General features: G+C 42.2%; 14 protein-coding genes and 1 long non-coding RNA gene across 19 annotated transcripts; 7 read left to right on the top strand and 8 right to left on the bottom strand.

The window, feature by feature from the left end:
* Positions 1 to 59,196: 59,196 nt before the first annotated feature.
* Positions 59,197 to 62,186, bottom strand: LOC133112999 (MARVEL domain-containing protein 1-like). Its single transcript, XM_061222927.1, has one exon. It carries the CDS (start codon positions 60,431 to 60,433, stop codon positions 59,939 to 59,941), a length of 495 nt encoding a protein of 164 aa, XP_061078911.1. The 5' UTR covers positions 60,434 to 62,186; the 3' UTR covers positions 59,197 to 59,938.
* Positions 62,187 to 62,376: 190 nt separating this feature from the next.
* avpi1 (arginine vasopressin induced 1) lies at positions 62,377 to 67,270 on the top strand. The gene is made up of 3 exons (XM_061222926.1): positions 62,377 to 62,572; positions 63,828 to 64,157; positions 66,045 to 67,270. The coding sequence occupies exons 2-3, from the start codon at positions 63,841 to 63,843 to the stop codon at positions 66,289 to 66,291; spliced, it is 564 nt and encodes a 187-aa protein (XP_061078910.1). The 5' UTR covers positions 62,377 to 62,572; positions 63,828 to 63,840; the 3' UTR covers positions 66,292 to 67,270.
* Positions 67,271 to 68,738: 1,468 nt separating this feature from the next.
* pi4k2a (phosphatidylinositol 4-kinase type 2 alpha) lies at positions 68,739 to 80,629 on the bottom strand. Its single transcript, XM_061222925.1, has 10 exons — positions 80,461 to 80,629; positions 80,020 to 80,362; positions 76,320 to 76,520; positions 75,786 to 75,917; positions 75,162 to 75,315; positions 74,922 to 74,983; positions 74,342 to 74,441; positions 73,032 to 73,165; positions 72,625 to 72,684; positions 68,739 to 71,412 (listed from the first exon to the last, which is right to left on the bottom strand). Exons 2-10 carry the CDS (start codon positions 80,356 to 80,358, stop codon positions 71,251 to 71,253), a joined length of 1,344 nt encoding a protein of 447 aa, XP_061078909.1. The 5' UTR covers positions 80,359 to 80,362; positions 80,461 to 80,629; the 3' UTR covers positions 68,739 to 71,250.
* Positions 80,630 to 81,926: 1,297 nt separating this feature from the next.
* On the top strand, positions 81,927 to 93,541 carry cdc25d (cell division cycle 25 homolog d). Of its 2 annotated transcripts, none has more exons than XM_061232399.1 (13): positions 81,927 to 82,057; positions 82,394 to 82,572; positions 82,740 to 82,837; positions 83,126 to 83,165; positions 86,758 to 86,791; positions 87,016 to 87,081; positions 87,386 to 87,520; positions 88,027 to 88,131; positions 89,380 to 89,442; positions 89,686 to 89,784; positions 90,692 to 90,963; positions 91,825 to 91,936; positions 92,048 to 93,541. In XM_061232399.1, exons 2-13 carry the CDS (start codon positions 82,424 to 82,426, stop codon positions 92,180 to 92,182), a joined length of 1,308 nt encoding a protein of 435 aa, XP_061088383.1. In that variant the 5' UTR covers positions 81,927 to 82,057; positions 82,394 to 82,423; the 3' UTR covers positions 92,183 to 93,541. The 2 variants fall into 2 exon arrangements, with proteins under 2 accessions (XP_061088383.1, XP_061088382.1); XM_061232398.1 differs by having other exon boundaries at positions 82,740 to 82,843.
* Positions 93,542 to 94,136: 595 nt separating this feature from the next.
* On the top strand, positions 94,137 to 99,458 carry pgam1b (phosphoglycerate mutase 1b). Its single transcript, XM_061232833.1, has 4 exons — positions 94,137 to 94,456; positions 95,605 to 95,879; positions 96,973 to 97,153; positions 98,079 to 99,458. The coding sequence occupies exons 1-4, from the start codon at positions 94,318 to 94,320 to the stop codon at positions 98,246 to 98,248; spliced, it is 765 nt and encodes a 254-aa protein (XP_061088817.1). The 5' UTR covers positions 94,137 to 94,317; the 3' UTR covers positions 98,249 to 99,458.
* Positions 99,459 to 100,392: 934 nt separating this feature from the next.
* exosc1 (exosome component 1) lies at positions 100,393 to 103,707 on the top strand. The gene is made up of 8 exons (XM_061231877.1): positions 100,393 to 100,510; positions 101,156 to 101,271; positions 101,690 to 101,764; positions 101,949 to 102,037; positions 102,236 to 102,269; positions 102,436 to 102,488; positions 102,764 to 102,846; positions 103,254 to 103,707. The coding sequence occupies exons 1-8, from the start codon at positions 100,453 to 100,455 to the stop codon at positions 103,358 to 103,360; spliced, it is 615 nt and encodes a 204-aa protein (XP_061087861.1). The 5' UTR covers positions 100,393 to 100,452; the 3' UTR covers positions 103,361 to 103,707.
* A 614-nt stretch (positions 103,708 to 104,321) lies between these two features.
* Positions 104,322 to 113,638, top strand: zdhhc16b (zinc finger DHHC-type palmitoyltransferase 16b). 3 transcript variants are annotated; one of them, XM_061232837.1, is made up of 10 exons: positions 104,322 to 104,480; positions 106,363 to 106,608; positions 107,097 to 107,291; positions 107,414 to 107,502; positions 107,912 to 107,940; positions 108,497 to 108,630; positions 111,217 to 111,302; positions 112,246 to 112,369; positions 112,719 to 112,789; positions 113,015 to 113,638. In XM_061232837.1, the coding sequence occupies exons 2-10, from the start codon at positions 106,369 to 106,371 to the stop codon at positions 113,115 to 113,117; spliced, it is 1,071 nt and encodes a 356-aa protein (XP_061088821.1). In that variant the 5' UTR covers positions 104,322 to 104,480; positions 106,363 to 106,368; the 3' UTR covers positions 113,118 to 113,638. The 3 variants fall into 3 exon arrangements, with proteins under 3 accessions (XP_061088821.1, XP_061088819.1, XP_061088820.1); XM_061232835.1 differs by having other exon boundaries at positions 107,076 to 107,291; XM_061232836.1 differs by lacking the exon at positions 104,322 to 104,480 and adding an exon at positions 104,544 to 104,988 and having other exon boundaries at positions 107,076 to 107,291.
* A 143-nt stretch (positions 113,639 to 113,781) lies between these two features.
* On the bottom strand, positions 113,782 to 139,663 carry mms19 (MMS19 homolog, cytosolic iron-sulfur assembly component). The gene is made up of 31 exons (XM_061231699.1): positions 139,484 to 139,663; positions 138,686 to 138,734; positions 137,101 to 137,201; positions 136,601 to 136,686; positions 135,415 to 135,489; positions 134,180 to 134,249; positions 133,330 to 133,458; positions 132,758 to 132,819; positions 130,406 to 130,492; positions 130,075 to 130,149; positions 129,171 to 129,248; positions 128,730 to 128,868; positions 127,932 to 128,086; positions 126,921 to 126,999; positions 126,545 to 126,670; positions 125,672 to 125,753; positions 125,271 to 125,368; positions 124,677 to 124,838; positions 124,105 to 124,260; positions 123,425 to 123,524; positions 121,509 to 121,611; positions 121,338 to 121,412; positions 120,792 to 120,918; positions 120,330 to 120,436; positions 119,544 to 119,600; positions 118,566 to 118,752; positions 117,721 to 117,803; positions 117,435 to 117,599; positions 116,207 to 116,266; positions 115,235 to 115,335; positions 113,782 to 114,585 (listed from the first exon to the last, which is right to left on the bottom strand). The coding sequence occupies exons 1-31, from the start codon at positions 139,566 to 139,568 to the stop codon at positions 114,558 to 114,560; spliced, it is 3,087 nt and encodes a 1,028-aa protein (XP_061087683.1). The 5' UTR covers positions 139,569 to 139,663; the 3' UTR covers positions 113,782 to 114,557.
* A 1,670-nt stretch (positions 139,664 to 141,333) lies between these two features.
* On the top strand, positions 141,334 to 156,208 carry ubtd1b (ubiquitin domain containing 1b). 2 transcript variants are annotated; one of them, XM_061233125.1, is made up of 4 exons: positions 141,334 to 141,473; positions 142,131 to 142,345; positions 150,357 to 150,584; positions 152,553 to 156,208. In XM_061233125.1, the coding sequence occupies exons 2-4, from the start codon at positions 142,258 to 142,260 to the stop codon at positions 152,933 to 152,935; spliced, it is 699 nt and encodes a 232-aa protein (XP_061089109.1). In that variant the 5' UTR covers positions 141,334 to 141,473; positions 142,131 to 142,257; the 3' UTR covers positions 152,936 to 156,208. The 2 variants fall into 2 exon arrangements, with proteins under 2 accessions (XP_061089109.1, XP_061089110.1); XM_061233126.1 differs by having other exon boundaries at positions 141,339 to 141,473; positions 142,198 to 142,345.
* A 2,589-nt stretch (positions 156,209 to 158,797) lies between these two features.
* On the top strand, positions 158,798 to 160,707 carry LOC133113130 (uncharacterized). Its single transcript, XR_009705506.1, has 3 exons — positions 158,798 to 159,029; positions 159,702 to 159,745; positions 160,146 to 160,707. It is a non-coding gene; the product is annotated as an uncharacterized LOC133113130 (long non-coding RNA).
* Positions 160,708 to 171,991: 11,284 nt separating this feature from the next.
* On the bottom strand, positions 171,992 to 199,731 carry antxr1c (ANTXR cell adhesion molecule 1c). The gene is made up of 18 exons (XM_061230386.1): positions 199,042 to 199,731; positions 190,860 to 190,931; positions 190,214 to 190,285; positions 189,638 to 189,719; positions 189,521 to 189,551; positions 189,366 to 189,439; positions 189,205 to 189,273; positions 188,203 to 188,283; positions 187,806 to 187,866; positions 186,025 to 186,123; positions 185,698 to 185,767; positions 181,240 to 181,318; positions 180,207 to 180,302; positions 179,289 to 179,327; positions 177,522 to 177,620; positions 175,886 to 176,053; positions 175,720 to 175,800; positions 171,992 to 172,261 (listed from the first exon to the last, which is right to left on the bottom strand). Exons 1-18 carry the CDS (start codon positions 199,191 to 199,193, stop codon positions 171,992 to 171,994), a joined length of 1,695 nt encoding a protein of 564 aa, XP_061086370.1. The 5' UTR covers positions 199,194 to 199,731.
* A 6,631-nt stretch (positions 199,732 to 206,362) lies between these two features.
* On the bottom strand, positions 206,363 to 209,070 carry rbp3 (retinol binding protein 3). Its single transcript, XM_061233344.1, has 4 exons — positions 207,874 to 209,070; positions 207,320 to 207,510; positions 206,927 to 207,069; positions 206,363 to 206,685 (listed from the first exon to the last, which is right to left on the bottom strand). Exons 1-4 carry the CDS (start codon positions 209,068 to 209,070, stop codon positions 206,363 to 206,365), a joined length of 1,854 nt encoding a protein of 617 aa, XP_061089328.1.
* A 1,245-nt stretch (positions 209,071 to 210,315) lies between these two features.
* LOC133121036 (retinol-binding protein 3-like) lies at positions 210,316 to 213,081 on the bottom strand. The gene has a single exon (XM_061230384.1). It carries the CDS (start codon positions 213,079 to 213,081, stop codon positions 210,316 to 210,318), a length of 2,766 nt encoding a protein of 921 aa, XP_061086368.1.
* A 4,338-nt stretch (positions 213,082 to 217,419) lies between these two features.
* Positions 217,420 to 219,998, bottom strand: gdf2 (growth differentiation factor 2). The gene is made up of 2 exons (XM_061230383.1): positions 219,644 to 219,998; positions 217,420 to 218,874 (listed from the first exon to the last, which is right to left on the bottom strand). Exons 1-2 carry the CDS (start codon positions 219,996 to 219,998, stop codon positions 217,955 to 217,957), a joined length of 1,275 nt encoding a protein of 424 aa, XP_061086367.1. The 3' UTR covers positions 217,420 to 217,954.
* Positions 219,999 to 221,057: 1,059 nt separating this feature from the next.
* LOC133122396 (growth/differentiation factor 10-like) lies at positions 221,058 to 227,060 on the bottom strand. The gene is made up of 3 exons (XM_061232352.1): positions 226,589 to 227,060; positions 223,193 to 224,073; positions 221,058 to 222,427 (listed from the first exon to the last, which is right to left on the bottom strand). Exons 1-3 carry the CDS (start codon positions 226,854 to 226,856, stop codon positions 222,236 to 222,238), a joined length of 1,341 nt encoding a protein of 446 aa, XP_061088336.1. The 5' UTR covers positions 226,857 to 227,060; the 3' UTR covers positions 221,058 to 222,235.
* Positions 227,061 to 244,489: the final 17,429 nt, after the last annotated feature.

The raw sequence follows: 244,489 nt of genomic DNA, 5'->3' as shown, positions 1-244,489 counted from the left end.
CACTGGTAATTGATTTGTTTTATTTTGAAAAAAGGAATAATAAAAAAAAAAGGGACCTGTAGCGTAGTGGTTAAGGTACATGACTGAGACCCGCTGGTTCAATCCCGGGCGTGGCCACAATAAGATCAGTACAGCCGTTGGGCCCTTGACTAAAGGCCCTTAACCCTACATTGCTCCAGGGGAGGATTGTCTCCTGCTTAGTCTAATCGACTGTACGTCGCTCTGGACAAGAGCGTCTGCCAAATGCCATTAATTTAATGGAAATAAGACTATATACTAATAATTTTTGCTACAACTGACTTATTTTCTGGTTTTTCCAGTGCTATTCTCCAAATTTAGGTATTTCTGCTGTGCATTATGAACATCATGGCTGAAATATAGCTTTCTGCTAATCTTTTCTAATGGAATTCCTCAGAATGCTGTGTAAAAAATGTTAAAAGCTCATGCTTTTGACGTCTGCAAATGGAGAACAGACCTGCCAGATGAATTTTTACCTGATGCATTTTCGCACTAACCTGGCAGCCAAGAGCTGGACAAATCTTCCTTAATCTGCCAAACAAAAGGATTATAAACTACAGTTACGCTGGAAATGACACAGCAAAGCACGGAGGGTTTTGTCAAGTTCGCTGCAGGAGCGCAGAGCATTTCAGACTGGTCCACTGGGATAACTGTCACTTGAGTGTACAAGTAAAAAGGCTAATGTGGGACAAACTTCAGGAGGATTAGGATATGGCAAGTCTGACGAATGTGCGCTGTTTGGCTAAAAGAAGGCTCGGTGTAAAAGCTTTCTGCCTTCCCCTTCCTGCTGTGTAGGACGGGCTGCTACTTTGACAGGTAGTGCAGATTTTGGTGTGAGTTTGGGTGTTGGGGAGTATGTGAAGTAATCAGTCATACTTGCACATCTTCATTTTGACCCCATGCTAATGCACCCGCAGTCAGATAAGAGGGATGAGCACCACTTTCAAGCCATCTGATGGGGTTTTATAATTAAACATCCAGGTATTCATTTATACATACGTATGGGCCCCGGAGCCATCTGGAATGAAAAAGCAGGATATCTGGGACAGGCATAGCTGAGTGTGTGACTGTGCTTGCTTTTATAAATGTTTGATTTAAGAATATGAAAAGTATTCGCTGTTGTTCTCAATGCCTGTCTTGTTGATTGGCTCGGAATGTCTGATAATGCTTGTGTGTGTATGTATGTGTGTGCGTGTGTGTGCATGTGTGTGCGTGTGCATGCATGTGTATGTGCATATATGTGTGTGCGTGTGTGTGCGTATGTGTGCGTGTGTGTGTGCATACGTGCATGCACCACCATGCGTTGATCCAAATCTATTGCCACATAATTCAAAGTCATTTTGAGCAATGTTTCCTCGGTTGTTGAAATGGATTTACTGAAGTTGAAAAAGAACCAAGAGGAAATTGCACTATGAAGCAGGGCTGAGTGAGCTTCTATATCTGATTATGCTGTGCCTCTCAGGTGCTCAAAGACTACAGGGAACAAACCTGTGTTATGGGGACAGTGGGACTTCTACCACCTGTATCAGGCAAGTGACCTCCCTTCCATGCACCAGACACATACTGTATCTGTCACGTCTTGTGTCTCTGTTTTATAGCTATTTATTGGTTTCCCTTTTCTTTGTATTTTTAAGAGTTCCGTTTCATCTTTTGAGTTTTCCCTGATGCCCTGTTTTCTCCTCCTCCAAGCCCTATCTCCGTTTTTGCCTTCGATCTTGGACTGATCTCCTGGTTACAACCCTCCCCTGTGTTTGACCTTGTCTTGCCTGCCCTCCACTGCCCTGTCTGCCCGGATTCTGACCCTCGCCTGTCCCCTCACGACAAACTGCTTATCCTGCTTTGTTCCCGTTTACTGGCGATTGAACCTGGACTGTTTGACCTTGAAAATAAATATCCCTTTTCTATCAGTTCTGCACTTGGTTCCAGATATTCTGTTTGTGACACATATCCACATTCTCATCACTCCTGGATGACAAGAACAAGCTATTGGATGCCATCCTGCATGTCAACATGCTCAACCACACAACCGTGTTGACATGATCTATCTTACTGCCACTTCGTAATTCCTATATCCGTGCTCTCCGCGATGTCTCCCTTCACCTATCTGTCTCATCAGCAGGCACTGAAACAGGCACTGTGTAACCTCACTCTCTTCCCGTTGTGTGTCCTTTTCCATTCTTTTCACATACCTCCTCTCCTTCACCTTTCTTCCCTCTTTCTCCTTCTGTCTCTTGTCTGCTTGAGGTCACAATCCATCCATTCTTCACACATTATTTATTTATTTATTCAAAACCAGGACCTGCTTGCTGTGAGGCAACAGCACTATCCACTGTACCACCGTACCACCGCCAAGATGTAAGTCCAAGCCCATATGTAACCCATATTCTCCAGAGGATGAGGTCACAACCTAGAGGACCACGTTGACTTCCAAGAGATGCTTTACCTCTCCGATTCTCACATCTTGCTGTTGTATTGTTCTGTAACAGCTCTCAAAGTTTCCAGACTTACATTAATGAACTTTTTTAACCAGAGGAATAATTTTCTAGAGGTGAACTAAACAAGGCCTTTAATTTCCATCCCGGTGAGGTGTGGGTGGCATTGCCCAACTGGGCAACTGTGAAGCGCTCGCCTTCCTTTTAAAGAGTTGTGATTTATTTTCATCAGCCAGCAGTGCTCCTTTCTGCGATGGCTTCTAATGGATGCCTGGGGAACTCTGACTCATCTCTAATAACTCTTTGGAATGAGAGATAATTGACTTTCAAGAAAAAAGGTCCAACAGGTTGGATATTCAGGAACCCGATAATTAAAAAGATGATAATGTCATACTGTAGAAGGTACGCTTTGCATGAAAGAAAACTCATATTTTCCAGAACCTATCCCCTCTTTACAGAATAAGAAATTAATTTGTTGCATTCGACTTTGAGGCAAAATTCTGTAAATAAATATTGCATTTATTCAGATAAAAGCCATGAATAGAACATATTCACACTTCATTTTTCCACTACTGTTACATTAGAGGTGGATTTACCTTGTGAATGGCTAGGTTATACTTATCTTTAATTGCTGTACTCTTGTGAAAGTAAATCACCTTGTTAAGCATCTCCCTCACTTGTATTAGCAATTTATTTTTCCTCCATGGTAGGTGCAATATATATTTTTGCTCTGACCCTTGCAACCACACTGTTCTTAAACAGGGCTTGCAAGGAACACAGGGAAGAGAGCAAAAGGCAACTTGCTTATTGAAATCAGTTTCTTAATAATGTTACAGTCCATAAACACCAACAAAAATGAAACGGCTATGAATTGGTAAGTAGGTAGGCTAAGGCTTTTGAGGAAAATCCCTGCAGTTTCTTTTGCTGGATCCCACTAAGGGCCTTCCTTTTGAAAATGACTGGTAGCTAGATAGCAAAGTAGGTCAGGGAGTTTAAAAGCAAATTCTATGCGAATACAAAAAGTGTTTACACATTCGGGCCACACATTCGCTTAGTTTTTTTTTTTCTGCTGCACCACAAACAGTGTCTATTTGTGGATAAATAAAACTATAGAAGTTATCTGACCACCTAGGGTCTGTTCAGATGGACAAAAGTGAGCCATAAAAGTCATGCGGGCCTATGCTTTAGTGCAAAAATGAAGAATAGATGTGCTGTGTGAGAAAGCTGGTTAAAATGTGTCAGTTGTTTTGTACTGTGCTGCCCACTATTGCTATCCACAACTGAATGTTTAAAACTCTATCTTTGACTGTATGTTCTAGTAAAGGTTCAAATGGTATAATCACAGTCTGCTCTGTCATTTTTATGAGAAATTAGGCTACTGCTCTTATTCGTTTTTTAGTTTTTTTATAAATAAAAATCTGCCGTGTGGCCAATCTAGTGAATATTACTTTCTGTTGGGTATGAAACACTAACAGGGGCGCAATTAAAATTAATTTGGTCTGGACTGGGAGCCATCAGCGTCATACTAAAGTATCAGCCTTTGTTTTACTGAAAAGCCCTTTTAGGGTAGGGCACGCTTTTTAAAGGTCACACAAGCATTTTGTTTTGCAGGACTCCTTTCTATAAAATCATAAAAGGAAAAGCCTCTCAGCTGGGCGCTGAAAAGACCCCTGGGAAAGTAATTTACCATCGGACAGAAGGCTCTTGTTCTGCTTTGATCTCACGGATGGGGCTTTGCAGAAGCAGTTTTCTTAATGAGATCCTAATGGTAAGAAAGCCAGATGATCGTGTCTCCTGAAACAAATTACTTCCTTCACATAAAGGCAATCCGAGTTCCGTAACAAGCGCATTGTGCATGTTTCGTGACCAAGCCGACAAATGATAACAATACTTTTATCTCATCCTGTGAAAAAGCCATACAGTAGGCCTACTGAGTTATTATTTTTAATAATCGGTGAAGGCTGATTGACTGTGGCAGGATTCTAGCTATCAAGGTTTTCTTTCATGATATCAATTTCTTTTCATTACGTTTTGAGCAACATCCGCAAAATAATTTTAAGAAGTTGGTTTTATTACTATAGGTGCATTACTGTCTTGGCATTTTTTGATTGGTGTTTTCACTGGGATTTCTGCCTGGGAATGGGGTACCCAAGAATTTCCCCCCTAGTTAAATCCCTGGATGTATTATATGTAAATATAAAACTGCTGCTCACTGGACGTTTTTTTGTTTTTTGCACCATTCTCTACAAACTCTAGAGACTGTTGTGTGTGAAAATCCCAGGACATCAGCAGTTCAAAGATATTCAAACAAACCTGTCTGGCACCAACAATCATTCCACGGTCAAAGTAACTTAGATCACATTTCTTACCCATTCTGACATTTGGTCTGAAAAATAGCTGAACCTCTAGACCATTTCTGCATGCTTTTATGCCTTTAGCTGCTGCCACATGTTTGGCTAATTCAATATTTGCATTAACACGCTGGTTTAAAGGTCTACCAAATAAATTGCTCAGTGAGTGTACATAGCATGCAATAAGGCACTTACAGTACCCATTTGTGTATGCAGAATTCACCATACACCAAATGCTTCCACTAAAGTTTATAAAAAAAAAAAAAGGAAATTTCACTGGGATGGAAAATATCCGCAGGAGACATCCTGACGATGAGCGAGCTGACAGCTAAACAAAATCGCTTTTAGATACAGGCCGTGGGAATGAATCTGTCAAATGCCAAATGTTTCATTTCTTGTCATTGGGCCCACAATGTTGTCCTCCCTGTCTTGTCACAGTCTGAGGGAGCCGTAATGGCCTCACTGTGATAACGTGGGACCTACCTTAAGCATTCCTGAATCCCACTTCATGCAAATCATCATTGTGTATAGATAATACAATAAAAAAGTGAAACTCTATACTGTATGTCCAAGAAAGGCAGGTTAGCACCAATCCCTACATACTGTGTTGATATTTCTTATATTTGTTTTCCCTATTTGTTATATTGAAAATATCTTCTTTGCGTGGCCTTCAGCCATGCTACCCTCAGGCTCTCTGAAAGTCTCTCTGGTTTATACATCTACAATTCAGTTTACTCCAAACTTCCAAACTTATCTCATTTGGTCTGGGGACAGTCTAGCAATAGTTAAACCAGTGGCAATAAGTATTTTAAATTAAGTTAAATAAAATTAGAAGTTGCTCTATAGCTGAGATTGTAAATACACTCTAAAAGGTGGCTCTCTCATCTGTTGGGGGTTGGTTTTTAATGTGTTTGCAAGATCGGATTTGTGCAGCCTTTCATTTTCCCAGGGGGTCTTTGGATAATTGCTAATTAAAGAGAAAAAAATGGTTTTCCATTTTCCATTAATTCTGCGTGAGTTACCCCTTCAATATTCAAGTTATTGATTTTGCATTTGGGTGGATTTAACGTTTCTGACAACCCAGCATAGCGCGGCGCTTGCCCCCTTTGTTAAACAGGTACACGGCCTTTCTTCGTCGTCTTCGCGATCGGATGCCACAGAAATAGTCACACGGAATAACTGCTGAATTGTGAGACACCTGTGACCACTGCAGCTCTTTGTTAATCCGCTTATTGAAATCCGATTCTTACTGTGACTTTCTGACGATCGATTGTGTGTTCGCCGTTGTAATATTCCCTCTATCAGAGCCTGGGAGATTGTGGAAAGGTCCTGCTTTACATACATTCAAGCGGATGAACTCTTTGCAGGCTCTTTTTTAAAGTCTTTCAGGCCCACGGATTTGAGAGAGACTCACTCTGACAGGGTCCGTGTTCTCAATCATGGCCGAATTCGCACTAAGCATTCATGGTCCTTGCCGCAGTGGCCTTGCCGTCCCCGACACATCGCTTTTGACTGACAACCCATTGGAAAAGCAGCATATTTCAATGTAAAGTATGAATTGCTGAACTACGAAAAAGCAATTTTCTTTTGCCGCGTGTCAGGCTATTCAGTATTTTCATAGATACGGATTGACATCCACCTTCAAGGTGAAGAGCTTTTGACTGACAAGGGGGACCTGTTTAGGAGAGAAATGTACTTAGTGGATGATAGTTCATATTGAACAAAAAGACACACACGCATGCACGCTGTTGGGGTCCTCGCACGGGACTCCAAATTATGTAGGGTCCTTGCACGGGCCGCCAAATAACGCAGGGATTTTACTCTCTACGAAACCGGGGCGCCAGTTAAACGTTGTGTTGCAGTATAACTGCGAAAAGTAATCAGTCTCATAAAATTACTGTTATCAGAAATATCCAACCACAAATATAGTATTTCAATTAATTAAAATAACCAATATTAATGATTGAACATACCGATAACCTGAAGGTTGGAAGTTCTTCGAAAGACTGCTTTAACTCGGCTCTCATGTCTATGCGATTCCAAAACGGACACCGGGGTTTAATAAAATATATTTATTAAACAAACATACAAACACATAACAGATAAACTAACGGGAAGTTAGTAAGGAAATTTAGTTTGGTATGTGTGTGTGCGTGTGTGTGGCGCGCGCAAGCGCGCGTGTCGCTAGAGTTCTGGGTGTGGTAATGAGTTAGAGTTAGCTGTGAGAAGGGACTACTTGCGTAGTTTTACTCTATATATGCGCAAAAGACGGCGAATCAATTCACGTACATATATATGTAGCTAACCAAACACATTACAATGGTTGGATGGTAAATATTGAAACACAGATTCACAAAAACAGTTAAGACTAAACTAAACACTGGCTATGCCTGAATGTTTGTTTTCTTACTGAGTCCATACGCATTGCTGGATCCAAAAGACATGCTGTCCTTGTAGAAGCGGCGATGGTGCTGTGAATGGTGTCCGGGAGAGATGCGCAGGCTGGGGTGTTCCCGTCTTAGCAGCGCGTTGTCGTCTGATCCGCTGGTCCTTTTCCAGGTGTAAAAGTTCGTTGCTGTTTCGTTGTTGGGCTTTATTGGGGTAAACTGATGTAGCGTTCCGCGTACAACAATTTCCACTCACTATAGGCCACGTAGTTACCGCGAGGTAACTGGGTGTGTCCGTAGGCCTGGTAGTGCGCTGTGCAGCATTCAGCCTCTGTCCGAGTCTCGGAGCAGATGAGCTGAAGCGACTGGCCAAAAGGGGTGCGTCGAAGAGAAGAAGCAGAAGAACAGAAGAAGCAGAAGAGAGATCCCAAGAACGTGTCTTGCTCTTATACGGGACCGTTTATTGCTCCCGCCATTACGGGATTGGCTGAACCAAGTTAGACGTCATTCGTGGTGGACGTCGCAGAATTCTCCTGTGGGAATGTGGAAGTTGTAGTCCCTACATCCCCCCTGTGGTCTCAGGATGCGGCTGAAGCCAGTGTTCCTCGAGAGCACAAAAGTCAGTTCACAGTCCACAGGTCAAGTACATTGGGTCGGTAACACAGTTCACAATTGACTGACAAACATCCAGGCATTTATCAACAATTAACTAAACTGGTCTAAAACACATGATACAAACAATGTGAAACACTAAGGGCGAACAGTGAATACATTGTCACAAAACATGAGAAACCTTGGTGAAAGGGTTAGTCGTTTTGTTAGTTCAGGTGTTTTGTTAGTTATTGGATGGTGTCCAGAAGGTGGAGCACCAACAGGAATGACCCAGCCATGAAAATGTTCAGATGATGTAGGGGTCTAGGATGGAGAGGCTGTAGCCTTTTTGGAAGTCTTGTTCAGACTGACCAATTGTTCTAGTCCCTACAGTCAGGTTGCTGATGAGGGTTGTCATCTGAAATATGTGGGGGCATTTTCAAATTAGGGCAGCTTTCTGTATCCAAGCTTAACCTTATGGCTGTGTCATCAGGAAGGAAATGGAGAGGTGGTCTCATTTCTAAATGATGTGGTAAGCTCACAAGTGGTCTTGTCTTGCTTGGGGAAGAGGTGGAGTAAGGCACACTGGGGTGTGGCAATATACTTGTAAAGATTACACTGTAGTTTCTACATGTAATACTTTACGATGGTTCAGTAGGTGTAGAAAGAAGCAATGAACGTTTACGAGTTATAACAGGTGTCGGATTTAACTCTACAGTACCTACTTACGATCTGCGTTTGCTGCTGCTACATGCAAATCTAAGTGGCTGCTATAAACTACCAGTTTATTTTGCCACCCCCCTTTGGTAGGAAAGGTGTGCAAAAGAAAGTGGTCAAAGCTTCAGCTGGGAGTCTGCCTGTGAGGAGACCACGGCTATAGATCAGTCTTATTCAACGTCTTTTGATGGAGGTTGAACAAGACCAGATAGCTCTTTGGAGTGGTTACTCAAGGCATACACACTACTGAACAAAGGTTAGAGGCTTTAGTTGTCCTCAGAGGAACTGAAGAAGCTCTCTTCAGACAAGGTATCTTCCCTATCAGAGTCATGCTGGTGACTCTGAGGCTTGGGCCTACCGGGTCGGTCTTCTCTCCAATTCCGGCTGGAATCAGAGTGTGAGAAGCGACCACGGTGGCTCTTAACCGGGAACTTACTCACATGCCGTTGTTTTGAGCCATTAGACTTTAATGGGGCAACTTGGGAAGTGCCGGCGGGCTTGGTTGGAACAACGTGCTTAGCTGTTTCCAATACCTCGTTCCTGGGCACAATCCTTAAAGTGTCCCAAACCATTTGGGCTTCATTTCTTAATTCAAGGGCTGAGTGTTGGCCCCTTGAAAACAGTGAAACATGAGTTCGGACACAGGGGTGCAGGTTGTGCACAAAAAGGGATTTGAAGGCTTGATCTTCATCTAAGCCTGGTCCGTTTCTGCCCTGGAAAAAAGCATGTTTAAGTCGTTGGTAAAAGTCTTTTGGTCGTTCTGTACGGCTATGTTTAACCTCCACAGATTTGATCATGGCTGTGGCCTGATCAAACCGTGGCAGGTACTCAGCTACCAACGCTTCACAAACCTTGGGATAGCTGGAACGAACCTGTGGTGGAAGTTGTTCCATAAATGTATGGATCTCTCTGGTAGAGGTTTTCCATACAAGTCGTACCTTTTCTCGATCGGTTGCCCTGGGCAGATCCGAGAGACAGTAGTCAACTTCTCTCAAGTAACTCTGAATGTTAAATTCAGAGTCCTTGGGGTCAAATGTGTGGACATACTTCGCCATGGCCTCTAGCTCCTCAAAGCGAAGACCATGTGAAGTTGCACTAGTCTGCCTGTTTGGAGAAGGAGAGCCTGAAATCACATTTGAATGTGAATGCGTTTCATGCGGAGCTCGACGTCCTCGGTTTGGTTTAGAGGGTGGAGCTACAAAACTGTCATTCTCACAATGGTTGGCAGAAGATGAATTGTCGCTGTCAGTGTACTGTACAGAGCTGTCACCTATCCTCTCAGTTATAAAGGGAAAGCTAGCGGGATTAGCGTTGCTTTTTGTGTGCCCAATTAATAACGTTAGATCTCCTCTACCGTGTCCACGGGAGGGTTCCCTGACCTCCTCACGAGAGGGGTGGGCATGGAAGGTGCAGTCCTGTACTTGCCTGACTGTTTCTCCCTTGCGGAGATGGACCACCGTTGGGATGGAGTCCCCCCTTTCCCTCTCCAGGGAAGAGGTGGGCAAACCATTGCATGGGTGGTCAACAGCACTGCAATCTGAGGAGACTGACGAGTCTCCATCAGAGCAAGCTGTGGAACCGGGATCTGACAAACCCGAATCAATTTGTGACCCCCCTTCCCCCGCCTTGTGGTGTAAGGAGGAAGCAGGAGAAGCTGGAGTTGGGCAAGCCTGAGAAAGCAGGCTTACAGAAGAGAGTGGATGTGGTAGCTTGTGGCATCCACTCTTCAACTGAAATAATTCCTCTCTGTAGGAACAAAGATCTGATTCGGCTGAATGCAGATCACGCAAGTATTGTACTGCTTTCTTGCCAACAGTTTGAAGCTCAAGTAAAACACTGGTGTGTTGTCCTTTGAGGTATGCCATCTCTGATTCTAAGTTTTTGTTGCTCTGAAGAGCAAGACTAATCTGTCTGGCAAAATTCAAGACCAGACAACTTAGAATTGGGTCTTTTGACTGGGTGGGGGAGTGACCTTTCTCGTTGATTAAGGAGAACATTTCTTTCCTACAATCAGTGAGGTTCATCTGATTCAGGAAAGCTACGTAGCCAGGTGCTAAACCTTGGGCTAAAAAGGAAAGGTACTCATCAATAGATATGGGTTCCATATCTCACGCCAAATAAAGCTAGAAGCTGAATCAGTAACTTAAGAGGGTACTCTTGAAGTTAACTATTTCACAAGGGCCTTGAGCTCCTAAAAGTTGGCAATGAATTGTTCACCAAAATCACAATCCAACATACAAGTTGTGATGAAGGATAAAGAATTTAAAACGCTCTTTGAATATTCTCTAACTATAGTACAAGGTAGCTATAGCATCACACAGGGACTCGAGTTGCACTAGCGGTACTGCAATGCAACAACAGCAAAATGACCGAACATATGGCGGATATTCAGACCGTAAAATAGGAACTGTGATGCTGATCACATTAATCCTAAATACCAGAATGTGATTGGTTGAAATTACAATTAAATTTGGATTTAAATGTAAAATTCAATTAATTATTAAAATTACTTTGACAAAGTAATTATAATTAATAATACAGTGCGGCTAATAATACTATTATTGATAATACGTATTATACCGGAAGGTAAATGCCAATCAACAAACTACCGTGTAAGATTACGAATGTAATGCCACAATGTTACACGAGGGGGCAGTATATTGAGAAAGCGGCTCATGCAGGCTTTCAAAAATGGTACAAGGTTGACATCTAGCGGTCTTTTCAGAAAATTGCACTTGTGGCAATTTAGCTGAGAAAGAATGCCGAGAATTCGTTCTGGAGTCACGTGACATGAGCCAAAGCTCGTCTTTCTCACGCAGAGCTCCAAATTAGGAAGGGGAATTCGTTATGAAGTCACAAGACATGAAATTTGAGCCAAAGCTAGTCTTCTTCACACGGGGCGCCAAAATATGTTGGGGTCCTCGCACGGGACTCCAAATTATGTAGGGTCCTTGCACGGGCCGCCAAATAACGCAGGGATTTTACTCTCTACGAAACCGGGGCGCCAGTTAAACGTTGTGTTGCAGTATAACTGCGAAAAGTAATCAGTCTCATAAAATTACTGTTATCAGAAATATCCAACCACAAATATAGTATTTCAATTAATTAAAATAACCAATATTAATGATTGAACATACCGATAACCTGAAGGTTGGAAGTTCTTCGAAAGACTGCTTTAACTCGGCTCTCATGTCTATGCGATTCCAAAACGGACACCGGGGTTTAATAAAATATATTTATTAAACAAACATACAAACACATAACAGATAAACTAACGGGAAGTTAGTAAGGAAATTTAGTTTGGTATGTGTGTGTGCGTGTGTGTGGCGCGCGCAAGCGCGCGTGTCGCTAGAGTTCTGGGTGTGGTAATGAGTTAGAGTTAGCTGTGAGAAGGGACTACTTGCGTAGTTTTACTCTATATATGCGCAAAAGACGGCGAATCAATTCACGTACATATATATGTAGCTAACCAAACACATTACAATGGTTGGATGGTAAATATTGAAACACAGATTCACAAAAACAGTTAAGACTAAACTAAACACTGGCTATGCCTGAATGTTTGTTTTCTTACTGAGTCCATACGCATTGCTGGATCCAAAAGACATGCTGTCCTTGTAGAAGCGGCGATGGTGCTGTGAATGGTGTCCGGGAGAGATGCGCAGGCTGGGGTGTTCCCGTCTTAGCAGCGCGTTGTCGTCTGATCCGCTGGTCCTTTTCCAGGTGTAAAAGTTCGTTGCTGTTTCGTTGTTGGGCTTTATTGGGGTAAACTGATGTAGCGTTCCGCGTACAACAATTTCCACTCACTATAGGCCACGTAGTTACCGCGAGGTAACTGGGTGTGTCCGTAGGCCTGGTAGTGCGCTGTGCAGCATTCAGCCTCTGTCCGAGTCTCGGAGCAGATGAGCTGAAGCGACTGGCCAAAAGGGGTGCGTCGAAGAGAAGAAGCAGAAGAACAGAAGAAGCAGAAGAGAGATCCCAAGAACGTGTCTTGCTCTTATACGGGACCGTTTATTGCTCCCGCCATTACGGGATTGGCTGAACCAAGTTAGACGTCATTCGTGGTGGACGTCGCAGAATTCTCCTGTGGGAATGTGGAAGTTGTAGTCCCTACAACGCAAACCTACATGTACATACAAACACATACACAAACACACACAAACAAATGCCTTTCAGTTCAAAGATATTCAGAATGCCATTCAAACAACAACCAAAATACATAGGTTAAATTCCTCACAAAAACATAGTAAGATATTCTGAATATTTAAAACAATTCAGTGGGTGGACAAAAGTTTATGGTTGGAGGCATATGGATATTCTTTGCTGTTAACACTGTAAGCCGATGACTAAGAATTAAATGTGAACATGAACAATCCACTAAGTCTTGCCAACAGTACGGTTCTCGCACACAAACACAAGCAGGTACATACATACACACACGCACACACACGCAGACACACATATTGCAAGCACATACAGACGAGTCCCCAAACAGGTGCTACACGCACACGCAATCTCAGCTTACACGGCTTTTCGTCCTACACTCCATTCCACAGCACTTCACAAACAGGCAGCTTTAATTGCTTCTTACTTTTCAACAATTTTTCCCCAGCCTTTCCAGTCTCTAGAGAGCTGAGAGCGAGGATAATCTACCCCTCATTAGACACAATTACAGTCTGCAAAAGCGTACAGTAGCTGTCCACTGGGGTGCTTGTTTTGAGTCTAACCTCTGTACGGTCGGAGAGTTCAACAGCATGTGAATGTACACTCAGTGAGCCCTTTATTAGGTAGACCTGTACACCAGCTTGTTAATGCAGACATTTAATCAGCCAATCATGTGGCAGCAACTAAATGCATGAAAGCATGCCGACATGGTCAAGAGGTTCAGCTGTTTTTCCGACAAAATATCAGACTGGGGAAGATCTAAGTGATTTAAGTGACTTTGACCATGGAATGATTGTTGGTGCCAGACAGGGTGGTTTAAGTATCTCGGAAACTGCTGATCTCCTAGGATTTTCACGCACAATGGTCTCTATAGTTTGCAGAGAATGGTGTGAATACAAAAACATCCAGTGAGCAGCAGTTCTGTGGGCAGGAATGCATTGTTAATGAGAGAGGTCTGAGGAGAGGGGCCAGACTGGTCATAGCTGACAGGAAGGTGACAGCAATGCGAATAACCACACATTACAACAGTGGTATGCAGAAGAGCATCTCTAAACACACAATGCATCAAACCTCTAAATGGATAGGCTACAGCTGCAGAAGACCAATAAGTTAAAAAAGAAGACTAATAAATACCTAATAAAGTGTTCAGTGAGTGTATGTGCATGTATTTTGTCAAATTCTGGGACTCTTGTGCAGTGTGTGTACAGCATTTTCACTCTATCAATGCCCATATATGCCCTTCTGCACAGTGACTGCCTGTATGTCCTTACCCCTAGGACACAACTAAAATCCCATCATTTGTCAACCTTCAGAGACTCAGTGGTCCTCACTCCTGGTCCTAGAGAGCCACAGGGTGTGCCAGTTTTGTTGTTACTCAGCCCTTAATTGATCAATTAAAGCAGTTCATTGCACAGTTAACTCACCTCACCTTGGCTTTCTTGGGTCTGAAATGGCTAAGGCGAAAGGCGAAAGCAAAATCCAGCACACCCTGCACCTCTCCTGGATCAGGAGTGAGGACTCTCTGAAACCCATCCCCCTCCTACCCACCGTCCCCCACCCCTTCACCCCCTAACCTCCTCCAGCCAGAGGAATGGAGCCATGACTATGAACCACTGGAGAGGCACCAATTGGCTGGACTACTGTCAGGGCCTCCAAGGCCCCAGTCAGTAAAATGTGCCTTTCTTTTTCTGTGCCCAGGGGAACCCTGTCTGAACAGGGAACGTTAAATTGTTTGATTGAACTTTCAAGACACTGGTTTTAGCACTCCCTCGGGGATGGCCCAGTCTAAATCTTGCAGTGTGTTTGCCGATGGAAATCAACGGGGTGCTGAAAGACACTGCTTCGCTGTGAGGCTGTTTTCTCTGGGCTCATTCCAATCCCTTATTTTTCTCCTCTTTTTCCTTTTCTTTTCTCTTTTTCTTGCCCCCTAGCTCCACCCACCGGAGAGGGTAGGAAAAGATGAAGCCCTCTAGTCTTTTAATCAGCATCTCATTCTGATAGGCCACACAGCCAGATGCATGTTGGGACTTTGTAGTGAAGACTCGCACATCTGTTACCAAAACTTGGATATAATTAGAAGATAATTATCACAACTGTTTTTGTTAGCGCTTGAAAAGGAATTATCTTTAAGTACTAACAATTGGTACCGACCTCATTTTGCTGAGTTCATGTTCCAGGAATTAGAACATCAATCTGAGTTTCACCCAGCACCAATGTGCTGCCACAGCTGAACCAGGTGCTACTATATTGGGGCAATATGCAGTAAACAAAATGCTATCTATCTGTCTGAATTACTATGGTCTTCTCTTTAAGAGAAGATTGATTGTATGATTGAATTTATTTGACAATTTTCAAATATAAATAAGACTACACTACAGTCATTATATTCAATTAAAATTATAGAGGATCATAATGAAGCCAAAATGGCTCATTTCCACTGTGGTCCTATGAGGCATAGTAACTGTTAGTGTCGGGAACTCTTATTTCGTGTTAATTTCCTTTCAGAGACCCTAGCTGATTGTTTTTTTATTCGATTTTTTTTCCCCCTCAGTGGCAGTGTGCGTGAACATTCACATAAAGACTGGTGCCCTCCATTTGAGAATCAATTTCCTCCTCCACTCTAACGTCAGATCAAAAACTCCCCCATTTTGACATTTATCCAATCTTCCCCTCGGTCACCATCATTTCCTTTTGTAGGCAATGCATGAGGGAAAATTGAAAAGTACAAAGACAAGGATGTGTTGAAGGGGTAATATATTTAGATCAATAATACGCCATTTTCAAGAACCTCAGAATGCAGCCCTTAAACAGTGCCACAATGTGATCCACAGATGGGTCAGATTATCTCTGCATTTCACACTTATGCTTCATTAAATGAAAAATGATATCATATAATTTATCATGAAAACTGTTTTTATTGCATCTCCATCATATAAAACTATATGCACAAGTACAATTTCCACTGTCTAATGTACAATATTTAATTGCTCTATTGATCATTTTAGAATATTTCTCCCTTCAGACCTTTATCACTAAATGTCCTGGACCATGCCGGGTAGGGGGCGGGTCTCTCATCGGCGCAAAGAACTCAGGAGTCAGTTACCAGGGGAGACCTTTGACAGACAGCTGTGACATTCTGCAAGACAGAGGATTCTGAATTTGCTGACAGGATCGCATGACAGCCATACAGGGGGGGCACTGTGAATGAAGTGTAAACATACAGGAGTGTTCCTGTAAATTAAATTCTCATTCATTCATTCAATATCCTAAACCGCTTATCCTGAACTGGGTCGCAGGGGGGCTGGCGCCTATCCCAGTATACATTGGGCGAAAGGCAGGAATACACCCTGGACAGGTCGCCAGTCCATCACAGGGCACATACACTATTCACTCACACGCATACCTACGGGCAATTTAGACTCTCCAATCAGCCTAACCTGCATGTCTTTGGACTGTGGGAGGAAACCGGAGTACCCGGAGGAAACCCACGCAAACACGGGGAGAACATTACTGCCCCATCCGTGCCGCCTAAGTAAAATGTTAATAAGCATAATAAGCCACACTTATTTTAGTTAACCTGATTTTTGAGACGGGTGCGTGGGGGTTGGACCCAAAATGCACGACTCAAACAATAGTTAGATAAAGTCCCGTCAGGGCTTTATTCGGGACGAATCCCAGGAGCGTAGTCAAAACACGGTGCCGGGGGAAGAGGCAAACTCGTAGTCGGTAAACGTGCAGGGAGGTCCGGTAGCAGGAGAGCTGTCAGCGGGGCAGATGTACAGGCGGACGGCAGGCAGAGTCGTAGTCGAGGGCGATGCGAAAGTCGAAACCATAAAACAATCAGCGAGGCAAAAGTACAAAGACGGTAGGCGAGGACGTGGTCAAAAACAAACAATGGTCAACGAAACAGAAATCAATGACGATGGTCGGTAAAACAGGCTTGGATCTTAACGTGAATCAATCAGAAAATAATGCTCAAGAGTTGCGTAGTAAAACTAGAGGCAGACAATTTCGCGAAGAACAGTTGCGCGACTGGGCTATAAATGCGGGTGTAGACAGGTGTAGACAATTAGTTAGAGCGTAGCAAGGAAATGGAAAACAGGTGCGATGGATGACAAGTTTAACAAGGAGATTAGTAATCGTTAGTAATAAACCTATCCTGCCCTAGCATTAGTAAATTAGTAAATGACATGCACGAGAAACGTAAGGTAACATGAACACATGATTAGTTTTGTTAGTTTCTACCCAATCCTGATCTAGCGTTAGTCGTTTTAGTAAATAGACAAATGGAAACAATTAGGGAGTGAATGACAGAAGGAGCGAGAGAGAAAAGGCGGAACGCAAGGTTTGCGGAAAGACATGTAAAAGTGTATGCATAAACAACGACCAGTTAACGTAACAATAAACATAAATCAAAACATAATACAAAACGAAACTAAGACGATAACCATTCAACATAACAAGGTAATATAATCGTAACGAAACATAACTAGACATGACGAGAAAATAAATCGTAACAAGAAATAAACTAAACAACATGACGAACCTAGACTAACATAATACATGATAAGACACTACGTGACTAAGACAACATGAATAAACATAAAACATGGCGAGACAGACCTGAAACGTGACAATTTTGATGCCATAGGATGGTAGTTTTCCCTTGGCCTAAAGAGTACAGTACTGACAAACTCTAATTTGTAATCAATTTGTACTCAAGTTGTAATGGGAATTAATAATACAAATAAAATAATGAAACTTTCACACAACTTTACTGTAATAAAATAACAGTAAATTTTCCATGAAAACTGGTAAGCTGCAGTCACACTTTCTTTATAAAACAGACACACTGTCTTTGGGGAAATGTCAATTTATTGCTTTGTAGCATTGCTATTGATTTAATTGCAATTTCCCTTGAGATGATTTGTTGCTTTTGGTGGCTGTACTGTTTTCAGGGGATAGTGGTTTAAACCAAAAAGCCATACCAATTGTCTTATTTTGTTCTTGTTCTTTCATCGAAAAAGCATCTCTCCATAATCAAGACAGATGACGCTTCATTATCAGATAAAAGCTTTCGTGAACGCTGCACTCTCTACAGAAATGAGTTTCACTGACCAGGGAGAAAAGGAGAAACTTGAGTGAAACCCCACATCTGCCACATTTATGAGAACATAATTTAAAGATAACAATGAAACTAGCAATTATTCAAGCATATTATTTTATGCAGAAGCCACCTTTCCGTAGGATACATAATTTATCAAATAAACCAGGCTAATTACCTCTTTTATGTGTTATGCACAGCCAGCATGAGGCTGCAAACAATTAAATTGGAGCTAATTTATTTAAATTCTCCATGGCGTGAAAAAATCGACAAGATAAATACACTTAAAACATGAAAAGCTGTTTTCTCCTGTGTACAAAGAAACCACCATCACTGGATGTGGGAGAACTTGCAGTATCGTATACTGAAAGGCAAAACACTGTTTGGCGGTTTTGCGAGAAATCTAAACTTGCTGAATGTCTTGGTTAGTCTTATACTGTAGCTAAGATACACTTTAAGTGGCTGTTGAATTTGTTATGCTGGGGAATCTAAGTGGTCTCTAAAGAATTTAGAGCAAAACACAAATAGAAAAACTTAAGTATTTACATATGTATTACTATTATTACTATTATTATTATATCAGGATGGTTGAATGGGAAATCCCCCCCCCCCCCACACACACACACACACTGTTTCTGTTCCTCTGTCGCATTGTACTCTGTGTACAGGTATCTCACAGCAGGAGATCCACACTTATCTGGCTTGTGGGTCTGAAGGACAATTATCCGCCGCTGTCCTATGAAATAGAGGACAAAGGGTGCATAACAAAATTAAATAAAACTGAATGAGCAATTCAGAAGAACTGTAAAGCAGGCATAAACGGGGACAGGAATTAAACTGAGGACAAATCATCGAGGGAATGTCTTTTCAGCACTTTTTCCTGCTGTAAATGTTATTGATAATGAGAATAATGCGCCATTAAAACAAGAGTTGCACCCTCCAGCTACCCGTTGGCAGTACTTTAAAATGCTCAAGAGTGACAAATGCTCAGGAGGGCATTGAGCCTGTTATTCACCCGGTATTAAGTACAGAGGATTCTGTTCTATTTTCAGAGCGAGGCTCCAAGTCCAGAGGGTTCACTCGAGAGCGGTGGTTACTGTAGAGTATCTGGTGACCCTGCTTCTTGAAATGGGACGATGACACACCTTGAAAAGGGCGATGATGGATTGATGGCAAGGTCACTTGCGAAGGTCAGAAACAAGCTGTGACAGACGTCTGTCTCCGTCGGGCAGGGAGCCAGTTGAAAGTTGGCAGGGTTATGAGTGTCGGTTTGTTGTTTCAAGGGTTATTGAGCAGCTTTCCCGCATTTTTTTTAAACCAGTTGTGATGAGCAACACCATGGCTGCCTGCCAAACCCAAAGAAACAATGTCTGTCACATATCTCAGCAAGGCAGCAAATTATCTTAAAAATATGCCAGAACATTTTCTTATTCTCATCATAAATTTCTCATACTTTTTCTGTACAAAGGATTTGTTCAAACACACCTAACTGTCCTAAATGAAGATGTCCATTACAATACAGTATATATGGTACTGTAGATGGGTTTCCTGTGGGAGGGATATGACATCAAACATTGGCTTAATATACTTTTTATCAGTTAATTAACATATGATTGGCAACCCCAAGGCCAAGGGCCAACAAGAGCATCTCAATGCTGCCCACCATTGATGACCTAACAAAAACCAACTGTGGTAGCAAGTCTTCTCAACCACAAACAAATGAGTAACTGCTGGGCTATTCTATTATACCATTCTCTGGTAGGATGATGTTTAGAGCATCCAACTTTGTGTCAATGTTTCAGTATGCTTTGGTATGATAGCGTTGATTAGATACTGCTTGAGGCATGTAGTGGGAGGACCAACATTAGTCACTGATGGAAACTGATTACTGTCCAACCAACATTATTTATCTAAACAGTAAATGCTAGAGTTAAATTAATATTGGTACAAATACTAATGTATCTAATAAGTCAACCAAATTGGGATTTCTATTACATCAGTTATATTTTCACACATGCTTGCATCTACTGTAGAGTATAGCTTTCATTTACTGTATATGTTCATGCATGCATTCATATTTTGCCACATAATACAAGTTGGTATTCCTCTCAAAATGCATTGATTAGGTCCTTAGGAGTGTTTTTTCTTAACTGCACTGCATATAATCTGTTCCTCAATCTCATTAATGTGCTTAATTGACTGAATACTGATTTGTAAAAGCAGGTGTTTGCATTTTGGCAAAGGACCTTTTCGATCTGGGTAATGCGTGGAGAGGAACAAATAGTTCCACTCTGAAAAGCGTTGAATGAATTGCTTCGTAACTGCATAGCAGTTTTATGATATCCTTGGTAACTGCAGTATATTATTGTTGTAGCTGTTGTTGTTATATAGCTTGTAAACTTTAAAAGAAATGCAGAAGAGTTTGTCTGCTAATAATCCCCCAAAGAAAAACCAACAGTGAGTCACTAAATAAATAAATATAAGTAAAAAGCAGATTGTTTTTTGAGAAATAAAGTTGGCAAGCCGTCTTCCTCAAAGACATAAAAGAGAACACATACCGACAGTCTGGGCTTCCTTATTATTGTAACAAATTACTGTAGGGCATTAATCAATAAATTGTCAAAAACTCATGTACCTCATTGTGATATACTAGCAATCCACTAGTAACAATTCCTGACCTTGAATTTTTAAAATATTTGATGGCTTTCATTTTGGAAACAGTGATCATATAAAATCAAAATATCTATGGATACATATATGCAATCAAAATATAATAAAGGATAACTATATAAAATGAATGGACTGCTTTATAATGATTTTTAATGTCTGCTTATATATGGAGGCCTGTCCCATTGTGGGAACAGTTCTACCAGCTGCTTCCTTTCTTCAGTCTGCAGTCGAGCAGCCAAGCTGTGCAGTCACCGTGCTGGAAGAACACACTCCCTGCACATCTGGAGCATCAAGAGAGTAGGCATCTAATCAAGCAGAGGTGTTCATTTCTCACAGTGGAGAATGGGATATTTCCCTGCCAACACAGTTTAAAAAAAAAACAATAATAAATCAACCGTAACAAGCACTTTAGTCTCATATTTAGACTTTAAATCTTTCTTTCTGCAAAGACAAAAAGATAAAAGCCAATAATGTGAGGCAGTTAGACTCATTTCAAGACTTACCAAAGGGGTAAGAAAGTTTCACTTGTCAAGCAAAAAGCAACTTAGAAAAGCAAATATTATTTTCTGCTTTAGAGAAAAAAAAAAAATTGAAGTCTTGTTACAAGACTAAGACACATTCAGATGATTTTTTATGCGGTGAACTGAATCCCACCCCGCCTGAGTAGAGCAGTGCACAATTATGTGTGACACTGCAGGGTGCCTGGCTGCAGTGGCCAATGGCACAGTTCGAATTTTATCTTGGAATGTGGGTCGTGTCACTACAGTGAGAGAAGCAGTTCACTACACCGAGACCTCGGACAGCCTGGCTACTCTACACTGCGTAATTACTGGGGCCTATAGATCTCATAGGGAATGGTAACGTGACATCTTGGTTAATATGAGACCTTTTAGGAAGGGCAGGCAATATGAGACCTTTTGTTCTGAAAATGAATTCATTCAGACTTACCCTGAAGCCAAGCAGTCCAGCTTTTCTTACCAGAAAAAGGACAAGAGAAAACCCACGATAACACCGTCCTCAGCATATTAAAACTGAAAAAGGAGTGTCAAGCACTTGTCCTTGCTGTTTGTTTTTGTTCCAACCAATTACCAGAGCTGGTGCGGCTAGATAATATGGTTGTTTGCAGTGACATGTGGAAGTATGCACCGTGGTACAATATTATTATGTGTAGCCCTCAGCTGCAATGCATGATTTTCAGAAAAATAGAAGAAATTTAGAAAACATCTGAGATGATAAACAGATGTGGGCGCAGAAACTGGGACACGGATCCACAAACAGGCTCATCCATACGGAACTGATTTTGACACCCCAGTGCTGTTATCATGACGGGCTCTGGACAGGATTAAAGTGTGACATGACCTCAGTCCCTGTAATAAAGGGGAAGTGTCCTTTTTATTTCTGAGCAGAATGCTCTGGCTGATGTGAAGAGACGTTGAAGAGAAGAGACAAGTGAAGTTTTACGAGCAGAGTAATTTCACATATTTCTGCATCCAAAGAGGCCTATGTGCTAATTGTGCTGGGCACATCTTAAAGTTGATGATAGTGCTTAATTTGAATCAAAATCATGTAATTTTAAAACATTTCTGTATTAATACAGTTGATTATTTAGGATTCACTTCGATTCAGAATGTTAAAAAAATCCATAACTTTTTTTAATAAAGATTCAACCCCCATTTGATGAAAACATATTATTATTGAATTATTCAAATACTTTATGTAGGGTTTTGTGATGTGTAACAGATATGAAGGCCAGAATGTGAGTTCTGTAAGAGATTCTTTGAGCTATGAAAGGGCCTTTTGACCTTGTCTTCTGCGGAAGAGATTAGCGATATTCCTTTTGAACATTATACTGGAGCTAGGTCAGGTTTTCAGGGAAGTGGAATTTTCCACCTGTTTGGTCAGCAGTCCCTGGGCCTGCAGTTTCTGCTCTGGAGCTCTAAACTGGTGTTCTCTGTCATCACATACTCTCTCTCTCACACACACACACACACACACACACACACGCAGGCACACACACACACACACACACACACACACACACACATACAGGCACACTGAAAATGCTGAAATTGAGAAAAACAGAGGAAAGGCTTCATAAGAGGAATGGCAGAATGTGCAAAACTGTGACAGCCAAACAACCCCCCTCCCATCTCCCATACAAACACATACACACAAACACTCTTTCTTTCACTGGCTTTCTTTCTCTCTCTCCCTCTCAATATACACTCACACACATACCATATATACACACGCTGTAACAACACTATAAATACACATTCTGTCTTGCTCTGTCTCTGACGTATGTTGGTCCTTTCACCAATGAAACTATCTGACAAATTAAAAATACATACTGTATCTCCAGGTGTCATGCACAGTCATACCCAGTATGTCACAGTAATGTGGAAAATCAGTCTTGTGGCTTGTGACATGTTTGCTGAAACAGGCCTGAAGACATATTCCTATAGCATATTAATATTTTAATATTAATGAAAAGAAAACACAAGACATGGATAGTCTATACTGCTGTGTGTCAGAGAAATAGTTCAATGCTCAGCTGAAATTCTAATTGGAATTTCATATCTTTTGTCTGGGCTCTTAAAGGTCCTGGGGCAGCAGACATAGTGGGTTCCATAGCAACATGCAGACATTTGAAATGCAGGTAGAAGCTCTCATAGGACTGTCTTTTGAAGGCTGACCTGGGATCAGCAGCATGGGCCAGTTGTTAGTTGAACACCTTTTCTTCTCATATGCACAGATGAGCACGGAAACAAAGACTTAATCACACCTCTGAACTTCTCATTTTAAATCACTTTTTTATTTTTTATTGGAAGCTTCTAAACAATGTGTTTGATTAGTGAAATGCCATTGAAGAGCATAGAAGAGGTGTAATAAAAATGAATTCAATGAAGAAGTAATGATACTAACATCCCCACCCGTAATTATTTATTGTTGTGGCTACTGCTGTTGTTGTTATTGCTGTCATTGTTGTTGTTATGTCTAAATCTCAAGGCAAGGCTGTTGTTTTGTCTAAACCACAACGAGCTGAGAGGAGCGGATGAAGTTTTAAGTTATAACTGAATATGTTAGGAACCGGATGTTTGTTGGATGATTGTGGGTGGTCCCAATGCACCTTTGGACAGCCTATTTAATTTGAAGTGACACCCAGTTTGCCCAGCAAACCAGATGGTATTTTTTTAAATACAAGCCATGACTGACAAGTACTTGCCAAAAAATATTAGGCACATTAGTATAATAATTTGTAATTTGCATTACAATAATTGTGTTTGACATATAGAGAGGGTATTATATATAATATAGCTTCTATATTCATGAAGTCAGTGGTTAGTGTAGTGAGGATGCCTCTGGATGTCATGCTAACAAATGAGCGATCTCAGGTGTTATACATTCACCGATATAGTCATCAGGGAAATAGAGACACAATAGCTGTGCTTTTCTTCAAAAAGGCGTTTAGCTGTAAAGTCCTTTGAAATATATCATTCTAATAATCCATCGATAAGACTCAAAGTAAATTTACTGACATAATCCCGGGTAAAATAGATACAGTCTGTACCTTCTCCTCCCATCCCGCTCCTTGTCTGTCAGCTCAGAGGCGAGGGGCTTTAGATCCGACAGTCTTGTGCCCCTGCTTTTCATCCCGTCCCTGCTGTTCTGTTGTTAACGTCAGCCAAACGCGCAGAAGCAAAAAAGAACGACTGACTTTCAGGAGGGAACAGTGCAACCTGCGATTCACCTCACCTCCTTCCCCTGCTATGTGTAAAATCTGCTGCAAAGATGTACACAAAGCGCCTTGCCGCAGTGCAGATGTGTAGATACTCTGTGTGTGTGTGTGTGTGTGTGTGTGTGTGTGTGTGTGTGTTGGACAGGGGTAGCAAGTGAGTATAAAACAGGATACAGGATGTTTTGACTGAACTATAGTTCAAGACATGCCCTTCTAATGACCTTTTTGCCCCTGAGCAGTCAAGCACTGTTTCATTGCCCTAGAAAGTATTTAAATGTCATCCTTCCAGTTTAATATAGTCAAAGCCAAGAATTGTATGGACAGGATGCCTCTGTATAATGCGTGCTAGAAAAATCTGGCTGTGTAATATTCTTTTTTCAGGGTGGGGTGGGAATTATATTATGACTTTTTATGATGATTCAATTGTTGTGTCTGGTTGTTGTGATTCCATCCTCTGCAAAATAAAGACTCCGGCTCATTGTGATGAACTTCAGGTTCTGTAGTTTTTTTTTGTTGTTGTTGTTTTTTTCTCCCAATTGAGTAGCTAATTGCACCCTATCTTTCTATCTATTCCAATTGCCCGTGTGTTAGCTAGGGATATGCTGTTTACACCCTGTCCCTCAGTGGCCCGGATGGATCAGGTGATCCTGAGAAGAACATGCCTTCTCCCAGTTGCATCGTTCCGCCCGCGACCATGATTCCGAGGCGTCTGGGTGTGAGCCGGCCAAACTCAGCTTTGGCAGGACCAGAAATCAAACCCTAGTCCTCGGTGTGCAACTGTTACAAACTGATGCCAGCCACTGCAGCTCTATAGGGCATGTCGTTTTTAAAGGATTAACATGATGCATGTTCTTGCTCCTGGGCTGCGTGATGCTAAGAGCAGTTGCCTTATGCACCCCCACTCCCCACACCCACCCACTTCCACTCCCTTACCACCTGCCCTGCCATCAGATATCACACCCTGAACGGATGACAAATTCAACCAGGCGGAGAGAGGGAGTTCTGGCTGAAGGTGCGAACGAGGCTCGCTCTCACATCCCCCATCCCGCAAAACCAGAAATCAGACGCAACTTGAGTCATGTGCGAGCGTTTCATCACTCAGGCATTACACCAGCCCCTTTTAATCTACAGAATGTACTGGATAAGCTAACTGACACCTGGTGTCTCCTCTCCAGGATGAATAAACATCTCATCTGAAATGTTCCTCCTTTCGCAACACACTGAGAGGTGATGCAAATGTACTCTTCAGTCCAAGTCAATTTTATAGCAGTCAGTAGTTAGTTTTTATCATGCTTTTTACACTAGACTGTCACAAAGATGCTTTACAGAGGAACAGTAGGGCAAAAAGGAAAATGGCAAACACCATGCCAGAGCCCCAAAATAGCAAATACATGAGATAAAACTCCCCAATATGAGTACTATGTCATGTGCTCTGTTAAGTAACTTTATATAAAACATAAAAATATAAAAAGTAAAACTTCATATAAAATATACCTTTTTTATATTTGTCTGGAGTGGGGGGCAATTGAGAAGTGCAAACAATTGAGAAGTGCAAAAAAAAAACTCACGAATAATCAAAACAATTATTTTTTATTTTTTTACAAAACTTTTTACAAATGTTTTTTACACATTTTAAAGCAAGAACATTTGTTCTTATAAGTTTTCAAAGTCAGCAAACTGCAGATTCCTGCCTTTTCCTTATGGGAATTAGCGTTCTTGATCTGAAACTTTTTTTTTTATAAAACTAAAATGGCAAGGGCACTTTCAAATGATCAATCGAGGAAAAAGTCAAAGACACAAACTAAATATTGCTGATACAGGGGACTGCAGATATTCTTATCCATTAAAGTGCAAATTGGTGCAGCGTTTGATATGACTGCACCGTACAATAAAGATTCCACAAGACCTTGGAGGGAACATAATCTGTTTTAACCTTCATTATTCACTTAATTCTGTTACAGGATTAGTCAACCCGCGTCACAAATCCATAGCTGTGAAAAGCGCTTGATTATGAAAACAAAACAAAAAAATTCCCAACATGTTCCATTTGCTGTTACTGTGGTAATGAATTCTTTTGATCAATAAGCCATGCACACATAAATAATTAGCATCAGCCATTTTGTTTCTCCTGCCTGAACCTGGCAGCAGTAGCATTGTTGTTTTTTGTTCCTTTTCATTTTGTAATATGTACAGAAACTACAAACCACTGGATTTATTACATTGAAGAGCCCTGGGAGAGGTCTATAAGTATCTGTTATCAATCACAGCTTTAAAAAGTAACATACTTCAGAAGGTAATATACTTCAAAATAACTGGTTGTCATTATATAGAAGATCTTTTTAAAATCCATACTCTTAACTCTGTGACGTCCCAATAATGATTTAATGGTCATAAATGTGGAACCGCTTCCAATAAATTTGAGGGTATAATGTAAGGTAGAGGGGGTAAAGGCATCATCAATCAAATCTGGGTGAGGTTTTTCCTCATTAATTTGGTACTATGATATTCACTTTCAATCAGTCTACAACTTTTTGATCCTTTGAAGAACTTTTAACCCAAGAGCTAAATGCAGGGATGGACATCCCAATGTGAAACTGTTGAAAATTTGATGAAACGTATTGGCATCCTTAAAAGCAGCAACAGCAGTTGCTGTCTGTTCTTTTAAGAAAAAAAAGAAATTGGCTCCCTTTTACATCAAGGGTTACAGACCCTGTCCATGCTAATGAATTTTAGCACCAATATTCAGCTGTACATTACAGATGGAATCGAGACTTGGCAGATGAAGTCTCAAGAATGAATAAAGGGGTTTTGGGCAAGTAGAGCCCCCCACCTACACACAGACATCCTACAACCTAGTCCCTCCTCCTTACAGACAGCTCTCCCAAGGTCATAAATATTTCATCTCACACTTCTGAAAAGGAGGTGTTTTGATGGTGCACTCCGCATATCAACTAAGCCTTTTCAAAAACAGAAACGGGTTCTTGTCGAGCAAGCGGATTCTGTGCATGCAGGGTGGATCCCCCATAAAGACAGGGCAGTAGTGACGAAACAGCCCAGTACAAGAATCCATCAGCTTGTCCAACTCGTTCTAAGTTACCCCAGTAATCCCCTGGGACAACTGTATGTGATGTTGCCGGGTAGAACAAGAGTGGCGTCAAGGTTCCTCGTTGCTATGACAGTGCTTTAGCCCTTGTGTGCGTCACTCATCACTGGTGTAAGTATGTGAGTATGTGGCTCAAAAACCCGACTATGCTTGACATATTTTCATCCCTCCCTGAATATCACATTTCTTAAATAAAATGTAACACCTTCAGGCCAAATGCAAATAGTTTGCAGACAGCATGTGTTTCTGTCAAAGGGGGGTAGTTCTCATCTGATGGCCCATGGTGTCAAAAATAATGAGTTTCTCCATTTCTCATTTCCGCCACCTCCTGCACGCGCAGTGGAAGCGACCTTTAATTTATTACAGTTGGATATGAAGATACCATGTGTCTAATGAATGCACACCCCACCCACCCTTGATTTACAAGTGTCCATGGTAACAATCGGCCTAATCCAGTCTCAATGGCATGAACAGATGTACCGCATAACACAAAATAACTTTTTTTTAACTGTTTTTTTTTTTTTTGCTAAGTTTACTGCAAGTTAAGCCAGAAGCACGTACACTGCAGATCTTATAGAAGGAGCATTACTATCTTTAAAATAATAGCACAAGTATAGTTGAAATTAATAATTAATCATTACAAAAATGTGAAAAGATTTAAGCAAAACTATTTAAACTATTTCAAATAAATGAATGAGTAACGTTAACTCACCCTGTTCTGAACAGTGCAACTTTCATGATGAATAATTAAAACAAGATCAGCTTTGGTTTCAGTGTGTGAGTATAGTATAATTCCTTCCATTTTCCTAAAAAATAGGTCACATACGCAATCCATTTTAGCATACAGTGACATGGTAATAGTGTTCCACTGTGACATTGTGGTGGGGAAGCTTGTAGGAGACTACAAACAGGGCTTATATAGTGATGTTCGGACAACTGTGAGCTAACACGATTTTCCAATCACAGGGAAGTAGTGCAGTTATTTGTCGTTTTCTCTATAGTTATTGGTCCAATTCACATGAATCAAAGTGTTTTAGTGTCTGAGATAGTCAATAAGCAACCATAATAAACCACATTCCTCAGGAGAAAAACTACCATTGAACGGATTTTAACTTCTTGTGGAAGTGGCTGCTTCACCGTGTTTGGAACACGGTGGGTTTATGTTATACCATCACTGGCTTTCTAACCCCGCTGCCCACAAAAATCCATTATCTCCATTCTAACTCAGTACCCCTGTCCATGCTCCATGCCTCAACAACATGGCTCACATTGTACCGACTGGGAACCTGAAAAGCATGCATGTGTACAAATCTCACACTGAGAGACAGAACAGGCCTGTTACTTGGGTCCTTTTATCCCTCAAAAGACAGACGATCAGAGGCAGACCCATAAAACTGAGAAAACCAGAAGCCCATAACCAGCAGCCGAACAGCCTTCCTCCTTAATCAGAAGTCTTTAATAAGTTGTGGGCTTATTACACTGCGAGTGATTGCTTTGCAGTTTGCCGGTGCCTTCCAGGCCACCTCTGACATCACATCACACCACTAGGCATACACCAACCACAACAGGGAAACAGCAGGACAGTATAAGGCACAAGAAAATATATTTTGATATTTATTGACACTTCAGTCACAAGTTGACTACTCAGCAAGATCTCGCAGCTTCAGAAATCCAAAACTATCTCAAAGAAATAAGCACTGCAGTGGGAATTAGGGGGGGGGGGGGGGGGGGGGATGAAGGCTGATTAGTAATAGTTTTATTTTGATTTGCCAAGCTGATGCAAAGTGCAGCAGTGCAAAATTTAGTCCAAACTAAAGTGGACTACATGTGATTGCTGACTGGCTGAAAGTCCCAAGAGGAAATGTACAATTACCCACCCAGAAAGGGAGGGTTTCACATGGCAAAGTATTCCACAGTAGTGCCTACAGTCTGGTTCCAGCAGTAGCATTGTCCTCCAGCACGGTTGAGATGAAGGCTGTATTAGTAATAGTTTTATTTTGATTTGCCAAGCTGATGCAAAGTGCAGCAGTGCAAAATTTAGTCCAAACTAAAGTGGACTACATGTGATTGCTGACTGGCTGAAAGTCCCAAGAGGAAATGTACAATTACCCACCCAGAAAGGGAGGGTTTCACATGGCAAAGTATTCCACAGTAGTGCCTACAGTCTGGTTCCAGCAGTAGCATTGTCCTCCAGCACGGTTGAGCGGTTAACCTGCAGGATTTGAGATTGGAAAGGAAGTGGCCTCTGGCTACACACATTTCAGAGGACTGAAATGATCGTAAAAACACCTTGCCCCTGTACCACTCTCTGTAATAATCTACTTAAGTACACTCCCAAGTACCCAGCACAACCCAAATTTCAGCTGGACCCAGACAGGCCCGTTTAATATATTTGGTTTAAAAGCAAGTACTTATGATTTGAATTGATATAGAGAGAGCCCATTCCATTTTCAGGAAACCATGATGAATTTAAGGCACTGAATGTAGACACATGCACATTTTTTATTCATTGTGTTTTGCCTTTTTTGGTCTTTTGCCCCGGGTTGTTTTTTGGACCTTGCCATGGTCATAGTGAGCCAGAGACGATCATGCTGGAGGGCCCAAGCAGCATGCCTGTGCTGGAAGGACCTGAGGAAGCTGATGAATCATGCATGAGACGAGGAGGGACAGAGGCATTTGGCCCGTGAAGAAATGGAAACGATTGCTTTGAAGCAGGCAGCCAGATCAACTCCGTGCTCGCCATTCACTCTGTCGGATTCAATGCGAAAAGGCTGAGTTAAGGCAACACCTCAACATTGGGAATAAAAACCCTGTGCCCCAAATGCAGTCACTCTCACTCTCTATCTCTCTCTCTCTCTCTCTCTCTCTCGACCAGTGCTCCAGGCATGAAAGCACATATTGGAGCCACTCTGCATGGTTAGGCAGGGCATTAAAGAGGCAGAGCAGATAGCTCGCAGCTGGATCGTTAACGCCCATATTTCAGGCCTGCACCCATGTGTGCCTTGACCTATACATCCCCACTTCAAAACGAATGTTGGGACAACAAAGTATCTTGTGTTTCCTGAAACAGACCTTTGGATCCTTTGACTTTCATCTTTTCATTTTCGCATTCATCAACCATGAGCTAGTCTGGGTGTATGTGTGTGTATGTGTGTGTATACAACTTAATATTCATTCACAGTGCCTTACTCAACTGCACTGACAGCACCGTTCCAGAATTGTAACCCACATCCCTCGTTAAAAGCACAGTTCCCCTGAAATCTTGATAGTGAAGGAATCACACATGCACGCCATATGTACTTTATGAATGATGGTTCTGTTTTTTTTTGGACAAAGCCATAAAGCATGATAACAGCTGGCTCAGATCTGTGTCTGAGTTATTAGTTTGTTCTAAGGCAGATAAATCACGAAGCCTGACTCAGTATGCTTCAAGCTGGGCTTCATAGTCTCTGCCACTCAGGAGCCGGAGAAGATGCTTCCAGAGATTTTATGTGCTAAACAGAGCCTGCCCTGGTGTAAAATCCAGCTATGACCAGCTTGAAATTACCAGCTACCATCTGTTTCCAAACATAGCTTGAGCTGGTCAAACCATGTTGAGTCTGGAGCTGGACGTTCAGCAGGGTGTGCTTCATCCTGAGCTGAAAGCTGAAAGCATGCTGAATTGCTGAGTCATTTTGAACATTAATCATTGGGCGTGGTCAAATATGCAACGCTCATAGCCAGAAAAGCAATGAAGGCAGCACGAAAATCCCCTGTTACTAACTGCTATCTCCTAGAACAGGGTAAGCAAAAAGAGATATTATTATTATTTTCACTTTATTGCACCCACATGGGAACTAAGCAGCCTGTTTGTTTCCATGGCAAAATAGCTTCCAGTTTGGCTCAAATAAATGGATACTTCACAGTCAGATAAGGAAGAAAGGGATCACAAGACCTGAATGCACAGTCTGTATATGCGGTATTGGTGCTAAAATATACTTTCCAGCCATGGAGTACGAACCGGGTTCCATCAGCTCATATTTTGTGTGGGCTTCAATGATCTTTTCTGGCAAGCGAAAGCAAAGCTAGCCCAGTCAGCTCAGTTTGCTCTCATTATTGACAATGGCCCAAACAAGCTGTGGATTTGAGTCAGCAAGCCATGACACGTCATCACCTCTGCCGGCGCTAAAGCTAAGGATGTAAACAAAGTCACTTCTAGTTTACACGAAGAGAAATGAAATGAAAACAGATGGTACAGTATCTAGTATTTTGGAAAAACCTTAGGCTGGGAATAAAGGTGAGGTTCTTGCTCATCCTGAGTGCTGATGTCAGGGCAGTAAGTGGACCAACACATTTAAAAGATGTTTTCCTTTCTAGATAAAAAGCAAAGATAACTGACTTGGGTTTGTCACAAATACATTCTGTTGCCATAGCCACAGGAGATATACTGTAAATTGCCTCACTAAGGTCAAAACTAAGGTCACCAAGGAAAGGGAACTAATCACACTGCAAAAAAACCTAAAGAATAAAGGCAATCAACTAGTACTTTAATCTTATATATAGACTTTCATTCTTACTTATATTTCTATTTCTGTTTTTTGATAAATAAGACAAAAATATTGCCAATGAGGTGAGCCAGTAATTTTTTTATACGAATATTTTCTACTTGAGAAAAGAAATAAGATATTTTAAGAGTCATTACATGATTAAAACATTTGTTAAGACTGAGGTTTTTTGCAGTGCTCTTATTCAGTGTTAAGTCACCTTCTGTAGAGGATGGTAACATTACCATTCATGTGTCTTAACCCTGTTAAATTCTGCCCCATAGCTATTAGCGCCAGTTTGTCTTATATTGTGACCCATTGGGATTTTTCTCTTTGTTTTTGAATTGTTATCATCCAACCATCCCTGGAGTATACCAGTACAGAAACATTCACTGAGCACTAACTGTATTAGGTATTTAGGTATCTTTTTTCAACTTACTAAGTCTTCTGCTGCTTAGAGGTTTTTTGACGCTGTGTCAAAGATGCTCTTCTGCATACCACTCTTGTAATGCTTAGTTATTTGCGTTACTGTCACCTTCCTGTCAGCTTCAAACAGGCTGGCCCCTCTCTTCTGACCTCTCTCATTAACAACGTGTTTCTGCCCGCAGGACTGCTGCTCACTGGATGTTTTTTGTTTTTGGCACCATTCTCTGCAAACTCTAGAGAATGAACATCATCAGTTTCTGAGGTACTCAAACCAGCCTGTCACCAGCAATCATTCCACGGCCAAAGTCACATTTCTTCCCCATTCTGACATTTGGTCTGAAAACAGCTGAACCTCTTGACCACGTCTGCATGCTTTTATGCATTTAGTTGCTGCCACATGATTGACTGATTAAATATTTGCATTAACAAGCTGGTTTACAGGTCTACCTAATAAAGTGACCACTGAGTGCATATACAACTGTGATGCTAATAAGTGGCTAACTGTGATGCTAATAAAAATAATTTGTCTACCGAACACAGAGAGTTAAAGGAAGGAAAGTACACCTGGGAGCAGTGTAAAATGCATACACAGTAAAAACATCAAGTTCAACGGGATCTACTTGGTACACTGCACACACAGAGATTGAATTTGTTTTGCATGCCTTTCAATTTTGAAATATATCATGCATAGGAGATATCTATATACTGGCACTTAAAAACAAACCGGCATGATTTATGACTTGAAATCAACAGTGAAGGGGAATCTTGTACAGCCGGGGGAAAGACAGCCTTTAGCTGGAAAGACAGCTGGATCTTTCCAGATTCACAGATGAGTTCTTAAATTCTAAAATTTGAAAAAGTGGATAATCGCAAAATTATGTGTAATTTTAAACCATGCAATAAATGGCTAGACAACTTTGACAGAAGATTGGAGTGGTGCATTCAGGATAATTGCTTGACACTGGATTGATTTTTTACTGCTTATTGGTGGAGGTCATTTTATTTAAATCACTGCTGTGCTGCAGGGTTACCCATCACTATGTGCACAATAAAAATGTTTACAAACATTTATGACTCCCCGAATCTGTGTCACAGACTACAGATTTATTCACAAGTAAAGCAAGCAAAAAAAACAACTGTGCTTTTGAACGCCAGCCAGTTCTGGCTCCAGCTCAAGACAGCCAGGTTCAGCCTCACAAAATAATCTTGTCTTCTGGTGAAGGCCACAAATGGTCCTCCAGTCAGTTCGTATTGCTACCTATTTGTGCTCCCGCTGAAATAAATTGGTTTAACACACCTACACATCTTTGCTTGTTCAGGCTGTGATAGCATCAGTCTTAGGGCTCTACTTCTACCCCCTCATACCTCCCACTTGAACCACGGTGTGTCCCCGCCCATCATGAAGTGTGTGCACGTGTATGTGAGTGTACAGTACTGTATGTGTCCGAATGCCCGCAGGAATGCATGTGTGCAAGTGTGTGGCTGAAAGAATGTGTGTGTGTGTGTGTGTGTGTGAGTGTGTAGGTGTGTGTGGGTGTGTGTGCGTGGGTGTATGGGTGTGTATGTAGGAATGGTGAAGTTTTAAATGCAGCATACAGCATTAAATTCAACAAACTCTTTGCAGGCCTGAAGATCCAAAGTCACAGCATAAAGTGCATTTATAATCATGAATATTCATCTCAGCCTACTCCTTCCTTTCATGCTTGCACACACACACACACACACACACACATTTTCCCTGTAGATTTCACTCATAACCACACAGCCAGTAGTTGGTGATTCTAGGACATACCCTAGTTCCACCCACAAGGTCATTGTCAATGTATTGAGTATGTCACTACAAACAATATAAACTATGTTCACTAACCTGAACAAAGTGTGTGTCATAGTTTTGCAAGGATATAAAAAAAAAACTGAACCTTTTTTCTGCAGTTCATATGAAAATATTACAGAAATTTCTCTCAATGACCCGATGACTGCCTGTGTTCCTGTAGTGGCAATAATAAATGGTAGCCCTTTCGGTGATCACATGAAAGCTACTTTTCTCAACTAGCCATAAAGACATTTCACCCTGGGGAGCGTGTGAAAAGTAAATACCAGTTTCAGCGGTCTGCTGAAACAAAAAAAAAAATACTTTGAAATCTTGTTGCAAAAAGGGTTTCACACTTACCCTCTGTCAAGCGGAAATGTAAGTGCTTTGACATTTGGGTAGCGGGACACTAGAGAGACACCAGGCTGGAGGGGAATACAGATGGCTACAAGAGCCATCCTTCTGTTATATGATTGAAGGGACGAAGCCATGATGAAAAAGAGATATTACTCTGTCTGGAGAGCAGGGGACCATGATGCAAGAACGAGCAACCTTCACCGTCCTTCCTGTGGGTGTGTGATCCTGACTGAAACTGACAAGCCCTAATCCAGAGAGAGTGAGAGATAAAAAAACGGGGTTGGGACAATTTTATGGTTTAACGTTTACAATCCTCCCCTATTTGTTGCTTATAAGCTGTGCTGCCACTGGAAAGCAGAGGGCTGTCTATCACACATTAAAACAGAAGTAACAGTGCGAGCAGAACTTCTCTTTCTTCTGTTCTAATCCAACTGGAAACTTCTGCTGCCTTTGACACCATAGACAGCACGCTCCTCTCCGCCCCAACGTCCAACATCTCAGGCACAGTCAAATTATTTCATTCTATGTCTCTGCGTGGTCATGTATGGGTTCCTGGAAAGAGGGGGTGTGTTTACCAGTGTGTGATGTAGGGGGTTGGGGTGCAGTGTGGGGAGGTCCCTCTCCTGGGGCTTGGCTCGCACGGGCCGGGGTCAGTTGGTGGGAGGGGCCACCACACAAGCAGGGGGTTGGTGGAGATGGGAGGGGGGGTTAGAGCGAGATGGCTGCCAGTGCATGAATTGTTTTATTGACATCGTAATAAATGCTTACCTTATCCCTGTGTTCTGGTTGTTTGTGGCGGGTGGATTCCTGTATCTGTGGTGGGGGGTAGCAGAGGGAAGCTAGGGTGACTCCTGATACCGTGACATGGGCGTTTGCGTGTATGCGTGTGCTGTAACTAAATTAACTCAGTGATACTCATATTTGGCCTGCATGGGATTAGTAGGAACAACCTGATGAATAATCATCTCAGCCCAACTCTCACCTCACATGATTACACATAAACACACACTTCCCCTACTGTCTTTACATCGACCTGGTAGTACTGGTAGTACTATACAAACAGTTTGCACTGCAGCTAGTCTTAAAAAATATATTGCTCTTGGATGGTTGATGCTCTGTTATAGGGAAACACACAAAAGCACACACATACAAAGACATAGACACACTCGCTGTGCGAGCCCATGAGAAACTGGGGTTGACTTGAGTTTTTAAAAATAGAAAGACAAGGGGTCATTTGTCAATGTCAAACGGTTGCTACGGTCAACTCATTTGTGGAGGTTCAGCGGGGTCATATCTCAGCGGAAACAACTTTTGCTTCCTACCATCTGCATCGGTGCAACTTACAGCCAGTTAATCGCAGTGCAACATTAGCTTTGCCACAAGTTGAATTTTGTAATTTCAGGGAAAGCTCTTTTCGTGTCTGAAATTCCTGCACAGATACTCAATATATTGTATATTATCTTCATCTCACTTTAAAATATGAGAATATGTATGGCTAATGGAGGCAATTTACCTCTGTTAGATCACAATGAACAATAAAAGCATTCATTTGTCATAGATGTGATTTATGTAACAAAATGAAACTAATGCAGGCATGGGATGGTGGGGGTGGGCAAACAGTATATCATATTTATATGAAAGAACAGACTTTTTTTTTTGACATAAAAAACAGACATACATTTTTTATATTTACCTTATTATATTAAAATAATCACAATAAAGACAAAAAGCACAAACAGATGATGAATAAGAAATATTAACAATCCAGATAGCAAGCGACTCAAATCCGGATCTGTGCCCATTCTGGCCCAGTAGTGCCGACTTCGAATTTGCTGGCTATCTGAGCCAGAACCAAATTTACACTGCTTCAGTCACTGGTTATGAAAGACATGTCTCATTCCTCTTTTGCTAAAAGTTGAAAACCATTTAGCCCAAACCGAACATGCTCAAGAGAGAAAGCAGACAAAACACCCTTCCTGACCGACTATTTAAGATCGCTCTTCTAATTTAAGATCAGCTTGAAGGAAGGTTAAGCACAGCAGCTCACGTCTACACCATGACACCATGGGTGCACGTTTTGAATGACGTCCGTCTCACCTTCTGGCTTAATGCCAGCGTGTCTGGAATCAAAGTCCGCCATGAGCCACCAAATCCCGCTTATCCCAGCAATAAACCTCCACGCTGAAAAAGTCATTCACCATTTTGCAGGTGTCTTGTTCTCCCCCTCCCAGCCCTGAAATAAGCATGAATTATACATGTGTGTGTAGAGGGGAAAGGGGTTTAATCAGGATTCACCATCCTCTTTGAGATCACTTATGTATTGTCACTAGTAGGCCTACTATTGATGTCAGTGGTGTGGAACGGACCTGAATAATTTAGTGGAAATTGAACACATAAGCAGAGCAGATAAAAATAATTTCTTAAACAAAAATGCCTTATGTAGCCTACCTTCAGAAAGAGAAGTATAGAATTATGTTTCCTCATTGGAGATGCACTGTTTCGAGATCACTGAGTGAATTTAGTGCTTTGAGATCTATGCTGACAATTGGCCCCTAGTGTTTCAATTCACCTTATTGTTTAAGTGTTTACGTTTTAGTTTAAGACAATTGACCCCTAAAGTTTAAGTTCAATTTATTTTATTTTCTAGATTCTGGGGTTGAACCAAGTATAATTTAAAATGTGTTCTCTAAGATTAATTCAGTTATTTGGTCATATCACATTCAAATAATGTCAGCTTTATATTACCAGCATTTAAAGTCTCACAATAATGAAGTCTAATGGGATTAGTTTACCATTTTGCTTATTTTTAAAAGAAAAGTGCTTGCCAATCTTGATATTATGCACATCCAAATCCCAAACGCAAAATGACAGATGTTGGTTTGAGTAAACAGAATGCATCAGTAAGTGCACAGAGCTGGGTAGGGTAAGAAATGCAATCAATAAATAGTAATTAAAGCCGCCTACTTGTACAGTATGATTGCATTATAAAAACTCTGGATCTAAATGTGCATTCTGTAAGGACTCATCCACATTTACTCTCAGACTTCCTGGTTTTAGAAATGTAACTAAAGCATTGTGATAAAGCTGCAATTGACATGACTAGATTTTTGTCTTATTTAGACAGGATATTATTCTCAAGTTGCAAGGAAAGAAGCTAAGGAGCCTGTTGGACCATGGCAGGCCTCTGTCACTGGAAGGCTTAATGAGATTAATTCAGCAGAAAGTCAAATTATTGCAACATAAATCATTTTGACGTGCCGAGTCCAACAGACCTAATTAATTAAATGCAGTGCTTCAGATGATGGAGTCAGAAAGGCAGCTTGCAAGGTGCTCTTTACAGCTTCACCTCCCACCACTCTCCTGTCACACCTACACGTACGTACACACGCATACAGACACGCACATACACATTAACACATCCCCACGCATTCAGTATGCCCACACACACTCAGTGAGCACTTTATTAGGTATTTATTAAACTATTTTTTAGACTTATTAAGTCTTCTGTTGCTGTAGCCTATCGACTTAGAGGTTTGACACCTTCAGAGATACTCTTCTGCCTACCACTGTTGTAATGCGTGGTTTTTCGCGTTACTGGCACCTTCTTGATTGGCCCTTCTCCCTCTAACCTCTCATTAATATCGCGTTTCTGCCAAAATAACTGCTGCTCACAGGATGTTTTTAGTTTTTTGCACCCTTTCTATGCTAACTCTAGAGACTGTTGTGAAAATCCCAGGAGATCAGCAGTTTCTGAGATACTCAAACCACCCTGTCTGGCACCAACAATAATTCCACAAAGTCACCACATTTCTTCCCCATTCTGACATTTGGTCTGAAAAACAGCTAAACCTCTTGACCACGTCTGCATGCTTTTATGCATTTAGTTGCTGCCACATGATTGGCTGATTAAATATTATTAGTGTACAGGTGTACCTAATAAAGTAGGCACTGTACACACACACACACACACACAAACTCACATACTTGGAACACACAGGCACACACTAGCCTGTAGGGCACGGACATGGGATAATTCGCTTCCCCTGAATAATCCGGTCCAAGACTGCGGCTGGATTCAGAATAATTTGAGTAAAGCTCTTCAGTGCCTCTGACAACGTCACACCCCCATGAAGCCAAGGAAACAGAAAACTAATTAGATCAGTGTGGAACGAACACACAGTGGTCCCAGAACACACGGTGAGGAGCCTTCTTGTCCTCATCAGGCCAGATATCTCCTGCTGGGACATCATCAGGTGAGGGGGAGGAGAGGTGAGGGGAGTCTATTAGCTCATCCCCGTCCCGTGATGATTTATGGCATTCGGAAAGAGCCAAAAATGTGAAAAAAAGCCATAGACACAGTAGGCACCAGGGACTTCTTGTCAGCAAGCACATCTGCACCCCAGGGACGGAAGGTATTGTCCCCAAGCATTGCAGTGGATCCGGTAACCTTTCAGGTTATTGATGGCCTTTTGTCGTATCTGGCCTCTTTCAGGAAGTGCCAAGGGACATTTTTACCCCAGGCTCACAGAAGACCCCGCTCGTCTTGGCCCTCATTGAGATTTATAGGGCAGAGATGTCTCACAGTTACTCGTAACCTTTTTTTTTTTTTGTAAAGATACAGATTTTTATTGATTTTGGATACAAGGAATGTTTTTAATATAAAAAGTTATGCACATTATTCAGCTGGTAACAGGCATTTAACTGCTTATGGGATTTACAGTTAGTGTAAACAAGCTTGGAGACTACGACCTGTATCCAGGCAACATTTCTCCTCAATTTGTGTTGCCAAGTAAATGCCAATGAATTTTTATCTTCACAGATGCCGTGAGTTCGCCGAGCACCACTATTAACACACCGCGCTGCCAAATTTAAGGCAAAGAGGTCCGAAAAATGTTGACTGAATCAAAGCCGTAGGTGTTAGCGCATTCATCTACGAGTTAATGTGTTGTTTGCTAATAATTCATTCTTTCATTATCATAAGGGCTGAATTTATTTGCATTTATAGAAATCTAAGAGATTAACCCAGATGCTTATCTCCTTCTTGAGTCCTCTTCTGTGCAACTTGGGACATTTATTTGCATTTATTTATCCAAGCCCCATGTCAAAAGGACAGCAGGGCTCAGGTGAACCAAAGCATGACAGTTCAGATATCGGTCCATTGAATGACTATGCACTCTCTGCTATGAATAATGCAGCTATCAATAATTTACTGCACTGAATCCTGAAGTTTTACATTTTTTTCTCTCCCTCTTTTAACATGATCTCAGAGGACCGGCCGAGTGGTAGTGGAACAGACGATCTAAAGTTCCCAGGGAAAAAAAAGGTGTCAGCGTGTACAAAGAAACAGAACCCCATTTCTCATACTGAAGGGAACTTGAAGAGAGAATTCACATCGCTGAATCCAAAAGCCACGTTTTCAGAGACTGAAGTTTTTCTTTTTTGAGGGGGGATGAAGAACATGGGTGAAGAGGGGGGGTCTTCCGCTTTACTCGTGCTTTGTACTGACTTGAGGGACATTTCTGGGACAGAATGTGTGAGTGAATACATAAAAGATCATAGGAGCACTACTGTGAGTTCTAAATCATACATGTAAAGTAAGCATTATCCAATCAAGAACTTCACTACCAAATTGTACTAAATATGCTACATAACTACAATACTACCACATTTAAGTACATTGCAAAGGTACAGGAGGTCTGTAAAATTATACAAAATCTGAAATTATAATTGCAGTGCAAATTATGTAATGCTTTACAATAGGCAATTTTATATCAAGAAGATCAACCCTTTGTGGGTAGGGTTTGCGCAGGGAATTAAGCTTAGAGAAAAGAGAAGGCAAAGCCTTGTTTCCCTTTTGTCTTATTCCTTTTGGAAATGTTTCCTGCTTTTCATAGATAGAGCAATGAGTTGATGATCCCTTTTGTTCTCGAGAAGTATGCCCTGAGTCTGATTTTACATAATACATATGCTCATGAATTGTTCCGTTAATTCTATTTTATAATTAGAGGATATTTTTTCTTAAAGCAGTCAATTCCAATTGCCTCATCCATTAACATATTTCAGCTCTTTTCATTCTGAAGCTTTTTACAGAGAAAATATGGTATAGCCTCCATGTGATAGGCAAACCACTGCCAAATAGTTTGATGTAAATTGTGTTCACATTTCCCATAAAATGTTAGACTCCTTTGTCTTCACATGAAATGTGATTGGCAACACACACGCAATTATCTAAACATTCAAATTATTCCAAAAATAATGGATAGCCTTGCTTTTTGTTCCCACATCCGTTTGTGTGTGAAAACTAGAGCCGCACATTGTCACACCGATTCACGCAAAATTATTTAATCGCACAAGAATCCCAAAAGCGTACTTTCTTCAGGCCTGTGATCGAAATCAAAATGGAAGCTGCTCACAATTGGCAATTATTTGGTGAACATGATTGCTGTTTGGACGCAACATGCCCATGCAAAGTAATTAAGACAGTATAAGACGACAACACACCACACTGTTATGTTTAATTAGGGAGACGGAGCGTTAATTATTCCTGAAATCAAGTTGGATCAACAGACCAGTTAAAGCAGCAAACATAAATCCAACAGATTAAATGTTGGCACGGTGGCTGAGCACAGAGAATTTTTTCTTCTTCTTGTTTATCATTTGCTGTGCTTTCTCTCACCAAGTGTACTAATACATTAGGATATCACACTGCCAAAGAGAGCCTCACGCCTCAGCCACATGTTCCCGCAGATGGCTTTCTGTCACTTTAGTTTCGCCCTACTCTGCTACTCTTTCAGTTTGCATTTCGCTCCTCTGTTTGAGTTCCCCAGAGATGTCCCCAAAAAGGTTACGTCTTAAAATAACACCCCTTTAAAAAAAAGGTTGGAATGTCCAGTAATATTCTTAGACCGGTCGAAGAGCTATGACTTCATCCGTCAAGCCAGAAGACTGCTGACCAGCGTGTGTACTTCAAAGACCCTTTAGTCAGCCGCTGCTTCTGGTCGCAGTCCGCAGATGCACTATCAATGAGCGGACTCTTGACTGCTGGACATATTACTACAAAACCCTCGTGTTTTACCTGGAGGAGTCAACAGCCTAGTATTACAGTAGCCTTTTAATGAATCTACCCTGCCACACTGACTTCTTCTTCAAAAACGCACAGTTCCCCTCTTCAAACCAAGCAGACACCAGTGTCCAGAGACATTCATGAAGACTTTAAAATGTGTTTTCATATTCTCCAGAGCCTGTCAGTGGCACTGCATTATTGTGTCGGCTATGTACTCTATTTGACAGCAACGATGACGGTCCATGACATAATTGCAAAAACAAATACCTATACTTTAATATTGCACCTTTCAAGACTGTCTGGTTTATTTGCATATTGCATTTCCGACAGTGGAAAACAGTGCAATCCAATGCTGGATTTGAAAAGTAATTGGGGCAACCTGTACACAACTGGGACCCGGAAGATTGGTGGTTAAAGCCCTGGCGTAGCCACGATAAGATCACTGTTGGAGCCTTGAAGAAGGCCCTTAACCTCACATTGCTCCAGGTCTCCTGCTTAGTCTCATGAACTGGTACTGTACGTCACTTTGGATAAAATCATCAGCGAAATATATATATATATTATTATTTATTTATAAAAATAAAGCATTTCTGAGAAATAGTCCCACAATACCTTTTATTGAAACATGCCTTTTCGAGCACAGGCACCTGTACCTACATTCAAATGGCAGCTGAACAAAACAGTGATTTCATGGTTGATGGGGCACATGTGAGGAGATTGGGATTGTGAACAGATTTGCCCTGTCAGGGCAAAGCCATACATAATGGTTTGAGCTCCTTTCACTTTAATTCACAAGAAAGAACATGACAGGCTGACCAACGACAGCCTTTGCTGCCAAATCCAGGTGTCAATGAGATTGTGTCCAGCTTGATATTACAAGGAACCATTTTAATATTTATTTTGGCAACTTTTAATGTGAGTGCTGAATCTGTAAAATAAAAAGAGTGTTATACAAGGACAGGAAGTCAGGTGTTCATTCTTATCTGCGCAGCAAATGCCTTTTCCAGTTCCGTCTGAACCTGGGAGGGGGTCTTCTCCGATATTATTTTCCTGGCTTAAGCTCGACGTTTTTTCTCGCACAGCTTCCCCCGACATCAAAGGTGCTCATTTTTAATAACCTAAAGAGGATTTCTGCACTTATTTTGAGCGTATGCCTGCCACTGTCAAAATTGCATTCCGGTCATTTAATCAAAACGCACGAGCACACACACACAGACCTCGTCCCGAGCGGGAATCCTTTGACTTTCTCTTTTGTTCTTTCCACGTCACAAGCGTTTCCAAGCGTCGCTCAGGCCCGGGCTGATAAAACAGATTTTCTGACTCAAGCAAGACGTCAGCTGACATTCAGCCGATGCGTTTTCCCCCCCCGCCCTTCTGCGTGGTATCTCTCATTGTGAGCCTGTCTGTGACTGTGGCGTGATTTGGCATGGCGCTGGGTCTCCTCCTCGCAGGGCCCCGCCCGCTCAGACGCAGTCGCGGTTCTGACTCAGTCCAGCTGTCGGAGTGAGACCGGGACCCGCCAACCCGGTGCAAGGCGGCAAACTGCATTATTAATCACCTCCGGCTTCTGCTCGCCTCTGTTTCACGTTTGTTTTGCTTAGTCGCTTTGGATTTTCGCCAGTCTGGCTTTCTTTTTCCATTATGTTTTACTTTTATTTTTCGCACTTGCTGTGAGAGGCATTTTTATTCACCATCTACCCCCACCTGCATCCTATGCAATTTCTCCTTTGACCTGGTCAGTTTCACTTGACTTGAGTTTGACCTGGTCAGTTTCTCTCCATAACAGTTTGAGCCAACCAATCTGATTAATAACCGTCCTTGAGTGGGCTTCTGCAGCTCATGGATAGGCCATCAGAGGTTTGACTTGAAATTAATCACATCACAGTGCTGTTTACCTACTGTACCTTATCCATGGTCATGCAGATAAATAGCATGTGGTGCACCTGTTCATATTCTATTGAGAAGGTAGTTGTATGAACATAGTTCATTTTTTGAGAGGTCCACAGCTGGCAGTGGGCTTTTAAATCAAAGTGATGAAGCTGGTCTGTGAGAATAAAGACTGTGGTAAGAGGGACTACTGGAATATGGGACACAAGATGACAAACACACTAAATATCCCCTGCTCTCATATACACTCCATCAATTACTCGGCAGACATTGAATCGAATAAGACGACATTTGTTTACAAAAATAAAATTACAAAAATGCATGTTCATATAAATTATCTGAATCTGTTGGATCTGTTATGGCCAACATACTGTTGTGCTAAAGTTTGAATCACTCCTCGGTGAAAGATGCAAACCTGGGCATGCAAAATTCTCAGGAGAGATCAAGCACACACACCCACAATAATACATGATCAGGCACACAACACTCACATACACACACACACACACACACACCTACAAACAAGCAGAAACACATATTCACCGTGTCTCTGTTCATTAGCAGACCGTACGGGTGTCCATACGAGCAGCCTACATTGGTGTGCTATTGTAAGTCGGGGCCCAGAGTATACCTGCACCGTAGTTTCAATTATTTCGATGCTAAAATTGGCCTTTTGTGTGGCTTCAATTAATCAGCACCAGAAGGTCAATCTGCTGTGACTGCTGAAAAAGCCACCCCTCATCATGTTATGCCATTTCCTGGAAAAAAACTGCATGAGGAACATTGACTGAGAGGTTTGCACATCACGCGTATGAATACCGTGACCGCCACAGCGCCAGGGCTAGCACGCAGTGCAGCTGGAGTCCAATTAGATTCGCCCAGCTTTCAGGAAGAGCACTTAACGCCTTTGTTACTACATCAAAGGTCCCTCCTGATGTAATGCCCACCTCAGTCTGGAAAATGCAATGTGCTAATGCTAATTATTTATTTTATCTAATCATTTCTATATTAGCGGTAAACATTACAATCACGCAAAGCTAGAATATCAGTTTACCAAGTTACTGCAGTCATTTTGTGACAACATATTTCTCAGAATTCAAAAGGCAAATGAGTTTGTTATTCTGCTTTTAATGAACAGGTTATTATGTTGAAAAATAGTGACACCCGTTATGTTCCAGGTCAAATGGACCCGCACACTAAATATATTCAACACTGTCAAATAATCCCAAAAGCAGTGACACCATTTAATTATCCTAATCTGATTATTCACAAAGAACAAATACAAGAAAAATATACATTTCACTATATTTAAAAAACATTGTTGAACATATTCAAAGCAGAAACACAAACTGGAAGCATGACAAACATATTTCCATCTGACTGCAAAAGGACCAAGCTCATCATGATATGCAGTGACAAAAGGCCTTTAATATAGTGCCCTCCAAAAAAAGATCTCCAATAGCTTTACCTTCCAAAGGTTCTCACCAATTCAGCCTACTAGTCATGCATCAATCTCCACTTTGTACTCTTAGCCACCTCTGTGCAACTGTGTTGATTTTCTTTGTGCAAATAAAAGCTGCTTCTCCTGGTTGGCTTGGCTTGCAAAATTCTCTTGTCCATTAATCTTGATCATATCCACACAGACACATTTACTTTGGTCCCACCTCTGGGAAATCCTCCAAGCTCTTTCATTGCTGATAAAGACTTCTTCAACACAAAGTGACACCTTAGCCGCTGAAGGCTGTTTTCACTATTAATTAGCCTATGCTATAGTGCTAGGTGACCAGTGAAGGCAAGAGGCAGTTTTGTCACGGAACAAAGGCAATCAGAACCAAGTGCGGACATAGAGATGACAGCACAAGTAGGTTTATTCACAGAGTTATACGGGCCAAGTTCAAGAGCCATCCATCCATCCATCCATTATCTGAACCCGCTTATCCCGATCAGGGTCGCAGGGGGGCTGGAGCCTATCCTAGCATACATTGGGCGAAAGGCAGGAATACACCCTGGACAGGTCGCCAGTCCATCGCAGGGCACACGCACCATTCACTCACACACTCATGCCTACGGGCAATTTAGACTCTCCAATCGGCCTAACCTGCATGTCTTTGGACTGTGGGAGGAAACCGGAGTACCCGGAGGAAACCCACGCAGACACGGGGAGAACATGCAAACTCCGCACAGAGAGGCCCCGGCCGACGGGGATTCGAACCCAGGACCTCCTTGCTGTGAGGCGGCAGTGCTACCCACTGCACCATCCGTGCCGCCAAGTTCAAGAGCCAGCAAATACAAATGATACAGGTAAGGCAGTTTGTGGTGCCGGGGCAAGCAAAGGTCGAAAACCGGGCACACAGAACAATGTAGAGCAGGCAGAAAGAGGTTCAGGGCAAGCAAGGGTCAAAACCAGAAAGTCCAATGGGGGTAGGAACGGGGAAGGAGCTGAGAGCTGGACTGGACAGGACAGGAAACGGAACCAGGAACGCAGGAGCACGTAATAGGACACAGGAACACAGATCAGGAAAACTGGGCGCAGGAAACAGGTAACCAGGAATCAGGAGCAGGCAACAGGAGAAAATGCTGGAGAGTATAGCAAGTATGAAGTAGGGCCCATAAGAATTTGGCAATGAACAGAAGGAAACAGTCAGACTATACACTGTACACAGATAACGAGACTGAATGGGATTCAGGTGAGCGTGATTGGGAAACATGTAATCGGTGCCGGGGGTGTTACTGGGAAACAGGCAAGTGCACACATAAAAACATGGAGCGGAACACGGATATATAGCGGCACGGATGGTGCAGTGGGTAGCACTGCCGCCTCACAGCAAGGAGGTCCTGGGTTCGAATCCCCGTCAGCCGGGGCCTCTCTGTGCGGAGTTTGCATGTTCTCCCCGTGTCTGCGTGGGTTTCCTCCGGGTACTCCAGTTTCCTCCCACAGTCCAAAGACATGCATGTTAGGCTGATTGGAGAGTCTAAATTGCCCGTAGATATAAGTGTGTGAGTGAATGGTGTGTGTGTGCCCTGTGATGGACTGGCGACCTGTCCAGGGTGTATTCCTGCCTTTTGCCCAGTGTATGCTGGGATAGGCTCCATCCCCCCTGCGACCCTGTTCAGGATAAGTGGGTTCAGATAATGGATGGATGGATGGATGGATGGATGGAACACGGATATAAGAAAAACACAGAAACGGAGAAAACAAGGAAACAACAACAGGGGCAGGGGACGTGACACAGTGTGCGATGAATGTGAATGGAATAGGTTTTTGAGCCAGATATAGATTTGAGGATAAGAAACAACTGTTTTTTGGGAGGTATGCAAATCTGAGTAGAAGAGATCAGCATGGGGTGTTTTCCTCTGACAGGATGTGTCAACGAGATTTTCTCTGTCACTATGCCAGTTTCCAGTTAATTATAATGGGTAAGGACACCCGTGACAGGAGCGGAACACTTGTTAAAAGATAATATCTCAAAATAGAAAAGCTTAAAGTTCATTTCCAGCTGACTGGAATTGTTGTTCAGTAATCTGCTTCACATATACTATGTAATGTACTGAGACATCTTTGTGAAATTCAGGATTTTGCAGCGAGATGGGGTCCAACGAAGAAGGAAAAGAAAGTTCAAACTATTTTTGTCAATTCAAATGTCCTGCTAAATTTGTTTGAACTTTCATTTGCTCAGACTTCCATGTTTGTCTAAATGGCCTTTTCTTTCACTGTGCTATGACTGATCTTCTCTTCCCCAAAGTCTATTTCTGGGGAGTAGCTGATTGCTTTAACAATGCTGTAAAAGAGCCCGATGGACAGCCACCCAAAGCTGGTCATAAAGTTGGTCTAGCTGGGTATGAGCTGGTCAACCAGCTACCAGCTGTTTCAAAACATAGCTTGAGCTGGTCAAACCATGTGAAGCTGGAAGCTGGTCTAAACTGGTCAAGCAGCTAAACCAAGTCGAGCTGGGAGCAGGTCTTAACTGGTCAACCAGCTACCAGTTGTTTCAAAACCTAGCTTTTGCTGTTTTTTTCATCAGTGTTTCAGTCTACTGTTGAATAAATAGATTTAAGGAAAGCCAGACAAGTGTGTGTGTGTGTGTGTGTGTGTGTGTGTGTGTGTGTGCCAAGCTGGAACATGCCAAGGGGAAATCCAGGACCGGCTTATGCAAGTCCCACCCAGTCAGCAATGGCACCTACAATAATGGATTGTACCTGTAAATAATGACAATACAGTATGTATAAGGGATGCAAGCCCTTTGACGAATCTAGTCAGTAGCTGAGAAATTCACCAATCACTTCAGCTTTTGCCTGGTGAAAAGGAGTCATAACTAAGCATAGGTGACATCAGTTTCTGGAACAGAAAACATACAGCAAATTCAATCACATTTGGTTAGACTCAATCCCTAAGTCCAGAGATCAAGAATAGGACACAGTTATTGCTTTGAGACAAAACAAAATCACATAACTGGTAGAATGATCTTTTTTTATATGCCCAAAACGATTCTGTACAATGGGTGCTTAAACAAGACCTCGCTTTCTGAGGAACGAAACAGTAGCCTCTGTTGCGGGTAAAGCAGTTGACCTGTGTGTACTGTAAGTACCGTTATTAAATCACAATTGAAACTTGACTTTTGCACACAGCCATGTCTCCATTTTGATTTAATTGGGTATTCCAGAAGTAGAATGGGACAAACAGAAAGCCATTGAATGCACAGCGCATTGTAACGAGCAAGACCGATTGGGTGGAAACACCTTCAGGCAATTTATTTATTTCTTCTCATTCCTTTCTTTCACTTGTTTTGTGTATTCAGTCTTCTTTCGCCGAGGTTCCTGCCATTTCCGTAACCGTCGGTTAGTATTTGGTCGTTCCGCAGCGTTCGGCTTTCTCGTCCCCAGACGTTCTGCTCTTGTACTTTATTTACCGTGATCAATCGATCTCAAGAAGGAATATTGCGCGAGGCGAAGGAGACGCCAAATCCCGAGTTAATCCTACCCTTCACCGGTGCCCAAAGAGCTTTTCATTACGAGCCCATTGTGTCCGTGTTGCAGGAGGGAAATAAGAGTCAATCTGTAGTGCTGCACTCTGAATGGAGGCACGATAAGTGGGCAATTAAGAGGGAAAATGACTGTGGAATCCATTCGGCGGCAAGGCGTCGCCTGCGGGAATGGGAGAGTTTCGAGGTTCAGCAGGCGATAAGGAGGGGGGAAAAGTGCTGTTGTCTCTACGAGGAGGGGAGAGTGAAGGGACTATCACAGACAGGATCCAGCCTGCTGAGGCCAAACTAGGAGAGATCACCCCCCCCCTATTCTGGTTCTGTGCTGTTGTTGTTACAAAAAGACAGGAGAGAGATTTGACTTACCGTCTACCAGCATGTTTTTTTTGCCAGTGTAGGTGGCAAAAAAGGATCAGCAGAGGTTAGGTGTAACAGCAAGGAGAAGAGTGGGTCATGCTGTATCTGTATACTGTAAAGAGAACTATGATTCTCTCTTTAGCATGCTTGTACACAATCTCCTAACTCCAGGAATGGAAGTTGAGACAGAGTTACAGATATGAGTAGACATTCCAAATTTGGGGGGGGGTTTTAAATGCAAAAATCAGCAGGAATCAGGTAGTACAATGGAAGTAAAAAAATGTCAGTAAATAAATAAATAACTGGCTTCAAGTCTTTATCTGGAAATGCAATGGAGTCTTTTGTCCATTTAATTACTGTAGGTAACATCGTAACTCACAACAATAATGGTTATGACAATTAGTTCACCCAATCGATCACTTAAGCCAGTGTCCTACAGCCCACCAAAGTCTGTCTGACACCTACGCGTGCAGCTGACAGCTTAGTACATTTCCTGAAGTTTATTTAGACAGGAGCTGTAATCTTCCTCTTGGCCTGTGGGACTAAAACTAATTGGCAAGAAGGATCTACTGCACACCATGCCAGTTCTTTTATTTGGAGATGGAGGAGATGGAGATGGAGGACTTTGGGTTTTGACAAACTGTAAAAAATCAACACTGCTCAACAATTAGTCATATCAAATAGGTGCCACATATCTGCATAGATTAATGTAGGAATATGATCAGTAGAAAAACACCTGCTCAAAGGAGCATTTATTAACTAATCGCAGTTAATTAAAGGAACCCATGTTGAGCTCTGCTGATGAAATTGTTCAATTTCACGTTTGTTTTTTTAAACTACAGTCCATGTTTGTCGAAAGAAAATAACTATAAATCTGTAGGCTAGCTTCACCCATAAAAGCTAGAGACCGTCATTATCACGCATAAATCTCTTGCAGGCTCGAGCAATTTGACTTGAGCTGTCTTCGTGAAGGGAAACTGCATTACCGTCTGAGTAGCTCTCCGCTTGAAGGAGCTGGGAGATATTCAGCCCGCTCTTGACAAATGGATGGTGCTATCATTTGGAATCTGACTCTTGAGAATGTACACCTGGTTTAATGCTGTAAAGCATGATGTCACAATTCCTTCACCTCAGAGGGCCTTTCCATTTGACATTTTACTCAGGAAGGTGGAGCTTTGCTACAGTATGTGCCCGAAACAAGCGTGTGCAACGCCATGACAAAGGTCCAACAGCAAGTTCACTCCTACTGTGTGTGTGCGTGTGTGTGTGTGTGTGTGTGTGTGTGTGCATGTGCGTGTGTGTACAGGCATGCATATGTTGCTTTGGGAAAATATGCAGCTATATGAGAAAATTGTTTAATACAAAAAAGAATATGTTACTCCATAAAAGAGAATCTGCTCAATGCCAAATGTATTTACTATTTCTGTTCTATCATATTTTAACAACTTGTTTGTGTGAAGTTGAACATAACAACCCAGAATGCCATCACCCATAGTGGCAGAAAAATAACTGCAATTAGTTCCCTTTTGTTTAGCTCTCTATAGGCAACAGTATAAACCAAAAGCAGACTTCTCATTAGCCTGTGTGTGGGTGTGCCTTTGTGCATGCATGTGTTTGGTTGCGTTTGTGGATGCATGTGTGTGTGTGCGCGCACGTGTGTGTGTGTGTGTGTCCGTGGGTGTGCATGTGCGTGTGTGTGTGCGTATGTGTCTGTATGTGCATGTGTGGGTGTGTGCTTGTGTGTGTTTGCGTCTGTGTGTGTGCGAGTGTGTGTGCGTATGTGTGTGTGTTTGCGTGTGTGTGTGTGAGTGTGTGTGTGCGTGTGTGTGTGTGTGCATGCGTGTGTGTGTGTGTGTGTGTGGCATGTTCTCCATCCTGAAACCAATTGTAGGGACTTTCTCATGCATGATGTGACCGCAGACCTATAGCCCACCCAACCCGTATTTCCCCTGATTGTAGCAGGCAGGACACACATCAAGTTAATTTCCCTAAGGACACAAGCAGGTATTTGTCATGTGGAAGTGGGAGAAAACACGCGAAGGTTTAATGTGTGCTTGTCTGTGAGAAACTACCAGGCTTCTGACTGCGGCACATGAGCACTTTGTTTCCCCCTCTGCTGGGACAGAGCACTGGTAAAGCAGCAAAGAAGAAGATATGCAGCACGGTCAATTTTATTTTACTCCTTCCCAGTCCCCACCTTGTTCTCAAAATGTTGATAGCCAACACCTGAAAGAAAATGTCACTACACTTTCTGTTGCTTGTTCTTCATGTTGTTAGAAGAACACGCCATCCAAATATATTTCCATGTAGGTGACCACCCATTTCCATTTGTGTTTAGAAGAGGTGATAGCCGTCACACTCTCTCTCTCTTTCGGACTGGCTCAGAGTGGCCCTCTGTCAACACCAAATAGCAGCCTCAGCAGCTCAAACAACAGACAGACCCAAAGTAAAGACAGGAATATACAAATCTGCACATCTCAGTGTGCGTCACCTAATTCCACTGCAGGGAAGCACTGGCTGCTTCTGAATTTTGCTAAATGTTTGCAATAAATGTGAATTTATTTTAATTCTGTCAATTACCAGACTAATTAAACACTACAGAGTATTTGAACGGCTGTTCACGACAGTGTCGTCGCACAGCGAGAGTATACTTAATTTATAATTGACGGGGTTTCAAAATTGATCTAGCTTTTCAGCACGCAGTAAACGACTTTCAGGTGTTCATTTGAGAGCATTTATTTCGAGAGCCGGAAAACCGTTATCAGCAAAGAGACGCTGACCTCTAGCGACCGATTGTTGTAATAGTTCAGGTTTAACTGTGTGCATCATGTCAACATCATCGTAATTTCAACTAGTTTTGCCTGCATAACGCATTATGACAGCAAACAGATTAAAAGCACAGTTGCCTAGTTCTGACCTTGACTTGAAATTATTGGCTTATTGCGGCCAGGTGTCTTATTTCCCAGGGATACCCTGGTGTAAAATCCAGCTATGACCAGCTTGAAATACCACCTACCAGCTCTTTCAAAACATTGCTTGAATTGGTCAAACCATGTTGAGTATAGAGCAGGTCTAACTGGTCAACCAGCTACCAGCTGTTTCAAAACCTAGCTTGAAGTGGTTATATTTCAGCAGGGTAGTCTAACCGAATTTGAAAACTGCAAATCACTGACGTTTTTAAAACGATTACCAACCATTAGGGTTGTCTACAAATCTTACTTTTCAGCGTATTTAGGCACACAAACCATCATCGTCATCGTCATCAAAGGATTAAATTGGGTATAATTTCCAGGTAACGAATAGCTTAACTCCATGACGCCTAGGATAGCATTAAAGTAAACATTATCATAGTCACCGCTCAAACAAGTCTTGAATTACTGTGAACAGCATATTACGCATTGTTATAAAAAAAACAAAAAACGATCTGCATATGTTGCGAATCGGAATGTGTCAGACCATGACAGGTTTTATATAGTTTTATTTTTTGGAGAGTATATATATACGTATATGGTATTTAGTTGGGCTGCCTTCTTACTTTTTCCAGAAACAAAGCATTAAATGTGGGTTTCATTACCTGCGATATCCCAGTTAGCAGCTCTCTGTTGGGTGGTGTCTCTACCTGGATAAACAACACGTTAATCACCTGTCACAATCGGTGACGAGCAGACCCAAGAACAGATTCGGTAAACTTCCTCCTATTTATCAAAACTGCGTGTTTAAAAAAAGAAATTGGAGAAATTGAAAATATTTACTTTTAAATGATGGAGAATCGGCCTTATTTATACATTGAACTTTTGCCACTTTGTTGGGACCTGCAAAAGTAATTTGGCAACAAAACGTTAACGTCCAACATTAACTGCCTGATCTGACCCCCTTCTCCATCTCTAGGGGCATAAACATTTCTATCCAACTCTGAGAATAAACACAGCCATGTACTATGAATACAACTACTCATTACTCTCTTAGCATTCACATCTGTTCCTGCAGCACAGAAATGTAAACTGTAAGCAGCTGTTTTTGACATAAATCCTGGGGATCTGGGTTCCTAACTAGAAATACATATGTAATACAGTGACCTACTGAACTATATGCATTTAAAACAATGCATGAAAATTAAGGGGAAACTAAAGTATTTGTATAAATGCAATACTACAACAAGATACCAAGCTTACCTTGAAAGAGCATGCCATTATTGCCTCTATTGGGAGTCCTTAGTTTTTGCTTTAGCAAGATATGTAAGAAACAGTATTCCCATTCCTGTGGGTTTGATGCGTGCATAAACATTAATTCCATATTCAGACCATATGTAAGGATATATTTTGATATATTTTGACATAGGCCTCAGAAAATGTAGGCCTGTATTCAATTTAAAATTTGTCCTTAACCTAACTTACAAGTAAAGGCAAAGATTACATTTTTTCTTCACAAACTGAGTTTGGCAAGTTTGTTTTTGTGATTGTAGTTTCTCATGAGGGGCAGCATTGGCTCAGGCTATAAGAGCAGTCGTCTGGCAGTCGGAGGGTTGCCGGTTCGATCCCACCTTGGGTGTGTCGAAGTGTCCCCAAAAGACACCAAACCCTTAAATGCTCCTGACAAGCTGGTTGGTGCCTTGCATGGCAGCTGATTGCTGTTGGTGTGTGTGTGTGTGTGTGTGTGTGAATGAGAAGCACTAATGGTACAGTGCTTTGGATAAAGGCGCTATATAAATGGCAACCATTAAGAAGTCAGCTGTGGGACTGGCACATTTGGGAGCCCCTCTTGTATTTCCCCCATTCATTATTTAAAACATCCATCTAAATATGTATTCTATTTCTACATATCTCTTGGTTAAATCTGTATACGTTTTTTCTGTCCATGGCTTCCAGTGAGAGGTGTACGATTTACACCAATCCTGCCAGCTTTTCCAGTTGGCGATGACGAAGCTGCCAGTAAACAGACAGTGGCTGTTTCACTGGGATCAAGGACAACGGGGAACATTCCCGCTTTTGAAACAGAGAAGCTACTGTTTTACTCCAGACTATTTGCCAGCACATTAACACATTCAGTTACACATTCTTACCATCTGCTCTGGGTTGGCAGCAAAAAGGGGTTTGGTATTTACAGAGTGCTATATATAGTCCCACATCATACAGGAGGTACACCCAACTGTGGGAATAGAGTACCAATTCATCTTGAGAGCGCAACAGGAAATGATGTCACTTCCCCTGGGGACTGACTGTGAGTACTGTCTGAAAGCATTGAGGATCATTTTCCCTCCACCGTCCTCATGGGGACATGTTTCACTTTCCTAAATGTCGCTTTGTGGGGATTGTCCCATTTGTTTGACTGATGACCGAATAATAACATAGTGACAGGCAGGATTCCATTTCATGCCAAGAAGATGCCTGCTAAAGGCCAGCAGGGCTGATACACACATTTGGAGCATTTGGGCTAATTACTCAAATGTGGTTTACTGAATGGAATTTACTGAATGTAATCTGCATTAAAACTGCACTGTCCGTTACAGATGTCCTGCCAGTCTATGGCATTAATAGAGGAACTTCAGAATGAATGCTTCTGAAGCTGTACCCATCTGCAGATATGTGTTAATCCTATCTCTGGGAACAGTATGCTGTATGCATGTTAATCTCTTTGTGTAGGGATCAAAGACTGGGCCAAGTTTGTATAACGCCCTGATGCCCAAGAACTGTGGAACATTACACTCCAGTCTCAACTCTTTGTACTCTTTCTCGTCCTTTTTTCTCACTTTCTATGCCTTGCACTCTCAACTTTCCGCCATACATTTTTCTATTTATTTGTTCGCTCTCACTTTCCTGTTTTTTCTTGTACTGCTCTCCCTCACTCACTCACCGATCATCTCCTTCCTCTGCCCATCACGCTCTCACCTCTTTCTTACCACTGTTCTCTCTCTATCCTCACTTTTCCCTCTCCCTCCTCACACTGCCCTTCATTCTGCCCCTCTCCCCTGTGACGTGTGGTGCAGAGGAATGCTAGCTTCAGCACTCTAAAAGGAGTGTGGTCAGCAGCACTGTGGCAGGGCATGGGTGGGGCCCTGGGTCGGCCGAGGGAGTGTGTGAAAGCCACTGTCTGGGCTAGAACTGACATGGGACTGACAGAGGAGTTTGTTCTAGCCTCCGGTTTTCCGTCCCACCACCTGTCTGTTTCTGCTCTGTACGTTTCTTGGATTTCCGGATCAACATCTGCCCAGTTTATTGTATTCTTATTCTTGGATTGTAATTTTTGTACCATTGCCCTGATTCTGGACTGAATACCCGTCTTGGCCTGGCTTGCGACTACAAAACTGCTCATCTGTTTTACTGTTTGCAGGATTACGACCATTGCCTGTCTTGACCTGCCTATCCTTATTAAAGCCTGCCTTAACTTCACTTTATCCCTTTATCTGCGCTTGCTCCTTCTGTCCTCGCTACCCCTGACAGAACACAAATTGTTACTTCCTGTTGATGAATATACAACACGTGGAACTTCTTTTAACTTTTGCTGAATATCAGAAAGTTATGGTAGGCGTTCTATTGAGTGCCTTTCATCCCGTCATCTCAAAGTACTCTACAGTGAAAGAGTGAGCCAATCTGAAGCACCTAGCTTTATTACTGTAATCATCCTGCTCTGGAAGGGATGTCACCCTATCAACCTCAGGGACTCTTTCTCCCTGAAAATGTGCTTCTGAATGAGTCGATTAAGTTAAAATACAGTCAACATACCACTAGACTGTATTTTACTGCTGGGTTCACTTCCTGCACTGAGACCTTTTCATGTGGAAGGTGGAGGGAGATTATGCTAATTGTAAAACTTTGGGGGGGAAATGTTGGCAAATCATTTTGGATGGAACTGGGACTCTTCTGGCAATTTTGATGTATATATGTGTTTGTATAGTATAGTCTGTTTTCAAGAGAAGCTTCATACACATAGAATCAGAATATATCCAATTTAAAAGGGTTTTTTGCCTTTCTTTTCTTTTGGAACTCAAATTACGTCAGGTTTCAGAACATCTGAGTTCTCAAATGTGCACTAAAGTAAATGCATCAGCCTTTGTTGAAGGTATGTATGCATCTTTCCCTAAAAGACACACAAGCACAAGGAATTTACAAACAGATGGTCATAGATTGATAAAGATAGAGGCTGCTCCTTAACAGCATTTGCATCCTGACTCCCTCCACCAGGAGCAATTCAATAACACATAGTAAGTAGCCAGGCATTCCCTCTGGAATGTGTCTTATAACAACAAATGAGCCTTCCCCAGAGTTATCCATTATACTTGATTTGGGATGAGAGTGACAGGCCTTGTGGCTTCTCCCACACTGATATATTGTGCCCTCTTCTCCATATACTTATATACTGCCATAAGATCTTGGAATTGCTAGTCTTCCCATGTAAATAAATGCCCACCCTGCTGAAAAAAAAAAAAAAACAGCTCAAGCTAGGTTGACCAGTTCAGACCATCTCCCAGCTCAACATGGTTTTGCCGGTTGACCAGTTCATACCAGCTCCCAGCTTGACATGGTTTTGCTGGTTGGCCAATTCGAACCAGATCAAGCTGTTTTGGTTGGCCAGCTACCAGCTCAGATAGGCTACCAGCACTAGCTGGTTGACCAGCTCATACCCAACTAGACCAGCTTATTTTCAAGCTGGTGAGGCTGGCATAGTTGGATTTTTCAGCAGGGCAGGACTACAAATGAAATTCCAGGTGGCAATGCAGGCAGAGAGAGAAAGAGATGTGTGGCAGAGGAGTGAGGTCTAGTGCACTGAACTAGGTCCACCAGGTTCTCTACTCTGTGTTTATCTTGTGTAAAAGTTCCTTTCTGTGTGCAAATGTGCATGTCATGTATATTTATGGAGGGTTGTAGTCACCAACAATACCCATTCATACAGTTTTTGATGACAGAAATACTGTAGATGACAGAAGGACAGAAGCTGACCACCTGGTTAGGCTACCAAATATATTATATGTGCTGGTATTACTGAGGTGAGTTACCATGGTATTATGAGTTTATGGCAGAAAGTCTAAACCCTGCTGTATTTGGGTATTTGGGCACAGCCATTTGCTCTGTGCTTTGGTAAATGCAGGAAATGGTTTCTCAGATTAAGGAGGGTAGTGTAAATACCACTTCACTGGCTCCCATAAACAGGCTGGGCCTTAGTTTAAATCTCTCTCTCTCTCTCTCTCTCTCTCTCTCTCTCTCTCTCTCTCTCTCTCTCTCTCTCTCTCTCTCTCGGTTCTGCTTCGTTCCTGGCTTTCTCAATACAGATAAACTAATTAGCCATGTTCTGTGAAGGTTGTTGACACATTTTTGGGAGCAGAAGTTAAATGGGATAGAAAACACGACAATCTAAAGAATAATAAGAAGAAAATGTATCCTGGAACGAGAAAGAGTCTGTCAGACGTTATTTTTGTTGGATATCCACGCAGAGACCAATGATCTAATCAGTAAGTGAATGTGTGGAATTTTGGGAAGGGAGCCTGCTGAGAAGTCACTGGAGAACAAAGCTTTGAGTGACTGTGTTCCTCAAACATCCCGCTGTGAACATGCACGTACGTCTGTCCTTGTTGCGCTGTACCAGATGACTGAAGAAATTAATTGCAATCATATTTCAACCCTTTGTGTTAAAAATAGTAGCGCATAGCTTGAGAGAATATTACATTCATTAAAGATCCTCACAATGTTTTTCAGCAAAGGCAAAAAAAAAAATACATTGCCGTATTGCCTTTGTTCGTGAATTGGTAGGATGTATGCGAGCGCTTGTAGCAGCAAATCCAGAGTACATATTAAATTGAAATGGATTGCACTTTAGTGACCACATTCATGAAAGAGAGAATGGGGAACTAGTGATACGGGTGGCAGCAGATGATTCATTTGATACTGCATGATCCTAAGTACCTGAGTAATTACCATTCAGCGGTAAATAAAATGGCTCTCAGCTTTGTTCCAGCTTGAAATCAAAAGACCTGTAAACAGAGCTCAAATGCAGCATGACAAAACATAATTGATAATTAGCTGAGTGGCTATAAGTGCTTAAAGCTTTAGCAGGGAACTGTGGCGGCAGTACTGATATCACTCCTTTTGTTATTTCTCAGGGTTAATTGTATTTCTCTTTCAAATGAAACTGTACCTTTGCACTCCTCCACTGAACCTGTTGAACATTTCCCTCCTGTTAGCTCTACACAGTGTGTGTGTATTAAGCATGTGCATGTGAGTGAGGGAGTGTGTGGGAGTGAGAGTGTCTGTGTGTCTGTGTGTGTGTGTGTGTGTTTACTGCTTTGAGGAGGACTGCTGGATCCTCCTGGAGCAGCTGTGCAGTAAAGCTGCTTCAGAGAGGCTATAATGGGATTACCAGATTGAGTGAGTGGTGGGAGGGGGGGTGGATCTTCCGACCCTGTCCCATTAGCAAGCACTGCCCTTAAGGGTCTCTCAGAGACATGCCTACGGTATGTACACGCTGTAGCACCATGCTTGTCCTCACAAACCCCCATAGTGTACGCATACAGGAACTAGTCTTTCTCCCTTTTCATCTCTAGTTGAAAGCATGTACTAAACTTTTCTTGCAAACCTAATTCTTGAATATGTGCAGATACCCTTATCCCTTAGGCATACATTTTAAACAATAGTAGGAAGGCATATCACTAGCTATTTTTCAGCTAGCTAACTTTCAATAGCTACTTTCAGCAGGTTTCCTGAATAACCCTGTAGGATCTTTGAAGTGTCACAGCAGACAGTTCTCACAGATGTACACTCCCGCATTCTTAGCCACCACCACCCCTCCATACCTCTGTCCTCCAGACTGGCTGACTCTCCATCATCCTGCTGGTTTTCCGCTGGTTTCCAGAGCACAAAGGATGCTGCTTGTCTGAAGTGGTGGGTTTTACTGGGATCTAATTACAGGTTGAACACTGTGTGTTTCGTGCCCTGAATGCCCACTGTGTGGTATGTTAACGATATGCAGAACTGAGCACCAGGCACTACTTATGTCATTGTAGCTGCAAGTGCTTGTCTGTTTCTCCCTCCTTAATGCCCTTGTTTCTCCGTGCCATCTTGCTGGCAGCTGTGGCTACTGCATACTCTGGCACACTGCACACGCTCCCCTGGGACAGCTGTTACATACACTCACTGGGCACTTTATTAGGTATTTATTAGACTTCTTTTTTTAGACTTCTACTGCTGTAGCCTATCCATTTTAAGTTATGATGTGTTGTGTGATCAGAGATGCTCTTCTGCATACCACTGTTGTAATGTGTGGTTATTTGCATTATTTCCTGTCACCTTCCTGTTTGTATAAATTGCACTACTGCCACACACTTGGCTGATTAGATAATCACATGAATAAGTAGGTGTAATAAAGTTAAAATGTTCCTAATAAAGTGCTTGGTGAGTTTTTGAAGTGTTTATTTTATTGAATGATAAAATGGCAACAGAGTTCATGTGTATCTAGTCTATCTAGAGTTTAATCTCTGCTCCACGGGTGAGATGTCCTCAAGCGAACAAGAAGAATGACAACAACGAAAAGTTGGCTTGTCTCATCAAGTTCAGAGACTCTTTATTCTGCAGCTTGTTCTTAATTTTACATCTGATGAAAAAGGACTTGGAGGGAACATCAGCACTGCAAAGCTAATGACAGTGTTTGTAATTCATCACAGGATTTTCATTTTGTTCATGTTGTTCCACTTTAAATGTTACAGTGTTAATATAACCCTCTTTCTCTCCAGCAGCACGTTGGAGAATACTACAAAGGCACTGAAATAAGGTCCATGTTGTATGAGATCAGGCAAACTGGTAATTGTCACCACTGGCTTGGCATAGGGTCCATTTTCTTTTCCATGTAATGTTTGTGTAAAACAATGGAAGCAAACACAGCCACAAACATTTTCACAGAGTATAATCACAATTTGTTACTAGCTTTTCACCAAAGCGTCTTTGCACTCTATGAGCTTTTCCTAAACTTTAGAAAAGATCTATTGAAAAACAAAAAGCGCATATACAAATAACATTACAAATGTACATTAACAACAGTGATAACATTAGTTTACTGAAACAAATATTGAACAAACCTTTCTGGTCAGAGGCAGGGACAAACCACAGCAGAAGATGCCCCTTTTCTTGGATTCAAAAATTGGATTCAAAAACTTTTCCCGTGCCTGAGCAGATAAGATAGTTCCTTCTCTTATCGTTTTCCTCTTGAGGGTGAAAGCGAAGCGAACCAAACCGCTCTCATTCCTCTTTCTCTCTCTCCCCCTCCCTCCTGTTCCCGGTTAAAGAAGATCACCGACCGTCACGGCCGTCTGCTGACCCCTGCACTTCCTGCACGAGCCGTAAACGGCGGAGACCAGATAGGCAGTCGCGCTCAGGCAGGCGAAGATGGAGGCAACGAGGTATACCTTGTACAGACAGTAGTGCCTGTAATGCTCCAGGTTGCAGTACGAGTTCTTGTCCGTCTTGTAGATCATGATCCCAATGGCCGGGAGGTAGAGAGCGGTGGCCGCCAGGTCGTGAACCAAGTTGCTGAGCAACCAGCGCTCCCCGCCCACGATTGGGACAAGGTTCTGCTTGTCCAGCAGGGTGAGGAAGAAGAGCGCGAGGGTGAGCAGCCAGAAGAGCACGGCCACAAACAGCACAAAGTGGATGGAGCCCTCGTACTTGTTGGCGGCGATGGTGACCCACAGCCCGGCTCCCAGCACCATCTGCAGCAGCCTCAGGATCCCGTAAGGGCTCCTCAGGAACCCTACGGCCTGCGGCTGAGGGGGCATCTCCCCAACGTGTTGCACCGGAGCTCCTCTCCTGTCCTCTCTCAAGGCAGGGCCGGGGTACGGGAAGGCTCGCAAGACCGTCAAAATCAGTCGCAAGTGAAGCGGGAGGAAAGGGTCCAAGGATCACGAGACAGAGGAGAGCAAACAGAGGGGCTTTCTTTCTGCCTGCGGGGTTTTGAAAATCTTTCGTCTCTTCCGTTTCCTCTGTGGCCGCTCCTACCCTTTCTTTGAGCGGTCGGGGGGAGGGAGCCATGAGAGAGAGGGCTGGCTTGAAATTCGAAGCCTTCCCCCCTTCATCCTCCTCCCTGTCCTCCATCCTCTAGTGAGGTAACACTTCTCTACAGGAAATGGGGGGCTGGGGTTGGGTACATGTGTGTTCATGCCTTGGCATGTGTGTCTGTTTAATTGTATGTGTGTGTCTGGGTGCACATATATCATTTTGTGCATTGTGTCTAGTGCGTGTGCATGTTGATTTACGTGCCTAGAGGGTTGTGTGGATGCATGCAGGACTGCAGGTTTGGAAAATAACTCCTTTTTCAAAACCGTGGTTTTTTTGTGTCATTTATAATCATGTCGTTTATAATCTGCGATCGACGTCATAGTTTTATAGCAGACAAATGAAAAGGTGATTTGCACCATTTTCTGTTTAATACACAATATAATGAATGCTGACTAAAGAAAATTAGGGACATGCACAGAAAACTGACAAACCTGTCTCAGTGGCCAAATGTTTAGGAGATGCAGTTAAATAAACAAATATTTTTTTGGTTTTAAAATGGCAGCAGAAGATACGTAGTATCGCGCCAGCCTGAAAGCGAACCAGAGATCTTTCAAGCGTTTGTATTAGCGTCACACAAGCAGTTCCAGGCAGCTCTAAATTAGGCTCAGTACTTCCTCCAGAAGGAAGTAAGCATCAGCTCTACTATTCTGATTAGCATGCAGTTACGCATGATATTGCCAATCTCTGTTATTTTAATGTGGCTTGAATTGTGTTAATATGTATGTTACTTTTTTTCCTCAACCCATGCACTTTCTTGTCACCATTTATTTCATCACAATAAGACCAATACTGTCCTGTCAAGCACACAGACACAAATACATGTACACATATTTCCACACAATTGATAGATCAATCATTTAGTCAATCTGCATGAATATTTTAATATATAATGCATATTAATATTATATATAATATTAATATATAAAGTATAAAGTATAATATATAAATATAATAAAATATATAATAATTAATATATACGGCATCGTTTTTACAGTTACATTGTCACAATGTGCTGTAAGAATGATCACTCTTACCCCTGCAACTTCACCTTTGCAAAATCCCAAACTAGATAGGAAGATGGGTTGTTCTCAGTTCCAGTGATGCCATCACATAAAATTACCTAATGCTATGGAAACAACAAGAAGTACTATGCAATGAACATGAGTGAGGTATTGACAACCAGGGAACCGTGGTTGAGCAAAACCTTGAAAAAATCATGAAACAGAATTCAAACCACAGATTATTCATTATAAATTAACAAAATAGTCTTGACAAACAATCCTGTCTTAATGTCATTTCTTCCCCAAGACAATGCATAGGTCTATAAAACATACATTTATGTGACTGGTCAACAAGGCCATACTCAGTGTTCCCTCGGCAATAATGTGCATAGGCCTAGTGTCACCACCCTATACGTCTGTTCCTGAGTTTACAGACAAACTACACGTGCGTAAACAACAGCAGGGTTTGCTTCTCTCGTCTGAGTGGTTTCATTCTCACCACATATCACACACAGCTCAGAGACTGGGGCATTGACGTCAATGGCGGATTGAACATTGCAACTACGTAACTAGGATGTTAATATTATGCCACGCCTTTGTAATGCCTACTGGTTGGCAAAAACCTAACACACGCCCATGGGCGGACCACTGTTCTTTCTCATTGGACACGATTGTACTCGTAACATGAAACTGTACACCCTTGTCACCATCCATAGAACCTGAGCGGCTGTCGGAGGCGCACTTTAAAACATATGGTTATTCTTCTCTAACGTTAGCACAGACCTAATAAAGACTCTGGCGAAAGAAAAGTGTGTATACACGGAGCAATCGACGGTACCTAGAGTTCCGTCACAAGGGGTAAGAAATGCATATTTTAGGCGGATTATTCATTTGCTATTGTTGGTGGTGTTTGCTTGTTCGGTAACCTGAATAGAATTAACAGCTGGATATAACCTATCCCAATGGCGAGGCATGTTGCAAATGTCTGTTCCTAAAGCCACAGCGAAGTGGAGATAATAAAATAATAGAATAAATCGATGTTGAACGGCGTGCTGTGAAAATGTATGTTCATTATAAATGGAACGTCTAAAGTATTGCGCGTTGCAGAACGCCATGCTACAAAATAAATAAGTAAATAATAGATAAACGTGCCAATTTATGTTTCAGAAATATAATCATTCCGCAGTGAATTACATTTAAAAAAAACATTGTGTCAATTGTCAATTTTTTTAGCCAGTTTTACAACAAACCAAAAGCACGCCGCTAACATAAAGAACATAAAGTGCTAAAATAGCTTACTTGTCGAGCTGCATGTGCCATTTGTTTGCGCGCAGCCGCGTGTAAATAATTTGAAATCAGGCCGTTTTTTTGCGTCTATTTATGAAAATTCAGTCAGTTCTATGTAAGTTACAGGCCATACTCGGTGGTTGTTTTATGTCATAGTTTTACAGGACTGAAAACTGTAAGATAAGATTGACGTAATTCCACTGCTAGTCCTGCATTAGACAGCCTGGTATTAGATAGCCTGTTCAGCCTGTTCTGTTAAATCCTGGTTCACATACACTGCAAAGGTGTAGGGTTCCCTTCTCTCCTTGGTTGCTTAAGCTGGCTGAGTAACAAACAAGTTAAAGAGCAACAGCTTATGTTGATCATACAGTGGCAAGTGTACCCAGAATTGATAAAGCCATAGGATAAGGAATCATGGTGCATTACTATTTCTAGGTCACATTACTCAGTGGATTCCCTTATCGTCAACGGTGGCTAATCTCCTCCCGGCTGCCCCAGTTAGGTGATTTGGTGACCATGTTCTTTGTTGTTAGACCTAGCCAGATGGGGAGGCAGGACTCCCTTGCTGAGGAAAACAGCTCAATAGCTTTTGAAATGTCTGGTAGCTGGTTGACCAGTTCAGACCCCAGCTTGACATAATTTGACCAGCTCAAGGTATGTTTTGAAACAGCTGGTCAACCAGCTGCCAGCTCTAACAAGCTACCAGCACTAGCTGTTTGACCAGCTCATACCCAGCTAGACCAGCTTATAACCAGCTTGAAAATTGAGCTGGATTTTACTGCTGGGTCTTCAACTAAAGCGTTGGACCTCTCCCCCCTTCTCTCAGCCTTAGTTTTGGGATGGACGACCTCACCCCACCTTCCACGGTGGCTGGGCCATCCCAGTTTTGGCGCGTGTCGGAGCGCCGCAGCCGGAAGTCAGGCTCTCCCAACATCTTCCGCGACGTGAACCTCCGGCAGCTCCAGCGGCTGTTCCAGCGGGCGGGAGACCAGGATGCCGAGCAGCGGGCCCGGCTGGTCTGGGGCCACGGCGAGGCAGCAGAGCTGACCCAGGCGCTCATCGCCCTGAGGGCCCGGGGCCGCAGGAGCAGGCTCAGGGTGGAGGGGGCCCGCGACGCCCAGGGAGTCAAGTGTCTCCAAGCCTTCGGCCATCTTAGGTGAGCGAGGTTATGTGACACACCCTGAGGCGGGCATGCCGCCATTCTACTCAAATGCATCCTTATATTGGTGAGGTCATAGAAAATGTGCATTGCATGCTTTCCTGGTTTTGTATTCTGTTTACTCAGAAATAGAAGGGTTTGTGAGGGGAACTCCTTGCCAGTTACATTGAGAACTTCCTTTCCCACAGATGTGGTTTCAATAATCAGTTGTTTTCATTTTCAACGTTTAGGACCCGAGTGTAATTTCTCCAGCTATCAATGAAACAGATTCACATACACAAAAATAGTGTCTATAGACCTATTTTTAGTTCTTTATGGAACCCTCAAACATCTGAAAAAGCTGCTAGACAAAGCACCATTTTGTCAAACAAAGAACATTTGAAGTAGAAGTACTATAGAATCACAAGGTTCCTTTTGGAACCATTTTTTCTGAGAGTGAAATGTAGCCTCTTTCACAGGTTTCATGCATTTCACTGGGAAAACGTAGCACACTATCCAGTGGTGCCCAGGACTGAATTTGGAAAGCCTGTGCAGCAAGCTGATCAAATTCCATTTCCAGTACAAAATGTTCCCAAAACCTGAGACCTTGTCACCATAGTAACACAGAACAATCCTGAGATGAACGTGAGCTCAGGCACGTGAGGGTCTCATGATTTTAGCTGTGGAGGAAGGAACTAGATACTTGCAATTCATTGTGGAGAAAGACTAGGCTTTGTTTCTGTTTTGATGAAAAACTGCAGTCAGCAACCCCTTTTGACCATAAGTCACAATTGAATGCATGTCCTTTTTTATCTTATCAGGTTAGTTATGCCCATTTCCATTTGGTAATCAAGCTATTATGGCCAAAATGTTTTTTTTTTTGTTTTTTTTAAATAGCATTTTGGCCATAATAGCTTGATTAAAAAAATCACATGGCTTGATATACCAAGACTTTTAGCACACTCAAAACTAATACCAAAACCAATGACTGGTACAAAACAAATAGCATTGATCAATCATGTTATTGATTTTGCATGGGCTAAAAGCTTTTGCATGCTAAATGTTTTAAATTTAGATGTAAAAGGTACCCTACATTTAATATCCTATATTTGCATCTGCTACTATTTCTTCTCAAAACCCTAGTCGGTATTTGATGTGCATGTTATAAGAGCCCACAAGGTTTCTTTCTGGTGTTAGTGTTACCTCAACGAGGGTGTGGTCAGGCATGCCTATCATTTTTGATGCTCTGTTATATTTATTGGCTGTTCATGTGCAATTTCTTCAATAAAAGCATGTTAGAAATAATGCAATTCGTTTTTATTTATTTTTATTCAGTGGACATAGGCTATTCATTGTCTGGGGTCTATGGGGCGGCTGTAGCGTAGTGGTTAAGGTAAATGACTGGGACACGCAAGGTCGGTGGTTCTAATCCCGGTGTAACCATAGTAAGATCTGTACAGCCGTTGGGCCCTTGAGCAAGGCCCTTAACCCAGCTCCAGGGGAGGATTGTCTCCTGCTTAGTCTAATCAACTGTACGTCGCTCTGGATAAGAGCGTCTGCCAAATGCCAGTAATGTAATGTAATGTAAATGTTAGCAGTGTACCTAAAGCAGAAATACATTGTGCACACAACTGTGCACACTCAACAATGATACCACATGTTGCAAATTGTACTCCTATTTTGCAGCCCTAATTTCAAATGGGAAAGAAATAACAAAGTGAAACGGTGTGGTTAAGGCACATGACTGGGACCCAGAAGGTCGGTGGTTCAAGCCCCGGTGTAGCCACGATAAGATCTGCACAGCTGTTGGACCCTTGAGCATTGATCCTGAGGGGGGGATTGGTCCTTGCTTAGTCAAATTAACTTTTGATATGTTGACTTAGCGTGTGCAACCTCTGTTTCCAGGATCAACGAGACTTCGGTGGCCACCTCCGGTGACGAGGACTCGGAGGCAGAGCCCGGTCCGTTCGGTAGACCTGAGCCCACCCCAGGGGCCATGCCCGGGGGCCAAGGGGACAAGCCCGTGGCAGAAGGACATAAAGACTCGGAACGGCTCCAGAAGGTTCCGGTCAGCTCCCTATGGAGGCCCAGGATCCTGAGTCAGGAGAAGGACAGGAACCCAGAGCGCTACCTCCATCGCATCCTGCACTGAACACTACAGGATCGCAGCCAACGAGACCGAGCTGGAAGACCGAGATAAAACGGAGGACTGGGAGGGGTGAAGCCAAATCCCCAAGTTTGGGATGTACGTGTATGCTGGACAAAGAACACTACGCTGGTCTGGTGGTATTCCTTGCACAAAGACACTAAAGGACCTTGATATGAAATATTTAGAGAAGAGGCCGTTTATTGAAACGGCACATTGAAACACTCACATGTTGTGCGGTCCCCATGGTCTGTTCACACACTAGGTAATCGATTTTGCGGTCTGAGTACACAGGCCTACTATTTAAGATGCAATAAAAGATGGGACCGAGAGAGCAGTGTGAAGACTGTGCTTTGAAATTATCTTTTGGTCTTTGGATGTTGGTTACCATAAAAAGTGTGGTTAGATTGCCAGAGATCACATCCCCTCACCGTTATTGGTTTTCCTGTGTTGCATCACGGATTGCCTCAGGGAGATATCTTGTGATTTTCACAATATGCCACAGTTAACTGCTGCAAGCTAATAATTGAAACTAAAGTGCGGTTCTGTTTTTGACAGAATTGTCAGCTTCCATTAATACAGCAAAAGAACATCACAATCGGTTGTTTCCACAAGATGGGTGGTACCCTCCACATAGCAAACATAAGGGGGACCGGGGTATGTGGATAAATATTCTCAAACGATACATTGTCACAAATCATTGCTTGTTACTTCACACCTCTCCATTGGAGAATATTATAGATATAAAGAGCATAAGATTTAAAATACATATGTAAATGGATCATGAGCAATGTATGCAGTGTAACCATGTGTAAAAAGCAAGATTTACAAAGCTGCATTCTTGGGGACATGTTCTCTCTGTAAATCTCAAAACTATAAAACCATTTTAAATGTAGATGCTAAAACTAATGTGTGTATGCACAGACATTGTGATGTCATTAGCATTGCGCATTGTGTTACCCATTAAACTTTGTGTTTTTATTTATTTATATTGGGACTGTGTTCTGCTGTAGCACAACAGCATCCTCACACATGCAAAATCAATCGTGCACATTTTTGAAAATGTTTATATATATATATATATATATACATATATACATGCACTAAACACCGTCAGCCCTGCGTCTTGCAGACCACAGAAAACATCTGTTGCAGGGCTCAGAGCTTGTGTGTACCGATAGTGATAGCATGCAGAATGGTGACGAGGGTGGAGAGCAACCGTGCGTAATAAGGGCTTCCTGAACCACACAGCAGTGCTAATCAGATGTGGCAAGGGTGTGAACTCTGCCAGAAACCAGATTGGCCTGGGCAAGGCGGAAGTTTCACTGCATCAGTCATTTTATCGGTTGCGTGTGCAACTGTCGTCAACGATGCTGAGTGATGCGTTTAATTTTGCCATAAAAATAACGGAGAAATTAAACTGCGTAATGTGATTGCATTGAATACTTTAATTCAAATGCTGAGCAATTTGAATATGTGCACGGCCGCAATTCAATTCTCCCCTAGGCATTTCAGCAGAACCGTTGTAGCCCATTTGCAAATGGTATCATCCACCGACCGATCGGAGAGCTTACATGACCATTTGAGCTACTATATATAATATCATAGCAAGAACGACCCAAGGCTCTTGAACTTCCAACTTTCAAAAATGAAGCAACGGAAGCATTCTAAAATCCTATCAAGGCTGCATATGATTTTTTTCTAGCGCTGTTATAGCGGTTGTCAAGCAAGGTCTACTTCTTTGTTTTCTTTGGTTACCAACACAGGCCTGTTATGAGTTGTGGTGTTTGTGGCCAAACAACACCCATTTGCAGTCATAACGATGCCATCTAGTGGACGGCTGAGGAACTACTGACCAGAGCACAAACGTTTTCTTCAATTCAGTGTCAACGTGACCAAATTACAGCTGTGACATTTCTTGTGTGATACTCTGAAAAGTAACTGGATAGAACTGGTTTAATGTAAGTGTATCACAGTAGCTTTCATCCTTGGGGCCTGCATCATGAAGTGGGATTACAGAGTTAGCTGGAGAACTACCAACTACAAAGTGAAAACCAGAACATCTCTTTTCACTTCAGTCCATGTTCCAGATTTTCAGTCCATGTTCCCCTACAAAACTGTAATCAAAGCTACACTGGGTCTCTTTCCCCAATGCACATGGAAATGCACATGGAAACTCTCATTCTGGAGACTGGATTACATGGTCTGAAGACCTTTTGTCTAGGATGAGTCATAGCATGACAAACCCTGCCTCATAAACTTGCTCGACCCACAGCATTAATCCAGTTAACTATAAATGAAGGAATTTCATTTGGTTACATGAAAAACATCAAAAGGTCACAATTTTTTCCACATAATGAAAGATGTTGAAGGCACTGTTCATGATTTCAGCACACAACTGAAGTAGGCCCTACCCACGAGACACGACAAATAAATAACGATGTGACAAACTGTTAAATGAATATCTTTGTTATATGCATTTCTTTCATTAAATACATTCCATACAAAGTATACAGTGCATTGTCGTGACAATACCGTTCTGGTCTGTTTGGTAGCTACAGTAGTAAATGTATGTATGTTCAAAAATAATCCAGTTGACAAAAAAAGAAGAAGAAAAAAGACAAAGGGAAAAACCATGAAGAAATTAGCCAGGGGGAGCTGTGAGTAAGTGTGATTCAGCCTCACCCCTTCACAGATGGACTGTTACAGTGTTCTAGGACACTCCCAAAGCTGGGTGTTTGACGTGCCTTGCTGGTCGCTGGGGGAAGTGTATGAAACATGCACATGCCCAGAACACTGCAGACAGCCCAGGCTAGGAGTAAACCGTATGTTACAGATTTATCACTTCCACCCAACAGACCAGCCCCACCCATCCTCTTCCTGTAAAGAGGAACCGTTCGTTGCAGTGAGAAAAAATTAAATAAAGGATTGCTGATTCGCTGTGACATCACAGCATTGATCTACAGAACCGATGCGGTTTTTAACCGCATTTGTGCTGGCTAAAAACGTTACCCGTTTTGATAGCGTGCTAGCTTCTGAAGCTACACCTCCAGTCTCTTCGCCCAAGTGCTGGGTATGAGCTCAGACAATAGCCAGAGTCCAGGTTCACAGGCAATGCTAGTTTCCTGCTTCAGCACAGGCAGGTGCACGGTACATGGAGCGAGAGCACAGGTTCAGCCAGTGATTAAAGAGCGGCTAAATTAGACAGGACGGTTTTCAGGAGGAAGGGCGCAGAGCCGAATGTTTCGTTGTGGCTGAAATTTGCCAGCAGTGTGATAAGAGCCAGGCTCCACCCTGCACAGGAAACCAGCGCTTACTGACTGCATAGCTAAGAACAGGACTCGGGGTAACACAGATTAATTGATCTTTTCATGATTCACTCTAAATTAAATCATTTTAAATTCAGGCAGTGCCAGTGCGGATTATGCCCAGAAGCCCAATTGGGACACGCGCAATTAGCATCGTCCAGAGTTTGGGAGGCAGGGTTGCGTTTATCAACGCTCTCTACTGGCCCCTGCTGGGCAGGGAACTGTAAACACACTTACGATGTCAAGTGCTTTCCTCCCAACTCATCTCCACCCTTTCCTCCGACTGGTTTGGTAAAGTAGAGCACGGCGTTGCGTGCTCCGAAGCAGATTGTGCACTTCTCTGCATTCTGCAAAATAGATAGCGGAAGTACCTGCAATGGGGGACTAAGTGGAGTACCTAGGCCATTAAATTCACCCCATTGAGCCCCAGAGCACATACAGTTGGACCCATTTTTCATGTGCCCAGTGGAGCTCGTATCAACCACCTATTCATCAGTACAGTGAGGTAATTTGGAAATTGGTTTATCCATTAAATAATTTGTCTTCGAAGGTCATATTTTGTGGCCAGCTCTTTTCTAAACTCACAAAGATACAATTTTTGTATTTTTACATTTTGCAAAAGGCATATTTTTTTCAGAAAATAAGCCCCACTGCAGAATAAAGCCATAATGTTTCCGAAAATGCAAATCCAACTTCATTTTTTGGGGCATTTCGGTTTAGATTTTTTTTTTCTATGCATATCTGTTTTGGAAGAGCTTCCTTCATAGTGATTTCACAATAGCTATCCAAGGGTTAAAAAAAAAAAAAAAAAGATTCAGAGAATTTTGACTTGTCTGTATTCAGAAGGCATGAGCAATGCCCCGGTCCTCTATACCTTCCTCAACCTGGGTCATCAGCAAGTCCATGACAAGTTAATCACCTTCAGGCGGTTTTCTTCTTTAAAAATGGAAGCAAACATTTATTATTATTATTATTATTTATATATATATATATTTTTTTAATCGGCAGGACATTGTGTCAGTGTCGAACGAAGGCTCAAATGTTGAGTCTGACATCTCACGGCACACCTCTCATGCCCCAACGACAACACGCATTAAGCAGCTTCCACAGAAAACAAGGAGTTGGCTGGGGTTTTCGCATGCAGCCCTCCCCAGCAGTTCAGGGTGAGTCATTCTAGAAGAATCCGCCTCCATACTGCCATTCAGGTCGCTTGCATTCCTGTGCCCCTGCCTCTTCCTTACCATATCAGTCGACCCGTGATTGGCTAGAGTCGTGGAAGGGTGGAGCTCTGGTGTCGATGCAAGCCAGCCAATAGGAGACATGCAGGCGGGGCTAGCGCAGCTCTTCGTGATTGCACTGGAAAGGTAAACTTTTTGCTCGGAAACCTTGAGGCCTCTGGGAATGTAAACAGGTCCTGTCGAGAACTACAGGGCGTCAGTCAGAAAGTATGTGCGTCAGTGTGTTCGGGAGAAGGCATCAATTCTCTCAACTCTTCCTCCCTCATCCCCCCTCACCTTTTTATGCAAAAAAAAGGAAGGCACAAAGCGCGAAAGGGAGAGCTGTCCCGCAGTTCTCTCTCTCTCTCTCTCCACGTCGCCCCGGAGAGGCAGAGGGAGCAGCCACTCTTCTGCCCTGCAGGGGGCGCCCTGCGCCCTCACTACCACCAGGTGAAGAAGGGCCTCCGGCTCTGGAAGCTCTGCGTGTAGGACTCGCTGTTGGCCCGCTGAGGGGCCCGGGCCGTCTCCACGATGACGGGGGGCATCTGCACCAGCTGCAGGGGCGTCTTCCCATCCTTCAGGGCCTGGCTCAGGTTGAGGATCTGAGAGGGACAGGCAGGGGGACAGAAGTGAGGGGTAGTATAGGGGGCAGCCTGGAGCCCAGTGGATAAGGTTGCATGACTAGGACGTGGAAGGTTGGTGGTTAAAGTCAGCTGGTTGGTGGTCGGTGGTTCAAGCCAGCTGTTGGGCCCTGGAACAAGGTCCTTAACCCCACATTGCACCAGGAGGGGGATTGTGCCCTGCTTTGTCTAATGAACTCTAAGTCGCTTTGAATGAAAGTGTCAGCTAACTGATGTAATGACCCAGGTTGGTTCAATAGTTCACATTTGCAAGATATTTTGATGGAAACTTAAGAGAATTTCCGAAAAAGTCAGCAAAGAAAATGTAATTTGGTGTGTGGTACCACCATTACATTACATTATATTAATGGCATTTTGGCAGACGCTCTTATCCAAAGTGACGTACAGTTGCAGCAGACAATCCTCCCCTGGAGCAATGCAGTTAAGGGTCTTCCTCAAAGGCCCAACGGCTGTGTGGATCTTATTGTGGCTACACCAGGGATCGAACCACTTACCATGTCCCAGTCCTGTACCTTAACCACTACTCTACAGACCAGCTACTGCACTTTTTTGGGCTTTCTGGAGCTGAAGCATGTGACTTGGGTCCCATTCATGTCATCATTTATTAGAAAAAGGGTGATTGAAGCCAATTAATAGCATATTCCCTTCATCGATAAGCAAACTTTTCCCCCTTGGCCAAGCAAATGTTTCCAGCCATTTTCCATTCAGGATTACGCAAACTTCAAAAAACCCCACTAATCATGACCAAATGTAGTTTTCTATCATTTGCCCAAGGCGGGTGTGCTTACTGATGACCAAAAAGCACCAGAACAAAAAGGAACTTAGCCACATGATTTACCATCATTACCAAATACCATGTGATGAAACGTTGAGGTACATTGCAGCAATCTTGCGCCAAAATGACTCATATGGCTGACAACTGATCTTTGCATGTAGCTTGCCCTTTAGCAAACACATGGCTCAATTGTTGGGTAACTTTGACGTACCAGTATCTGGTCAATGTAGGCTGTTGACTGACTTAAGCAAACAAAATACCAAAACTTTGATCATCACTGAAAAACCTGACAGCATGTGACCACTCCACCCACTCTGTGAAGTGAAGCCTCACTGTGCCAGCCATAGGAATCACACACAGATATACAGATCAAATGATCACAGTCTGCGCTTGATTACCTGGCCTCTCATCACAGCGATCTGCTTGTGGAACTGTCCCCTGTCAAACCCAGGGTCTTTCTGTGGGACAAACACAAACATGCTCACAGGATGCAATATTGTATGGTAATTTCCATAATGTATAGAAACAAGCCTGGGTCTGTATTCATTCTACTGTGCGCTTTCTTTCACATAGAGGTAACAGATAACTTGATTGTTTGGATCAAGTAAATAAAATAAAATAAAATGATGAAATTAATGCTAACTATTTTACTCCTCAGCATGTGTTCTTCATACTGATATAATTAAGACTAAATCTAACCTCTATCCCGAGATACCATCATTTCATATACTGTAGAAATTGAATGATTGTAGATGAATCAGAGATTAGTTTCTGTATGGAGATGAAGCAATTTGTTCCTGCTCACCTTAAAGAGTTCATACAGATCCTCCTCCAGGTCTTTGATGAAGTTCGGGTCAGACAACTTAGGCAAGACCAGGCCCCTGATTTCTTGAGAGAAGGGAACCTTGGCCTGAGCCAGCCAAGCCCAGTAGAACGGGTCTGAGTACAAAGACAGAGCGTTAGAGGAGTGCAGCAGGCTTTAACGCAGACACATCATTTCACCACAAGTCAGTGGTTAACAATAATTCAATTAATTGGTTCATAATGCAATTACATGATAAATGGCAACCACATACTTATTAACCCTTTGAAGAGTAGGTTTTTTTGTTTTTTTTCATAATATATGTCAAAGTCAGTGTTCTAGAACACCTCGGTTTTCAATTACTAGTAGTGATGGCTACATCAGCATTACAATGTTCGGCTAAGGACATTCCAATTACGTAATTGCGATCTTACACCTTAAAGGGTTAATTGCTCATTTTTTAGGTGCTGTCACGAAGTGGTATACCATCTGGGGGAGACAGGCTCTCTGTGTGCCTCTGTAAAATCTAAAAGATCCTTTGAAAATAGTCTGAGCTCGTTCAATTTGTTCCGACAAAGAGGACTGCATGGCCACAACGCTGGTCAAACGTATTGAGAATAACAACAAATGCATTTAACCTTCCATAGTCATTGGGACTAAAATAAATTACATGGGACCACAGAGAGGTTTCTGTGTTGCCATGGTAACTTTTATTTCCCCTCTATGAAACATCAACATAACAAGTCCACAATTGATCTCGCTGCCCCACATACTGAAATGGTGCACAGCTCCAATGCTGGTGGGAGAAATGACTGGAGGCACATTGGGGCATGACACAGCAGATTTTAGGAGACCTTAGGAGAGGCAGGCCATTGTTCAAAATTAGTGAAAACCATTTAAGTGGTAAAACTAACGTTCCTGTTGCAAGAAGACTTATAATTATGATGATTAATTTTATAATATCTATGAATTATGCTTTCATAGCTTTCAATATATAAGGTATAGTCTCAAGAGCATTTTACAGCCACCTCTATGCCACATTTTGCCAAGTACTTGTTGTTTGTTGGTATACGTTTGCTGTAGAATTTGTATTTTTAGCTGTGCTATGGTTTGTTTGGTTTGCTTGTCTATACTTGTGCAGTTTTATACCAGCTGGAAAAGAAAAAACATTTTGAAAAAAATAATAATAATACATTAAAATAATGAATTTGTGCCTTTTTTCTAGGACTTCAGCAACAGTGTCATCTGAACACCAGTACAGAACTGAAAATGAGGATATTTTTGGGGAGATTAAGGGACAGATAAGTACTCACAGGCTCTCCAGGAATCGGGGTGTTTGAGAGGAAAGGCCAGACCATTATCTATGGCTGCTAGTTTGATAATGGGCTCCTTCACCAGCACCCAGTCACTATCCTGCCAGAGAGTAAAAAAAAACAAAACAGTGAGAGCAGTGTCCCCTTGCCAGATATGATGAGTTCATCCTGAGTGAACACAGATATCGTGCAGATTCTTCAGTACTTTGCGGTAGCAGAAATCTTGTTAATAACACAAACACTAATGCCACTACCGCAGCCTGCACTATCGATTGGGAGACTGCAGGGTACTGTGGACCCTCCTCTAAAGCATGTGAGTGCAAACCACAAGACAGGCTCACACATACGCGAGTGTGAGAAAAACATTTCACGTGTGGCTCGATGGGCATACTGATAAGACAAAATGTCAAACAGTAACCAAATGAAATGAGTTAAATACATTACTACTTGTGTACAGTCTATTCCTAACAATTACCACCGTTTACCACTTAATTAGCCACGGTAGGCAAATATAATTGCAGTATTCACATAGAGTTCAGCAGCAAATGTGCTCACAAAGAAACACTACTTGTCTGCTTACCCTAGCGCCCCCAGTGTCCATCGGACAATCATATTTTACAAGCCAGTTGTCGTTCCCTCGGTCTGTTGACACAACAAGAACAGACAGTGCAGCGTTAACACTACAGCTTTTGGACACAATACAGGAGAGAGGCAAAATAGCAACCTCACAACAAAGAAGGAACGAGCAATTACAGGTTCCATTCAAGTTCTGCACAAAACGTTTTTTAACACAGCCACCAGAGGGTGCTCACGCTCTTACCAGTGTTTCTGATGATGTAATCCAGAACCACTAGCCTCTCAAACTGGAGCTGCATTTGGCGGTTGGTGTTTTCCGGCAAAGGCTCAGCCTCGAAGCGCCGCAACCAGAAATCTGCATCTTTGTAGCCTTCTACAAATAACTGGAAAGATCCCACCTAAAGGAATGAGATACTGATAAATTCTCTGAAGACTTTCAAAACGACAGTTACCATGGCTAACAGACATTAGCACTGAACAAAAAGACGTCAGAAATGAAGTCTCGGTTGCAGTCAACTGAGCTGTAAGTGTTCCAATATGTGACATGGGGCTTGTAATCTGGTGCAGTTAACAAGAAAAAGGTGGTTTATTTACCCCTCAATAAAAACATGCACAGCTAATCAGCTGCTCTGTAAGCATTTACGATAACAAGGAGAAAGTGGGGAGTGTTTATGAGAGACAACCCACAGAACACATTTTATAATGTGCAAACAGACATGTCTATGTCTAAGGCAGACACTGAAGACCTGGCAACAGTGACACAGGGAATTGTCAATCTTTAGTTAAAAAAAAAGATGTTTCCAGCGTGGGGGTGGGGCTTGGGTTTTTGGGGATAATAGCACACCTAGGTCTTACTGGGTCTTAGTACCTTTGGAGGGAGTCCTATTCTGTGGAAGCGCTGGCCCACTTTGGGGACCTTCTCCAGGGCCAGCCTCTTGCCCCGGGACTTGACCCGGTCGATGGCACTGTAGTTGAAGGTTTCGCTGGCCAAATAGACAACCTGCAGGAGAACAGAATGACAGGGCCCCAAAAAAGATGGGCGATTAGTGAGAAACGGGCCTACCGTGACACAGCAAGGATTTATGTCAGAAAATGCAGTTGACGTAAGGCTAGCTGGCTAGAGCAACTGCTGAGTCACACAGAGCAGGAGAGTAATGCTAACAGTGGCTGTACAACCACCCAGTCTGCTTTTTCTTAAGACACACACACACAAGAAAACACAAACAAGCACCCACAAGCAAAAAAAAAACAAAACCAAGCACCTACAAGCAGACAAAAACAACCAAGCACCCACGCATGATACAGCAGGGTTGGTACAGCCAGTATATTGAATGGAGCATAAGGAAGCATTTCCAGCAGACACAGGAACTCCGTCGCTCCGTTACCGCGGTCGCTCCGTTACCTTGGTTCTGGGGACGATGTTGAGCTCCAGTTTCTGGTCCACTAGGCTGGCGCCGGCCTCCGAGAGGTAGCCCTGGTTCAGCACCAGGCAGTCTCTGCCGAAGCAGCAGGGACAGCACAGCTTCTGTAGCCACTTGGTCCACTTTGGGTTCAGCTGACCGTATGGCTCCTCGTTCTTGGGCTTGAACACGCCGATGATCTTCTGCAGAACGACATGGCAGGGGTAGGGTCCACACAGTGGAATGGTGTGAACGTGGCTGGGAAGTAGTTGTACGGTTAACGGTGCCATTTTGTGGAAAATTACATTTCTCTTCCTATGGGGATTATGAATGAGTTATATAAACAAAAAAGTCCCCCAAATAAATGTGTTTAAAGCGGTTTGGCCTTCCGCAAATTTGTGACATGACAACAATAAGCTCATTGCATAGGTCTGGCTTCAACACGGACCACCTTGTAGCCAGAAGTAATCCAACAAAGTTCAGTTTGTTGGAGCTAGCCAGTCAATCAGAACAGAGGTTAATTGAGATTACTGTTCCACTAAAACTTTACAGTTACTAAAACCTGTTCTTGGTAAAGCTCATGAGAGATACTGGAGAATGTCAAACTGGAAGGAGATTGTGTGGTTTTAAGTACCAAAAACAAATATCTTATGGATATCTGGACCTAAAATAAAACACTGGAAGGGTGCATAATATGGGACCCTTAAGAAATTGTCCCTTGTAATTGACCCTTGTAATTCAGAGGTTACGCATTCACTCTCATGTCCAGCATAAGTAATGGAAAAAAAGGAAAACACGTAAGCTGCTCTGGATAATGGGATCTGCTCAGCCAATCAACAATATCATAATGTAATCACTACCATGAAATTATACAAAGCAGCTATCGCCATGCAATGCAAATGCATGGATGGGACATTTCAGTGCTTCATATGTAGCATCTCAAACTGTAAAATGGCTAAATCAAGTCCCATCAGATCTACCAGAGTAGTCATTTAATTCCTTTAATTCTCAAAAGAGACATTTGCGCTAGTGTTATTTTTAATGCAATGGAGAGGGTACAATTTCCCAAACAAACACGCATTAGCCACATCGCCCTGTAAGCATTTAATTCCAGTGGGTTTCAAACTGCACACCTTCACTGTGTTTGAGCTTCTGTAACGCTTTTGTTTCAAATTTTTAGTAAAAATTGGAGTAATTCTGACTCATGGAAAACAAAAGGATTCAAGAATAGTAACCATTTTGGGTATATTTTTCAAGCTTGTGCCAAGGAAAGGGGTTAGTTTCATTGTTCCAAAGAGACAAACAGTGAAGTAATGCGAAACAGGAAATGGTGGCCATCTCATTTTTTTTGGTCGTCTTGTGATGGAAATTTAATGGTTTAAATTTTACATCCTTGGGCAACATATACTGAAACCACCACAATATGGGGGCCCTCAGGACCAAACAGCCAGCCTTCTGTAGCAGCTAACCAACAGTAATTGGAAAGGTTTGCAGGTCATTATATCAATGAGATTAGCCGAGGTTGCTTCACATGACCGCTTATGAAATGCCATGAGTCTGAACACAGACAGAGTCTCGCTCTGTAAATCCATCCTCCGCCACTTGTGTCCCTCTCAGATGCTGGCATAAAAGGGGGGGAGGGGAGACATACAATTTGCGCATTTTTACGGAACTCGACGCACAGAAGCAGAACAAGAACATTATGCACTCAGTTTACAGAGTACTTAATGAAAAAAAAGAAGAAAAAAAAAATTCCAACTATGCCGCTTCCCTGGATCTGGAATCGCTTGTATCTGTGATAAACCACATTAGTTATGAGATGTCAGCAAAGGGGCCGGCTTGTGAAGAGTGCCAGCACATGACCATAAGAACGGCACATCCACACATTAAGCATGGACGAACCCTAGTAAGGGAATCTGTGGAAATGGAGGGGGTGCTCAACGTATTCAAGACGATGATTGTAATGTCAAAGAGGGGATCCGAGAGCAGATGCCACAAACAGTGAAGCGGATCAGGGAGAGCAGAGATTAGAACAGGCTGCAGACCACAGACGTCTGTGGTCACGTTAGAATAAAATGGTTAAGGAACAGGGTGCGCAGTAGCAGGTTTCACGCCACAGATTTGCTGTAACAGAATGATGTTCCCTGATCATGTAAATTTGATTATCTTGGCATTTTCTTGAGCGTTTATTTACACTCTGAACACTTTTATGTTCTGTTGGGTCTGTCATTACCATGCTTCAACTAGACCTCCCTTCCAGAAGATCGTTTTAAATATCAATGCAAATTCCTTGTCAAATAAGCATCTGTTCAGTAGTTCCCTTCACAGGCACATTGGCTGATCTCCTGTTGTAGTGAATGATAAATGTCTGTCCACTTCTAGGCCTTGGTTTCTGGGGAACTTTTCTCTCCGTTCCCCTGAATTCAGGGAGCAGAGTAAAGCACACAAGGTTCAGCTGAACGCAGCGCTCCTGCCTGGACAGACGAGACATGCAAACTAAGCTGACCCACATGTCATAGTATCTAAGGACCGCATTTGTGCATGAGCATTGGGCAAGCCAAGTTTTGGATCATGTGATAATCTCCAGTGGCCACTAAATCACAGTTTATATAGTAAGACAAGTGTAGCAAAGCTGTATACTATAGTAGACATGTTATTTCAAAGGGACTGCCTTCCTGTAATCAAAGTAGATCACAAAAGCTTCTAATGAACAAGATTATAACAGACATGCATATGTTATTTCATAGGGCTTGGTTTAACGGTTGAAAAAGTAAGAAGTGATTACCTTTTGTGACATCACGGAGGAAGTGAGCATTTTCGGGGGCAGATGTATATTACAGATACTTCCCTTTAACCCTTTCAAAAGTGATGTTTATTTTCTTCAAAATTCTAAGAACATGTTGTAAAACTCCACTGCATTCAATTGTCAGTAGTGATTGTTACATTGGCATTAGAAAGTTCAGTTACAGTAGTTTAACTCGTTAATTCCTACATTACGTTCAGGGCCTAGCTAAAACCGCAAATAACAGCAGTGTTTAACATGACATTTACATCTCGTGTAACAATTCAAATTTCAAATTTCAACATATAAAACTTTTTCCTTTTAACACATGCCAAATACTTTCCTGGCTCACTTATACGAGCCCTCTGGGCCTGTATCAATGGATTCACATAATATAAATATTGAATTAATTGAGAGAAGGCATTACGCTCTTGAGCCGAAAGGTAAAAAACATGTTTCAGTATCAGCACATACAGTGTTGCGCAAATGCAGTTCACTGACACAGCTGTTACACTTTATCCAGGTTCAGAGTGCTGCGTCAATGCAGCGTTTATGGTAGCAAGCTAGCCCAGCTCAATGGTCCCCATTTCTTCACTGATGAGAATAAGCAACCGCTGTATACACAAATTTGGTCCTCGGTTTCTAAACCATTCGTAATTGATTTTGTATGGGATATAAAGAATAATGAATTATGTTAAAACCGTTCTCTGTTGCCATCATTAATTGGTTAGCTAGCTAGCAATACATGTCAGAGTGAAGCAAAGGCCTGATGCCTGTTAAAAACAGACCAAGTTACCTTTTGGCCATTAAACGAGGGTGGTTACTTAGGCAACCGTCCATAGAATGAGTACCAAAACGGTCGAGCTGCAACACATTTTCACGTATTGATGCAAACATAGATACATCGATACATGTCTCACCCCATGTGAATCTTTAACGAAGTAGCTTCCGCTGGAACCCTGGTAGATTCTTTCTGGGAAAATTCCTTCCTCTATAGCACGTTCTGCTTTGCGGATTATTTCTCTAAATTCGGGATCTTCAGGAAACTCGTTGCTATGGGGGTCCCGCGGAGAATTCCCTCTGTCCCGTTCAAGTAGAGGCTGTCGCTCTCGGTTGCGTCCAGGGCTTCCAGCAGGCACACGAACCACGGACCCCGGCGTCCCTCCGAAAGCGCCCCGGGGACTCGGAGGCTCAGTGGGACAGTGGGAGAAATCGTGTGAGTCCCGCAGTGGGGAGACTAGCGGGCTCGTCTCGTCCATTCCGCTGAGAAAGGGACAAATACAAAGGAAAGCGATGGGATGGTGTGTAAAACACGAACCTGAATGTATCTATGCTCTTGGCCTGCGTGTTCATCAACTTACGGAGCAGCTGATGGTCAGCTTCCGGGTAGGAGCCCTCCCACTCAGTGAGTCTCTTAAAATCCTGCCTGTTACAGTCTTCCGAATCAGGATCAGCTCACTCAGCCCTATACCACACCCAAACGATTTAATGAAACCCGTGTTAACTGATCCAGAATCAGAAGTGCAGCAGATCGACCCTTACGCGTCCAAGTCGTCAACATGTGCCAAACTCCACCCACTGTTGAAATACCGCCGAACTGAGGCATAATAGCACGCTATCATTGGTCAAATTGGTAGACACCGCCTTTTTACACCAGTGACGAAGTATCATCATATTGGCCATGTGCTGGATGACATAATAGCCGTTTTGTCGCTTCATTGCAAAATATTTACGTGGCCCCGAGGAAGGTTATAAACGCAACCGGTTCGCAAACATGGCATCTCATAGGCCCTATTGTCAAAGATAATATATAATTGCCACCAGAAACACAATTCAGAAATATCTATATTGAAGTACATTTGCGCTATGGAAAATATCCTCTGCTGTTGCTGTTGTCTCAAGGATAATTCGGAGTACCACAGCGAAGGGTCTGAATGCTTATGTGAATGAGAGATTTCAGTTTATGATTTTTAATACATTTGTAAATTCTAAAAACATGTTTTCACCTTGTCATTGTGGGCTAATGATCGTAGATTAATTGACAATTAATGGCTATTTAAACCATTTTAATTGCACAATAAAGTATGTAAAAAGTGAATGGGTCTGAATACTTTCTGAAGCCACTGTAACTATTGAGTGCTTGGTTCGGAGACCTTTGGGAAAGTTGCTGCTGGAAGCTAATAGGGAGTGATCTTTCCCTCTTCACCTCAGCTGAGGTGTGGTGAGTGTTCTGGCATCCAAGAGGGTGCTACACATATTTTGTGGTGGTTGTGACTGTAAAGTAACAACCATTGCTAAATAAATGGAAGGAATAATAATAATAATAATAATAATAATAATAATAATAATAATAATAATAATAATAATAATTGTATTATTAATAATAGTTAGCCTGTTATTATTATTATTATTATTATTATTATTATTATTATTATTATTATTATTATTAGTAGTAGTAGTAGTAGTAGTAGTAGTAGGCCTAGTAGTATTAGTAGTAGTATTGTGCGTATAGGTAACAATAAACGACACAGGCTACGCGTTCTATCGTTATCCATTTCAATCGTAGTAATTAATTGGAAATATAATTGTTTAATGTTGCAGAACTGAACCAGGAGACGTCCGCCTCTCGCTTCAAATAATGAGATGGTCTGACTGTTAGTGTTGCTGTGGTTATACCCGTATTAGTGACAATAAGTTGCTTCCTTTCCTATTGCGTTACTTCCCTGTGGTGTTAGGGCACACAATGCTTTCAAGCGTCGAGCGATGTATTCGTTGGTTTTGGTGTCATATATGGCATTGATTGAACGGCTTGGCTAGAAGGGGGTGGGGACACATTTGCTAATGAATGCTTGTTGTAGTAACAGCGGTTTCCAAGGGGAGGAGATTATTAAATGCAGACCCCCAGAAAGCTGCGAGGATGGCGACAAGGTGCAGCTAACATTCCGCAAAGAAGACAAGGTAACAGTTCCCTCCTCAATTGCACAGCCAAATAAATAAATGTAAATGATTGTTTCTGCAAACTGCAATGATATAGGCTAGCTGTAATCTATGGCTCACCATTCCATAAATTGAGTTTCAATGCATGTAAAAGGCTGTCATAAAATGGAACATAATGCCATGATTCAGGCATAGACTATGTTTGTTTTCTTAATTAGCATATTATATAATACGTCGAATAACTACTATGTTGCATAAAAATTACTTGAACCAAGATAATATATTTTAATTTACATTTTAATGTTTTCTTTGCACATCGTTGGTAGGCGAAGTCTGACTATCTTTTTAACGGTTTAGTGGTCTATGTTTTCCAACTGGGAGCACTGAATGGAGATATCACAAATACACGCGTCCCCGGAGGCAGATATTTGTTCTCCTCAAAATATTAGTACAGCATGGAGCCTGTCCCCGGATCCAGGACCATCATCAGACTCTGAACTCTCCTTCTACCTGGATAACCTTCATTGCCAGGAAGGGTAAGCTACCTGTTGCCTATACAAAACAAAACAATGAGTTTGACTACATAAAATTAGTCTGCAAAATGCTGTAGTTTATTACCAATCAGACGTTTTAGAGTAGCCTACATAGTGTGTGGTCTTTAACTTCAGATTAAGGTTCAGGTTAATGGTCAAATTCTCCCCAGTTGCACCCCTCGGAGAAAACTGCTGCTGACGCCGGAACTTTTGACTCCCAGCCCAAATCAGAACAGAGAGGTTTCCCAAGAGATGACGACGCCGACAGGTTCAGGCTAGTAGAGTTTTTAATTAGCCCTAGCGGTTTCTCACGGCTTGAGACCGCGCATGATAATTATGTCGCTATGTTGTGAGTTGAAGTGATAGTTGGCCTTGTACTGGGAGCTTAAACATTTAACGGGAATTGTTAAATTATTGACCACAGCTGCTTTTGAGGAACGGAGAAAAATACCAAGGGAATGATTCTTCCTCAATTGCCTTATCATGAAATTTTAAGTTTGACATATAGGTATTAAAGCAATCGTTTTTTAACGTTAAACTGTTCTTGGCTCCTTAGATAAAACCACAGCTGAAGGTGAAGTAGGGAAAAGGAAAGGGTAAGTGCAGTGGATCGACATATAGACGTATTTGAGACGGGTGCGTGGGGGTTGGACCCAAAATGCACGACTCAGAAACAATAGTTAGATAAAGTCCCGTCAGGGCTTTATTCGGGACGAATCCCAGGAGCGTAGTCAAAACAAGCAAAGTCCATACACGTAGATCCAGCCAAACAAACGATAAACAAACAAAAAGCACGGTGCCGAGGGAAGAGGCGAACTCGTAGTCGGTAGACGTGCGGGGAGGTCCGGTAGCAGGAGAGCTGTCAGCGGGGCAGAAGTACAGGCGGACGGCAGGCAGGGTCGTAGTCGAGGGCGATGCAGAAGTCGAAACCATAAAACAATCAGCGAGGCAAAGGTACAAAAACGGTAGGCGAGGACGTGGTCAAAAACAAACGATGGTGAACGAAACAGAGGTCAATGGTCAATGGTCAATGGTCAATAAACAGGCTTGGATCCTAACGTGTACTCAATGACGGTACTGCTTGGTTTATGGTTTATTTTTTAGCACAAATTTTAGTACAAATCTGTGCAAGGTGGGAGCGAAGCCCTAACAGGCTTGTACAGAGCTCCACACCTAACCAACACTTACTACATTTAGTACATTTAGCGGGCAAAATAAAATGTAGCCAATCCATATCCAACATAGGCTGATACGAGAAAGAAAAGAAAAATAGAATGTTTAAGGATTAAACATCAGTTGATACGAGAAAGAAGAAACAGACAACATAGGATGATGATTAAATATAAGATGATATAAGAAAGAAGAAACAGACAACATAGAGTGATGATTAAACATAAGATGATATAAGGAAGAAGAAACAGACAACAAAGAATGATGATTAAACATAAAATGATATAAGAAAGAAGAAACAGACAACATAGGATGATGATTAAACATAAAATGATATAAGAAAGAAGAAACAGACAACATAGGATGATGATTGAATATAGGATGATACGAAAAAGAAGAAACAGACATCATAGGATGATGATTGAACATAGGATGATACGAGAAAAAAGAAACAGACAACATAGGATGATGACTAAACATGGGATGATACAAGAAGAAGAGAAACAAATAACTGAGATGAATATTGAGTAGCAGTTTAGGTAGACATTAGATATTTTTTCAAATGTTTTTTAAAGACAGTATGTGAAGACATAGATCTCAGTTGAGGGCTTAGTTCACTCCACAGCTTTGGGCCTCTAACGGAAAGATTATACTGGTGTCTTGATGTTTGTGAGCGCGATAGGAGTAGATTATTGTTGCTGTGTCTCGGTTGATGTGAATGGACATTGGAGGTGGCAATAAATAGATTCTGAAGGGTGTCTGGAAGTTCATGTTTTCTATACATGAATTTGTGGATGAATATGCATATCTGGTATGTGTTCACTTTTTCAATCGGCAATATGTTATATTTTTTAGAAAGGGGGGCGGATGGTGCATATCTATTTGAGTGGGAGATAAACCTTAAGTATTTCTTCTGTACTGTACGTAGTTTATTAAGATATGTAGGATAGGTCGCTGCCCAGATAATGTTACAGTAATTGATGAAAGGGAACAGGAAGCTATAATACAGAGTAAGATGAGCTGAAGAGTGAACTAAGGGACAAACTTTCCTCAATATGCCCAGCATCCTTGAAGATCTTTTGGTGACTAGGTCAATGTGATTAGACCACTTGAGATCACTATCAATAATGATGCCTAAGAATTTAGTTTGCTGGACTAGATTGATTTCAGCATTATTTATGAGAATTTTGGCTAGTTCTTTTGGGTAGTGTTTATTTATGTTACAAAAGATCATGAAGTTGCACTTCTTCACATTGAGGGTTAGTTTGTTTCGTTGGAACCATTGCGCTACAATAGATAGTTCATTATTAACAATTCTGATCAGGGAGTGAAAATCATCGTGGGAAGCTATGAGATTTGTGTCATCCGCAAACAGAACTGGAAGGAGATTTGTACATGACATGGCCATATCGTTTATATAGATTAAAAATAATAAAGGACCCAGGACTGAGCCCTGGGGGACACCAAATGCGATCTTAGATTTCTTTGAGGAAACACCATTTAGATGGACATATTGCTCTCTATTGACAAGGTAACTGGTTAACAGTTTAAGGGCAGTATCCTTCACTCCATATCTTTTGAGTTTGGCAAGCAGTATAGCATGGCATACCGTGTCAAAGGCTTTGCTTAGATCCAGGAAGACACCAAGGGCAAATTTTTTGTTATCAAGAGCTGATGAGATATAATTAACGAGCTGTATTATGGCATACTCGGTAGAGTATTTTTTACGAAATCCATATTGGTGTTTGTATAATATGCTTTTGTTTGCTCAAGAGTTGCTTTGACGAACAAGAGGCAGACAATTTCGCAACGAACAGTAGCGCGACTGGGATATAAATGCAGGTGTAGACAGGTGTAGACAATTAGTTAGAGCGCAGCAAGAAAATAGAAAACAGGTGCGATGGATGACAAGTTTAACAAGGTAATTAGTAATCGTTAGTAATAAACCTATCCTGCCCTAGCATTAGTAAATTAGTAAACGACATGCACGAGAAACGTAAGGTAACATGAACACATGATTAGTTAGTTTGTTAGTTCTACCCAATCCTGATCTAGCGTTAGTAGTTTTAGTAAATAGACAAATAGAAACAATTAGGGTGTGAATGACAGAAAGAGAGAGAGAGAAAGGCGGAACGCAAGGTTTGCGGAAAGACAGAAAAAGTGTGTGTTTAAACCGTGACCAGTCTACGTAACAATAAACATAAATCAAACCATAACACTAAACGAACTAAGACGATAACCACTCAACATAACAAGGTAAAATAAATCGTAACGAAACATAACTAGACATGACAAGAAAATAAATCGTAACAAGAAACAAACTAAACAACATGACGAACCTAGACTAACATGATACATAAGACAATTAGTGACTAAGACAAAATGAAATAAACATAAAACATGGCAAGACAGACCTGAAACGTGACAGTATTGGTCTATAACTTTACTGTTATTCAGTTATTAATTGAAACAGAACTCTATTGAATTGCAATCAGTCATTACGTTAATTCAATACGTTTACCAATTAGATGTGTATCCAGTGCCCTCTATAATGTTAGGGACCTATCATTTATTTATTTGCCTCTGTGCTCTGTACAAAGAGTTTTAGTATCTCTTGTAGGACAACCTTAAAATAAGATATCCAGACTCTGTATATGTTTATAGGTCACTGACATCAGGAAGTCATGGCATGCAAAGGATATGCAACAAAATACCAAACATGACGACTTTAATTTACATAACATTGCTGTGTCCCAAAGGTTATGGTGCCCTGAAATGGGGGGACTTTAAACACTGCTGTACTTCTATACATTCTATGCAAAATTTCTACATGGTGAAACCAAACTGTATAAATATGTCCTTTCTTAAACTCTGACAATGTGCACTTTAACCACATTTAATTTTTTTTTTTTTTACAAATCTCAAATTGTGGAGCCCAGAGGTAGATTATTAAATTATGCAGTTTTTATTTTGAATAATGAATGCTGTTTTCAGTTATCTGTCTTGTTTTCTCTGTAGATCTGGCTCACAAAGAGGCTCTGATCCAAAAATGGTAACATTTGCTTTCCTTCTGTGGTGACTTATCTCATGGCTGTTGGCTTTGTATGGATTCTGTATGGATTCTGTCTGGATTATTTCCTTTTGCGGAAATAAATAATTAACTGGCTTAGACCAGACATCACAGTTTAGACAGCAGTAATACACCATGGAATTTACAAACTGGCTGTCCCTGGCTTTATCACATATAAGCAATTGGGTGTCTTTTTGGGTTTGTAGGATCAAAATGCATGGAAGGTACAGGGTACGAGTGAAGACAGAGACAGAGATGCGAATAAGGAGAACGTAAGACACGGAACACAATAAAAATGTTTGAGGCACTCAAACCCTGTTTGATAGTTTAGTTGTATTTTTTCATGGCACTCATGCTTGAATGATCACCTATATTTTGTATATTCTTTCCACCTGCAAAATAACACTTTATTACACTTTACTACATTCAATGTAACAGTGTCATAAAGAATCTCTTAAATATTTTTAATGAGTGTGGATAAAAAAAGAATTACATACTGTACATACATTTTCTTCTATGACAAAGAGCTAGAAACAAAATGGTGTCTTCCCACGTGTGCTGTTGATTGGCATGTAGAAGCGGTTGCGAGTGAAGCTGTCCAGTCGGTTTGCTGGTTCCACAGCACTTCAGGGTCTGGCCAGAGGAAGGGGACAGAGACAGAGTCCTGAGGCCAGCAGGGATCCTGGGAAGGAGCGATGGACTGAGCTTGCGGTGAGGGTCCCAATCACCAAGACCAAAATGTACACGAAATACATCAATAAAGAGTTTGTGAATTATAAAGTTCTATCTGTGTTCTGAGTGGTTAGAGATATTCTTGAGACATTGAGCTTCAAAGAAACCAAAGTGAAAGGCTTCAAATACAACCTTTGACATTTTTATATTACTTCATAATTTTAAAGAGTTTTTTTTTTGTGTGTAAAACTTCACACATATATTTTGTGCCCTATACACAACACATTTAAGACATTAACACATTTGTCAAAAATGTCAGTTAGAACCTCATACATTTCTAAGGTCTCGAATTGTTGCCTCCTCTGGAATTTACACAAGGGCAACATTATTGTGAAGCATTTACCAGTAAGTGCTATACTCACTGACATAGAAAACAGGAACTATTACCTGCTAATGGCACACTGTCTCTAAAAAGTCTCCAGTGCTATTATCAGCTGGTTCTATGTTGATACTGATTGAAATACTGTCCCCATTTTTCCCAGCAGACTTTGCTTCCTGGACAGTGGGCTCAATCCAGACATAGGCTACACCCGCTAGACATCCCAGATTCTGTAGATGAGGATACAAATCTCATTGGAGACTACAGCAAGGTGTGAGACTATGTACCAGTGAGAAGTAGTAAGACGTCACTAGTTGTTCTGGTAACAATGTGGAGTCAGTAATGTTGTACTACCATTCTCAATTGTAACAATGTCACCTTTGTCACCTGACTACAATCCCTGAGCATGTCCTTGCATGTCTGGCTCATTTATCCATATCCAACTACTGACACCAATGTAACCAGAGAGAGGCTGTGGCAAGCAAGCTAAATACCATTTCCACAGTGTATCTACATTTCCATATTGCAAGCACAAGACCTCTTTATGATCCCAGGTTAAATTCTTGCAACATCACCCTGCCTAGCAGGTTAGCTGTCACCTGTTATAACATGGTTTATTTATTACTTTATTAGGTAGACCTGTACAGTGGATTGTTAATGCAAATATTTAATCAGCCAATTATATGGTAGCAACAAAATGCATAAAAGCATGCAGACATGGTTGAGAGGTTCAGCTGTTTTTCAGACCAAATGTCAGTATAGGGAAGAAATGTGATCTAAGTGACTTTGACTGTGGAATGATTGTTTGTGCCAGATAGGGTGGTTTGGATATCTCAGAAACCGCTGATCTCCTGGGATTTTCAGTCTCTAGAGCAGTCCTGGAGGGCTGCGTTGTCTGCTGGTTTTTGATGTGTTTCAGCACAAGAGATATATTTAAAAGTCTTTAATTGGCTAAAGAGTCCACACACCTTGTTCTCAAGGCCTTAATTGGCTGCTGATTGAAAGGAAACCACAAATACCAGCAGACACTGTGGCCCTCCAGGACAGGAGTTTGACACCTCTGCTCTAGAGTTTGCAGAGAATGGTATTAAAAACAAAAAACATTCAGTGAGCAGCAATTCTGTGGGCAAAAACGCCTTGAGAGAGGTCAGAGGAGAAGAGCCAGACTGGTCAAAGCTGACAGAAAGGTGACAGTAACAAAAATAACATTACAACAGTGGTAGACAGAAGAGTATCTCTGAACATACAATGCGTCAAACATCTAAGTGGATAGTCTACAGTAGCAGAAGACCAATAAGGCTAAAAAATAAGTCTAATAAATACCAAATAAAGTGCTCACTGAGTGTATGCCATGTTGTTCACAATCATATATCATACATACTTTTTTGTTTCTGATAGAGATGACTTGTAAGTGACCTTACTGTTTAATCTATCAGGATATAAACAATATAAGTATAAAAGAAAGTGAAAACTGGTATTACATTGTGCCTGTTACTGAAAAATATATATTTATCTGTAGCCACATCTCTTTCCTGTGGAGCGAGGGGAACATCTGGATCTGCAGTATATATCAGCACAGACAGTGAGTACTGCCTTTTTTGAAAAGTAAATTCTTATAAACAGCTGCTTGACTATTTTGTGGTTATCATTCAGAGAAATAAATGCTACATGATATTGTTAACTAAAATAAAGTAAATGAACAATACTCAATCCTTATCAGCTTTTTCTGTAGAACTGTTCTTCACATTAATTCATATTTATTGCAGCTGACTTTGCAATGATTCTCCTTGAGAACACGGAATGCATTTCTCACTGTGTGCTGTAGGTGGCATCGCTCCTCAGTGAAAACTATCAGGGTGTCGTGGAGAGCTACCTCATCATAGACTGCCGCTACCCTTACGAATTTAAAGGGGGGCATATCAAGGTAAGTCTGACATCTCACTGGTGAACTGATACTCCACCGGTGAATATGAGCATGTTCATTTCAGCCACTAGAGCTTGTGGTAAACCAGATATGGTTCATACAATTCCAATAGTATGCATCTGCATTACTTAGGAAAAGGCTTTGATTTACTGAAGGGTGAAAAGATACCCAAAAGGATTGTATTCTGTGAGCATGTATTGTGGCAAACTACAATGTTTTCCACACATTTTATATAGCACATAGCCTATGGTACAACAGGTGGAATACATTTCCTCATTAACAGTGCTGGTTAGTAACAGATTTCAAACCAAGTGCTGTAATCAGCCCTGAATACTTTTTGAATTAAGAATAATCTGATTACACACACACACACACACACACACACACACACACACACACACACACACACACACAATTACACACAGGCTGCATATATGCACCTAAATAGGAGGATGAGCAAGATTGTTGCTACATATTTAAAAAAAACAACAACAAGAAACCAGTCTTTTAAGAATCACACAAAGCCATGTATTATGCGAATTTATTCTAGAATACTCTTGGCTAATGAAACTGGGAGTAATCCAAAAATGATGAGATTAGATTATACTTTTTTACAGCATCACAAATCTCATTGTTAGATCCTGACTTTACTGCTCTTACTTGGTTCAGATTATAGATTGCTACAAAAATGTTTAGCTTTTCGGAATTTTGACAGTATTTAAGTTCATACCTCATGATAATTGAAGTCTGTGTCTCTGAAATGATCTGGAAGGCCAACAATGCGTTTTTGGTGGAACCTAAAACCTTAAATGAGCTTGTTTAGTAATCCAGGAGGCTGCATAGGAGGGAAGCTGTTATGTGGACATTTGCTGTTGTAAATATAACTTCCTGCTGTGTGTCCACACAGGGGGCGGTGAATTTCCATTCTGAGATGCAGCTGCAGGAAGCTCTTTTCCAGGATACTGTCATTTTCCAAAAGTCCCCCAGGACAATGTCTCCCAGCAGCCTCTCTACCGCAGCCTCTCTTTCAGATGCAGGCAGTCCCAGCCAATGGGGTGCCTTTCAGGAACAAATCTCACAAGGAAGCACGTCAGAGAGTGGGTCCTCACCAGACGGTCCCTCGCCAAGGAAACTCATTGTCTTTCACTGCGAGTTCTCTACTGAAAGAGGGCCCAGACTGTACGTGAAACCTTCACCCATCAACACATGGATACAGACACACACACATGCACACACAGCCAAATCAGACACACACATTCACACATAAAACTACATAATTACATAGCCAAGTCTCACTCACTCACACACGCACTGCATAAACCACATAATCAGATAATCACATATCCAAATCACACATTAACCACATAATCACATATCCAAATCAGGCACATGGCAAAAACTCAAACACATAGCCAAGTCATATCCATGCATATACAAAAATCATATACACATAATTGTGTAACACATAGCAAACTCAAACACACACAGATTCACACACAGACGCACACGCACTACAAAATCTCATACATCAAAATATTTAGAATACTGTATCTTAATTTGTGCTTTGTGCTAATCATACTTGAATCTAAATTCCAAACATTCTAGCCTTGCCAAGACTTACTTTGTCAAATAATTGGCCTCCATTATCTTTCCCCAAGCACAGTATGGAGTTTATCTTCTCAGATATGTGTAAATAACTACTTTCAGCAGAGACCTGCATTAAGTCAGAAATTTATTTGCTTGGTGTGGTACATTTACCATGCTAGTTTAATTTCTGTTTGTAAGAAATTTGATAATACAATTAAAATGATTGATTATTATAATTTGACAAAGTATTCATATAATTATTCTAGGAATGTCCAACCCTGGTCCTGGAGAGCCGCATGGTCTGTTGGCTTTTGATAGTTATTGAGTAATTGAAGCAGTCCATGAATTCACCTGTTTTCTGTGGTCCCCAGGACCATTGTTGGCCATCCCCAATCCAATCTGTATATGACAATTATGACTGTTGGTAGGATATTAATTTGTCCACTCTTCCAGATATAGGAACTTGCGGAAGCTGGATAGAAGCCTCAATGTTTACCCTCAGCTTTTTTACCCCGAACTGTATGTCCTAGAAGGCGGATACAAAGAATTCTTCTCCCAGTTTCCGGTAAAGACTTCATTTCCTAGTCTAATAACCACAGAGGTGACATCATCTAAAAGGCCTGTTCTTAGGCTATGTTCCTGGGTGTATCTGTCTCTTAAAACTGCTTCTCTGCAGGGCCTGTGTGAACCTTCTGGCTACGTCCCAATGCTACACAGAGACTTCAGGGAGCAACTGTGCAGGTTTCGTAGGAAAAGAAGATCACGTGCCATGCAACACAGAAAGAAGCAGCTTTTTAAATCAGGTCTCTAGTCTACAATGCCATGCTACTATGAGGTGTTAGAAATAAAATTGAATTAAAGACATATTTAAAGACCATTATCTTGGACTGGCTGTGCAATAAAATGATCTTGTACCCATAAATAAAGTAGGCCTATTGGCCCCTGAATATGTCCCATTAAATTATAAAATAGCAACTATTACAGACTTGTAAATCACAATTTGTTTGGCAAAATGACTGTAAAAGTAAATATTTAATCAAATGTTACGTAACCCAATACTGAAATCTAATATATGGAAAATTCTGTAAAAAAGAATAGTCATTTCAAATGTGTAAAGTAGTGCACTTTATTATTGATTCAATTATTGACACCCCTGGTTTAATACTTACATACAGTAAAAACCCCTGGCAAAGATAACAGTCTTTCCTATAATTTGTGATAAGGTTAGAGAACACATTTGAAGGGATTTTTTTTACCATTCCTCCATGCAGAACTTCTCAGAACCATTGGTATCCTTGGGTTTGTGCTTATGGACCCCCTCTTCCATTCAGACCACAGGTTTTTGATGTGATATAAGTCTGAGGAGGTCACTGCAGAAATTACATTTCACTTAGCTAACCATTTCAGTGCGTATTTTGATGTATGGGCGGCACAGATGGTGCAGTGGGTAGCACTGCCGCCTCACAGCAAGGAGGCCCTGGGTTCGAATCCCCGTCGGCCGGGGCCTCTCTGTGCGGAGTTTGCATGTTCTCCCCGTGTCTGCGGGGTTTCCTCCGGGTACTCCGGTTTCCTCCCACAGTCCAAAGACATGCAGGTTAGGCTGATTGGAGAGTCTAAATTGCCCATTGGTATGAGTTTGTGAGTGAATGGTGTGTGTGCCCTGCGATGGACTGGCGACCTGTCCAGGGTGTATTCCTGCCTTTCGCCCAATGTATGCTGGGATAGGCTCCAGCCTCCCTGCGACCCTGTTCAGGATAAGCGGGTTAAGATAATGGATGGATGGATGGATGGATTTTGATGTATGTTTAGAGTCATTCTCCCGCAGGACTATCTACCTATGACCAAGTCTTGGCTTCAATGACCCACCTCCAGGGTTGTTTTGCATTCATTCCTTTTTTTGCTATGCAATTTTCAATCACTATGGTAACAGGATATACCATTTGAAAGCATTACAACTCACGGTTCTATCTGTATAACCAATTTTATGTATTTTTTTTGTACCAATTGCCATCTGTCTCTTCTGGCTTTTCCATGCTGATGGATGACAATGGGATTTTGCATCCGTGTTACCTTATTTTTATACTCTAGTGAAACAAGAAGTGATGGAATGACACAATATAGTTCCTTTAGACTGAGATTTACTAAATTAAGTAAACTGATATTGACAATTTCACCTTGTTTGTTTTTATTTACAATAATTGTTGGGGGGGCACTAATTAGGTTTTCAGAAAAAAATTGATTACTTTATAAAAAACATTGAAATGTGAGAGGAAATGTCTTGAAATAAAAGTATATAGTTTTCCCAGATGTTTGAACATAACATGTTTGCACATAGGTTATTATCTGTGATGTTTATTATATGCAGCAATTTATTCATTTTTATTGAGGGTGCTAATAATTCTGGAGCCCACTTAATGTCCCAGTATAAAAAGAAAACTAACATATATAGCACATATATTAGATCTTGTATGGGGCTTACTGTGGGCCATTCTCAAAGGCTAGCTTTATATACCCATGAAATAATGTAGAAACCAGAAACCCCGTTACACAGACGTTGAGGATTGCTTGATCAACAGCAATCTGCTTATAACGACCGATTATGCAATTGTTGCCCTTGCTAGGCTACTCGATTCCTGACTAGTTTTTACTGAAGGTCACTTTCACAGGAGCAAGCAGCTCCACTGTCGACGTGCGGGTTCGTTGTTTCCCCGGAGGACACAGGAGTCCTGCTGCATGCTCATTGGTGGAAACGTGCAGGAAGTGTCACGTCATACACTGTCAAGTTTAGTAGTTACCTAAATACCTTCAAAAAAAGGTTCGCCTTTTCTGTCCCGAAGGAGTCAAGCTACCGGCTGCATCATCATCCCGAATACTTTGTTGCAATTAAAGAGGGGCGTTGTATCCTTCAGTTTTCGGAAATACAGCAGGCACACCGGACTCTTCAGAATGGCCGCGTATAAACTGGTGCTCATCCGTCATGGGGAAAGCTGCTGGAATCAAGAGAACCGCTTCTGCGGATGGTTTGACGCAGATCTGAGCGAGACCGGAGCCCAGGAAGCGAAGAGAGGAGGGGACGCACTGAAAGGTGATGGTTTGATGATTTGCAGTACAATATAAACGCTGGTTTTTAGTCGCTTTTATTACCCTTGTCCAGATGAGATCCTGCGAACTGCACATTAATTACAAACCGTATTAACCGGCGTGACACGAATTAGAATGACACTGCGAACGTACGTATGTATCATAAGCTTAAAAGTGTTAGCTACATTTGGAACCGAATTAGTGGCTCGAGCGTCGGGGAAAAATCGTACACAGGCTCGCGGTACGGCCAGCAGTCGCGTTGTATAAATTTTATTTGCATGTGTCATGCAGTCTCTTCCTGATTTCATCCAAGCCGCATCCAACACGTTGTATTATCACACGTTATATCAAAATGTATTATCAATCGCCATTTCTGATTTGGGCCTAATTCTTTCTCTGAAGACAATTCAGCGATATTTCAAAGATTTTTCATATTTTTTCAATGTGTTCAGTGTGGTCACCACCCAGCCGACCGATGGGGTAATTTTCCAAAGAAGCCAGTGCGCACGTGCATGCCATGCATTGACTGCACCAGACTCGTGGCTATTTGTTTCTCACACAGTGTACTTAAAATATTATTACCCAACCAGTACATTATCACATTATCGCTTACAAACATTACAGAAGAGGACAATAAAGGTGGCCCATTTCAGATGTTACAGGATAGGGATGTAAAATCATGTTTTTTCATTTGCTTTATTACTTGAGGGCTTTATACTTTAATTATGTATCAACAATGTGAACTAAGTAGGTGTATAATATAATATCTTCAGGAGAATACAGTAATACTTCATAATGTTCAATTTGAGTGACTTTAGCAATAAACATGCTCCAGAGGGTCTATTTAAGGCACATGGCTCATGGTATAAAAGGTTTCGTTTTTGGTCCTCCTGGTAGAAAATACTGCATTTGTGTGGTGGAATCCTGCCCATTGCTGAAGGAACCTATCCATAATTGGCCATAGTGTCAGATTGTAACCTGCAAAGTCACAAAGATGGCAGTACACTACTTAAAGGATGCTTGCCTGCTCTCTCCTAAATTTATGGAGGATGTTGCAGTGATGGAATGGCCTAGAAAAAAAGGTTACGAATACATTTTTAAAACAAGTTTTGGGATATGCAGTCAATGAATGCCGTCGGATGTCTTTTGCAGAGGCCGGCTATGAGTTTGACATCTGCTACACCTCCGTGCTGAAGAGGGCCATCCGCACTCTATGGATCGTTCTGGATGGCATCGATCAGATGTGGCTGCCTGTGCACAGGACCTGGAGGCTGAATGAGAGGCACTACGGGGGCCTGACCGGCCTCAACAAGGCTGAGACGGCCGCCAAGCACGGTGAGGCGCAGGTCAAGATCTGGAGGAGGTCCTACGACACCCCCCCGCCCCCCATGGATGCCGACCACGACTACTATACCAACATTAGCAAGGTGAGGGGGCCACTGATATCCTACCAAACCTATACAAAATGGTTTTGTTGAATTTTAGTGCTGTCAGGGCAGGTGTTATCTGTATCTTGAAGTGCATATTAGTATATTTTCCCCTTCAGTCTGTTGGCAGTTAAGATCCTTCTGGTCATACAAATATGGAATGACATGGTATAACTGGGTCTCACTATTTTATGTTAATATCACATGTACATACAGTACTGTGCAAAGGTCTTGGGCACCCTAGACTTATATATATATATATATATATATATATATATTTTTTTTTTTTGTTATTTTTGTTTTTTTGTGTTAGTATAAAAGAACACATTTGAGATTTCCAAATATTCATTTCCCAAAAGATTTAATTTTACAGAGACATTTTTGTAACTTTTTACAAACAATTTGTAACAATTGACTACTTTTTACATAAAAACTTGGCTCTCTGAGATCAGAAGCAAGGAGCCAACCTGTAGAAGAACTGTGGCAAGTTCTCCAACATGCTTGGAACAGCCTTACTGCCTGTATATATATTTCTTAATTTTGTGTGCATGAATGGGTGAATCAGAAGCATCAATTGTACAGTTGAGTCATGGATTACATTAGAGAACTAGAGCTCTGTTCTGTAAAATACCAATTGCAGAATTGTTCTGTTAACCAAAAAGACTTGAGACTTGTCCCGTGGCGGGACTATATTGTTGCCCAGGAAATCCTGGCACATTTTCTGAGGGGGTGGGGCAGGCCCAGTGAAATGCGTTCTTATTGGACAAGCATCCGGGTCATCGTTATAGCAACAGGTGTTCAACCACAGTGACTTTGGTGGTTTGCCGGGAATCATTATGGGATGTGTGTGTGCCACGCTGAGGCTAAGAGAGGAGGTTTACTGAGGACTAAGTTGGGAAAAGATCACACTTCTAATCTGACACAGAGCAAATGTCCTTAAGCCCTGAAAATCAGTGCACATGTGAATGGCATGTCATCTGCATTGGAGAGAGATTTTGAGCACTGTCCCCCCCTCATAGCCTCCCCCCATGTCAGCATAAAATCTGTCCCTCCAGTACTTGACATTGTGACATCACTGCACATTTACCTGCAGGACCGTCGCTATGCCGACCTGACGGAGGAGCAGCTGCCCTCTTGTGAGAGCCTTAAGGACACCATCGCCCGTGCCTTGCCCTTCTGGAACGAGGAGATCGTCCCACAGATCAAAGAGGGAAAGAGGGTCCTGATTGCTGCTCATGGGAACAGCCTGAGGGGCATCGTCAAACATCTGGAGGGTAGGCCCCCTATTGTACTATGGGTCCTACTGTGTCCACTCTGGGCCATATTGGGTAGCCTACTGTGACACTTCAGTCCATTTTAGGAACCATAATATTCTCTGTCTGAGCTAAATGCTATAGCTATATAAATTATATATAGTGATTATTAAATTTATATAACTTTATATTAGCTTATGGCACTTAGATATTAGTGTCTCATGCATCAAATTCATATAACCTGTAATTTGCTTTTCAGGGGAAAGTGGGAATTAGTTTGAACAATGTGAATGGTAAAATAAACAGATGCCTTCAAATAGGGTAAATAAATTGATTCTGATTATCATCTATATTTTTCTGTGGAGAGAAAGAGAAATGCCACATAAATAAAAGTATTGTTATTACTAGGAATACAGGTATAAGGACAAGCCAGAATTGGCAGAATGGCAGTTTCTTGTCATTTTAGGGATTGTAACACTTATGTTTTTAAGTGGAGTAAGTAGGAAAAGCCTGGAAACCTGGAAAAGTTTTATATGTCTATTATATGTAGAGAAGACTGGCCGAATGTACTTTAAACTATTAGACTATAACCATTTTTAAAAATATATTTTGCCCCACAGAGTGCAAGTTTGGTTAGTTTTGTCCTAAGTGGCAACACAGCCTCAGTTCTATGGTATCTCCTGTAAATATTTACCATGGCCGAAAAGAGACCTCTGTATTTCAAAATATCCAGCTTGCCTCAGAAGACTTCCAGATAGCATTAATCCAGTGTTGCAAGCCTGCCACTCATAACAAAACGCAATTCAGAAAATGTTTAAACAAGCCGCACACATTTATTCAGAGTGCCGTTAGTGTTTGGGTGGCAGGGACGGGTCCTTCTTTCTCTCAGTCACTTAACTGTAGCAATATGCATTCTCACTTCCTGTGGGTCGGCTCTTGTCAACAGGCATGTCGGAAGAGGCCATCATGGAGCTGAACCTTCCCACGGGAATCCCCATCCTGTACGAGCTGGACAAGAACCTGAAGCCGGTCAAGCCCATGCAGTTCCTGGGAGACGAGGAGACAGTGCGCAAGGCCATGGAGGCCGTGGCTGCCCAGGGCAAAGCAAAAAAGTAGACTTCCTCCTCCCTGTGTGAGAACCCTAGAGGCAGGGCAGGGCAGTGGGGGGTGGAGGACAGGAGGACAGCACTCTCTCATAGGTTTTCGCACACACCGCACACATACTCTACACACGCTAAGACAATGTCGCGCTTCTCCCCTAGGTCACTATCTACCGACGCATAGAAAGGGTTATCAGTATTATACACTGGACATGAATAGTATAAGGAGGCTGTAGCGCATAAGCATGGATATTCACAAATATTATATACCAGAGCAGAGATTAGGGACCATACTGAAAACAAGACCGATGCTTGACCATTTCACAATCACAAGAGACCGTGCTCGAATGGCATTTCTTCCCCCACATTCCTTTCTGCACTTTCAGCCCACAACCCTTTTTGGATTTCTTAGGTCAGTATTTATTTAAAAGTTTCATTAGATCGTACTTTGTGTTGTACTGAGGACTGTAGAGAATGTTTGCACATAACTTACACTGGGAATTCAAGAAACTCAAAGCGGTCTGCGGATTATAAAAGGGAGATTTCGTCATGAAAATGTAATGTAGTGGAAAGAAAAAGTATTCTTTGCCATGCCAGAGCATATGGAAATGACAAAATTGAAGATTGCAGTCCCTACTTTTTAATGTTTTTAATGTTAAGTTGTGTGAATTCTAAATGAGATTGTACGTGGGTGTCCTACTGTATTTTCTTTGCTACATGATGCACATAGAGACACTTTATTCGACAGGGTTGTCTTTCCTCACTTTTCCATATTGTACATTCCAGAGCTTGAGGTCAGGGAAGCGGAGACCTGTATTTTTCAATCATTCGACCAGAATCATAACCCCCCTTGAGAGCTGTGGAAAAAGACACCCCTCTGATCCCCTTTTCTCCAGTGCTGTAGTTTATATACCTCTATGTTACAGTACGTTTCCGTTTGTGTGTCAGTCACACCTTGTTACTGTGGGCTTGGGAAGTTGATTTTGCAGTGTGTCGTGTCTGCATGAGATGTTCTGTGTCAGAGTTAGTGTTAGTGAGAGATCGCCACACACCGCTCTGGAAAAATCATCCGGTCATCGTGGACAGCCCTTGTACTTGCATGAACCCTGTATGAGCACTGAAATGCCAGATGTCCCTCTCAAAAGATTGTTCAGCAGTTTCTTCGTTAAACCAGAACGGTTTATCAAGACTGATGTAGAGATTAAAGTGTTTTCAACCTTAAACAATTGTCATGGTTTTATTTTGGTATTAAAAACATTTTTTTGCCAATATGTATATATTCATTAACGACAAAATCATATCTAATAATTGTGGGGAAAAAATAAAAAATAAAAGCATTTTATCCCCTTCTTACATGCTCTATGAATTTGATCAAGTTAGTGCGTAGCATACTTTGCTTTTCCCCAAAAATGTCAGCTGCAGTCTACCAGCTAAGCTGCATGGTTACTGTGGATGAGTATACTTCTTGAGAAGTTGGTGTGAACAAGCTTCAGGTACCTATTTGACTACAGGTCACCCTTCTGCAATTGTATGAGTACTACCCTACCTATTGAACCCAACACTGTTTGGCTGGCAAAGGGTTGTCTGCATTGGCTTGGTCAGGATTCAACAGCAAGCAGTAGAAGGAACCACTATAAAAATAAAAAATGAATTATGTGCTGTTTCTAAATGGTTTGGACAATTGCAAGAGGAATCGTGTATCAATACCTTTCTTTCAAATTGGAGCAATGCGGACCTCTTGTGGAGTAATGGAGGATTACTGAAAGTGAAATTATTTTTTGGCACTATTGATAAACTACTCAAGCTGTTATAAAATACATATATAAACCAGACACCGTCTGGTTCATTACGCAGTCGTAGATAATTAAGCTTCCACATTTTGTTATATGGTGCATTGGTAATCACATCATTTTTTAAATACATTTTTACGTATAAAAATAATGTGTCGCAACAGCCTATACAGTAGTAATGACTTCCTGGTCCATGAATGGGACCCACGAATAGTTTGAGTGACGACCGTTTTCGTAAGGTCACTTAATCTTGTTGTGAACTTGTACCGTTTAAAATATTCCAGCATTGAATGAATGCAATCCGAAAATACTGGGAATGGCAGCATATTGTAGTTCAATAGTTCAGTAATGCCACAACAACTATGGCGTAGTAAAAGCGCAACGTGGTTAATACCACGTGACCAATTCCTCACGTATTCTAGATTGTCCAATGGAAAATAAGATTGGTCTTCTTGAAAACATGTCTCCTATGAAGCTGTGTGTTCCAGGTGAGTCGTGACAGTAAGCATTTAAATTAATATTTTCATAGCCGTTTCACAATTCTAAATGTGGATGTAGTTGAATAGATGTGATTGGACACACTTTTCGACCCATTCGTACTTCACGCACGTGTCCTCATGAAGCTTCTCGGACGCATTATTGAAATCATGTGTGGCTACAAGGCTAGCTAGCCAACTTACCTCTACTAGATAAGTAAACGCTGCATGCAGGGTGTGTCGTGTGTTCATCTTGTACTTTTTAAATGGCAAACTGACAGTTGGTTAGCGGCTGACACTGATTTTGCTAGAATTATTTTAACTTAAGGTTATTAGTGGATTTTATCTTGGTCGCTAGCTTGCTCGCTCACTGGCTTTACTCACCAATCAACTTGTTTTCGACCCGCCTTCGTGCCTGAGGCATTTTTCGTACCAAGTTTATTTAAGTTTAGTTTTTTTAAAGTTTATTCAGGTCGTTTGTAGCTAGGAAGTTCGTGTGGTTTAGGTACCTTGGTAGCGATTATTGAAGTAAGTTATGCCATTTTTATGATTTTACTGTGCGTGTATACAAGGTGTATCCAAAACAATGCATTCGTATATTGGTACAGCAGTCAGTATCTTATTGGGTGTTTCTATTAATGTATTTTGCTTATAAAGGGGAGAGGCTGTGCAGCACGGAAGACTGTATTCCAGGGACAGGCACCTACTTGCGCCATGGATACATCTTCGCCTCTCTTGCTGGCTATGTTCTGAAGAAGAATGAAGGAGAAGAGGTCTGTGTGTGATGGGAAATGAATTGTCCTTACATGTCCTTTTTCCTGTTATTGCCATAATAGCTGAAATCAAAGTGTGTAGTTTGCACAATGTAGGATGATGAAAGCTATTACTTAATTACATTACATGCATTTATTTAGCAGATGCTCTAATCCAGAGTCACTTTCACAGCTTTTGCATTTTTACATAGCATCCATGTATACAGTTGGATATATACTGAAGTAATTTAGGTTAAGCACCTTTACATATTTTCACATTTTCATATTATATTGCTGGAATTGGAAGCGCCTGCTAAACTACACATCTTCCCAAAAGAGACAGGCACACACAGTGTGTATATATATATATATTCTGAATTTGAGTTGAGTAATTGGATAAGCAGTGTTACGCCCATTATATAAAATGGTTTGTTTTCAGCTTCCTGTGATATCTGTTGTGAGAGAAACAGAGGCACAATTGCTACCTGATGTAGGTGCTATTGTCACATGCAAGGTAAGGGAAAGGACACACTTTTATTTTATAAATTTAAACCGTTTCATAATCATATTTCATGGTTTCCAGTATGAATCATAATGTAGTGCATGCTATATGATTTTTGTGATCCATTAATCCTGGAGTAATAGTGAATGCTCTGTAATTTGTACACTTTTCCAATTGGAATTATTGTATCTTTTAGGTTACAAGTATCAATCCAAGGTTTGCTAAAGTCCACATCCTCTATGTTGGTTCCACGCCCCTGAAGGACAGATTCAGAGGAACAATCAGGTAATTTGGATTGAAGATGTTTTGCTGTGTTATAAGAGACATAATCATGCATTTTGTTGGTTAACAGTATTGCTTGTAATCGTGCTGTTCATTTTTGCGGTGTTGTGCCAACTTAACTATTCATTGAAGAAAGTCGATGAACTGACTGACAAAAATGATGTCATCTAGTGCTGAATTTTGATGACTGTCTTTTCACAGGAAAGAAGATGTTCGAGCAACAGAAAAAGACAAGGTATGTTCAATGGACCAAAGAGTCTTTGTGCAGTAGTTTTTGGTTTTGATGGTGTGTGTGAGTGATTTGATAGCTTCAAAAGAAATGACAATTTCTGGGTGTATGGGAAGGCTGTACCGCATAGTGATGTGAAATTGCTTATTTGTTCTGTTTATGTCCTTAACAGGTTGAGACGTACAAAAGTTTCCGGCCTGGAGACATTGTCCTTGCCAAAGTGATATCCTTTAAGCCACAGGTTGTCTCTAAAGGCTGCAGGCAGTGCACTGAAGACTGAGACAGGTGCTCAGGGTGGCTCCTGCTATAGGTATTGCAGGCACCATACAATACTAGCAATACAAATGCATGTATTGAACATTTAGAAAAGATAAGAACCCCATGCAAGAATTTTAGAGAACTGTGGCATCGCTTTGTCGATTTCTGCTATGACCCTTGTTGCTTGTTACCAGACAGCTCACAGACACCTGGCTGGTAGAGTCCTTGACCAGGGCTCAGATCTCTCTAGGTGACGTTCAGTCCAACTATCTGCTGACGACAGCGGAGAATGAGCTGGGCGTGGTGGTGGCCCACAGTGAGGCAGGTGAGCAGCGCCATTCGGGCGGGGCATGGCGCCGCAGACAGAAGTACCGTCACGGCACTCTGGTGTCTGCCGCACTCCTGTCTTGAGTTTAGAGTTCTTACACTTGGCTCCTTGTTCTCAAGTAAAAAAAATAAAAAAAAATCAGTCAAGGCTAAAATGTTGCTGGAAGTAGCCTCAGCAATACAGGAAGTAACATTTGAGAAGCTGTCACGCCTGGTTGTTTTAGAAGCCTGAATATAGCCAGAAGGCATCTGCTAGACATACCACTTTGAAGTTGGTGAATGGTGGAGTTTTCCACAGGGTTGGGTAAAGGGGATTTGGTGGCAGGCGCGCAGAGTTCTCATTAACTTGCTTTTATGTGTCCTAAATACAGTTTTGTTTCCTCCTCCATTTTATTTGCACAACAGGTGTGCAGATGGTTCCTATAAGCTGGTGTGAGATGCAGTGCCCTCGCACTCATGCCAAGGAGTTCCGCAAAGTGGCCAGGGTGCAGCCAGAGTATCTCCAGGCCTGAGCGAGGTTCTGCTATGTGGTCCCCTGACTCATGACCTCACATTCCCTTTCCTTGAGGAACACACAGCTTCAACACAGCTACCCCAGACAAGCAGGCCACACCCAGTGTAAGAATGGGGTAAATGGCTGTAGTCCCAACTCATGGAGACAGACTTGGGAGTTGGCTATATCTGGCATGATGACTAGATACTTTTTATTTTATTTTTTTGTAAGTTGACACAGCTCACAAGAATTAAAAGCCATCGGGATTTTGAAGTAAATGTTTCTAATAACAAATTGTAATTTACAGCACTGTTTTGAAGACTTTGAATATATTATCCCAAACCAAATAAAATATTTTTGACTAAATATTTTGCTTCTTTGTTCTTCTGTACATTAAGTGTTTCTTCATCACATATTTACAGGTTATGCATTTGCAAATCCAATATTCCATAACAATGTGTTTATATGTTGATTGTATTCAAATTCAGAAGGCTACTATATTTAAGTCTATTCTGTCTGCAATGTTGACATTCTACTTCAATTTGGTTATTGAGTTTTGGTTGGTTCAAAGCATTTATTTGTTTATATACAGTGTTCTCCATAACATTTGGGATGATTTTAATTTCATTTGTGTCTACTCCGCAATTTTAGACTTGTAATCAGACAATTCAAATGTGGTTAAAATGTAGATTCTCAGCTTTTTTGGTAAAGGGTATTTTTTATATACATTTTGTTTTCACAATGTAGATCTTACAGCACTTTTTATTCATTATATTGTTTAATTATTGTTTATTATATTGTTTATTGGCATCCTTGTTGCATGTGCACGTCGTCAGCACGAAGTACTGAAGATTTCCTCATGTCTATTGTTGGTTGATATTTCTTACCACTAGAACAAAGATGACGTTGCTCTCTGACTAGAACTTACGGTAAAATCTCCGGAAGTGAGAATAAACTTCATTTCCCAGAATACTCCGGTGCCATTATGCGTCGTGTAAGGGACAGCAGGAGATAAAACGTAGATGGCAAGCTATATATGTTTATTCAGTTTACTTTCGTAAATTCTGAAATTGAACGGACCTGGCATGGCTTAAATAGTCAGTCAGTTAACGGTGGGCGGTCCATTGACTGTAGCTCAGGTGAGTATGTATTTTACTTTTAGAGACCCCGGCTGTCGTTCAGATAATGACGCTATCCCGCCTGATATCTTGCTAACAAGTCCACCGTCGGCTGTGATAACGATGGGTATCACCAGTCAGCACAAAGCCCACCAGCCTGCTGATTGTGAAATTGGCAAAATATTTCCTTCCGTTGCTGGCTCACCTTAAATGAGCCAGTTTAATTACCGTTATTTAACGGAACTGTGTAATGAAACCGGCTCAGTCAGTGACATCTTGAGACAATGTTGCAAACCCTAGTTAGCTATAGCTGTCAATACATTGCTCAGGAACATTGCTGTAACTATGTTGCTAGCCTACAGTTCTTCACTGGTGCACCGACTTGTTGTGCCTGGATGTTTTTAATGTGCTAGGAGCGTATTCTCGTTGTTTTTAGAAAGCTAATCTTTAGAACTTCATAAGCGAAGGAATAATTAAAGAAGGGTGGCATATCAGAACTGAAATATTGACTCAACATCATGCTGTCCATGTAAGGCGAACCGTATGCTTTTGAGGAATTCAGTAACTAACGTTATGTTAGATAATTATCATTTCCTTATATTAAGCACTGTAGTTAGCTTGCCAGTTAGCAACAGTTGAGCAATTCTGCCTGGATAGGCCTACTAACTATATGGCTAGGCTATTACTTCTGGTAGACTTGCGGATTAAATAATATAGGCCTAGCTGATATTACATTTATATGATATTACATTATTAGCTAGCTAACTAACAATTAATGTTCCCACGTTTAACCTTCAGATTGGCTTGGCTTTGCATTGAGTCGACTCGTGTGTAAGCTATGGTTGCTCTTACCTTATATAATAGTTTATGAACCAATAGTGCAGATTGCTGATTTAACTCACACCCATGACATCGGGTGCATGATGTCAGGCCGATTCTCTGTGATGTTCCTGTGGTAAATTGATTCTATATAAATATTCTGTGAAATATTTAGACAAGAAGGCTTTGTTGAAACAAATACCAAAGACATTAAAAACAAATACCTCAGAACAGCATTGCTGTATCTTTTTTACTTGCAGAAGCTGAAACCACCTGCTCCTCCTGGAAATTTGAATGATACTCTCTTCCACCCACCTTATATTTTACCCAGCATTGGCACCTCAGATTACTTTATGTCTCTACAGTAGCTGGCTTGAATTTCCAAAGAGTCTTCAGGATTTTACATCTAACATCTTCGATGGGTCTCATGAGCTCCTGTCTTGACTCTTGTATGTTGACTGGTCAGGTTGACCGGGTTGGTGTGTCCCAGAGATTACACTGTCAATGATCAGCCGTTGCTGTTAAAGTGAATTTGATGTTTGCTGGACTGAGAGTAGAAGCCTCATCTGGTTAAATGTGGAAGTGAAGGCTTGTATGTCTCAGTGGTTCTGTGGGCGGTTGAGGTAGATAGTGTTTCTGTATCAATGTGTTTGGTGGAAAAGATTTGGAAGGGGGGCAGTGAGCATTTCTATCTGCTGGCAGAGGTGAGGGTCAGTCAATGTGTCAGTCCTGTGCTCAGGTCTTTCAGAGTGTCAGCCTAATTCATTGTGTCAGTATCTGTCTGTGAACAGGTTTGTGAGTTTGTCAACCGTTGTCTGTGCAGTTTCTGTGTGATCTGATAAGTCAGTGAATAAACCTTTCTGTATGTAAATGGTAAATGGTCTGCATTTATATAGCACCTTTATCCAAAGCACTGTACTATTGATTGTTTTTATTGATTGTTTTTATTGATTGTATGTTATCGAGTGCTCAGGTCATCCAGTGTTTTAGTCTATTTGTTTGTCTTTGGGTCAGTCCATGTCTCAATCCCTCTGTCTGTGAACATGCCTGACAGTGTGTGTCTGCCTCCCTTTGTATGTTTTAGTGGGGGATGCCCTGTGGGAGCTGGTCATTCCTGCGAGCCATGCGGCTGCTCCTCCGATGGTTGCGGCCCTGCCTGAAGCAAAGCCGCAGTAAGCCCTCCAAGAGGCTGGGGGAGCTGTGGCTCTACAGTAAGCTGCTGCTCCGCTCCCTCTGCTACAGTGAGCTCACCAACTCCGATGTGGTCATCGACTCCCTCTTCGAGCCAGTGTACTGGCTGGTGGACAACCTGACCCGTTGGTTTGGGGTGGTAAGTCACCACAGTGGCCAGTAAAGCTACAATCTATCCTTGTCCATAACTAATATGGAATATACTGACCTATTTATGAATTTATTACTAGTTTTACTGGTCATATGTACATCATGTGGATAGTTTTGCAGATGGTAGGTTAGAAGTGGCTGCTACTGGCCATTGACACTCAATTGACACTCAAAAGCAATGTCCATATGGAAATATGTCTTATGTGCTACTGTGAAAATATTCCATTGCATTATACTATTTATTGCTTAGCTGATGCCATTATCCAGAGCAGTGTACACAGGAGACTATTTATTTATTTGTTTTTACGTATTACCCTCAAAATACATTGTCAGTGTTGAGCTGATGGTTAATGCATGAATGCCCACTTTGTTCCTGTGTATCTGGCCATTTTCTGTGTATCTGGCCATTCTTCCCCTTTCACTTGGTTTGTCTAAGTATTTTGTGCATGTCTGCAGCTACCTTCTCCTCTCCTCCAGGTGTTTGTGTGTCTGGTCATCATTCTAACCAGCTCCGTCCTGATCATCGTCTATTGCTGCGTGCTGCCCACGGTTATCAGTAGCTACCCCACCCACTGGGTCATGTGGCACCTCTGCTACGGTCACTGGAACCTGGTCATGATCGTCTTCCACTACTATAAGGCCATCACAACCTCTCCTGGCCAGCCCCCCCAGGTACACATGCAACCCAATCCCCAGTCAGGAGTTCTGAATACAGGACTGAACAAGGAATTCTGGGAAATCTAGATGTGACAATGCAAAACCGTCATGTGTTTTCTTTGTTTTAAATTCAACAGGTAAAATGTGACACGCCGTCTGTGTCAATGTGCAAAAAGTGTATTATTCCCAAACCAGCCAGGACGCACCACTGCAGTATCTGCGACAGGTAACATAGCTCCCTACAGTGTCTCTCTCTCCCTCTCTGTCTCACACACACACTCCTGCTGATCTTTGAGTGCATTGACAGACAGGGCCTATACAGGTTCTTCAGATTTTCATAGAACTGGGTTAGCTTGATTGATCCTGCTACAAAAACACAAGATCTTAAGACGGTTGACTTTAGATCTTGAAAGAAAAACAGGCTTAAAGTAAGCATGGTCTTATCTGACCTCATCGCAGATACAATCTCGGTGAAGGCATTCCCTGATCTTACAGCCACAAAACAAGCTGAGCGACAGGAGGCTCTGACTGGTCTTGTCCCAGGAACGAGCTCAGAGGTGTGAGCGTCACAGGTTTTGACAAGCCGGGCCTTGTTGCATTAGAGTCACTCCTCTCTTCCTCCTCTCCCCCTATAGTTGTGTGCTGAAAATGGATCATCACTGCCGTATCCTTTATCCAGCAATGCTGTGAGACCCGAAAACAGGGTCACTGTACTCCTTTATTTGAAAAAGATAAATGTGTTGACTATATTTGTCTGTTTATGCTGTCAGCTATATTTCATGGACATTCCTACTGAGTTTAGGTGGTTACGCAACATATTCACATGCTGTACTGATGCATGATATGGTAAATAAGTGTACTTATATATGCGCCCATAAATCCACTGAGCTCAAGAAGTTAAATCAGTGCATAACTACAGACACTAAAGTAATAACTGGTTTAGATTTTGTGCTGATGGCAGATATGTTTTTCATAACATCATATTATTGATTTAGTACACTTAAGCAAGAGCCAGACAGACAGCCAGTATTAAAGCCATTGTCAGTGTGGTCAGTGTGAAAATACCATAATGTTATGGGAAATGTTACATTATTCGGTCTTGGGGAGTTTGGGAATTGTGCATTGAAGGCTGGTTTCTCCAGTTTCCGCTGACTATTGATCGCGCTGCCAGTATGATAAGCAGGGTTGTTGGCTCCTGTCCTTAACCGTCCCCCGCTCAGCCTGGCTCAATAACTGCGTTGGCCACTTCAACCACCGCTACTTCTTCTCCTTCTGCCTCTTCATGACCATGGGCTGCATCTATTGCAGCCTCAGCTCTCGAGACATGTTCCTGAACGCCTACAGTGCCATCGAGGTGAGTGCGCAACCACCACGTTATCTGGAAGGCCACCCCTCTAGCCTCTATCCCTTCCAATCACAGCATACTGGAGTCACACTTGACTTTGTACAGGGAATTCACTGACTGACTCTTATCTTATCGTGTTATCTTGCCACATATTTCTGGAAGGAAGTAAAATAGTTTGTTTACAGTTTGGCTGGAAGAATCCCAAGTTAATGTATAATTAGATACTGTGTATTACAGGTATTTGTGAGGCTGGAGTACTGAGATTCCCTACTTGCACACAGTAACAGCTCTTTTTATGAATCTTACTGAAACTTGGCACATGCATATTAATCAATCCACCAGTTTAATGGAAGAAATCAAACATCTGGGCAACTTATTTCTCTGACCATTAGCAATGGAGATGAAGGTGCAAGAATGCAGGGAAACATCATTGACTTAAAATGGCGAAAGAGTCATGGTGAAAAGAATCAGCTGAAATATGAATAGAAACATGGAAATGTCTTGTTTATTTGAGACTATGTGAGGCTAGAGAGCCAGAGAGGGGAAAGAACAAACAAATTAAACAATGTATTTTTGCATGATATTTTTGCATCCAAATGGAGAATGTTAAAATCTATGGAATTATAAAGATTAGGATATTGAAGTTGGAGCTACTGCTTAGCATTGATGATTCACATGCTTGTTTACAGTCTGTTGGCCTATGAATATTTCAGAAGCCCAGTATTTTTAATGTCGCACTTCACCTTGCCAATGACCCTCACAAAAGGCTGACAAAATCCATTGTGAGAATATTTAATGCCAGCAAAAAGCTACAAATAAATCCTACTATGGTCTCCTCATCAGTGTTAGCGAAGTAATTGCCCAAACATGTTGTTACTAGGGGAATTCCATGACACCTGAGCCATGGCAACTTCTCCCATGAGTTCTTGCCAGCTAAAATAATAGCTTTCAGAAGCCCCAGAATTTTTTGCAGCTGAATTTCAATTCCAAGGTAGTCAGAAAATCTCACACAGAACCCTGTTCAGTGTCAAGGTTTGCAAGCCAAAGCAGGAGGGAGGAGCTTGTAATGAAGAATAACAGCAGTTGTGCCAGCAGCTGCTTAGCTGTGTAAAACACAGCAGTAGGAATCGGCAAGCTGTGGAAGAAGATCGACACAATGGCAAAAAACAGCTGAAGACAGCAGCTGAAGAAAATAAGCTGATTCAGTTGTGAGAGGGTTCATATGGACATATGGTTTATCAGCAGAGAATCGCCACAAGCCATCAAAATACGATGACCGGTTAGAAACAGCCATGTGGTCTAAAGCCGTTTGTGATTTTCCATGCTTGAACAAAATATGAATTCTAAAACATATTTTCAATGTGCTAAGAATCAATATCATCCTCAGATGGTGACACCTAATCAAACTCCTCAAAAGCCAGTCCCAACTGCACTGACATTCTGCTATGTTAAAAGTTACAGGAATGATGTGGTTTTGTTTTCAGGCTACCCCCACTGTATTTCTTCCCAACTCCTGACTGTGTGAACAGCCCTTGAGGTCTAACTCAGCTGAGATGGAAAGGGCAGTGCCTGGGCGTACCCCAAGGCCCATCCTAGGCCCCAGCTCCTTTTCGGTTGTCTGTTCTGTTGGCAGATGTAGGAGTCAGTTAACCCCTGGCCATCTGCGTTCACATTGTTAACCAATAGAGCCACAGCAGCGTGGAGGAGAAGACCCATTGGGAGGTGCTGACAGGGGTGGGGCTACGTTTTAGCATCCAGCCCCCAGGAATGCTGACCGGGCAGGTAGTGCAGAGCCTGGGCGGATCCCAATTCACATGCCTGTGCTACACCCCTCAGCGCCTTCCACCTGGCCCCGCCTGTCCTCCAGTTGGATTTCAGATAATTAGCCTTAACAGGATGGCCTGGGGGAGGGATTGCCATTTCTCAGCACAGTCTGGAATACCTCCAAGAAAAATTAAAATTATTCTTGTGACTGTTGACTCTGTTGGAAAGTAAGTCTGGAAAAATCTGGTTGATGAGAATTCATAATGCTTCTTCCTCCCATTCGTCCTCTCCTTGCCCGAGCTGGATTTAATGTACGGTCACTAAATTAAAGTAGAATGACGGCTAAACCCCCTTCGGATTGGATACCCTTGTGATATGACAGACGTGGTTGGCTGCGGACTTTGTTGTGCTGTGTATGGCTTTGTTGCAGTGGATTATAATTGGCTTAGGTACAGCATTTTAAAAGCCATCTGCTTGCTGCATGTTATTGGGCTTGTAAGGACCACAACAGTCCACGTAGAGACCCCAAGAGAGTCAGATTCTGGTTCAGAAATTGAATCAAGTCATGTCAGCGAGTCTTGTCATCAGTGCAATCCTAAAACTGCAGTCATTTTATTAGCAGTGTTACAAGCACAAAGTGAACTGGTCATTCAATGGTTGTAAATCCTTATTGTCGAACCTTAAAATTGAACTAGTAGCCCTGCAGATGCCTATTGCATGATAATGCAAGTCCAGTTTGGATTGGTTGTCAATAAAAATACAAAAAGACAAGATTACGGTGGCAGAGCTGGATGTTTTCTTTAATCCTTTTGCTTTCTTTTCCTCCTGAAGACGTATTACCAGACACCGCCACCTCCCTTCACCTTCAAGGAAAAGGTGTTTCATAAGAGCATCATTTACCTGTGGGTGCTCACAAGGTAATGCATCCTGATAACCGGTCTAATGCTTCTTCATTATGATTGTTATTATGAGCTTGAACATTAAATGTTCCCTAATCTCTGAAGTCTTAAATAAAGGAGAAAAGGAAAGGATTTGGTCGAGGTATTTAAATGTATAAAAGGGATCAACAAAGTAAACTACTAAATATATTTCATGTTGAATTCTGTCAATAGAATAGGGGCCATGAATGGAAATTAGACTAAGGTACATTTTTCACAGGTATTAGCAAGTATTTCATTAGAGAAAGTGTACATGCCAGCTCATGTAGTAGAGGCAGAGATTTTCTGAGTATTCACATCCAGCCTAGATATAGGGCTGTCTAATCTTTAGTATGTAAGTAAATGTCCTATATGACAAGTTTATTTAGGCTCATTGGTACGAATCGGTATGTTTTCATGCCATTAGACTTTCATCTTTGTCCTTTAAATGCATTTTTGGATAAATAGCTTTAACCTGTATTTCACACACCCAACCCAACAAAAAACTTCTACATTTACTTCCAAAACTATACAAGCACAATGTACTGTGCCCGGCATCTATAGACTACACATGGTCATTGGTGTGATGCACCTCTCCACTGACTACCTCTCATCATACTTTGTAGCCTGAAGTGGGAGGGTATAGTATAGTATGGTATAGTATAGTCGGGTAAAGTCAATGGTCCCTATGCAAGTATACCTGCACGGTACAAGTGAACCCACAGTGACTTGAGAGATGCCAAGTTTGGGAGAAATGAAGGGGAAATTGATTGAAAATATTCACCTTTTATCTGAAGCAGTAGCCCTCAACTCTGGTCTCAGAGAGCCTGTGCATTTTCATAGTTAATTCTCCTTACCTGGATGGAAATTGGTTGATTTGACAACCAATGCCGTACTCCGAAATGGGTAGAGATATAGGGCTGATGTTCTGTGATCCCTGCAGCTCAGTGGCAATAGCCCTGGGAGGGCTGACTCTGTGGCATGCCATACTTATCACCCGAGGCGAGACCAGCATCGAGAGACACATCAACAACAAGGAGACCCGGCGTTTAAAGGAGATTGGGAAGGTGAGGCATGGGCCGTACCTCCTGTCTTCCATACACAAACATTACATTGGCCTGATAATGGACAAGTTCCGTGTGCTTCAGTTGGTAGCAGCAATATGGTTGATTTTCTCATGGCTGTAAGACAATTATTTGTTTAATCCTTGCCATTCTTTTAATACTGATTTTACTGGAGTTATCTCAAGAGATGTTGTCTAAAGCTGTAGTAACAAGCAACACCACACTGAAGTGGTAACTGAAAATGACTTGGTATTACATTTAAGGATAAATGAGGTGACCAAATCTGGAAGTTCCAAATGCCATGAAAAGCATGAAATGCCATGAAAAATGAATTTTTCTTTAATTTGGACAGGTTTTCCGGAACCCGCATAATTTTGGGAAATATAACAATTGGAAGGTGCTGTTTGGTGTGAAGACGAGAGGGTGAGTCTCAGCATTCTCTGAGCATTTGAAAAGTAGGAGAAAAAAAAATATATGGCCTTCACCTTGGGACAGTAACATATGCACTCCATTCTTGGTGAAAGGTGCAGTCGAAATATCACATTAGGAAATTCGGAAAGAAAACTCCACCTACCTATGCTCTAAGACAAACCTTTTTTTTTTTGTGTTTCATTGTTTCTGGCTTACCATTCTGTTTCTTTCTCTCAGTCATTGGTTGACTCGAGTTCTTTTGCCTTCTGGCCACGGCCCCTATGGAGACGGACTGACGTGGGATTGGTCCCCTCAGAGAAGAGATCTGCTGGCCATCTGACCCTGAGAGCCTGCTAGTATTCTGAACCACGTGGTGCTGGGGACTGTGTCCCACGACTTCTGGGCCTACAGAGGCAGTGCCCTCAGAACTGCCTGTGGATGCAGCTGCCAGCCCTCTGAAGTATTCCCCATGCCCTCTGCTGTCCCAATGAGTGTGTTGGATTGTGGGTGCGTTTGTGCAAGTTGATGTGACATGTTTCCTCATTGTGTAACCTCACAGGTCTGCTGGGGTATGGTTTTTGTTTGTTTGTTTTGCTACCAAGAGCATTAGCCGTTCTGAGGGACTTACTGGGACACCCAAAGCCTTCATTTGATTTCGGCCAAGACTCGCCACAAGTACTTTGGGGTTGTCATGCCGATTTGGGGCAGGGTCTTGCTTGGATCTGCCCGAGTGAATTTCAGATCGCAGAATTCATTACTGCAACACTGGGATCATGTGGCGCTGAGCTCCACAGAAAGACGACTGGATATTTCTACCTGTATCATGTACCTCATTTAATAAAATGTGGACATTTCTAGTTTGATCTTCTTTGATTCCCTTTTTTGATTTAGTAAACACCTTAAAGACACCAAAGTGTGTGTATCCTCTTCAGTGGTGGTGAGCAGCATTACCTTCAGAATATTCACCAGCTAAAAAACAAGAAACTGAATGCAGCACTCAGAAGTTGATAGATTTACCAAAAAGGTTTATTGACATGTTAAGTTATATTTAAATATTGTTCTAACAATATCCTTGGCATAAGTAATATTTTTTTCCATGAGGTTTTTAAATTGGTTGGCGCAGTGAAAAGATCTAACTACAGTTGTGAAGTGGCTGTAAAGTGTCAGTATCGACATAACGGCGTCAGTCTTTGAACAATACAAACGGATGTCAAAATGCAAACGCTCTCCCCACCAGAAAATTGATTTAAGGTCACCTTGTGAAATCTTGCCATTAATACTGTTAAAATATCAGAGAAGACTTTGACTCATTAATTGGTGGGTGATTAAGCATATCTTCTGTAGAGTACACCAGAGGATTGGGTGAGAGGCGTAATTTCGGTACATGATCTGTTGCGGCCGTAGAGGGTAGCTGCCCCTGTTCCCGCCACCTCTGCAGCCCGCAGCGGGATAGAGCTCAGTGCTTGGTTTGGTACCGTCTGCCTTAAGGGAGGGGGTTTAGAGTGGGCTTGGTCAACACAGTGTGTGAAGTAACCCTGCGGTGGCCCAACTCCTCACTTTGTGCGCGTTCACGGCAGAAGCAGTACGAGAACATGAAGGGTACAAATAAAAAAATTTAAGGTTCAAGGCGACAGTGCCAAACACCTTGGGGTGAGGCTGTTTTTCCATGGGGGTGGGTGGGGGGGCTGGCTCCATGGCCCAGGGGTGTCTTCCCCAAATGGATTGTCCATCTCTCCCAGGCTGGACGGGGTCGGGGTGGGGTGGCTTCACGGGGTCTGCCTCACCTTCCAGGACACCCCACCAGGAACCTGGAGATGGGAGAAAAGGCTGATGATGCCTGACTATGAAGGGAGCGATGTGAGCAGTAACATGACGCTGTGAAGGGTTGGGGTTCAGGTCAGTGCCACCAAGCCTGTCAGCCCAGGGCTGCCCAACCCTGTTCCAGGAGATCTACCTTCCACTAAGTTTCCATTTCAACCATAATTTGGCGCACCGGATTCTACTAATCAGCTGCTCAATGTGGTCTCTAGCTGTTGAGTCAGGTGTGCTTTGATGGGGTTGGAGTGAGAATCTCCAGGAACAGGATTGGGCAGCTCGGAGTCAAACCAACATCATCCTTGAATGAAACGGGAATACTTTCAGCACTTACAATCATGACAATCTAACCACTGATTGAAGCATGTGTCATATTTCACCACAAAAAAAAACATCTCCAGAAAATCAATTTCAGAACAGGCGGGTTGGTTTTGAGGAGGTTAACCACACTGCAGCTCGATGTCCACAGAATCTGAGAATATTTTATGAAGCAGGATTAAGTTGGCCTCGTTAACATCTTATACATATTTTAAACTGGCTGAAAGCCCGAGTTGCATCAAATTTATTTCTGAAAATGATCAGGGTAACTCCTCGATGAATCCCTCATTATTTCGGTGCCGTGAGAACGGCTGTGGGACTCACCACTCTCCCCGTGCCAGCACGGCCTCCTTCCTCACCCGCCTCTTCTTGTCGTCGACGGCCACGGCCAGGGCGCGTATCACCCGCGCACGGAACGGGAGGATCTGGAGGGGGCAGTACACGGGACTTACCGAGGCTACATGTGTACAAGGGGAATGGGTGCAACTTCGGCTGGGTAGGTGAGGTTGGTAGAAAGATTCAAGGTTGGTAGAATTCAAGCAAAGGGACACTGAAAATATTTTTTGGTGCATCTGACGCACAACTTCGAGGATCAATGGTAAACCGCACGATCTCAGGGCTTACCGCCCATCTTAAAATTAGCTGCAGACGTGAAGTTAACACCTGGAGAAACAGGTGTTTTTGAGCTTTTCATGTCAACTTGGAGCTTTCGATTTCACTGACTGAAGTAAAAAAAAAAAAAAAAAAGTTTAAAGTGCTGTTTGTAAAACGATTTCCCATGTGACATGATGCATGTTTTTGCGTAATTATTGAATGACGTCGCTAAATGTTAACACAGACAGCTGACCATTTGGGCTCTGGGGTGCTCTGGCTGCAAAAAAAAAAAAAACGATGTCACTGCTCTTTTGTGCCCATTTTAGATACTAAAACCAGGAACTGAAAGCTGATGTATATGGGTCTTTAAGCAAAGGGACACTGGGAATGTATTTTCGTGCATCCGATGCAGAACTTCCAGCGTCAGTGTTAAAAACTGCACAATCTCCGGGTTTACTGCCCATCTTAACTTGACACCTGCAGCTAAAGGCGTGAGTTTGTCCCAGACCGCCAGAAGGCAGCGAATGTGCTAACTGCCTCTCTTCCCTGTTTGACAGGCTCGTGCAGGACAGGCTTGTGAAAGTGAAATGTGCTACTACCCGAGATGTAAACAAGACGAGACCGGAGGCAAGGCGCTTGTGGGTTTGGGTTACAGTAAACAGCGAGTGGAGTGTGTGGTCTTGGGTCAGAAGCAGCTCTCACCATGTGCTCCGGGAGTCGACAGAGGGCGTGCAGGCAGCGCAGGCTGGCAATCCGCACATCCTGCGCGGGAGGGGGGCAAGACACGGAACTGAATTACAAAAACCAGTAAAAGCACTTGGGGAAAGAGACAAGGCAGTTTGTTCCTCTGCGTGACTTAAGGCCAGTTTATAGTCCAGCAACGGAAAGTTCCGGCGACGTGCAATGGATGTGGGTAGTCGCAGAAACATCTGGTTTATACTCTGGGCAACTGGAGTGCGTTTATATTTATTTTTTGTTAAGGACAATGACCGCAGTCACATCGGGTGAAAACAGAACTTTTACAAATGTCAAAATTTCAGTCAAGCGATCCATTGCACGTCGCCGGAACTTTCCGTTGCTGGACTATAAACTGGCCTTTAATCACTAAAGCAGGAATGAGGTAAGTGAGGGCAGGGACCCACAGCATGCTGAATTTGTTGGGAATAAGATGCATTTATTTTATATTACGGTTTAGTTTCCTACACGATAAATACCTCCGCTCACAAAGCTTCCCTGAGAGACGTGAGAGCGGAGGTAATGTTTTATCCAACCCGAGGTTCATTCCTTATCTTTAACGACGCTGGCACATTAAAGGAGAGGCCAGAGATGAGAGAATAAATCTCAGTTTCGGTGTGAATTACGGCTTCCAGCAAACGCCGTGCTTAGCCTCGTGCCGCCGCGCTACTGGGGCGTTCGGCTCAAAGGTTGCCGCGGAAACCTCTGGGCTGAAATACTGCTGAAATACTGCTCGCGGATGGAAATCGCTGAGTCACCTTGGTGCCACCGCGGGTGATAATTGCGTTTTAGGTGTGGCGGCCAGCCCGCTGCTCGGGACTAGGCTGTGAATTTAGGAGCAGCGGGGTGTATCGAGCGGCGGCCAAGCCGTTTCTGCTGCTATCGGACAGAGTCAGCACTGCTAGAGGAGAGTGCTGTAGGCATTCAGGACAAGAGGAGTAGAGGGGATGTTTGTGTGTATGGCAGTTGTGTTACAGTGTTTGGTGATGTGTGGATACTTTGATCCAACTATGTAAGGGGCGTGTGGTACCAGTGTGTTTGTGTGAGTACTTCTGTATGAGTGTGTGTACTTGCGCGGGCATGTGTGCATGCGTGTGGCCTTGCATGTGTCTGTGGGTGTGAGTGTTTGTGTACATGTGTGCGTGCGTGGCCCATGTGTGCGCACACACGTGTGCGGGCGAGTTAGGCTCGGTACCATGCCAGGGCTGGTGGTGAGCTCCAGCAGGTGGGACACCAGCCCGTCCACCTGCAGCTTGAGGGCCGGCGGGGGGTCCATCAGGACGGGGTACAGGCAGGACAGGGTGGACAGCTGCACCCCCTTATCCGGGGAGGACAGCGCTTCCAGCAGGAGAGGCAGGAGCTGCAGACACAGGAGGGACAGGTCATCATTAACACCCCCCAGTGTACCAGCCAGCCCAGCAGGAGAACACAGCAATCAGCACATTCAATTAGGACTACATTCCCCATGATGCTCGGCTTACCACAGGGAGCTCGGTGAGCTGGACCTGTCTCGGCAGGTGGTTCACGATGTTGGACAGCGCCTTCAGGTACCCCGGCTTCTTGTCTGCGGGAGACCGAGGAGAAGCATCAGCAGCACGTCGGGGTGCCAAAAACACAGGCTAATCTCAGTATGTCGGCCCTGGCAAGCCTCCTCGATCGATAGTCCCTGAAAGTGTGCTTACAAAGCGAATGCCTACCGGACACGGCAGAAGAGAGAAGGGTGTCGGGTGTTGTGAAAACAACGAGCGAGTGATTGGCGGGATGGAGAGCGCGCTCTGAGTTGTGCCCTCGACGCCGACGCGGGGTAACCGCAGGGTGCTCTCAGCCCCTTCGCCAAGGCGACAGGCAGTGCGGGGGGGGGGGGGCTTCAGCTGCCATAACAACGGCGGCAGCAGGTGTGACATTTCAAAGGTTTTTGCGTGCTGGAATCGGCGCCTCCGAGCTCGCTCAGACTGGGGGGGGAGAATGAGACCAGACTGCAGACAGGAACACTCTGGCCTACTTTCTGACTCACGGCAGTGCAAAGAAATCTGGTGCACCAGGGCTCCTTAAGGCCTTCACTTCCGTCTGAGACACTATAAACCAAACCTGCGGCTGGAAACTGGAGCGCTCTGGGCTCCTCGGCGGAGACGATGATTACAGAATCACTGCCTCCCTCTGTGACCTACAGTGATGGATTGTGGGTAATGGACACAGTGTTGTGCTATAGCTCAGTATTCGGAATGAGAGCTGATCCCATGAGGCGAGGCCCCGCATTAATCAGGAACAACTTTGAGTCACCCTCCCTCCCTCTACCCTCCATGAATCTCAGTCTTGGCTCGGGTACCTTGGCCTGCCGAGTTGAAGCCCTGGAAGAGCTTGGCCGAGTTCTCGGAGAAGAACCTCTGCCGGTACATGATGCGCAGGTCGGCGTGGCAGGAGCGAGTCAGCACATCCGCCGGGTCGCTCAGCAGCACGGTGAAGCTTTCGGCGGCCATGTTGGCCAGCTCGGGGTCCAGCAGCAGGGAGAACAGCTGAGGAGCGCGTGGTGGGGGAGGTGGAGTCAGACACCGTTCACACAGAGCCCGTGATGCACTCCACACGCGAAACCATTGCGTTAACCATTTCAAGTCCGATATGAACTGGCTTCACCCGAATCCCAAGGGGTTCTGGCTTTGAGAAAGTTGAGAATTTAGTAGGGTTTCAATAGGGGCTCAAAACAAAAGTAATTTTGATTGCTTGAGTGCCGTATGGCACTCTTGGGAATGAAAGGGTTAAGCACAATAAATGGAAACCATGCTTCCAAGAACATCCAGCTACAATAATTGACAGTTCACTTTGAGCATTCACAGATAATGGAGTAAGATAAACCGTGCTGTCCCTTGCAGTAATAATATAGGGGCTACCCAGCCACGAAATTGCTGTAATTTAATGTTCAATGTAATATGACTAACACCACAGGCTACATATAATAATTAGAGTGCTCGGGTCAAACACACTGCTGGCCCACTTCAAGTGAAACAACCTGTTCCAAGAAAGAAACGTTCAGTCAACTCTGGAAATGCAGAGGCAAGTGAACAGCCCACAGAAATCACAGATCTAAGCAAAGCAGTCCCTTTCACTCCCAATCTAACAGTAAAACACTTTGTGTTCTGGGCACTATTATGGAGCTCAGCATCCACTGATAGTGTTTAACAACAAAAAAAAAGAACACAGATGTTCTGTTTTATTTTGGACATTATGTTCGGGTGTAGAGGTGTATTGGCAGGAATAAAAAGGAATAAACATTGTGGCTAACGGCCCATGGAGGACAGCAGTGCCTCACCTTGTCCGTCAGGGCTGTGGATAGGGGATGGTATCGGATAAGGAGGGCTTTGGCCACCTGAGGTGAAGAAAGGTAAACTGCAATTCAGCACGATGCAGAGGCTGTGAAATATATCAAATCATAACGGTGAATCATTTACTCCATGCTCATTATGGGGTAAGATGATGAAAGCACTGACCTGAACGGAAGGTTTCAGTGCAGAGTATAATGGAGTGGTGTGCCCTTGTTTCAGGGTTCAGAGGGGTGGATGATAGTAGTCTACCCGTTTTAGGGGTCAAAGCAGTGAATGATAGAATAGTGTACCCTTGTTTTAGTGTTCAGAGCAGTGTGTGATAGAATAGTGTACCCTTGTTTTAGGGTTCAGAGCAGTGTATGATGGAATAGTGTACCCTTATTTTAGGGTTCAGAGCAGTGTATGATAGAATAGTGTACCCTTGTTTTAGGGTTCAGAGTAGTGTATGATAGAATAGTGTACCCTTGTTTTAGGGTTCAGAGCAGTGTGTGATAGAATAGTGTACCCTTGTTTTAGGGTTCAGAGCAGTGTGTGATAGAATAGTGTACCCTTGTTTTAGGGTTCAGAGCAGTGTGTGATAGAATAGTGTACCCTTGTTTTAGGGTTCAGAGTAGTGTGTGATAGAATAGTGTACCCTTGTTTTAGGGTTCAGAGCAGTGTGTGATAGAATAGTGTACCCTTGTTTTAGGGTTCAGAGCAGTGTGTGATAGAATAGTGTACCCTTGTTTTAGGGTTCAGAGCAGTGTGTGACAGTGCGCCCTTGTTTTTCTCACCCACAGCAGAAGTGTGAAAGCCTGCGTACGGAAGGAAGAGGACGCACAGTCCAGCTCTGAGCTGATCCTCTTCACCGTTCTCTCCAGCACAGAGTCCAGCAGCTCCCCTGAGAAACATACCACACATAAACATAAACACAGGAGCACAGCCAAACACACCCCAGACTTCCCTGACACACTGCAATTCTGGTAGCATTAACGCTAAGCCAATGAGAGGTGGGTAATTGGCCATAGTGATGCCTGGGATGGGGGGGTTGAGACAATGGTACGGTCCAAGTTTTGTGTCTCGTATCGCCCAATAGGAGCGTCCTCTAGTCATGGAGGCAGCAACCACTTAGAACCACAAAGAACATATGTTTATCTACTCCGCCAAAACACCAAGGACATTTCAGCAGTGAGATGGGCCACCAGCTTTTAATGTTTAAAATTTATATAAAAAACTGGAAAGACTCTGACTCTTACCTGCAGGTCTCTTGTTGACCAGCCCTGCGAAGCACTTTGCCGCTGAAGTATAAGAAAAGGGGTGGGGAGACGTACAGCTCAGCTCCTCCAATTCCTCAAACAGTCTGTCAATCTGGGGAATCTCCACCTATTAAAATGATAGACATTACCCATATATAACACCTCTTGTTTTAGTTTTTAAAAAAGGCACTGGATAGGCAGTTACATTTTCTGTTCTATTTAGCAAGTTCAACATGTGCATTTCAACACACGGTGTGCCATGTTCACTAAATTCACTGTGAAACAAAGCCATCTGGCTAGCTAATGTATGTTTATGTCAGTTTAAACATGTCCCAAAAGAAGGGAAATGGGCAGAAAAGCACCCGCTACATTAAACAGGAGTCAGGAAGTCTCGCAGAGTACAATGAAGACTGGAGCAGCTGTGGATTTTCAGAGGGTGGTGTGTGTCCTTAGCTGAACCGAGCCAACATAAACCTGGTGATTCAGACTGACTCTGCTCTGCAAGATGGTTTGAGACAAGGGGGGCGGGGGGTGGGATCAGCTTACAGTCCTTGGCATGGAGCACACACAAGCCATGAGCAGGCACACCAACTGAGACCGGCCCCAGGCCTCCGGCTGCTTCTGCAACACAAACAATGCTGGGTCGTATCTGCCCGGAAACACAGGGACTACAATTCCCAAGATGCACCTTTCTGGCAGAGAGCCCCGGAACCCCACCTTCAGTAGCTGGAGAGGGGACGGGAAGTCGTTCTCGGGCAGGAAGGACACGTCTCCGTCCAGGAAGAGGGAAACCGCCCGGGAGGCTGTGAGGGCCGCCATCCTGTGAGGGAGGGGGGGTGGGGGGGGGCAGCAGTTATTGGGGTCCACGGTAGTCCTGGAGATTCACCAACCATTACATCACCTGCACACACACCAGGCCAGAACACACCCCTGCTCTCCGCAGTACCAGCTCCCTTGTTGCCATGATACCAATAACAGCAGGGAGCTTCATTGCAAATGTGACACTCTGGAGAGTACTGCAATGGCATTTATAGCACTGAATAACCAAGAGGAACTACTTCCTCCCACAGCCCATTGTTCTCTATTTACAGAGCAGGAAACTTCACACCTGATGGATTTCACAGTCACGGTTAGCCTGTGTGTGTGTTAGTAATTCGTCTCATTCAGGCTTCTCCTTCCTCCATTTCTTATACAGTTCCCCTAGCGCTGAGACAGGCGAGGCACTGAATGCACCAAGGTCTCTGCTTGTGCTAATAACTCCCTGCGTGAAAGAAATTCCTCTGATATCAAAGCGCAGGCACGCAGATGAGGGTTGTGTTTGTGTTTGCATGTGCGAACATGCAAATCAATGTGTGCTCACGCAAGCGTGCATTCCAGTATGTGCGTTTACGCAAATTTCTGGTTATGCAGGTATGTATCAGAACGTAAGAAATGTATGAGGATGAAAGCAGGCCACTCAGCCAGTCCTAACTTGTTATTTTGCCTGAAGAGGGTGCAGACATGTGCGTAAAATTGTGCTTTTGTGAAATTATGCCTGGGAGGTAGCATTTGTCAGGGAGCATACTTGCAGTATACATTGATGTGCATGTGTGTGTATAGATGTGCGTGTGAGTGTGCGTGTGTCTGTCTCACCAGGTGTGCATGTGCGTGTGTGTGCATGTGCATGTGTCTCACCAGGTGTGTGCGTGTGTATGCATGTATGTGTGTATATATGTGTGTGTGTGTGTGTGTGTGGTGTGTGTGTGTGTGTATGTATGTGTGTGTGTGGGTGTATGTGTATGTATGTGTCTGTGTGTGTGTGTGTGTGTGTGTGTGTAAGTGTATATGTGTGTGTGTGGGTGTGTGTGTATATGTGCAAGTGTGTCTGTGTGTGTGTGTATATGTGTATATATGTGTGTGTGTATATGTGTGTGTGTGTGGGTGTGTGTGTGTGTATATATGTGTGTGTGTGTGTGTGTGTATATATGTGTGTGGGTGTGTGTGTGTGTATGTATGTGTGTGTGTGTGTATATGTGTGTGTGTAAGTGTATATGTGTGTGTGTGTGTGTGTGTGTGTGTGTGTATGCGTGTGTGTGTAAGTGTGTCTGTGTGTGTGTAAGTGTGTCTGTGTGTGTGTAAGTGTGTCTGTGTGTGTGTAAGTGTGTCTGTGTGTGTGTAAGTGTGTCTGTGTCTGTGTGTGTGTGTGTGTGTGTGTGTGTGTATATGTGTGTGTGTGTGTGTGTGTATATGTGTGTGTGTAAGTGTATATGTGTGTATATGTGTGTTTGTGTGTGTGTGTGTGTGTGTGTAAGTGTGTCTGTGTGTGTGTGTGTGTTTGTGTGGGTGTGTGTGTGTATGTGTGTCTGTGTGTGTAAGTGTGTCTGTGTGTGTGTGTATGTGTTTGTGTGGGTGTGTGTGTGTGTTTGTGTGTATGTGTGTGTGTGTGTGTGTGTGTGTATATGTGTGTGTGTGTGTGTGTGTATATGTGTGTGTGTGTTTGTGTGGGTGTGTGTGTGTGTGTGTGTGTGTGTGTGTATATGTGTGTGTGTGTGTGTGTGTGTGTGTGTGTGTGTGTATATGTGTGTGGGTGTGTGTGTGTGTATATGTGTGTGGGTGTGTGTGTGTGTGTGTGTGTGTTTGTGTGTCTCACTCACTGTGACTGCAGCCGGCCACACGCGGTGCTCATCATGGGGACCAGAGCAGTCAGCACAGCCTCCTCTGTCAGGGGGCTCCTCTGGGCCCCCTCGCTCTCACCTGCAGCCAAACAGAGAAAAGACTGTCATTCCCCCAAACCTCACGTCCAATGACAATTCACCTCAACACAGTCCCATCAGCTCTTGACCCAAACCAGAACAATTTGTGCGTTGAACATGGAATTTCCAATAACTACAATATGTGGACATTATGTCACATGAGACACCTTACCCGGACAACACCGGGAGTAGCCTGAAATAAGAGATGGTGGAGCACACTAGGCTCAGAGAAATGCACTCTGTTTAATGTGAGACAGAGTGTATTTCTCTAAGCATAGTGTGCTCCACATCCAGCGGGTAAGGAGTCTCATGTAGTCCATCTGTCCTGACTGTAGAGCACCTATTGGATCCTCCATTCTTTAGCTGGCTTATAGTGCATTGGATTTTCATTGTAAGCTCCAGAAAATACACTGAACAATCTAACATCTATAAAGCACCTCTGACAAGATGTTATTTCAATAAAACCCACGTCCCTGGCTTTGGTTTTGAGGATTATTCAGAGAACATGTGTACGATCCATAGCAAACAGAGAGCCAGCCCTGTTGGTTGAATTAATAGCGTCACCACTTGTGGGCACTAACCCTGTAGAGCTGCCTGCAGGGCCAGCCCAAGCAGGCGCGGGATGATGATGTCATGAAAGAAGCGCCCCGTCTCCTCCGTGTTCTGCGCCTGTGCTGCTATCCGCTGTAAGCTGTGACACGTGGAGACCATTTCCTCCAATGAGAACAAGCCGCTGCCTGAAGAAGAAAGAGAACATCAGAGATGTGCGTTCAGTGCTATTTCCTGTGTATATTTCCATGACTGTGTGCACGTGTGTGTGAGAGAGTGTAAGCATGAGTGTTTGCGTAACTGAGAGAGAGAAAAATGGAGAAAGTGTGCATGTGTGAGAGTGTGCGTGTGAGTGTGAGTGTGAGAGTGTGTGTGTGAGTGAGAAAGAGTGAAAGCGTGAGTGTTTGCGCAAGTAAGAGAGAAAGGGAAAAAGAGTGTGTGTGTGTGAGAGAGTGTGAGAGTACGAGAGAGAGAGAGGGAGAAAGGGAGAGGGAGAAAGAGAAAGAGAGAGAGAGAGAGAGAAAGGGAGAAGGAGTGTGAGTGTGAGAGAAAGCATGCACACACTGCACACACCCTGCCTCAGCCCCCACTCTCCGGCCGTTACCTGAGTGTGCGGAGGTGAGGACCTCCAGCAGGATGGGGGCGCTCTCCTGTACCACGCTGGGCTGGGAGGACACCACGGCCAGCACTGTCACACACCGCTGTCGCACCGCCTGACGTGTGTGTCTCTGCACTGGGGCCTCCCCATCACCCTGCTCCATCGGCTCTGCAGGGGGCCGGCCAAGCTTTCATCACATTCACAAACTCACACCCACTGGAATATACATCACTTACAATGTTTTTTAAATGTATTTATTTATACACAAATGGTTGGCATTTACATAGGGCCTTTATCCAAAGCGCTGTACAATTGATGCTTCTCATCCACCCATTCATACATACACTCACACACCAATAGCGATTGGCTGCCCTGCAAGGCACCAATCATCTCGTCAGGAGAATTTGGGGGTTAGGTGCACACCCAGGGCTGGTTGGCCTCAAAAGAAACCCTTGGAATCGAAATTACACTAGCTTCGGATCGATAATCTGGGAGATATGGGCAAACAAAGGTTTGCACGAATTCACGCGACTCCATGAATCTGACTTACTCCGTAGGCTATTTACATGGAATTACCCATATCACCTTACTGTGACCTACCGGAGAAGATCTCCCACTTCAGCTTTGGGATCATCTTTGAGGTGAAAGCGTCAGGGTACAGACGGGCCAGGGTGCACGCGCAGTCCTGGACAGCCGAACTGAAGACGGAGGAGAGGACAGAGAGCGTGTGTGAGAGAGAGAGAGAGAGAGAGAGAGAGGGAGAGAGACAGAGAGGGAGAGAAGTGAGCAACGGATGGGGAAGAGGGGGACGAAAAATAGTCGGACACAACTTTACTGCTTATGATTAAATACTATTTGAGTGAAACCAGTAAGAATGAACACAGCATGACCAAAGTGCACTGTAGAGAGAGAGAGAGGCAGTTCGGTTGGACTAATCAAAAGGGTGCTCATCCATGCAGGTTTCACCGTTTCGCGCAGAACCGAAGATGTCGCGTCTTTACCAGACTTGCGGCTCGTCCTCCTCCAGAACCAGCCCGGTCAGGTGTTCTGCGGCCAATTCGACGTCCGACGCCAACAGCAGGCCTGAAGACAAAGAACGGGCCAAGACATTCAAGACATTTACAAGACCGTCATTCTCTTCCTGGGCTCTGGGGCAGGGGAACAACGCGGGCACTGTGCAGCGCGTAACGACGGGCGGCACCAGAGGAAGCGGTCTGTGCGGAGGCGCCGTTGGGTGGACCGTGTGCGCGGGCGAACAAGTAAAAGAGCCTGTTGTGCTTCTGCACGCTGTTTTTCTAATGCCCAGTCAGTTTCCTTTTGGCACACGCCCGCTTCCCGCTCAGCATCACCAGCTGGCAAGGAACACAGCAGCATCAGTCTCGGTGAATGCTGGGATAGACGGTGTCGGACCGTGATGCAGGGGAAGGGGCTACACACACACTGTTGGATAGCATGCTACTGCTGTGATATCCCTGGATATACACATAGCCTCTGATATCCAAACTCAAATACACTTTTGTGGCGTGGCAGCATAGGAGTGATATTGCTCTGCCCCGTACAGTAGCATGTTATTGCAATGCATGCTGGGATAGACCTTGAATAAGACCTTGTGTGTGGCAGTCTGCAGCCTAGCGGCTAAGGTTACATGAAGCCCCAGTGCAGCCACGATAATATCTGCACAGCTGTTGGACCCTTGAGCAAGGCCCTTAACCCCTGCTTATTCTAATCTGTAAGTCGGTTTGGCTAAAGCGTCAGGTAAATAACACATTAAGTGAGCGACTGGGCTCAGGCAAAGGAGGATGGGAGAGGTGGAGTGTAGAGGGAGAGCAGTGGGGTTGCAGAAGGGTCACAGTCGGGTCGTAGAGACGGCACACCTGGCTGCTGGCCCAGCGCTGAGAGAACACGGCTGGCGGTAACCTGGAGACCCGCGCTAGACTCGGACAGCGCCGAGAACACCAGACTGCACAAGGGCTCCTGGAACTCTGACAGAACGCTCTCCTCTAAGAGAGGGTGAGGGAGAGAGAGAGAGAGAAAGACAGCGTAAGAGGGAGAGAGACAGAAATGGAGAGAGAGAGAAAGAGAGAGAGAGAGAGAGAGAGAGAGAGAGAGACAGACACAATTTTACTGCTCATGATTAAATACTATTTGAGTTAAACCCATATGAATGAACACAGCATGACCAAAGAGCACTGTAAATATTTCTCCAAAAAAAAACAAGGCAGGGTAAGAGCTTCAGCTCTTTCCACTCACCTCCTTCCCCAGGCAGGCTTTTCTGCGCCGGCTGGACGAAGCCCTGCACCACCTCCAGCAGGGTGCGCCTCTGAGCACACTGAAAATGGACAGGCCAATGAGCCAACAGGCTAACAGGCAAACAGGCAACCCAATGAGCTAACAGGCTAACAGGCAACCCAATGAGCTAACAGGCTAACAGGCAACCCAATGAGCTAACAGGCTAACAGGCAACCCAATGAGCTAACCGGCTAACAGGCAACCCAATGAGCTAACAGGCTAACAGGCAACCCAATGAGCTAACAGGCTAACAGGCAACCCAATGAGCTAACAGGCTAACAGGCAGCCCAATGAGCTGAGTGGCTAACAGGCAACCCCACTGTGTGCTTATGTGCAGTCTTGCTAATTAACACACATTAATGACAATAGCTCAGGTGATAAGAGTGGTCGTCTGGCAGTCGTAGACTTGCCGGTTCGATCCACCAACCTGGGTGTCGAAGTGTGCGTGAGCAAGACAGTAAACCTCCAATTGCTCCCAATGGGCTGATTGGTGCCTTGCATGGCAGCTGTTGGTGCATGAGAGTGTGTGTGTGTGTGTGTGTGTGTGTGTGTGTGTGAATGAGAGCCAATTATTGTATAAATTGGATAAAAGCGCAATATAAATGCAATCCATTTACCATTTACCTTTTTTTCCAGTTGTTGAAAAATTTAGGAGCAGACTAATGCATCTCAATAAGTAGATGGGTTCCTACGTTTTTCCCTCCCAATCAGCACACATCAGTTTTCAGGAGCAAATGCTCTTAAAATGGGAGCAGAGTAGAGGCCTGGCAGGCAATCCGCATTGATAGAAAAGCTCTGGGATAGAAACAGTTTCAAAGAGAAGCTGCTGCTTTTAAAATGGAACCCCTCACGCAATGAGGCAATCACTAGGCGATACGTCACTAGGCAACAGAGATAGGCAAAGCCCCCAAGCAGACCGTTGAGACGAGCGGAACATCGACCGACACCGCCACTGCTGCGGGGTTCGCTCACCTCCGCGTGGGTGCTGTATTGTTCCAGGAGCAGGGGCACGACGGAGGCTGCGATTTTGTGGCTCGCCCTGTAGGAGGTGCTAGCCGCAGCCTGCAGCAGCTTGGCGCTGGGCCAGACCAGTTTCAGGTCGGGCTCGCAGAGGTGGTGCTTGCAGTCTGAAGACAAAGATACACAGCAGGGTGTGAATCTCAAACAAAAGAGGGTGGGGGAGATGTGATGTAGGGCGGCCTGTAGCGTAGTGGTTAAGGTAAAGGACTGGGAGACGCAAGGTCGGCGGTTCTAATCCCGTTGTAGGCACAATGAAATCTGCACAGCTGTTGGGCCCTTGAGCAAGGCCCTTAACCCTGCATTGCTCCAGGGGAGGATTGTCTCCTGCTTAGTCTAATCAACTGTACGTCGCTCTGGATAAGAGCGTCTGCCAAATGCCAAAAAAATTTAATGTAATGATGTAGGAGGAGGGTTTGTGGAACATCAGGTGATGAGTAAGCAATGTCTGCAGGTGGGTAGCGGTGATTTAGCACCGGGTGCAGGCTATCGCGAGCCCTCCGCCGTGGAAATGCTATTTATCCCGCCAGCCTTTGTCTACATCACTGCACAACGCGTATCCTCAGAAACGTGCCGTTTCCACACACCGCCCTGTATTTAGTAAACATTTATCCTTAACACTCGACTTGCAAGCAAATTTTTCCTCAGACACAGGCGAGTTCCGCAATCGCTGACACTCACCAAGCCATTCCTTTACATTTCTTCAATAGTCACAGTTAAGGGCAAATGTTGACTCCTTGCGGTCCAACCCACCTCCGAGGACCAGGTCCAGAAAGACCTCCAGGCCATCTTCAGAGTCAGAGTGGCGGATGGAGCGGGAGAGGCAGGCCGTGAGGGCAGTCACAGCCGAAAGGCTGGTCGCCTCCACCTTCTCACTGGTCGTCTGGAAGACCTGCAGAGGAGAGAGGGATCGTGAGCCAAAATGGCCTCTCCGATCCACAATCCACATCCACAATTCCCTAAGGGAAACAAAGGCTACCACTTAACCATTAAAACATTTGTCAAAAATAATCATAATTTGGCTAGTTTGGCAATTGGCAACATTAACTTGCAAAACTGTTGAGGACAAATATTTCAAATAGGATGATTTTTAAGTTAAATATAAGAAAGAATGCTGGTTGTATTCAGGTCGCAGTCTCCAAAATGTCCGCCAATTGGTAGCAGTCACTCCCGCAGGCCCCTGTATATGCCCACCTCTCTGCGTAACGAGGACCACAATCCTGTCAGGAACTCCGCCAGGTCCTTGTATGTGTACAAAGTGGTGCAGGCAGTCTGAAACGCAGGACCACATAAGTCACATTTCTAAGAGCCACACTCCGCTATATATTATAAGGAATACTAGCACTGGCCCCAGACACAATCTCTGGAGTACCATACGTATGAGCCGGAGAAGTAAGGTTAAAGGAAATAATAGGAAGTCTATCCCTCACTCAATTGAATAATAAGCAGCACAAAGTGCAGTGCTGTGAAAAACTGTATGCACCCTTCTTTATTTCCTCTATTATTGCACGTCACACCGAATGGTTTTAGATCGTTAGACAAAATGCAAAGGGAACTTGAGTAGACAATTTTTCAATTCTTTAATTTCTTTAAAAAAGAAAGAAAACGTTGTCAAATACCTATGAAGAAGCAAACGTTAAAAAAGACACAGAAAATCAATCATTATAATACCTCACTGACAAATTCCGTTACATTACATTACATGTCATTTGGCTGACGCTTTTATCCAAAGCGACTTACAGTTGATTAGACTAAGCAGAAGACAATCCTCCCCTCCAATGCAGGGTTAAGGGACTTGCTCAAGGGTCCAATGGGTATACGGATCTTATTGTGGCTACACCGGGGATCGAACCACCAACCTTGCGGGTCCCAGTCATATACCTTAACCACTACGCTACAGGCCGCCCAAACAGTTATCTTAATTATTCGTAAGGAGCACCCAAGTTACTATAGCGACAGCATATCATTGATTATTGATTCTACATCAAAGAACACATTCAGTGCATGTAAATTTCAGGACCTGTCCAACAGGTTTTGGGAGGGAGGTTGCCAGACAGACAGGTTCAGATAATGTCAGGTTTGCTGGTGCTTGCTTTACCAGTGTCTGCAGCGAGTCCAGCTTGGCGCTCTGCACATCCGAGTCCACTTTCTCAATGATGAGTGGCAGCAAGTACTGTCAAAGCACGAACATCAAGCAATCAATCAAGGAAAATGACACACCAATGGATACGGATTGCGTGGATTTATTTGGGGACTGCATTTTTATACTTTCACGGAACACATTCAACTCCACATAGTAAGGGAAATGGAAATTTCCACAATATCGGACCTTTATAGTTGTCGGTGTGTGATTTCAACAAATATACGCATGTCCCTGGAGCGCCACGTGATCTTAGCCACCAGAGCGTGAGCGTTTTAGTGGTCAGTACCTCGGCAAAACGGGCGGTTCCTGTCAGGACGGACCGCAGCGACAGGATGAGGTCCTCCTGGGTGATGCCGTGGGGGTCGTTCGGCGGCTAGAAACAAACAGAGAGGATGATGGGAAAGGCTAAGGTACAACCAACGCTCAAAACAAGACTTGCTTGGCTGCCCGTTCAAGATGAGTGCTGTCAAGTTCCCTCGTACCCTGGATGCAAGAGACCTCAAACAGTCTCTGCTCAGAGAAAACACCAGCCAGTTATAACAGCCACAGATAAGTCTGCCATAACTACCTCAAAGCCCAAAGAACAGCCAGTGTCCCTTCTCCCCAAGGTAATAATTAATAATAATAATAATAATAATAATAATAATAATAATAATTCCTTGCATTTATAGTCAGGTCCATAAATATTGGGACATCGACACAATTCTCATCTTTTTGGCTCTATACACCACCACAATGAAACAAACAAGATGTGCTTTAACTGCAGACTTTCAGCTTTAATTTGAGGGTATTTACATCCAAATCAGGTGAACGGTGTAGGAATTACAACAGTTTGTATATGTGCCTCCCTCAAACTAAATCATAAATCAAACTTTCACTTTTTAATACTTGGTTGCAAATCCTTTGCAGTCAATTACAGCCTGAAGTCTGGAATGCATAGACATCACCAGACATTTTCCCTTCAGTTTTGTCTTCAGCAAGTGAAATGCATGTTCAATCGGATTCAGGTCAGGTGATTGACTTGGCCATTGCATAACATTCCACTTCTTTGCCTTAAAAAACTCTTTGGTTGCTTTCGCAGTATGCTCCGGGTCATTGTCCATCTGCGCTGAATTTGGCTGAATATGAGCAGATAATATTGCCCGAAACACTTCAGAATTCATCCTACTGCTTTTGTCAGCAGTCACATCATCAATAAATACAAGGGAACCAGTTCCATTGGCAGCCATACATGCCCACGCCATGACACTACCACCACCATGCTTCACTGATGAGGTGGTATGTTTTGGATCATGAGCAGTTCCTTTCCTTCTCCATACTCTTCTCTTCCCATCATTCTGGTACAAGTTGTCTCATCTGTCCATAGGATGTTGTTCCAGAACTGTAAAGCCTTTTTTAGATGTTGTTTGGCAAACTCTAATCTGGTCTTCCTGTTTTCGAGGCTCACTAATGGTCTACATCTTGTGGTGAACCCTCTGTATTCACTCTGGTGAAGTCTTCTCTTGATTGTTGACTTTGACACACATACACCTACCTCCTGGAGAGTGTTCTTGATCTGGCCAACTGTGAATTCTTCTGTCATCCACCACAGTTGTTTTCCATGGTCTTCCGGGTCTTTTGGTGTTGCTGAGCTCACTGGTGCGTTCTCTCTTTTTAAGAATGTTCCAAACAGTTGATTTGGCCACACCTAATGTTTTTGCTATCTCTCTGATGGGTTTGTTTTGATTTTTCAGCCTAATGATGGCTTGCTTCACTGATAGTGACAGCTCTTTGGATCTCATATTGAGAGTTGACAGCAACAGATTCCAAATGCAAATAGCACACTTGAAATGAACTCTAAACCTTTTATCTGCTCCTTGTAAATGAGATAATGCGGGAATAACACACACCTGGCCATGGAACAGCTGAGCAGCCAATTGTCCCATTACTTTTGGTCCCTTAAAAAGTGGGAGGCACATATTGAAACTGTTGTAATTCCTACACCGTTCACCTGATTTGGATGTAAATACCCTCAAATTAAAGCTGAAAGTCTGCAGTTAAAGCATATCTTGTCCGTTTCATTTCAAATCCATTGTGGTGGTGTATAGAGCCAAAAAGATGAGAATTGTGTCGATGTCCCAATATTCATGGACCTGACTGTATATAGCACTTTTCTCATACTCAAAGTGCTTTACAGTGATGAGGGGGAAACTCGCCTCAACCACCACCAACCAATGTGTAGCACCCATATGGGTGATGCAACGGCTGCCATTTTGTGCCAGAATGCTCACCGCACATCCGCTGAGGTGGAGAGGGAGAGAACATTCCTGAATTCCTTTGGAAATATCCCATCACAAACATCTGCCCACCTCATTGCTGCAATACCCTCCATTAATTCACAAGAACACACACCAGATTCCACCTGCTATTTACTTTCAATCCGCAGGACACCAGCAGAACTGCAGTAATTCTGTTGGAGGACTACCTTTTCTATGCAGCTAGTCCAGATAATCAGCAGGTCCCCCGGTAGTTCAACCAATAGGAGTCGATAGCATACAATGACAGTCCTGCAGACTGAAACCCTTCCTCGCAGGGTGATGCTGCAGTATCAACACCACAGTCAAGAAGACCTATTGTCTGTGTTTACCGAGACACTTACTGGAGAGAAGTCTATCGGGAAATAGCAGGATGTCACTTCAAACAGCTCCTCTGTGAATTTACCTGGAAAAGAAAAAAATCATTGAGTGACAGTGTTTATTTATATTCAGCATTCTTGTGAAGACTTAAATCTGCACTGATATTTCCTCATGTCCTGATACCATGCATCAGGAACAGTATCAAGAAAGAAATTCTATACTATAATCCCCAAGGAATTTAAATGAATTATTATTGTCAGTGACACTGCAATATCATCTGTTGCGATCAGAAAACAACCAACAATTTACAGAAAACTGAAGTGTAAATGTATGAACAAAAAGTTTACGCAGGTTTTTGGAGCACTAACTAAATGCTTAACATCAGGATGTGCTGAAGGCGCAATTTAGATTTAGTAATGAACTAAATCTACTAAATAAAATGACTAAAAATTCTCCTTAGCCTTTTCAATGAGGCCAGCGGCACAATAATTGCTTGCATTTGCCATTTAAAATGGGAGCATCCTGACATCAAATCAGAAAGGCTCAAGGGGGCAGATTCCGATCCCTTTTCCAGAAGGTGCGGGCGGAGCCTCACCCAACTCGTAGCCTTGGTGAACGATGTTCCCTGCGATCTGGAAGGCCAGGAGGAGGTTTCGAGGATCCCGTTCCCCGTCCATCGCTTGGACAAAACCGAAGACAAAGTCCGCACCCAAACCCTTCAGTTCTGTAGGGAGGGGAGAGGAATAACAAGCCGTCGTCAGACATTGGAGATCTTCCTCTGATTCCATCTCTACCTCTATACGCAAATGTCACTGGGGTGCCCCTTGCAGACAGACAAATGGAGCATTTGTTTCCTTTTCATTTCCTTAAGCCAGGGAGATCAACGGAGAACTGTCAAAAATTCTCATTTGCAGTGATAGCTTGCGGAATTGAAGCACCCAGGAGATACAAGGGACTGTGGTGTAGACAGTGAGATGACGATGGGCTGATAAGGGAGACAAACATAGAGCCAGTTTTGCTTGAATTTGACCACAACACAGGGGCGTTCTTTCAAGGTAGAACTGGATAACTTCTTAAGATATGGGTACTTTCAAGGACAAGATAACACCATAAAAACAGCATAACATGTTACATGACCTACTTTCTCATCTGACACCATTTCTTTTCTGGGCTAATAATCCTGGCCAGGTACCTCACTCAAGTGTACAAAACAATCGACCCAGAATGCATAACTACAACCCTCCGATTACACGTCCAGTTACACTCCTGTGCCACTTTAACTACATCATTAAAGTACATCCTAAAAGACAGCAGTGTAGTCGGTTCGTAGGTTTACCAATCAGCCCACTGCCTTCTAGTCCGCCTCCAACCAACCATATCCCATTCCTACACCTCCACCAAAACACACAAATCACCACCCACCAACTGCCCACCGCTCCTCTTACCTTCCTCCCTGGACTGCATCAGATTGATCAGGATGGTGTAGGCACATGATCGCTCTTTCAGCATCAGGGACTATACAGTGAGGAGGGAAGCGTGCGCGCACACACACACACACACACACACACACACACACACGCACACACACACGCGCACACACACACGCGCACACGCATACATACACACACAAAAACACAAACATGCAGACACAGACATTTTAATACTTTTATTTGTGTTCACATATAATGCAAGTATTCTTGAACATAAACAGTAGTAGATGCATAAATGGTGGACAATCCAGAACAGGCATCTAATAAAAGTCTGTCTATGGATACACAAAACAGCCAAATGCGGTGATATAGCAGATATGGAGCAGAATCTTGCCAATGCCTTAAGCTTTTCACTTGGGCATTCCTGCCGTCTGCACACCCCCACAACCAATCTGTGGACATTACCAAATATAAACACACACAGTTTACGCTTGTACCAAAGCGCGCACACACACACACACACACACACACACACACACACACACACACACACACACACACACACACACACACACACACACACACACACACACACACACACACACACACACACACACACACACACAAACAAACAGGCAGCCACACACAAACACTTATTGAGTCCTTCAATACAACCTGCAACTTGTGCACTGCCCTGTCCTGAGCATGAACCATGGTAAAGTAAATAACTGCATACTAACCTGCACAATAAGGATCATAAAAGAAATGCTCCACTGCAAATTAAATTTACTCTCATCTGTCCTATATGTTCTAAAGCTTTGCCATTCTGTTGCCAATGCCTCTTAATGTCTAATGTGTTTTTATTTAATGTCCCAATATGCTTTTACAAATACAATACAATCATTTTACAATTATTATTATTTTTTTATTATTATTATTTTGTATCCATGAAGGGGCAAAACAAACATTGACTGCTTGACAATGCTACTCAACATTATGTTGAAAAGATTGACAAAAAAATACAAAAAAATGATGATGATGATGATGATTAAAATGATGATTATTATTAGCATGCTAGTTGTTGCTTGTTTACTGTACTGTACTGTAGTGCAACTGGTCGCAGGTGCCAGATCGATCAGGGGAGCCCCTACGCTGTGAGATAACAGGGAGCAGCCTGTCCAATAAAACCCCTGCTCCCTACGGGCAGTTACGTGTCGCTATGGCAACGGGGCAGCGGTGGGAAAACTCACCTGCACGTGGACATCCTGGAAGAGAGATCTCAAAATGGAGACCGACAAGCCGGGAGGAAGCTTGGGGCATTTTGTCTGAAAAACAGGGATTTAGGCACAGAAGTCACAGAGGGACACATGAGCCTGATGGTGTGAGTGCAGAGACGGGGAATATTTAACAGGAAATGCAATTAACACCTCATAGCGCATAATGGGTAGTGCTTATTTTTGTACACTACAGCTGCCATAATAATAAGATATGTCGTGATAACAGCAACAATAAAGTATTTCCATTATAATAAAAAAATTCATTCAAGTAGAATGTGTTAATTCGATTTCTAATAATAGAAAAAAAATAAGAAAACAAAAACACAAAAAGAAAAGACTTTTTCCATCATTTGCCAAAAATAACTGATTCAATGAATGAGCCAGTATACTGTTGGTAAAACAGATAAAGCAGTCAAGATAAAAAATGAAATGCAGCAAGTGTAAATGAACAAAGCATCTGTGGTTTCTCACCACTTTGCATTTCAGGAAATAGGGCAGATCAGAACGGTTGATTGTTGTATGTCCGCTGGCTCATTTTTCAGGTACTATACTATCACTTTTGCCTCTACTTATAAGGACTAAACACATTCCCCTAGTCCCTTCACAGCTGGCTATGTAAACACACCAGCTCTGCATCACAATGATATTAGAATTATATTTTAATCCCTTTCATGAAATCTATCAATTGTATCACTCTTACAATTACCCTGATCTCATTTTATACAGTTCATTCCCATCATATATCTGTCATTACATACCTTATATACTTGCTTGTTTGAGAAAGACATTTCAATTTACATGTGTAATTTTCTATTTATTTATCAGCATTTAGGCTCTTTTCATTTGTCTAATAGTGCAATCTCACAAGCTCCCTGTGCTCTTTTCTGTTCTATGTAGTCTAGGCATTGTACCAGTATTCATAAGATCAGTCCCCAATGTTCTGGTGTCAATGGCGAGCGCAAATTCATATGAAAAATGAATTTCAGAAAGAGGTCTCAGCATTCATATTCGCTGTGCATACAAATCATGCAGATACTGGTTGATACCTCAGACACAGGAAATGGTAATGCTGATACTAACCGCTTACAGACCAGAGAAGCTACACAGCACTGATAGCACAAAACACAATGCTATGACAATAGCCATGGTCGGGACTTACCAGGGCTTTGATCCCTTGTAAGACATATGGTGTGATGGCATAATGGTCCTTCAGTCTGTCTTCATAAAAGGCTACCAGGACCTCCACTGTATACAAGAAGAACAAAAGAGGAGGTGAGATCGCTACCCCGCATGAAGAGGACAGGAAACAGGCTAGACTTAATGCAGTAGTTAAAACACTCTGGCAAAACTACACACTATACAGGGAGAGAAAATATATTTATTACAGGAGATAGTGGCATACTAGAACACAACAAAAAGAAAATCTGCATTTTAATCACTGGTTAAGGCCGCCTTAACTTCAACCTGAAGTTGAAGGAACAATTAAAACAGTGTCACGACCCGACACTGTCCCAAACTGTAATATTTAATCTTCACACTCAGTTCAAATAATAGTAACACAGGAGAGAGAAAAGGTGAGCAAATAGGTGGAGATCATGCCAACGACGCCCTGATGATGACTGTGTTGCAGATGGGGGGGGTGTTACGCAGTGGGCTCACCTTCCCTTTCCGAGAGGCTCCCAGAGCACTCCTGCAGGACCAGCGAGAGGAGCTGGACTCCCCGGCCTCTTGTTTGGGCCTGTGTACTTGTGAGACTCAACCTGCACAAAGAGACGCCATTTTGTAAAGGCATTCAGCTGTCTGGACTCATCAGCCTAGCACTATAGATAATTGCAGAATTTCTTATAGTACTGACACAGTTGTTTTCAGTGGTTACTACAGCGCTTGTAAACCTACAAATGCACTTCAGCGCCTTGTTACGCAAGCCGTTTTTGGATAAGATTGTAGGCTAAATGCGTTTTATAATATTGATAAACCTGAACAGCCATGATGTGGCGTGCCCTGCTGAGATTCACTGTATCTACTGTATGTGGTCCAGCTACCAGGTTTTGTACATGGAATTTGAAAAGCCATTAAGATGAATTCAAAAGTCATCCAATCTGCAACAAATCTGCACAGCGTGATTCCTTAAATCAGTGCTACAATGGAACGGCTGCTCTTGCGATGGACTGATATTCCATTTCAAACAAACATGGTGTACCCCTGTGACTGTGAGGTTACAATGAACCAAAAACAGCACCAGATATATTCATGGGTTCTAAACCTCCTTAAGACTTCTTCACATCAATACCAATGACACCCAAGGCCTTAACTTCCAGTTCCTCTGAGAACGAACAACCAACCCCCACCCCATGGTTGCCAACTTCTATATACACTTACTGAGCACTTTATTAGAAACACCTATACCTATGTACACCCACTTATTCATGCGATTATCTAATCAGCCAATTGTGTAGCAGCAGTGCAATGCATACAATCATGCAGATATGGGTCAGAAGCTTCAGTTAATGCTCACATCAACCATCAGAATGGGAAACAAATGTGATCTAAGTAACTTTGACTGAGGAATGATTACTGGTGCCAGACAGGGTGGTTTGAGTATCCCAGAAACTGCTGATCCCCTGGGATTTTCACACATAACAGTCTCTAGAGCTTGCAGAGAATGGTGCTAAAAACAAAAAACATCCAGTGAGCAGCAGTTCTGTAGGTAGAAATGCCTTGTTAATGAGAGGGGTCTGAGGAGAATGGCCAGACTGGTCAAAGCTAACAGGAAGGAACGCAAATAACCACACATTACAACAGTGGTATGCAGAAGAGCATCTCTGAACACACAACACGTCAAACCTCTAAGTTGATAGGCGACAGCAGCAGCAGACTTAAGTCTAAAAGATAAGTACCTAACAAAGTTCTCACTGAGTGTACATCTAAGCAATAACTCATGACAGGCAGTGGTATGTTACAATATACCACATCAGATTGCAAGCTTTGTCCTGTCTGTTTTATAAATATTACTTAGAATGACTGTCAACACACTCACGTTTCTAAAATGGATTTCTTATAATTCCACATAGAAATCATGCCAACTTCAAACTGTAGATTTCATAATTCTTGGAAAATAAACTGGCCCCATTTTTCACAGAAGCACACTCCATCCATACCATCATTGGAATAGATATCTAACCAAGTGTTACACTTTTAAATGACTGTGGTATTCCAAATAATAATTATGATAGCAATACTTTACCCCAATGCTTCAACCAACTCCAGTACTGTGAACTGTCCAGTTTTCACACCTAAATTAAAAGGAAAAAATAAATAGTGTGTTGAGTGTTATTTACAATAACAGCTGTCCTGTTTATGGATATGATGTACTAGTTATATTTGCAGAAATGGCGCGTTCCCATGCATTTCAATAACGCGCTAACTGGGGAAGTATCACGGAGTAAATTATGCATTGGCAGAAACAAAAGCTAATGAAAAACACCATCAAAACATCACACAGAAAAGAGACTGTGTTATAATTAACAACGTTCCATAACTAGTTTGCGGACTATGTTAGACTTCGCAGTCGATGTGGATTTCAGAAGTCCAGAGTCCAGATGACAGTAGTGAGCATGGTATGTAACCAATTAAGTCACGTAATTGGAACACCGCGCACATAGCTACGGTCACACGACAGAAAACTCTAGAGCCTCAAATGTAGGACAACGTCAGCTAGCTTGTCAAATTTAGCTACTTAGCTAGCCAACAGGCCGAGTAACCATGTCCGAGTGTTTAGTATGGTAGCTAACATGATGTAAACTTGTTGATGATGATATGACGAGCTAGTGAACTACGTTCATGTTTTAATGTTACTGCAATAAATCCAGATACCGCTGTTCATTCGTTAGCTACATAGGTTAGTTAGCTAGCACTGCATCAAGTCAATGGAGATGCAAGCCTGGGCATCCTACGGGTGCATGTCGTAGGTATTTAACTTCATTAAGGCTCCCTGCATATGATATGTACAGAAATATCGAAATCTGTAACGTAGATTAGCTACCTGTTGCTGTTTCTGAGGCCTTGCTGTCCTGTTGTCCTGAAACGAATTCTTCTACCAAGCCTAAAAGCACACTATTCGCGGCCATCGTGGGCTGCCTTGTTTCAAACTGATCTACGCATGCTCATAAAGCGGAAGTTTGTCTGAGAACCGAAAGTCGTAGATATAGATATACAATAATTGAGTGGTACGTATACAGCAAATGTAGGTTATGTGTTAATGGACTCCTAAATGGTTGGGCACGTATTGAAAAATGTTCATAAAAAACCATAATGTAAGCTAAGTTTAGGTCCAATATAGCCATTCAGTCCAGTTTCTTTTGACTTCTTTCCGACGTGTGCTTGATCTAGTAATTCTACTTCTATGATCATATGAATCTTGCTTGACGCTGTTGATGTTTTTCTCACCACAGAAAATTCGTAGTGGATTCTGATTCGTGTAAAAAATCCTGCCTCATGCATATACAGCACATTCGGATGAGCGCTCCTTATGACTCAGCAAAGCTCATATGGAATCTTTTATGTATAGGCTAGAAAATTTATATTTTTTTATGTATAGAAAATATTTAATACACGCTAAATTCAGTCGTTTACCATTAAAATATATTTTCCCCCAATGAGATTACCTTCCTTCTTTTCATGCATGGGCCATCATGTGGCTCCATCACATACAGTACACATTCATACTGAGTAAAATGGCTACATTGATCATCTTTATGACCTGATTCCTCGCATTTAGCTTTTAATAAGAATGCAAATGTTGGTTCTTCCCTTGTTTGTTATAAAATGTGATCGTCCAACTTTCCTGGCGTTTACTTAATTTTTGCTGTGTGTATTTCGATCTAATTGCACAGATCCACTTTTACATATGCCTACATGACCAAACCTGATCAGGCTGGGAAATGCCATCCAGGCTGCCAGATATTTTCAAACACTGTTTTGGTTTAACACCAAGACAATATGAGCCTCCTACCTATACCAAGCGATAATATTGGTAAAAGTGCATGCACATCATGCCATCAGGGAGTTTTGGTCCCGGAGGACCACTGTGTATAATGTGTATCATTCCAACGAAAATTATTTTAACAAGCTCTTATTTTTTCTTAATTAGGTGCTTTTCATGGTGAGAGGGATTATTTACCCTCTCAAACCACATTATGTCAAAAACAGCTATGCATGACACAAAGAATACAGTCCCATGTTGCCATTGTGCTTAATGTGAATTTAAATAGAGTTTTGTATGCAATGATAAATTCACAAATAAAGCAAATGACATGCCGAGCCTGCATTGTGCTATAAATAAATAAATGAATAAATAAATAAATAAATATGTGTGTTCAACACCATAGGAAAATTTCATCATTGTTAACTTGAAATTGTTTGCAATATCACAATAAATACAATGTGTATATGGAACTTGTATTCTTCATGACATGTATAGTTATTTCTGACATAATGTAGCTTAAGAACAATTAACAGCTTGTTCAAATTATGGGATTGCAATTGTGGTTTGGAACAAAAATCAGCATACCCAGTGGTACCCCAGGACCAAAGTTAGGAACCACTGCCTTGGATGATGGATTTTATAGAGCAGAAGGTAATATTTATGGAACCTGCAAGCAGCACAACATGATTTGAATCACAGCCAGATACATACGGAAACTTTTTCTGTTGCTAGCGTATGCTTGGTAATGACCCTGATCTTTATTATCCTTATTTTGTTGTTATGATTATTTAACCAGTCGTGGGTGGGTTCTAGGGGGCACTGTTCACCAGAACACTAGTATCTTGTAAACAATTCACGTGATCTGGTCACTGTGCCAAGTGGGGTTTTTTTTTTTTTTTGTTGATCACGTGATGTAATTTAATACTGGTCCATGTACCCGCGCAGGCGTGCGAATTAGTTTTCCACCAGGAAGGGAAAGGGATTTAAACCTTTAGAGAAAAGCAGAGGAAGATCAAGAGATGTTGGAAATTTCTCCAAGGGCCAAAAGGTGTTTAATATGAGAAATTGTATGGGGACAGGTGTTCATAGAAACCGTGGCTTGAGTAGGATTAGCTTACGTTAGCACGAGCTGTAAAGGTGCCAGAGAAAGTTGGCTAGCTATCTAGACATGCTGTAGCTAGCAATATAGCTATTTGGCTAGCTAACGTTACCTATCCCGAAATAGCTGAGATCAACAAACCAGACAAGCTTAACCGAACGTAGTGGTAACTTGCTTGTACTCTCGTCTGATGCTCAGCGAAACCAGTGCTAACTAGCTAGTTAATGACGATCGTACATCTATGAAGAATAGAGTTGGATAACTACCAAACTAGCTATCTAGGTAATATTCTTAAAAAGAAAGCTTCCAACTTGCAAAACGAGTGATTTGTGCAAGTTTGGTACTACAACCGAGAGGCTGGTTTGAGAATCTGTCACGTGGACGTTTCTTTGACCACTTTAAAAAAACACAACAAATTCTAGTTAGGTAGCTGGCTAGTCAGCGAAAGTATGAATTCACTAACACGACCAGCGAGAAGATCGGCTTCACGAACTTAACCAGATACTTTTGGAATCGTGGCGAATCTTAATGTTACCTTTGCAAACGAACGTGCAAGGCTCAGACGACTGAATACATCCATGGTTTTTTTCTGTTTGGTGTTCACAGGGCTGTATCAAGGTGCATGCAGTCAACGGCACGTTGATAGATCGCAAAACTTCTTCCTCATTTGCAGTATTTTCCCATTGGAGCTTTTAAGTGAGCTAATGGGGACACGATAAGATCGACGGCTATCATGGGAGGATGTGTTGGAAGAGAGAGTGGGGACAGACAGGGCCACGGGTCGTCCAGGAACGGTGGGAGAACCCACAGAAAGCGAGGAGGTAAGGTTTAAGCCACGGTGCTCTAGCGATGGTGAATAATTTTGCTCGATTTAGCTACTTCGCGGAAGTGTTCTTTGCGGAGTGTGGACTGTAACGTTATATTAACCTTAACTGCTATATTGCTAACAATGTCGGGTAACTTAATACTGTGAAGTGTGCAACAAAGATATCGGGTAGCTAGTTAACTATAAGTAAAGGACTTTGAGGAAATGGACAATATGTTTACCCCCTGGCGTGCCCAACCAAACAATCTGCTTATCCACACTTCCTGTTATCTGTAGCGTGCTAGCTAGCTTGTTAACAAAGCTTGTCAACCCTTTCACTGCCAAGTAGTTGCAGATGGATAGCCAGCGAATTCAACAGTAGCTATTTTTAATTTGTAACTATTTATATGCTTTTCCCAATGCATCCGCATGTGGGTTACCAGGGGCAGACATGCAATTGGGGTCATAGTAAGGAATACATATGTACGTTTGTTCTCATGGAACTTCCGTTAGCTAACTAACGTTAAATTATTGTACAATTTGCTTGCAAATCCGGCCAGAGGGTTAGCTACAGTTTGCAAGCAACGTTTTGCCTGCCCAGTTTCCTTCTCTAAATTCATCGTTACTGTGCTAAATGAACGGGCTTATTAAAAAAAAAATTTCAACAGTGGGTTCAATGTTTTTTTAAGCATTGCATATTATCGCATGTATATTTAAGTAGCCATGTGAATGTAGAACACGAACGTATTTTTCTAATAGTGTTTTCTTCAGTTCAAAGTGTGGTCTAATATCAACTTGAACTTTTATGATTACCGGTGGCAAATTAAGGCCAAAAAGTATAATGTGTGACCAAGTACAATCTACTATTATTTGGGCCCAATTGTGATGTGTCTTTGCGGGCGTGTACTTGGTGCTAACACCTCGCAATTTCACCTCTGACATTATCAGTTGAATTTTCAATTCATCCCTTTCTCGGTCATTATAACAATGACATTATCCATATCATCATTAAACTTCTAATACAATGTGACAATTAAGTCTGAAACTGCCACCCCTGGTCCCAAATCCAAAACCTATTGTCCCCTTCATGTTTTTGGTTGACCCTCCTGAAGGAAGGTACATTTTGCATTCGTGAATGGTTCAATGTGAAATGTTCCAACGAAGTTGCACAAAAGAAACTATGGTCATGAGAATAACTGCTGGGGGTAGAGGAGTCCATAACCTGTAAGACTCAATTTACTGTGGGTCAGCTTTGAGTAATGCCTGGTGTTTATTTTTTTTCTTTCTTGCTCTTGATCTTTCTGTATGCCTGAGAGCATTGTGGTTGTTACTGGTATGTTCATGCAGCACGGTTCCTTGTAGGTGCTGTGGGAAATTGCAGTGGTACAATCACTTGTCGATGATCATTTCCCTGTGCCAGACAAACGGAACCTCATGCTTCCATCCCTTATTTTTGGTTCCTGGATTTAAAATAGATTGGCAGAATCAGGATTGTGGCAAAAGCACTTAGTCTTATTACAATATAGGAACTGGGTGGGAAAGTGATGATGACGGTTGTCATGTTTAGCTGATGACTAATACTTTCGGCGCTTTGTTTAACCTATATGAAAGGGACAACATTTATGTAAAGGGTGTTTCCTTGTATGCAGGGTCATTAAGAGCTACCCTAACAGGAATTTGACCAAAATAACACCCAGATGCAGTGATGGGACTGAACCCTAAAATGGGCAACACAAGTGCAACATTGCACACTGATTCTACTTCAGAAACAAGTAATATAGCCTGTATATTGCAGGTTTATTCCAAAGTGAGCCATTGGGCAGGGTATATGCTTCAATAAATATCCAGCTGGTAGACAGTTGTATACACTTTTAACCTTAAGTTGGCCTGGATAAGGCCACATGCCTAGCAAATAATGTGGATTAGAATAATGTTTGCTGTGTTCAGACTCTTGGGCCTAAGTGTTTGGACTTTGCAGAAACCTTACTGTGTTTCACCTGCTATGCATTCACAAGTAATTTTCTTTTTGCTTTAGCTGTCGACACAGCTGTCGGAAGCACAGGACATTTGCTTCAACGAATCCTTGGGCTTTAAGGCTTAATCATCATCATATCCCTCGGTTACGGCATGCATTTATTTATTTATTTATTTTCTGATACGTGTGCGTCCATCCACGTTGTCATGGTTTGCTAACGGGAGAAAGGAGCATTTTTGGCCACAGTACTGCACAAGGCAAAAAAGCACTCCACACCATACGCATTATGTTTTTCTTAGTCAGCCAGTCTCTGCACCTGCAGTTTTAGGTAGGCCTCCCCCTTTATTTATTTAGCCTTGAATGAGATTGTCGTTCTCAGGAGAGCGTCACGGGTAGGTGGAAAACTCCATTTGCCCTCTGATACAAGGCTGGGAATGGATTCTGTGCGCGCATATCAGATTTAAAAGGACACAGCCTACTGTTCCCCTGACAAGGCAAAATCCATGTAAGTGATCATATTTTGTTAGCTGATACCTTATCTTTAGGGCGGGGAATTAATATAGCTTGCATTTTAAGTATTGTCCAGCTTGCACTGTTGTGAGTTTATAGCAGTTGCGCGGGTGTACTTTGCCCAGGGTTCTAACCGCGAGTGCCACTCACTCGCTCCGATCTCTGCAGCTCAGCCATTGGTGTCTGTTTCCGGGGACTTGGTCCTCCTTCATCTTCCTGGGTGGCAGCCCTTTGTTTTCAGAGAGCGCTGGTGTGCAACAGTTAGATCTCCTCCCGGCTAAGCGTTAAGACTCGCTCCATCCAGGTGCTGCCAGATCTCCCAGGTCTTTATGGCAGCCATTTTGAAGGCCCAAATTATACCTCTCTCCTTTACCTTGTAGCCCCTCCTCCTTGTTTACCTCAACAATATTATGCCTATCTGCACAGGAAGTAATGGTTCATTAGCTGAGACTTAACAACTTTTAAATTGACGTGTATTTAGCACCCTATGAACAACGTATTTATGACACTTAACACTTTTTTTCACAAATGTCAGTTAGAACCTTCTAATTCTCAGTTGTATGATGAGACGAGGGTTAAAGATGGTGAGGCCTTGAGACCCACAGGGTCTGCTTGTTTTTATTTTCATGTCACCCAAATGAGACCAGTTAACCAGGTGAGGTAAGTTGACTGTAATTAACTGCTCTAATTTATTAAAAGCAGAGTAATCCCAAAACTAGCAGACCCTGTAGCGCTCCAGGAGCCTGCTGCCATAGAGCTAGCCTGGCATTGACTTTTATGTTGATGGTTTTGCTTTTCGGTATGACTCACGCATAGCGTCTTTCGTCCGGGAAAAGTGCCTCTCCTGTTTGAATGTTTTATTCACTGCCTTGCATGGGCTGACCTTGGAATGTAGGCTGTCTCTCTGGAATCCTCACTTCTATTAGCAGGCAGCTGTTTGCCCTGCACCGCTCCGTGCCAGTGCGCATCCAAAATCGGGGTTAGTTGATAGCTGTTCAAAAATAGCCCAACTTTTAGATCTTACGGGGACCTTTGGTCAAGCAGCACGGCACTGCATGGTATGTTTAGCTGCACAACTGAGCAGACTTCTGTGTTTTTAGGCAAAATTTATGATGTTGTCAATTCCAGAACCAAGTATTTTCATTTTGGTGGGTTGGGGGTGATAGGGGATGATAGGGGGAGGGGGGGGGCTGGTTTGGCGGTTTGGCAACAGCATGTTATGCTATCCTGCATGTACCCTAAATTTATCTTTTGCAGTTTATTCTCTGGTGTTGGGCTTGTTATGGTTCAGCTCACACACAGTAGAATTTATTGGTAGGTTAGGCACAAATCTGTGGGTTCGAGGATGTGCTGTCTGGCTATATTGCTATTGGCTATTCAGCAAAAAATATTAGATTTACAGGGTGCGAACCAGTCAGCCTGGTGGAAAACCCCTTTTTCCATGTTTCTTGGTGGTGATTTGAAGGATGTGATGTCACTTGGCCGGCTATAGCTGGGCACGGAAGGCTTGACTTGTAAGCCGCTAGAATTCTAGGGACTTTTCTTCATGCATTCTTAATCATGTGACACCATCGTCTTTGATTGAGTCATCATGTTTTTATATAGTCATCTGAAGCTTTAAATATCACAAGCTTGATGATTTACTTCTGTAAAAAAAAAAAAAGCCTGTAAAATTATGTTTTTATGACTCATTATGATCCCTACTGTCGCACGTTCTCACAGTTCTGGTCATTTTAAAACCTCTCACACCATTTTGTGGAAAATAAAGAAGCCTATAGACAGAGGTAACTTGGCTCAGTTGCGGTGTGAATGTTGTTGCATTTCTTTCTTTCCTTTTTTGTTATTGTAAATAAGTCACTGTATTGGATAATGAGCCAGGCTAGTTGGGAGGGATTTGGAATGTCTTTGTCATTGGCTAAAGAATTAGGCTTAAGTGCTTTGAACAAGAATGAGTCAAGAATTGTACACATACCTGCGCTCAATACACCTTTTGTTTGCTTCCAAGGCATGTTTTGTCTCATCGCTGCTCAGGGCAGTCATGCCACTCACAGGGAATGTTAAAATTAGGTGACAGTACTGCAGCGGAATACAAACGTTCCTTTAGTGATGTTTGTAAGGAACTCTCCGATCGGTAATATGGATTCTAGCCTTGCCACTGAACGTCCTGCCTTTGGTTTCAACTGAAATGGCGTTTCCCCCAAGGTCTAATGTGCCTTTAATTGCACTGTACTCGAAAGGGGACTATATTTATGAGCTTGCATCCGATCGATTTGCCTTATTGACTTTTTGGTAGATTGATAGACAGGCAAAATTGCACGCAAGTGAAATTTAACATCTGCCTGTAGGAGACAAAAATCTAAAAAGAGTAAATCTGGCTATAATATTTCAGAAGGGACTGTGGTATTCTCCAATAGTGTTGTGCTTGGCTGCATGATCTGGTGTTGCAGCCGATAGGCTACATATCCCATAATGCCCCAAATGCTAAAATGCTTTTCATTAAATAGAGGATGGACTGGATGATTTTATTCATTAATTTCATCACTGGCAGACTGTCCCGCCCCAGGGCCTGTGAATGTAGACGGATCTGCAGTGTGCGTTGCTGTTAATGCGCTTGGAAGTGCAGCACTCTTCTTCTGTGGTAGTGCACGTGCGCGTTAAGTGGACTCAGTGCCTGGAAACGCAGGCGTCTATTCCGAGAAGGCTTGACACGACTCTTCTTCCCCGTCCGATGAAAATTGCATCAAAGAAAGTGAACGGAAGTATTGGGCAGACAGGCTCACGGCACTGTCTGCTCATGTCCGGGTGTCTGGCTGTCCCTCACAGCTGAAGTCCCCACAGCTCACAGTCTACAGATAACATTGACATTACTATAGCCTGTGTTTAGAAGATTAGAACCCGACATCAATTGCTGAAAATGAACAAGATAAACCACATTGTCATAATATAATAAAGAAGTCCTGTAAAGGAGAATAATCAGTTGTAAAATTAATTTGGTAAACATACCTCAGGGAAACAAATGGTCTTTCCTGTTGAAATGTGGGATTTTCGATAACTAACAGTATATTTATCTTTGGCACTAAAAGCATTTCTTCAGAAATGGAGGACATATCGCTCTTGGAACAACTGTTGCGTTAATTGCATTTTGAATGTATATGCACTGACAGTCAATTTGTCCAAAATCGATTGTTCAGAATGTTTGTTGCCGGCACCGTTGAGGTTGTGTTTGTAAGTGATGTAGTCCGTGTCTAAATGGATCGTTGTGACGAGCCTGACATAGTTAATGCGTACTTGCGCTAGTATAGCTCTAATTGCACATTGTGCAGCAAACATTGTATATTTACTTGGCTTATTTAAATTCCACACAACTGAGGATTTTTGTTCTCTTTCTGGAATGTGTTTGTGAGGTTGGAAAACTTGGAATTACTGTCGACAGGATAATAGGGCTCAGTTTTAAAAACCAAGGTATTCCAATAGCTCCGACGGTGGTGGGGCGCAGCAGAATTATTTTTGCGGCACGGGAACATGTGGCACGTCTCGTTTTGGGCCCAGAACTGTGCGAACACCTGTCTTTTTGGGACGTACAATAGCGCTCGCTTCAATGTGCAGCAGTTGGGGAACAAAAGCAGCACATAGGACACGCTGCCCTCTGGGAGAGGAGTCCTGAATAAGGACGATAACGATGCCTTTTAATATATAATGAGAGTGTGTAACGGGGAAAGAGTTGGCGCACTCACCCACCACACACTTACACCCTCTTTCGTTCTCTCCCTCCCTCCCTCTAAAGGTGCATGCTGGGAGGAAACTGACTAAATCGTAAATCCCGCTCTCGGTCTGTTGTCCTGATTACGCAGTGTAATCCCAGGCGCTATAAATAATTTGTTTGGATGAAAGGCGACCTTTTAAATACTTGGCAAAGTGGCAGCAGCGCCCCTCCCTGACTTCACGGGCAGTTGTCAATGGGGCAGAGTTTGGGGTAGGGTGCATACACACACCCGGGGCGTGGGGGTATTGCTGCACAGAGGTGAGGAGTTAATTCCTGTCGTGTGGTTCTTGTGACCTCCCACCGCTCTACTATGTTTGTGTGGTTAGTCGCCATTGAACCTGTATGTGTGGGAGGTAGAAGTGTTCTGTGGTGGGGTTTTCTGGCTAAAACCTCCGCTCCTTCATGAGAATTTTGGCCAGAATGACCAAACCCCCGGCCGAGTTAATTTAGCATCGCTGTACTTCATTAAGCATGGCGTAGTCACATTTTACACTGAGGCGGATGGGGCTTTTGACAGCGCTGCCCTTGCAAACAGAACATCCTCTCCACTCACCCGCAGAACCCAGGGTGCGTCCTGGTACTGGGACTGGGGGAAGTGTAGAGCGCCCCCCTACTGTACGGGCTCACAAAACCTCTGCGGTAGACGATGTCTAAGCATCTATGCATCCCCCCCAATCAGTGTATCTTTGCTGCTCTCTGTGAAGCCCCCTCTGCAAAAGGGGCGAGGGCTCCGGGATGTTGTGTCCGGGAGGAAGACGGGCAGACGCTTGCTGATGATGTTATTATTTGTTTAGTTCTGCAGACACATTATCTCCAGCTAGGGACGCAGCTGCTCCTGTTGTGATTATTAAGCCTAACAATAAGGAGCTCTCATACAAGTAATTGTGTAGCTGATAACCTAACATACAGTTAAACATATTATTGACATTTGCATTATTATTATTTTTGATTTGGATACAGTTTCCTCACCATTATACTGCGCTGCCACCCTGGCTGCTGCGCTAATGCAGTGGAGGCTGGAGCCTGTGGTGCTACGTCTCACTGGAATGCACTTATCCCTCTGTCCCCCCCGAAGCACAAGATGGAGGCTCGCGGAACAGCTTAGGGTGCGCAGAAAGGAAGCGTTTCGCGTGACCGTGTCTGTTTACGTGCTGGTGAGACTGCTGTATCTACAGTCTCCCCTATCTCCAGGAATGGAGGCGATTGTGCCCGAAAGAATGCTTTTGTGTCTTGTGTTATCGCCTCTCTCCCCCCGTCCATATCCTGGTTCTGCTCACTGTTGAACTTTGCCTCGTGGCAATGAGCAAATTGCTTGTGTCTGATGGTGCCGCCAAAGGGTGGGGGGAGTCATATGGTAGGCCTGGAGTGTTAAGTGCGGAGATTGCAGGTTCATATGGTTGACCTGTGCAGAGATTGGTTACCAAGTGTGCCAAGACCGCAGTCCTCATGCCAGTCTCTTGAATGGCCGCTGTGTGTTTGTCCTGGCAGGGTCCTGACCTCTAAGTGCACTTAAGCCTGCTAGGGCACACAAACTTTCTAGCATCCACAGAAGCCTGCTAGAGCACACAGAAGCTGGCTAGCATGCATGAATTCCTGCTAGCGCGCACCTAGACGTCTACTAGCGCGCACCTAGACGTCTGCTGGCGCGCACCATCTCAGACTCAGCCAGGACATCTCAACAACGCAGGACTCTTGGGACTGCCAGCTGTCCCAAGCTGCAGGAGAAAATGGCCATATAACTAAAATGACCTCCATGTCCATGTATGTTTTTTCGTGCAGGTCGCAATGAGCCCCTTAAGAAGGACAAGCCCAAGTGGAAGAGCGACTACCCCATGACCGAGGGCCAGCTCCGCAGCAAGCGGGACGAGTTCTGGGACACGGCGCCCGCCTTCGAAGGCCGCAAGGAGATCTGGGACGCGCTGAAGGCAGCTGCCGTCGCCATCGAGTGCAACGACCACGAGCTCGCCCAGGCCATCGTGGACGGAGCTAGCATCACTCTGCCGCACGGTGAGACTGACGTCACCCGTAGACGCACCCAAAACCACCCCTACATTATTTTTTCTATTTATTTACTTATGCATTTTTCACACACCCCCCACACGCGCTAATGTACCACTCCCACAAAAGGCGTACATGCACACACCCATGGACTTGGAATAGTGAGAAGCGAGTGAGGTTTCATAAACCTCATTATAGGTGGAGCTGTGGCTGTCGATCACAAACTTGTCTGAACAAATCGGATGGACTTGCACTCCCCAGCAGAGTGTAGTGATTGGTTCAAGTGTGTGTTCATGAAACGTCAGTCTCTCACCTCTAGTTTCGATACGGGTGTGTCTATCCAAATATACTTTGCGGTAGCATTAGTCATATGTTAAACTATAAAAAGGAACATTAATATTCTCAGTGCTACTGTAGTGGCAAGTTTGTCATTAACACAGGCGCATTGCTGGTGGTGAAGTGAACGATCTTGTTCTCTCACCTAACATTCTCGGGGCCAGATAATCGTGGCCTTTGTTCGTCAAACTGCAGTTTCCGTGGTGACTGAAGGGTTATTAGTCTTAGATTTGAGAGGCACTTTTGAGAAGCTTGTAGGCTGTTCGGTTTATTCTTTCTTTCATGTCAGTCCTGTTGTGTCAACCATAATTTTCACAGCGCTGAGTAAACCCAGAGTCTCTCGCACAAAGGATTCAAAGAGCAGAACATAGAAAAAAAATGTAACAAAACATCACATATTAACGCCTACGGAAGTGAAAGACGCAACATGCAGAGTTATTTTTTAACTCTTAAGTGATGTGTTAATGTTACCGGGTGACGCTTAGAAACTGGCTTCAAATTTAAATATAGATCCAAGTATGCTCCCGTTAGGGGTACAATTTCATGCATAGCCACAAACCCTATGCCCATAAATCCCTCAAATCATGGTCCTCCAGGACCAAGAACTTTCCTCCCTCCCTTTACCTGGGGGTCAGGTGTGAAGACTCGGTAGACTCCATCAGTCGCACTAATTCATTTAATTACCTGGGAGAAAATAGAATCGCTTATTTTTCACCTCTTTTTCTTTTTCTTTTGGAGAATATACGTGAATGACAAGAAAAATAAATTAAGACTGGGAAGTCGAATGTGAATTAGACAAATGGAATGCCCTTGCTCCTCCAAACGTCGGTTTGAAGCCGCAGTTCCAGACGTGGCAGATGCGTGGCAGATGGGGAGAGGTGGGATCCGCAGGTCGATCGTTTATACGTCCGGCTTTCGGGGAAAAATACTTCTGAAGGATGCTCTGATGTTTTCTTGCTCAAAGGAAAAATTGGGAGTTCTTAACTTATGCTTCTAGCTCATAGAGGGAACATTTAAGGGGTTGGAATGTCCTTAAAGAAGGCGGACATCGATCGATTTCTGGGTCAGGAGCAAGGAAGAATAAGCGATTGGAATGAGACCTAGGGCTTAGATTCAGGGCCAGGTGATTGGAATGAGCCCCAGGACTTGAGTTTGAGTATTCATATTGTACCAGTCAGTATATAAATGTAAGTGCTGTGTACGCAGCAGAAATAGGCAGTGGTTCCCAACCCGTATGCTGCAGGCTTGCAAATACGTTATCGTTTTGGATTCAAATACTTTTTTGTGCTCGATTGACCTTGCCTGGAGCAATTGAGCCTCCCAAGAGGTCCATAAGATGGGGTTTGCATTTCTTTCATAGGTTCCAGTGTGCCAGATAAGCTCAGTACAGTGTAGAAAAGCATTTGAATCTAAAACCATGACGTATTCGATTCAGGTTTGACTCCAACCCTAACCGAGCACACCTCATTCAACCCCTAGGGATCTTGTTGAGCTGGCAATTAGTCAAAATCAGGTTTGCTTTGTTAGGGCTGAAATGAAAACCGACAAGGAACGTAGCTCTCCAGGAACAGGGTTGGTAGCAGCTCGATAGTTTCGTGAGCCAGGGTGGTAACCGATGCCGGTGTCTCTCCCTCACCTCAGGTTCCCTGTCCGAGTGCTACGACGAGCTGGGGAACCGCTACCAGCTGCCGGTCTACTGCCTGGCCCCGCCCGTCAACCTGATCTCGGAGCGGAGCGACGAGGAGGCCCCGGAGCACCCCGAGCCCCAGACGGCTCCCAAGAAGGAGTTCCAGCTGAAGGTCCGCCTCTCTACGGGCAAGGACCTCCGGCTGAGCGCCAGCATGGCGGACTCCATCGGCCTTCTCAAGAAGCAGCTGCAGGCCCAGGAGGACATCGACGCGGCCCACCAGCGCTGGTTCTTCTCCGGGAAGCTGCTGACGGACAAGACCCGCCTGCAGGACACCAAGATCCAGAAGGACTTCGTCATCCAGGTCATCGTCAACCAGCCGGCCATTCCCAACTGAGCCGGGAGACGGGGCGGGGAAGGGAGACGGTGCGGAGGCCACCTGTTTTTGGGGGACGCGGGAGAGCGGGGAGGTGTCACGGGGGAGCTCCTCTCGTGGGGAGAGCGGAAGGGAAAAAGAAGACTCCTAGCAGCGCTTTGTGTTTGTGTTTGTTGCGTTCTTTCTCTGCGAGAGAGCGCGGTCACGTGGTGTTTGCTTCACGTCTCTGTCCGGTTGGCTCAGCTCGCCCAGTGGGGCTGAGAGAGAGAGGCTCGAGGTTTACCATACCTGCCAGGCAGATGCTGGGAAACTGGAGAGTAGGCCTTGCCCCCTTGTAGAGCAATACAGGGCTTGCTGCCTCCAGCGTAAAGCACATCGTTAAGTCTCCATGCCCCTGCCCCCTGCAGAACTGTTCGGGAGACCCCGCGCCCAGGGCTTGGGGTGTCTGCGTTCGTCCTGGCAACCAGGGCCCCTGCGACCTTCTCCAAATGTGATTATGAACAAATTGTTATTCTTGTTATTCTTATTAATATTATTTTGTTTTTTGTTTTGTTTCCAGAAGACTATCCAAGCGATTATAAGCTTTTTTGCACACTTGAGTATATGGAGCTGTGTGCCTTTTGAGGAAAAGATGTATTTAAAAAAACAACAAAAAACAACAAAAAAAACTAAGATGATATGATATCTGGAATTGTAGGTTTATTGGTGAGCTTTCCTTGCTGCAGTCCTTCACAGGTAATATTCAGGAATTTTAAATAGATGAACTATAAATTAGATGCCTTCTATCAACATATTCAAACTTTCTCTGCAAAGTGTCGCAGGTCTCATAAACGGATATCAGTCCCCTGGCTCTGTGTGTTTTGACTGTTCGTTATTTAACCTTTATCTCTTGTGTGTATTGGAGCTCTTGAGCTTTAGAATTTGCCGGAAACGGTCCAGAGAAAGAGGCAAATGTTTGAATATCCACAGAAGCTGGAGATACCTGGGTGAGGGTGAGAGGGTCATGGCAAGGGTTTGGGTTCAGGCCAGCAGTCGTGCTCCCCCAGGGGTGGGGTTCCTCCACAAAAACAAACCGGTAATCCACCATCACACGCTGCTAGTGCAGCCGGGGGATTCGCTGGTTCGTATTCCCCGAATGAGACGTGAGATGTCCTCAGAAACAACTAAACCGCTTTTTACTGCCCAGAACAGAGCATTCCTACCCACTTAAACCACCTAAAACCATGGCCGCAGGGGATATCGCCACGCTGAGGTACAAAATGTTTGCCAGACTGAATTAATTTAAAGTCTTAATACGGACTCTGAGGATAATTGCACTCATGCTAGTCGGCCGAGACTGGACAGGCGTCACTTTCTTTTCTCATTACATATCTTCATTGTGGAAATTCAGTGGGGGCAGCAGTGCAAAACATTATTATTATTTTTTTTTTCTTTCTTTTTTTTTTTTTCAATTATTTTCTGCCCCATCTCAAAGACACTGCACTGACGCTTCTTATCAAGTGCAGTGCAAGTTTATGTGACACTATTATTACCGTTTTCCATATCTGTGTGGGTTTTGTGGTGAGAACCTGTAATCTGTAGCTATATAGTGAATGATGCTGAAGTTCCCGGGGATTTAGAAAAGGCCCTGAGCCTGTGATGAAATATTCCCCCAGGGGAATTGCTTGGTCAGATGGTACCAGGAAACCCTTAAATCAACCTGGTTAAGGCCCTGCTGACTTATGACTGGAAATCATAAGAATTATACAACTTTTTCTCAATTTATTCTGAGCTCAAGTCCCATATGAAATGGCCTACTCACAATTAACAAATTTAAGAACTTTTTGAAGCTGCCCTTCGCAGACACTATTGCACCCTCGCTGTTCTATAAATACAAACCTGGCTCATACCCTTGATTCACCAGAGCTTGGGTGCGTTTCAGCTTGGCTATGACCCACGCTGCCCTTTGGTTGACTGAATGACCCGCACCATGTGACTCCTCTCGACCAGTCGGATTCATCCGCATTGCCAGGGGAAGAGAGAAACAACTTGCTGTATCCGACACCTTTAGGGGTGCTTATCCCTTCTTCTTTAGTTTTGTTTAACGCCGGTTGGAAACGGGAGAAAGGTGCATTACTGCCACCCACTGATCCGGAGTGTAGACCGAGGAGGCCAGCAGACTACTTGAATGAGTGCTTGTTCTGAGGAATTGGACCTTGCTGATCACAAAATGGTCACAATCTTTGGAGGCATCCCAGGTTTTCCTGTCATCCTTGCACAGAATAGTGATGTCACAGGGACCTGCCATGGCTGAATAGGACACATGTTCTGGCTGTTGTGAATCAATTTTGTAATGGCCGGCACTAATATGTTAGGAGATGCAGACCGATGACAATGTTGTTGCTCACACAAAGGTTTCATTGAACGAATGCATTATTAGAGAGCTACTTTCAGATACAAGGTTTACTGTATATGATGGCACAAAAATAAATACAAAATTCACACACACTGGTGAGAGATCTGTATGGTAATGGCAGTGAATCATATTTTGATAAATTTAAACAATCCCTCTTATCTCCATGGTGCATCACCTGCCTTCGCAACAGGAGATGTTAACACACCGCCGTTTGACGTGTCCTCTCTAGTGCCTGTGGGACCTGTCAATCCTGAGATTTGGAGATCAAAACACTCGTTATGAATTAGCTTTTCTGTCTTGTTTTTTCCCCCCAGCGTGTGTGTATCACTGTGTGATTTGTTCTTTGTTTGTTTTGTTTTCTTTTGTGGGGGAGGGGGGGATCTGGAGCCTCGTAAAGCGTGTCTATTGTGGGAAAAATCTTTCAATGATGTCTCTACCATAAGCCATCGGCTCGCAAAGACGCACAACGTGAGAGTAGGTACAACCGGAGCTACAAAGCCATGCATATTTATTTTTCATTGGGGTGGCAGGTAGTGACTAGCCGTGGACTGCTTCCCACCTCCACCTGGAAAATCAAGAAGCCATCCTATTGTTTTTGGCCCAGGGAATTTTTCGGCGGGGTTTCCCTGGGGAATCGCATGGGAATGACGTCTCCAGACTCTCGGTTCACAGAAAACGCTCGGAGAAATTGTTGGAAAAAGTGTTTCGATGTTCACAAGGACACAAATGTATAAAAATATGTATATTTAGTCTTTTGGAAATATAAGTGATTATATATTATAATAGGAATTCTGATAATTTAATATGCCTACAATTTATTTTACAAGTGATGTGTACATTTATAAACCAATTTCATTTTCATCTGTTTTTTAAACTGTCAATTAAAATTAATTATTGTCTGTTTTGTATCTTTTATTTATTCACCTGAAAAGTGAAGTGGTGTTTTGAAGATGACCATGTTCTCAGTTGCATTCAGTCTTTTCTCTACTGCAGTGCACTGAATTGTGATCAGAACACGATGATCTCTTGGCTAGTTGGAAGCTATGTATAGTGGTAGCTAATGCCCATCTGAAATTTACATTGTTACAACGTACAGCAAATGACGTTGTCACATTAATCCAAGGTTTAGCAAGCTGCAATGTTTTGATTAGCTCGCCAGAACCAATAAGATTTGTATGACTCAGTTCATGGATGACAAACATGATTGCATGTGGCGTGGTGGGATGGCAACCGGTGACAGCTTTGTGTTGGATATTTCATGTTATTTTAGCAAATACAGCTGGGAACTGTCAACTGCTACTATATAGCTCTTTGCCAATCAAAAAAATATTTAAAAAAAGAGGAAAAGGGTGCAATTTTAGGCTATGCTGCCATCCTGTGGTCAGAGTGGGGGGTAATCACTTCTGCTCCAAATCCTGGTTTAAAAACAGGGCCTTATTTATTTTTATTTTTTAGTAAAACACATTGAAGCAAATTTGACTCCGCTAATACATAGTGATGATGGGAAGGTTTTTTTTACAAAATTGGTGGATAAATCGCAGAGCTCAAATTCAAAGCTTTGCAATTTAACAAGCCGCATCAAAAATCAGGCAATCTGTCTTTCACACTGTGTGATGTATAATCCGACCCATTTTCGAGGTTCAATGCAAAAATGAAGACCGGACACCTTGCTGCCCCAAAATACTGCCTGTAAATTATCTACCATGCTTTACAGCAGTGGTCTCTCACCCTGGACCTGGAGAGCTACTGGGTCTGCTGGTTTTCGTTGTTACTCTGCCCTTAACCGTGTTATCAACTGCTCTATTTGATTAAGTCACTTCAAATGCTTACCTGTGTTTCAACAGGGTGCTTAATTTTAGATGAAAACAAAAACCAGCAGACCCAGTAGCTCTCCAGCAGCAAGGTTGGAGACCACTGCTTTACAGCAGTCTCTCAACTCCAGTCCTCAGGACCCACTTGCCAGAAGGTTTTTGTTGTAACCAGGAACTCACACACCTGATTTAACTAATCAAGGGCATTTTTGTTTGATTGGTCCAGTCATTAAATTAGTTGTGTGAGTTCCTGGTTACAACAAAAACCTTCTGACAAGTGGGCCCTGTGGACTGGAGTTCAGAGTGCACTGCTTTACAGTATGAGTACAAGAGTGCACTGCTTTACAGTATGAGTACAAGAGTGCACTGCCTTACAGTATGAGTACAAGAGTGCACTGCCTTACAGTATGAGTACAAGAGTGCACTGCTTTACAGTATGAGTACAAGAGTGCACTGCTTTACAGTATGAGTACAAGAGTGCACTGCTTTACAGTATGAGTACAAGAGTGCACTGCTTTACCCAAGAGTGCCAGTCTGCAGGTATTTGCTCTGAATCTGCACGACACCGCCCAATTTCTCGAATTATTTTACCTGCTTGTTTCAGATAAGACAATTAGTGAAATCGGGTGGTATAGTGTACGGTAGGCGCAAACACCCGCAGGATGTGGAGTTGAGTAGCGCTGCATTACAGCCATTTAGCAGACGTTCTTATGCACAGCAAGTTTTTATTTTCTTTTTTTCATCACCAAGAGGCGCAAGCATGACACTTTTTAAATCGGGATGACCCATATGAAATCATAACCCCTGTTAGGCTGGACTCTCACATAACCATCAATCCCCAACTGGGCTTCAGTAGTGTGGTGGGGGCTCCTCTGTTTCATCCTCCCCACAGCCAGCAGCCATGTGTCTGCAGGAAACTCTGGACCGGCCCCACAAGTGGATCCAGGATGCTGTTTGTGCTCTTTAAAGAGCAATTCAGAACCTTGCTTCTCTAGGCCAGTGGTCCTCACTCCTGGTCCCAGAGAGCTGTAGGGTGTGCTGGTTTTTGTTTTCACCTTAATATCAGCAACTCATTCAGAACCATGAAACCAGGTGAGGTGAGTTAACTGTGCAATGAACTAATTTAATGTATCAATAAAGTGCTGAGTAACAACTAAAGCCAGCACACACTGCGACCCTCCACTGCTCTAGGCCAGAGGTCACCAACCCTGGTCCTGGAGAGCTACTGGGTCTGCTGGTTTTCACTGTTACTCTGCACTTAATTGATCAATTAGAGCAGATGATTACACAGCTAACTCACCTCACCTGGTTACCTGGTTACTTAAGGTGAAAACAAAAACCAGCAGACCCAGTAGCTCTCCAGGACCAGGGTTGGTGACCTCTGCTCTAGGCTGTGCTTATATTAGTGAGAGGTGGAAAGCGGACATCTTGCCTGTCTGCTGCGATTATGGAGAGACGGCTCTGGTGACTCCAGACGATTAAGAATCACATGGTAGTCTTGGACCAGCACTGCTGTGGTCTTCTTGCAGCATGTCTGTCTGTTACAGGGTCAGTGTGCACAGAGGTCAGTTAGTGAATTAAAGAAGTACTGTAATCCTTCTGAAAAAGGTCAAATGTATTGGTGCGTAAAATGCAAGTAATGCCCCTGATATTATGCTTCATAGATTGTCGATTGTCATTTTTAAATGCACAATATATAGTGAAATTGCACTATTTGTATGTCTTACAACATTTATAGACTATAAAAATATTCAGTCTCTGTATATGCAGGGTTTTACTTGCCTCTGTGGTAGATGTATCAGGAAGTAATGTGTTCTCGAGGTCAATTCCCTTTAACCTAGCTGAGCATTAGCAACAGGGTGCCAGAAATGTGTGTGAAATTCCTGCGCGCTACATGGAACAGCTGCAGGTAAGGCATTAATACTCCAGAGACTCTTAGCAGCATGTGCGCTTGCTCTGACCTCCGCCACAAGGCGCTAAACAGTTTTGTTATGACAAACGACTGCTTTCGCAATGCTGCAACTTTTAAACCCCCGGGTCTCGCACCTTACTGTGCATTTCCCAGTGTTTTGTTTGGACGTGGCAATCAGGGGAGTCGTATATCTGCAGGCTGTGGCCGTTTGGTCTGTTGCTCATTGATCAGCTGACTAGTGCTCACCCTAAATGCTCTAGCACCGGCCAGACTGCTGTCTGAGGTCCAGCCAGCGATTTATCATAGGATGTAATGTGTGAGAAATCATACACTGCCCCCTGTAGGAAAGGGGAGGGAAATGCATGACATTCCAGAAAAAAAACAAGAATCAGAATTTTAATGATGAAGAAAATCCTACAGAATGCAGAATTTAAATACGAAGTAGAATTGAATCAAATGACATTTAAATCAATTCTACTCATGTATAAAACACAAAAGTGTCTTTAATTTTGAAACGTATTCCTTCTCGAGCTTCCAAAAACATCTGCCACTTACCATAACAATCAAAGCTAATGAATTTTAGACTAACCATAGATATCAGTTAATATTATGAAAACTATTTTGTATTTGACAACTACATTACATTTTTCAACTTTTTTTCAAATGCAGAGTTGTGTTTTTCCTCCACTGTCAATGTTGTGTCCCTGCTCAAGGTAATAAACAATTTATTTACTCCACTGTATGTGTTACTGTGGGTACTGTGCCCTGTTCTGAGAGCTATATTGGGTAAATTCTGTGCCCCTCTGTAAAGTGTCCTACCAGGTAATTTCTATGCTCTGGTCTGTGTGTGATACTGGGCTTGTTCAGTGCCCTATGTGATATAATTGGTCAGTTCTGTGTCCTGATATAAGTGCTAAATGGGGTAATTTCTGTGCCCTGCTATAGATGTGCTATCAAGCCAGTTCTGTGCCCTGATATAGATGTGCTAACAAGCCTGTTGTGTGACCTGTTCTGTGCTCCTATAGGTGCTATACTCAGTTTTATACCCTCTGTGTCATGCAGGGTGACTTCCGTGTCCCTATTTGTGCTATCCTGGTTCATTTCTGTTCTCAGCTCTCTCTACCACTGGCTCCACTGGCCTGTGTCTGGGAGCTCCGGTGGGGAGTTCAGATGGGGTTTCTGGAGCAGATTCCATTTGACTTCAAAGCAATGCTGTCAGAGCATGACCAATGCTGTCCTGCACCACATCCCTGTATCCCATTCTCTCCTCCACGCAGGCTGTTTCAGTCAAGAGCTGTCTGCACTTCAGCCGTTCAGGACCCATCCATCTCCTCCGGACAGCCCGCAGAATCGAGCACACCCCGTGCCTCTGCGTTTTGCTACCTATGAATTTTTCAAGCCGTGCGCACACACAAACACACATGCAAGCACGCACACGTGTACAAACACGCACGCACACAGCCACACACAACTATTTCTTGAACAGTTTTTTCAGTTCAAATTCCAATGGTAGTTTCCCAACCTCCAACACCAGATGGCACTGTGTACACAAACATTACTACAGCCAGGAAGGAGCAACACGCTATTCGGTAGTTTACGAAAAGGATGTAGTACACACTGAGATAATTCACTTCATGTACTGAACACATGTATTTGTTTTGCTCAAGATTTTCTAACAAGCCATTCCCTTAATTGTTTTTTAAGTCTGTGGAATAATGTTCCGTAATCTTTAATTATAATTCAGTGCCGAATGTTGAATAAAGTCAAAATTCTGCACGCCTGATTTCAGCTCACCCCAGCTGAAAATACTGCCAGTTCTCTGGAGAACTCTGGGTTCTACCAAGGGTCAGAAGTGTAAGTTTACGTCTATGCACTGCCTTGAATTTCTTCCCGACAATTTTTCAGTGTGGCTGGCTGGGGACCCAGTTCCTGAACACTAGGGTGTGGTCAACACTGAGCCACAATGGTGTCTGTTGACCCAGGGACTGCAGTGAGTTCTTATTGCATACACGCTCCTCATAACCAGTACTGGCAGACTGTTACTAAGTGAGAGGGAGGGAGAGGGAGAGAGTGGGAGCTATAGTGCACAGGGAACAGAGGAAGGACCAGGGGAAGGAGAGGAGAGTGGGAGCTATAGTGCACAGGGGACAAAGGAAGGACAGAGGGAAGGAGAGGAGAGTGGGAGCTATAGTGCACCGGGAACAGAAGAAGGACCGGGGGAAGGAGAGGAGAGTGTGAGCTATAGTGCACAGGGAACAGAAGAAGGACCGGGGGAAGGAGAGGACAGTGGTAGCTCTAGTGCACAGGGAACATAAGAAGGGCAGGTATGAAGAGGCAGAGGTAGTGCAAGGGGAACAGAGGTAGGGACAGATGTAGAAAATTGTCCACTAATACCTAATGTTTAAAACCAATGACTCACACTTTTACCTTTTTCATCCAAAATGACAAGAGCAAATGCCACATAGAAATGTTCCCTTGTTGCATTACATTCAGCAGAATGACCAGAATGTTCCAGACAGACACATTTAAAGGGAACAGAAGTGCATCCATTAGCGTTATGTGCGAAAACATAAGTTCATTTATGCCAACATATAACAGCCATTCAAAGCATAGATTCACACAGCTGACACCTATGTAAAGGCAAAAAGAATGCTATAACAGTTGGTCAGTAGTCAGCAGACTATGACTCACAACAACACAAAGCATATCTGTAACAATAAATTAAAGTAAATAAAAATGATAAATGATCTCCTTCATATCATCCTTCCAGGGGGAGGATTATAACGATTCTAATGATGTTGATGACAATGATAAAGATAGCGATTTAGATCAAAATTATGCTGGTGCTGTCAATGGTGATAATAATAACACTAACACTGGAAACCTTTTTGGTTATATTGGTTTATGATCCAACCCCAGAATCAGTAATGATACCGTCATTGGAATTTCCAGTATAGTGACCATTCCTACTTTGGAAATATGTACTAACAGAATGCCATGCCAGTGAAGAACTGAACAAAGCGTGTTGATGGGGTGGCAGTGAAAAGCTATAGGATGGCTGATAACATGAATGTTCGCGTGAAATCGTGTGGAAACTAAGGTGCCTCCAGGGCAGAAGAATGAGCCAAGCTCTGGCTGGACATCTTCAAGTGACATGCGAGCACAAGGACTGCGGTCCTGGAGGAGAACAGCTACCATTTATGATACTTAACAAATAGCTGAGTGTTCGTATTAAGTCAGCCAGCCTGGAAATCCCTGTGGTTCTGTGGAAATGCTTGAAATGGCTTCCTAACAATTTTCCAATTCTTGCTTAATGTCTTTTGCCTCCAGTCCAACCTTTTGTTCCCCTTTCTGGAGACTGACATCCGTCTCTGCCCGGCACAATAACAAACAATGTTTTAACAGTAATAATATATTTTTCTCAACAGGGTGAGGATATATGTATTTGTGTAGCACTGTAAAATGTGAAGAGACAATGACAGACTGTCACTTTTGTGGTATGAAATGTGTAAGGCCTCAATGTACAGTTCATCTTTTTATCGCTTTGGATTAAAAGCGTCTGCCAAATGACTAAAATGTAAATGTAAAATGTATCCAACTGTATTGTTGCAGCGAATGCCACTTTTAGACAATAGAGAGGATTTGAAGGTGACAGCTGTCAGGCAATGGACTACGGGCAAGGCGTGGGCGCTAAGAGCAGCTCTGGTGCGAATAACCGAAAGCCCAGACGAGAATAGCAGAGGCAATCCTCTCACCTTCAGACCTACAGAACAGAAGGGCGCATTAGACGCTAATCTGCAGGTCTGCTTGTCGCCCCGTCGCGACGCACTTCCCAGCAACCGACGTCTTCAGCCTTCGGATGACAACACGGTAATGCACCCAGTCACCCCATACCTGCCGATAGCTATTGAAGGCAGCGACGTCACCAAAAGGATGGCGCACCAGCTGCTGGTGATGGTGCTTTTGTGTCGCTCACTTGTCGGTGTGCCGTACCAATGCGTTTTCACCACCTGGTGTTGGTGATTCAAGTAACGGGAAATTAACCAACTGAAGAGTTGGTTTTACGGAACGTGTTTTTTTCCCAATTGCTTTGCCAGTAGTGATGGGTACATCGATATTAGAATATATCGTTTAGGATATTTTATCGTTATCATATACGTTAAGACATATTCTTTATTTTGAATACAAAAGGGCTAAAGCAATTGAAGTACATCGCCCCCATGTCCGTTTGAGTGCGAGAATACAGTAGAAGCGCACGCGTAGGTCCGTTGCATACCGTCTGTCAGCTCAGAGGATAAGAAGGGACAGATGCCAGCACTAGCATTACTGTACAGCCTCCTGTACTTCTACACTGCTCTGCTTTCATTTGAGGTCAGATTTGTTGGTGTCTGTCTCTTTCAACAGGCCTGTGCTCGCGTCCTGCAAGTTAGCCAAGTCTGCCAGCCAAACGGTTTCCTTTTCCGCTGCCTCCCTGAAAAAAATGGACGATCCTTACTGTCCCACATGCTAATGACTACTGCTAATGGCTAATGACAACTGACCCACATGCTAATAGGATGCTGCCTTCCAGTGCTGCTCAGACACAAAGCCTTCAAGCTATTTATATTGGCTTAAAAAAAGCCATTCAGGCATTATTTGATCAATTTGTTGGGTGATTGGCAGGAAATCTGTTTTGCGTAACGTTATGTGCATACAGTATAAAGTACAGCTGCCGCTTCGGGTTCAAGTTGCAATTTCATAACTGCACAATTATATGGTTTAGGATGCAATGCAAACACAAAAAAGAGTATGTTTCCAGGATATTATGAAAAAAATCCCCGCTGGGAAAATGGGGTTGAGGCAATAACATTCTTGAAAAGAAGAGGAGATTCCAATCCACCCGCCACATTTCTTGGTAGTGGAACATATATATCAGGGTCTGCATGTGTGTTTTAACAAAATGACTGCCATCAATCCGTCAGCTCGCTATGCATGAAGCGCAGTGGTTTTTACTGTCTGTAATTGTTTTCAAATGGAGAGCTATCTGCTTGCTAAACTTTAGGGCATTGAAGTTATGCTTAAATGTTTGAACAGGGAGGCTAAAACAATAACTTGTGCAGATTTTATGGACAGTGGTATAATTTGCTGTTGCTTTTTGTCTTCCATCTATTGTTGAAACTTTTAATCCAGTTTTCCCCCCTTTTGCGTTTGGGACTACAATTTTGAGGTGGCTTAAACTGGTATTTGATTGCAATGACTTGTTATTCAGAAAGCGTTTCCAAAGAATTTTCACAGTGACATCATTTCTCACCATGAGTGTGTGTGTGTGTGTGTGAGAGAGAGAGAGAGAGAGAATGTGTGTGTGTGTCTGCGTGCTCTGTGTGTGCATGTGTGTGCGTGCGTGTCTGTGATTCTACGAAGCCGGCATTCCTTTGGTCTTCCTGCAGCCTGCGGTCAGCTGTTCGAAAATACAAGGGGCAGAAAAAAAAGGAGAAAAATAACAGGGCTGGTTCCACAGAGCTGATCATAACGAAAGAGCTGGAGAGAGCTCTTGTCCCTCTCCACTCGTTCGTCCGCGAGAGTTTAACCCAACACCTACGGAAATGTGGAATTGAGCAAGGCACGGTTTCTAAGTTGTTTTCTCAGCGAGCGTCTCCCCTCCCGCCTTGTTTCTTTTCGCGAGGTGTTTTTTTTTTCTCTCTCGGCCTGTGTGAGGGTAGGGGCTCGGAGCAGCACCATATGTGGGGAGCCCTTCCAAACACAACAACCTCTGCCAAAATTGCTGAGGCAGAAAGGGCCCAGTGCGTCCAAGGGGTGCCATGAGGCTACGCTGCCCTGCCTTGTTTTTTAGGAGCTCAGCACCTGAGGAAGTGGGGAAGAAAACAGACATTTCACCCCCTGCTGTTCCCTTCTCTTCAACTCCAGCATTCCTCCATTTCCTGCCCCTAGTCCCCTCGTGGACTCCTGCTCTTCTCACCGTGACCGCCTGAGGGGAGCCCGCAGAGGCCCTGGTCTGAGTGTGTGTGTTTGTTTGCGTGAGAGAGAGAGAGAGAGAGAGAGAGAGAGAGTGAGAGAGAGAGTGGTGTGATTTATGGAAACAAGGCAGGGCTGCCTCAGTGGCCCCATCACAACAAAATATATCCCCACTGCAAATTTTATCCCTTCTAGGAATTTGATATTATTTTTCCGGTTATGTTTCTGGGCTAGGTATGTTAGCATCAGCTTGACGGCCGTCCCTGTGCGGTTGCCAGGCATTCCCTGCTAATGATGAGAGGTTCAGCCCCCTATTGATGCAATACCAACTTGACAACTTTTGAAAGATACCTTCATCGGATATTACCACACAGGCCTCCTGAAAACACTGGACACTTTTTAAAGAATTTGTTTTTATGTTTTTAACTATTTCATTCGTGCTCAGTGCTAGCTTGGCTACCAACAGGCGAGCAGCTAGGATTGATGTGCTGCACTGTCTTACATATTAGGCTGTCTGTAATGGATAAATAGCCAAATATCTTTCTGAAATTGTGAAACATTCTAGGCGGTCCCATGAGTTGATTAACCCTAACATTACCCAGGGAGGTTGGGTCTCTGTCTGCAGGGCATAGGTAGAGGAGTGCCGGTAGAGAAGAGGTTTGGAGCAGGCTGTTGTGTTAGTACTGGTGGAGGCAGGTGCGCCTCCAGAGACTTTGGGCCCCATGTAAAGATCTCACATTGGCCCCACCCCAGGCCACCCTCTGTCAATCAGTGCCCTTGGAAACCCCCTGCCCCAGATTAGGGGTGGGGAGACTGGGAGCCTCCACTGAGAGTGATTGGGGTAGCTTGGGGGGTGTTGTGTGAGAGGAAAGCATGACTAGCTGGACCACTTCTGGGAGATGTAATATTATTTCTAACCCTGTGGGAGAGAAAGATTAAATTCTCAATTCTACTAGAGACTCCCAGGAGACTCCGTCTATTTATCATTTGAACTCTCTTGAACTGATAAAGGACATTAAAATGGTGGACAGCCCTGCAAATGCAGATGGTTATTCTAACCTGGAGGACGAATAAGGGACAGAAATAGTTTAAAACAACTTGGAGAGTTTGGTTCTGCAGGCTGAGGCTTGCCTCTAATGTCCATAGAGGCAGAGGACATGAACCCTAATCACTTCCATCTAGTCCCGGCGAGAACGATGCAGTTGTTGTGACTGGTATCGTTGTTGACGTTACAGTCGTTGAAAGAATTCACCTCTGGGCTCCAAGACTTCCTGTCAATAGGATCTGCATTATGGCTCACAAATAGGAAGCATCGCCTCCCAAGAATTTGTGTCATCTCACACACGCACACATGTAAACTCACATAAACACACTCACGCACAAATCTGTGCCTACTTTTTAGGACTTTGTTTGTACCGCAGAGAGAAGGAAGAAGACATCTGTGTGACAATTGCTGTGACTAATTCATGTGGGACAAGAGGCTCACAAAATTCTAAATGCTGCACTTAAACTGGTCACCTATTGAGACTAATGAATTCCATGTTTAGAAGAGGGTCTTCATAGTATATCATCGATTTTCTCATGTGAGGAATAAAGGGTGAGTTTGCACTGTCATGGTTGAAGTGCACAAAGATACTTATTTGTAAAATGAATAAAAAAATAAAATGTATTCAAAAGTTTGGCACCCAATATGAGGCTGAGCATGTCCAATTCCCACCCTAATTTAGAATGGTTGTAAATTATGCAACTGTCTCCAGCCACAGTCACATGTGCGATCCCCACTGGATGAGTGCAGAGAGCTATGGTTATCCTCCACAATACTTGGTGTTGCCAGCTTCTTTTCACATTGCAGAATACATTTACATTTACATTTTAGTGATTTGGCAGACTACATTTACATTGACATTTTTAGTCATTTGGCAGAATACAGCTAAGCTTGCATAGTGTGGAGTTGGAGGATGACCTTTAATATATGGCCTTAACCCCCCCCCACCCCAGAGGGCAATTTCCACCTATTTTGTACTAGTGAATATCTCCGAAAATATTTGCTGCACACGCATGGTTGGAGACTTAAGTTAAGTTCTGGACCAGAAATTTGAGACATAACTAATTTATGCCAGAGCATGTACTAAAATACAATGTTACATTATTTTTCTGGGCTAGACATGTACGACCGTGCCTGTGTGGTTGTCTAGCATTCCCTGCTGGTTGCTAATGAATCTATCTAGGAGGTTAGTTACACTAAAATACAAACAAATGGCAAAACGATCTCCATCTGTTTGTCATCATCTGGTATCTGTGATGCATTTGTATTATTGTCAAGATGACCTTTCACCTCACACCCACACTACCAAAGGGGTTTACATGAGAGGTCAAGGATTTCATTTATTTTCTTTCTTTTTTTTTTTTTTTTACCATGGCTAAGGTGTGTCCATTCTGTTTCTCACGAACATGAGTACAGAGGGTGAGATGTCACCCTCTGTCACCCTCAATCATTCTAATTATCATTATTTATTTCAAATGTTTAGATGTGTAGAAAAAATTGTTTATTTTCCTGCTCCACCCTCTCAGCTTTCTGATTTTTTCCTGATTGGCTGGTGCAGCAGCAGAGTGACAGGTCACCAGTTGCTGGTTCGTGGCTTGCCTCTCGAGACACAGAGCTGGAAAGCTGCTTGCACTGAGGTATCATCACCTCGTACGAAACTGCACTCAAGTTAACTGCACGAAAGCATTTACTCAGTTAGCGGCGATGGCAATAAACAATGCTACGTGAGAATGGTCTATAACATACAGAAGACAAGAAGGAGGGACGGGGGGAGATTTTCTTTTTCAAACTGGGCCGCAAGGCAAGATTTTGCCGAAAGAGGAAAATCAGCACATTCCAGACACTGCTTCAGCACTGAAAAATATCCCTGACAATCCATGTACTTGGTTTATCTCCACATAAACAAAGCCAAGGGAATTTCCTGCTCCAAGCTCACCACAGCCACAAGCCAAGCTGGGCGTGGGGGACTTTACACCAGGGCCCTCTGAGGCCAATTCCCAGAGCTTCATCATCATTTCGGCTCATTATGATAATTCCAGGGGACATACACATTCTGCTGGGTTATAGTCATTTGGAAATTTAGTGGCTGGACAATAAAAACAACATTTGTTTTGTGACTCCGCCTTCCATTAAACAATCATTGTGAAAAGAATATTGCAATTTGCCTCATTTAATGATTTTTGGATTATTCAATGCTTCCTGCAAATTTGGAAAAAACTACAATTAAAAACATTTTAATGGCTCTTATATCTTAAAATATTGTGACCCTTGCAACATAAGTGCATTACAAAACCTAATTTAATCTGGGACTGATTTGTGAGTTACATTAATATAGTGGTGAGATGGTTATCTTTGTCATAATATTTACAGTACATGTTTCAGCCTGTATTCCTTTGAATGCACATGTTAAAAATGGTATTTGTTAGTGAGCGTTGAAGGAGAGGTTGTTGGTGGGTGAATATGAAGCTGAACGGGAGGGCCAGAAAGTGTGTGTGTGTGTGTGTGCGTGTGTGTGTGTGGTTGTGTGTGTGTATGGGGAAACTAGAAGGGACAACTTCATATCTTTATGGGCAAGGTGAATGCCTGCTCTCTCACAACCAATGACCCAAACGTGTGCATACAGACATGTAGGTACAGACGTGTAAATTCATGTTCACACATGCATGGAAACCAGCACACACACAAAGAAACACACTCATACACATGCACACACACACAAACACGCATATATGCACATACCCAAAGCTCCAGAGCTTCTCCACCACTGCATTAGCAATGAAATGATCCTTGAAACATCTGGTTTAAGGGTCCCAGACATCAAGGACTTGATTTGTAGCTGGACTAAATGTTTATCTACATTAAAAAAAAGATCTGGGAGGGAAGCTTGGAACTTCAACCTTTATTAGTACTGTCAATAAAGAACTTTTAATGAAAAAAGAAACATTAACATGTCTTTCCATATTTCTTGCAGTACTGTTGTTAATACATGTACAATTTATAGCAATTTTTTTTATTATTTGTTTTTATCATACCAGCATTTAAGGTCATCGACTTTTTGGAGAACAAAGATGTTACATCTCCACGAAGCCACCTTGACAGTCACCCTGAATCAAACAAAACAAGATCGGTACAAGGAAACACTTAATACAAAAGTTTTATATAAAAGCACTGCGCAGTGTAACTAGATCAACCCATTGATCGAGCAGGATATTACCAGTAACTGTTTACACGAACGGAAGAAAATCATTGTCGACACATGGTGGAATGCACATACAATGTACATACATGTTAGATACCACAGAGTTGCACTGCTTCTGCTGTATGTTGAGAAAATGGTGGCAGGAAAAAAATGCATGCAACCCCCTTTTTTTCATCCCATAGATCTGAACAGTGCAAAGTAACAAAGGTATACAGCTAAATCTGCATTACTGAAGCAAGGTGAATTACAAAACAACAAAAAAAAGTAGAAAAACTCAAAATGCAAAAATTCAGAAGGCACTGTTTTTGGTACAAGAGGTTAAATGAATTCTTAGTCATCACATGCATTGCGTCCTGACTTACCAGAGGACATCTTGTCATATTCAAGTACCATCCTGTTGACTGTGGGTTAATAAATTAGCTGTGAACTGCCCTGCAGTTGCAATGATTTTCGCTGAATCGATTTGTATAAAACGTAAAAAATACCCATACACATTAAAATATTGTACAGTTGTGGAATATTGAATACATATGCTTTCAGACACTGACCTGGCTATTTCTGTGTGAAATGTGTGTGGGTATGTGTGTGTGTGTCTGTGGGTGGGGGGTCTTGTAAAAAAAAAAAGAAAACATATATGAGCAAAGAAATATATGAACCCATAGCTACCACATTCTTTTTCTTGATACTGGTAAATAATGCACTCTTTGTTTAAAAAAATGTCTAATCTGTTTTCACAAAGAAACAAGTTTTAATCATTTTAAACATGCTTTCTTTCTCTACCTCTTCTTTTTCTGTCTCAGTTTCAGGCTATACCTAAACGATCAACATACTGTTTTGAAATTCCTGCATCATTTCACAATTGCTGTACATACAACTTCCTTATACAATCTTTACTTTCCTGGGCCTTACATCCTGGTAATATGACACAATGAATGTGCTGTTCTTTGTCCTTTTTCATCAATCTAAAAGTAACCTGTGTTGGAGTAGATGGTTTTGAGGCGGTTTTCAGACTGGGGACCCACTGTTTATGCTGTTTTTAATTTCTTCTATAATCGCAATCTCTGAATAGTTATGAGCTGCTCATTGTTCTTGATTCGACATTAAATGTCTACTGAAGGATCATTTACCGTCATAAGGTTACATTTCAGAAATAGCTATGTATGCCATGAAGAGTACATATTCCACATTCACATCCCTGGAGTTTTAACCAGTCTCATCAACTAATGCTTTCATTTTCTGTTACAATCTTTTTGAAAGATCTTCTATCTACAATAGAATACAATTTTAGACTGAGTTATAGAGGTCAAATCAAATTCCTGAAATTGCCCCTTCCACCCGTGCGTGCCTGCACTTCCGAGTTATGTCTCCTGTCCGTTCTGGCCTGTAGGTGGAATGGGCGACCCACTACAGTCTGGACAGCAGAAGCCCTGCCCATCTTCCGAATCAGACTAAAGACCCACCTCCCATAGCTTCCTTCTAGCTATCCACCTGTGATAGCCTTTAATGACGACATCATTGCACAATTGTATTCCTGAGCTTAACACTGACGTGCTATATTACTGTTGGTCGCTCTGGATAAAAGTGTCTGCAAAGTGATTCAATGTAATGTAAGGTGTGTCTCCTAGTCAATAAAGCTAAACTATTTATGAAAATATGTAAGTTAAACAGAAAATGGCAATGAGCCAAGCCTGCATTTTTTGAAAATGACTACATGATTATTTTAAATATACATGTTTTCAACATGGCGACCTGTCCAGGGTGTATTCCTGCCTTTCGCCCAATGTATGCTGGGATAGGCTCCAGCCCCCCTGCGACCCTGTTCAGGATAAACGGGTTAGGATGATGGATGAATGGATGGATGTTTTCAACAACCTGGGTACTGACTGTAAAAAAACAACCAGCACAAACAGTGGACCCCATGCACTAAAAGACACAGCTTACTGTATTAATCCATGTGTAAGGACTTTAAATGGGGGGAACTGCACACATCAGATATGGATAAGCTAAATCACCAGCTGGTTTGAATACTTTTGTGATTGTTGGGTGCTTATTTCTGTTGGTTTAAGAATATAACATGCCTTTGGCTTCCCTGGTGTAATATCCAGCTATGACCAGCTTCAAATGATCAGCTACCAGCTGTTTCAAAACATAAACATGCTTGATCTGGTCAAACCATGTTGAGTATTGAGCTGGTCAACCAGTTAAAAGCTGTTTCAAAACCTAGCCTGAGCTGTTTTTTTTTGACAGGGTTTAACTTCATGTCTGATTGGCCGAAGTCATGGTTTTTTGAATTGTGTTACTTCCATATAGACGTCCCTGCGCCTTATTGCATTTCTATTCTATTCCAGAAGTTGGTTCAAAATGGATCTTTGATAAATGTGCCTTTATTCAGAACTGCAGATTTCTCCCTTCTCATTTTTAATGTGAGGGTGGAAAGGATGAATGCTCACTGACATATAATCCATTCTACAAGGAGAGCCAGAAGGGCAAATCTATGCCCCTGAAAACCCAGCTGCTGTCCTCTAGACCCTGACATTTTGGGCACCCTCAGTAGTTGTCTTTGTCAAATTGATTTTTAAATTTTTTTCCATTTTTATTTATTTTTTGCTGTCCAGCAACAAACAACAAACCTCTTCGTTGGAACCCCAATTACAAATAAATACTGTTTTGTTTTTTTTTGGTGTGAAAGGAGAGAGACTTTTTTCTTCTCTTTTTTAGGGAAACATTTGCGTTCGCTGGAGTGAGTGGGGGTGTTGGCTGTTCTCACAGCCTCCTTTCGGGGCAGGGTGGGGGGCGCGAGGGGGGTGGGATGGGGGGGCCGGGGGGCGTGCGGGCCGGGGGCGGTCCATGAGGCAGGCCATTGGGCGGCGGTAGTCTTGTGGGCGGAGCCATTGGGGGCGGGCAGTTCTGTGGAGGAGGCGGCGAGGTTGGCTGGATCAGGGGTTGGTACGCGGGCGGGGGCGGAGCAGAGTTCGGTTTGGGTGGGGCCCTGGCTGCTTCTTCTTTCACCCGTGTGAAGTTAATGCAGCGACCCTGCGGAGAGAGAATGGGAAATGGATTATATAGGGCTTTTCAGTTGATGCCTCTCATTCAGCCATTCACATACACACTCACACACCAACGGCTATAGGCTGCCATGCATGGTACCAATCAGCTTGTCGGGAGCAACTGGGGGTTAGGTGTCTTGCTCAGAGACACTTTGACATGCCCAAGGTGGGGCATCGAACCGGCAACCTTCCAAATGCCAGAGGACCACCCCTACCTCCTGAGCTAAAACATTTGCCCCACAGAGAAAATAACTCTAAGGGTAAAGTCACCTAGCCAGCTGTTGAGAGCACGCAAGTCTGTCTTGTCACAGTGTGTGTGAGAATTTAGGGCACACTCACATGCATGACGGGCATTTAATTTGTTAAATGCATAAAACAATGTCAGGAATACCACACCCAGACGCACACACACATGCACACAAAGCCACAATGGGAGAAAATCGATGCGAAAAACCAAATACACATTCCATTCATCTTAGCTTATGAATTATGCAAGAATAGGAAGAAGAAAAACAGAATCAAATTCCTCTGGTGACCATACTCTGCCTCTTTGCAAACCACTCAGATGTTCCATTAAGTCATTAGGAGAAAAAAAAAAACAACCGAACCCTACGGCACAAGCAGCCACCTCTCGAAAATGCGCCTCAACCTTCTTCCCTCCTGAGAAACATCCATTTTAATATCCTAACAATAACAGAGGCCAAACAGAGGGGGTTAAAGAGTCTTGGTGTCCTTGTAAAATGTGCAGATAAAAGAAAGAATGACAGACTTCAAAGGAGGACGATGGGGCCTGGCTGCAACTGGCAGTAACCCAGAACCCTAAAATAACTCTGTCACACTTGGACCACAGTGTGTTGTGGTAATTTTTGGAAGAAGCCTCGACTATATATTATCTCACATTTCACAATCTGCCACAAAATGCACAGCTCCACCTATCTGTGACACGCCGCACTGCAGTCACCGCCTTGGCAAAAACGCACATCATCGTCTATCTATCACACACCACACTGGACCCACCACCTTGCAACATAACACATAGTGCCCTCAACCCAGTCTCGATGCATGCAGTGTGCTCAAAGCCACACATTGTACTCATAGTACTGTCATGGAACGAAAGAAAATGAGAGGGCTACTGAGAGATAGAGACAGAGAGAAAGAGAGGGAGAGAAAGAGAATGGGGAGGGAGAGAGCACAAAAAGAATTAATGCAGGGTGAATTAGATTGCTCCCAAAACTGTGGAAATGGAAGGAATCGCCCTTTTTAATGAGGACATAAAAGCGCTGTGCCAGAGCTGGGTGAATGGTGTCATTGAGAGAGTGTTACCATGGCAAACTCCATGGTGACCAGAATACACAGTCAAACAGTTGAGCTGATCGATGATGTGGACAGGGCTCACTGGGTCAAAAATCATAAAAATCAACAAACAGAGCGGTGGCTGGTAGCAAAATGCCCAAAGCACCTTCTGATTGCTAGCATTACACACAGGATTTTTTCTGTTATTCTGTGAAAATGTGATTCCGATTAGTACGGGGATTTTGTCTGTTTCGCAATTTGTACAAGCAATGTCGTGGCAGATCCCTGGAAAAAGAAAGAATTTGTAATTTGTTAAAAGCTAACAGCCTGTGATATGTGACCTTTTGCATGTGTGTATTGTTATTTCTTGAATAAAACTTTCAATGAGTTTCAAGTCACATAACCAAGACCTTCAAAAATAAGAAAAATAAGAATTTCCACAACTAAATATGCTACTCTGTTTGAGATCCTGCGTAGTTGTTTGTTGACTTTGTTCAGTCGTTGGCTCTACAAACAGCTGGCAACATCCGTTTTTGTTCCTACCCAGGTTGATTGCTTGTTTTTACGTTAGGAATGCCAATAAAAATGTTACTCAAGTTATTTTCTGCAAATTATGCATAATTTGAACTGGCACCTGGAATGCTTCCATTATCATCGTGAAATCTTAATCTTTCTCTGTAGAGGGGTAGGGTTTACTGTCGAAAACAACTGGTCCTGCAAGACCTGGCAAAAAAAGTTTATTAAATTAAACTTCAAAGAACTGAGTACTTGGGAGTTGATGTATGTACAGTGCATCGGGAAAGTATTCACAGCGCTTCACTTTTGCCACATTTTGTTATGTTACAGCCTTATTCCAAAATTGATTAAATTAATTTTGTTCCTCCAAATTCTACATACAATACCCCATAATGACAACGTGAAAAAAGTTTTTTTGAGATTTTTGCAAATTTATTAAAAATAAAAGGGGTCCCTACAGTGAAGCATGGTGGTGGCAGCATCATGCTGTGGGGATGTTTTTCAGTGGCTGGAACTGGGAGACTAGTCAAGATTGAGGGAAAGATGAAAACATCCTGGATACTCCAGAGCGCTCTTGACTTCAGACTGGGGCGAAGGTTCATCTTTCAGCAGGACAACGACCCTAAGCACACAGCCAAGATATCAAAGGAGTGGCCCAGCCAGAGCCGTCTTGAATCTGATTGAACATCTCTGGAGAGATCTGAAAATGGCTGTGCACCGATGCTCCCCATCCAACCTGATGGAGCTTGAGAGGTGCTGCAAAGAGGAATGGGCGAAGCTGCCCAAAGATAGGTGTGCCAAGCTTGTGGCATCATATTCAAAAAGACTTGAGGCTGTAATTGCTGCAAAAGGTGCATCAACAAAGTATTGAGCAAAGGCTGTGAATACTTATGTACATGTGATTTCTTAGTTTAAAAAAAAAAAAAAATTAAAAAACTTCTTTCATGTTGTCATTATGTGTTGTGTGTAGAATTTTGAGGAAAAAAATTAATTTATTCCATTTTGGAATAAGGCTGTAACATAACAAAATGTGGGAAAAGTGAAGCGCTGTGAATACTTTGAAAATGCAACCGACCTGCCTGCAGTTCACATCTGTCTCTTTTCACGTTCGTGGTTGTGACATGAGGCGGGTGTTGCAGTTTCTATGATATATTTTGCCACTTGACTAGGTGCCAACCAGGGGCATTGTGGGATTGTGATTTCAAGGGTGCAGCTTGTAGCCTTGTGGCTATTGTACATGTACGGCGGCCTGGTTAAAGTAAATGACTGGGACAGGCAAGGCTGGTGGTTCGAATCCAAGTTAAGATCCCACAATAAGATCCGCACAGCCATTGGGCCCTTGAGCAAGGCCCTTAACCCTGTATCTGGATAAGAACGTCTGCCAAATGCCAATAATGTAATGTAACATGACTGGGACCTGTAAGGTTGATGGTTCAAGACCCTGTGTAGCCACGATAAGATCCACACAGCTGTTGGGACCTTGAGCAAGGCCCTTAACCCCGCATTGCTCCAGGGGGGATTTTTTTCAGATAAAAGTATCAGCTGAATAACAGATTGTTAATATTATTATTGTGACGATGCATGAGTTTGTGTAATGAGTGTGCTTGGGTGGAAGGGTTAGGGGGTGGAGCTTACCTGATCCCCTGGTTTGGGTCTCATGAGAGACACCTGGTCGTACCCGCGGCGAAACAGGGCCCATAACGCGTCCAGTTTCCCCTGAAGAGAGGAGAGAGGAGGAGAATGTGAGCCTGGATGAGAAACCGAAGTGTGTGAGCTTTGAGCAGAGTGCGTGAGCTTTCACCTGGATGGGCGAATACCACTTCCTGTCCTGGGCCTGCCTCCTGCCTCCTGCCTTCCTGGGCTTGGGTTCGAAGGGCTCGAATTCCTGCTCGGGCATTTTGACCACGGCGTTCTTGGGCTTCTCCAGCTTGGCTCCCTCCTCTGTGGAGCCCTTCCCTCCCCAGCGGACCTGCAGGGGCCCCGGGGAAAAGCCCGAATGAGCACTGTGACCGGGGCCTGAACTCTGACACTGCGGCTTGGTGCGTGTAATGTTTATTATTATTTTTTATTTCACTGGAATAAAAACAATGCTTAATAGAATAAACATAGTCTTAGGCCCAACTCTTACAATCTGTTTTTCTGTGGGTTCCTGACTGCAGAGTGAAGTAAATAAAGATGTGCATTAGGAACAAGTAACAGGGAAGAAAATAAGAAAAGGAGAAAAGCCAAAAAATTTAAGAGAGAAATGAACCGTAAAAGAAGAAGAATATATGTATATGATTTGTATAGTTACATAATTGATTGGGCAAATCAAAATTGTGTGTATGTGAATTCTGAGAAAATTACAAAAAGAAACACGCTTAACTCAAAGTGTCAATTGTACCTCGGTGCTAGTCCTACCAACAGTATAAAGTCAATGCAATAAAAGACCGTACTACCAGACCATTGAGACCATATGTGTGTCCATATAATTGTGTATGGCATGTTGGATTTCTATCTTCACGAACACAAGTCAGTTTAGATTATCACTGAACACATGCATTTAATTGTGAGTCAAAGCAAAGGACAGATGTTGCTTTTGTCCAGGCGTGTCTGAGCATATGTAAGTGTGTATAACGTATGAAAAATGATACATCTTGTGCATGAAAACACATAAATGTATTACAGACTGCATTTCCCATGGGCAGGCCTGGGGTTATCTGTCACTCCACAGCATCAAATGGAGAGACTGATCTGATCCTGTTATTTGGGCTCAGCTGAAAATGGCCATTTCCCAAAATAATACTGGTCTCTCTATTTTTACCTCGGTGGTACTGAGATGCAAAATGCCCCAAAACTGATCAGGCATGACCACTTTCCTACACAAGTGGTTTTTACTTCTGCCCTCACCAGTGGTAAGATCTGGGGGTTTGGGGAGAGGTCTGTTTTTTTAACTGCCTGACTCACCCATTACATTAGCACATTCATTTCTCCCTGCTGAAAAAAACAGCTCAAGCTAGATTTTGAACTGATAGCTGGTTGACCAGTTCAGACCAGCTCCCAGCTTGACATGGTTTGACCAGTTCAAGCTATGTTTTGAAACAACAGGCAGCTGGTTGACCAGCTACTAGCTCAGACTAGCTACCACCACTAGCTGGGTGACCAGCTCATACCCAGCTAGACCAGCTTGACCAGCTCAATTTTCAAGCTGGTTAAGCTGGTACAGGTGGATTTAACAGCTGGGTTAAGAGAGGATGCACTACATTGAATTGAGTCCTGAGCCCTCCATCCCCCCAATCCTCCCCTGACAGCCAGAGTCTAATTCAATCCCTGGGCAAGTTGCATGGGATCTCTGTCAAATTCACAAGTGGTGTGGGTGGTCAGCCCAGCTGTGGGATATGACAGGTGAATGTATGTTGGGTGAATCTTAAAATGGAGTATGGTGGTGTCTGCATTACCTCCATCCTCTTGATGCCCCCGACCCCTCGCCCACCGTAGTAGGACGCGTCCACGGTGGGCCACTTCTTCTTGGGCATGCCGTCCTCATCGTCAGACTCCTGAACACGGGTACAAGGATTAATGAATTACCACTAAAACCTGAGCATAGACATAAGACTTTAAACAAGACTGACAGTCCAGCAGTATAAATTCAGTGAACAATATATGTATTCAAAAGTCAGTACAATAAAACATAACAAATCCAATAATCAGCCACTCATAAATCAAAACATGAGTTGGTGAGTTAGATACTCCTTGAGAGTTAGTATGAAAGAGGTGAGTGCTTTCTTTGTTCTCATGTGGGATGCTTGGTTCCATCCAGTTAGAACCAGTTAGCCTACATGCTATGATTCATACAGTTCTGATGGGTAGCAGTATGGCACTCTCAGAAAAACTGGGTTCTATGGCTTGTCCTCACAGAGGAACCCTTTTTAGTTATTTATAGAACCCACAATCATACAGTAGGTATGGAGTGTGAAAGCTCCCAGGCAAAGAACCATTTTGCCCAACAAAGAACTCTTGGAACTAGTGTAGTGGTTTTAAGAACTGGATAGTTTGAGGTTAAAATCCCAAGAAATACTGATTTGTATAAATGTAAATAAAAGTGATAGTCACTCTTGGGGACTGATGGTTTCTGCTATTAAAAAAAGATTGCATCACGTCATCAGAAAACTGGCAGCAGTTTGCCAAGAAAGGCAGTCTCTGGAGGCGATGGGTTCAAAGCACCACCGCTATATTGTAGGGCAAAGTCACTTAAACCACCCCAATAAACTCCAGCTGTATAAACTGAGTACGGACTGCCTGAAGTGAATAAAGTTTCAAGTGCTTTCAGTTGCCCCAGAAATGGGGCCATTCGCAAATCCAAACAAATGTTGTAATGTAATCCAAAAACTTAAAAAAGGAAAACGCACCTGTTAAACTGACAGGCACTTGAGATAAAAAACATCGGTTATCAAGCCACGAAAGAAAGGACCAGCCATTCCCCTTGGGGAAAGGCAAAGGGATGCATTCATGTGTTTGAGCAGTGAGCAGTGTGTGCCCTTTCTGCTATAAAATGGCAGGGCGATGAGGAAACTTGAGCCATCCTGAACCTCTGGCAGATTCAAAGCTCTTTAGTCTGAGAAGCCCAGTTTTGGAACCAGAACTATTTATTCCCTGTGTAAAAAAATACAACAAAGCTCTTTTATTTGAAATCAGGCTCCAGGGCAGCTTGACTCTAACCCCCGGGGGGAAAAAAATCATAAAACACAAGAGAGCCATTATGGCTCAGATCTTATCGGAAGAACCACTATGTTCTGCAGATGGGCCACCTCCGTGTCACACTGCCCAGTAGTGGAACGCCGACTGTGATTGTTTTGGAGCGGACCACTTTGTCTGTGGCATGTTCGACTTCAAAAGCTGAGCCTTGCTGTTCTGCCTTCTGTTCATTTAGCTCCCATAAAGTCACCGGAGCCAAACAAAAGGTAAACACACACTCTGCTAATCTACTTTGAACATGGAGCCATCAGACACAATCCCCAAATGAAGACTGGAATGTTGTGTGCTTGTGGGAGATATTTACATTTCATTTCAGTTACTTTAGCATTTGTTTAGGCACATGTTTCCCAGAGGTTGTACATGGGGACTGCTAAACACCCTTTGTTTGCTCCACTATATATATTTGTTTGTGTGTAACTATGGAGAAATGAGAGAAGAGGTGTGTTGGCTGGCAGATGGGAGGGACTTACTGGTGCAGGGGGAGGGGGTGGTGGGGGTTCTTTGATGACCTGTATATATTAAATTCAGATAAAGAGGAAGAAGAATAATCCCATAACATCACACACTCAGCACAAAACATTGATGTGCACAGGCTTGCTGTTTGCTTTGGTTAAGAATGCACTGGCACTGCACACTGAAAAGGTCACTGGGTGGACAGATTGGCTTCAGAATCTACTGACTCAGGTTTTTAACCTGCACACCTGCTGAGTCTGCTTTGTCGTAACACGTATGGAAAGTTAGCAGATAGCCTCCAAACAATTTGAGATGAAAGACATGCACAAGTCTTGGTTTTGCTGCCTCATCAAATGCTGCGCATTACATTACATATATATATATATATATAATATATAAGCTCATACAATGTTCATTGAATAATACCTTATGCAACAAACAAACAAACAAACAATTAGACTGAACAAACAGCAGAAGATCTTCTCTAATAACTACTTTCACCCTAACTTCAGCTGTAAATGAGTAGGCACTGCTATGTGTCACTACGCAGTTATGTCAAAACAAAATGTACTTTCCTCATTCAGTGTGACCACATGCGGAAAGGGTAAAACATATGAGTATATCTCCTGCCCAACCTCAACCCTGCTCAAGGCACATCACTGGATCCAAAGCTACAATTTTGGACCTACCACTCTAGACTACTAAAATGGTTGGCTTAGACTGCAAAATGTTGAGCGTAAAATCAACTCTGAAAGCGTACTTTCAACTAATACATTGGGTGCCTGTTAGACTCAAACAAACCCTTTTAGAGATGATGCACATAACACTGAACATCTTACTGCATGTATGGTCTGAAAGGAGACTGTTCTCATGATTAAGCGTTCTTCAATCCCATGCAGAGTTAGGCAAGTTAGATATGTCGGGTAGGCACTTACCACAGTACAACACAAGGGCCAAAACCACCACATGAAGAGTAGAGCCAGGAGGAGGAAGAGCACCAACAGGGTGATGAAGAGGATGGTGCCATCAAACTGAAGAGGGAACAGACCCAAAACCCATAAATCGCTTGGAACACTGACAGCAGGATCAGAAAGACGGGCGGACAGCGGGGAAAAGGAGCAGGAAAGGCCCGCTCCTCCCGTTAAGTGCTCCGAATCCCGATTCCAGCTCAGATAAGGCTAGTTTATTTGTTTTCCTCTCCGTCTTTATTCCGCCTGACCCCTGAACTCTGCTTTAAGTCAGTGTGGGGGCCGAGGATGTTTAAATGCAGATAACCGCACAGGTTAGCGTGGTTAAGCCCCACTGGAGCGAGAAACTTACAGGTGGAAAAGGGAGCGGCTCATTTGAAACTGAAATCAGAGTAAACCCTGAATACGAGGAAGAGAACAGGAATAAAGGAGGGGAGAGAAAGAGAAGAAAGTGAAAAGAGACAAGAAGTAAAAGATAAATGAGAAGATCGTGATCAAAAAGAAGATATGAAACAAGAAACTATTTCTTACTTCCTTATATTGTCAGAGACTGCACAGCATTGCCATTATGGTATTATCAGGAATTTATTACATGCTTATATATAGATTATAAATGCTTAATTCCTCAATCTAGAATGAATAAAAATGTATCTAAAATCATGCGAAATGAACATTTTTCTGCATTCTAATGAAATGGATCAGTTTGTTCACTCTGTCCACTGCCAATTATCCATACCCTGCCATCAATAATTGTTTGAGCAACATATGTCAGCTGACAAAATTAAGCCTTTTTGTCGAGGCCATTACTGTTGTACTTTGCAAGAAACAGAGTAGGAACTCAGCCGATATGTGTCCTTTAGTTTAATTGCAGCATTTGACTAATAGCCTGCTTGTGAATAAACAGAGGATAGGTTCAATAGGTTCAATAAAGATGAATGTGTACCAAATCATTGAGTGAAACCATGACCGTGACCATGCTAGGTGGTATCCTGGTACTTACACACTCAGTGCTGGTGATGTGAACGTTGCTGGTAATGAAGGATAGGCCCTCGTTCATGCTGACCTGCAGGTAGACAACCCTATGAGAGAGAGAGAGAGAGAGAGAGAGAGAGAGAGAGAGAGAGAGAGAGAGATAGAGAGAGAGAGAGAGAGAGAGAGAGAGAGAGAGAGAGAGAGGTTCAGCCTTGTCCCACCAGTCACATGTATGAGTTAGGAATATTTACTTTGATTTTTTAGGAATGGTCAGAATCAGAACATTTTAACTGGATCCATTTTATTCAACAGCTCAGGGTAATGAACCTGCAATACACCAGAAGTTACAATTACCTTAACTTCCATCAAGAGCAGAATTTAAGAAGGAAAGAAATTGAGAGGGAAGAGAGCAACAAAGCAGACTACAACCACATCTGTTATGTTTAAGAGCAGGGGAGGGAAATAAAACCTATGCCATTAAGATAACAGCTCTGTGAATCATGCAGATAGTTTGATGATAATACCTCCATCAGGCTTACAAATAAATTCAAACAATCCACCCACAGGAGTAGAAGAGAAAAATAAGGGGACAAGTTATAAAATATTGAAAGGGGAAGGCACTGCACACCAGACAGGCACGTGATAGGGTCTACTGCATTCCTCTCACAGAATTTTATCACTGCATGCCTTGCATACAATCTGGCATTTTCTGGAGTCACGGGAGATGCTATCCAGATCCCATCAAAGCCTTTGAATGGGAAAAGTGAACACACACCAGCACAAAATACTTTTTAGTATTAGTGTTTGTGTGTGTGTACACATTACAATGTTCAGTGTTAAATCAACCCCTTCAGAGTACATACGGTCACACTCTGGTCTCTATTGAACACAATACTGTATCACATGAGAAAATGTACGGTGTGTGTGTGTGTGTGGTTAACTGGCCACCAGGGAAAGCAAAGCTCAGCTGTGTCATTTGACTAATGAGCCTCATCCGACCTGGCAGGAGAAAGGCAGGGTTTGGCAGGTGCCACCATGCTGTGAGGTAGAGAGAAGATGGGATCAGAAAAAAGGCAAACGGGTGCTGGAACGGTTTTTTAGTTGTGTTTAAACGTGTGCAGATAAGAAGGCAAATCCAACCAACAGTGCTGCTGGTATGCTGCAGAGAAGGCATATAGAGATGGGCTAGGTTTTGAAACAAGCAACAGCAACAGCTCAAGCTAGGTTTTAAAACAGTTGATAGCTGGTTCACCAGTTCAGACCAGCTCGCAGCTCAACATGGTTTAGCTGCTTGACCAGTTCAGACCAGCTACACAAACTTCATGACCAGCTTGGTCATGCTGGTTGACCAACTCATAGCCAGCTAGACCAGCTTATGACCAGCTCAATTGTCTAGCTGGTCAAGCCGGCACAGCTGGATTTCACAGCAGGGAGAAGAAAAGAGGAGAAAGAGGAGGAGCGAGTCGGTCTGAGATTGGGGTAATGATTCCAGGAACTGGAGGAGGAGAGGAGGGGCGAGGAGGAGACAGGAGGGGTGAGAGGAAAGGGAGAGAGCAGTGATCTGTGGGGAAGGGAGGGAGGGACAGCTCAGTGACTGAGGAACAGAGACCACACAATGATCGTGCTTGAAATGGGGGCGGGGAGAAGTGGCAAAATGTAGAGTGTTAGGGTTGTGCAGCTTATGTCTGTATATTCCCTTCTTTATTTGAAACTGTTGGTGGTTACTGGTTAGCAGACTAATCTTATCAAACAAATCTTAAAAATCTCTTCAACCTGCTATAGAATGCTATACCAGCACATGTGTAGCATTGTCGAATAGGGTGAAATGTATAGCTTTCACATTAGACATACTACCTTATGTCCATCTCCGGGCACAACATGATGGACACACAAACTAGTCGAAACGTATAGAGAAAAGCAAAAAGAGGTTCCTGGTAGCAAACTTGTAAGTTCCTGTCTGAAGAAAAACATACAAGACTTGATTCAATCATATTTTATCCTTAACATTGATTGACATGTAACTTTGCCACTGACGCGTTTAGACAATTCATATTCAGAACAATACGAACAAAGAAAATCAGTCTTGGAGAAAGACTCCAGACATCTGGTAATACTTGTTGCTCAATGATGACAAATATAGCAGTAAGATAAATGGGCTTATACATAAGAGAGTATAGCTTATCCCACAGTGAGATATGAATGGTGCCCTGAGCCAAGACACAGCGCAGTTCTGTCCATAATCTTTTACAGAATCAAAGCACGCCTAACCGACGGCCATTTGACGGCAGCGTCTGATAAATGTGTGTCTCAAGAGAGCCACTGTGGTTATCCAAGATGCCAGCAAGGAGGCTTAATGACAAAGACAAACAGCACCACAACATCTGAATCAGGAGCTCTTAGCTGACCATCCTGGTGCCCGTGCCAAAAATGGAATAAGTGTTTCATTCCGTTTCATAGGCAAGGCGGAGCAAATTCCCCATAACTTAACAAATGTGAACAAATTATACGGGCGCTCTCCCTCCTTGTATGATCATCTTTTCATCATTTCATTAAAATCATTTGGTGCAAAGAAAATGCATATGTATTTGATAATATACTTATCACATGACTCTCCGAGGTTATTTTGTAACCGCTAATTCAAAACAGCTGTGAACCCTGCTGCAAGGTGGGTCCAGTCTGGAACAGTCTAGCATTTGAGAACAGCGGGTTAACAATGTTAGTCCTCCAAAATGTAGTATTTATCAGCCAATAAAATGGAAGTCAAATCATAGTAGGCAGGAAATAAGTCACATGTTGACAGCGAAGGCGCCGTTGACTATAAGAGAATACGTAATTTTGTAAGCTCCTGTAAAGTTTTCTCCAAAGCCAAAATGTGAAACCCATGTCACAGTTGATTTCTCTCAGCTTATCCCCTTGCTGGCTAAGTTACTCATCTATAACAGCCACAACAACATATGCTTCGGCTCCAGTGCCACTTTAATCCACACGATACTCATACATTCAAAAGCATATATTACATTCAAAAAGAGAACATAATATTGGGTTTATACAGGGACAGTACCAGTGGTGTAGCGCAATTCTGCGGGGTCTCCCCGCAAGGTTGAGACACAAGGTCCTTCCCATATTGAATTACTATTCATTTTTAAATAAAAAGAATATTATCTATGTTATATATAATATAGCCAAGAGGGTGTAGGCTGAACCAAGGAGTGGATTAGACTGAGTTATTTTTTTGTAATTCTCATAGGCTGACTGAAAGCTACAGGGTGATAGACATAGACAAGGAGCGTATAAAGTACATATTTAGTAACAGGGGACACTGTGTCTGGGGCCCCGCCCTGCACCACGGGGGCGTCTGCTACACCAGTGACAAGTACGGAGGGATATACTGGAGAATGCCAAACCAACAATTATTCTCATTCAGGTGTTTAAACACTGTTTATAATAGGGTGTGTCAAACGTGGCTTTCCACCTGTGATCTCCAGGCTGAAATATGGTGTTTGTGCTTTCTCATCCTATTATACAATTAATATTTTCATGTGGTTCTTGTTACTGTTAAAGTTGAAACCACTTGTCTCCCCACCCCCCACTAAAAAAAGTTGAGATCAGAAGTTGCTGGTTTCAAACACCGTTCTGATTAGGAAACGACTAGAAAAAAACTGCATTTTCAAAAACCACAAAAAGCTGACGATATTAAAATGTCGCACTGTGGTTAAAAAACTAAAAACATAAGTGCAAAGCCTCCAGTGAACTGGATCACACAATCTTGGCCACAAACTAAGGTTTAGCTTGAGACATCATGCTTAACCTGAAAGCACAAAAAAGAAAAACTAAAAATAAAGTTAAAAAGTTGCTGTGTGTGACATTTTATCGAATCATACTTGCTTAGCTGGAGATCAAACACAAACACAACACAAATGCCAGCTTGAATAAAAGCCTAAAAAACAGCCGCAGTGGCAACGGCCCACTTTCGTCAAGTAAAATGAAAACTCCAACAATCCCAAGAATTCTCCCTGACAAGACCAAGGCTGACACATTCCTCAAAGTGTCTGCAGCCAGCTGAACAGATAGCTGCGTGTTTGGGTCTGAATGGATGGCCACTTGGGGTTCAATGCAGCCAGTGCCGGAAACAAACAAACACCAGACAAGAGGGCTTCTCGGGCCTGCACTTTTCTACAGCTTGTTTTGGAATGATTCTGCTAGTCTTATTCCCAGGGTATGACTGTTGAGGAACCGATTCATGGTCTTAATGCCAAGTGAGAGACTTGTGAAACTGAGTCAACCCACAGTGGCTTTTCTTTGCGAAAGGCTAATTGAACAGTGATCTTATCTGTACGTACAACAAAGTGATTGTCCATCATCGTTATGGAGAAATCGCATAATGAGAAGCAGAATTTCAAGTGACGTTGACCCAGGTTTTAACAACTTTTGCATGATATGACTTTTTTTTTAGTTTTTGGAGATTTTCAGTAAAACAGACACTTACTTCCCAACTTCCTCTATTACCGGTGCAGGGCACAATAAATATGTGTCTTCTATGTCAGCAGGTCTCCTGTCTAGAAAGACATAGCATTGCCATTAGCTTTTGGAAAACAATTAAAACTATTCTGTTATCACTGTCTTTCAAGTTTAACACTTTAAAACTGTAAAGACAAAGATTAAATGCTGTCATATTTTTTTGTGTACTGCTGCCTTTCCTGAAAAAAGTTCCTTTACGGTGGCTAATCATTACACTGACATTTACTTATCTGAAGGATTGAGAGGGGAGTGAATTCCTCTGAGCACAGCATGAATCACACACAGGAGTACTTACTGATGGTTACTGTGTCATTGACCTTGAAGCTGCACAGGACCTGGTCGATATTTCTGGCATGCAAAAACCCGTTCCCTCTCACTACCACTTGGAATGACTCTGGACATGAAAGAGAAACAAATCCCGATATTAGGAAAAAAATGTGCAGTCCTATTCACATGATATATAAAAATATGCCAGATATTGCATAGATAACATTTACCAGTGTTTATATTAGAGAGAATACATAATTTACATGGAAATTTATGTTTGCCACTTGTTTGAACATATTACAAATCAATTACTTGTTGACTTTAGCATTGACATGACATTACATTAACTTAGCAGACACCTTTATCCAGAACAATAGAGAACAATAGAAAACATATGTGCAGACACCTAATTAATATGGCCAATAGTGCCAGATCGGGCAAACAACATTCATGACCAGCAAATATAGATACAACATCAAAAGTTAACTCTGCTAACCAAGAAAAGTGGAAAATTACCAGGCCCTAAACAATGTAGGAGCACAATACTAAAATGTAGGTTCAGTCATAGAATTCACACTCAGCATGTAACCAACAGCCAATTAGCTAAATTATGCAGACACACAAAAGAAAAACCCAATCATTACAATAGGCTGCACATATTTCCGAACACAGTTGACAGCACACAATCTGAACCATTAAAAATGTCTATACATATAAAGACTAATTTGATATTTTCTGTTTGTCGCTCTATTACATGGACATTGGTATCTGGTGATCTGGTGTGTACGCACCATGCTAATACATGTACATTACTGACAATATGTAACTACTGGTGTAATACGCATATGCAATATACCTATGTAATATGTAGGTATAATACACCCATGTAGAGAATGACACACACTGTCCAGGATGAGGGTTAAGAATCACCGTTCAAAACCAAAATGGATTTGTGTTCATTGTCACGAGTGAACCAGAAACCCGGAAGGATCGTTTAAACTGGAATGTCCTCGTCTGTCCCCACACGGGTGAGTAGAAATTCCACAATCCCATTCCCATTTTCTGTTCAAGGAATTTTTTAATGGAAAGCCAGCGGCTTATTAAATTTAGCAGCTCTGTAAAGCAGCTTGAGGGCAGAAGACGAAGTCAGCCTGACATGACCTTATTGGCACGCATAAGAGGAAGGCACTCCAACGTATTACATTATCTCAATGGAAAAGACTCTCGGTGGACTTCTTATTTGCAGACATCATCCGTTTTCATTAGCCGCTGGCCTCCAGAGGGCACTAATGTGAATCACGACCCTGATGAATGGAGCTGTAAATGAATCAGTCCAGGAAATTTTGGGCCTAGGCCATCGCTCACTGTTTGCTTTCCTTTGATGTATTGTCAGAGCCATTACGTATTTTAACATTGCCTCCTTCAACACGGAAACTCAGCAACACAAAAGAATTCTGACTCCAATTTATTTTTTTTCATTTTAGTGTTGTTTGGACGAATACCATAATCCAAAACATTCAGCAGCAGACATCCCGCTAGACATGTCTAAACCCTGAAGCAGGCTAGCATAGAGGAATTCATTGTAACAGCTGTGGCGTGTAAAGACACAATATGCAGTAAATGGTATTGACACTGCAGTGTGTTACACTGTGGCATGGATTCAATTAACACTCGTTCTTAACTTTGCTGAAATATATTAGAAACCTTTAGGGATTAACAAAAATTAAGCCTCCAAACTGTGATTATTTTATTTATTTGCACGTAATGGTGATTGGATGCAGGACTCTTTCTCAATGCTGGGGTCCTTACCTCCCGCACAGACACTGGAGGGCTCAGCTGCCAAAATCTCAATGCAGGACTTCTTGATAATCTGGAATGGGAGCATTTTAATACATTTTAAATCTGCCAAATAAATACACAATACACCATGCTGTAATAGCTTAATTCAGCTGTAAAAGATAGAATATAGAATATTTTAGATTTTACATGATATGCAATAAATGCTACATTCCTACACACACATATAGACACTACAGTGTTACATCTATATGCATACATAGTGTGTTTGACATTCCTTGTTTGAATTCTACTTTCAATGTGTAGAGCTGACTTAATTAAAGCAGCACTAAGGCTTGGTTAATGGTTATACTTTAACGTATTTAACATGTTATTGTAACATTTTTTATAGTGTCATTGTTTGGTTTACCGAGTCGATCATCCCTCTGAGGGCCTGGAATCCACCCATCACGGGAAACACATGTTCGATGGTGTCTGCGATGGTGGCCAGCTAAGGAAAAAGATGAGCTGCCTTATTTATTTAAACAAGCTGACTGCTTCCAAGTTGGCTTCTTCAAGTACTGGACACATAAATATAGGTGCACGTATATATATATATATACATTAAAATGGCCATGGGTTTACATGGGGAGGAAAATCCATTGTTACCTCAGTGGCCCAGTGCCCCACATTTCACAGCATGCTGTATGTCACATAATAGAGAAACTCTTCAGCTGTATTGCAGCAGGGGATCCCCACGACCATGCTAATTGCAATAGCACATGGTAGGGTATATGCCTGGATTTGAAACTGAGGATGTGAAACTAGAAACTTGAAACCCTTTTGCCTTATCAATTACTTCCCTGCTGAAGAAAACAGCTAAAGCTGGGTTGTGAAACAGCTGATAGTTGGTTGACCAGTTCAGACCAGCTCCCAGCTTAACATGGTTTAGCTGGTTGACCAGTTCAGACAACTACCGGCATTACATTACATTAATAGCATTTGGCAGACGCTCTTATCCAGAGTGACGTACAGTTGATTAGACTAAGCAGGAGACAATCCTCCCCTGGAGCAATGCAGGGTTAAGGGCCTTGCTGAAGGGCCCAACGGCTGTGCGGATCTACACCGGGGATCGAATCACCGACCTTGCGGGTCCCAGTCATGTACCTTAACCACTACGCTACAGGCCGCTAACAGGCCAGCATTAGCTGGTGACCCAGCTCACTCCCAGCTAGACCAGCATCATGACCAGCTTGGTCATGCTGGGTGACCAGGTCGAACTTGGATATTTTTAGCTTTGGATTTTTAACAGGCTTTTACAACAGGGTTTACTTTCTATGTTTACACAAAGCGTGTTACCACGCATTTTGTGTGAAGGAATCTATGATAGTTAATGCCATTATGGAAAAATGGATGAACTGATCAATCTTACCTGTGTCTCATTGAAGTCTTTCACTCCCACACAGTACACGATGGCTCCCAAGGATCTGGCCCGCTCTGCCTGTATATGGGGAAATGGAGGCTGTTCATACAAAGTCCTTCCAAACCAGCAGTGAAAAACACATCAGCCCACAGCAGGTTTGCCAAACTGACCTCTAGCTGTGCGTCTGTGAGTTGATGTTCATTCAGCTCCCCGTCTGTCAGTGCAATGATGACACTAGCTGTACCTGTAAAGCACGTGTCAATATAAATGATCTTTTTTTGACAAAGCAGGCCATGAAACTGAATTTTTCCTAAGATTTACTTACCAAAGTTCTCTCTTTGTATTTGTTCATTTGCCTGGAATGATACATGCACAGAAATAAATGTCAATACAATAACAGCGAATATTAAACAACAGAAAGTAATCAAAGAGCATTCTTTACCTTCTGCAGTCCAAGATGCATAAAGGTATCGCCACCAGGTATCTCTCTACTCAAGACATTGAGCCTTTTTCGTATTTCATCCCTTGAAAATGGAAAACAATACTAAAAAGATCAGAAAAAAAGATCCTATACCAATAGGGTGAACAAATTGCCAGGGTGACTGTGTACATCATGCAATGAGAACCTCCAATAACAATTACAGTCGTAAAGCCCAATGAAATACGGCCCAACTGAAATACGGCCCAAATCATGATTTTATCTGAATAAGTCGGGACACAAGAAAAGGGGCTGAAATTCGAGGTGGGTCACCCTGAACATTGTTTTTGGATATAGTGAAATAGGTACTGCCAACCGTCTTTAACTGAAGAGAAGAATCCACTACAAAATATTTAAATGGATGACAGACCCATAAGGTAGAGTCACACCACCATAACATAACACAATCATCCACTGCTGGACTACAAAATAGACAATATATGTTAGTTTCTTTTAATACATTTTTAACAGTATTGTTATTCATGTGTCTGCAGCAATCGGTTCCCAGGTACAGATATGAGTCTTTATAAAAACCTTTACCTGTTCTCAGTCAGTTCCATTATAGTATTCCCGCGAGTAGAGAACACAATGAAGGACATCCGCAACATTGGACTGCACAAAAACAAAACGGTTAAACTGACACAGTAATTCCAAACAGGAAAGGCTTCACAATGATTTCAATTCATGTTTCTTCTTGCTAATAAACATCTGTTAGGCACAAGTACAGCAAAATGTATCAAAATGTTACAAAATGGCCTTACACTAAATGGTGATCACATGATCATATTTCAGCTGTGACTGTACTGATGGAGATACAAAGCCACCTGAATGTAATGATGAGTGGAGCTACAAAGTCCTGCCAATTTCTGACCAGAAGGAACCTATAAAAAGACGCTGCAATCCAAAGTAAAGCCCAGTGATTGGTTAATTTCATTGAGTCTTTGATGGCACTGCTCCTGAAGCCTCCTGAAACCTCCCATCACCACCAGACACACAAGCAGGAAGTAGAAAAGTCCAGGTACACAGCACTGTTAAAACAACCAGCACTGCCAGGCAGAATGTAGTAATTGCATGCTATACATGCAGTGTTTAACAAAAACCTTTAATAAGCAAGTTTTTAATATCCATGTACATAATCTGTAGATTTTACAAGGTTGTATAAGGTTTCCCTTCAAAATTCTCTTACCTAGTGAATTTCTCAGCCAGATGTTCAACAAATGAGTAGATCTCAATCCAGTGGTGTTTGACACTTCCAGATCTGAAAGAAAACAGTTCCAATCTTCAATTCACAGCTAATGCGAGTACTGTATCTTTACTCAATTACAATTTTTATTGAGATTGTGAGTGACAGACGTTTGGCTGGAAATATATCTGACAAAAGCATTGCTACATTATTTTTACTAGCTCTCTGCAATTCATAGTTCCCATCATTATGCCTTGCTATATCAAGTTCTTGCATTTTGTATGTCTTGGAACGCCTTTAACATAAACACAGCGCCACTGATTAATCACAGGCTGAGAGCTCCATGAAAAGGCTAATTGCCTTTTTTCGCCAGACGTAATCTGCACAAGCAAGTGAGGCCTGACACCCAGTTTTTTTCCCTTGCATCAGACCATTTGAACGCTCGCAGATGGCAGTGAATTAATTCACAGGTTTAAAAAAAAAGAGAGCAAAACAACCCGTAAATAAACTGTGACTAATTTGGCTTCCGAGGGACACCTCCCCCACCTGAGAGGGGAGGTGAGAGGAAAGGAGGAGAATGGCTGATAGCTTAATGGCAGCTCCTTAACCTAATTTAGTACTCAGCCCAACTCCCTGAGGGACGGGGGGGGGGGGGGGGGAGAGAGGGGAATAGAGAAGAAAGGGCCCCCTTACCGTCTTTTTTGGGCTAATAAGGCTAGACCGGCGCATGACACGCGGTTGAGGGCAGACAGAACAGACGTGAGCTCACTGGCCCCTCTCAACCCCCAGTGAAAATAGCACAGCGATGAGAGAAATCCAACTGGCAGCGGACACAAAACATTTAGGCTGGTGAGCAGCTGCAGCTTCCCCCGGTATATTTACTATTTACACTAATGTCTGCATTGGTCTAAGGCCCTTTGGAATAGCAGCTCCCAAACTTTACAGCCTCCAGGAGCAAATTAATTTTGAAATCGCTATTAAGCATTGCTCATGGAGGATTAGTTTCCCCTTTATTGCAGCAACAGTTCGCTTCATAGGATTGCAGATCATTCGTTATCGAGATAATCCAAATTGTCACACTAATCTTGCATTTTATGACCTGCTGTGACCCTTCTCACAACCCATGAGCAAAGTCCCAATCCAGAGTTTGGGAACCATTATGTTTATTATGGAATTTAAGGTGATTATGAGTATTTACGTCATGCAAAAAAAATCAGTTCCCCAGTTAGGGTTTTGTGACCTATATTAATTTTTTTACCCTGCGAGGCTTCTGATTTCTTTTGAGAGAGAGAAAGAGAGAGAGAGCAAAAGAAGTTTCTTCAAGAAACCACTCCGACACTGCCAGAGACTTTGAAACCTGAACGCAAAAACCCAAATTACACTTGCGTAGGCAAGCCAGCGTTTTATTTGTGCGGACGGCGAATGTGCTGAAAAGCCATTCTGCAGTGGCGTGAACACACAGGGTTGGAATGCAGTGACCAGCAGCGGGAGGGGGAGTCTGCCACTCTGAACACTCAGAGTTCAGCCCTTATACAAGACGCAAACTCCAAGTTCACTTTGATGTTGACAGCTGTTGGAAATTTTTATGTGTGTGTGCGTGTGCGTGTGCGAGTGTGTGTTGGTGCATTTAAAAAAAATTGGGTAACCTGAATACTCTCGGTTAGGGCAAACTCTTGGTTTTTGAACTTCTGAGATCTTTTTTTGTATCACAATGGACTTTAGTGGTCATGGAAGAGGGTTTTTCAAAGCATTGGTAGTCATGGGATTGCTGCCTTGCTTGCATTTTCCTCACCTGTCCAAACAGCATCAAAAAAGGATGTGGCTAATTTTTTGGTGAAATCTGCGATGGAAGCAATATAAATCCTATTAGAGGAATTTTTTTCGAGTGGTGTTCTTTGTTTGATCTTATGTGGACAGCCGGCATTTAACTAAAAAAATTCCAGCTTCACTTTTCCATAGAAAAAGCACATCTTCCACCAGCTTCAGTCCAAGTTGCCAACCTCTGCAGTACTGTATACTACATGTTAATATATGAATATAAACATAAAGGACTATCTGATGTTACATCCCCCTGCATGCATGTGGCTGGCTCCTTCAGGTTCAGCCAGTTGACTAATTAACTGATTGGCAATAATGTTCAGCTACCCAAGAAGAATAAAAGGTGAAAGTTTCTGCAGTTGGAGAAGAGACTTTGTGAAGAGTCATATTTTTGAAGGCGTTTTTTTATTTTTTATTTAAGTCCTATGTTTTTGAGACCGGTATATTTTATAGTTTCAGCTAAGAAGAGTTTTGTACCATGTTTTCTTGTAGTTCTTCCCTTTTTTGATTCTTGTGTAATGTGCTTTTTTGTATTTTGATTTTGGTTTAGTGGCAATTTATTTTAGGTTGCGGTCCAATTGTGCTCCCCGTGGTCCATGGGAGAGGTTGGGCCATATCATCTGAACATACACTGAACTAACATTTGATTTGATTTGATTTGATTTTTATTTTTCTCGAACCATAAACAAGACATAATGAAAAACACAATTTGTAATATCACCAACTACATTAAGATAAAAAACATTCAAGTAAAATAAAACAAAAAATAAAACAATAAGTTCGAGAAAAGCATAACATAAGACAGATTTGAACACATGTATATAACATGTAAAGTATATAGGGGTAAATCTACAATTTTCAATGAATGCAATAATAAACAAGAAGAAGCATGTGCATTGGGAAGACCGTATAGCAATGATTAAATTGTGTGCCTTTATTATGCTTCATATGCATAATATAGAAACTGCCACTGTTTATGACTGCAAGAAAGCAAAACAATATGGAACTGAAAGTAAAGACAAATAAGTGAAATTACTCAATACTAATGCCTGTCTGGACGCAATTTTTTTTTTTTTTTAGTCGCAGCAAATATCATCAACAACCATACTGAAAGATTAGCGAGGCAGGTTTTTGCGTCTTCAGAAGGAGAGGTGGGGGAAGGGCATTTTGGTGCAGTCGATATGTCGATGACCTCAGTGCGATCGGGAGAGTTGAACGCACTCACTCACATGAATATGGAGGGAGCCTGGCTCCACTGCTGTGAGGTGCAGTATCCTCTTCCAGCAGGGGCTGGCAAAGAACCTCCCCCGCCTGCAACCAATAACGCTGCTCCCATTTAGGCTAGTGTGGGCTGGGGTTTGTGCTGAAACCACTAACCTACTTTCACTCTGGGCCTTCTCTGCATCCCCAACCTTTGCAACATAATTAAGAATCTCTCTGACACGCTTCGACAAACTGATGAGTGATGTGCCAATTACAATGCTCCCCCTGATTACTTCACGTCTTCACTGCTAGACTCAAGGTTTCTTAAACACTTTGAAAGGATCATATTTTGTAAGATTTTTCAAAAGATTTTCTTAGCAGACACCCAGAGTCACATACTCATCTTACTTTTTTTGTCAAATAGTCCATTCACACAACTATATGTCTACTGAAACAATTCATGCAAACATCCTTGATACACTTTGAGACTTTAATTTATAAGATTCTTATTGACATTTTTTACACATATAGTTTTACATAAAAGTATGAAAAAATGATAAATTTAAAAGGTTGTATCTACTTGAAGTCTACTCACTTTGGTTTCATTGAAGCTCAATATCTCAAAACCACTCAGAATGCAGATAGAACCATATAATTCCAAGGTCACGCCTTGCTTTGGTGTAAAACAGTAGCATGCTACTTGGGATGTGAACATGACCCTTAAGCACAGCCCTGACAGAACACTGCTTTCTCTTGTCTCATTAGTGTTTAGTAGCAAGGTATGGGCTTCATGGGCTGCAAGACATGGGCTGGAAGCTACCTTTGGTGTCCCACTGGGTTAAAAACCTAGTGCTCTACATCCCTGAAAAACACATTCCATAGGTAGCAGGTTTTGGCATGTCTGGATTATTTATAGTTTGCAGCTGTATTTTAGGCACTCACAGCTGTCTTTAGTCCCGTGACTGACGCCCAGGCCACGGCGAGTTAAATAACAATTTACGAATATGACAACATTTTGCAATGATTAAAATTCTCGACTGGCTAGCTAACTTCAAGGGCCCAGCACACAGCTCCTCCAAAAAGCTCCCCCATGGGCAAATAAAAAATGTCATCGATTCCAAAAATAGGCCCCCTCTCCCTGCAACACACTAGCCCCCCCCCCCCCCAACCTGGATTAGGGGTAAGGCCAATCATCTGGATTTCAGGCTGTAACTGAAACTCCACAGGCTTTAGAAAACCTGTCTGTGAACATGGAGACACGCGGATCTCACATGATGTGTGCAGATTCAGCTGCTGAGAGGCAAGTGTGTGCAGAGGTTTTCTCTCAAATACACAAGTTTTGGGTTCCTCTGAAATGCAGAAGATGTGTGTTTCTCTCAAAAGCAGAAGATCTGGATTTCCTCTGGTTGTTTATCTTGTCTCTGGGTCACAGAGTTTGCTACATACCTTTGGCATTTTTCTGTGTTCTGTGTTTCTTCCAAATCAAATGCACACCCACACACAAACACTCACATTCAGAATCAAGAACCCAGAATAAAACTGTCAGCATTTTTCCTGAACTTTGACTCACAACTCTAAACTTTAAACAAAACAAAACAAATGGCCAAGTTCAGTAATCTAAATGAATGAAAATAAGATATCTGTTTTGAAAAATATCTGTTTTGAAAAATAAAAATGCAACATTTTGATTGTTGGTCAAATCCGAGGGTATGTCCATCAATAAAGTAACATGAGATGGATGAAGCATAGTAGTATTTGATATACTCTGTGGTTTCATATATAACATGAGCCCATCACCAGCCATATCGCTACATAACCACAAATAATTAGTGATGCAATATTAACTAAATGTGCAGAACAAAAAAAGCAGCCAAACCAGGATCTTTTCTCAATTGTTTTCCCTTGCTTTCTCCCCTCATGGTGTTGCGTATTTTTACACCACTTCTAGGTTTTTCAGGCCTAGTTTCCCCTATGTGTTTAGCACACAGTACTTTAGCTTTTGTGACGTTATCATTCATTGGGATTGTCATGTATTCTCAAACTCGGACAGCTGATGATAATGATGGGCCGTAGACACATATTCCAGCACAAGTGTTCAGTAAAAAAAAACAACAACGTGGAATTGCTCTATGGTGATGGCAAACAGGTTGAGAAACAAGCCCTATTGTTTAGTGAGGCCCGTTAAACAGCATGTAAGGCCCCAGCAGTCTGCTCCATTGGCGAGTGGTACAGCAACAGGTTTCACGATGCGCTGGTTTCAAGATGCAGGATCCTCTAACTTTCCGAGAAAGGTTAATCAAATTCACAGCTATCTTTTAGGAGAATGCACTTCCAGTCCTGAGTAATAATCTGTCAAAACACCACCCAGATACCATACTCTTGATGCCACCTCTAAATGTGATTTCAACAGAAAGAGTGCAGTCCCTTGGCTAATCACAGTGATTGTTTCACAAGGAAGACCCAACATATTTGTACTCATGAGAGTTTTGGAGAGTTTTCCATTGACTTTACTTGGCCCAATGTAACTCAACATAGGGAGCCTGAAGCAGACAGATTGTAATAAATATCAATATTGTCACGAAGTAACACAATCATAGACATTGAATCTTTACATTGAAGGTAAATGATAAAGACCAGGCAGAGAGTCACTCGGACCCAGATAGCTTTGTGTATAACCACCCAAAACAACTTCTGGATCATGGAATATGGACAAATGCATTGTTGTTTGTATAAATATCTTTATACTGTATTATATTGTTATAGATATGTATTGGTTATACTCATCTGACTGTGTAATGTTTGCTTTGCTCATAAATTCTGTCCGTCTATGTGTTTCTTTGACCTAACTACCTCACCCATTGAGCTGCTTTCCACAGCTAGAGAGGACACTCCTAAGGGCACCTTTTACAAGGGTTGGAACAGGAGGCCTTGAGACACTACTAGTTCCTTCTTTACCAGGGGCCATCATGTGTGGATAGTGTTTGTTACATTTGGTCAGGTTTGAAAAGCATCAATCTGACTGTGACAGATTTAGTATGTTCAGAAGGTAAAACAACAACAGGTATGCTCAGCAAAATGCATTGTATCCAAAATCTGTGTATTTCTTCGTGCAAAATATTAATAAAAGACACATTTTCCAATCACATGAAAAGTAAGAGTAAAGTAAGAGTATTTCTACTCAACAATGGAAAGTGAATGTCAGTACTCAGTGCAATTACTCATTGATGGTGCAATGTATCACTAAACCCTGAGGCTGTCCAAAGCAAAACATATCTATTGTGTGGTTGGATGACAAATAGATGACAATGATAAATTCATTGATTTTCACAAGACTTTTCCATATCACTAATTTCTGGCCATGCAGTGGCCATGCAGTGTACAGTATATGTCTGCATACAGTCGATAAAATTTGCTAAACATTTGACACATTTACAGCATTTCATGGATAACACATTTATGAGTGCTGTACTGTACACACAACGTACAAGTCTTTGATTGGATTAAATACCATCACATGGCATATCTGGGTGCACATATTAGATTATTTTGGGAAACCAAACCAATGTTTTGTTCTATAGCGTTCTATAAGATTTAGATTTGTTTGCTTTTCTTTCAGCCATCAGCAAATGTTGGCCTTGGACAGAAGGTGTGCAGTCTTTAGTAAAGTAGTTAATTACATCACACAGTGTAGAATCACAACCAAAAAACACTAGACACATCCTCCAGTGCTGGAGTCTGACCCTGTTGTCTGAAGGCTTATGGCACTAGACCTATCTCATTAAAATACAGAAGGCTTTGAACTTGGGAAGGTGCTTACTGAGCTTCCGCTAGCCTGAGGTTACTGAATCAATGAAACTCCACCTCTATCTATTTACAGTATATGACAGCTCCAAAGACTGTCATATATATACATGCACAATATGATTGCAAAAGATTTGGATCATAAACGATCTTCCAATCAAATCCTCTAGAAACATAATCTAAGCCTTTTAAATTATGTTCATTGATCATAGTCTATTATGATCATTGTCACTTTTGCAGTTAGAAAAGGAACCTAAATGAGTCAACAATCTTAAGTGACCAAGTCAAATTATTCAGAGATTGACCAGAAAATGTTCAGGTTTTCATCCCACAGTTCTTTGGAAGTGGATGATTCGCAGAATAAAAGTCTGTTTCTACCAGGCAACGGGACTGTGAGAAAGGAAACGGTTAGTTCCCAGACGTAACATGAATTCCCATTAGTATCCAAGGGGGAAAAAGACCGACCACAAAGGAACATAATCACGATCTTTGAAAATGCCTGGTCAGCTAACTTTATTGTTAACTTTATTCAGCGCACTCCACCTCTTTTTCATTGTATCACACATATATATATGCACATTTTTACTTTTACCACCGATTTCATTGGTTACCTTATTAAATGCTTTCATTAGTTATGGTTCTTTGCAAATAATAAAAGTTCTCCTACAAAGCCTAATTTAAACGCGTTGTGTACGAAGGGGAAATTGCAAGCTAACCATCTCTGAGCTTGACGAACAAAAGACGTCAGTCACAAAACCTTGCAACAACCTTGTGAAAAACACAAATTCACACTGGTAAACACTCTTTTCCTCCGTTTGCTTGAAACCGGCGCAGTGTTTTCCCGTCGCCTACTACAGCCCTGTTCCTCAAGACAGACTGAACAGCTGGAGCAAAATGTTGCCCTGTGCTCGCATCCTGCCCCGCTGTGGGGGATATGATGTTTTCTTTGCTTTCTAGTAGACAATAGCACAAAATGCATGCAACATTCGTTGTACTGCCAAAAAATATATACAGTAATTAGTTTTTTGAATAGATTCAAGAGATAGCTAGCTTTTAGCAAACTCCACGAATTCAAAACCACTGTAATTTCACATAAACAAACAACACATTACGTTCTTGTAATATTTAAGATTGTCTTAGTTCTGACTGCCATTCTTGTTTTAAATAAAACGTGTATGTAAAATCGTCACGATTTAGTTTGAGTGGTTTGATATGTGAACAAAAGAAACAACGTGGGGAGATCACCATTACGCCCTGTACTCCAGCACAAAACTGCATTCTTTAGTTGTTTGGAGTACAATGAATACAATGACCAATTGAAATACTAATAATAATAGCCTACGCCTAAGTGACTGTTACTTACTTGTCGAGGACAAAGTACAAGTCGAAAGCTCCTTGACAAGATCGCTCCTCATCTTCTTGTTCCACCGGCTCTCCCATGACAAGGGGAAATGTGTACATCAAAAATCCAAGCAAAACTAGGGCAAGAGACATATTCGACAAAGAGCTCGCCATTTTCCCCAGAAAGTTGGTTCGCTAGATCACCAAAAACACAGTGAAAAATGCTATGCGGCGTTTCACATTATCTCAAAATTCTTGGAAATGTTTTCTCCCGGCAGATGTGTCCAGGAGGCGTCAGTCACAAAGGATGGTCACGGTTCTTGTTGGTGACGCTTTCTTTGCTTCCGCTAAGAGGCTCTGTTTCTTGAACATAGACGGTCTGACCGTCTTTTTTCTCGCAACTTTAAGCAGAGGGGTAAGATTGTACTTTACTAACGTTCACAGTCCATGGAACTAATAATTTTTTGTTAATTTTTTTAAAGATTTTCCTTTTAAAAATGAAAATCCTTTTAATAAAATCTTCAACACATATATGGTCTCCAAAAACAGTTCCACGATTTGTAATGCCTTTAAGCCAAAAATAAGTCCCAAAATAAACCAAAACTGGACACGATATGCAAAGGTTATTTAAAAAAGTATATAGGCTATATATTAATTTAAAGCGATGCTGTGCAGAGATGGTGTGGAGGGAAATGGAACCAGTTGCAAGGGTTACGACTTGGCAGCTGAATCTGGTTTCATATGTCTGCCTTTGACAAAAAAAATACTGGGTCAGATTCTGAACTTGCGCCACCTTGTTTATAATTTTGTGCGCCTACGCATAATTGGAGGAATCTTGGTTTTCCACTTTCCAGTTCCGGCAATGTAATTACATAGACTTAATACCGGAGTAAACACCAACAATATGATATATACCATGCAGTTATGAATTCTTTATTAATTATTAATAATTAATTATACTTCAAAGCATTATGAAGACCTCCTTCTCAAGTGGCTTGTATAAAAGTTTTTTCGTGAGTTTAAATGTTTAAGCACTGTCCTGATTGGCCAGAGGAGTTGATGCTCCGTGAGGCAGGGACACCTTTGTAATTCCCTCCCTCTCTCCCTGGACAAGGGGCTCCTCGCCACTGTTGTCACTGGCAGTCATGAGTCGATCCCGACTGTAGGTCACATGACTGCACAAAGCACAAATATTTCAGCTCAACATAACACCCAGTGGTAAAAACAAAGCATTCTCCTTACAAGCATGCAGTTGGCCCTCCTCCCTGGAGTTTGATCTGACCTTACAACCTTCACAATATACACAATATCATTATTGCTTGGAACTTAGTGATAAATTAATTCAATTCATATTTTTGTGGAATGTAATTGGAGAGACATGGTTTCATCCATAGTCTGAAAACTGGTGATTCTTTTAAAAAAAGTAATAGCATTTGTAAACAGACTAAACCAATAATTTATGTATATTTTAATGTCGGCCTATTCACAAATTGCAACAGTGTTGTACTCATTTGGTTCATTCAGCATATCAAGTTACTTTCACTTATTGAACATGCATGGTTACAAACAAAAGTTTTCTGTTATTCCAATTTTGCATTTTCCCATTAACTTTACTCTCAATAAAACTTCTACTATACCCCCATTCCTAATATCTCTTGTGAGCCCTAACCCAACCCAAACCCATTGTAATTACACAAGGTAACAATGTGTACACGCATAGCAGTTAGCAGCAATTACCCAGTACTTATTTGCATAATTACAGGGCAATTAGGCATATTAAGTACCATTTAAAAGGTGTGGAAACATTTAAATACCAGCTTTAAAAAGCACACTTATTTACAGGTGGGGCAAGTGCAGAATTATGTTTTCAGCAGACAGCACACAACCCAACATATGATACTATAATAATTTCCCAAACATTCAATACATAGTGTTGTCATTCTTCATGCTTTGGGGTTTTTGAACACCCATCTTTCTGTATAAAGCGAAACAGCAAGGCCCCACACCCTGATAGCAGTGTCCAGACTGAGAGCGTTACAAGGGGCGAGCCATACTAATTAATATACAGTACAGTCCATCAGTATTTGGACAGTGCTACAATTTCTGTTCTTTTAGCTCTGTACACCATCACATTAGATTTAATTTGAGGGTACTTATATCCACATCGGGAGAACTACATCCATGTTTATACATAGTCCTGCCATTTTTGGGGAATATAGGAAGAAATAAAATAAAATAAAAACACAGCAGAGACATAGGCCAAACAATAGGCATCAATACAGAAGAGAGCATCGGTGTATGTTTGTGAATTATTGCAATTTATTACATACACAAATAAAGATTACAATGTTATATACAGTGCCATCTGTAATGTTTAGGACAAAGACATTTTTTTATTTGGCTCTGTACTCCACAATTTTAGATTTGTAATCAAAAATGCATATTCTCAGCAAATATTGCATGTTTACAGACTTTGGTTTCACCATATTGAAATTACAGTGTGTTTTATACATAGTAACATTAAACACCATATTTTTCTAGGCTTTTTTTTGCTTTTGGTTTGTATTATTGTCATTAAACATGAGGGCCAGAGTTGTTCCAATGAATGTCAAGGAAGCCATTATGAGACTGAAAATTAAAAGAAAAAGTCTGTAATGTCTGTTTTGTTATGCCAAACCTTAGGTGTAACAAAATCAACTGTTTGGAACAGCTTTAAGAAGAGAGAACCTGTAATGGGGCATAGGCCATGGCAAGCCAAGTAAGACCTCTACAGCTGATAGCTGAAGAATTCTCATCATAATGAAGAAAAATCCCCAAACATGTGTCCAACCAATCAGAAACACCCTTCAAGAGGCAGGCGTGGATGTGTCAGAGACTACTGTCCACAGAAGACTACAGTCATGTCTCAGTGGGTCACAGACTTCAACCAGTCATGCATACAGAAAATATGCAGTAAACATGACTGTAATTTACATCACATAAATATGTCCCAAACATTATGGTGCCCTGAAATGGGGGATTATGTATAAAAAGTGCTGTCATGTCTACATGGTGAAACCAGAATGCATAAAAATACCCTCAAATAAAATATGAGAACTTGCACTTTGAATCGTTTGTTTATGAATATAAAATTGTGGTGTAGAGCTAAATTAATGTTTTTGTCCCAAGCATTACGGAGGGCATTGCATATTACAATTCTTATGAACATATAAACACAACAACAGCAACAAAAATATAAATGAATAACTATATATTGTTGTTTGTAACAATATTAGCACGGTGGATATGCACAGATATTAAAGGAGACTGGGCTTGGGACTGGGGCAGTTGGAATAGGCAGGGCAGGAGGGAAGGTGACAACTGGCACGCACACAGCCTATCTAAATGGCATTTATAAAGCGCCTTTATCCAAAGCGCTGTACAATTGATGCTTCTCATTCACCCATTCACACACCAACGGTGATTGGCTGCCATGCAAGGCGCCGACCAGCTCGTCAGGAGCATTTGTTGGGTTAGGTGTCTTGCTCAGGGACACTTTGACACAGCCCGGGCGGGGGATCGAACCGGCAACCCTCCAACTGCCAGACGACTGCTCTTACTGCCTGAACCATGTCGCCCCACTATCTCCCGACAGTCAGATGCTGTCACAACTGCTGGGTCTCCTGAAGTACTGGTATTGTTCCGATTTTGCCAAGGACTTCACAGACCTCTTCGGAAGTACATCTGTAACCTACCTGGGAGAAAATATACACACCTCCATATGCTGATCACCTGGAGATAACAAAGTAACATGAGTTATGAGATGTATGAAAGTAACCAAGAGACCTCTACTAATTATACTTTGTGCCAAATTATACTTTAATGCCTGGCATTACAGTCATTATTGTACTAAACAAAGAAAAAACAGAACAATAAGTATATGTATTTACTGTACATTCATATAATTTAAGGTAACATGGGTGTAAATATTGTATAATATAATTATTGTTGCTCTATTATTTAAGTACTTAGCTGGGCTACTACATAATATGGGCAAGTTAACAACAACAACAACAACAACAACAACAACAACAACAGCATCAATAATAATATATTAATGGAAAATAAAGGAACATATACCAAGATGTCTGAATGACAGTAAGTTAGGCCTATGTCCATAAACGATTGGCATTGGCGCTACTTATTGCTTTTACAATAGCAGTGAAATAAGAGCAACAATAATAAATTTTATGTCTAAACCTTCATGAATCAAACGTGTATACAAATTGTCAATACTGTTAATGACGGTGATATTTTAAACCGTAATGCGATAGCATGTTAATGTAGCTGGCTACGACGTTGAGAAACAGACATGCAGAGACATTATCCCGTTTACCTGTAATTTTCCCACATTAAAAAAAACGAACAATTGGGATATTCAAAATAGTAATACATTGCAGTAACTGATTAAAATCCAGGCAATTGTATTGAAAACATTGTGGGAATACCTCAACAACATAAATAGAGGACCCGTTAATAGTAAAATTATTATCTAGATAGACTTACCGAAACGAGTGTCGGAGCCCATGGAAATGATTCGCGCCAGGCGATTTCGAATAGTTAAGGAATCCGCTCTGCAAGGACGTCATTCGTTTATCTCGGAACAGCGCTGCGATATCAACGTGCGGCCAAGAATATATCGCATCCGAAGTGATAAGAACTTCCGTCGAAAATGAATGGGAAAAGTTAAGGAATCCGCACTGTAAGGACGTCATTCGTTTTTCTCGCTGCAATTCAATCTCGGTCTCATTTGTCCACAAACCTTTTTTTCCAGAACTCTGTAGGCTCATTTTGGTACAACTTAACAAAGTGTAACTCTGTTTTAGAGGTAACTAGTAGTTTGCATCTTGCAGCCTCTGTGTGTCTGTTTGTGAAGTCTTCTACGGTGAGTAGTAATTCACACCAGCCCACTGAAGAGTGTTTCTGATCTGTTGGACAGTTTTTTGTTTTGGGGTTTTTCAGCATTTTTCGGTCATCAGCTGTAGAGGTCTTCCTTGGCTTACCAGTCCCTTTGCGATTACTGAGCTGACCAATGCTTTCTTTCTTCTTAATTATGTTCCAAACAGTTTATTTTGGTAAGCCTATTGTTTGGCCTCTGTCTCTGACTGTTTCTTATTTCTCATAATAGCTTCCGTGACTGTAATTGGTGCAACTCTGGTCCTCATGTCAACAAATGCCAATAATAGACTCTGAAGCTAACTGCCCAATTACTTTTGGTCCCATAAAATAGGGGGACTATGGGTATGTAATTCCTACATAGATCACCCTACATAGATGTAAAAACCCTCAAATGAAATGTGACAGTTTGCACTTTAACCTCACTTTCATTGTTTCAACTTACAGGCTGCATGGTATGATACCATTTATCGAAAGGGAGTGGTAATTCTCCTTCCACTTATGGCAGGTAAAGGAGTTGCTTGTGTGGTGTAATGAGACATAAATGACAGTACTAAGACATAAGGAAAACGCATCCAAGGGCAATAAATATTCAAAAATGTGAAAGAACAACTTCAAATCACAGACTTCCATGACATGGCCAGAGACCACAGAAAATCCAATATACGCACACACACAACAAGTGCAAAGATGCCATCCACTTATTTCTACTGAAAAGGAAATATAAGAATTCTTAGAGGCCCCTGACCAGAGCAGAGGAGCCATTCTGCTGAAGACAACCAAGATCTCTCAGGATAATACAATTAGTCCCATAAACACATATTGCCCAGAGTTAACTGCATCCTCTTCAGTAATACAGGCTCAGTCTAATGAGAGTGGGAACAGAACATGCTCACTGAAGATAACTTGGCATCAAAATAGAAGCACAATTGATTCTCCACTTTCATTATGAAGGGGATATCCTCAGATACTAGTTATTGGTAGTCACAGTATGCCAACAATATATGTTAGTTTGTGTGGGGAGAAGATATATAATTTTCAGGATTCATGTTTGTATTTGGTGATTAGCATTGGGGATTAAGTTTACCCTCACACATAGTGGTGAATAAATTGAGGTGAAAAAATGCAGAGGTGTAAAAATCCATTCATTTTGTTTCAGTCACCTGGATTTGCTAACTAGCACAGTTGTTCAGCCAAGAGCTAGAACTCATTAGTGAAATCAGCTGGCCTTTTAGTTTCTCACCCCTGGACTTTCCACATCAGAGACGTGTTTGGATCTCAGTTAAACACACTTACATTACTGTGCTATATGTGTTTGACGTATTATGTGCTGACAACTGGATTCAGTTTAATTTGCTTGGTTATAAAACTAATTTCCTTAGAAGCACCCATATTTCCTGTAGTAATGGGAATTTGTTATCCAACTCTGTGCAGTGGGTCTGCTGGGAGGTATATCGCTTCCATTTATAGTGTTTGACAAGAAACAAAAATTGTTAAACATTCCTGCCATCTGTTGGATTACATAGAAACTACATCAGTCGAATGCAAGAATATCAAAGGCTGCTCAAATGCAACTGGGAGGTCAAAGTGGAAAAGATGGGTGTGTTCTTGCCCATGCCATCTATATCAAACCATCAATTCTCATTACCAGTTACGAGTATGAACACATATGCTAGACCACATTTTTGTATGTATTATCTTTATTGTGTTTTACCACATTTGGAATTGATACAACCCAACCCCCAGACTTTCACATTCCAACTCCATTCATAAGAAATGCGGCACACCCTCTTTGAACATTCAAATATTCTCAATGGATCAGGGAAAATATTAGAATAATCCGCACCATTAATTATCAATGAAGTAGTGTTAATTATAAGATAGGAAAAGCACACATAATTACATTAGTTAAAAATGTTGATGTCACTAGAGCGAAATAAATGACAGAATACAACAACAAAATTTATAGATTAATGTCCGAATTCCACTGGTTAAACAAGTGGTATCTAAGCTATACAATTCTAAGAAACCAACAGGAATAATGTCTGTGTGGATTGATTAAAATGTATCCTCATTTCAGCTACACGTAAATTACATGTTAAGAAATTAACGTTGTCTGAAGCTATACAAACAGCTAACGTTGTCTGAAGTAACAGCAGAATCCACAGAATGCCACACAAGCTACAATCTCAACCTTATTTTTCTAGAATTGTCACAGTCAAATGGAAAGCTTAGAAAAATATGAAGAAAGGCTATGGCCACGTCTAATACATTTCCTGGGTTTGAATAAAGTAACACATTTGAGAAGGCTGAGGTGTTGAGGCTGGCCTGCACAGACATGTCAATCACCCAGAGTTTATGCACTAAACCCTTTGGCTCCCTTTCTTTTGACTGGCGCAGAAAACCCATTACTGGCCAGTGAGGTGCTTGGTGAGAATCTCTTTGGCCTTGTCCAGGGCAGTATCTGCAGGTACGGGGATGTGTGGGCTGATTCCGGCCCCCTCCCAGGCAGGACCCTGCGTGGTGTCCGAGTGGATGACGGGAATGCTCAGGAAGACGTCGGTCGTGCCCACACGGAACTTCTCAGGAGGGTGGCTGCCTCCATTGGTCACCTCCCCAATGATCATGGCCCTGCCAACCTTCTTCATGATGTAAACAAACTCTTCCGCGGCCCCAGTTGTCACGCTGCTCGTGAGGACGATCAGGCTCTTTTTCAGTCCGTAACGGTGGCCTTTGGAAGCAAGCCAAACATCCAACAAGTCCATCAAGTCATGATATAATACAGACAAAGCCTGAATGTAGATTACTAAACTACTAAGATTAGTAAGTAATAGTCAACATCTTTGTTATATTCAAATAAACAATTTTAGAAGGTGTAATTTTAGCATAATGTGTTCTGTATAGTTATGTTTAATGAGCTAGGAATCTGATTCAAATCTATCTACACAAGTTATTAATTAATTCATGATTACCAGTGAGCTGTGGCAGGGTGACCATTTCGCTGGTGGTGCCAGTGCGGCGGTCGTACAGTTTGTCCAACACGATTTGTTTGTCAGCATCAAAAAAATAGGAACAAAAGCCTGCGATGGAGGTGGTGGGTCCACCTACGTTGTACCTGTTAAAATTATATAAACAGATGGTAAATAAATTCCTTTGGTGGATTTGAACACAGATGAACATGTAAAGAGATTAAGCCCTTCACAGGACATTTATACTGTATGCTTGTATTTGTCTTGTGAAGGAAACTGATCCTTTTGGCTCACAGAGTATTCATTTAAGTCTTAAAGAGTACATATGGTCCCTATTGGACATGTATGTAGTGTACGAGTTGAATTAACATTGGACAATTTACTGTGCAGTTTTACCTGAGGTCTAAGATCAAAGCATCTGTGTTCACAATTTTACTCCAGACGTGGTCCACGATGACCTGGGCTATGGCAGCAACTTGGTCAAAGTCGCCAAACATGTCAAAGCGAAGGTAGCCAATGTTGTTCTCCAACACATCCGTGTGGAAGGACAGCTTGATCAGCTCGGCTATCATCTCAGGGGTTGGATTCTAACAAAAGAGGATTTAAAATACAAAGACGTATGTGTGCTTATCTATTTATATTCAGCAGTGTATCATAAAAGTTTATGAGTCATAAAAGAAAATGTAGAGACCATTTAAAAAATTGGAAACTGAAGTGTTATATAAAATTATACTGGATATATTTTCAAAGATGTTTCAATTTTGTCAATTTTGCCAATTCTACATTGTGTCTACATTACCTAGTACACAATGTATTGTATCATCTATTACACAACACGTGCATTACATTGCATAACTCACTGACAAGACATACACCATTTATTTAGTTATTTATTTAGACAAAGCACAACACCAATTAGTAACTGGTGGTGTCATCCTGCTAGTTTGTACCTCAAGGGGGAGCATAGCAATGGTATTGCCTGCAGTCTTCAGGTTTCTGTCTCCAGACAGCTCAATGAGATCCGCAGAGAGCTTAGCCTTCAGCCCCTCCTCAGAGTTGATCATGCCGTAGTGACCCTTCGCCGCGAGCCCCCTCAGCTTCTCCGCCACGTCCCCGCCGATCTGTGCGAAGGCATAGTTTTCGGCCACCAAGCCGGCCGCTGCCTGGACGATGGCAGGGATCTGGGTCCGGAGGCCGATGATTTTCACCGCGACATCCAGCGCTTCCGTCGAATCCACTGCGACGCAGGGCGTCACCCCCACACCTTCCCAGGTCTTCCCCGTGATGGGGCTGGTTGACTTGGCCACGGGCACTGTGACGTAGAAGTCCGTGTCTCCGACCTTGAGCTTGCTGATTTTCACAGACCCGCCAGCGGTTTTCTCACCCACAATGGTGGCCCTTTTCAGGCTTTTCAGGGCATAGGCGACGTCCTCAGCGATGCCTGAGGTGTGCTTGCTGGTCAGGATGATCAGGTCTTTGGTGGTGCCATACCTCTGGCCGAGGAGCGTGGACAGGGACCACAGCTCTGTGGTGGTGTCGGAGGTGCGGTCGTACACGTCGTCGATGTGTATGGCAGGTTCGGCATCGGTGAAGTAAGACACGATGTACGGAATGCCCGACACCTCCCCGGTGGCTGCGTGGCGGAGGTCAAAGATCAGCGCCGATGTTGGGAGGACTTTGTTCCAGATATTTTCCAGTAGGAGGGGCCCAATCTTCTCAGCCATCGCCTCTCCCATGATGTGGTCAATCCGCATGTAGCCGACGTTGTTCTCCAGAATGTCTAGCTTGACTGAGCTCTTGATGATGTCGATGAGCTGGTCCGGAGGGAGAGGGGGGACGGCAGGAGCAGAAATAGGTACATAGTTTGGCTCGTAGGAGACGACCACTCGTTGGTCGTTGATGGTGGTCTGCACACCGGCAGTCAGCACGGAGGCCAGGGTTTCTGCATCGGGAATATTGAGAATTTCTGTGTTGCTGCTAGCTTCAGCTATGGCCTCCTGCATGCCAGCCAGTTTCTCCGGGAAGGCATAGTTATCCATAAAAACCTTTGCCATGTCAACGATGAGTGATGGCGAGAAGGCAGAGCGGACGGTGAAAACATTGCCGAAGACCACGAGTGAGGCCAGCAGCAGCAGAGCTCTGGCCATTTTACAGTGTTTTATCGGGGTCAACGCTGTGCAGAACGCTTCTCGAAATACAAGCTTCCTTCTGGGGGAGAGGTCCTTAAATGCCACTCTTTCCACTGCACAGTTTCTTTCACATACGCATAAGAGGCTTTTCCTCTCAATAAACCTTTAATCGCATTATCTCCAGTGCATTGGTAAGACAGTAACAAACCGATAATATAGGGACAGCATGGTTCCCGAAATACAGTATAGTTGCTATATACAGCCTGTGGTGCTATTCATATTAAGGTCAACTGGGGTTAGGAGACAAGGATTTCCCATGGAACAGTAAACATAAATTAGATCATTTCAGACTAATTTTAGAACAATTTGGTGCATTCCAATACATTTCTCTTTATTTGCCTACCTGAATATCATGCTACCCTTGATCCAGCACACTCACATTCAAGAAATTCAAGATGGCACAGCCAAATAATGGTGTAATAGTTTCTGTATACACAGATCCTCTGATGTCTGTAATAACATGGTAAATAAAAACAAACAATGTGCAATGACATTTACAAATATACCATGAACAAAAAAGAGACTTTCCTGGTTGCAGATTAGTTCAGTAATCTACTGTCAAAACCTGTATTTCAAATTCGATTCTGAGGAGATTCTGTGTAATATCTGCCTAATATCTATCTGTGTAATATCTAAGGTTAGCGTATGCAGGTTTGCTATGCATTTTCTCATTCTGTAATATATCTATATATAAATAAATCAACTCTGAATTTAAACATTTACAATTTGTGTGACACAATGTTATAAAACTGCTCAGTTATGTGTTACACATTTACAGTATGTGCCCCTAATAATCCCACAGGTAGTAGATAGCATCCGAAAAACAGCACAAATAGCTTATCCATATAACATTCTGGTCAGATTTAGAAACCCATAAAGGGTTCTGATATATTGCTGGAATGGACAAAGTTGAAATTTGGGCACAGCTGTATCCTAAAGGATTGCTCGCTATAACTTAGTTAGCATTGGGTACAACTTTGATATGTTTCATTATTTAATACCAAGGCAATGTATGTAATAGACCACAATTCTCATAAAATATTTTAAATTGTCAACATTTTGCTGAGGACAGGGTTGTGATATGACCAAACTTGTTACCAGGAGCAGAGAAACTACAACAACAACAACAACAACAATAATAATAATAATAATAATAATAATAATAATAATAATAATAATAATAATAATAATAATAATAATAAACTATTTTCCTGCACCCTGTTTTAGAAATCTTGCTCCTATTATTTTTTGGGCCACATTCAGAGCATCATTAGCCTGGGCTGCAATATGTGGCTCAACTCCAGAGACACTCCAGACTTTCCCAGTCACTGCACTTAGCACTACTTGGTTTGGAATGGACGCATACAGGATGCTCCTCCCAATCCGGTAGATACCACTCGACAGGGAGCCCCCGATGGTTGGCTCCCCAATGACTAAGGCCCTGTTCAAGTCCTTCATGGTTCTTGTGAAAACCTCTGCTGCGGGCCCAGTCATGTGGCTGGTGAGGATGTACATGTCCTTTTGTGACCCATATCTTTGGCCCAGTACCTCCGGCAGGGTCATGACATCTGTCATGGTTGTTGTGGAGCGATCAAACACAGTGTAGAGGTGCCGGAGAGGCTCTGTGTTGAAGAAGTATGTGCAGAGAAGAGGGACCGCAGTGGAGTAGCTGTCGGTGTTATACCGCATGTCGACGATCAAGGCATCGGTACTGACCAATTTGTTCCAAACAAGGTCAAGAAGCTGTGGACTTACAGCTTTCAGCACCTCGGTATCTGCCATCATGTCAAACCTCAGATAGCCCACGTTTCCTGGCAGGACCTCGACCCTGAAAATTGTATCAACAACATGTTGTACCTCCTCGGGAGTAGGGATTTTAGGCACCTCTTGCAAGGCCTCCATGTCACAATAGAAAATGCCCAAGCGGTGGTCGCCTGTCATTTCCTGGAGATCAGCTGTCAGTTGTGAGGCTAGAGACTCATAGTCTACCACAGATCGATACAAGCCCTTCGCCAACTTTGACCTCAGGACTTTTCTGATCTTTGCAGCAACCTCTGGGATGGCATAGTGGACCTCCAACAGCTCTCCTGTCCCCTCCACCAAGGAATGGACCTCCTTGTGGAACTTTATGACCTCATAAGCTTTGTCCAGTGCCTCTTCAGCTAAAACAATGGCATCTGGGACGACACCCCCTCCCAGCCAGCACTCCCCATTACTGTCAATGAAGTTTACGAATGGGACGGTGACGACTATGTTTGTGTCCTCAACTTGAAAAGATTTGGAGTGCAGCAGGGTCCCTGATGTGATTTCGCCGATGACTGTAGCTCGGTGCAGTGTCTGCATGAGGTATGCCAACTCCTCTCCCGCCGTTGCGGTGAGGTGGCTTGTCAGCAAATAGACCCCACGCCTTGAACCATAAGGCGTGCCCAGAAGGTTGGGCAAGGTGTTGAACTCAGTGGTAGAGTTGGTAATCCGGTTGTAGATAGTGAAGAAATTAACCACCGGAGTCGAGTCGGATAGGTATGACAGCAAGATGGGCACAGCCGCCGATGGCCCCCCTATGTTGAAGCGCAGGTCGATGACAAGGTTGTCCGTGTCTTTAATTGGGTCCCACACCTTTCTGACAATCTGCTCACCCAGTCTTGTGAGCATATTGGCCTCACCAAATTCATCAAAGCGGAGGTAACCAGTGTTCCCTGGTATGATGGTCACCTGAAAAAGGTTATCGACCAAATCCTCTAGGAATGGTGGATTGTTGGGAATTTTTCCTGGTTCTGAATCCTTCTCGATAATGACCGGGGGCTCAGCCACCACTTGAACAAACAAACGGGGGTCATTGGATATATTTTGTAATTCATAGTTTAGTTTTGTGGCGAAGTCTTCTTCTGAAGTGATTGCAAAGAAATCTATAGATGAAAGGTATTGATGGAGGGCCGGGACTCTATCTGTAAATGAATAGAAACCCTTGATTATATCGGAGACTCTCTGGATTGCTTTTGGAATTGCACTTCGGACCTCAATGAGGGATATCGCTCTGACGATGGCCTCTTTAGCTTGCAAGCGCACACATGGCAGCACTCCTCCTACCTCCCAGCTCCTTCCTGTAACCGGGTTAATAGATCTGGCGACAGGGACTGTCATATAAAAGTCAGATTCCCCAATCCTAAATTTCTCAATTTTGACTGAGCCCCCAGCAGACCTCTCTCCAACAACGATGGCCCTCTTCAGATGCTTCAAGGCATAGGCCAGTCCCTCAGCGGCACCCATGGTGCCCTTGCTAGTGAGGACCATCACATCTTTCCCCTTTCCGTACCTCTCTCCCAAGACTGTGGCCTTAGTCCAAAGCTCTGTTGTGGTGTTGGAAGGACGGTCATACACAGTGTCAAGGTGAACAGGAGGTTCGGCATCCATGAGGTACGAAGCAAGGTTTGGGATCCCGGACATCTCCCCCCTAGCACAGTAGCGGAGGTCGAGGATCAGCGAGGAGGTGTGGACCACCCTATCCCAGATGGTGCCAAAGAGGAGGGGCCAAATCTTCTCAGCAATGTCCTCCCCAATCACGTGATCAATTCTCAGGTATCCCACATTGCCCTCCAGGACGTCTGCCTGGATAGAACTCTGGATGGTGCTGAAGAGCTGCTCAGTTGGGAGAGGGGGGAGAGCAGATGGCACCACAGGGATGTAGTTGGGCTGGTAGGTGATGTTGAGTCGGGGGTCATTAAGTGCACCCTGCACACCAGTGGTCAGTATGGACGCCAGCATCTGCCGATCTGATATATGCAGGATTTCCCCACTGTTTATCGCCTGCTGTATGGCTTCCTGCATACCGATGAGGTTTTCTGGGAAGCAGTAGTTTTCCTGGAGAACCTTAGCCATGTCCCGCACCAGGTCCGGTTGGAATGAAATGGTAATGGGCAAGAGGCGGCTGAAGAAGGCCAGAGATGCCAAAGCTATCAAAGTCCCATGCATTTTTGGTTCTTTATATTGCTGTTTTTTGATCCATTCCCTCCAGTGCTCAGTTCAACTGGGATTCTTTCAGAGGAACAGCCCTTGGTTAGGGAGAGATGGTGTTTTCACAGCATGGTTCTAGACAACAACAACATAAGAGGCTTTTGCTCCTAACAAACCTTTAATCGCATTATCCTCAGTGCATCAGTTAGACAATAACAGACTAATAATTTACAACATGTTGTCTAAAAGTTACCATTTAATGAGTACGTTTAGATATCTTTTTTTCTTAGGTTTTGCCTTGCTGAATTCAATTTAAATTCTTGTTAGGCTGCATTATTTTACATATAAAAGCCGTGATTCAAATAGAAATTATTAAGGAAAATCACATTCATACTATGTTAAGATCAATAAAATAGTTCAGTAACTATGAATTCATGGACATTTAAATGGATTTTTTTTTGTTGAACATCTTGAGTTCCCTGTGTTCTGGGGTCGAAGGAGAAACATTGAGATATAAAAGACTCATGTTCAAATCCATTCCATTCAGAATAGCATGGCAAAAGTACTTTTGGAGTGCGAGGTCAAGCTTTGTGAGTTCATGTCTGGGTTACCCTGAGTAGATGACATAAATACACACATGCTAAGTCCACTTGATAAATGCCTGTGGAGTGAAATGCTTCTGCATTTGTCTGGATGGTTGATGGTCAGAAACCACCTGTGCTGAGCTGGCTGGCACCTGAAATAAGTCTCAGGAATCACATTTTACAAACCTTTTTATTGAAATAAAGGGTTTTATTGAAATAATTATTTAAAAATTATTTACTACAATGTTTCAACCAGTAGTTATAGTATGATGAAAGAGGTTAACACCAAACGTCAACATACTGTGGAGGAAAAAACTAATGGACAGACATTTCAGAGAATACTTCATAATATTTGAGTCCATACTCCATAATGTGTGTTCTTATGGGCACAGAAAACCTTTTGAGGGCTACAGATTGCATGTGCAGTCTGTCAGGAGTCACAAACAGTGTTTTCCCACACCAAAAATAATATCAAAAAGAATAAGATGAATTGCATCACTTTGTTAAACAATTACATTATTCAACCATGTCTTCCATGTGCTAAGCCCCATGATATAATGTTAATCAAGCTTAACTTTTAATACCATCTGGTTTACGTAATCCTGTCTGGCCACTTCTGGTAGCCAATGGGAACTAGGTTTCTCATTCTAAGAATGGCACACCATTGTTCAGGACGTCAGTCAGGGGGAAGGTTTGGCAGTGCAGATTTGGCAGGATCGCCAGTGGAAGAGCCATTTAAGGCAACTGCCCTATAAGCAATTAGGCTTAAAGCTTGCTATTTTATTTTAAAAATGAAATAAACAAAGGTCCATTTCAGAGGCTATGATTGTTCTAATGGCAAATATAAAGCGATATAAGGGTTTTACATCCTCATTAGTCTGGCCTCACACAAAAAGTATGTGTATTCTAAGGCAGTTTAGGCATGACATATACACCTAAGTAATCTACCATCATCTTGAAGCTTCAGCGAGAGAGAGAGAGATCTACAGTGTGATGGAATATTAAACATACAGTAAGATTGTGGATTGAAATCTTAGGTAGGGGGTAGGGGCACTGCTGCCTTAGCCAGACAAATTGAAAATTCAAACTTTCAAAAATCCTATAAAACAGTCTTTAGATATTAAAATACTTTTATAGTAATACCCAAAACATTTTACATGCTTTTAAAAAATATATAATAAATACTTAAGCAATATCAACAGCATATGTCAAATGGCCAATAACAATGAGAGGGGGATATAACTTGAAGACCAGGATGAAGACCTGGGTTTTCAATCTTGAGTGGAAGATGCCGTTGGGTTTGGCATTACAGACAAATGGGGGGAGGGAGTTCCTGAGCTTTGGTCCAAGATGAAGCTCTGTCACACCAAAACTGTGGTTAAATGAGGGGGTTGCAAGGTCATTAGCAGTATAGGGCATGAGTGGGTTGGTACTGTAGTTAATGGTAGGATTGTGTAGTGTTTCTGTAAACCTGGAGTGATAATGAACCAGGTTTACAGAACTGGCAGCAGTGTTATATCAGTAGGAGCTGGTTCTGGTACTGATGCTGGAAAATAATGTATTGCATCAATCAAGATGGCAGGAGCAGCTTTCACAGTGTACTAATTACATCCATTGCTCATCATCAATCTTCAATGTTGAAGCCCTATTTTCTTAAGCAAAACAATGTAATGGCCCTTATATAATTACACAATCATAGTGAGCACAAGTTTTGTGCTGACATTTCATTTTCAAGTTGGGTTTATTTTTCAACATAAAGGTATTTTAAAATATTTTCAATACAGCCCTGAATTTGATTATGTTGTAGCACATTCCAGCACATACAAAATAAGCATTTTAAGAAAATATAGGCAAATACCATGGATTTCACATCTATATTGCGCACAAATAGCAATGATCAAGTTTATAAATAAATGGGAAACACCCATTTATAACATGTATAAGGACACTGGCTAAATGACATGCCAAACCTTTAAGGGGACATGTTAAAATAACTGAAGTCTCCAATAAGTCTAAAAAAAAAGTCTAATAAATACCTAATGAAGTGCGCACTGAGCGTAAGTGGTGTAATATGCGATTAGTACAGACAATATTATAGACAATTTCTACAAGACAATTTTCAGATGATGCTGTTTCAACTTGCTGTAATCACAAATCACCAATAGTCATAGCAAAGGCCTGTATCATCTTTCTGGATTAAAAGTGTTCCCCGATCTCCCCAACTTCATATTGCACTGTGAGTTTAACAGCTTCAGGTGTAAATTATCCAGTCCTACCTCTAGAGTGTGCTGTCTACACATTGCAAAACCAAGACAACTGAAATTAGATGATGGGAAAAGAAGCTTTACGCACCATATGTCAAGTCCAGGGCCCTGTTATACAAAGCAGGATTACAGATTTAGCCCAGTAACTGTACAAAGTAAAAGCCCAGGTTTTACTCAGTGAAATCCTGCTTTGTGGAACAGGACAATGGAGAAACATAGTATCTAAACTTTGTTTTGGTTCCTTTCCAATCAGCAGTAGAAACAGAACATGACAGCTGGAAACCTAGAGAAACAGAGACATTGTGACCCATCAGCACTTGAATACCAGATCCCTGAAATTAACACAATGGCATGTTCTGGCAAGGTTGAGGGATCACCTTCATGAAAAGTTCATAAAATAATAGTCTGAAAAAAAGGAGGCAACATTTATATATTTTACAGGTGTAGATATGTGTTGGAACATTTATTTATATTTAATACGGGACATTGTCGAGTATTACCACTTTTGCAATGGTCTTTTGCAAAAGTGGTCTAATAATACCTTTAAAGTAGGCGTAAAAATGTAAATAAAACAACAGAATATACATATGTGGAAATCCTGGCCTACACTTGGGGGAGTGTGTCAGTTAGTCACCCTGAAGTGCTTGGTATGTGTAACCGCTGTACCAGAACCTTGAAAAAACAATTATTGTTCACATTAGTAAAGAAATATCCGGAGAAAAATTAGTTGCTAGCTGGAATAAAATCATACAGCGACACTACTTGATTTTATTCCATTGGCAGTATGCCATTTTAATAACCCCTGGTTCAAGAGCATACTTGGAAAGTACATTGCATTGTGAGGAGCTGTATTGGTTTAAGTTTATACAATGGGAGAAGGGCTGTCGTGTTTGGTTCTTAATTAGCCAATAACAGGCAGACCAGGAAGAGCAATCATTTAAACCCTCTTGATTGTGCAATCCTTAATGGCATCCTCTTCAAAATGTAATTTTATTTAAGTGAAGTAATTAATCAACAAGAAACATGTTTAATAAAATAGAATATTATATATTGTTTTTTTTTAAATGATAAAACAAGATATGTTCTTTGCAATTTAAAAAGAAAAGTTCCTTTACTGTCTTGTAACATGAAAATTATATTCTCCTTACCATAAATATTATATACAACAACCTATTTAAAAACAAAGAGAATGCTATTTTCAGATATGACCCAGCAGATAATAGATAAAATATGAGTATGTTTACACATATTAGCATACACCAAATGTTACAACTGGTTAACCATTACTGCAAGATGTGATTCAGACCAATTGATCATAATTATCATGTTGAATGAAAAATACCCGTTAAACATATAGATTGTGGTATTAGCTTTGCATCAATATTTTATGAAAGCTAACTTTCCAACAAAAGTATCAAATGAAATAACAATTTTAACAGTGAAACCAAAATCCTACATTTTAATACATTGGTTATTATATGAATAAATTATTAATGCACACATATTATTTGCTGATGGAATGCTACCAATACTTTTTAAATATTGTCATTCCCATTTTAAGTTCTAATTGGCTTAAAAGAAAGATAGATTAAACAATAGAGAGTAAAAAACAATCCAAAGAAATAAAACAGAAACAAAATGTATATTCATGATCAACAAAAATAGTTTCATAAGACTGCGTTACTATAATACAAATTAAATGTTTACATAACAGGATATACATGTGAAAATCATGAAACCAGAATTCTTTACATAATGCATAGTTATATTCTCTGCCAAGGTGGTCATAATAAAATGATCATTACCCAATCCATATCCTAACTGTAAGTAGCACATCAACAGCCCCATCACACACCTCTTACCCCTTCATAAAAACTATTTTTTCCATAGGAATATTTACAATGACACATTAAACAAAAAATTCAGTATTTACTCTTATTTGTGCATCCAATACTGTACATACATTAAATAAAAAATAATTGCTACATTATCCACGAATGTACAGATTTACAGGATAAATAAGAGCACCTGAATGCTCCCTCACTACCTACATCCGCAAGCAGCAACTTGCATCTCTTCATACATTTGCCGCACAGTAATGATGTCCTTCTCTTGATACAGGACAGTAATCGGGTCCAGTTTGGTCGGGACGCAGCACGCCATGTTGGCTTTTTTGGGGTTCCTGAGGTTGACCAGTGTTTGGATCACAGCGTGCTTGGACGGGGTGAGGTCATCGGTCAGAGGGAAGTAGCACAAGCCCTTGCACTCGAACGCTTCATACTCCATCGGGGCCACGATCCATTTGTCCCAGCCGATGTCTTTGAAGTTGACTCGTAGGGAGGTCCTCCTGCAGTAGTCCCTGCGTACCTGCCTTCTTTCCCTCAGGTGGACATCCGGTTGGATGCCGGCCAGGACCTCCGGCGGGATTTCGCCGTTATGGCGGTTGCCGGCTTGTATGTCCATCTCAGAAAACATCCCCTCCTCCTCGTGGGCCATCATGTCCCTCAGCTCGTTCTCGGACTCCTTTTTCCTGCTGCCCAGGTCGTCGGAGAACACCACCAGAGCAGCCGAGCTGTTTCCCTTCAGGCTGAGGCTGATGTCCAGCCCCCCGCCGTGGATCTCTCGGCACCCCCTCCGCTCCACGTGCACCTCCAGCTCGTTGGCCCCGCCGCCCGACCTCAGCCAGCCTTGCACGGCGTCGGTGATGTTGAACGCTTCCCAGGAGTGGCAGGACCCCTCGGCGTCCCCGCTGCTGAGGAAACGCAGATTCAGCCCCGCCCCGCCGTGCTCCACTGCGTACACTTTAATTGTCGCCCGGGCTGCGGCCCGGACCGCCGACCTCTCTTCCAGGAGGGTGAATAGCCTTAGTTCCGCCGTGGTGATCTCCTCATGGCTGGGAATAGAAACGTTGAAAAGCAGTCTGTGTTTTGACATGTCGTCATTTCTTTCAGAGTGTGTGATATCTATACCGGGGAATGAGTTGGGCACAAAAGTTAGAGACATTCGGACATAATTCAATCAGTAAAGCAGCCATTAGAAAATCCTCAGCATACAGAAATGTAAATAGATGCATACAGTAAATACGCTCTAACGGTAAATACATCTGTATACTTGCACATAGGTACAAATGGCGGTACAAAAACAGATACCCTATACATGCCGACATACCCACCCATTCCTCTTGTTTTAAACTACAAAATCAGATTGATCAAAATATATCATGCCATACAAGTATACAGTGGCATTTTACCAAAAAAACTGGCTCAGACGAATTATAAAGCAGTACAAATATGTCCTACTGCTTTTTCACAAGTACATGGCATTTTTATTTCATTTAAACCTGTGGAACTAGGACAAGCATTTAAGCCAGGGAAAGTATTCATTGCCAATCCTACTGACCAAAGACTTACTGTTGGGGTTGGTTCTCGAAAACTCCCTGTTCTGACTTCCAGCTCCAGGCACACGTTAAATGGCATTTGAGCAATTCCACAGTAACCAACATTACAACTGCAGGATATTTGAGTGGTAATACAGCTACACAAGAGACTGGCATATAATTTTATAACCTTCAGGAGGAAATAAGGTATTAGTCTCAGTCTGTTACGTAACTGTATTGGGCTTTACCACCCAAGTATCCAGCAGTTACCGTGGAATTGCCCATTTGTATGATGCTGGGTACAGCCCCAGGTGTCCTGAGTTCACCAGCGCTTTGGATTTCTCTCATCTACGCACCTTGGAGAAGGAAGCTACGGATCACGTCCGATCGAGGCATGGACGACTTGTTGGAGGCATATCTGTTGTACAGCTCGATCATGAATTGCGGCGGGTCTATCCTACTGTGCTCCTGGGTGACCCCAGTCAGGTTCAGCTTGTGGAAGAACTCTTCCTTCGTGCCCTCCGAGAAGTTCCCCTGTCTCTCCTGCGCATTCTCATCCTCCTCCACAGTGAGATCTTCCTCAGCGCTGTGGAAGAAGTCCTCAGCCTCCTCCTTTGCGGCCGGGCTGGCTAGCGTCTTGCACCGGCCGTAGCCGACAGAGACCACCAAACTGAAACAGATGGGGATGAAGAGGTTCCTCACACCCTGCATCTCTCTGGATCCGATTTTTTATGCTCTGTGTCTGTATGCCCGAAAACCAATGAGCTGAAAGTTTTCTCCAGGCAATAATCTTTCAAATTCACTCTCAATTTGGGAACCAAAGTCCTGGTTTAGCTCTTATGGTCTACAGTAAACATCGGGCACTTGTCAACCAGAAAGAGAATGGTTCATCTCATCTTATCTGGGCCATTGATGCCTTGCCTAAGCCTTTGTTATCACTAGAGGCTCGCAGTTAATGAAGATACTGTAAACATGGACACTTGAGGATAATGAGGAATGGACACTGGAAAGTAGAAGCTACGCGAGGTCATCAGCAAACAAGTTTCTCTTCCCACTTCAGGGTCAGCAATGTAGAAGTCCGGAATTCACATTTGGTATATAAATAGAACCTAGAAGTGTTGGTTGGAGTATGTATTGCTAGATAGTTGCATCGTTACAGAGTATGTAACCACCCCCCGGCCCCCCTGAGCATAATTTGCCTTTATTGGATAGTTTGCTGTTATTACACAACCCTGACTTTATGAGTGCAAGATTTTATGTCTAAACAGTACTTAAAAAGTTATAGTTACAGTGCGATAACTTCAATTTACAGCAAGCTGTACATCTTCCGTAAGATTCCTATATGATTCCCTTACCTCATCGGCTGCTGAAGTGCCACATCCCCAGAATTGTTTGCACTCAGCAGCCAAGGTTATACCATGGGAAGCTGACTGAAAGGTTAAGAGCCTTGGGGACACAGCCCCCCCCTCCCCCCTCCCCCATTTTTTTCCACTTCTTCACTGTGTGATCTCACACAGCAGGCAATGTTCAATACTGGGCTGCTTTCATCTGTGAGTGCTTGCCAGAAAACATAGATGAAAGCATGCCAATTAGCAAATTCTATTTGGGTGGAAAGAAGAATTCTTTTTAATTGCCTTCATTTCATTTCTTTAATTCATTAAACACAAAATAATGACAGTAAGAATGGAAAAACTGAGGCTCCTGCCCATTCAATCTATTTCCAGTAGTACAATACAGCCCACTGAGATAGAAAGACAAGGGAGAACTGAGTAGAAACTCAAAACAGGAACTAATCATTTTATTTAAAAAATTACTGCTGGGACAACATTATACAGTAATAAGGGCATGTATGACTATGCAAAGATTACTTACAATAATTTGGTTTATTGAACAGTTATTCTGGCAAATAATGATAGTTCATTCTTCATAATTTACAAGCCTTGAAATGCCAGCCAGAACACCAAATTGATACTAAGAAGTGATGAAAAACTTGTGCAAATGAAAAATCTATACAACAAATGTTTCTTGCTGTTTTTAGAGAATGTGAAACCAAAAAATATAAAAGAAAGATGTTATGATAGTTTGTTATATATTGCAAACTTTATCTTGGTACAGTTTTTTACAAAATGATACAACACAATATATAGTATGTACACTGTGTAGTATGACTATAGGTAAACATAACTATCTGATAGCACACCTTTTTACATTTCACAAATCATAGAACTGATTAAATTATCGATACCACCAGAAGCACACAACACAATTACACTGTTAATCAAGGAAAATTGGGAGATTAAATAATGCTCATAATACTGGTAACATAATGTTATTACAACAAAATAGCAATATTATAGAACTGTAATAACAATATGACAGGTTAGCTGCATTTCCCCGTCTAATGATACACGTGGGCCCCTCCAACTAAATCTGTGGATTGCCTTTGAAGGTCTTTGTTCAGGAATTTTCGACGTTTCACCAGACTTCACACATTGTATGTTTAAGTGGTTGAGCACACTCCATAATATGTGATAAGGCAATAGACAGAGTAATTCTGGAACTAGTCAGGTGTAAGTATACTCCTATTAACCTGTACGAGTATGTACTCGAGCCGGTAATATGGACAAATGGAGTGTGGACAGTTCAGTCACAGGGTTAGGGTTAGGGTTACTGGATTACTGGCTACAAGGAGCAAATGTGTCAATGCAGACAACTGTCGGTGATGTACTTTTCCGACTGAAGGCTATTAACAGTGTTGAGATTGGTGTGCTTTTTGTCCTAAAGCCTCACTCCTGGTTCGACATTGACTGTTGATTTGCAGACCACCTCTTAGCTGTGCTTCACACAACACATTCCCTCCATCAGATCAAGTCCACATTTCTCCAAGCTGGTAGGATATTGGTCCGACTAATATTTTAGTATTTAGTATATTCATTCACTCCTGGGATCTATCGACAAGCACAAGTCTGGACAGACATGTTGGGGTAGATTTTTAACACCATGTTCTTAGCCTCATCCAGGAACAGGACGCTCTGGGAGCTCATTTTGTCCGGAACGCAGCAGGGCTCAGGGATTCCTGGAGTAATTCCCACTGCTTTCACAATGCTCTGTATGGTGGCGTGATTGGATGGTCGGAGAATCTATCAAGGCAAAGAAAACAAAACATTTGGGGTGTCAGAAAGAACTTGCCTCCTTGAGGGAAGGGTTTTCTCTGACCCACCCACACACTGCATACTGATGAGGATGGCAAGTTCAGTCAAGTACAGATCAAGTGAAGTATCACCCCTTAAATTCTCGGGGTGACAGATTTACTAAACCAACCGATTTAGATTGAATTCACTATTACTGATGAATAGTAATAGGGGCTAACATGTTTCTTTAGCCTTATCTTCAATAGAAAGTATTGAATGTAGACATAAAACATGAAATGGTAAATGGCAGGCATTTACATTAGCGCCTTTATCCAAAGCGCTGTACAATTGATGCTTCTCCATTCACCCATTCACACACTGACGGCCATGCAAGGCCCCAACCAGCTCGTCAGGAGCATTTGGGGGTTAGGTGTCTTGCTCGGGGACACTTCGACACAGCCCAGGCAGGGGATCGAACAGGCAACCCTCCGACTGCCAGAAGACTGCTCTTACTGCCTGAGCCATGTCGCCCCATGAAAAAAATATATTCTGTGTATGTTTGCCTATTTGAAAGATGCAACTGATTAACTCTTTAAATTGGATGTTTTAACTCTATCAACAATATTCACTGAAGGCTAAATTGATAGTCTTATAAAAGTGCAAAGTTTGACAAGTTAAATGTGATGACTCAACAAACCAAAACGTGTTCGTAAAAGAAAAGAGGAAACTTGCATTTAGGACCATAAGTTATTAGTAGGACTCTATCTTTCTGACCTTGGGGAGGGGGAAACCGCAGGTCCCAGAGCAGTAGAAGGCGTCAAATGATTTTGGGGCGATTATCCACTCGCTCCAGCCGACATCGGCAAAGTCCACCTTTAGGTAGCGCCTGGCGCAGACACGCGGCTCGCTCCACTGGCGCCTCCGGGCCTTCTTCATGGTCTTCTCGTCAAAGCTCAGGACCTGGGGCTCCCCCGAGCCCCTCCTCTGGCTCTCCTTCGTCGAGGACTTGGGCTTCGGTGGCAGGTAAGCTCTTTCCCACAGCTCGCCGTTCTTCAGCGTGCGGTAGTCCACCTCCGGGAGCTCATTGTCTTGGACGGGGTCCCTGACGTGCGTGTCCCTCCTCACCCGTGCGTCGGGGAAGGTGTTGGGAGACCGAGTGGGCGCCTCGCCGAGGGGGAAAGGGTCGTACCTCTGTAGGGTTGCAGCTACACTGTTCGGCTCTGATATAGCCTGGTCATTGGCGAAGACCAGCACGTACGGCAGGTTGGATGGTGAGATGTGGTCTTGGTGCCCCTGGTACCCGGCAAGAGAGCTGAACTTGACCCGAACGATGGGTTCGCTCATCTTCCTGGCTTCTTTGACTATGTGAGATATGTCCTTAGATTGCCACGTGCCCCTCTTGTGGGGGAAGAAGGTGATGTTTCCCAGCAGGGTCCCGTGGCTGTTGTTCGGAGAGGTCGCTCTGAAGATGAGGTAGAAGGGGGGCAGCTGCTGGAGGTGTTGATGGCGGCAGGAGGAGGTCCTGAAACGCTTGCAGGACCAGGAGTGCTGCAATGGCCGCTGGTTGAAGAAGAAGTGGACAGTGGCTGACAGTATCTCCTCAGACTCTGTGATGGAGGTCAAGTTGAACCGGTAAAAGTCCTGTGTGGCGATGTCTACATTTTAAAAAAAATAAAGAATTGAAGAAAAGAATGGTACAGGAATGGTCAACATTCATTCTAACATCTTTCGGTTTGAATAACAGTGTTATATTTCCTTTGCGTGTGACTCCCGGTGAGGTATATGGGATAGGAAAGACATTCGCTCATGCATTACTTTGGACTCAAGCTCGGCCATATGGAAATGCTTATCTAAAATAACCTCACGGTTTCTATTCTATGAGTCTCTAATAATGTCTGGCTGCTTTTAATCGGAGCTAATCAAACAGTCGCACGTACATCAAACTGTTGTGACACCTTGAAGGTATTACTTTCTGTGATCCCTTTATTCCTATAATTAGAATGCAATGATACGTGAATATATAACAGGCCGTTAAGAAATGGGTCTAGAAAGACTACTGGATATTCCCCCAATATCAAAGGAGAAAATGTGAACTTCATTTTTCTCTTTGGCATTGAGGAACTAGTCTGTCATTTGAAATAATGGCACCAGGTTACAATATTTAAAAAAAAACACAATCCACCAGTCAAAAAACTCCAGCAAAAAGTATGTATGAGCTCGAGAGCATCACATTTTGGTGGTGTTGTCATCATATATCACAGTAGGATGGTATGTCACAAAAAAAATTCCACATACGTAGGTTTGATCCATAGGAACAATGTGGCCAATTTGTAATGAACACCAAATTTACAGGGAACTTGAGTTACTTTGGGAAACTTTGCATATGAAGAAAAGAGTCATAAAGGGGACCTCTTGGGTATAACCTTATTTGTTATACCATTTAATGTCATCAAGTACCCAGTGAGAATGCAGCGGCAATGCTGTGTATTGGAATCAATCAGCAATGAATGTTGTTGTTGTCAGCTGTATATTTGTTCTTCACAGTACTCTTGAGGCACACTGGGAACGTAGCAGCATGCTGAAATTCTTGGTATGTTACTAACCAGCCAGGATGAATTATAGCCCAGATATAACCGTGTCATAGATGTACAGGTTAGGGAAGAGGGGGCCTTTGTTTAAAGTATCCCCTTTAAAAAAATGCAAAATGTATCTCTATCAATTGTTATTTTGCAGAATGTACATTTTTGGGTTAAACTCTGCAATTATAACATTAAAATACTAGCTCAAAACGGCCAGATGCTGTGAGATCATAGGAAAAATGACTACTTTTATGTTTGCAATCTTTGTCCTTTAAAGTCTGTGTGTGGCCCTGCTGTCATTGTTTTATTCTTTCAACTAATATCATGCACTTATTTCAAAGGAACATGTACAGCTTTCAATGCAGGAGTATTAATTTATGGCTAATATGGAGCACTTACAGAGATAAAAATTCCATAACAATACTATGGTACTGCTAAATAGCATCTAGTTTGTGTGGTCAATCCATTGTTCATCTTGCTGCATGTTATGTTGGCTTGTTAAGGACACAAGTGCTTACCACAATTATATAATCAATAACAATTATCCCAGACAAAATAAATAAATATATACATAATGATCGAAACCAAACATTAAATTAAAAAAGGCTAATATTACTAGTTTTACAAAGTGCTGTTTATTATTATTATTATTATTATTATTATTATTATTATTATTATTAGTAGTAGTAGTAGTAGTAGTAATAGTTGTGGTAGTAGTAGTATTATGAAGAAGATTATGAAGAAGAATATTTGACATAGGATTATTATTATTATTATTATTATTATTATTATTATTATTATTATTATTAAGTAGAAGAAGAATATTTGACATAGGATAGCAACTGGCAACACGACTCGGAGCAGAATAACCATGTCACATTCATAATAAATACTCATCTCCTGCTCAGCCCGAAGTTGTTAGTAACCGACAGATGACTTGCAAAAATTCTCAGACAGAGGAAATACAATCTTTTGATTCCGACAGAAAAAATGCAGTTGCGCTGAAGGGAAATTTATATTGTGTCTGGAAATGAACTTCACTGATAGGTACAATATATGATAGATGTGCGACGGTGAAGAGTTACTTCTAACCATATGTAGAGGTGGCGCTGTATGACTTCAGTTTTTTGAATTACCATACTGAACTGCTTGATGGGCTTATCTCACAGAAGACTGATCACCCATCAATATATTCAACTGAGTTGATAATAGTTCAGTTTTTTCTGATAAAGTATATTTCAGTCCATATGTAGCCTATAAAGTATATATCTCTCTTAGAGATTAAGCGAGATGATAGATATGCATATCGCAATTATAGGCTATACTTTAACAGAATACGATTTTTCACAATGCTACTTTTTAAAAGTAAGAACACAGAAAAAAACAATACAAATGAAAAAATTTACCACCGAATACAATTCCGAAATACATCAGCAATGTGGACAATTTGCAACCAATATTAAAGCATGCAGGTCAATACGTTTCCGTAACATGTTTCGAAACGTTGCAGCATCGCCTGTAACTGGCAAATTGTATTCCATTTTTCATTAGTGGGCAAAGAATAAGTACATATTAAAATTCGCTAACTCACCTGCACTTGCCTTTAAACTTCTAACAGTATTGCCGTCTCTCGGGCGGTTGAGCTCTTTGTTGTATTTATCATAGAGCTTGAACATATGTATTGACACCATGTCTCGCACCGATCTGTCAGTCGTTGAGGTGTCCCAAGTTTGACCATCCGCTGCATCAAATACTCCGCTGTCCTGCCCATTTATGATGGCATCCTCAGACGCGGCTGTTCCGAGTCGAGATTTTAAACAGAGGGATACAAGCAAAAGAAACACGAATATAACTGACATTATGCCGAATATTTTCCAGGATTTGCAGGTTTTATTATAGCCTTGTTATAGGAAAAAAGTTTGAACATAAATGATTAAAATATAGATCACAAATAAACGTATCAAAATCAGTTTTATATCCAGGTTATTCAAATGTGTTATCTTGCGATGCTCAACGTGCACATCCACTGAAACGTCTGATGTAGACTTAACGCGGTCCCAACACTTAACACACTTGTTTCTTCTTACCGCCAGAAGCCAAGTGGTAACGTTGAAGCAGTGAATGATGCTGACGTCTTCGGCTACCAGCCAACGAGTGCAGTCGCTACTGCGCAACATCTCCATTGGAAGCCGCCTGAAGTCAAAAGTAGAAACGCACCATCTCCATCAAAGTGCAACAGAGTCAGCCCAATAATATACAATAAGGGGAGCATTTCAACGGAACCAAATGAATAACCGAATAAATTAGATTCAAATTCAAATTCGATGTTTACATATACTACAACCACTGACTGCAAAGCTTGATTAACAACAACAGCACATTGAACATTAGTGGGCTCCACAGTAATACAATTGCAGGTCTGTCAGCAGTAAATGTCCTTGTATTATTATTATTATTATTATTATTATTATTATTATTATTATTATTATTAAAGGTTATACAGCCTAAACTTATACCACATATTATATGTCATAGGAATGTGGTAGAACCTGTGCTGTAAGGGTCAGTGTGCCGACTTTGTGCAACTTCAACAACACCACCCACCCCCCCTCCAACCACCGCCGCCATGCTGGATTTTTCTGGATAGTGTGACAGTTTTTTCATGTTCTTGCCAAATGATGTTAATAAATAGCAGAACTGTGGGCTGGTAGGAGATTCGCTGTGGGGCTCACACTCTCAATCCGCTTGCCCCAGACCACCGAACAGCTAGAGGTCCATTGGCTTGTAAACTGGATCATTATTAGCATTTCGACATCCATTCAAAAGTTTTGTGAGGAGCCAGCTGCAATTTGGAATAGCCTGCCAGCAGTTCGGAATGGAAACAAAAATCCATGCCTCATACAAAAGGATTTTTAATTTGTCTCAAAAGCACAATCCCACCCCATCCAAAACCAGAGATTTGCTTACAGGTTTTATTAACCTCTGCATCAACAAGTTCAACTGAAAGACACTTCTGTCCAAAGCATGCAACTTCCAAAGCTAATATTGCAAACAACATCAAGCACAGATATCCCATACATATTAACACCACAACAGCATGAACTATACAACTATTATACTATGTACACTACATATACTATATATTTAGTGCAAATAGTGTACAAAATACATATATTTACAAAAAAGAACAGTTTATCAGGTATCAGGGATGTAAGCTGCAATATAAGGGTTAGATGTAAGCTGTATGCATCTATGCTGTAAGTATGTGTCAGGTTTATTACTTATTAAATTAATTTAATTTGATCCAAACTCTGGCTATGGAAATAAAAATTAAAAACAAAACTGGTTAAGTACAAAGTACACTGTTGTAGTATTTGTTTTCAGGGATGCCAGGCAGAACTCACATTACGCAATAACACTGTTCATCAATCAAGAGAATGAGTTGTTTCGCCTAATTTCCAGTATGATCCTATTACTTGCTCCATCTTGTCTTTTATTGTTGCTTTGAAAAGACCACATGTTTCCTTTTGTTTCACTTTGAGGCATACATCTACTCACTCCTTGGCCTTAACCCAGTAATAATGACTCCATTTGTATCTGTTCAGCAGCCATTCATTAATACGCATTGCCCACTCGATGCCATTACTAATCAAGTCTATTACCATGATATATTGCACTTGAAATTATACGGCATCGTATCATTATTAGGTTAGAAAGATACATGACGACTGATTTTAGATACGTTTTCTGCAACTGACAGCCACAATGAAATCGGTTTGTCACATACAGCTGTTTGGAGCTGACTTATAACCCTCAGGCATCTGATTACGTTTGGCAATATAATTAGTGTTCGTCATTAAATGGCCACTGCCCTCCTTCAGATACATTTTGATTGCTTTAAAGCTGAAGGAATGCACCTTTTGATCTTTGACAAAATATGTAATATACACTAAAATATTTGTTTGTATTACATTGCTTTTTGAGAAGTTTTAGGAAAGGGATATTTCTCCATAAATGATTTATTTTCATGAATTTTCTTGCATGATGTACTGTATATGAATAGGACTGACAGGAAAATGGGAATTTATCAAATCCGAGTATGTGTGATGTGTGTATCCCAAACGGTGAGAAACTACCTAATTTAACCATTGTACTCCTTTGTTTTATTTTAGGCCCAGAGATCCATTAGACAACATTTGTGTCTCTATCTCTATCCAGTTTTACATGTCCATTTTCCAGTGTCTCTCATGAGCTTTTTAGAGGCTGTTTTATTGACTGTTTTTGTGGCTCAGTGATATCAATGACCCTCTGTTCTGATTGGCTGTCTAACTCCAATAAACCGAACACTGTCTATGCCGAGCGATTGGATTTATTCCTGCTGCAAGGTGGGCTGAAGTAAATTAGTGCATCGCAGTGATTTCATCATTTCACAGATATCCAAGCAGCTTGTTTTTGTCAATCTTGTGCCAAATCCTTCATGTGCTGAGCTGCTTTAGCAGAGACTTCCTCGCCAGCTTGTTCTGCCACCTCAGCTACCTCCATGTCCTCCACCATTGCTGTGGTCTCTGTTACAGCAAAGATCACAGGCACATCCCAGGCAGTCACACCCACCATTCCAGTAACAATACTGTGCCCCACCTGTAAAAGAAGCAATGGAACCCCAAATGATCTTGTACAAACACCTGAATCACTAGCGAATATACTTAAATATATACCAAAGCAAAGCAAAGTTTCCCATTGCCAGCTTGGGTGGTTACAAGTGCATCATTGCATAATTGAGAGAGAGACAATATTGAGATAGAGAGAGAAGTTGGAGAAGGAGAGGTAGAGTATGGCGGTGGACCTAAAGATGATGGAGGCCAAAAAAGAGAGGATAGAGAGGAAGATATTTGAGGAAGAAAAGACATGGAGTGGAACATACTGAAGAAGAAGCAAGTGAATGATAAAGGAAACATAATAAATAGAGAGAACCGTATGGATGAAGACACATCAGATGGAGCAGGAGAAGAAGAAAATTATACTGATGATGGAATTAGTGGACATGGAGGAGGAGATAATCTGGCCAAAAACACCTAAGCTTGTCTTAATGGAAAGAGAGACATGGGTGGACATGAATAAAAATAGATTCTCATGTTCCTTCATAAATCAGAAAGAAGACAAGAAGTACCTTCTTAAAGATGAAAAGGAAAAGAAAACATGTGCTAAGAAATGTAGATCAGCTAGCTATCCTGAAGTTCTGGAAAAATTGGAAGAGACAAAGGCAGACTGCACGTGGAATAGTAGGTATTCTTACTTATATTTTACACTATACTGTGGCAGATAGGGCTCGGTTTTTGGGAAGAAGGCACAGCAATCCGAGGACCACACCCACTGGTGAAGTGGGCAGACACCTGGACTACATGATGAATTAGCCCAGGCTTGTAAATGCTCTTTCCCGCAGTAGGCGTCTGAGACCGGGGAACTACAGACAAGAGAGCTGTGGTGAGAGAGAGAGCCGGGGCTGAAGGTCACAGAGCTGACAAATGACAGAGCGGAAGCTACAGAGCCAAAGCTACAGTTTGGTTTTGTTTATTGTCATTATCTTAGCTTGTTGTCTTGAGCACAATTCCGGGAGGGTGACGGGCAAAGACCCTTTTGTTTATTCATAATTTGCACTCTCGCTCCCCCCTCACCCCTCCCGCCGCAACTGAATAAAACACCGGTGCAATCTGGTCAGTCACTACTTACCTGTGTCCATCTCTTCTGTCCACCCAGGTGACATATACATTGAAACTGAAGATTCACATATGTTTTGCCAGGAGCTTTTGCTTTTCCAGTCATTAATATGACTGGAAAAGGGATGAAGAACCTCAAGATAATGATGAATGAGGAAAGAGAAAAAATTAAGGGAGAGATTAAATTGTATGCAGGCCATGAAAACCTGTTTTGGATGAATCCAGAAATGCTGTTTGATATGGCTGTGATTAACATGAGTGGGCAATTTGGAGTCTGGAATCTTCAAGAAAATCATCAAGAAATTAGCTCAGTTGGCTTTTCTATCACATTGTGGGATTTGGGTTTATGCTAAATGCAGGAAATAGAACACACAGGTCCACAGAAATAGTAAAAACATGGGATTATTGAACAGGGTGAAGTATGGTGGGTAGTTTCTCTACAGTAACAGTAACCATAAAGGCCTGTTTTCGATCGACCCAGAAATGCTGTTTGATATGGTTATGATGGTTATGATTAAGCAGGCTGAACGCATTAGACAGCTGGGAGGGAGAGATTGAATCTGGAATTTTCAAGAAAAGATGTCAAGATATGAGCCCTTTTCCATTTAGCTATGGGATTTGTGTTTACCCTAGATGTTGGAGGTCCATAGCAATGGATTTGCGATTACCTGGAATCTTCCAGAAAAGACCACAAAATTAGCTCATCTGTCAAATTGTGGGATTTGGGTTCATGTCCCATGTAAGAGGAATAAACAGGCAACTACAGAGTTGCTGAAGCTGAAACTGAGCAGTTTTCAAGACCAAGAACAAGACATGCCCAACTTTACATTGTTGTGTGTGTGTGCACACATGCTCATAATTCAGATATGGCATGGTTTAAGCACATTATCTGTATGACAATGAATTTACTTTCTGAAGCCACTGGACTGTACGTGCGTATATGTTGGGGTTTTATGTTGTCTTATCAGAAATTGTATTTCCAGGAGATAAATGGAGTACATCTCTAGAAGATGTCAGAGACATCATTTTGTATTTTGGGGGTTGGTACTGGTGGACCAGAGTTCAGTGTGAATAGGCAAACCTTGCAGGAGATTTCAATAACAATAACAAAGTTCTTAAAATATGTTTGAGATTGTTTTCCATCATTTACCCACATCTGGGAACCAAAGCTTAAAAGCTGGAATCTCTGGGACACCTGCACTGGGTCATTTCGGGGAAATAAAAAACAATGTATCCTGCCTTACGGAAATATACAAATCATTTCCATCCTGTACATTTGTTAGATCATATCATTTTGTCCCCTGAACCAGAAACAACATGAAATGGAATATTTGTATCAGTGTTTTGATGAGTCATAAATTGTAGTTTGACAGAATTGTGGATGGCGAGAAAGTTATCTGATGCAACTGTACCTTGAATTTGGTCATCTGAGACTCACTGAAGGATTGTTTGTGTGATCCAGCAGTTACCTCACTGGACTTTCATCAAAATGATTTCACCATTAACTACTCTCTCACAGAATATTGCTTTCTGTACAGGCTTTCACAGTATCCAAGCGTTACATCACCCATCTCAAATTTGAATTTTTCCGCAGTCTTCTGTCATCAAATAGGGGGAACATTTCTTTTATAGTGCATGAGAAGCCAGCTGCTTCATCTGCCCATTTGACCTCTGAACAAATTCTCCGCTAGAGCTTTAAGCCATTTTGAGGTGTTGTGTTAAGGTCTATGCTTCTCTGACACCATTTTGAGGAGTGAACACACAGTTGGATAGATTGCCAAGCACCACTTTCTTAGTTATTTGATTCCTTTTCTTTCAGCCCTTGGGGGGACTGGAGGGTTGGGCATGCAACTGACTTACTTCAGCATAACGCGAGGGTTCAATTTACAGGCTGACTAGAATTTTTACAGTTTGCGCTCGGCCCATTGAACAGTTGACACGTATTTATTTTTTCAATGTGGCTTTGGAACTAAATAATGTGTGCTCAAATAGTCCTCGCACTGAACCCTCTGAGTGCAATGTAACAAGCAACGTAACTTTTTGTACTCAAGGGGTCTGGCTAGTTTAGTAATGTACTGGAAGGATACTGGCAAACCTGCTAAGCAGGGTTGGCATTGTCATATCATCTGAAATTCAACAGCCCACAGATCATATCATTGATATGTGAGTAGTTCACTCTTACTCATCTGTGTCTGCGTTTATTTTTCAGTTGGTCACAACCCTGTCTTTCTTGGCCTCTGGTGTGTGTGCGTGTGTGTGTGTGTGTGCACCTGTACCACTTAACCAATCAGAGCTTGATTAACCTCTAAAAGATTGCCATGGCAAAAATATCCATTAACAGGCAAGAATGAATAATGTGCAACTAAAAATAAGTTTCCTTGTTGGTTTTGCTGATTTGTGTTTGTGATGCATTTCTCATTAATGAGGACTGAATGAACATAATTTTTTTTTTTTTTTACATTTTCATAGCTCTCAGAGCCTCTTGATTTCTTGTGTATTGCCTAAGCTGACAAACTATGCATTTACTGTTTGCACTGTTTATTTGGCTCAGTAAATAAATAAAACATGCACCCTGGACAGAGACTAGTCAATATAAACCTATAGTGAATCCAAAATGTAACAAATTCACAATCATAATAATATGCTCTCCTAACCTTGATTAAAACCCATAGACTCTTCTTGGGGTTATAAATTAGGGAACCAATCCCCCGATAAGAAATTTTTCTCAGTGATGGTCATTTCAAGTGTCTAGACTCATTCAACACATTTCTCTACCTGTGTACATTTCAGCCAAGCCGTTTCTAATATCCAGCCAATGAAAACACACATTCTGCCAGGTTTCGGGGCTAGGAGAGGGTGGGGGCGGGGGTTTGAGGGCAGAACTTCCTCAGGGTATTCAGATTCATGCAGCCAGTAAAATATAGTTTGCAGCCGCTGGGCAAAAGCCTAACAGTCGATAAAGCTGATTACTGCCATCAGGGGAAATGCCAGACTGCCGGAAATGTTACAAGTGTCAGCATTTATTATTTATGCATCTGCAGACGTGTTACCATTTCCTTACTGTAAACTGTTATAGATATTATCATTATTCGCTTGCCTTAAAAAACACACTGTACATTGTATACAATAAATAAATAAATAAATAAATAAATAAATAAATAAATAAATAAATAAATAAATAAACTGATGAATTTAACAGTACACAGGAAGGGACGCCATTTTAATTACAGGATCCAGAGAGCAGGCGTGCAATTTATAGCATTCATTTCGGCCATTCATCAAATTGGGGGAATCCTTCATCTCCAGAATGCCATGTGAGGTGCTTTATTTCAAGCATGGAAAAATAACATGGTGGAAACCCAGGTGCTCGTTTCGTTTTCTTTAAAATAACGGGAAGTTAACAAAAGGCTTCTGTTGATATTAAATCAATGTTCCTGGACAATTTGGCAACCACATTCATTGAGCAAATATGCGGTTTAGCTTGGGAGGGAAGTAATTGTACATAGGAATACTGTGTGTAGTTGTATTTTGCATCATCACTGAGCATGATCTATTACAGAATCATTCTGTAACAATACTACATAATACTACATACAATAATAACATTACACAACACTTGAAATGCTCTTGTCTCTTGACATGCACATGAGAGCAGTGAGGAAAATAACAGCAGGCAGTAGTTTTTACTGATCAAAGGGGGAGGAACTGGTCTATCACGAAACAGTGTTAACTTTATGTTACGCATTCGTCACTGATATACAGCTACTGCAGCAAATGTAAAAAATAAATACTTGTTACGAGTATATACGAATACTCGGCTCATCCCTACTTGTAACCCACCCATTTCATGTCAGAGATACAAATATGTGGTTGGTAAGTTGGTTCCAAGGAACCCAAAGACCATCCCCCATCCTATGAATGGATGCAGTAGATGATTACCAAAAATCTGAAAAAGTAATTCCAAAGTTTATGGTTTTGGTCTGGAATTTCAGAATTTCAGGCTATGCCACTGACAATATTATGAATTACATCTGGAGAGAGAGAGAGAGAGAGAGAGAGAGAGAGAGAGACCCTCACATTCATTCAGCATGAAATAATTTCATAACTGGCTATGTCAATATTAAAGTGTTTGCATGGGAAGCAGGTTTATGGAAAATTACTGCTCCACATGGAAGTAAACTTTATTTGTAAGTCTCCCATGTCTTGTCCAGTTAAGCAGACACAATTCAACACGAAGACTGTTCAAAATGGGCCACTAAAATTGTTCAAATCTGCCAAGAATTGTGTGGCATTCACAATATCACTTTAGTGATGAAGGCCTAGACCCGTTCTGCTTTAACTGAAACCTCACTTTGTTTGTTCCACTGTTCCCAAGACCAAACCCAAAACTGAAAACTGAACACTTGCATCGTTTGTTGGTTTTGGTTTACTGATTACCAGATTACCCACTGCAATACAAAAAATTGAAAGAAAAACCAAACATGTTTCCTTTTTAATTCCCGGACTGGCGATCCCCTGGGCTCCATATGATGTGTGATGATATGAGGGGAACAGCAGCTCTTTGTCCATACAGAGAGCGGCAGTCTCCATGGAGACACACCAGACCTCGAAACATCACAGGAGGCAAATTATACGCTGCCCCCACCGCGTCCCCATCAACTTTTTATTAGCCATGTGAGCAGGTCATAAAGTTCACCATAGCCCCGTCACAAAATGACAGGCCCATTGCATAACAGTGTTTTTAATGCGGGCTTCGGGAGAGACTCCTCTTATACTTATTACATCTGATATTGGATTTCAGCACTTCATCTCATTCAACAATACCTGAAGCATATGCTGTGCCAGCATGGCCTGTTCTAAAGGTGCTGATTTATTTAAAATTGCCGTTGACTGTTACCCAAAGATACAGTTGAGTCTCAAACATTATTTCACTGCCCCTTCATCTATGGTATACATTTATAATCCATTTCTTCTTCTTTCATTTCACACTGGCCTTCATTAGCCTGCATATTAATTTGAAATTATTATTGATTTGTTATGATGGTTGTGTTTTCTGTCTCCAAACATGTCTTCCATTATAAATGTATGTAATGAGTTGCAGGCCCCATACTTTCAAACTGCATGCAACATGGGTTGCTTCGAACTTTCTGCAATGGATATTTTTTATAAGCCTTTTTTTATTTTTATAAGTGAGTTATTTTCTTGCTGAAAAAAAAGGTTTTATAATTGTGTACCTTGCTTCTCACCCTTTCCATACCTAATTGTTCATGGCACATTCTAGCCCTAATGAGCCGAACATACCAACATACAATACATACTGTAGATGAGGCTGGGTTTGACCACAATCAAGTCTGCTTCAAGTAAGGGGAAACATGCATGACACAATGTTGGTGGCCCGACCAAGGTGCAGTTAGACTCAGTGTTATGGAAAGTCTTAAAGTCACTGCCAGCACATTCCACCACAACATCAGTTTTTACTGTTGTGAGAACAACGCTATGGTTCGAGATTGACAGCCTTAATGAAACACACATGTGGGGAGACCTTAGCAAGCGTACTAGCACCAATGTCTAAGAAACATAAAAGCTTGCCTGCATAAATTAGCACCGAACCATGAAAACAGCACATTGTGCTGCTGCTGTTTGTGTGTCAGGTTGTGTCAGACATCCATAAAAACCACAGCTGCTCCCGTTATACTTTCACTATTATCTTCACTTGCGCCACCACAAACAAGTACAAATAGTCACAAGAGTTTATGTTTCAGTCACATTCAAACACAAGCAGGTTTAATGTGTTAAAGAAAAGGCTAATGGAGTAGTCTTTTTTGCATTTTGTACAGGCTTGGTCTGGATCCAGACAACATTAGTCTTTAACTTTCATTTGCAATTACCTCATTGTTAACACAAACACAATACTTGTGTGGGAAAAAAATCAGCAGTATAAGATTAAAATGCTGTAAGTTGGCATTTGGAAGTGTTGGTAAGTGTAAAATGAGGACAAATATTCGGAAAGATGCCCTTGTCTCGTGGATTTTATAGTGAATGGATCCCTTCTGTTAAGAAAAAACAGAATCTACATTGTATACTTCTAGAAAGGTGGAAATCTAGGATGAGACACAATTTGACAAAAATTAGCGGAGTGGTTGTATATGACTGGGATCCACAAGTTCGGTTGTTCGATTCCCGGTGTAGCCACAATGAGGTCCGCACAGCCGTTGGGCCCTTGAGCAAGGCCCTTAACTCTGCATTGCTCCAGGGGAAGATCATCTCATGCTTAGTCTAATCAACTGATGTCGCTCTAGATACGAGTGTCTGCCAAATAGTATTAATTTAATGAAATGTAGTGGCTAGTTGCAGTTTTAAGATATCACCGCCATTTTTGTTGGACTTGAAGGAGTGATGTACATCATTCTTTTTGACTATGAATGTAAAAGGTTGTATTTAATATCCCTGAGGATTCATGTATTACCATGCAGTCACCTGTAATGCACCATGGCTTTGCTTCCAGGACCTCAATGGAAAGCCCTTGAGATTGGAGATGATTCCTCCTCATGCTTCCAACGCCACACACATTCAGACCACCATCACGACCCCCACCTCCATTCCAACCCTCAACCAATGTCATGGTAGAATAGAGCTGCTGTACAATATGCTATACAGCCACTTTACACAATATAGCAATATTCAATAGCCCACTCCAGAAGTTAGACACCACACTTACTGAATGTCTGGAGCAAAAATGTGAATCGTGGTCAATCTCATCCCATAACTGTCAAAAGACTGTGTAACGGACTTTGACAACTGAAAACGCCAGTCAGATTTATGCATTATTTTTAAAAATGCCATCTGACATCTTTTCTCTTGCTCTATCTACCGCGTTGTCTTTTCCTAAAGCACCAATTAGTCCCGTAACAAGGCCGTCTGGCAAGAATTTAAGAAAACAAAGACAGAAACGCTCAAAGATGTGCTATAGCACTTGTAGCTGTGTGTGCAAGCTTATATTTCTTTGTTTGAATCTGTCTCCAAAATAGTAATGTTGCATTGCATGACTGCAGAATACCACAGCACGGTCATCCCAGTCTCTGTCTGCGACCACACGCATCAAAACTGCAGCAGCCTGAAGCAGACAGGTCCAGAGCACTTTGCCAAGTTAGTAATCACATTCGATTATACAGGCTCTCTTAGCATTAAGCCTTCATAATTCTGAATTCATAAAACTGGATCACACTACTGATATTAATCCCTTTCCCTTTCTTGAGCAGTATTTTCAATGCAATTTTTTTTGTGCATCAGAACATGTTGCTTTTTTGTTGCTGGAGGCGTGTATTTCTGTACAACCAGAGGGGTCGTCTCGACAGTGAGATCTCTGTTGTGGGGACAAAGGCCCATCTCGCCAGCTGAGAAGTTGTTCAGGCAAAAGCGGGAATTTTTCACAGATCCTTATGTCAAGCTGTCACTAATGCTGGGAGAACAGAGACTGGAAAACAACATGAGCACTGTACTTGTCATGCTGCAATCAGAGCGCTGTACTATTTGTGCTGCTGGTTCAAGCAGACTGTTGGTGGCTGACTGAAGGAGTCACTATTGAGGCAGGTAGCCCCAAACCTGATAGCACTGTTTTCAGTTTTCTTTTCCAGAAAGAAATGGCCCATAAAGAAAAAAATGTCTCATGGCCCTTAAAAGAAAACAAAGTCTAGTTTCATTGCAATCAACTGTTCTAAGGTCATTTTCAGTTTTTGTTTTGTGGCTGACCTGATATGACTTTGACTTTTGACTGTTCACTTTTGCCCGATACCTTACCTCTATTTTTTATTCTAAAAACTACTTGGGCTGCTTCTACTATCTTGTACTGTATCTGAAAAGCATGTATCCAATACACTGAACTCTAATGTTTTATGATCTAATAGAAGGAGGGCAAGAGGAGAAATGTATGGTTTGGTTATTACAGCGGTGAGCTGGGTTTGCGAGAGATTATCTTTGGTGGCTAACCATTAAGCGGCTGGCTAGCATTCGGTAACTTTACAGTAGGTAGCTGTCTTTATTAGCTAACTAAATTCATTTTCGTATCTCAGCTGGCAGGCCATGATAGCTTGGTCCCACCACACAGTACTACTGCTTATATTTTAGGGAGATTCAACCGGCTTATTTCTTCTCCTGGGCTGGAGCTCAGGCCTAGCCTCCTAGACTTTCAGAAGACTTGAGATAAATGGCTTGCGGGGAAAGCGACTACTAAAACAGATGTTTTACAAATTATATTAGACCGTGGTTTTCTTAGCTCACTGCTATCAGACCATAGCCTGTGACGGCCAGAATCATCATGGGGGTGTTTGCAGACGAGGTTGAGAATGGGGGTGTAGACGTTTTTGTATGTAAACAAAGGGCCGCATCCAGTATTCTGCATAGTCTGCCATAACGCTTTATTTTTACAGAATTGTTTAGTAATTTAGAGTAATACCATAAGAAAAAGGTACTGTATATAATAAACTGTGCTTCTATCACAAGATACTGTATATAATAAACTGTGCTTCTACACAAACTTGTCACAATGTGTGATCTTTTAGCTTGGCAGCAGCATAATGATTATTAAAAACCAGCGGAAGTGCAGTATGTTTGTTGCACAAGTTCAGTTGGTTTTACGCAAAACTCTAGGGTTGATTTCACAGACAGTGGAGCAGAGCTGTTTCCTTAATTGCTCCTTTTTTATGCTGTGTTTTCTCCAGACTGCCTCTGCTTATAAAGCTCTTTTATGGTTCCCTCATGCCCTGTACATTTCTTCCCACAATCCTCTGCTCTGTTGTTGCTTGTCATGCATCCTGCCGCCACAGGTCAGAGCGACAGAGTAGATTGTTGCCATTGTCGTCCCGACACACTTGCACCAGCTGGCATTCTCAGCCCATGAGTGAATAAACCATAGTGATCTTTCAGTGACATGCTGGGCTCATTTAAACTCCCCAGGGGGTTTGTGGGGCGAGGAGCCAAGCGCCTGAAGAGGGGAAGAAGTATTTACCAAAAGAAAACACAGAAGCTACAGAAGTCCCTACCACCAAACTAGGGCAATGCTTCATTCTGACAGGAATTCATCCAAATCACACTGAAACCACTAGTTCAGTTGCACTAATGTTGGAAATCAATAAATTCCTTTGTAGACTCTCCAAATTGATGGTAGAGCCAGGACTCAAATGGAAACAAGTTCAAAGTCAGTCAAGTGAAATGATTCTCTCCTTCTTCAGTTTGATATCAGACAGACACTGGCTTCTGAGTCAATGTAAACAAATGGAACCAACGTTTGTTTTTCTTCTGCAACATCCTTGCAAGGGTTTTTCAGTCAATGGGCCTTTGCACACACAAAGTGATTAATGTTCTACCAAATGTGCTGATGCTATATTTTTATTTTTATGTGCTGTGTGGATATTTCTTTAAGAACCCTCTCAGGTTGCTCCACTGTTCCAACCACAGCAAATGGTAGCTGAGAAAGACCTGAAACCCTCTCGCATTGGGACGCTTATCAGATGACTATGACATTAATCTTTTTACAAACTCTCTGCCCATACTGTACATATCAAAGCACACTTTTTTCTTGCAGATGGTGGTGTGCATTCCACCCGTTTAAATACCTGGGCCTCACCACTAAAATGTATTTTTAACGGAGCGTATCATTATCCATTACCATAATGTAAAATTTAACAGTAAGCCCCATTCTCGTTAAAAAATACCTAATTTCCATATTACTCTCCTGTTGGGTCATTATTGAGTAAGTAACCCCCAGAAGTACCTGGAATTTCAAAATGTAGGGGGGTTGGGTCGGAATACTGTCCCAAAGGAAACTCTGAATTGGGGGGCCAGGGACTGGTATCAAAATGACAAAATTAGGGATTAGAAATGGTGGATAGCACCAACAATGACACAAAGGCCAACACCACTCTAGAAAGGTTATGTAAGGTAACTCATGCTCTCACAACTCATTTCTGTACATTTCTGTATGTTTCCCAACCAAAATCTGCATGCATGAAGTCGCACAGGACTACTGAGTATAAAGTCTGTTTTAGTTTAAAATCACCTGGTGGTTCTTCAATCCAATTGCCTAGATTAAATCAACATTGTCCTTAACTTTGAGGAATTTATATGCAAATACACCTTTTTTGGTGAGAAAAAAACTAGAACAAAGTTAACATCTTTAACTGTGTTTATAAGGGTAGCATTTGCATTTGAGTCAAAGCAAAGATCAGTGTTTATTGAAGCCAGACTAGTAAGTTATGCAAAAAAGTTTCAGAACTTTTCACCATCAGAAGTCTTTTAGTTTCTCTTTCATATCCGTCTCTCTTTCAGTTTTTGTAATTGTATTGGATGAAATATGTCAGGCTTTGGGTGAGGAAAGGCTTTTAAGTACATATGCCATGTTGATTTTCTTGTACCTTTAAAGGTCTCGAGGGAAACGAATGCCTTGATTTATGTGAAGAGGCATTCTTAACCATATTTACTGTACAATCATGCAAATCCAAAAAAATGAGAAACCCTAACATTTTCTTAAAAAACACATATCCAGAGATATTTTTTTGAGGAGAAATTAAGCAAATGAATACAGAGGACCGTTAAACGTTTCGCACATTCTTGTCCAAACAAGAATCAAAAGCTCTGCCCTGACCAGTCTTGAGCGAGCAGGCGGTGGTGGAAAAAGCCAGCGTCTGCCGCTTCGCCACACTACAAACATCGGGGCTGGATCGCATCAATGCGGCTTTTCTCCCAGGTGAAGCGCGGCCGCAGAAATCGGCCAGTATAAATCTGAGGGCGGCATGCGAGTTTGTCTTGGAGAAGGGTGGTGTTTTTGCACCTCTCATTTGAGACTCCTCTGTCTCAAGACACCTCTCATTCCTCCTACCAGACTAATAGCTGATCCCAGAACAGTGGCTGTTTGGGTTGTTCATGGCTGAAAACCATGGCTTCACCACCTGGGTGGAAGCAACGGATAAAGTTTAAATTGTTGAAATGATTTCATTTCGGGAAATGGCAAATGGGAGAGATCAATCAAATGCTACAAATGACATATTTCATTATGTGACAAGAATTTCCGATTCGGGAAATAAAATGATTCATGAAGACACCACAAATGGTATAAGGAAGAAAGAGTGCTGGTTTAACCCTTTGAAGAGTCGGTTTTTTAAATGTTTTTCAGTGTTCTAGAGCTCCATTGCTCTAAATTGCAGTAATACCTCATACATTTACTGTAGAACCCAAAGAATCCAGAATGAAGGTCCTTCGGAACACTAAAAGAGATGTTGAAATGCACAATTTTTGAATGAAATGGGTATTGAGTATGTACTGTGCGACATTGTCTGTCTTTTACATGTGTTACATATGACGCTTATTGATTTGGCCACGACAATATCAGACTTGCGTTCAGGATGGCGAACATTAGCTAACGCCAGCTTACGTTCACGAACATATTCACTTTTTTTTCTGTTCGCCATGAACGTTAGCTAATGTCAGCTAACAGTTTGAAAAGGTAGTGCACGATGAACAAAAATGGCAAAAACGGAGAGAGAACAAAAGTGTCCAATTATTTGGCTGTTATACACTTTAATGAATGTAATATTTATATTTGTTTATTTATATTCGTAAGTACATTTGTGTTTAGCAGTCAACATTTAGTATTAATGTTATTTTTTCAATTCCATACCCTGTGCAGTTTTCTCAGGTTCGGATCTCCGAGGTTCTACTGTACATGGAATTCTAATCACATATTTGTGATCTTATACCTTAACCTTTTGAAGAGTATGTTTTTTTATATGTTTTAAAAATATATATATTTTAGTGACCTCCATTGCTTTCAATTACCAGAAATAGTTGTTACATATCAGTATTCAAATGTTCATTTATGACACTTTAAAGGGTTAAATGGTTAAGAAGGCTAAAGAACCAAATGGAAGAAAGCAAAGGGGAAAAGAGGAAGGAACCATTTTGCCATATCAATACAACAAAGACAACCCATATCAGTTGTACAATAAAAGCGCTTTGAGGTTTTTGGATCAAAGGTACTATATCAATGGTAGTCATCGCCATAGTGATTGTAACCTGTGCTTTGATAATTTACAAAAAGAACAAATAAACAGTGTGATAAGATCGGTCCAGAAGTAAGTTAGACTAAATTGGATCCCACAGCAAACATATCACCCACATTGCTAAAGGATTGTTATGCAGGCACACTGAAGCACATGCATGTATTGCACAGCTTATAGTTAGTGATCTGTCTCTCTTTGGGTGCATTTGTGTATGGGTGTGTATGTGTGCATCTGTGTGTCTATGTGAGCAAGCATGTGTATATATAAATATGTATGCTTGCAAGCATGAATGTGCATTCATGACTAATGTCTTTATTCTATATTTAGCAGGCCTGTCTGCTAGGTGTAGTGTCCCATTAAAAATAACTGTGGCATCAATACAGTGAATACTGGCATACCATACAGTTTAGAGAGAGGCGGTTAGTGACTGTGTGGGCTCATTAGCGTGCACTGCTGTCGGCCAAGCACGTTTTTATTGAGGTCTAATAGTCCTGCTGTCTAAACAGTCCAGAATCACCAGGCTGCAGTCAGCCCTCATTATGAGTAATTTACTATCTCTGCCACTGCTTCCAGCTCAGTGTCCAGATACCGCGCTATTTTTGATTACACGGACCCACCAGCAGGGCGGTGGTCTCTCAGTTATTACGGTAAGAGCATAGTTTGGTCACAGGGCAAACTGACCTGTTTTCTGTGGCATTGAAACCACTTGGATTTGTATGTGACCTAATGCCCATTCATAAGCTAGTTTTGAGCTATCTTGGGTTCAGGATGTGAGGGCTTCTTGATTTAAGAAGGAACATTTGTTCCTTATACTGTATATAGTATATTCATAATGTAATATTGCATCATTTTACTGTCACTACAATACATTTTACAACCACCGCTCATACATTACTTTACACAACGCAGACCCTCCTCAGATATTATTTGAGTTCTAATGACAGCAAAGATAAATAAATAAAATACTGCCGGTTTCTTTAATCAAAGTCTAAGAAACATTTTTCTTTTGTTTCCAGTACGCCAGTATGAGAAGTCCTGGATGATTTTCCTGCCAGATTTGGTCGAAATGCCACCAGTGAATACCCTGTGAAAATGGAGTGTGTAATTGAAAGAAAAAGGGTTTTTTGAAAAGTTTTCTTTTGGCAGAAGCAGCAGGAGAGTATTTTCAATATGGTCAAGTATTGGGATGGTTGCCAGGTGAGAGGCTCTGGTCTTTTCCCATGACCACCCGTGCTTTGGGCGATGTTGTAGGGATAAACGAGCCCCACGCCATGAGGCCCACTCTCTTCCTGCTGTGCCTCTCATAAGAGGAAACTGCTAATCACCCCAATGATAAATGCTCTTATAAGTGTTCATTCGTCATGCTTACAAGTGATGGGTTATGGGTATAAATCTCAAAGTGGCTGAAACTAAAGCATGCGTTTTATATTCCATTTCCGCAGTCAGTGTGAGTCGGACATCGCTATTGTTTGTCGGTGTTTGGTGCCTTTAGCAGCTGCTTCAAGGCAACAAAGAGGAAGAAAAGCATTTCTTGAGGTTTTGTCAATGGTTTTGGTTACACTGTATGCGAATCCCAGAAAATCCATATGAAAATGTATGTTTAAGCATTATTCCTTTAGAGAAAGGACAAACAAATAATTATTACCAGTAGCGCTTACAGTATATATATAAGTATAATGTTGTTTGGAGTTTTGACAAAGTTGTTTAAAATACAGAATGGAACAC

This window comes from Conger conger, chromosome 2 (genome assembly GCF_963514075.1).
Source record: "Conger conger chromosome 2, fConCon1.1, whole genome shotgun sequence".
NCBI lineage: Eukaryota > Metazoa > Chordata > Actinopteri > Anguilliformes > Congridae > Conger > Conger conger.
This window is presented reverse-complemented; position numbering and strand designations above follow the sequence as displayed.

Excerpts from the sequence above, each read along its gene's own strand:
- LOC133112999 (XM_061222927.1), bottom strand. The coding sequence starts at position 60,433 with ATGCCCCCTCAGCCGCAGGCCGTAGGGTTCCTGAGGAGCCCTTACGGG.
- avpi1 (XM_061222926.1), top strand. The coding sequence starts at position 63,841 with ATGGACGACCTCACCCCACCTTCCACGGTGGCTGGGCCATCCCAGTTT. Across the intron at positions 64,158-66,044 it reads CAAGCCTTCGGCCATCTTAG|GATCAACGAGACTTCGGTGG; the intron begins GTGAGCGAGGTT and ends CTCTGTTTCCAG.
- pi4k2a (XM_061222925.1), bottom strand. The coding sequence starts at position 80,358 with ATGGACGAGACGAGCCCGCTAGTCTCCCCACTGCGGGACTCACACGAT. Across the intron at positions 73,166-74,341 it reads CCCCGATTCCTGGAGAGCCT|ACCCGTTCTACTGGGCTTGG; the intron begins GTGAGTACTTAT and ends CTTTGTACTCAG. Across the intron at positions 71,413-72,624 it reads TCGCTGTGATGAGAGGCCAG|ATCCTCAACCTGAGCCAGGC; the intron begins GTAATCAAGCGC and ends TGTCCCTCTCAG.
- cdc25d (XM_061232398.1), top strand. The coding sequence starts at position 82,424 with ATGGAGATATCACAAATACACGCGTCCCCGGAGGCAGATATTTGTTCT. Across the intron at positions 87,521-88,026 it reads AGCGATGGACTGAGCTTGCG|ACTTTGCTTCCTGGACAGTG; the intron begins GTGAGGGTCCCA and ends TTTTCCCAGCAG. Across the intron at positions 90,964-91,824 it reads ACTGAAAGAGGGCCCAGACT|ATATAGGAACTTGCGGAAGC; the intron begins GTACGTGAAACC and ends CCACTCTTCCAG.
- pgam1b (XM_061232833.1), top strand. The coding sequence starts at position 94,318 with ATGGCCGCGTATAAACTGGTGCTCATCCGTCATGGGGAAAGCTGCTGG. Across the intron at positions 94,457-95,604 it reads AGGAGGGGACGCACTGAAAG|AGGCCGGCTATGAGTTTGAC; the intron begins GTGATGGTTTGA and ends TGTCTTTTGCAG. Across the intron at positions 95,880-96,972 it reads ACTATACCAACATTAGCAAG|GACCGTCGCTATGCCGACCT; the intron begins GTGAGGGGGCCA and ends ATTTACCTGCAG.
- exosc1 (XM_061231877.1), top strand. The coding sequence starts at position 100,453 with ATGGAAAATAAGATTGGTCTTCTTGAAAACATGTCTCCTATGAAGCTG. Across the intron at positions 102,038-102,235 it reads AGATTCAGAGGAACAATCAG|GAAAGAAGATGTTCGAGCAA; the intron begins GTAATTTGGATT and ends GTCTTTTCACAG. Across the intron at positions 102,847-103,253 it reads GGTGGCCCACAGTGAGGCAG|GTGTGCAGATGGTTCCTATA; the intron begins GTGAGCAGCGCC and ends TTTGCACAACAG.
- zdhhc16b (XM_061232835.1), top strand. The coding sequence starts at position 106,369 with ATGCCCTGTGGGAGCTGGTCATTCCTGCGAGCCATGCGGCTGCTCCTC. Across the intron at positions 107,503-107,911 it reads CACTGCAGTATCTGCGACAG|TTGTGTGCTGAAAATGGATC; the intron begins GTAACATAGCTC and ends CTCCCCCTATAG. Across the intron at positions 108,631-111,216 it reads ACGCCTACAGTGCCATCGAG|ACGTATTACCAGACACCGCC; the intron begins GTGAGTGCGCAA and ends TTCCTCCTGAAG.
- mms19 (XM_061231699.1), bottom strand. The coding sequence starts at position 139,568 with ATGGCCGCGAATAGTGTGCTTTTAGGCTTGGTAGAAGAATTCGTTTCA. Across the intron at positions 134,250-135,414 it reads TCCAGGATGTCCACGTGCAG|TCCCTGATGCTGAAAGAGCG; the intron begins GTGAGTTTTCCC and ends CTCACTGTATAG. Across the intron at positions 115,336-116,206 it reads GTCGACTCCCGGAGCACATG|ATCCTCCCGTTCCGTGCGCG; the intron begins GTGAGAGCTGCT and ends TGCCCCCTCCAG.
- ubtd1b (XM_061233125.1), top strand. The coding sequence starts at position 142,258 with ATGGGAGGATGTGTTGGAAGAGAGAGTGGGGACAGACAGGGCCACGGG. Across the intron at positions 142,346-150,356 it reads AACCCACAGAAAGCGAGGAG|GTCGCAATGAGCCCCTTAAG; the intron begins GTAAGGTTTAAG and ends TTTTTCGTGCAG. Across the intron at positions 150,585-152,552 it reads TAGCATCACTCTGCCGCACG|GTTCCCTGTCCGAGTGCTAC; the intron begins GTGAGACTGACG and ends CCCTCACCTCAG.
- antxr1c (XM_061230386.1), bottom strand. The coding sequence starts at position 199,193 with ATGGCGAGCTCTTTGTCGAATATGTCTCTTGCCCTAGTTTTGCTTGGA. Across the intron at positions 189,440-189,520 it reads AATACAAAGAGAGAACTTTG|GTACAGCTAGTGTCATCATT; the intron begins GTAAGTAAATCT and ends CGTGCTTTACAG. Across the intron at positions 179,328-180,206 it reads GGCCCTTGTGTTGTACTGTG|GTCATCAAAGAACCCCCACC; the intron begins GTAAGTGCCTAC and ends TAATATATACAG.
- rbp3 (XM_061233344.1), bottom strand. The coding sequence starts at position 209,070 with ATGGCCAGAGCTCTGCTGCTGCTGGCCTCACTCGTGGTCTTCGGCAAT. Across the intron at positions 207,511-207,873 it reads TTGCTATGCTCCCCCTTGAG|AATCCAACCCCTGAGATGAT; the intron begins GTACAAACTAGC and ends CTCTTTTGTTAG. Across the intron at positions 206,686-206,926 it reads CACCCTGCCACAGCTCACTG|GCCACCGTTACGGACTGAAA; the intron begins GTAATCATGAAT and ends TTGCTTCCAAAG.
- LOC133121036 (XM_061230384.1), bottom strand. The coding sequence starts at position 213,081 with ATGCATGGGACTTTGATAGCTTTGGCATCTCTGGCCTTCTTCAGCCGC.
- gdf2 (XM_061230383.1), bottom strand. The coding sequence starts at position 219,998 with ATGCAGGGTGTGAGGAACCTCTTCATCCCCATCTGTTTCAGTTTGGTG. Across the intron at positions 218,875-219,643 it reads CCGTAGCTTCCTTCTCCAAG|ATATCACACACTCTGAAAGA; the intron begins GTGCGTAGATGA and ends TCCCCGGTATAG.
- LOC133122396 (XM_061232352.1), bottom strand. The coding sequence starts at position 226,856 with ATGTCAGTTATATTCGTGTTTCTTTTGCTTGTATCCCTCTGTTTAAAA. Across the intron at positions 224,074-226,588 it reads AAGTTTAAAGGCAAGTGCAG|ACATCGCCACACAGGACTTT; the intron begins GTGAGTTAGCGA and ends TTTAAAATGTAG. Across the intron at positions 222,428-223,192 it reads GCGGTTTCCCCCTCCCCAAG|ATTCTCCGACCATCCAATCA; the intron begins GTCAGAAAGATA and ends TTGCCTTGATAG.